The 237,611-nt window shown below is 40.8% G+C and overlaps 4 protein-coding genes across 11 annotated transcripts; 2 read left to right on the forward strand and 2 right to left on the reverse strand.

Annotated features, from left to right (window-relative positions):
* The first annotated feature begins 34,723 nt into the window (after nt 1-34,723).
* Nucleotides 34,724-167,149, forward strand: PPP1R9A (protein phosphatase 1 regulatory subunit 9A). Of its 5 annotated transcripts, none has more exons than XM_058818340.1 (20): nt 34,724-34,893; nt 36,371-38,042; nt 103,595-103,727; nt 104,219-104,339; nt 109,679-109,783; nt 124,348-124,483; nt 132,482-132,637; nt 138,036-138,089; nt 139,935-140,164; nt 141,530-141,626; nt 141,759-141,930; nt 146,067-146,224; nt 146,799-147,099; nt 151,178-151,265; nt 151,366-151,443; nt 154,569-154,767; nt 157,299-157,418; nt 159,254-159,277; nt 160,445-160,627; nt 161,583-167,149. In XM_058818340.1, the coding sequence occupies exons 2-20, from the start codon at nt 36,591-36,593 to the stop codon at nt 161,793-161,795; spliced, it is 4,020 nt and encodes a 1,339-aa protein (XP_058674323.1). In that variant the 5' UTR covers nt 34,724-34,893; nt 36,371-36,590; the 3' UTR covers nt 161,796-167,149. The 5 variants fall into 5 exon arrangements, with proteins under 5 accessions (XP_058674323.1, XP_058674315.1, XP_058674330.1 ...); XM_058818332.1 differs by lacking the exon at nt 34,724-34,893 and adding an exon at nt 35,139-35,267; XM_058818347.1 differs by lacking the exons at nt 34,724-34,893; nt 159,254-159,277 and adding an exon at nt 35,139-35,267.
* On the reverse strand, nt 167,063-186,193 carry LOC131566913 (serum paraoxonase/arylesterase 2). 4 transcript variants are annotated; one of them, XR_009275601.1, is made up of 10 exons: nt 186,095-186,193; nt 182,106-182,176; nt 176,803-176,858; nt 176,094-176,259; nt 174,865-174,991; nt 173,844-174,044; nt 173,169-173,250; nt 172,525-172,653; nt 171,272-171,615; nt 167,063-168,456 (listed from the first exon to the last, which is right to left on the reverse strand). XR_009275601.1 is itself a non-coding variant. In XM_058818379.1 (9 exons), exons 1-9 carry the CDS (start codon nt 186,166-186,168, stop codon nt 171,457-171,459), a joined length of 1,065 nt encoding a protein of 354 aa, XP_058674362.1. In that variant the 5' UTR covers nt 186,169-186,193; the 3' UTR covers nt 170,957-171,456. The 4 variants fall into 4 exon arrangements, 1 of the variants encoding a protein (XP_058674362.1); XR_009275603.1 differs by having other exon boundaries at nt 167,835-167,856; XR_009275602.1 differs by lacking the exon at nt 167,063-168,456 and adding an exon at nt 168,463-168,959.
* Nucleotides 186,194-202,515: 16,322 nt separating this feature from the next.
* Nucleotides 202,516-211,905, forward strand: ASB4 (ankyrin repeat and SOCS box containing 4). The gene is made up of 5 exons (XM_058817954.1): nt 202,516-202,729; nt 206,069-206,368; nt 208,870-209,360; nt 210,957-211,070; nt 211,694-211,905. Exons 1-5 carry the CDS (start codon nt 202,516-202,518, stop codon nt 211,880-211,882), a joined length of 1,308 nt encoding a protein of 435 aa, XP_058673937.1. The 3' UTR covers nt 211,883-211,905.
* Nucleotides 211,906-226,431: 14,526 nt separating this feature from the next.
* On the reverse strand, nt 226,432-236,698 carry PDK4 (pyruvate dehydrogenase kinase 4). The gene is made up of 11 exons (XM_058822872.1): nt 236,481-236,698; nt 235,491-235,632; nt 234,413-234,484; nt 233,644-233,828; nt 233,119-233,208; nt 232,506-232,583; nt 231,809-231,885; nt 231,184-231,282; nt 230,786-230,896; nt 229,975-230,088; nt 226,432-229,025 (listed from the first exon to the last, which is right to left on the reverse strand). The coding sequence occupies exons 1-11, from the start codon at nt 236,626-236,628 to the stop codon at nt 228,882-228,884; spliced, it is 1,260 nt and encodes a 419-aa protein (XP_058678855.1). The 5' UTR covers nt 236,629-236,698; the 3' UTR covers nt 226,432-228,881.
* Nucleotides 236,699-237,611: the final 913 nt, after the last annotated feature.

The following is a 237,611-nucleotide window of genomic DNA, read 5'->3' on the forward strand; positions in this document are numbered from 1 at the left end:
CAAAGGAGGGTGCCAAGAGGATGGTGCCAGGCTATTCCCAGTGGTGCCCAGTGACAGGATGAGGAGCAATGGCCATAAATTAAAACACAAGAAGTTCTACCTCAACAGGAGGAAGAACTTTGTGCTGAGGGCAGCAAAGCACTGGAACAGGCTGTACAAGGAGGTCATGGACTCTCCCTCTCTGGAGAGGTTCAGAACCTACCTAGACACATTCATGTGATCTGCCCTAGGTGACTTTGTCTTGGGAGGGGGTTGGACTGGACAATCTCCAGAGGTCTCTTCCAATATTAACAATTCTGTGATTCTATGACCCCAGCAGTAGGGTACCTGGCAGGCTTACCCAGTGCACACAGATATGGCATGCTCTTGGAGGACATCACGGCAAAAGCCCTTGCAACTGCAATTTTCTGACAGCTTACCCTATTTTAAGCCTACATCCTTACTCCACACAAAGTTGGTTTGTTTTTTCCAGTGTTCAGCAGCTGTTCTGCAGCTGGTGGAGTTGTGAGTGGGGTGTCTGGAGGGGTTGGTCAGGGTCCCAGCTCCAGGCTGACCTGTGTGTGGAGGCTTGCATCCAATTTCCTATTGGGTCTGACCATTCCATGTTGTCTCTCTTCCACTGTCTGCATTATACTTTCTGGACTCATTACTGATTTTTGACTGTCATTTAATATCTGTGGCATAGCTCAAAAGCTAGGGCAGTCTTTGCTGAGCTGTGAAAGCAAATCTCCCTGTGGAGGATGGAAGAATATTGTCAAATGTAGTTCTTGGCAATGGTAATGTATTTTGAGAGTAGGTGTATGTATATGTCATATATAACTGCTTAAGACACAGTGCTATGTAAATACTGCATTTTCTTTTGGGAAGCTACTCTCTCTCAGCTTTCTGAATGATTCATATAGGAGTAGTCCCTGTACTAGAACTACATACTCCACAATGAAAGCCCCATCTCAACAAATAGATCAGTTTTTACTTTTTTTTTCTCATTCTAGTTTGCTATTTGAAAATAGCAGTAAGTCTTCCATTATCCATGAAAATAACCTTCTTTCATTTTGCATAGAGAATTTTGATTTCTCATGAAATTTCATAAGCATTTCCACTCTAGCAAGCCAAATGTATTTGCAAAAAAGTAATAGTAATTGTATGCTTTTGAGATTTGGAAGAAAGAAATATAATCTGTCTTACTCAAATTGTATTGACCTTATTGAAGTCTTTATAAGCCAGAGAAAAAAGACAACTGTAGAAGACTTCATCCTATCCATCTTTAGTCTTGTTACACCTCTAAATTTCCATTAATCCATCTCATGAAGGAGAACTTTACATAGCAGGAGGCTCTTCAGTATAAATATTCTGCCTGATATTAAGATGCAAAATAGTCTGGTGTTTTAGTCAGCCAGCTCATTATCCTAGATAAAGGACTTTTTTTCTTCTCATTCCACAGAGACTTTCAGAATATATTTAAATTTTAATTTGACTACAAAGATATTTAAGAGCAGAAATCACACTCCTTCGCTTACCTGTGCCTAGAAGTACTGTTCTGTTTCGTGACACTTTTTGATTTTGAGTAGGCTTATTTCCTCTCTGAAATTAATGTGATTTTTTTGCTCATTCCCTTATGTAAGTATCAAAAGCCATACAGATGCATCTGTTCCATAAGAATCTTGAATAGCCAGCTCATGCCATGATGGTGATGTTTAGACTAACAAGTCTATATAATATAATGGTAGCTTTCCAACAATAACTTTTATGCTAGTGAAGTGTATGATTTTTGTAAACATCTGTACTGTTATCAGCTTATTAGTTACCATTTTCTTTCCAAGTATTGCATGTCGAAATGTTATCCACTATAAGACAGTCAACATCAATTTAACGTAGTAGCAGCACTGTGATAGTGTTCAGTGTTTTCCCACCTTTGCAGAGAAAGAAGTGTCCATTTGTCTAAAACATGTTTGTGAGATGTCCTGCCTGAGAAGAAAAGGTCATGGACATGGAAAGAAGTGCCACAAAAGCCTGCCTTGTCCCACTGCTTCCTTCCTGGCAGCACCAATGTGTGGGTGGGTATCTCTGTCTTTTTTTGAGTGTATCTTGAAGCTGACATTCCAAAACACACATCACTGACCCAGCCCTGCAAGACAGACTGACTCACCTGGGAAACTTCAGCTAATGCAGTGCACTTAAGAATCCTACCCTTGCATTCCTAAAATGAAGTGATATGAACACCACAGCTTGTTTAAACCAGCCACCAGTGATTTGATATTGATTAGAAATACTCCCTCTGTAAGTATTTCTTTCTCCTGTAATTTAACAGACTGCCTGTATTGAAACTAATTGAAAGGGAACAGTGATAAGACATTTTTACAGCAATTGTTCTGTATTCCATATTTACTGCATTTACTTTGGCGAGGAGAAGAGCTGGCTTCTAGCACTACAATAGTTTTTAGCTAAAGCTTTTTAATTCCAGAGTATATACCCCTCATTTTTCAGGGATGCAAAAGTAACAATTACTGCTTCCCCATGCATTTTGCAGACTTCAAAGGTTTATTTTGTTGTTCAGACACATTTGGAGGCTGATTTAACTCAGAAGGAATCCAACCTAATCCATTTGCCTCTTTCTTTTAGAACACAGGCTCTTGGAGCTTGATCTTTATAGGTACTGAATGCTTGCAAGTGTTTGGTGTTTCTGGAGATCAGCCCACATAAACAAAAGAAGAAAGGGCAGGGATTTTTTCCTTCCTGTTTTTTTATGCATTCTTATGAGAAAAACATATTTATATATTGTTTGTATTTTTGCATTGAAAAATATTGTTGTATAGCTTTCAGTAAGGCTAACAACTAGTATATAAAGTCATTATGTAAGACATAAACAGCACAACTGCAATTCTTGTTCAGTTTGCAAGTCCTGAGGAGTTTATAATACCACTTTTCATTACATTCCAAGGATTCTTATTTCCATTTGTACTTCTGTCTTTCTAATGTTTACTGGAAGCCTTTTGGCATGTTAATGTAGTAATTTGTGACCACAGTACACTATTTGTTTTCATGCAGTGTATAACTAAATATTTTATATGCAGCCCTGCTACAGGATACTATATACAACAAAAATTCTTTAAAAATTAGGGAGTTAAGAATTTTGGTATTATGTCAATTGCACCCAACAGATGCTTATTGAAAGCACATTATTCAAAACTTCCAGAGTTGAACAGAAATAGATTTATGAGCTGTGTTTTTAGCTGATTAGGCCATGTGTTTTATCTTCTACTAGAATTTTAAAGTGTAAAGAGGAGCTCAGAAGATCAAATTATATAATATAGTAGTTATCTCTAGAATCTGGAGTACATTTTGGAAAATACCATGTGTTTGGAGAAAGAAGGTTATATCCAAATAAAGGAGTGATAAACAGGAACAAATTTTAAAAAATAAGAATTAGGAAGAAACAAGAAGTGCACTGTAAGTTAAAACAGCCCACAAGTGTCTTCAGTTTGCTGAAGCAACACTTGTATAGCCAGCAGCCCTATGTGGCAGTAACTTTGGCCTTATTTTAGAGGTTATAGTTTACATGTTAATGTAGTTCCTCTGGCTTTTAAGACATGCTCTACTGCATCTAAAATACTGGTTCTTGTCAATATTATAGCAAGCTTTACACCTTTGTATGTAGAAATAACCCATATTTGCCCCTCTCTCCCTCTTCAGGGCACTGTCAGGTAGCAATGAATAAAATAATATTCAGGTGTGCTTTTCTTTTATTAAAAGCTTCCATTCCAAACATACTTGCTGCTGGGTGCTCACTGATGGCTCATACTATAGATTTTTTTTAAAAAAGTACTAATTGTGGTTTTCATCACAATTTTTCCTGTAGTCAAAGCTTTTAGGGAACATATTGGTTTAAAGCATTATTATTGGTATCTGGGATTCAAACTGCTATTCTAGAAAACTACAAACATAGCTAGACAGTGGTAAGTTTGATTTTTCTTTTCTTGCTCTGTATTGGGAAAAGTTGCATCCTGTAAAATGGCACAGGAGTAAATACTGTACATAAAATGCTTTATCATAGCATTATACATATAATGCATATATTATACATATAATGTTTTATCATAGCATCTATGCACACATAGATGAGAAAAATAGTACTAGAAGCATCATCTGAATCTCTTTAAATGTCTGTCTATAGAAGTCAGATTAGTAGGCTTCTTAGTCCAGTATAAGTAGGATAAAATTAATATTTTCCTCATCTTTTCTGTGAGCTCTGCCATTCCCTAACTGCTAGGTTTGGCTTAATTTCTTGTAAATTCTCCATAGAGAAGTTAGTTTGATGACTAAATTAGTTAAAAATTCTATTATTGTGTCTTCATTGTTCAATAGTTCTAACAAAAATTCCTTGTTTCAGCCTTTTTAGTAATCCTCAGCAAGAAAAATCTCCCCCACCTGGGAAGGTAAATGTGAGTGTCTGTTCAAAAGCATTTGTGAAATACAATTATCAGAGTTAATGGCTGAAAAATGAGAGCTTCTAAATTCTGCTAACATGTGTCTTACCAAAGCTATACACCTTTTGTGGATAATGTAACTAAGATACTCTGTACTTCAGAGGTCTTCTGTGTAGAAACAGGAGAATATTTATAGCTTGAATTAACTTTTTGTTGTTACTGGTTTTTTTTAACAGAGCATAGGGCCTGGAGTGCAGCTGCATGATGATGCACTCCTTGGCTACACAGAAATAGCTCAAAAAGAATTATTAGAGAAAACAATGGGCTAGATGAGCACACTGACAAATGCAGAGTGAGTAAATCCTAATCTCTGGCAAAGATGTCCATTTCTTCTCCCTTGACCAGATAATTAATGACAGAGTTTACTGGAAAGGGCTGGCATTATCCTAGAACCAGTATTTGTGGTGAGAGCAACTTACTGTCTGTGAGATGTAGCTAGACTGAAGGTTGCACGTTCTGGTTGGGGGTTTCTTGTGCATCCTCATAGGTGAGACTGTGTATGTCTGTGAACTTAAGTCTTCTGTTATGTTTGGTGCAATAAATCAAAGTGGTGTTTGGGAAAAATAGTTCCCATGTCAAGATGGTATCTATGAATAACTTGGGGAATGGAACACACCTAGCAGGAACTCCTGCAAATGCCAAACCTTGGATGTCAGTTGGCCAGGTTACATAACACAGAGATCCAGCTTCATTAGGGATTCCCAGCCCAAAGAAGTGGAAACATGGGCCAACACTGAACAAGGTGTAACTCCTTCTATGGGAGTAGTCAACACCCAGAGCTTAAGGCAACATCTTTGAAAAAAACAAGTTAATCGTACATCCTAGATGATGAATGAAGGAGGGTGTTGGATTTTTACCTAGAATGAGCTCTTGCCAAGAGTGTGGGAGTTGCAGAAACATCTCAAAGGAGCAGAGCAGAGTTTGCGACTGGTGTGTTATATGCAGATTTAAGAAAACAGTTTGATGAAAAATAGGATATTTTCAGCCTGAAGGCATGAAATTTGAAAGTGATGTTAGGAGGAAGGGCCAAAGTTCGCACAGAACAAAATCAAGTTTTTTCTCTGTTCCAGAACAAGCTTTGCTTGGAGGAAAAGTGAAATACTTGTATGTTTTCTTTTAAATAAGTATCATGTGCTCTCCAATGTGTTTATGTGAGGTATTACCTTATATGGAGAAATCCAGGCTGAAAGTGGCTCTTTGAGGGTAGCAGTTAAGAAAGACTAAAAAAATAAAGAGCATGCCACAGAGTACAATAATCAGATTTACATGCAGAAGAACTGGAGGGTGGAAGGGTGGAATGCAGCTGTAGTTTCAGGATTGTTGAATGTGGTTCTGTCTAAACTGGGATCTGAAGGCGTGCCTTATCTAAACATATCAGAACTAGTCTTGAGTAGTGGAGTTCATACAATCTTAGCCTAGTTTTTTGTCTTGTATGGATGTGATTTTGTGAGATGTGTACTGAGTCAGAGCAGCAAACATTATCACTTTTTCCCCAGATAATAAGTACCAAAGGAGACAGATGTTTTCAGTTTTCAGAAAAAATGCCACATATAAACAAGACTGTGCTCAGGTGGCTGTTGTTTAACTGCCATGTCCTCACACATGGAATGCTTATGTCTTTTGGCAAGTAAGACATGTTTTGTTTAGGAGAAGCTAATCCTGTATCACTGTGTTTTGGCTTTCAAATCCACTATCTAGCAGCTGCCAGATGTCTGAGTTTATGAAATATTACAGATCCTGAGGGGGAAATGTAACAGAGAGTTACTGAATTGCAGTGTTTCATCTGGAGAGGTGGAGGACCAGCCAGCTAAAGGCAGGTGATCAGAGAAACTAGAAATTCATCTGGGAAGGAACAGCCCAGAGAGTGTCTTGTCCTTTGTGAAACTCATTAACTTTAGAAGGAATTGAGAATTTGACACCCTGGAAATTTGATAATTTTAATTTTGTGTGCCTAAAGAGTTAATGCATTAGTCTTTTTCTGAGCATTCACGTTTCAAGATTTTCACTTACCAGTCTTAGACAGGTTTTTAATTTTCTCTCAGCAAGGTTTCTCTATCTGATAATAGTAAATCGTGTGAATGTTAAAATATCCAAGGTAGATGAAGAGTGTAGTTATTGCAGTAGACTGTAAATAGTGCTTTTATCTCATGAATGAAGGTGGGCACTACCACTGTGAACTGGGAATGCTGTTAAATGTATCCCTGTAATCATAGGGAGGTGGAGAAGAAAGGAGTGATGTGGAAGTCAGAAGTCCTGTGAGCCTCACCTTTGGAAGGTGTTTGTGCAGTACTGAAAATTTGGCAGAGCTTTCCCTAATTGTCAGATTTCTGGGTCTAGTCCCATGCTGCTGGCATGTTCTGCTTCAGATCAGTAGAATTAAAAATTCTTCTTTTCAGCTTCTTCTGCAGTAGGAGAAGGAAGGTGATTTCTGACTCTTCTAGGTTTGTTCCTCTGTTTGTCATGTGGAAATAAACTACAGCTTTCTGGCAGCCCACTGTTTTTGCCTTCATGCAGTGTTTGGATTATGTGAACCTATATTATTATACACCATTTTCCTGTATTTTTTTAATGCAAAAAGCTGAGTATTGTAAGTTCTTACAAACACATCAGGTCAATAAATCTGACCACGAAACATCCTTAGTACCTGACAGTTCTGGTTTCACAAGTCTTGCAAAAAATAAGCCCCATAATGTTTCCTCAGGTTTTTATAATAATGTTTTTAAGCATTCACATATTATCTTTCAATAAATCTTAGCTGTCTTTTGATTTGAAGTACCTGGAAAGAGATGGAATTTAAGTGCAGCATTATTACAGAGTTTTAAGTCAAATTGTGGTTGTGATCTGTTATTTCTGTAGTTTTTCTTAGGTACATATATCATTGTTGGCAAATCTGCATTTTAAATATAATTGAGTTTCATTGCTCTGATGTGTTTTTCTGCAAAATGAAAATCTTAATCTGTGCCATTTTCTCCTGCAAAGAAAATTCTATGTCAAATACAGACCACAGATATAAAACTCCTTGATTTAATATTATAGATTGTATCTGCTGGCATTCTAAAAGTTTTCATGTTTTAACCAGTCAGACCTCCATTTCTCCCAGCAACTCTGAATTATTTTGAAGATTTTTTTCAAGTCTTTATTTACCATGTGTGTATCTTCCATCTGATTAGAACTTTTATCTTTAAACCTCTCAGTTTCTTTTGTTCAAATGTTTAAAATGCAACCTTAATCTATGTGTACAGTTTTACTACAGACAATTTTACAGGTTGAAAATAATTTTTCATTTTTTAATTGGTCATTTGGCAGTCTCTTCCTTCTTTAACTCTGCAAGATTGTGTATGCATTGTATTTCCTTACATGTATTAAATGTACCCTGCTCTCTCCAAAATGTTCCTGCAGAAATGGAAATGTTCCTGGCTCCTTTGAGAGCAGTGTTGAGACCTCTCTGCTTGTCTGTGTGCAGTCTCTCATGCTCTCTCTTTCCACATGATGTAGTTTGGCTGCTGGGAAGAATGAGTTGTATGCCCAGAACGATGGCAGGAAGGATTAGTGCCCAGGTTTGGGGGGTTCACCTGACTTGTTTGTCATTTTCATCCTTTCTATGATATATTCCCTTTCTGTATCTTCTTGTGAATACATGTTGTCACTCTGGTTAGTTAGGCCTAAAGGGGAAACTCAGGCAAGAAAAGTCTCAGGCATCTTGTGTATACCAAGACAAAAGTGGTTATTTACCTTACTGAAGGTGACAATTCTCTTTATCTTTTGGAGAAAAGATTTTAACCAGCAGACTTGTAATAACCTTGCTAATGAAATAATTAACTGTACACAACCAGTGGAATATTCTGGAACTCAAGGAAAGCACATTGTTATGAATACATAATTTTATAAAGGTTAAACCACTCCAAATTATCTATCTGGAGAACAAGTTTGAGTATTTTCCCTGAAAAGGTAACATTCCATTTTCAGCATGTGCCATCCCTTGAGTTGTAAAATTGTTACCACCAGACAAGCTAATGATACAAGTCCTTTTGTTTAATTAAAGGTTTGTTGATTGGCTTTTATTTGAGGGAGAGAGAGGGAGGGCAGTTTGTATTTTTGGCAGGAAGGGAATGGCAGGGAGTTATTTTGCTTTTACAAGGAATAGATGTCCTATATTATATGAATTGAAGACATGTGTGTTCTCAGCAAAGTGTCAGAACAAAGACAAAATCTCTGCATGAGAGAACTTACTGTGTAGGAGGATCTGTATGTAGCAGATCAGCTGTGTTAAGGTAGAAATTACAGTATTTAATTCCCTGTGAAGCTGTAATGTGAGCCTGTCGCACAGGCAGTGTGGAAAGCTGTGTGCAAAAGTTCTTGTTTGACTCAGGAATACTCAAACCAAACTTTCCTTGGGGGGGAAAAAAAATACCCAAAGGATGTATGTCGAATAATGATTTATATGGTAGTGATATAGTCTGGAAGGAGACAATGGAAATTGGTTTCAGGAGGTAGGATTTGACTTTGCATGAATGGAGTCAGTTTGGAAATGCCAATACAATTGAATGTAAGATTGAAAGAAAAGCACTAAAGATCAGAAAGAACAGGATAAGCACAACTGGAAATATTTGCTTGCTAGGATGGAGGAAACCAGTAAGGTAAGAGGGGATGCTTTTGTGAAAGGGTTTGTAGCAATTGTAGGAGTACCAAGCAGGAATTAGAAAAGGCAACAGGGGAGGTAGCAGTAGTTTAGGAACTTCAGAAGATAGACAGTCAGAACACAGGCAAGGGTTTCCCCCACAGGAAGTGAGAGAAAGAGCTTGCTTGTTTTTCAAGGACATATTATAAAGGGGGAATCAACAGGGCTTGACAAAATACCCAGAGAGGTGTGAGAGAAGAATAACTGCAAAATTATAGATGTGTTGTTCTGACAAACAGGAGGATGCTGGAGCTGTGAAAGCACAGAAGAGTGGTTTTGAACGGGGCAGCTGCTGGGAGATTATAAAACAGTCAAGTACTAAGTATAGTTGAACAGAGCTGAATATTCCCACTGAAATTTCCAGACTGAAGTTCCTGATATTTATGTAGGTGTAACTGCAAATTTCTGTGCCTTTCCTGTTTATGCTTTTGCAACAGGTACAAAGAACCTTTGACAATCGTATCAAAAGTTGGCTTGTAGGGAACAAACACATATTTTTTCATGTGTGCAGGAAGTATAGCAGATATATTTAGGTATAACAAGACAGGCCCTGGCTTGCAAGAAGAGCTCACATGATCAAATTCCTATTTGACTGACTTCAAGTGTTGGTTGTGCAACTGTCACAGTATAGCTGAGTTTTGTCTTAAAGCTTTAAATATTGGGACAGGAACATTCATGGAACATAGCAGATTCTCTCTCCATAAGATCTCACTGATTCACAGACTCCTGTAATTGCTAAAGAAAGAAAAGCAAGGAAATTATATTTAGTTTTACTTCAGCTGCCTACTTTGAATTCAGCTAGCCATTATTCATGAGAATATTTGATATTATACAGAACACAAGTCCTACAAGGAGCAGCTGAGGGAGCTGGGGGTGTTTAGCCTGGAGAAGCCCCAGGGGGGAATTTACTGCTCTCTGCAGCTCCCTGGAAGGTTCTTTAGCCAGGTGAGGGCTGACCTCCTATCCCGAGTATCAAAGGATAGGATAAGAGGGAATGGCCTCAGCTTGTGCCAGGAGAGGTTTAGATTGCATATTAGAAAAAATTTCTTCACTGAAAGAGTTGCCAAGCATTGGAACAGGCTGCCCCGGAAAGTGGCTGAGTCACCGTCCCTGGGGGTATTTAAAAGATGTGTAAATGTGGTGCTTGAGGACACAGCTTAGTGCTGGGTTAAGGGTTAGACTTGATGAAGTTAAAGGTCTCTTCAAGCCTAAGCAATCCTATGATTCTTCAATTTTTGGCAGAGAAGAAATATTTTGTATCACCTCCTTTTTAATGTCTGTATCTTGAACTCTGTGTTAAACATTTTAGCAAAGCTTTGGCTTTATGAGTTCACAGCAAGAAAAGCAACATAAATTATATTCAAAATTAGATTCTGTAGAATAATTCTGAGAATTATGCTGCCACCTAAGTTGTCCTTTGATTTTAAAATGCCATTAAATCTTGAATTGATATCTAGGTTGAAAAGCCTGTTTGATCTGGGGTTTTTTCCCTTCTACATTTTTATGAGAAATTAGACTCTCTGTAACTACTTAAATGTAAAGATAACTAAAGCTATTTAGTGAGTAAAATCATGCTTAGATATGGGTTAAAGCTGCTGAAACCAAACCTAAGTCCTGCCTGCCTCTTTTTGCCTCCTGCACCCTTCAAAAACAGATAAGATTTAATGCTTGCCAATCCTGTAGTTGCATTACTATAAAATTAAAAAGCACAGCAAGGTCCAAAAGTAATACCCTCTTTTTTATTAGCCCTGTAAGATGACTGCTATATATGCACAAAGTAGTTTTTGCACTGTTCCTTCTGAAATTCAAATGCAATTTAAAATATTTCCAGCCCATGACCAAGATTTTGCACATTATTAAATGAACGAGTTCTTGTTGGCAATCATCACAGATACTTCTTTTTTCTGAAAGAATAGTAAACACTTGTTCTCTCTCTGCATGACTGAATTTCACAACAAAGGAAAAAAATTCTCTCAATCTCTCTTACTCAAAATTAGCTTCAGATTGTGTAGAAGACTGTACAGTCTTGGTCAGCTTGTTGGGGAATAAAACTAATTTTTCTCACTGGCATTCTGTAAGTTAAGTTATATTGCAAAGGCAGGAATTAATTGCTTGGCTGTTAATCACAGACTGCTGGAGTTCAGCATTTTCTGTATCACAGCAGTCATCCCTTGTTACTTTTAACAAGTCTTTTCCTCACCCAAGCAGAAGTGTCAGAATACTGAATGCCATTTACAGGAGCACTTAATTACCAGAACTGTTGCAGTTAGTCTAGCACTACTTTCAGAGTCCTCAGCACAACTTTAGGTTATTGGTTCTACTTCAATTTTATCTAAGTTGCAAAGCATTGAAGGATATTTTAGAAATGCCTAATCCAGATTTTAAGCAAGTTTAACTGAAACTGGAAGAACTCAGTTGAGTGGCTTTTTGTGTTTTGTCGCAGCTTTACAGACTGTGATGACAAAAACAGTTGTTTTCTCAAAAAGCAGTGTCTGTGCACAAAGAAGCAGATGCACACTGGCATCTCCTCTCAGCTTCTGCAAAGAAAGGTAGCAACCAATAAAGCATAATACTGTAACTAAATCATATGAATGATGTGTTATAAGAGGTCTTGTATTACTCTCTGACATTTTGGGGGAGAAACAAAAGATGAGGTTTTGTTCAGGCCATCTAAGTAAACATTTTCCAAGCTACATTTCTACTGATGAGTGTGTAGATTTATCTTGTCAAAAGAAAGCCTTTTTGCATAAACTCAGCTGCTGAATTTTATGTCTCTATGCTCACTTTCTAATAAATAGAGAAGCAGGATCACACCAGGCTGAGACAAGTCTCCTGAGGTGAGATGAATGCCTGATGGTGCTTATCTGTTTTTCCATGAGGTCTCTGACAGTTAAATGGCTAAACTTAAGTGAAATTAATGTCTTCCACAATGAAAACCTTCTTGACCAAGTATCTAAACATGAAAGTGATAGATAATGTACTCTCTTAAACTTACATCAACGGATCAATTTTTACTGCTTGCTTTTATGATGGTATCTAGGAACACTAGATAAGCATTAGGTGCTTGAGGCTGCATATTTGCAGAATAAAAAGCCAGTCCTAGCTCTCAGAGTTTACACATTAAATATAAAACAACATGACAGAAGAGCACAGACAACAGAAGGAGCAAAAAGGGTAGTGAGAGTGCCTGGGTCAGTAGTAATCCCCATCCATCAACAACCCATTATCTGAGAGTTTTGCAGTCTTTGTAACAAGAGAATTACCACGTGACTTGGAGGTTGATGGGATTATAACTGTGAGGATGTTTCAGAGGAGAGCCTTTGAGGGTAAAGAATCATGGAGACATATTTATGGGAAGTAAATACATGGTCATTGTGAACTGATGGAAAGTTAGGACCCTAGTTTAGAGCAGCGTTCCAGTGTTTGGCCACCCTTACTGTCAAAAAGTGTTTTCTTATGTGTAGGGGTAATTTCTTATATTTTAATATGTGTCCATTGCTTTTATCCTGTTACTGGGAACTACTGAAGAGAGCCTGGCTCCATCTTCTTTACTCACTCCCATCCAATATTTGTGCACACTGACAAGATGCCCCTGAGCTTTCTGTTCTCCAGTCTATTCTCCAAGAACAGCCCCAGCTCTCCCAGCCTCTTTTATGTGTCTCAGTCACTCAGTCATCTTCATGGCACTTCACTGGAATTCTTCCAGTTTATTGTTTATGTCAGACTGTGGGGGCCAGACCTTGACCCAGTACTCCAGGAGTGTTTTATCAGCACTGAGTGGAGGGAGAGGGGCCTGTCAACCTGCTGGCAACATTCATCTTAATTTACCCCAGAAGGATGCTGGCCATCTTTGCCAACACCCTACAAAGTCTGGCTTGACAGAAGCCAGAGAGTTGAAGTAAGAATATAGTGAACTTTTGATGGTCTAGTCCCCATGTCATTCATAATCCAGTTTTCTCAGTCACCAGCTGTACAAGGTATATCCACCATGAGGTATTGGTAAGAAAAGTTGCTTTATACAGATGCAATTTCCATCACTAGAGTGGTGTGTATGACTTTTGTAGATGCAAATTTCATTAGGCTCAAGAGCAGCTCCTGTTGAAGCTGAGGATACGAACTGAACCTCGTGATTCTGGAAAACAGCTTAATCTGCTGACATTTTCTGGATTCTTGAGCTGGAAAGGAGGCCAAGAGAGGAATACAGGCTGCCTCTTGTCCTGTCTCCTGCACACTGGATGAAGGAGAGCAAAGATGGTGTCTTCTAGGAGAGCAGCACAAATTGCATGATATGGGAAGGCTGGAGTGCAGACTGGGACATGGAAGGGAAGGAGTTAGTAACTCCACACCAGAAGGGAGATGGGAAAGCTCCTGTGTAAACCCTGGGCCAGCTCTTATCCAGGATGAGGAAGAGGACACTTTAAATGAGCATAGAGACAAGGCAGGGGAACTGGGTGGAGGTTATAATAGAAAGCCATCTATTCCCTTCAAATGTAGATTCAGTGTCATTTCCATGGAAGATGGAGGTGGACTTGGGGGTCTTTCACACTGATCTGTGTTGAACCATTATTAAACTTACCTAGGGGATGTGAGAACTGATGACAAGCATGGAAATTTCTTCTGAAGTTGGATGCTACTAGTGATTAAAACACTTTGATGTAAAGACTTTTTAGCAGTATAGACAGTTTGTCTGATCCACTAAGCCACTGCTGTTTCCTGACCTCATGAAATGGCACTGCATGGGAGCTACACAATTCACATGTAATTCCAAAAGATGGCAACCTTAGGCTTCCAAACTGGGGCCTCTGCTAAACAGTTCTACAGCTCCTAACAGTTCACAGTGGTGAATGTTTGAAAATTCTGTTGTCCCAGACTGAGCTTATTTTGATCCATCTATTCCATTTTTCATATATTTCTACATATAAGACAAAATTTATGTGATTTGGTTGAAAAATGGGCAACTTCTGAAATGAATTTCTGTGCCTGAAGGAAGGGGAGGTTAAGAAACCTTAGATCTACAATCTCTGTTTCAGACTGTGACTTTGATTATATACAGGAGTGAGACTCTGCTATCAATCTGTGCAGGAGCTCCTGTGGCACAATAACAAAGCAGAGGCAGAGTGGCAAAAAATGAGAAAGGAACTATTTAATCTGATGAGCTTTAGTATACTTGCTCTTGTTTGACAGAATTATTAAGGCTTTATTTGCACAGACCACTAGTCTTGCCCATATCAGTGTATTTTTAATGGCAATCACTACCATTGTGAAACTCTGCATAACTGGGTAGATACACTCTTGAGACAAGATAAGGTAAATTGCCTTCATACAACCTTCATTCTCATACCTTAAAAGATTCATCCTTTCTCTTGGTTAGTACTTATTTTCTGACTTAATCTTTGTCTCCAGTTCCTGCTTTTTTGTGGTTCTGTGTTCACCATGAATCTTATTTATGAATAGTTAATGACAGAAACTTCACAGAGAAATTCATCAAGAAAGTCAGTTATTTTAGAAAATTTTATTAAATCATGTAGTTACTGAACTGAAGCTGCATTGACAAAACCAAAAAATTCTGATGCTGAAGTCTAAGTTCTGTGGCTTCAAGACAAATGCTGCTTTTTCATTACAGGATCATTGCTGGATGGAAAATCAAGCATCTTGCTTATTTTCCAAAAGTCATGTTTGGAAACCATCAGCTTGGAAAAACCTATCTTGGTTTGGCTTAAAGCCAGATTTTGAAATATCAGCTTTCATGAACCAGAAATTTCTTTCTTCAAGCAGCCCTAGCAGCAGGGTCAAAATCTGAGCCCCACTCCATTTTATGCAAAGCTTTTCACTTCTGCAATCATTCATCCCTCCCCAGTCCAGGGATAAAAAAATTCTTTTTTTGGTTGTGCCAGTTCCTCTGATTTTGCCTTCCTGACTTATCCTGTGCTGCTGTGAAGGGATAAGTATTGGCCTAAACTCTTACTGTTGTTCCTTCACATATGTAGCAGAACTGGGAGAGAATTTTGAAGGCAGTTTTGCTGCTTTTGTGCAGAAAGCTTGTGATTTTAGCATTGCCTACAAGGCTATTTTCCTCCCACAATGTTGGTTGATCATTCTACTTTAACCAACTCAGTATTCCAATAGTTTTGTATCACATTAATATTACTCTTCTTTGTTGTGTTTATTGCTTGCATAGGTAAGATTTCAGACAGGGATCTTATTTCTACAAGGTTTATTCTGTGCTACAACTCTCATTACTGAATGCCTGAGAACCTCAACGTTCACTACATTTATCCTTGCCAACCCAGTGGAATATAAAGCTTGTTTTTATCTATTTTTAACAAAGGGAAAACAGTGGTTTGTAGGGACTAGAATTTCATCTAGCCTTCAAAGGGAAGAAATAGCAGGCTCCTGTGCATAATTTCCAGGTGTTTGGCCCCCTAATTACCTCTGTTAAACAGCTGGGGTGATGGATGTTGCATATGGGGAAGAGTGATCAGAAAGCACCAGCATTCTCAGCAGGAAGCTGCTCTGAGCCAATTAGCAAGAGCAGGGATGTTTCAGGGCCTCCACCTCCTTCTGCAGCTTTGGCATTTCACTCTCTGTGGCACCTCCTTCCTTTGGCACACTGCCTCTCCTGCCAGTGCATGCAAGCTCTGAGCTTTGGTACATTTACTTTATCCTTCTACGTCTTTTATTTAAAAGAAAAAACCAAACCAACACACAAACCCCCACCAAACCCATGGTGGTTTCCCTCTTCCTTACCCCCCTCATACAGGAACCAGTGGCATAAGCATTGACTGAGAAGGGTTACTGCTCACTTGGGCGTGTTGAAGTTGCATCTCCCAGATCCTGGGGGAATGCCCAAGCTAGCAGGCTGCCTGGGAGGCTGGAGCTAGGGAGGGAGCTGTGCTGCAGGGCTGTGTGAGTAAGCTGGGAGTCCTGGGGCCTGGAGGAGGATGACTCGTGACTTGGCTCTCCTGGCAGGGAGGGGAGCAGAGTCCCTCCTTCCAGACTTGTTTGTGCATTTTAAACCCAACTCCAAAACAAGTCCAAGGGGTCCAGTCTGTATTTTTGTTATTCAGGTGATAGCCCAAACTACTCAGTGGTGAACATGTATTCTTTCATGTCTTCTGCTCCCCTCCCTCTCTGCTGTGTCTACCCTCCATTCAAGCATGTTCTTAAGGCAGAAGAAAGGAGGTGAGAGGAACCTCCTCATGCTGCAGAGGCCTTTAACCCAGGTGTCTCATGTTTTCTTCCAGCGAGTGCTCTAACCAGCAGGACACTGGATGAAAATAAACACTTGCAACATTTTTGTCCTCTCTGGCTGTGTTTTAAATGAAAATGTTTACCTGTTCATTTTGTGAAGTACTCTGAGCTCCAGCTGTAGGGTAGCTGTGTTGGGAGTGCAGGTATTGGCTCCTTAGGGGCCAGGGATTTTTGGGTCTTCAGTTGGAGTAGGCAAGTGATACAACTGCCAAGATGTTTCATTTTCAGCTTGTACAGAAGCAAATTTTTTAGAAAACTTCAGGTTTAAGTGAGAGATGCCCTTTGGAGTAGGCACTTGTAGATGCCTGGTTTATGGTTTTGGAATTGCTATACAACTATATAGATGTTTCAATTATCTGTTGAATATAGTCTTAACTGAGTAGGGTCCCATGTTAGTGTCCTTCCTCCTTTTCCTGTCTCTTTGCCTATTCTATTTCCATAGCTTAAAAAAAATATTTATAATAGTTACTAATCATAATTTCTGTAATACTTTATCTGATAGTCATGTCTCTATGATATTGCTCATCATTACAACTTCTTTCTAATATCCATCTTGTTTTAAATCTGTGTAACTTCTTTCTACAGAACATAATTAGATTAAATTATAAGGATACAGTTTTTTAGGAAATATTGTCATTATTGAATCTACTGCTTTCATTCATCTTATAAATTTTGTATTTAAGTCAAACCTTTTTTTCCTCCCATTTCTTTTTACTGTAGCATTTTACCTCTGTGTTTTTCTATTGAAGATGCGGGGCCAGTTTACTTCTTGCTCCATCAAATTAATTTATAGTAGAGGTACAGTGAAACAGCATCACTGTTTCAAGGGAGATGGTAGATACAACTCTCACAACAGAAATTTATCCATAAATTTAGCTAGAGCTTCTCTCAGAAAACATTTTTGGACTAATTTCAGCCCAACAGTGTACTCTTTATTTTATGCTGATCACATTGGTCTCTGTTCAGATAAAATATACTTCTTTATTCCAGTATGTTTTTTCCCTAAGAAACCTCATGAACTAAAAATCAACATGGCAAAATACTCATTAATACTTTATTATTTGGCAAAAGTGAAACTAGTGGATGATTTGCTGTCTAAGGTCTGGACAAAAATTGAAAATTACTTAAGATTTTCCCCTTCAGAAGCCTAATTCTCTCCATAATTATTGTTATTTCTGCTGCATACAAAGCCCCTCTCAAACTTCACTGGGGATAGTTTCCATGGGAACCAGAGAGTGAGAACTGATGAGTCTTGAAACAGTCAAATAATAATCTCCCTTTTTACCAGTGGGCAAAGATTTACTTCTCCACTGTTTAATGGAAGGCACTAGAGCTTATGTTTTGAATGAGGGGGGAAAAAAGTCTGCTTTGTATACCTGAAGGGTTCATTCTTGCTGTATTAAAAGGGAAAATCACTATGTTTTCCTTGCAGGATTGTATTCCTTGTATTCTGCTTGCAGACTCCTGAATGATAGAAAGGGAAACTCTCTGCAGTGGTCATGAGAAAGTGAGTTAATTATATATGTGGCAGAGATACAGTCACATCATGAATGCAGAATTTTAGAGGCTGTTGAATGATGCTGCAGAAAGCATCCCTGGGGAAGGCTTTCCAGGAGCTGACATTGATCTGTCTCCAGAACTGAGCTGTGCTGGTTTTTGCAATGTTGAGTGTTCTCTTACCATGCCTGAGTATTAGCTACAATGGGGGCTGTTTATTGCAATTTCATGGGAAGGAGAAGAGTCCCTCAAGAGTGATGTGAGGTAATGAATAAAGTCACTCTGGAGTCTAGTGAGATGCTCTGCTAAACTGGCCATTATTTGGCTGCCACAGTTATAATCATTGAGATTATTTTCCTGAAATACTGAGAAGGGAACACTGCATTTCATTCCTGTGAGAAAAAAATATGGAAAAAGATAGAGAAATGTCTGCCCCCTTTTAGATCTGTGATATTGTTATGAAAGATGACCTCCAAAAGGAGAAGAAAGTAGGTTCCACAAATCTTGCAGCCAAGTTGCAGTTCTCTAAAATTGGTGATGCACAGAAAAGACCAGAAGTGTTTCCTTACAGAGAATTAAATTTGGCCAATAAGCACAGTTTTAATATAGCCTAATTTAAGCTTGAATTATAGGAGAGTAAATGTCAAGGTATGTTTTTAAAAAATGTACTTTATCTTAAACTAATTTTTATATTCTTTACCATCATTTGTTTTTCCAGTGGTTTTGGGTTTGAGTATTTAATATAGGCCTTTGTGTAATTATTTTGATCTCCATTTCACAAACATAAAGAGAGAAAAAGGAAAAGTGCACATAGATTATCATCAGAGTGCCTAGAAGGTTTTTTTTTTCTCTTTTGCAATTAGTTGAAATAATAGAACCTGAGGGAGAAAATTGTTATTTTTGTATTGTGTAATATATCAGGTATAGATGTGATTAATGATCTAACCCAGCGATTAAATCAAGAAATTCCATTTCTGTCTCTTACCAGTAATTACTGTGTTGGAAACACTGATGGCAGTTACTGCATTGAAAAATGAGGACTCAAATTCTAAAATATTTTTTCTTAGCTCTGCATGAAGCTAAGATAAAACAAGATGTTTGCATTAATAAAAAAACCATGACAATTATTTTTTACAATAAAGATGTATTTTGGTGGGCTTCTGAGATAAAACCCCAGGTATACTACTGGTAATATTGAAGAATACAGGAGGAGGATGGGGTGGCAGATGAAGCACAGTTATGCTCTGTCTTTGGGTCACTTTATTTTGGCCCCCTTAGCCATGCACAGAGAGACTCTGCAAGCAAGAGCTGTGCAGTTTAAATGTGCAAAGTAGTGTTCAATTTCTCCTTGAATTCTAATGTCAGATTTCCTACTGCAGGTTTTATAATGTCTTCATGTTAAATACTGCCCTGTACAGCTCTGGTGATCAAAGGTAAACACAAATAAAGATTATTTCATGCTTTTAATGCCTAGAAGAGTTCATTCACTTCTTACTGCTTGTGTCTACCCAGTTCAATGCCTGCCTCAACTTTGAGGAGAGAAGAACATCACAAAAATTCTTTATTCCTGTGACCAGGTGAGCTAATTGAAGTTAGGCTGGGAAAGAGACTGCTCCTTCTCTTTCCTACAGTCTGTAAAACAGGGGTTTTGTGGATGAGGTGTGTAACAGGCCAACAAAGATAGTATTGGTAGGCTGCTTAACACTGTTCCCTACTGTTCTCTGAGCTGGATCCCTAGCTGCTGGCCACAGACAGTAGGCAAGATGATTATTAGAGGAGAAACTAGAGAAGACTATTACCACTGATGAATCACAAATTTCAATCACTTGTTCTTCTGGAGAAAAAGGCATCAGGGCTGCTGCTTATTCTGAAGGTCTGGGTAGTGTGGTGAGGAAGAATGTGATGATATTCATCACATTCACAGCAGAAATGGTGGCAGCTCCCAAACATCTGATAGGAGACAGTGGAACAAAGGACAGGGCTGACACAAGTGCCATTTCATCACAGCATGCCCCAATCCAACAGCACTGTTTCCTGGGAGATGGAACAACACTGTGTGCCTATTAATCATGAGAGCAGCTCTCTGTTGTTCTCACAAGTCCTCCAAAACCTGTCTAACTCAAGTGGGCGAGGATCAGCCCATCCATGACAAACTACTGTGGCTTTATCCTACATACGGTATATTATCAAAAATGTTATGTCTGCTCTGAACAAAATGTCCAAGTATGATAAATGTGGGCAATGTTCCAAGAAAGTGGGCTTGTCTTCGTGAGAAAATTGTTCTTAAAATCAAGCTTTAAGTTAATTTATCGTAATCAGCCAAATCTACGGACCTGTGTGAGACACTCATTTTTTTGTAAATTTTGCTGTCACACTCACTGAAATGAATGCTTTGCGCAGATTAGTGTGCTGCTAGCTAAATTGCTTTGAAACCTCATCAAATTTACTGTGAGTTTCTCCTGTAGCTATGGTTATATGCTGTGGTCTTCTTTATATTGAACTCATTCAGTTCCCTCTATTATTATAAAAATGTAGGTGCTTTAGGAAAGCTTTCAGTGAAGCAACAGGGATCTCCCCTCCCAGGAGAGCCTACATTTCTAGAGGTTACAGAAGGACTTGTGTAGTCCTGACTGTGAAAAGTAGAGCCATACTCTCCTCAAACTGCATAAGGTAGGCATCACTGTTGGAATTAATCGAAGTTTGATATGGTACAAGCAAGGGTTCATGATATAGCTCTTTTCATTGTTGAGAATCTTGGTAGAACAACGCTAAGGGATAATTCACTCTGTTGTAAAGTGTAGAATTCCAGCAGAAGGCAAAACCGTCAGATCTACATTGTTTTTCTTACACATCCAAGGAAAAAATGAAAGTTTTCTTGGTAAGTAAGCTTTTATTGTAGAAATACAAGCATCAAATACTTTAGAATCACTAAAAATCTGTCCACTGTGTGCTTATTCTCTGATATTATGCTTGATCATCAGTGATCTACATTTTATTGTGTTTTACTATTTGAACTGCATTATGAGATGAAAAGCTTGAAGGCACTTTTAAAATGTATGTTAGGTTGGAAAAAGCACTGTTCAGAATGTCACAAGAGTCGTTTAAAAGAAGCTTGTTACTGTGACATTCATGTCTAACATCAATGTGCTGGGGTAAGTTTTTATCTGCAAGGATAACGGTAGTAATTTTAAATTAAAAAAGAAAGAAAAATCTGATTCCCAGGGAAGGGCAGAAGCATGAAAGCAGAATTATTTTAGTGACAGAGTGAGAAATTTCTGCCAGCAAAGTCTTTGTTCCTTATTTATGTAGTCTTGTGTAAACCAAAAATATTTTGTTTATTTAAAAGATGCAATGTATATTTTATGTTGTCTCTTCCAATTATGTATGTTGAATGTATTTTACTTTACAGAAACCTTTGAGGCAATTATTTGATAATTTGGCAAGAAGTAACTTAATGACCATTAAGTAGTCCTCCAAACAAGATGTATCTTTTTCTGCAAGTTGTTAAATTTATGAAAGGAAAATCTAAAAGTGTAAGTAAGGTTAAGTAAGAAACAAAAAGAGTATGCTACATGTCAAAATAGCTTCTCTTCTACTTTTACAATTGTAAAAAATCTTCTACTTTTACAATCTCTTCTACAATTGTAAAAGTAGAAGAGAAGAATCAAGAATTACAGCTCAAGAATTGCAATCCATTTATCATTAGATCCATCTACTGCTTGAACTGCTACATTTCTTTTTCCTTTCTTAGGCAGCTTTACAACGTGTATGACATAGCCTAGGATTATTTTTACTACATAAGCATCATACTGTTTGTGTCTGAAATAATATCAGGTATTCCCTTTTCCATACCACTTCTTGAGTTAAACAAAAGAAGGGGCTGCTCGATCAGAAGATCCTAGAGCAACTGGCAAGGAATTTGGTCAGGACCAAGTAAAAGCAGCACCCAAAAAACAGCTATAATTCAGTATGTTGGAAACATAACCTTCCCCAGGACTGATCTGTTCCTGATTTCACTGAAACTAAAGGCTGTCTTCTGTTCAGTTTTTGTAGCAGAGGAGTTAGGCTCACAAGAACCTGGTGATACACGAGTTAGGCTGTTGCAGTGTGACTCAAGCAATGCTGACTTAGGCTAAAAGAGGATCTACTCTAATAAGCAGGGTTATGTTTTTGTCCTTGGTAACATGACTGTGACGTACACAGCAATCTGACAGGGATTTACACTGTGCTCTTTTCAAGAGGCAAAACTTTCCCACAATGTATTTGCTTTGCATGGCAAGTTTTTGGTAGCAGAGGGCTACAATTGTGACTTCAATGTGAAGCTGATAGAAGCTTCTCCTGTATTTGACAGAACTAATGCCAGCTGGATCCAGGATGGACTCACCACTGGCCAAGGCTGAGCCCATCACTTGTGGTGGTAGAGCCTCCAGGATAACACAGTTAAGAAGGGGGTAAAAATTATTGGTGGAAGCAATTGCAGGCAGATAAGACAGGAGTGAGAATGTGTGAGAGAAAAATCCCTGCTGACAGCAAGGCCAGGGAAGAAGGAGGGGGAGGAGGTGTGTCAGGCACTGCAGCAGAGATTCATTCCCCTACAGCCCATGGTGCAGCCCATGGAGATCCACAGTGGAGCAGAGATCCCCCTGCAGACTGTGGGGGACCCCATGCCAGAGCAGCTGGATGGCCAAAGGAGGCTCTGACTTTGTGGGCAGCCCATGCCGGTGCAGGCTCCTGGCAGGACCTGTGGCCCCCAAGGAGAGAGGAGCCCACACTGGAGCAGTTTTGCTAGCAGGGAAGTCCCATGGGGGATCCAGACTGGAGCAGGCTGTTCCTGAGTGACTGCACCCTGTGGAAGGGGTGCACTCTGGAGCTGGAAAAGGATGTCAGGAGTCCTTTCCCAGAGGAGGAAGAAGTGTCAGAGACAATGTGTGATTAACTGACCACAAACCCCATCCCCTGTCCCACTGTGCTGAGGGGGGAGGACGTAGATAATTCAGGAGTCAAGCTGAACCCAGGAAGAAGGGAGGGGTGAGGGAAGGTCTTCTAAGACTTCTTTTTTTATTTTTCATTATCCTACTTTGATTAGATTGGTAATAAATTAAACTTATTTCGCCGAGTTGAATCTGTTTTGCCCGTGACTGTGACTGCTGAGTGATCTCTCCCTGCCCTTATTCCAACCCACATGCCTTTTGTTATTTTGTCTCTCCTCTGTCCAGCTGAGGAGGGGAGGGATAGAGTGGCTTTGGGGGCAGCTGGTATCCAGCCAGGGTCAATCACCAGGGTCAATGCAAGCTCTCAAAAGACTGAATTTAGGGCAGTATTTTGGGAGACTTGCAGCACTATGTTTCAGGCCTTCCTGACCTCTCAAAACTGGCTTGGGGGAACAATGCTCTGCTTGCTTACCCTCCCTCAGTGGCCCTATGTACCTATGTACTTAACCCTTGCCTGTGTGCATGGGTAAAGAGAACAATACTGGGAGCTCTGCTCTGTCTTGTTTGGGCAAGCAAAGCTACAGACTCTGTAGTCAAGGGGGATGGAGTTGGCCTTCTCCTTGTTTTCTGTATCTAAACATGGCATTCTAACGTGGGAGGTGCTGAAACCTTTTGCATGCTGCTCTCCGCTCTGTAACCATGTAGAGAACAGACCACAGCTTGTGTTGTGGGATAGGATTATGCCACAGGAAGGGCTTAGTAGTTGTCTTTCCCCTATGTGTTTATTATGGACTGTGATTGACTCAGCTAAGAAACAGGGGAAAAGGAGAGTGTTTACATCTACCTGCTGTGAAGAAGGTTATGTAGTCTGTTTTGTTATTGATGGTGGGGGTTCAGTATACTGTAGTGATCTACATGGCCAGAACCCCCCAGCAGAACTCCTGATTTTAGTCTATAACTTTTTAATTCAGTAAGTTTGAAAAGAGTTTAAAAAGTAACTCTTAGAATTTTGATCTGGACTTCATTGAATTTGTACAGGCTTGGCTAAACAATGAAATAAGAACATAAAAATAAGCATCATCACAACAATTTTCTACTGCCTGGTATTGGTTAAATATACACAATCAACTTTCAAAATGTACATAGAAATGATTATGGCATAGCTCAATATTTAAGACTTCTGCTTTTTGCTTTTTTTAGGAAATACTACCTCACACTATCTTATACATGTAATTCTGTACATATTTGAAATTACGTAATCAATTACACCTACATAAAGTACAAGAAATAAATAAACAGAAGAACTCCCTTCTCAAAAAGCAACACAGAACAAGTGCTACTTCATGAGACATGAACAACTTTCTAATTAACATGAATTGCTGCAATTAGAACATTTTAAGGCAGTATAGCCTGCAACAATTTCTCTTTAAAAACAGTCTGGTTTGTGATGAGTTATACTCAGCCCTCAAAAGGCAAAAGGTTAAGTAAACATTGTCATAATCATGCCCAAGATTAGCATGCTAATTAAAAAAAATAAAGTTCTCTTCTGAAGCATCTATATTTCTTCTCCAATTTTGAGCCTTCCATGAAAAACACACACTGCTCTGTATGCCTCCTCTTTAAAATTTCTTGTGTTACAGATGAATCAGTTAGTGAAAAATTTATGATTCATTCCTAGAAAAAAATTTCTTGAACTTCCCCACCTATGTGGCCCGAGGGTCGTAGCCCTACTGACTTATGTCCTAGCAAGCTTTCTCATTTCACCAGCTAGAAGTTCTTAATTTTCTTTTTGATATTGCATCCACGAGGCTCTTGTTATTGAGTTATTGCTGAAATGGAAGGCATGATCAGACTCAAGATTTCTGGCATTGCAGTCTGACTACAAGCACAGCTGGTAAGTATCATGGTTAATCACATATTCTGTGGTACAAAGTATTACAGGGAGTTTTAGTCTGAGAAATACTGTGTATCTTAGTAATGCTATTAATTGCAGATGGTTGCATATTTAATTTCAAATTTATGCTTTTCAAGCTCACTACAAATGAAAGAGAAAAGGCAAAATGTTATACAAGGCTACATGGTCAGTGATTTCCATCAGTGCTGAATCAGATGGTTTACATCTACCAAGATGTAGATGTACAGTCTGACAAGGAAGGAGAAAGAACAGAAGTGGGCAGGAGGCTGATTTTCTCAAAGAGCAATGTAGCAGAAGTCATTGCTTGCAATTAGATATTTTGATAGAGCAAAGCCTTCAGTGAAAGAAGGCAGTAAAAAATAAAGGCCTCAGCTCTGAGATTCTGAATCCTTGAACTTCCTGCTGGCATTGTTTGCTAGACTTCAGACCACAAGGGCAAAAAGGGATAAAATGTATAAATGGAGAAAATAGTACAGACAATTTTTCTAAAACTTATCGGTATGAAAAGGCCCATAAAAATTAAGGGATTGAGGGGAGCTGATTAGTTGCACTGAGGTCCTAAAGTGACTTGTCCAGCCTGTCTTTTGATCATAATAGAGTATTTTATTTTTTCTTTAGTAACTTGAGATAATTGTCCTTTTTTACTTGCCCTTTTGTATCACTACTGCATCCCAATTTTACTCAGCATACTACAAGAAAGGTCTAAATGACAATATATACATTTATATTCCCCTAAAGTATCTTTTCCTTCTTTTGCCTTGCCCCCCACAGTGTTCAATATATTTCCCAATTTTTGTTCTTTTGCCAACATGTAGTTCTGCTGACTATTTATTGAACTCACTATTATAGCAGTACTGAATGCAAGCTTCAGCAAATCTGTTAAAAATGTAAAAAAGAAGTCTTTGGGGCATTTAAGAGTAATAGGACATGCTCTGGACAACAATCAGAAGGCCTGCCTAAAAATAAGTATTTTAGACTTATGCATGTGTTGTCCATATTTCTACCTTTACAGTTCAGGTTCAAAGTCCTAAACTTAACTATCAAACTAGCCAGTGCTTTCAGCAGTTTGGGAGATTTGCAGACATTTCATTTTCTAGTAATCAGGATACTTCAGTATACTCAGAAGGATATTTGCCATTCTCTTTAGTGATTCACAGTGTTACTGAGTGGCCTCTAATTTTTAAACATAATGAATTCAAGAAAGTTGTAACATAATTTGATGATTTAAGATTCTTCACCCTGATTAAACAAAACAGGATTTGGTGTCTTGATACAATATAAATTTGAAGTAGTTAAGGTGGCAGAATTTTATTAGTGTTTTCTCTTTGCAGTGGAAAAGAATTTTTTCCACTTTTTTTTCTGGTTAGTTGTTTCAGTTGTCCTTTTAAACTTAAAACAGGTAATACACTAGTGTGTCCTGTGTTCTGACACTTAGATGATTTTTATATTGAGAAGTCATAAGAAGTTTCCTCTTAACAAATGATCCATTCATGATAATGCCACCATCTGCTGTCCAGAGAGGATGAAGAGCAATGAAAACAAAAAATAGCAAAATCTCAAATTCACTTACTAGGTGCAGACTCCCTCCAGCAAACCACAAATCTTCAAGCATCTGGCACAGACTTGGCAGCTTTGTAATTGTGGGAAGTGAAAAATGATTGTACTTAAACTTATGCCTAGCATTCTCTTATTTTTTAGAAAGATAGTGAAATAGTAATGTGGGACCCATTTGCAGGCATGCATCTATGTATAGCTTCAGATGGCCTCCCCAAAGCACTTAAACTGCTGAGAACACCATGCATGGGCGAACTGTAGTGTTAGTGAATTTGGGATTTATTAAACTCCCACTCTCTCAGCTGTTTCGGAAAATTTGGTGCACTGTGTTCTTTTTCCTTCTCTGAATGGCACTGAGTATAACCAGTAGTAGCACCATGAGTTACTACTACCTCATACTATATTAAATATCCACTTTCTTTCTTTCCTTGCACTGAAATAATGAAAGAATTTCTTTTTCTAATGACATCAGTCTCTTCACTGCCTGTATATGCTTTTGTAGAGCAGTTGTGCAAAGCTAATTGAATAAGTTCTCAAGTACAGGATGATGTACTTGGAAAATGTTCTCTTGTCCTCCCCCTCTCCCAGCCCAGTTGCTTGCCTGTTGTTTCTTGGTTCCTAGCGAGTCCTCTGCACAGTCTGGGAGGAGCACTGCCATGCAAGCTAATCACTCCCTTGTTCCTCTGCCTGAGCTGCTTCCTTCCTTTTTTAAAAAAATTCTTTTCCTGTTCCAATTACAGGACAAGCTGGAGTTACTGAATTATAAAGCAAAACTGTTCACCTACAGCTGGGATTGTTTGGGACTGGTTAGATGGTGTCTCTGCCATACAACCTATATGAACTAAAGCCAGTGATTTCATGCCTGATAGGCATCACAGTCAAGGCACTGGTGGAGCCCTCAAAGTTGCCTATATAGAGGTGTGGGCACATGCAGCTAACTTCTCTTTTGTTTCTGTCATTTTATTCCCTATCTGAAAATTCCACTACATCCCAAATAAATAAATAAGGGTCAAGTACTTTTGGTCTTCATGCACTCTTTATGACTTCCCTTTCAGATCAGACAGGTTGTTGGCAGTTTTGTACTCACCTGTATTTCCCTTCTGCCTCTCCTTCCTTACCATCTAATCGTAAATGTGATTTTTATTTCACACTGCATCATGTGAACCTAATGCAGACTGCTGAGTAGTAGGTCTAAACTAGTTTAGACCTCTGTAATCTTGCTTCCCTTCATTCACCCTTCAGTTCAGTCCTCCCCCCCACCCCTTCTTTACTGCCATTTTTCTTAGATGACAAGAAAGTGCTTAGAAGAGAGGTTGGGCATTTGTATGAAGTGTGTTATGTAGAGTGATGCCACATAACACAGAGGAAAAACTAGTAACATGACCTCACTGCACAGAATTTTCCATAAATTGAATTAATCCTATTTCTTCTTGATTCTGCATCCCCTCCCATTCACTTGTTGTAGACTCTTGATTTTGGGATGCTTGCTTCTACTGAGCTATGAGGCGTCTTGCTTGCAGTACTTGCTTTTGCTGTTCAGACACCAGCACATAAAAATATTTATGTCCAAACCCTTCTATCAGCTTATTTACTAAGTGATCTTGTTATTCTGCTAAAGTGTGCATGATTCTACACCCGAATAAATGAAAACACCCACCCTTAAAAGGGGGCACGGGAATAATCCCTCAGGCCCAAGTGCCATTCAACAGATGCATCCCAGAGCTCTTAGGTACCTTTGTCATTTCACAGTTAAGATACAAATGACCAAATCAGACATTATTTGTTTAGTGAAAATGGATGGGCAGGTTGTATGTAAATATACCCTGCCTTGGTGGCAAGAATTCTGTTTGCCTCTGGTTTCAACAGAACCTTTTCCTCCTGGTGACCAGGTTCCATTACCGAAACCCACCACGCAAACACTTGCCAATACAGGTTACAGCTTCCCAGGGGCTGCTCCCCTTCTAAGAGAGCGTGCATCTACTTTGCTCTTGCCAGCAATATGCTTTGCATCAGAGCATTCCTAATCTAACACAGCTTTCCAGAATGCAGCCCTTTTCTCCAAGGATAGGAAGTGGAGCTTCCAAAAAGTGGAAGCTTTCATTTTCCAGCTGTCTTGTGTGGATTCAGCCATTGACTTGACAGTGAAATGACAAGAGGCTTCCCTTGTCTAAAGATGCATAATGCACTTGCAGAGCAGCTAACGGAACATAACCCTGCAGAGCAATAGAGAAACCCAGCACTTTTCCCACCTTTTTAACCCGCATTTTTCCCCCTTGGCGTGTCCAGGCGGCTCGGGCCGCGCTGTGCCGGGGGTGGCACCGTCCCTTCCAGCCGACGGGGGGCGCCAAAGAGCCGCTGGTCAGCGCCGCGTTTGGGCTCAGGTGTGGAAACCTCGGGTTTCTGTATAACATCCCCAAAGTTCGGGGTCTGACCCGCTGTAAAACATCCCCAAAGTTCGGGGTCTGACCTGCTGTCAGCACCTGGGCTCCTGGGCTTGCTTTTCTGTTACCTTCGCGGCTTGATGGCTCTGCCGGTGCAAAACTGGCTCCCTTATAGCAGCTATTGCTGGGTGGTTTTGTCCTGGGCAGTGGCCCAGACCCTTGTAAAGCTTTTCTCTTCTCCATCGTGCAATTGCTTGTTCTGTTTCATGCAAATGTTTATGTAATCCTTTCCCTCTATAATCCTATACTGATTAATGGGAGTTTCCCTTCCTTTCTTAAACATGGTGTAGTCAAATTTCTAGACTTTGATTCATTAATTCCTATGTTTTGTGTTTCAACCTGATGGCAGTGTTCTCATTTTTCTTTTCAATAGTGTGATCCCTTCTTGATTTCTCTTTCTCCTACTCCAGTGCTTTAGTGTTAGCACAGAACTAATGTAACCTCTACTTCTACAGTGACTGCAGCACTGTGATATTGTTTCTACGCTTTGGCAAAGAACACAGCTTTTCCAAAATAATGGAATATTTTTGGCTGGCCTGTGTTCATTATCTGAACAGAACACAATAATCAAGTATTTAATGCTTTTATGCACTAAATTAAATTGACTACCAAATCTAGCTTTAAAAGACAACTTTCACTTGATGGTGTGTTAGCAAGGTACTACCTGTAAGGTAAGGGAGAAGAGAATCAAAGTACATGACAGATAACCAAGGCATGGGAAACACTATTTGGGGTTACATTCTACAAGTGACAGCTGTTTTGAGATAAACAGCTGTTTTATCATTTCTATTTCTTTAAATTACTAGATTTTTGTAAAGGAAAAAGAAGAAACAAATTACACTAATGCCATTTTAACAAGCCTATGTTCATGTTACGAAGAGGGTGTGGAACACAGACTACTAAAATGTGAGCTCAAATAGAGGCATAAGCATCAACTTCAGGGTGGAGCAACCCAGACAAATTTTTCCAACTTGGCAATAGATTGCACGCTGCAAAGCAGCAGTGGTGTGCTGTACTTTGTGAACTCTGGGCTGTGTTTTTCTCTCCAAGAAGACATCTTCTGCTCTCTCTAGAATGTCAGTACAGGCTCCAAAGTGTCACTGAATTTGAGCAGTGAGTTGGAAAACTGAACTTGCTGTCTTCTCTTCTTGATGGCCCACAATGTTACCTGATTTGCCAAGGCAGTGACTCCTGAACTCAGTGATCAGATTTGCTTCTGTATTATTTACTGACAGTGTCAAGTACACTCATAAGCTCTGATCACCAAGTATATTTCTCCCTCCTATCTTACTCTCTACTTACTTACTACTTACTCTCTACTATCTTACTCTACTGTGTATCTTACAATGGATAAGAAATATTCTAAGATAATACTTTTGCACAGACTGCCAAACCCCATTATTTTCTGTATTCTAGGTTCAGACTAGAATCTAGAATAAAGAAAACTGCCTTTTCAATAGAAAATTATTGCTACAATAAGAAAATACTTCCACGAAGAGAAATTATTGAATTATAGTTTATATATATATATATAATTATAATTTATATATTATATTTATGGAAATATAATTTATATAATAAGAGAATTATTGAATTATGGTGAGGCTCTCAACTATCTCTTATTTCTGCTTTTCTGGTTTGAAATAGTTGAATTAGTCACATTTCCAAGTCTGAATCTTTCCCAATGATGTTGGAAAGGAGAGTTTTCTATACCATGTATCTACATATGAGACCCGGTGAATCAAGGTATGAGACAGGTATTACTCACCTTGGAGGATCTTACTCACTTTGTCAACTAATCTGTTTCATTTGATGCTTCCTAACAGTTTTCTTGCCTAATAGTTTAATATAAATTGAATTTTGCCAGGACTGATTCTTAAAAATCCTAGCGGGTGAAACATTTTGTCTTTTCCATGAAATCATGTTTTCTCTGCAACTAGCTGCCATCTAGTTAGGCTGGTAACTAATAGTTGTCTGTGTTGCGGTGAATATGCAGAGCTCAATATTGAGGACTCATGAGGGAAAGCTGTGTGAAACACAGCTTTTTTGACCATTCTTAAGATTTCTAGCTTTTAATGAAGGCACAACTACCATTTCAAAGTAAGCAGTTGTACACAGTGTATAATTCATGTTTTGCCTTCTTGAAAATTTGATTTTATTCTTGCCATAGATGTGCATTTCTTAAATAATTTAAAAGCAGAATGTTTAAGAATGGATGTGAAAGTCTCCTCAGAGTAACTGAGAAAAGGCTTTGCTAGTCTTAGTTTAGGCCTTCATATGCTAATATTTGCCTTTCTGATAAACTGCTAGAATACGCAGTTTTGTTATCATTAGCAGATTTTCTTCAGATCTTTCAGGACAAAGTTCTTTTTTTTTTGATGCTATTCTTGATCTTTCAAGTAGTTTGACATGTTCTATGTAAAAACAGCACAATCTTCTGAAGCTGCCAAATCACTGATATTAATGAGCTCCCATTTTTAACTATTAATGGCTTCCTATATAAAACAATTACAATTATGGCAATCACAGATTGCTCATGTTTGAAACTACAGGTTATCAACCTTTTATTGTAGCTCTTTGTTGTATATTTTAATCTCTGCCACTCTAGTTATGGGGAACCCTGACTTGAATGTATCTTATCTGCCAAAATGTAAGTCTTGGGTTCAGACCAGATATTTTTCTTTACGCTGGATTACATAATATGAATTCATGGGAACTGTGAAAAAATAGAACTCAATTCTGTTTATGTTGTGATATATATGTATAAGGAAAAAAATGGTTTGGCAGGATAGCAGAGAGGATTTCTTGGCCAAAGATCAGATGAAATAAATAGTTTCCATTTCTGCGTGAACAGACAGACATTATCTTGTAAGACTTGAAAGACACTGACAGGAGACAAATGATGGAATGACTTATTTCTTTTGCCTGAGCCATGTGGAAAAATCTGCATTGCTGTTCTGCTGTGCAAATAAATCACAATCACAAAAAAAGTTGAGTGGCTTAAAAGTAGAGAAGTGACTTGAAGCAACACATCAGTGACATCCAAAATAAATGTAGCAAGTAAAAATTCACACATATAGAGTAAACAGAAAACCAACTCTTTTCAGTATTGTGGGACTGCATCAAAACTGGTTTTAAAAGATACTTGGTATAATTTAAACTCATGCCAATAAGGTTAAACAACTCAGGTCTCTCCCTGCCAGATGTGAGAATTCAGAATCATTTGAATGGAGTTGTTACTGCATTGCAAGTAAAATGATTGTCACACTTTATTGCATGTAAATACTAAACTTAACAGATTTTAAATTCCCATTGGTTGGGAAATGGAGTAATTCTATAACTCCAGTGAAATTACTCTGATTTTATACTAACATAGTAAGGAGGCCCTTGGTCTCTTATCTTCTCTAAAGCATGCTGTGCAGCATTTTAATATTGCTCAGGAATTAACAGAAATATCAATCATACTTTAGCAAAGCCTAAAAATACTTTCTAGTCAAATGGATTATCTCAAAAGTACTGAAAATGTGCAAGGACACACAATTCTGATATTTATAGTTAGATATATGGCTATAGTAATAAATGAAGAGATTGTCTTAAAAGGCAACATAACAATTGAAATTAAATACAATTCATTATTCTAGACATAATAATAATAATAATAATAATAATAATAATAATAATAATAATAATAATGATGATGATGATGATGATGATGATGATGATGATGCGTCACGTGAACACTCTGTGAATAAGGACGTAGATTGAATTTTTTTAAGTGATTATATTGTAAGTTTGAATAACTTAGATGTCAGTGACCAAAGCTGAACATCTAAATAGGGTCCCAACTGTCTCTGATAAAGCAGCCAAAATTTCCAGTAGTTTCTGCACATTTTGGCTGTAATGAACCTGAGGTGATATTGAAGGAACATGACATTACTTAAAATAATTTGGCATTAGATTCTGTTTCAAAGCTGCACATTTATGTTTTCTACATTTAAGGAAAACATAAATGTAATATATTATCTCTCATTGTGGAAAACTTGAGATTTAATGTGCATTGCTTCTATAAGCATCAGTGAGATGTCTTATTTCCTTACTTTCTACTAAAGTATAATATAGAGGTACTTTGCACTATTCTGCCATGAAGGAATACAACTATTCCCTTGGGCATATTATTTCATGTGTATGAATTTCACATGGGTACGAAGTGACCATCTTGTTTGCACAACTTTTGTTAGAAAATGAATTTAAAAGACTTCACTTATGCAGTTAAGGTAGTGGATATTTTTCTAGTTATCTCTATATAATTAGATGTGAATTAGTCTCTTTAAGATTGTCTGAACTGTTTAATTGATTTTTTTAATGTTTGCTTGTGTCTCTATTTTTGGTGGTGTGTGGGAATTATAAAACTCTAAACATATATATCTGGTACATGCTAAAGTCTTCAACAACCCTACATCCTTAGCAAAAATCACAAAGGAAATAAAATGTTTAAATTTCTGCCTTGTGTCTCTATTCTTCTTCAATAACACCTGAAGTTCTGTTAACATGTTTTTATATCCAAAAGTCAAGAGGCTCTCTAGGTGTTTCTACAGCTTCATGTCTACAAAGTCATACCAATAGAAATACACTGAGAGAAGCTGTGCTGGTTTGTGGTTGGATCCAGGACTGCAACAAGGCTGGGCCTCAGATTTGTTGTAATACCTGATTTTTAGAATTTAATAGGTGATGTCTTGCCTAGTTGCAATATTTTCAGTCCTTGTGCAGTGAATCACCTGTGGAACTTCTTATTGCAAGCAGCTGCAAAAAAGTAATTCCTTCATTCTTCTGCTTTGGAACATGGTCTTGTAAGGGGAGCTTTTTGTGACTGCTTTGGAAGCTCAGGGGCTGCCTGTATCTTCTTGGTGCATTACATATTTCATCTATCTCCTTTTCTCCCTGCTGTGTTGGGTGCTTTGGCACAGCCTTGCTCAGAGCCTGCAGGACATCCAGAATCCCCCAGCTCCTCCCGAGGCTCCATGAGCCTGAGCCGGGGCGGTGCAGTGCGCCAGGACAGGCTCCTGCCAGCAGTGGGGAAAATTCTGAAACGCCCTCGCTTCTGTTCCTGGCCTCTGGCATATATATTTATCAAAATGCTGTTTCCAATCTATACGTTTTGTTGTTTGCCTGTCAATATTCATGCTGGTTATTTAAACTTTATTGAGGCAAACAGTCATGTGCTGCATCCCCATGGTACAAAATAGCTAGAGATTGACACCTGTGAATGCTTCAGTAGTATGGTACCAATGCAAAACTAATGAATTAAGTTTGTGGATTTATATGCCTCATTTTTTTTATTTCCAGTCACCACTGTCTTGCTTCTGTACACATAATAATTAGTTTTCAGACTTTGCATTGTACATCCCCAGGCCATTTTTGGATATTTATGCAGTTACTTCCATGAACTTTGCTTAGGAGTTGCTATGTGATTAACAGTCATTACCTTCCCGGATTGCCCATTTTACAAATTACCTAGAGATTCCATGTTCTGCAATTAAGTTTTCTTACTATCTTTATAAAGCCAAAACATCTTTGTGGTGAACTCGCCTAGCTAACAAACAACAAAGGCTTTGTGGTTGCGCTCTAAAGATGATCCTCGTCCCTGTCAGCAGCTGCCAGAACAAGCCATGCCCACGGAGCTGAGAGCATTTCTCCGGGGTTTGTCAGCAGCACGCTCCTCGCTCGGGCAGCCTGGGTGAGCGGGTGAACAGCGGGGGAAGGAGCACGGCGGCTCCTGATCTGCAGGGAGCTCTCCGTGCGCCCCGCGCCCCGCGGGCTTCCTGCAGCGGGAAGGCGCGGGGGCTTTCCCGGGACCCGGGACGCTGCCCCTCCCGCGCGGGGGCGGCCACGCTGCCTCCTCCGACACGGGCGGGTGCCGGGCGGGCCCGGTCCGCGGGGGTCAGGCTGGAAACGAGCGTTCCAGGGCAGAGAAGAAGGGGATAAACCGGGCCGGAGGCAGGCACCGGGACTCGGCGCCGGCGGCGTGGCCGCGGCCGGGCCCGTCCTCCGCCTCTCGGCAGTCACCGCCCGGGGCCGGACTGCAGCGGGCTGGCCGCCTCCCCCGCCCCGCCGGCGGAGCGAACCACTGCGGCTCGCCGAGGAGGTGAGGCACCTGTCACCGCGGGCGGCGGCGGCGGCGGGCGGCCCCGCGGCGGGCGGCGGCGGCGGCTCGGGGCGCGTCCGGCGGCGGGGGCGCGGCGGGGGCGCGGCGGCGGAGGGGCGGGCGGCGGCGGGAGCGCGGCCGCGGCGGCCACGGCGCCTCATCCTCCCCCGCGCCGCCGCCGCGGGTGTGCGCGCGGAGCCGTGTCCGTGCCCCCGCTGCCGCCGCCGCCGCCGCTGCCTGCAATGGCGTTGAGGCGACGCGGTGGCTGCTGCCTCCTGTCAGGCGGGCGGCGGCAGCGGCCGCTCTGCGCAGAGGAGGCGCGGGGGCAGCGCTGAGCCGGGCGGTCGGGGGAGTCCGTCGCGGCTGTCGGCTGGGTAAGGCGGCGTGCGCGCTCGGCGGCACGGGTACGGGGCAGCGCGGGGAACGGCGCTGGCACCGGGCTTTTGTTTCGCGGGGGCGGCGGGCTCTGCCCGGACACTGCCCCGCCGCAAGGTGCTGCTGCCCGAGGCCCCGCGGCTCCGGCCCGCCGGGGCGGCACGACCGCCCGAGGAGGAGCCGCCGCGGGGCTCCAGCGCTGCCCTCTCGGGTTGAGTTTATTGCGTCCTGCGAGGGCTGCACGGCTCGCCGAGGGTCTCTGCCGTGTGGCCTTTCCTGTCGCCCGTGGCGATCGGCGGGAGCGGAGCGGGAGGTGCGCGGGGACGGGCGCGTCGCTCTCGGTGCGGCGGCCGCGGGCTCCCGGTACCGGCACCGTGTGTGTGCCGCGGCCAGAGTGAGGCGTCCCCGCCTCGGCGGCGGCAGCGCGGCAGGGCGAGGGCTGGAGAGCAGGAACGGAGGGGAAAGGAGAGGGGATTGGCTCGGGAGACCCCCGGGGTGCCCTTCGCTGGGCTGCGGGAGCCGGGGATGAGACCCTGGGGCCGCGCCGTGCGAGCGGTCCAGCCCCCGGCTCCGTTTCCGCATCTCCGCGTTGGTACCTCCGGGGTTCCAGGCGATAAAACCTCTGCCCGTGACGAGGGGTAACTTTCTCTAACGGGATTTCACTTCCATTACCCTGTCAGCTGTTAACTTTGGGTGCAGTTTTTGTATTCCCTCGAGCTGATGTTTAATTTGCCTTTCTAAGCAAATTATCTTTGATCATGTTTCTACCATTATGTTTCTCTGAGCGAGCAAGGATTGTCTTGCAGTGCCTCATATTTCGTGTCACATTGCCTTTCCTTTGCGTGCATATTTGTGCCATGATACTATACTTGTGAATGGAAAGCTGTGATTATTTGTTCTCTCACTATGATGTTATAGATTATAAATTATGCAACAGTCAATTTGAAAAAGTTGGTAATGGCAAGTTTTCACATGTCTGTGCGGTGTTGGTTTGTATTTTTTTTGCTAGTTTTTTGTAAACATATCAGAAAATGGTAAATGGAAATTGTGACAGACTTAAAGAACCTGACATGGTTTCAGAAAACCCTCCTTTCTATTGCAGGTTAAATCAGCCCTTGTTCTTGAGAGTCCTCAATCGTGCTGCTTTGTCAAAATTGACCGTGTGCATTAAGACATTTGCCTCCAGATCTGTCAAGTATGGTCCTGCTGAAGGGCAGTGGCCTCTGAGGAAAAACACTCCTCAAGCAGAATCTGCTGTGGCAAACTACTGAGAGCGGTACCACAGAAACTATGCAAGCAGGTTTCACACTCCTGAAGTAAACATGATGAAAACAGAGTCTTCGGGAGAAAGATCCACCCTCCGAAGTGCCTCTCCTCACAGAAATGCTTATAGGACTGAGTTCCAGGCGCTGAAAAGCACCTTTGACAAACCGAAATCCGATGGAGACCAAAAAACGAAAGAGGAAGGAGAGGCCTCACAGAGCAGGGGAAGGAAATATGGCTCAAATGTCAATAGGATCAAGAACTTATTTATGCAGATGGGCATGGAGCCCACTGAAAGTGCTGGAGTTGCCCCTAAAACCAGGGGAAAGGGTGGCCCTCCATCACCTCAAAGACGAATTAGGCCCAAAGAATTTGTAGAAAAAGCAGATGGTTCAATCGTAAAGTTGGAATCGTCCGTGTCTGAAAGGATAAGTAGATTTGACACTATCCATGATGGTCCTTCCTATTCCAAGTTTACTGAAACTCGGAAGATGTTTGAGCGAAATGCTCATGAAACAGGACATTCAAATCGCTATTCCCCAAAGAAAGAGAAAATCATTTCTAATGAACTTCCAGATGAGTGGTGCAGCTCTAAGTATAACAGAGGCAGCATGGATTCACTGGACAGTCTTAGCCCAAGGACAGAGACTGTCTCTCCAACTGTGAGTCAGCTCAGTGCAGTTTTTGAAAACACTGACTCACACAGCGTAAATGCAGAAAAGTCAGAAAACAACGAAGAGTACTCTGTAACTGGTCACTATCCACTAAACCTCTCATCTACTGTCACAAATATCTCCTCTCCAGTTGCAAACCTTGAGGGTTTCAGTCCTTTGAAAGAGGCCAGCACGTGGTCTACCCCAGCCAAACAGAGTACAGGTGTGATGTCTGTTGAGAACTCTCAGCAGACTAACACTTCTTCCACACCGAGACAGAAAGTGTCCACAGGCACTTCGGCAGGTTCAAAAACAACTGAAGAAATAAAAAAGAGCACAGAGGCAAGTGCTGATTCTGTTGAGAGTTCTGCAACAGGTCAACAGGATTTGGTTGGTGTGCTTGACAGCGACAGATCTGTGGACAGCTGTGCTAGGAGTAAGTCAACAACAGAGACAGGAGTTTTGGTGCAACAGAAGGAACAGTCAGAACACACAGAAGATACCTTTGATCGGCTTGAAGCTGCAGAGTTAACAAGAAATGTAGCTGCAGGTGGTGATTTTGCCACAGATGCTACTGAGTCCCATTATGATGAGGAAAGTGAAAAAGATGGGCATGAAGATGTGAATAATTTTCAGAGTTCCCATGTGTACATGCATTCTGACTACAATGTGTATCGGGTACGATCCAGGTATAATTCTGACTGGGGAGAGACAGGTACAGAACAGGATGATCTGGATGACAGTGATGAAAATAACTGTTATGAACCTGATATGGAATATTCTGAAATTAATGGATTGCCAGATGAAGATGAAATCCCAGCCAACAGAAAAATACAGTTTAGCCGGGCTCCAATTAAGGTACAGTTTCTTATGTTCCTTTTTTTTTTTTGCAGTTTGGTTTGTTTTCAAATGCAGCTTTATTTGAAGGAGATTTTGGCATTTGATCTTGGCTTCGGAAAGATTTCAGAGGATCTTTTGATACATGTCTTTATTGCAGTCAGTGAACATAATCTTAAATGAAGTAAGGCTGGTGAGCTCTGATGAGCTCGTCTCATTTCCTAGATTTTCTGATGGCTGACTAAACCAGCAGAATTTGAGCATGACAGCTGGGCTTGTGAAGTTCAAGAATTTTGCCATGCATATTTTGACTTCTATGACTGCACTGTAACCATTATGAAATGTCAGTGTGGGTATTTGGTGACTTTTAAGCTGCTTGTTTGATTTCATTTGAAGTCACTGCTTCTTGAGATTGAAAGGCTTTTCCTCAGCTTTCAGCAGATTCTTAAAGTACCTGTCCTGAAGTACAGTGTGATCCTGTAGCAGAGGACTGTTAATATTGCACATCTCAGTTAGTATCATCTTTTGTAGTAGCACTCTTATTTATTTAAAACTTTTAAAGCACTTATATATCTATAAAGAGAGTACTGTATATCTTAGTGCTACAGAAGGGTGAAATCAATTGACTGAAATATCTAGTGAAGGTTGTGCTTTTTGCAGAGCTGTTATGGTTTGTTTTTAAGTACCTCAAATTACCACTAAGAATGTTGTTTCCAGTGCTTTTCAGTTCGAGAAGGAATAACTAGTTAATGGCTTGTTAAGTTTTGTTGTACCAGCTTTTCACTGCTGAGTCTCAGGGTTAAACATAAAAGTATTTTACTTCCAAGTTGGTTTTAGTGCGTGTGTGTGAGGGTTTGACCCTGGCTGGAGATGCCACATGTCTGTAATGGACAATTCAAAACCGTAGCAATTATTGCAGAAGTGGCTTCTTGAAGCAGAAATATATCATGGAGTACTTGAAATGTAAGAATTTTAAAATTAAAAATGTGTAATTGAAGTTGACTGTTTTCCTTCTGTGATTTTAGCAATGAAAATTACTAAGTCAATGAACAGAAGTGCCAGTGTTAAACTCAAAATAATGTGATTTACAAAATCTGCATTCACACTGCCTATGGTTTAAAGTAGAGTGGGATGTGTATTGTGATATGAAGTTTTCATCTGAATAAAGCACCCAGATTTTCATATCTGTTTATCATGGGGTGGAGTACAAAGAACTGTCTTGCTTCATGGTTTGAAAAGAGGATTTTTACACTGAAAGAAAGAAAATATTCCAAGGCAAGATATGGATTTTTTAAATAATTTTAGTTTGTTAGTGTTCTATTCAGGCTTGCATTGTGAACAAAAATTCTAAGTATTTTTGTTCCTTCTTGATTGTTCCCATAATTAAAGTACCAGGTTTTCTTGAACTCTTGGAGGGAGGTGCAGTGGGGAAAACCTTGATTACAAAGGAAGTTGTCTCCTCCACTGCTTTCCGGCTCAAGCTAATAGACAAGGTGTACTAACAGACAAGATGATGTTCTCTCTTCTGAAAGATCTGCTAGTTGTTTATTATGGTTCCAACAGATGAAAATCCAGAAAGTGATTTTATCCTTGAGATGGTCAGACTTTTCTGCTGTTTCTGAAAGAGCTAATAGTGACATTTTTACTTCAGTGTATTGCTGTTTGAATCATGCTGTCATGCCAAGTGCTCTAAGAGTATTTTCTCAATTATTTGTTCTTTTTCTTTTTAAGTTTTTCATGCTATGTTTATTTCAGATTACACATTGTACAGTAATAATAATAGTCCATCAGGAAAATGCTCTAGAAGTAATTTTTGTAAATAATTAAAAAAGCACATTTGTCATGGGTTTAAGCATAAAGCACTCTTTAAAAGCTTATCCAAAGTAAACAAATCACTGCTTTAATTATTCTGACATCTTTATTGTAGATAGGAAGAAAAAAGAATAAAAGCTGTGCTGGGAGACAACACTGTAGGAGGGTTTGGGAGATCCCCTGCTTTTTGTCCTGGTGCCTCCAGTGCCTGCAATCTGTTCATCATGTGGGGAAGCAGAAGTGAGACCATGTGGAAGGCTGGCCCTAGCAGGAAGAACTGCAGCTAAAGTTGTGGAAAATTAAAAGCTGCCTCTGGAGCAGTGCTCCCTTCTCTGTGTGATTCCCTCAGCAGAGTGAAGCAGTGTAGGCCAGGGCAGGCTGCCAGGGCCCCCAGGTCTCTGCCAGGGCCCCCAGGTCACTGCCAGGGCCCCCAGGTCACTGCCAGGGCCACCAGGTCTCTGTCAGGGCCACCAGGTCACTGCCAAGGCCCTCAGGTCACGGCCAGAGTCCTCAGGTCGCTGCCAGGGCCACCAGGTCTCTGCCAGGGTCCCCAGGTCTCTGCCAGGGTCCCCAGGTCTCTGCCAGGGCCCTCAGGTCTCTGCCAGGGCCACCAGGTCAGTGCCAGGGCCCTCAGGTCACTGCCAGGGCCCTCAGGTCAGTGCCAGGGCCCCCAGGTCTCTGCCAGGGTCCCCAGGTCAGTGCCAGGGCCCCCAGGTCAGTGCCAGGGTCCCCAGGTCAGTGCCAGGGCCCTCAGGTCGCTGCCAGGGTCCCCAGGTCAGTGCCAGGGCCCCCAGGTCAGTGCCAGGGCCCTCAGGTCAGTGCCAGGGCCCTCAGGTCTTTGCCAGGGCCACCAGGTCTCTGCCAGGGCCCCCAGGTCACTGCCAGGGCCCTCAGGTCTCTGCCAGGGACCTCAGGTCACTGCCAGGGCCATGAGATCACTGCCCGGCCATGCCGCCGCGGGCAGGGACCCAGGAGGGGCAGCTGGAGAAGCCCCTGGAGGGTCCTTGTGGCTCCTGGGTCCCTGGGCTCCTGCACTCCTCCTGGGACACGCTGCTGGGGGGCTGGAGCTGGCTGTGGCAGGAGCTTTCTGAGCAGCCCAGCTATCAGTGCAGAGCAGTGCAGGCGGCAAGAGAGACTTGTGTTCTGTCCCCTCGCACGGTGCCAGCAGATGAACTTACCCTGTCACTCCCTGTGCCCCATCTGTTACACTGGGATGTTGCATCTGACTGAATAGGCAGCAACTGTTCAGGGATTTTTCTGTTCTACACAATTTTTTGTTTTAGTGGGCATGACTGGTTTCATTAATACTTAGCTGAACATCCTCTCATGCATGTCATGATTGCAAGAGAGGAAAATAAAAAGCAATATAGGAGTGTTTTCTGAACTGTTGGAAACTGATTTGTCTGTATGAAAATGATGCAATTTGTACTTGACTATTTTGCTAGATAGTGGTGTGCAAAGTCCAACCCAAACTCTGGATGTTTAGCGTTGATTTCAGTATTGTACCATCACTCTCCTCCTACAGGAGAATTCTGAAATAATTAACAAAGTTGGCATTTGAATGTGTGAACTATCGAATCAGTGGGTAGTTATTGCCATAAAGTTGTTACTTGAAGATCTCAGCAGGTTTAGGTAAACGTCTTTGGACTATTTTTCTATGTGATTTCTTCAGGCAGACATGTAAGAGACTTTTTTGTTGCTTTAAGGGTAATGCTGAGGACTATGAGAAGCAATGAAATATAGGTAGAAGGATAAATAAATAAAATCTTACCAGACTGATAAAGACTGAATTCTGCTTGTCTCCCAAACAGGAAAATGACTGATTTATTGAGAAACTCACTATCAAGAGGAAGACTCGAATCAATGCATGCAGGAAATTCTACTGTGTTACAGTCTGTAATTTTGCTATCACAGATCCCATGCTCCATGGGCCATTTGCTCTGCTCTAGGATGATGGGATATATTTGTGATTTCATCTCTGTTGAAAGTCCCTTTAGGAGTGGGTGACTGCCCAGAGGCTACTGTAGGCTTGGAGAGTTTCTAGGTATTTGGAGTGAGGTGTTGCTTGTGTGAGCAGTTGTGTGTGTCTGTGGGAGCTTAAATCAGCTTGGTGCTGTTAATAAAAAGGAGTACAAAAGGGCCCAAGAGTGGACAGTGGGCAGTGGACACTGCAGTGGAGTGTGTTGCTAAACAAGGGATGTGAACACTTCTGTAGCTGTTCGTATGATTGTTTATGTAGTGATATAGAGGCCTTTATCAGCGCTGGCCTGCTCGTGTTGAGGTATTGTGTTTGTGCTCAGGGATAGAACTGAAGCTCTCCAGGGCAAGTGTACAAGGTGAAAAAGTTAGGTAAATGTGATAAAGAAAAACATACCCTGGTTTTTCCAGGGATACTTTGCTACCAAAGAAACAAAACAACATCCCCCACCCCACCTACCCCTGCCCCCAGCACCCCTAACACTCACTGTTTTGTTGGTTTTCATTGGGTTTTGCAGGGTTTCCTGAGGGGTGGGTCATGTACTGCTTCCCAGACACTGTGGGCTAATTGGGCAAGGTTTGCCTGTAATGCAGAATTCATTAGCTTGAGGCTTTCCACACCCTAGCAAATGGAAATGTATTGATTGTCCAAATCATAAGTTGTTTTTTGAGCTGTGTTTTCTCCATACTGGGTAGAATTAGGATGAAGAGTAATGTTCACCTTTTCCCTTTCAAGTCCATAGTTTCTGCTGCCCTGATAGGCTGAATCTTCAGTTGGTGCCTGATTCTGGCACCAGGTACACGTTAAACCATTTAAAGCTCTTAACAGCAATTTGTGTCTCCTGCTGAGCTTCCTTTTGCAACCTTCTGCTCCACTGACTCTGTCCCACCAGCCAAGGGCCTGGGTATTATGTGATCACACCGTATGGCAGACAGCAGGGGACTCGTGCTGCTGCAAGGGGGTTTGGCCCAGGCTGCTGCTGCAGTTTTTAGCATTCTGTAAAGCTTCCTTAGGGTGCAGTAGTGAAGGGACATCTCTGCAGACCTCTCTTGGGTTTTGGGGGGTAGGTGGAAGAGAGGGGAACATGAAAGAAGATAAATAGCAAATGGCTTTTCCATCCTTCTCCTAATTCCATATGAAGAGAATGTAATCACTAGTGCCCATGCCTCCTACTGTGCTTCCTCTCTCTTGTCAGGCAGCATGACTGGATTTTATACCCCACAATATTTCAGTTTTCTAGGTCATGTCTTGTTCAGATGGTCTTCCAGAATTGGAACTTGTACTTCTTCTCTCACCTTTGAAGGAAATTTACAAGTGCTGTGTTTATAGTTTAGTGTAGAACATAAAAGAAATTTGTATTTAACAGTTCCTTTGAAATTTTTTTACAAACTTCTTATAAAAATAATTTAACAGAATGAGTCTTTCTTTCAGTTATTCATCATTTCTGAGGGGACCTGAAAGATCATTTTGTTCCACCCCCCCTGCCATGGGCAGGGACTCCTACCACTAGACCAAGTTGCTCAGCTCCATCCAATCTGGCCTTGAACATTTCCAGGGTTGGGGTATCCACAGCTTCTCTGGGCAGCGTGTTCCAGTGTCTCACCATCCTCACAGCAAACAATCTTTTCCTAATATGTAATTTAAACTTACTCTCTTTCAGTTTGAAGCTATTCCCCCTTGTCCTGACACAACAAGCCCTTGTAAAAGGTCTCTCTCCATTTCCTTGTAGGCTCCCATCAGCTACTGAAAGGCTGCAATTTGGTCACTCCAAAACCTTCCCTTTTCCAAGATGAACAATCCAAATTATCTCTGCCTTTCCTCATAGGAAAGGTGCTCCATCACTCTAATCATCTTAGTGGCCCTGCTCTGGACTTGCTCCAACAAGTCCATGTCCTTCCTGAACTGGGACCCCCAAAGCTGGGTGCTGTGTTCAGGTGGGATCTCTCTCACCAGGACACGTTTGGCTCTCTGGGCTGTGAGTGCCCATGGCTGGGTCGTGTCCAGCCTCTCACCCACCAGCACCCCAAAGTCCTTGGCAGGGCTGCTCCTGGTCTCTTCACTCCCCCAGCCTACATTGATACTAGGGGTTGCCCCAAGAAAATGTGTTCAGAAATGTAAATAGTGGCAGAAAAAGAATCTGAAACAATCTGCCACTAATTACGTTGGAAATATTTAATCTAAAATATCATTATTCTTTATATAATAGCCATCATAAAGTACGCTGAAAGCACTTTCAAGTTTTAGTGTAAAAAAGAAGCATTTCTGTGCTTGATGCAATGCTCCATATTGTATTTATCTGTTGTTAAAATGTTGATGAACTATTTTGGATCATAGGAGAAGGTTACCCATCCACAGGCACTCTGCAGTCCAAACTTGTCACTTCTATGTATGTTTTACTTAAATGAATACTGAGTTGGATTTTGGTGATCTCCACATTTTCCACCCCCAGTGAGCCTGTGATTTTATAAATAAAATAGTCACAGTGCACATTAGGACACTTGTTGTTTAAGGCAAATATGGAAGACAGGAGTTGCAGAAAGACGCTGAAGCTTTGTTAGATTGAAATCGTTACAGAATCTGAGAAATTCATCCACTTTTTGAATGGGTTAATTATGAAAACTTACAGATAAAAAAAGATGCATTGCTCTTTCTGAAATCACTGAGAGAATATTTTGTTTTCCTTAAATTTGGTTCACTACTTCAGCTCCTGTGTCCATGCAGAAGCCTAGAAGATAAGAGAACTAATATGTAACTCAAACACCGACAGCTGGATAGCTGTGGAGCCAACCAAGGATTGTTGGTAATAACATTCTGTGAGAAAGATAAGGATGTTTCTGAAGAAGGGACCATACAGAGGAAGGGCAGCACTTTGCTGAGATTGGTTTTGGTTTGGGATCCTGGAGATAGGCACAACACCATACAGCAAAGTGCAGGAATGAGGTTGAGAATTGGGCCTGAAATGTTGACCAAAGGCCAACCCAGTCATCAAGACTTGTCATCATTTGGTGGTTATAAAGACCATCAAAGCTCTCCAACCCTTTCCAGAAGGATCTAGAAGATCAGACTGCCCATGATAGCTAATTGGCATTGAAAGTGAAAAACGTATCTCCTGGGTGGGCATAATTTACTAATAAAATTTTGTGAGCTCTTGTAGACCCTCTGACATTTGTCATGAGTATCTCTGAGTCTTGGGTGCTCCCTTCCCCATAAGGATGGGATGCCACAGTCCATGCTTTGTTTACAACATTAGGAGTGGGTGATAGTTTTTGCTAAAGCATGAAACTAAGTATTAGGTAGACTTAGTCTCTAACTTCTGTAGTGTTGAATATATCACTGAACTTTCATGCTCATATTCAAATTTCATAAAATGGACAGCAAGCTGGTAATTAATTTCATTCATCTCAATGTGTGAAGTAGTTTGGCATGCAGAGCTATTGGCTGGGTAGCTTGGAACGTGTCTGTCCTGCTGCATAAAATGAACTTAGCTTTTTTCCAGGTATTGTCAAGTATGGGGAATTCTACTGACTTTAATATTAAAACGTGTTGTACTGCAGGGATTGTCCTGCTAATTTGGATTATTCATAAAAAAAATAATAGTGTAAAAAACCAGGTTCTTTGCTCTGGTAATATGCTCTTAGGGAAGATCTTTTTATGAAAGGCAGAGCCTTTTACACGTGTTTGTCAAGGAAAGGAATGAGAAGTAAGTATTAAGGATTCAGAGACTGGATGCACTCAGATAACAGATAGTGAAGGGATAAAGCACGTCAGAAGTTACTATTTTGATTCAGTCACTGCGGTGAACAAAGATACTTCATAATTGCTGTGGATTTTTATGCCTTCACCTATGACTCTTTTGCACTTTCAGGTTTTCTTGTATTAAGTATATATGGAATTACTGGACTACAGTAAATAGAATAAAGTTATTTCCCTGTTTCAATATGCTGTGGAGTCTTTAACTCTTATATAAAAGTCATAATTTCACTACTAATTCTAGGGATCAGCAGTTCCTGGGTGTAGTGTTCACACATGTAGCTCTTGAACTAAAAAAAATAATGTCGCCTAAAACCTGGGTTTCATAAGTATTGAGGGCATTCTAGAAAGACTGTGTGTAGAAACAGAATTTTGATGAAATTATTTGCATCAGAGGTTTATGTGGTTTAAATTGAAAGGGTTTTCCAATTAAAGGTTTTGAATTTCAAAAATGCAGACTGAGAAACTGTAGGGAAATGGTTTGAAATTAGCTGAACCAAAGAGCAAAGGGAACTCTTTGATTCAGAATTAGAAAAAGTGCGTAGGATTTTCATCCCAAGAAGAAAACAGACTATACAAGCAGAATGACTGCAGACCTAATCAGAAGAAAAGTCAGCCAAAGAGAACATCATAAGTTAGCCAAGAACTTGGAAGGAGTGGCAGAAGTGGTTGTTGAAAAAATGAAGAATGTCATTAGAGTTCAAAAGTCTTAAATGTGACTAAGAAGTTGCCAGAAGTCAAGCTGAGTTTGACCTTGTAAAGGAAAATAGTCTAAGTAGTAAAAAGCTATTCATCCATTAAAATTCACCAAGAAAGGAGGGTGGGTGTTATGCGGTGAGTATGAAGTTATGGTCAGAGTTATCACCCCTAGTTTAGTGTGGAAAGTCAGATAGTGAAATGAAGAAGAAACCTGCAGGTTCCTAGGGCTCAAGTTTGTATGGGGCTTGGTTAAAGAAGCTGTGTTTTAGAAAATCTTGCAGCATATATTTAAAAACTAAAAGAGCACTATCAAAGTAGAAATGGTATTTAACTGCAGAAGAGCAAATTTAATAGCTGTTTTTCAGAAAGTAGAAGAAAGATGGTTCTGGCTGCCTGAAAATTACTAATTTTTTTTTCCCATAGCAAAGCAATAGAGAGCACTTTTTGAAGAATCAAAGGCAGAGAGGCAAATGGAATACATGTAAATGGATTTATCAGAGGTAGTATATGCCAAACTAAATTAGGATCTGCCTTTGATAAGATAAAAGACCTTGTTAAAAATTTCAGTAGCTCTGTCTCAGGAAGTTGGAGCACGCTAATGACACTTGCTTTTGGCAGAAAGTGGGGAAGCCTTATCATTGCATAGGATTACAGCAAAATATGGGGACTGTGAGGACTTGAGTGATGGGGATGGATTTATGAGCTGAAAACTTTCACAGTGAACTTGTGACTCATTTGTAGGGGATGGCAGCTAAGGAGAAGGCCACTCTGACGTGCTCCCACAGAATGACAGCAGCAACCCGTAATGTGATGCAGCTGTGAGGAAGGCAAATGGCATTTGAGATAACATGAAGCAAAATATTTTAGAAGCAGTAGGGAATTATGGGTGTCATTTTATAACTCACCAAGGAGACTTCATCTGGACCATGTCTGATGGATTCTGCTTCAGGCATGTGGGTCTGCAGGGAGAGCTCTAGCAACTTGCTGCTCTTATGTGTCTTTTTCTTGGTTAATTCTATCCTAAAACACGGGCCTTAAGTAACTTATCTTGCTCATTGAGTGATGCACAAGGCCTGAAAAGGACCATTATTGCATTTCTGTATTCAAGTGAAAAGGCACCTGAAAACTAAGTGGCAGCATTCCACTTTTAAGATGGAATTGAATGTTTTCCAACTAAGATTAAAGAATTTTAATAGAAGGCACTCTTCCTACATTTCTGATAGACTACTGTGTTGTGTAGTTGTGTCTCTTAATTTTTTAAAGTGTTGCAATTACCTTTAGCTCTGTTAACCTTGAAGGCCACAAATAATCTATTAAAAAGAATACCAGACATTCCTGTAATTAAATGGTACAAAGTAATGGATGTTATTCTGTGGTGTCTTTTTTAAAATAGAAAGTGTTCTATTGGGAGAGGCTAGTTTTACTCAAGTTAGTTACGAGAGTTGATTCAAGAGACCCATCAGATCACTCAGATAATTCCATATGATAAAGTTAGTGGAAGGTGTGAATGCAGAATTTATCTCCAAGACCTGTTTGCCTTGTGCTGTTATACATAAAGCTGTGCTTCTTAGTCTGTGCACACCTGTAACTTCTGATGTTCCACTCTGCAGTTTCCATCTGCCTTAATATTCAGTGAATAATCTCAAGGGCATAAGATGCTGGTTCACACTGAAAGGATATCTTCCAGTATTCAGTCTATGCTGCATGTAGACCCAGGGACTTCCATTTGATAAAATCACTGTATTTCACATTAGTTGTTTGAAAGCAATAAACTATAGAGGCTTTTAAAAGTCATGCTGTCAAACTCCTCTCTAATTTATCTAATTCATGGCCTTTATGATAAAGCATTAGGATTTTTTTTTATCTAGCTTGTATTCATCTTTAAATCTTTATAAGCTTGCAGTCATCTTTAAGATGGATGGTGATATATTTAGGTGCTGACATACTCTAGATTCCTTAAATGTGTAGAATCTGACATACCTATTAATTCTTACTTCTTAAAAGCCCAAAGATACTTTCTCATTAGTGTTGGCTTGAGTGATTGCCCAGTAGATTTCATTGTGCATAGACCGTTTAGATAGAATATTCAAAATATGTTAGTGCTGTATTTTTTGCAAGGGCAAAAAATGCAGAGAAAACACATTAATCCAGAGGTTTAGAGAGAGTCCTCTTGAAAAAAGCTGGTAATTTAGTAGTGTGGCAAAGTGCACTAACACAAATGAGAATGTTTCAGTATGACATTTGATAGGAAGAGACTACCAGACCATGTAGCTCTTTATTCCCCTTTGCCCAGCCATTTTCCTCTAAAGTAGTTGCTCACTTTTATCTTTCTTAATTTAGTAGGTTGATTGAAAAATGCTTCCTTGATGTTTTGTACATTTCTTTCATGTTAATATTTGAGTTGGAGGGGAGGTAAATACCATTAAAAAGAGGGGCTCTTTTTTTCTTCCTTTTTTTTTTCTTTTCACTCATTCTTTGTGTAGGGCCAGTGAAAAATTTTAGTTTACTGCAGTGCATGACACAGTCATTACCAGTAAGTCTTGACCTTGTGGCCTAAAAGGGGAAAAAAAGGGGAAGTGCCTAATCAACCTCATAACCATCTACAAAGAAATAACTGGCTTAATAGGTGGGGGGAGAGCTTGGCTTTGTGTACATTCACTTCAGTAAGGCTTTTGACACAACATATTCACAGAGAAGCTTGTTAAAGATGGGCTAGATGAGCAGTGAGGTAGGTTGGAAGCTGGCTGAACAGAGAGGTGAGAAGCCACAAAGCTCATGAAGTTCAGCAGAGAGAGGTGCAAACTCCTGTGCCTGGCCCTGTGCCTCATTGTGTTCTCAGCACCATCCAGAGGGTGAATCCTCTTCAGCTGTGCAGAAGAGGCTCCAGGGTGCTGGACAACAGCAAGTGAAATGTGAGTCAGCCATGTGCTCGTGTTACAAGGAAAGCTGACTGTGTTCTGGGCTGGGTTAGCATGGGTGCTGCCTTCAGGGCAAGGGAGGTGATCCCTCCTCCATACCACTGAGGCCTCGTGTGGAATTCTGGGCCCTATTCCGGGCTCCCCAGCACAGGAGACTGGAGAAAGCCCAGGGAAGGCCCATTAAGATGATGACAGGTCTGGAGCATCTGTCCTGTGAGGAAAGGCTGAGAGAACTGGGACTGCTGAGCCTGGAGAAGTGAAGACTCGATGGTCGTATTAATGTTTATAAATACTGCAAGGGAGGGTGCAAGGAACAAGGCAGCCTCTTTCCAGTTATGCCCAGTGGCAGTGTGGGCACCAGCTGACACACAGGAGGTTCCTGTGAACATCAGGAAACTCTTTCCCTGTGAGGGTGAGTGAGCACTGGCACAGGTTACCAGAGGCTATGGACTCCATCTTTGGAGATATCCAGAAGCTGTCTGGCCATGGTCCTGGACAAGGAGTGCTGTGCTTCAGCTGGGGGATTGGACCAGATGACCTTTGGAGATCCCTTCAATTTTGAGCGATCATGTGGTTCTGTTGCTTATTTAGATCAGAGAAAAACTATTTTCCTAATAGTGAATTTTGGTAAAGGAAGCAGCTAAATTGCATCCAAGATAAACCATCTTAATTTTATTATTTGTAAAATATACTTAGTGACTTATTGAATTATTTGTCAGGCTTTAAGACTGCATGGTTTTGCAAATCCAAATTGGTGCAGCAGCTCCAATAGGTTTGATTGTAATAGTTAATGTTGTTTAAATCTATATTACTATTTTAGTAAGATTTCATTGCATAAAGCTTAAATTCTTACTTTGTAATTACAGATAGTTAAGTTTAAATATTGATACTAGACTTCTAATGCTTCTTATTAATGAGAAGCTAGGCCCACCACTGCTAAGAAAGGATTTTAAGGGGTTTTTCTTGGACATATTTTGTTGTATGCATAAGCAGATTGACCTAACCTTTTAAGTAACATTTAATAAGGCAATAGATTTTGGGGAAATATATAAACAAATATTATGAGTTTAATTTTTCTGAGGAAAAGGAAAAATTTAAAACTGCCTATGCAAAAATAAAGCTGTTGAGGAGCAGTTTTCATTTGCAGCAGAGGGAAAGCCCACCAACATTTTTCATGTAGCAATAGCTGAGGTCTGGATGGCCAGGGTAAGCCTTTATTGGAGTGGGAATTCCTTGATTGGAATGGGAGTGTGATCTGATGCCCAGTTGAGTCCAAATACTCAAAAGCTGTGGTTAAACAAATAAATAATTTCATCCTGGGCTGTACACTTGAAGTGAAATCTTTGAGCTACTCACTTTGTAAAATGTACCAAGTTGCTGATTTTGTCTAGTGTATCTAGTTTACCTCCCCAGTAGTGAAGGAGAGAGGCATTTTGCTGCTCTTGTAAAGCTTAACAACTCCCAGAAGAGAGATCAGCGTGTGTGTCTGGAGATGACCAACAGTCATATCTGAAACATAAGAGAGATTAGTGAGAAGTTCTTTGAATACTTCTTTGAAAAAGGGGTATAAAAGATAGGGAATAGAATAAATTGTTTTCACTCTTGTGGCTTGAAAGTGATTCTTCTAAAGCAAGCCTCTTGTGCCCCTATATGATTTACTTTATTCATTTTATTTTCCTAGTGCAGAGGGTCACTTTGTGTCTCTAAGCCCCGAAGAACCACTGTAGTTAATCTGTTCAATTGAGAGCTCCAAGTTTGTGAGCTGGAGAAAGCTGGATTTAGCTTGAGGATGCTGTGCTGCTGGAAGCTCAGTCCAGCAGTGAGGAGCCCGGGGCTTGGCAGGGGTGCTGCGTGGGCAGGGCGGTCTCGTGCCCCAGCTGGGTGATGGGCTGGGGGCGCGGGCTGGGTCGGGGCCGGGTCAGTACCCAGCCCTGTGCCCCAGCAGGGTCCTGCTCCAGCTTTCGTAAGCCAGGGGTACTTGGCAGCACTTCACTCACAGCCTTTAGGACTCAAAGAAGCCACAGAGCAGGTTTTTGGCCTTTCTTTAGGAGCTGGCTGCTTCCTGCTGCATCTGTAGTCCTTCAGTATAGCATTAACCAAAATACACTCTTACTTCACCATTTTGCCTCACTTGACTACCTGATGCTACCTGAGCATTGAAAAGATTTTTTGGTTTTAAAATGTAGCCTCTATTTTTTCCTCTTTTTCTTCCTTCTTCCCTCCCCAGGCCCTCCACCCCCTCCCCTGCTGTTGATTCTGGACACTTCCAGAGCTGCAGTTTTGTGATGGCCTAGGACAGAGTTTCCCCTTCTATCCTTGGTTTGCTTTTTTTTCTAGCATTACATACTTGACATTTTGCATTGCATTAAAAAATTGAAAAGACAACAAAGAAGCTTTTAAAATAATTTCGTTTATAATTTTTTCATTGTTCTGTGAAGATCGTGTTCATCATTCGAGTAAAGAATTTACTGTGGTACTTTCTCCTCCAAGTTTTTGTTGCAGCATTATATGTAGGTTTTGTTTATTGTATTTTATTATTTATAATGAGTAAATGATGTGTGAAATTTATAGCTTCATATCCATGGAAGCTCAAGGAATGCTGTTCATTTTTTGGTTCATGTACTGTCCACAGATTGTTCTGATCTCAGGCTTTGCTTTGATAGCTTGATTCTTTATTGTGTGAGAGACAACAAAATCTAGATGTGCCATATGTTCTGTCACAGTTTTCCTTAAAACTGTGGCTGAGACCTGAGAGGAGAAAAAGTGTTTTCCCTGGTCTGTGTTGTGTGGAGTATCTGCTTCATCTGACCAATTTATAGGCAAATCTATTGCTATTATATCCTTTTTAGAGGATACACTTGTACACCTAGAAAAATAAGAATTGAAAGAACAAACTTGTGTGTACAAATACATATTTTTGTATGCAGATACTTGACTAATAAAATATTGTAGTGGTAGTTCATCAGAATGTTTTGAAAGATACATTTTTGTCTTAAAAATTCTGTAATTTATTCTTACATTATGAACATAATGCTCCCAAGAGTATAGGGCTTGCTTTAGCTGCAAGAATTTTTGCAGTGCAGGGTAAAGCTGCCAGGAGGATGTAGCAAAGGTCTGTTAAAGGTAAGTATGTCATGACTTCTCTCTGGTATTAGGCATTTTTTGTTCTCTTTTAAACAAGAGTGGAACTATAATAATGAAATACTAGATGAAATTTTTTGCCTTTTATTAGCACTGGAATCCAAGATATAACCTCGCTTGGTGGCTTGATGAATAATAGTTGTCATTTAATGACTGGCTAGGATTACATTGAAAATAAAGGTCAAAATTTTATCTTTTGTCTCACTACTTGAAAAAACCACTAGCAGAAGATGAAAAGGAGGACTGCCCCTCATAGCCCTTTTGGGGTTTGAGATTTTTTCAAGGTTTCAGATTTTATTACTTTTCTGAGGTGAAAAAAATGCAATTGTGCAATAAATTACACTTAAAACATCTTACTTTGAAAGAACTGCTTCTGCTTACATCCATACTTGTGTATTTGGGGTAGACATCAGTGTCACCACCAGAAATAAGATATTTTTGGGACTCTTAGACATTGTGCAGCCCTTCATCATGCTGCTGTCAGGAACTTGATCAGTAAATTAGTTCAGCAGTAGTGCTAATGGATTTCCAGGGATTATGCCACCAACTCTGATTGAGAGCACTGAGCTTGCATGCAAGGATTCCTGAACACCCCTGTACTACAGAATGCAAACTGTACTGCATAAGAATGGCAGACAATGCTGCTGGAAACCATCCTTACAACATCACTGAGTCCTGAGTTATTTTCTGCCCCATTTGAAATAAAAAATAAGTGATCAGTGTGAATTTGTAATAGGACACCTGGATAGAAGTGATTATGGCAGTGATCTAAAGATATGCACAGCTACTAATTTTTTTATCTTTTGGTGCATTCAGCAGTGTTGAACAGAGTGGGCATTAGGAGAGTTGCAAAACAGACAGTGCTTCCTTTTCTCATGGATGTGTGACAGCAAGTAAACTTAACAGAATGGGAAAGTTTGGAACAAACAGAACTTCACAGAGTGGTGTAATACAGCAAAATCAGGTGACAATGTTAAAAAGCTTCTCAAATTGAGATGACTTAGGGGAATTTTTCTTAAAACTGGAAACATTATGATTATTAGAAGGTGACGCTGAACCATTGCATGAATTGCCAGTGGACTTGTCACCTATGAGACTGTAGGATATTTTTTTAGCCTATTGTAGGATATGTAGCAGTGAGACTGTAGGATATTTTTTAGCTAAGATAATAACAACAATTTTGGGCCTTTATTCTGTGCTTTGACTTTTTTTTCCCAAAACAACTAGCCCTGGGAACTGTTGTCTGTTATGCAAGGAGCCTAAACCAGTGCACTGAACATGTAGTCTGCTGTCTAATTATATTAAGTACTGGTGGGATGGTCTCTTCATCCGCTTACAAGAATTCTGTCAGAAAATGTCTGCTTCAGGTAGATCTCTAATGAAACCATGAACTGATGCTTTGCTGGAAATAGTTTCAATATCTGTTAATATTCAAAGAGAGGCAAAGCTGTTTTATTAATAAAGGAAATTACTTATAATCCATCATTATCAGTAAACTGCATCGATAACAAAAAAAAAAAATCCTGTAGTTTTTGCCTGACAGTTTTTAACAAGTGGCAGATATTCATGGAAGAGGCTGTAGTGCTTTCAGTTGAAAGCAGTTTTTTAGTTTAATTGGTAGCCAGTGAGTCTCCTTTGTGTGATCACATCACACCTCTAAGCTGATCAATATTATGTTTACCTATTTGCTAGCACTTAATTTCTTACTGATCTTAGAGTGCAATGTACATCATCTCATGAAGGCTAGCAGCTTCTCAGGTGTGTTGAAAATCTGCAATAACACTTTAGTGAAAACTTTGGCTGGTCCATATGATTAATAAAAGAGCAGACAGAAGGGGTAACCATCTTTGGAAGATGTGCATAGGAAGGGGACTTGGACCTCCATAATTTTCTAGAAGAGCATCTACCTAAACACTGCACCATAGGTTGGTTGCGTTGTGTCCTTCCATCATTTCAGTTCAACCTGGGACCAAAAGAATTGTCTGTGCTGGATGATTTTGCAGGTCCTGGCACTAGAAGGAACACAAGGGCAAACACAACTGTGTAGCTTAATGTTTCACCTGTTTCCTTTAGGCACTGAGGAAGCAGCTTTGGGATCTGAGATGTGCTGAAAGACTTGTTAAAATGAAATGATAAGGAGCTGTTAGTTTTAAGAAGAGAATCTTTGATGTGAGGGGAATTAAATTTTAACTCCTATGTAGTGGATAAGCATTACAGGCACTTGGCCTTTTATATGGCAATCACTACTGTCATCTTCATCTCCTGGATAGGCTTTCACAAAGAGACATCTTTCTTGGGTTTTTGATCAAATGCAACAGTCACCTGCCTTCAGAAGGCAGTTGTTGGCCTTGAGCCCTGAGTAAAGGAGGCATCTGTTTGCAGCTTTTACTTGGGCTTTAAGCTGGAAGAAGTCAGAGAGACTGTAGTACTCAACACATTGATCCTTGACCCTAGGCAGGGCCTTGGTCAATGCTTGTGCTTACGTTGTGTAGCACCATCCCATCACAACTTCATTTCCCTGTGGATTTTGTGGGGGGTTTGAGTGAGCAACTTCAGGTTTTTGTTTTAGTGTGTACATAAATATTGTGTTTTTCTTTGACTAGCTGATAAGAATGTAAGTACTGTACTGAATTGGAGTCCCCAGTTAGTGATAGCAGATATTATTTGTGTTTTAAACCAAAATCCTCTTCTGGATACTTCTCCATCCTGTTTTCTTTAGTCACAGTATGAGTTGGAAGCTGCCTTTTTTTGGTTGTCATTCCCATTATGCTCTTTGAAAGTGGTGGCTGGGAGGTGAGAAAGGCTAACATTTAACTCCACTACTCTAAAGCAATTTCAGTGTGGAGCATTCCCCCAGGGCTAGGATTGGGGGAGAGATAAATAAAACATCAGTGAATAAGGAAGCTGGAATAATTTTAAAACCAGGCTAACTAGGATAGGCTTTCTTATTTGTGTCTTGAAGATAGAGTCAGGGCCTTATCAAGGTCTTCACTTTGTGGCTAGAATGTCTCTTTGTCTGCATAATGAATATAAATGAGCACAACAGATAGTAGGGAGAGGAACAGTCAGAGCAAGATGAAATAGTGCTCAGTTATGCAACAGGGATAAGTGGAAGAGGGAGGAGTAGAATTAAGACCTTTAAGTTTTAATGGAAAATAAAAACTGTAAAACAACTTTGGGGGAGTCTTATGATACTGATGAATGGATGTCTCAATACTACAGTTCAGAAGGAAGATACTACTCACTGTTTAAAACATACTTACAAATGTAAGTACAAACGTTTTTTATTTGTAAGTATGTGCTCACATACTTACAAATAAACTAGTACAAGTGAAATCTGAGGAAGGAACCTGGACCTGCAGCCCCCCATGTAGAGCCCTTGCCTCCTGCCTGCACTGCTGCTCTCTCCTACACCACTGTAACTTGAGAGAACTTCTGAGCAGTCCTCAACATCTCCAGAATACACCTCCCACTTTCTGGTAGCTCTTTACTACCTGTGAAACCAGGTTTCAGAAATGACAAAAAGGTAGTTAGTGTACTGTGGGCAGAATTGTACCTCACATGTAACTGACTGACAGTGGGCTTGTTGGCAATGGTATCTTCAGCAGAACTGAAACTGAAATTAATGTAGAGGAAGTAAAAGAAAGTGGCTTCAGCTCGTGCTTTGAGTTCCTAGTGTTTTTATGACAGTGCTGACTTTCTTCTCTGCAGCAGTCCAATGTGACTTGATACTTCCTTGAAAATACTATCTTTCATGGATGTAATTATATGCTTGGCCAATAAAAGTTGGCAACAAATTACAGTTCCCAGAATCTGTTCTCCTTTCATTCCTATAATGCTATTAAGTTGTGATCTGGAACAAGAGATTTAAGATGGGAGGGAACAGTCATGAGGAGTAGTTGTATATACTGCTGCAGGCAGCAGTATAAATTAGATGTACCTGGATTAAAATTAAATAAGACAGGTTGGTACCAAAAGCAGTGTAGTTGTAGCTGTTTGGTGCCCAATAAAAGACTCATTTACTTTACAATGTAGTAATGTATTTTTTATTATTTTATGCGTTAAATAAAATAAGCCAGCCTTACTGAGCCTGCCTCTCCAAATGCTAATTGCTGATGGATGATTATAGAATTTGCTTATAATTATGTACTGCTCACAACAAGAGATTGTGAACTTATTTGATGCTTTCCCAGAATTTTATTTATGGTAGTTCAAGGATGTAGTTTAGAAAGCTAGCACTTTGAAGACAAAATTCCTTTCATTATTAGATTGAGTATATAGGGTCCTGCATGCAACTAAATAAATGCCTGTTCTCTGTATATCACTGCAATAAAACCTGCACTGCAAGTGCAGGTTTCTGGTAAGCTGGTTTTCAGAATACAATATTTGAAGAATCAGAGGTTTTTCTTTTAAATTTGGAGGTGATGACTGGATCACTTTTATGTCCCTCTGTAGAGGCAGCTATATTTGTTTGATGTCATTTACAGATAGTGGCCTTTTCTTTTTCCTGTGGTGGTTTTAAGCATGTTTACACAGCATGTGTGATGACTCTTCCTGTGTTAACCTAAAACTGAGAGTGCAGGGAGCCTTGATGCAGAGATGTTAAGCTGACATAATCATCCCATCCCATCATGAAGCTCTTTGGACTGCAAGTCTTTAAGTGCCTTATGGGATGATACGACCTAGAGGGGGTTTTTTGTGCTGCTGTGTTCCACAGGCTTTGATTTGACTTTTTTTTTGCTTTGTTTTACTAACTTGTGGGCAGATAGAGAGATAGAGGACAGTAGCATCCTGCTGTTAGTCAGCTACACAAATTACCAGCTCTTCCCCAGTGCAGTGAATTCTCTCTAGCCAAGCTAAAAGTTTGAGGGCTGGTGTTGCCATTTTTTTTTTCTCTGTGTAGATATCTTAAGGAAGTGTATTCTATGTTGTTTTCTGTGAGTAGTTTTCAGAGGTATTATATAATGCGGAGGATTTTGTCTTGGAATCTGCACAAGATATTTTTGCTATGATGTGCTGTTATCTGACTACTCTGTCAAACTTTTTTCTGGCACTGCAAATTAAGAAATTAGTGCACAAGGAACTTTGTGTGATCTAGGACTATCTGCATTGAGTGCAAATCTTTTTCAGTTTCTATTCCTACAGAAACCCCCTGGATTTGTGCAGTATGTGATGGTGTTTCCAGCTGAGAAGCAGCTTACAGGATTGAGCTCTGAAAAGTATTTCAGATATTATGAGCTGGTCTTTCCTCTCCTAGGTTTTTTCAAAAGGTTTCAGAAATGCTATTTGGAGCACTGAAAAAGAAAATTCAACAGTTTCCCACAGTATAGAGTAACAAAAGTGAATCCAAGTGAATCCATTGCATTTAATATGTCACAGTGATGTATTTAACATAGATGAAATGAAATTAACTACCCAGTCTAGTTCTTGACACAAAGACAAACTGTCCCTCATGTGCCCACTCTGTTATGTCCTTGGGCTCTGGCTGTACATCAGGAGTTTCTGCCCCATCTGGGAAATAGCAGATGCTTAGCAGCAGCTCAGCATATTTTCCAAAAAGCCTCTCTTCCACCTTCACAGAAGAAAATTGTCATCTCCTCTCTGTGCAGACTGGGAGTAACTTGCCTGTTTTGCATACAAAATAATTTTTTTTCAGTCTGCTTATGTGCATATCTGAATACAAATTTATATTGATGGTGTTTTGCCTTGAGTTCAAATTTCATTGTGGATTGATAATATAAACGGATGTATGTTGTGCAATTTGTGTAGGAGGAAAAAGCAAACAACACCTAGAAGGTACCATGCAAGGCCAGCTATTTTTATTTCTCTATGTTATGTTTTAATTTGCTCTTAATTATGGGTTTCTCTATGGCTGAAGCACTCGTGCCTTCTAGTTTTCACAGATGTGCTGAATCATGACATCCAGATAAAAGAATTGCAAATATCAAGTACTGCATTTAAGTACTGTATTTAGTGATAATTAGGTTTTCATATACTAACAATAAACATCCTTTAAATAACAGAAATAATAAATATAAACAACTTATAAATGTTGCATTCTACAATTAGGGTCACCAGTTGTTGTAGTCTTATATCTCAAGTCCCACACTGTACCAAGCTGTTCCTCTCTGCAGCACAGCTCTTCTTGTCTTCCCAGGGGCTCCTCCTGGGCTCTCGACCCACCCCTACTTATTCCAGTTACCTTCACAAGCTACAGCTGCTGCCCAACTAAGGACTTTGCAGCTGTAGCTCATTTGGAGTAACTAGGACCCACATCCATAGATCTTACAGGGACTCTCCATAAGGACCCACTAATTTAATATATAGATCTTACAGGGACTCTCTCCACATATAAAGAAATAATAACAACAATAATAAACATAAATAAAATATTTTTCTGCATTGTTACCTAACTGTATTTCTAGAAATGGAATTGCCTAAAGCCCTAAAAAAAAAACCCAAACCCTTAACAGGTTTCTTAAGTTCAGTTTTGTTGAGCTTACCTATTTTCAGTGGCATTTGTAGTGGAACTAAACTGGGGAACCTGTGGAGACCTAAACCCCATACTTCTTCCATCTCAGTTGTTTCAAACACTGTCCAGCTCTCCTGTAGCTGCTGGGGTCGGTGTCCCTGGTTTCCTGGAGCCAACAGCCATGCAGCAGAGTCCTGGGAGGCAGCCTGGGCTGCATGGGCACTGAGCAGCTTGGTGTGCTCATGCTTGAGGTGCTCAGGGAGAAGCACCATCTCCTCTGCTCCCACATCAGGTGTTCAGGCACTGCTAATGAACTGCAGTTTAAACATTAGAAACACTGTTCTAATCTATCCTATTTCACTTGTGTTAAATAAGTGCATTTTAGGCTTATCTAAACAGGTACAGTTCATCAGGTTCTCTTCTATTTCCATGTGGTACCTCCTAAATGTTTTGAGTTCCTTATCACCCTGATGGCTTCCCCATGGTTGGCCCAGTTGCCTTGGAAACCGGTTCACCCGCACATCTAATCTCTCAACTGATGAAACAATATGTAGTGCTTGCAAATGAATTTGAGGAAAGCTTTCTCCTTTTTTAATTGAAGAATGTTAATCTCTTTGTTGCAGAAGTATCAGAATTTCAGAGGGTTTTTTTCAGGTTCAAGTAAAATGTTGTACTTGTTTTTTATTTCTAGTCCTTGAAAACCTGGCAAAGAGAATTAACCTTATCTTGTATTTTGAAGAAGAAGTAGGTATCTCATGAAACCAACTGCTTGCAAGTAAAAATTAAAAAAATATGAAGAGGCACAAGGCTGTTTACTAGTGGGTGAGGCTAATTTGTGCAGCTGTTGAATCAGTGTAGCAGAAGCATTTAACTGCTTGGTGATGGTTCAAAAATGTCTCCTTGTACCGTTGTGCATAGCTGCTACTTAGTCACAAAAACAAGATTTAAAAAAGTAACAAAAAGCTAATATTTTTTTCCCTTTATCTTCTTTTTTAGTTTTCCACATGTAATTGCTGGTATTGGGTTCATGTCTGTACTATTAAATTTTCAGTTTATGACTTATATAACAAACACTAGAAGTTGTATCCAGTTTTGTGAACACAACATAAAGCCAGAGATTTTTCTCATTATCTTCTGAAAATTTATTTTAATGATCAAGACTAATTTTAAGGTTTTATCTGGGATGTGGAAATTAAATAATTTTATTCTGAAAAATAATTTTATTCTGAAAAAAAACCCCAGAACAATATTTTATTTTCAGTGTGTACTTACTTATCAATTATTTCTGGGGACCTTTCCTGAAAATTAAACCATTCATAGGAGAAAGCACAATGTGAAACCAGAGTTCATTGTGGTTGTCATGTTTTCTAAGCAGAACTCAATGCTTTTGTTTTCTGGTGTATTTCAGATTTTGATGGGTTATATAGCAAAATCATACATGGTGTTTCATGAATGAGTTTTTAGAAAGTTATTCAATTTTAAGCGTGTATTGAATTGTGGTAAAAATACTCTCTTTGTAATGATACTGTAAGTAGTAGATCTACTGTGTTTATCATTCATGCTTTTTTTGTCAGTATGGTCATCTGCTTCTCCCTCTTTTTGACACATTCAGGTCATTGAAGAATTTCCTGAGGGTGCTGAGGGCTTTCATATATTGTTAGATATGTTTATTCCAGAGTTCAGGTAACAAATTTTTATCCTGAATATTTATGTAGACTCAAAGAGTTCTAGAATTTTAATAGGGTTTTTTTCCCCAAAGCTTTATCAAGTTTGCAAACTGCTTAATTGGGAGGAAAAACATGAGAGCGGGATTTATATACTTAGCTGAAAAGAAATGCAGTTTTTCTTGTTTGATTAGTCTACTTATGGTTGCATGCTAAGATTCTAATAATTAGAAACCAAAGATTTGGGGACAGGATTTTGGAGGGAATTTTGTTAGGGTTTGTAGAAAATCTTTTAAAAATGTAGGATCTTGATGGTAAGTGTACATGGATTATTTGTGATGAATCAGTTTCTTTATCTCCACATATCTCTGGAAGAAAATGTGTGTGGATTGTAAGACTTGTACTTTTCTGTTACTTGGGAAAAAACCAGGATGTCTGAAATCAGAAGAAAACCTGCTATACACTCAAATTATAGATTTTCAGTTGGTGTGGATTTACACTAAAGCAGATTTAACTCTGTTCATTTTTAACTACTAAAGTACTGAATATGAATGGTATGTTTTCAAAGCATTTAAAATGAGCAAGAAGGCCCTCAGGAGCAGTTATCATGGGTTCACCAGGGGAATGTCATGCTCAGCCAGCCAGATGCTGCCAGTGATGGAATGACTCAATTGCTGGGTGAGGGGAGGGCAGTGGATTTTGTCCACCTGGACTTCATTAAGGCTTCCAACAATCTTCACAAAGAAGCTGACAAAGTGTGGGCTGAAAACTGAACTGAACTCAAAGCCTCCTGTGCACCATCTTCAGGAGCGATTGGGATTATGGAGCACCATGCACCCTCAGGAAACTCGCTGATGGCACCGATCTGGGAGCAGTGACTGATGTGCCCTACGGTCATGCTGCTGTCCAGGGGCACCTCAGCAGCAGAAATGAGTGGACAGGAACCTTCTGAAGCTTAAAAAGGAAAAATGCAAAGTCCTGCACCCATGGTGAACAACCATGTGTAGCAGTTTATGCTGGGGGCTGCCCAGCTGGAAAGCAGATTTGTACAAGAGGACGTGGAAAGCACACATTAGAACATGAGCCAGTGATGTGTCATTTGTGTGTACCTAAGGAAAAAAACTGTTTTACTGTGAGGGTCACTGAACACTGGTACATGGTGCTCAGAGATCTTTTTCTCCTTGGAGATCTTAAATTTGGGATTAAATCAGCCTTTTTAGTGTCCCAAGGCTGCTTTGGTTAGATGGTTCATGTCTTTCTCTTCATTACGTCTTGGGCTACACAGCTGGACTATGTAGATAATTCTGGACTATGTAAAATAATTCACAGCTGCCAAGTGATCCCGTGTTTGTTGTAAAAAGTCAGGAAGTAGGAGGACCAAAGTACTACAGGAGATCTTGTGCCAAGGAATATAGAATTGCATGTTATGTTTTTGAATTTTACATATTAATTGTTTTATATAGGTGAAAGTCAGTTTTTAGGGCTGTATTTTGCATGGACTTCACTAAGGAAATTTTTATATTTATTCCTTTTTCCAGTGCTCAAGATTCAAACACTGTCAAACAGTTAAAACTATTGTTTGTTGATCTCTGTTACTGATTAGAGTTAAGCTAAGCTTGTGCTGGACATGCTACTTTTCTTTCTGGGACACAAAAATGTACACTGGGAAGATAAAACGTCAGGCACCAATTTAGATCTCTTTTGGGAGACCTTGGTGGTGCATCCTGGCCTGTAGTTTTGTGTGTATTTTGTGAAACTCCCTGTGCAGCATACTTCAGCAAGCCATGTATCAATGTTCAGTGTCTTCAGTGCCTTTTAATTTAAGGAGATATTCCTCAAATCAGCTTTCTGACTGATGCTCCATGCTTATCATGCCTGTGGATGAAAAGACTTGTGTCCCCCACTGTATAGGTTTCTCTCCTGTTGCACTGCCAATTTCGTAAGATTCAGGAGTTTTAAAATATTAGTTTAAGTTGAATTCTTTCTGTGTTCTGGCAGGTATTTTACATTGCTCTGACAACTTAAAATGCTCAGCAGAGCTGGCAGAAATGACCTGGCTTTGTAGATTGAGTGTGTCAGGTTCTTGCTGATGTAAGTACATTTGCAGTAATTCAAATATGAACTTTTTATTGCTACGAGTGGTTTTTTTTTCAGATTTTAGCAATGTACCCAGCTCTCAAATTCAGGTGCTAGCCTGGGGAAAGTCTTCAGTTCATCTGGGTAATTTTATATATCTGAGCTGAACATAACCTGGTTTTCTTACCCTATAATTGTAGTTCATTCTTCATTCAGGCATTTCACAGTAACTTTTCCTAACAAATTGCCTCATTAAATTTAGTAAATAAGACCTGTTCCACTTGGCTGCTTGCACCATTGGTTGTATTAAATAACTAATTAGATGCACAAGCCATTTAATAAAAAAATTACGCTCTCTGTGTTCTATAACCCAAACAATCTGACAGTTTCTTCAGCAGCTGTGAAGCGAAAGTAGCTCCAATCACCAGGAAGAAGCTGTATTTGCTATATGGTAGATTTTAATGGCTTTGTCAATGAAATATTTTGAAGCTGGGAATCCATCAGCATTTTAATATCTGCATATTATTTTATCTCTCTGCAGTTATTTGAAAAGCACACTCTGTTTTTCAATTAATAAATATTATAGCCTCAACATTTGAATTCTCATCATTTTGCTCATCTAAGCTTTTGTTTGCATCATTTTCCTGATGGATTAAGCAAGCAGCTGTTCTTTGATCATAGCATCTGTGCCCCTTATTTTGACTTGAAATTTCAAAATGTGCAGTTTTTTGAAAAGTCTAATCAAATGTATTTCTTTTGTTGGTCTAGTTCAATAGACAGCAGTTTGAAGATGGTTAAGAATATTACTGATCTGTTGTCAATGTTGTTACTGTTTAGGATGTATCATTGTTTTCCCCCTTCTGTACATGGATGCAGGATTCTTGGGAACTGACAAGGAGTATGACTACCTAAGAGAAATGGTTATTTGGTTGTCCATTAGTGAAGGGACTTTGGAATAGTTTTGCCATCTGAAATGCCAGTAGAGATTGGTCTGACCACTAGCTGAAAGTGACAGAAAATACAGGCAGATTGTGATGATGACATTCTTTTGATACTGACAAAAGAAACAAAAAGCAGAAGAAAAATAGCAGCCATCTACACATAGTCAAGTCTTGAGGGTAATGAAGATGAAGACTTTTCCGGCCAACTTTATAAACCTATATGCCATTGCTTGTTTTGTGTTGTTTTAAATGGTTCTAGACTGTGGTTTGGAACATGAAATTGTACCCCAAAGCAGACAGAAGCAGATTTAGCTGCTGATGTTTAAATTACATGATACACAAGTCACTGGCTTTTAGAATAAATACTGTAGTTCTCAGTACCTGTTAACATTTAGGGGTTTAGGTTTTCAAACTCCTGGGTTTGGTTTTATTTGCTGTTTATTATTGCCATAAGTTTTAAACAAAGCTGAATGTTGTTTTAAACAAAGCCTTTTTGAAAGTTTTAAACAAAGCCTTCATGTCTTTTCCAAAACTCTTTGTACCTCCTACACAGGGGTAGATAAAAATTAATTATACTTGGTTCATCCAGCAATGACTGAACTCTGCTGGTCTCAAAATCAGCATGAAGAGAATGGTGTCAGTGACCTCTCCATCCTTATTTCCCCAAAAAGGGAAGAGGAAGGTCTGAAGTGACAAATAGAGGTTTCTATTCCTCTTATGAGGAGTAGGAACAAAATAATTGAGGGGTATTAGGCAACTATTCAGCAGCTACCAAGGGTGGAACTGGGGAAGACCCAGGATGCCCTGGAGCTTACAAGGGACCAAGCTGTCCCTGTGGGAAGAAAGGGGTGAGTCAAAAAAATCCTGATTCATTCTCTGTATGTAAACCAAATGTTGCCATTCTTCTTGTATTCAGAGTTTGTTTCAGTGGTCTCTCCACTTCCTTGAAACCCTTTGCTAACTGTTCAGCATATTTTGCTTATGTTGCTTCATAATTCTCTTTGTAGCATTTATTAAGTAGACATTTTCATCAACGAGTAGAAATTTCTTTATGTTTCTTCCCTTGCATCTATTAAGAGAACGGTGCTGGTGAGGAGAAGGAGCAGGAAGCATGGCTAACCACCCACAAAACAGAGTATTTAGTTTTATAGTGAAGATTCACATTTGCCCTCTCCATTTCTAACCTTGATGCCAGTTCAAGTCAAATCAAGCCAGTGCTTATTGACTTGCCAGCGTTTCCTGACAGAAAACATCACTCTTGGCAAATTACAGGACGGCGAGGAGTATCAGACGAAATAATTGACGCTTCACTGCAGTAATACAAATGACCTAAATACCCAGTTCTAGTGGAGCCTTTGGGTGTGTTAAAATTTTAGACCTTTTGTAGAGTACAAATTGCACACAATGTAAAAATGTCACCCTAACAAAATATCTAAGAGTCTTTTAAGGAACTCTTTTAGTAAAAAGTACTCTCAAATAAACATGAAACCATTGTAATTACTGCTTTGTTGATGGCTACTGGCATGTCATCTGTGTAACCCCTTTGGAAGAATGTTAACTTTCATCTTTTCAGCATGCTGGCACATCCCCAAGGCTATGAAAAATCGAGTCTGGAGATGCAGGAATTCAATGCATTTTCAAATGCTGCTTTTTTCACTACATCTTTTGAATTAATTTTTCTTTCTTTCTTTTTTTTTCCTACTTTAAATAGCTCATTTTTTACAGGGTTTCTAAAACTGAATAGCACCTCTTAATTGTAGGTGATTCAGGTTTAACATTTTTCCTTTGCAAAAGTACTGCCATGGCTTGTTGAGATGTTGAGCACCCACCTCACTTGCTAATTTCCATGGGAGCTGGAAGCGCTGAGCTTTCATGGAAATAGCAGTCAAGATGTCTCAAGCAGAGGACTTAAAAGCTGTTGCTCTAAAAATGGAAGGCTGCTTTTGGAAATGCAGTCCTATATTTGAAGTGGGTTTTTTAGCTGCATTAATTTGCTCCCTTTTAGTTTGATTCTGAATCAGCCTCACTGAGAGAAGCAGGGTAGGTACACAGGGTAGGTGTCAGGCATGGATGCTCCAAGGAGGACGTGGAGGGTGGGAGAGGAGTGCCAGGGCCACGGCTGCTGGCTCTGGTGTCCCCCCTGGGGCTGAGTGCCCTGGCAGTGCCCTGTGCCTCTGGCTGTGCAGGCTGATCCACTGCTGATGGGGTTTAGCAGTGGCCTCACAGACAGCAAAGGTGAACATAAAGAATTGTTTAACATGGCATTTTTTAATATGGTGAAGTGTAGAGGTGATACAGGTTCAAATTAGAGGCAGCTTTGGTTTTCTTGGGGAATTGTACCTATCAGAGCCCCTGTGTATGTTAGGACTCTGATTCTGCTAACTGCACTCACAGTAGAGCAATTACAGGGATGAGCTCCTGGGCAGATTGACTTTGTCAGTGCAAAGCAATGTTTATTGAACACCGGAGTCTGGTAACGTTGCAAGGTAATGGCACCTCTTTAAAATCCTGCCTGGTGCTGTAGCATGCCTACCTGAGATCATCATTTAAGGTTTTTATCAAAAAGAGGATTTCAGTAATAGAGAAGAAAAGTAAGTAAGAAGCTGGTGTCCAGGATTTCCTGCTTTACTTACCAGATTTTCAATTATTAATTGTACAGGAGAGCAACTAGGCAAGAGCTCGTGTCTGCTAATTTTGCTTTGGCACTTAAATAATGTATTTAGATGTCATTTGAAATCAAGCAAATTTTAAGTGCTGAAAAGAGAAGGAACAAAAGGAGTGTAGTGAATGTAGAACTGAGAAATGTGAGGTTAGTGAGCAAGTTGAGGCCAGGGCAGTTGGTCTGATGTAGTAGCCTTTTTTCCTTCTTGAAGGTGAGTGGAGAGGAGATAATAGGACTAGTACAGCATCATGATTAGAGCATTTCTGAGTTGTGAACTGCAGTGCTAGCCATCTGGCTATTCATCAGTTTTGAAGTAATGGAAAAGGATTTATTTTTCCACAAAGGTTTCACATGGTTATTCTTTTTTCAGTTACTTCAAGTTTCAGGTTTTTTTTATTGAAACTCTATTTTATTTCTTTCTAGAAATAATTTATGCATTTTTACTTGGATTTATAACCTCTCTTAATGCTTGTTTAGCCACACATTGTATGGAAATTCCTATCTCTCATTACTTGTATGGAGTCATATGTATGCCACTGTAATGGGATTTTTAATTTGTGTTTCCTCCTGCTCTGTTCAGCCAACCATAATACCTTGGAGAAATATTCTGTCTTGAGGGAAGGAATAAAATTTATGAAATAAAATTGATATCTGAGACCTATTCTTGAAGGTCATCTCCTCTTATATCTGCCCTGTTTGCTGCCATGACAGGGATGTTGAAAAGGAGGGTGAAACTCTCTGACTGAATGCTTTCCTTTCCTCACACATCCTATTTAGCAGCCTGTGCCTGAACATTTTAAAGGCCTGCTGTGCTGCTTTACTGAAACTACGGGTCACAACTAACAATTATGCAAGCTAATTACTCTTTCCTCAATTGTGAAAGGCTTATATAAGGGTTTCTTTTTAAAACATGTATAGTTGGTTGCCTTGAAGAAAAAAATCTGCTATTGTTTGCAGGAGAACATATTGTATAATAGAAGTCAAAGCAAGACTCTACCCTAAAGCTTGTTCTCAAAGATAGTTTAGCCCAGATCCTCTAAAAATATAGTCCTTTAGGGCAGCTTCATGCATATCTGGAACTCAGCTGCATGACGAGGAACTGCATTTTCAAACATCTACATTTTATTTCAGGGACCTATGGTATTTGATGTTAAAAAAAAAAAAAAAGAAAAGAAAAAGTTATTTAGATATCCTTAAGCACTAATCTTCAACCAAAAGTAGTATTACACATGTAGAGCATTTGGAAATATTGGATAAGGAGTAACTTGAAAAATTAAAACCATTTTAATTTGGCTGCTAATAGATAGTAAAACATCTATTCTAATACAGTACAGGTAATTTAAAATACAGTTGTTTCCAGGTTCGGTTTTGAAAATGTGAAGTGATTTTAAAAAACCCACTAAATTCAGTACAAAACCAGTAATTCCATTCTCTCTGGAGCAAATCTGGTGTGTAACACAGCTCCTTTTGACTTTTACTATCTGTGGGTTTTAATGTAGGTGGAAAACTTGCCACAAAATAATAATCTGATAGTACTCGACATTTTTAAAAAATGTTTTTCCCCCACCAGATTTGCAGCCTACACAGTGAAGTTATGTACTTGAATCATGAGAAAATGTAATTTAGGAAAGCAGGAATTTACTGACTATAAAGTCTCAAATAGCAGAGGGGAATACATTTTCAATATTGGGCTTTTATATAAAAAATGTTAGTAATCACTTAGTTATTTCTTGAATATTTACAAATTCAAATAAAACAGGAAGTTTTATTTGATATACTATTTGAAATACAATGTGGATGTATTTTTCAGTAAAAATCAGTAGGTACCAAATTTACAGATGAAGCAATATAGAAGTAGAAGCTTTGCTACATAAAGGAAACTCATTTTTATGATCATAAATGGGATCCAAAATAGGCGGTGGTACAAAACTGGTGTTATACTATTGGCACAAAAGTCTTTTTACTCCCCTCTCTAGAATGACTGTAGTACTCAAGATATTTTTAAGTGTAAAACAAAACATGAGGAATCCAATTTAGAAAAATACATGTGTATTTAATGTAAGGTCTTAAAGCAGTATTTTGAGGGAGGCTATTTTTTAATAAACAAACAGCATTATTTTTAAAAAGTATCAAGACTTCTTTCTTTGGAGTATCCAGCTGGTTCTAGTTTGAGTTTGCATGTGTTTTAGCTCAGATTCTCCCTTCTGGCCTGTGTATGCAAATAGTTTCAGTTGTTTTATTAAACTTCAGGCTGACTGTTCTGTTCATAGGGCAGCGGGGATACCCTTAAGCTTGTGCAAGAAAAATAGATTTACTGTAGCAATTATAAAGGCTTTTTAAAGTGTAAGGAATGAGGAGTCTGTGATGATGGTTGCTGAATCTGCATGCTTCTGCAGACCTAGTTTGATGGCACTTTGTCTCATTAGGCCAGCATGCTTTCAAGCTATCTGCATGGAATAGTAAATAGTTCTTGAATTATGAGTACATGTAAATAAAAGACTGGGTATAAGATGTTATATCATGATTTGGTTGCTTCAAGGAGTTCAAAGCAGGGGCTCTGCTGCAGACACTATGAGAACTGGAGTGTGTCACTACATCTTGTTACTGTTTCAGCCTTGTCTTGAAGGTAACATGGAGTAAAGTTTATTAAATTCATGGTTGCTCAAAACCCCTGAAGTTTACCTCACTTCTTATGGTAGAAAATGCTATGAGAAGCAGCTATATAGCCTCAGGTTGCCTGTGCTGTAATTATTACTTAGCATCTATCACACTCCTTGAGAAATGGTGCTCTCAGAGCTCCAGAGTGCACTGACAGCAGCAATTTTTTCCAGTTGCTGATACCAGGAATCTCTGTTAGCAGAAAGTGGGTGCATCTCCCACTACTACTGCTAGTGTAAAGTCTGGCCACGTTGCATGAACTCAGCTTTCAGATCTTGCCAGAAAGAGCAGAATAGAAGTAAACTTCATAGTATTCTTGAGTTTATTTTGGGAATGGAATTTAAAATGTTTCATTAAAACTCCTGTTAACATATCCGTTGGGATGCCTTCAGGTTTATTTTCAATTCAAACTGTTTTAATACAGTGAGTTTGAGTTTCTGGGTTTTTGGGGATATTTCATTCTTTCTTGCAAGGACACCTTGCCAATTCCTTGGACTATATTTTAAAGTATTATTTTAGATAGCAGAGTGCTTTCTGGTTTATATTTCAACTGCCACATATGCCTAACATCTCTGTCAGTTCTTAGTTTTATTTCAATTGCATTGGTATCAGACTTGATAAAATTTGTGTGCAAGAGGTGTAGGGCCATGTTTTCTGTCCTGAGCCCTCCCTGGAGTTGAGATAGAGTACAGGTTTGAAGAAAGGTTGGTGACAGCTCTTGATGTTAAACAGTGCAGCTGTCATTTGCCAGAAATAATAGTAGGCCAGCTACTGGCACTTGCTCTTTTGTCCCCTCGAAGTGTTAAAGCAAGCAAGCCTCCAAGAGAGAACTTTCTGGAAAACATGGGAAGAGTAACTAAGAAAAGGAGAAGTATATTCAATATGCCAGCTCCAAAGTTACAGCTCAGCAGGAGGAAGTAACTGGAGGTGCTAAAACCAGCTCAGCTTCCTAAACTGCAGTGGATCAGGACCTTGAAGCAGAATTGGCTGTTTGTTAAGCACTGTAATTTTTCCCCTTGTTAAGTCATAGTTCTTTCTGAATTGTTGGTAACTGATCACACAATTCCATAGTTACCAGTCTGAATGCAGTGGAAGCAGTGAGAAAAACAAAGCCCCAGGAAAGAGAGCAGCATCCTATTGGCAGCAACCTGCAGGCTTCAGCGGGTCTTCATCAAGGTTGTCTGGAAGCATCACACAAGCCTCAGCTTCATTCCTCTGCAGAAGGAGTTTGGGGAGTTTGTTGAATTTTGTTGGTTCATTGTATGTCACTTAAGTTCTCAAGAAAGAATATTTCTCTGACAGGGAAAACAGTTTTGGAGAATAGAATTTGCTGTCAGAAGTTCCTCATTGAGTTTGTTAAAAAAAACAGCAAAACCAAAACAAAGTTGTTTTACTTTTTTTTTTCCTTCCCAAAATGCCTTCTACTAGCTATAGAGATATTACTATGTATTGATTTCAAATAAATAATGTAGCTCTAAATCAAACTTTCCATTTAAAAAAAGAAGGCATTAGTAACAATGAAAAATATGTATAGCTTGGTTTCACCATGGTTTTTGGGAGATAAAGACAGATAGATACTAAGTAGGATGCAAAATTAATCCCAAAGAGTGCAGCTACTCACCATCCTTCAGGTTTTACAGCTGGCTTAGCAAGTGACAGTTCAGATAAATTAAATTAGGTCTTCAGTATTCTTTAAACATTTGGGAAACACATCCCTTTCTTTTAGAATATCTATCCCGGCAGTAATTGAAAAAGCAAAAATGGATCTGGCTGTTTATGTTTGTCCAGAGTTGCCCTTCTAAATCAAATGAAGGTACATCTTCTGCTCTTTCTCTGGAAAAAAAAAAAATTGTATGAGTTCTTTAAAATGTATATCAGATAAAAGAAAAATTCTGGATTTCTTCAGAAGTACACACAGCGAATTTTAGAATACAAGATAGACTCTTGGTATGAATCAGATGCATTTCCCTGGTTATTGTTGTTTGGCTGGTTCTTAATAGCTTCTAGTAGATACTGTAATGATGTACTGCTACCTTGTTCTTGATATCATAATTGTTTGAAATGGAAGATTGCTTCAAATGCTTTGGATGGCACAGTGGGAAGCAGAAGAAGCTCTTTCACTGACATTTTTCTAAATAACGTTTGGAAATTTCCAAATAACAGCACCACTTTTTTTTCCACGTGCTGTACTGAAAAGTATAAAATGCTCTTCTAAACCTTTTCCTGCCAAAGAAAACCTCCAGGGAGATGTTTTGTGTTGGGGGTTGGCGTTGAGGCCCCTGGGCATCCGTGGGTGTGGTGAGGGCTGAGCAGCAGCCGGCGGTGCCCGGATCGGCCGGCATCCAAGAGCCACGGCAGAGCTATCCCGTGATCCAGGTGTGCTGAGCTGCTGCCATCAAAGAGGTGCAGGTAAAACATTTCCTCCAGGGACAATGAGGATTTGTTCTATTCCCTGATCCATTTTATTTGGAGATGGAGAAATGAACACAAAGAGCCTCTAGGGGAGAAGCTAGTATCAAAGGAAAGTAATAACGCTGCCATTGAAGAGAGGTAAGAGAAGTTTGTTGTCGGAAAGCTTCCAGGAATTTTGGGAAATAGAAATTCCAAGAAATAATTCTTACATTTTTAGGGGGCGAGAAAAGCGCTAAATAACTCTTTGAGGTCACTTGAAAGAATACTGCATGAAGCAATAGAAGTTTTTCTCTTTAATTTAAGACCTTAGTTGGAGCGCTAAGAGTTGCATTGGGAAATGAAGGATAGAAAGCATGTACACGCTCAGGCACACAGATAGTTGTACATTATACATAAATACCTGGAAGGCACTGTAGAATAACTGTGTATATATGGATTTATTGAAGCATTAAGTGAAACCTAAATAAGAACAATTTGTGATGGCATGGCATCCTTTGGGCAAATGTATCTGCTAGTAGAGAACTTTATGCAGTTTATGCTTTAAAACAGGTGGAAAATCTCTGTGTGGCTCATATAGAATTCTCTGCATTAAACTCAAGCCTGAATGTTTACTGCTGTTTGTTTGGAATTCAGCCATGATGAATACCTGACTGTTCTGTCCTTAAGGATTTTACATGGAAGTGCATGGAGAGAAAATGTCTTTGGGCAAACCCAATAGGTATTAATACTTAAATAACACTTATATACTGTGATCTTGCTTAAATTAGAACTCTCTTAGATACTCAAGACAAATAATTATATTTACCACAAGGTAAAATTTTATCACTTTTTTGGGGGAAGGTGGATAGAGAAGGATTTCTCTCTAATAATTTTGTTTACTACAGGAGAGGAGCTAGCTGGAGGAAAGTATCAGTACAGGAGGAAAATATTTTACATTTTTATTTCTTTGTGTTTTGATATGTGGAAGTTGCAGTTTGTGTTGCAAAAAACTTGTCTGTGAATGTCAATGAAGACAAAAATAGCTGTGTGAAACAATGTGCTTTTTCTTTCTGATATTGAATTCAAGCAAATTTTCCTTTAAATGTATCAGAATATATGTGTGGTGGTAAGAGGAATGATGTTGTTAGTTTAAGAACCACTTTCTTATGAGAATAACTGTCTAAAACTAGCACATGTGTACCAAACAGGCTTTGGAAATCACTGGGCATTGAAAAAATGGCCAAACCATTTGTGAGCAAAACCTTTGCTGAAAGCTTAGATGCTGTTAGAACTTAACCTTGGTATTTATGCTGTAGCTCATGGCAGGTTATTTCATTATAAGCTGTATCCAGGAGCTGTTAATTTAGTTGTGAGAAATTGCTTCAAGCTGCAAAGCTTTGATTTTGTTTTTTTAATACACTATGTCAAGGTGAAAACCAAAAGAAATTGGTTCATCAGGTTTTGAGTTTCAGGACTGTTACAAAAGCTGCTGACATCAGGAAATCTATAAAAGCCTGGTTGCAAGTCAATACAACCCAGCATGAAAAAGACTTCATTTCAGACCTGTTACAAATGAACAGATGATAATTATTTTTAACTAAAAAATAGGTAATATATTTTTAAAGATTTCAGCTAAATCTGTGGAGCAAATGCTACAGAAAATGTGTTCTAAGGTCAAATTGTGGGGGCTGCACTGCTTGCTCAGCAGAGGGAAACAAGTAGGAAAGACAAATTAGCTTTACATTAGTAGTCCAGCAGTCCGGGTAAACTGTTCCAGTGTGCTTTACTTATGGTTTGGAGTGTCTTGCTATGGACTTAGAAGAGTATGAACTGGTTTTGCTTGTGATTGCTTTATAATCAGCCTTTTAGCTTGTTCTAAATCAATTTCCCCCTGTTCCCTTATTATACAGATGGGTGAGTCTTGTAGGAACATATGGCTTGATCAGAATTTTTTTTTCCCTCCTAAAAATAAATAATGGTTTTCTTGGACTCATTTTCCATATCTGTGTCTTTCTCTTTGATCAGTAAATTTCTGCTTTCTTTAGCTATGATTTTCAGCTGTAGTGCATGCTTTATCCTGCTTTCTTGCCCTGTGGAAGAAACAGGAGCATGTTCAGCACACAGTGTTCATGTCTGCATAGAAACCCCTCATCTTGATTGCAGTTCCTGCCAGAGCAGTACAGCCCCCTGCAGTTCCACACAGAGCTTTCCTCCTGTTTGCCCCACAGCTCTCCTTGCTGTTGCACCAGGATGATTTTCACATGTTGGCTTTAGTGCAGCCAGTGGAGAATGGCATAATATCCTCCCTGTAGAATATCCTCATTTGTATACAGAGCTCATGCCATAAGGAAAGCAAGTGCTTGTTCAGCCATTCTCCACTGCTGGGCAGTAGAAGAAGCGAGTCCTTTGTTTGAAAGGTTATACAGTAGTTTAAAAAAAAAAAGTATATTTCAATGGTGTTTCCTTTTTTAGGTTTTATTTGTTTGAGAAGATTTCAGTCCTGCTCCAAGAGTGGGCCTGGAGCGTGGGAGGTTGCCTTGCCTGCCTTCAGGTGCCAGAAAGGGAGCTGAAAGTGAGCTCGTCTGCCTGCGGGGCTGGGGCTGCCTGGCAGCCTCCCCTGGTGCTGTGTGGTTCCTGCACTGCTCCTGGGGGTTTCTCAGCTCTGGGGTGGAGATGCTGCAGCCACTGTTCAAACAGGAAAGCCAGCTTCCTATCTGCAGTGATGTGCTGAGAACACTCCTCCCCTGTAATGTCATATAAGGGAAGAGGAAAGTGTAGAATAAAAGAGAAGAGCCATGAGGAATTCAGCAAGGCTGAGCAGTGGAGGGGATTGCAGAGTCAATCCAGGTAATGCAGATGAGGGCATATGACAGGAGACAGGAGCAGGAGGGAAGCAAAGCAGTTTTCACTAGGGTCTCTCTTTCTCTGGTCCCACCACACTAACATTCAAAAATGTCTTGATAATCTTATGTGCAGCTTTAATTGTCAGAAATAGTCAGTTTTAATACTGGTTCACAGTTGGGGTTTTGAAAGACCGCATGAGCTGGATACTCAGTTGTTTTTAACACCACATTTAAACTGCCAAGGAAATGGATACCTTCCAAAGGATTGATATTTTAACGAGAGGTGAGGGAGGTAACCTGTGCATGAACTCATGAATGCCACTCAATGCTGCAGTGTTTTGTCTTTTGGATGGTGCTGATTGTGTCAAGTCATATAAGTCAGTTTAACATTGTTCTTCTAAATCCTTTTTACACAAGGGTTTGGATAAATCCATCACCATCTCTGTGTTGCCATTGACACTATTTTTTGGGCTTGGGCACCGTGTTGACTCATGAACATAGTCCCAGCTGCAGCATGGCCCCTTAAGGTTTATGCTGTGCTATAAAAAGCATTTTCCCTGTTTCTCCAAGTGTGCTGTAGTGCACAGTGTTACAGTTTCTGAAGCAGATAACACGACTGGTAAGAGGTGTTGTGTAAGACTTTAGTAAGTATTCCAGAAATAGCAATTCTTTTAATGCAGATAGGTCTTCCCAGTGGGACCCTGGAGCTCTGGAGGCACGGCTTGGGTTGCTCTTGCAGATGCTGTTCAGCTGGCATGGCTGGAAGGAGTTGCCTCTTCTCTCCCTTCACTTTGTCAGTGCTTTCAGTCCATCTTTTTAGAGCTGCAGCTGCACTGCTCTTAGCCACCCAGGCAGACCTGAGCCACTGAACTCACCTGAATAAAAAGTAACCTTGCAAAAAGAGGAGTTAGTTATTACAGACACTTGGAGTTTGGTTTGCCTGGAACAAAGCAGCAAATTCCTGCTGTCTTAGGCTTTTGGATGCTTCTTAACATCCAGAGCACAACTGCAGAAATCAGGTGGTGTTTCTGCTCTATCTGCCGGAAACACGCAGGATCAGATGCTGCCAATATTAAAATCACAGTCCCTTTTCAGGAAATCTGACTCAGTATCTTTCAGTCCACCAAGTGCTATTTAAAGAACAAGCAGATAGGAAACAGAAAAAGACCAAAATACTACAGAAATTAACAATGTCCTGAGTTAAAAGTAAAGCTAGCAAACTTCAAGCTGGTTTGCATTAGAGTCACACAGTGATTCTGAAAGCTGTGCTAAAATTCATTCCTCAAAGATGTGTCTGTGGATTTTTTTTATTAATGTTTTCTATGTAGTAGATAATTTCTGCAGCATCACATTTTTCTGTTAAGTCCTCAGAAGGTAAGAGTGATGTCAATATAACTAAAGATGTTAAGGGATTCCTCTGTAGAATTTCCTTTTACCTAACCAAGCCCCTTCTACCTCAGAAGATGGTTTGGTGGCTTTAATTGTTCTTTGCAGCCTTTCCATGAGATCTGTGGACTTGACAAAACCATTAGGGAAGAGAAGTGTTGGATGTATCATTGATGTGTTATCTATATGGAGAGTCCTGTTTTGTTTTGCTTTTCTGTGGTAACTGCCTCTTTTCACAAACATCAGAGCAGAAGGCACATACAGGATGTACAGGAAGCACAAAAAATAGTTTCTTTTTGTTAGAGATTGCCTCTAGCAAATTGTCACAATAAGTTTTCCTAGTTGCTTTTGCAGTGAGGTTTAACTAACCAGTAAGATTCTTAAACTTCTGAACATGAAATTTCAATGCATTCTGTGGCAATTATCTTGTAAAAAATGCCTTTCAAGAGCAGCAGCAGAGGTCCTGGCATGCTCCTTTTCTGTGTGAGGTAAGGAAGAACATCAAATATGTGTGAAATTCATTTAAGATTTTCAAATAAGTAAAAAAGAATCCACTCTTCTTGGGAAAACACAGGACCCGTGTGCGTAGCCAAAGCCACATACATAAGATCTTGAAGGTACGTTGTATGGGAAGTAAACTCCCCCAAATGGTTAATTCTTTTTTTACAGGAAATTGATTTTCTAAATTAGCTTTTAAGTGTGTTGCTGTCATTTCATTGACATAATGAGAGGTGTGAGATTTGCCTACACTGAAGTATGCATAGCTCAGAATTGTAATTAATTTAGGAATGGACTTAAGCAGCTCCCAAAACCAGTATGTTAATTAAAATATTTGAAAAATAAAGGCCATTTTTGTGACTGTTTTCATAGTTTTGCTTCTGAGTGCTAATGTGATTGCTATAATCTAGCAACAGCTGTCACAAAGAATTAATTATTATTTGTCTTTATTCAGTATTTCTAGTGTGTAAGATGCTTGTTAGCATAATTACTCCTGTTCATAGATTCCATTAGCCTTCCTGCCAAAGATTTAGTGGCATATTTTATTTTGGATATTTTGTATCAGTCCTTTACATCTTTACCTGGTATCTTGGTTGTCTCATTGTCTCTTTAAATACACATACAGTCATTGTTAAAGATTTTGAGTTTGAGATGTCTTTGCTGGTTTGCTTCCTTCTGTTGTGCATTAGGCTTCCTTGTTCTTTTTTTATCTACCTTAAAAGCCCAATTATATCCTTTATCCTTCTCTGGCATGTGTTTCTGGTTGGTTGTTTTTTTTTTTTTTTTTTTTTTTTTTTTTTTTTTTTTTTTTTTTTTTAATGGCTGACAATAGAAGGAAAGAAAATGTGGGGCGTGTAGCCTTGCCGCAGCCAGCCAACCCTTCAGCAGCTTTGCAGCACTTACAGTGATACAAATGTGGGCTGCTTCTAGACATTTTAGCATGTCTGTCAGCCTGGGTGGTGGGATGTTTACTGCGTGACTATGCTGCCTTTATACAACAAAGATTTTAGAAGCAGGGTGGGTAGGAGAAACGGTGACTAGAGCTATGGCACTTGTCAGATCTTGAGGTTTACTGTGTTCATGGGAGTCATCAGGATTTTATAAATTGAAGCGCTCTGCTGAGATACTGAACTGCAGGTGGAAAATTAGAGTCAGTAAAACAAATTTAATGAAACAAAATTAACTGCTCTTCTGAGTTAAGGTATTTCTGATTGTGGAAAGCCCTTCATGGTGGCATCATTGGTTTCCTGGAGTCTAGAGGGAGGTAAGGATAACACCTTGAGACAGGCCTTTGGTGCAATAGACACCTGCAAAATCTTTTTGTTCAACCTTATGCAGTGCTGCTTCTGAGACTAAATGACACATTTAGACCTTTGATTTAAAAGCAGTTGTTTCCTATTGGAATGTGGGTAAGTCTGGCCAGTATTCAAGGGTCTGTAGTCAAGGTCCATCTCTAGGGTGGGTGGCAGCCAGCAGCGTGGCATCCAAAACATGTCCCTGACAGGGAGCTGCTCTCCCTGGGTGGATAAAATCATTAAAGGAGAAAAGGCAGAAAGAAACTGGACTGTGGGAAAGGGATGGGGAGAGGACAGAGCATAATCTAGATTATATAAGGTGAAACAATGGAGAGACTGTGGGTTTTCTTAATGAAATTGTTCTTCATAATTGTGATCCTTCCTACACAGGAGTGTGAGACTGGCAGGATCCTTGCAGTCTGTGAAATGATTTCTGGTTTGGGGGATACCACTCTTTGGTAGTTTTGATTAAGTGAAATGCTCAGTGAAGTGTGGTAAAGTGTAGTGTTTATAGCAAGGTTTAGTGGTTGATTACATGAGAGAGGTTTCCTTTTAACTTCAGGGGTTTTTTTTAAATAACAAACTATCTTTCATTGCATCTCTGAAATTGAGTATCCATTACTGCACTTGAAGAGGAATCAATGGACTTCCTTCTCGATGCTCAAGGGAGAAGAACATTGTGAAGTTGAGGTCTAATTTAGCATAAATACATTAAAAACAGAAACAAATCAAGCAAAGTTTCTGTACTGGGAAGTCTCTCACTGACTTGGAACGGAAGCTGAATTAATTCTTAGCAGGGGAGAAAATGTGCTTTACAGGTGTCCTGTCTGCCTGCCTTCCCAAATTCTCTTTCATAAGGAGTTTTTCTGCCTCCTTTGGCCAGCAGCCATTCTTCTTCCACAGCCTCCCTGCCCATGAGTGCAAGCCCTGTGCTCACTCCACAGTTTGTAAGGATAGGCTTCCTTTATGTGAAAGGGCTGGTAATGCATGTGGGAAATTTCCAGTAAGGATTTGCTGTTGTTCATGTATATGTTATATGAAGTAGGAGCAATACCCTTATTTTTGTTGCTCATTGCTGTAATTACTCTGGAAATCATAACTGGTTTGCCTTGGATTTAATGTGATTTATTCATTTATAATACCTTGACTGTTTACTTCTGTACTATGAATATTAATTGTGATGTGCTGAGCTCGCTATTGTCCCTTAAGAAGAGGAAATGGGACCATGCAGGCTCTCCTTTGCATTCCACATGTTCAAACAATTTTAAAAGAGCTTGTGATGAGCCTGCCACCACAGTGTACACAGTGTACACCTCAGACTACCTTCCCTTTGCTCGGCCAGGAAGGATCCTTGCAATTCTACAGGTTATCCTAGAAGTCCCTTTTATGGTGTTTCTTTTCTTACTTTTTGTTCCAAATAACAGCTACATTAACTTTTTGTTCATGGCACAAGCTATGTAAATGTGTCTAGCAAGATTATCACAGAACTGAGAGTTTAACAGCTTGCAGTTTTGTTTTCACATTCATTTATGTGTTTGTTGGTGCTGTGATAGCTGCTGTTATTTTGTCATGGGCAGTCAGGCAGATGTTTTATTTCTCCATACATGCAGTTATGACTGTGTCCATGCACACAGTTATGCCTGTATTAATCTTAGATGAATTTGTTATTTAGATGGTAGCTTCTGCTGTAAGCCTTGAGCCAAGTTTTTAGCATGGTTGTGCAAATGTCCCTTGGTGATGCTCTGCCAGGGTGATGTACACAGGATCTGTTTCATTGCCTTTAATGAAAACTATGAGAAAGATTAATTGAATAAAACCACAGATGGCATTCCATTAAACTAGATGCCACCAATTTACAGTAATGGGGTTTTTTTTTTTTTTTGGTTTTGTAACCTTGTGATCTCTCAAGACTGTTTCATTTAAAATGAGAGTCCCAGGCTATTGAAGCAAAGTCAGAGTAGCAATACTACAGGTACAGGAAGGGGGAAGAAAATTAATCCTGCAGTGAACTATCATTTTCGGATGTTAAACATCCCTGGGAAAATACAGCCTTGGGACAACATTTCTCAAGTTTGCTCTGATATTAGTCATCATTTGTTTGGGTTTGAATTTAGAATAAATTAATTTAACATCTTAGGAACATTTAAGAAAGTTACAAATACTGGCATTTTCATATATTATTTAAATATGAATCTAGCAATACAGATGTCAAAGCATACAGGCACTTTAGCCTGCTTGCAATGATTGTTTCAGTTTCTTTTTAACAACAAGGTGAGCATTAGAATGTATATAAAATTATATAATAAATGAATAAATTAAAATTTATTATATTTGGGCCTTCCAGTAGATTTTAATTGTGATTTTAAAATGTAGTTTAAGAAGTTTGATGAATAAAACATTTATCAAGCCATAACATAAAAGCAGCAAAGCATTTCTGTGTTTTTTTAAACAATAACTATCTTACATATATACAAGGAATCTACATTAATAACCCTTTCTTAAAAGCACATGATGAGTAGTATCAACACGATGTAAATATGCCCTTGCTTGCTTTCTGGGAGATTACCTGTGCTTAGGTTATATTTGTGTATTGCACAGGATATTTATGTCCTTGTCTGTAGCAGAAACTTCTGTAATGTTTTTATCATGGTACCAAAGAAGTTTGCTAGACAGAGACTTCAAAACCAGGATAATCTGATCCTGAAATGGGGCAAATGGAGGATGAGTAAGATCAAAATGAGATTCCTCCTGTATTATAACTGAAAATTTGTTTTTATGGTTAGTCTATTTTAATAATTATGGGACTCATGCTAACTTGAGAATTTTATTTTAATTACAATTCCCAGTAAGATTTTTCATGTGAACTTGCTTTTCCTTTCACAGGTGAGTTCCTAAAGCCCTTCTCCATGTCCTGCAGGCAGCACTGACACTCAGCACAGACTTGGGTGAAGGAGAGGGAGTTCAAAGAACAGCTGTTAATCAGCCTAATGAATAAAATCCTTTGTAAGCACTGTAACATTTTGAAAGAGAGTTCCTGCATACTCAACAGATCTGGTTACCCTGTCACAGTTACAGGGGACTATTGTAGAGAGTGAAAAGTCCTTTAGAGACATTGAAGCATGTAATAATGCACTGGAAGCTGGCTTTAGTTTGTTTCAGTTCAAGGTTAGGTTTTATGGCACCTCTTTCTTCTGCATAAGTTCAGCTCTTCTTTTATTTCATAGAGCTTTTATGGAAGTTAATTGCATTTGATCTTTCTGTCCTGCACATCCTTTGTTATTACAAGTCTTAAGTAGACTTTTGGTACATCTTTGTTTCCTTTAAATGACCATACTCTGTCTGCAGAAACATTTCTCCACAAGGCTGTAACTGGCCTGTGAAACTGAGCATGGTGTGAGCCCTGGGATGCAGTCATTCCTACTGGTAAATTGCTAGGGTTAGTTATGTACTGCTATAGGTACAGCCTGAAACCTCAGCCCTTTTGTGAGCACCAGCTCTGGTAACGAGCAGTGGCATCTCACCTGGCTTTGCAGTGGCTTTTGAGAGCTGGGAGATAGGGGAAGGGGCTCATGTGTCTGGCCAGAAAGGGGCATTGATAGAGAAGGATACAAAGGAAGCTTTTTGAGACTTGTCTTAAAGAAGGGGGGTTTCACATGACAGCTGGTGAAGTGAAAATGAGCGGAGGCTGTCCTTTGTGCCATCACTGCCTTTCCTGGCAGTGTTATGTTTGTACACAAATGTTCCTGTCTCCACCTTCTGTCTCTCGGCCTTGCCTTGGGCTGGTGATGGTGCAGGAGCACAGCACTGTCCATGCTGGCTGTGGTTTCAGCCCTGGTGCCAGAACTGCAGCACCATGAGAAGCTTGCAGGCAGGCTAGCAGGTTTGCTTCCAGTCCTCTGTTAGTATTTAGCAAGGACAGAATACTATCATAAGTATACAGAATTTTGGATAAAATGTAAAACTTCCACCAATGGTTCTGAATCTAGTTGCAGCACAAGGACTTCCACTGCACTTTGGTTCAGCAACATGTCTGGGACAGAAGGTCACAAGATCCAGAGTAACAGCTTTAATTAACTCCTATCTAGTTTGTTTTTGTTTCTTGCTATCTGCCCAGGACAATAGATACTTTTTTACAAAATGGAAGAGGTTCCATTTATTCTTCTGAAATTAAGTTCAGGCACACAATCAATTTTGTACACGAACTTTTTTGAAATAAATGCTTTTTATAGTTTGGCAGAAAAAAACTAGGAACACTGCAGATTGGAGAATTGACAGATGCACTGCAAGGACTTGTGTTTTTTTAAGTCTGATGTTTTGTGCTCTTCTCATGTATTTTGAAAAGATCTTTTCTGCAAAGGGGAGGGTTTTCCCCAAGAAGTAGCAGTGGGAAAACCTGTGATAATGCAAGGAGCAGAAATGTGCCAAGGGGAAAGTGTGAAGTGTACAAGCACTTAACCAGTCTGTGCTGTGCAGTGGACTTTTCATGCTGAAATATATGCTAACACTGGAAAATTTGGAAGGGTTGCCTTTGCACTTTTCTAGATGTTTTAAGCAGAAAAGTCATTCTGTAAGAAAAAATATTGTTCAGGGACAATATTTACCAATATGAGATTAAGAAGATTATTCTGTTTTTAGAAATGCTGTATAGTGTTATATTCTGTCCTTTTATACAATGTCCAATTTTTATTTTATAGTCTTCCCTTTCCTTTGTACTTCCCCTCACTCTTTACCCTGCTATCCACAGACAATATCCTCCTCTGGCTGGATACGGTATTGCTGGCTTTTTTTTTTTTTTTTTTGGCTTGTGAGTAATTTTTGGAATAGACCAGTGAAAGAGATTAAAGCTCATGTTTTTCTTATATGTTCCTTGGGGAAATTGCATCAATGATGATGCAAAATAAATGCTTAAAATTTTATGTGAAACACTTGACTCCCTCACAAGTGTCTGTCTCTTGACGTCCGGCTGGGATGGCAGTAGCCAGCCCCAGCAGCATTTGAAAAGACACAGTGTTTCTCTGAGCAGTGGTAATGGAAAATGCAGATTAGGAGACTGTAGAAGGGTAATCAAGAACACTGCCATCAGCCACAACCTCACATATCCCTGCTCTCCCAAACAGCCAGGGGAAAAGAGGAAGGAATACCTGCACAGGGTAATTAGGAGTAACAGTGACCTGAATTCTTGTCTTTTGTTGTCTCTGTGTTTAAAGACAAAAAAAAAAAAAAAAAAGGGAGAAACTCTTTCTTTCCTTTTCTTTACAAAATTTGATCTGTAAGAAATGGGGCTAATGAATTGTAAACAATGTATCACTGCCCTGTGTTTAAGAAAAGAACGCAAAACAGACAAAACACTTTACTTAGTTACTGTCACTGAGCTGTCAACCTTTAATATTCCTGCAATCTACTCCTCTGTTAATGTTTAGGAGAGTATCTCCTAAAGAGATTATCCACTCCTTTCTGTTTATAGCTGGATTACAAATCATTAGCAATCTTTAAATTCCTGAGTATAAGGAAGTGCAATGAGAACTGTGTACACGATGTTTGATTCTGTTTGTGGGAAGAACTAAGTTCCTAAGCCACTTAGGTACTGAACAGATGGAGGGACAGTAGGTTAAACCATTCCTGATATATCCTAGCCTTTCACTGAACAAATAGGGTTCACTTTGGACTAAAGATAGGGTTTTGTTTATCATGTGTCTGATTAGATCACTGTAACCTACAGGACACAATTAAATTTTTTCTGGTTGTGATCAGTCACCTGATTTGGGCACTATGCTGTCTGTAATGTGAAATGTGCTTTGTGTGAATCTCTGATGTGTTTTTTGAAACATAAAATTCCCTGTAAAATTCCCACCCTTCCCTTTCCCTTTTTCATTGTCATTTTCAGTTGCATTTAAATATTTATACCAATCACTGAAATTATATTTTCATTCTAGCAATATCTATACAAAACTTAAAAACATATTCTAAATACAGCTTTCTTAAATAGAATTTCCAGCAAAAAGAACCACACAAAAGAAAATTCCATGGAAGATTGTCTTTTTGTTGGTAGTCCCATTTCTGTAACCTTCAATTTAGAGATGGCACACTGAATTTTTATACAGGCTTCAGATATTTCAAAAATAAATTATTAAACCTTTCCTAAGACAGAACTTAGGTTTCCTGATACATGTTGTTGCAGAGTTGTGCTGACCTCCTCTGTGTCAGGAACTACTTTTGCAGGATGCCGTTCAAAAAGAGACAAGGTTCTGAGATTAGGAATCCATCATTACATTCCATTAAAGCTCCATATCACAATAGGGGATTGTCCAAGGGCTCACAAGAGGAAAAGTGGGTCAAGTAATAGTTGATGAGTTCCATTCATTGCAGCATTAAATGTTTTTGACAGATGTGCATTTTTAGTTGCTTTAGGACAAACTGTTTTTCATCGAATGTAATGCAGGAACTATGCCTGGAACTTGGTGCACAGTAGTGGAAAGAGAAAATAAAATACATGTACAGATATGAAGTTTCTTTAAGGAGGAGTAATAACAACATTTACTTTAATGAGAAACTCTTAGAGAATTACACTCTTCTGTGCAGAGAATGCCTCTTTTCCCTTCCTAGCAGCCCTTCATGAAGCCTAAACTTTCTACTTGTAAGAAGGACTTCCAGTGTTGACAGTATAAAATTGTTTTCCCAGTGGCACCAACAAGATCTTTACAGTCTGATTGCCTTATTTCCCTCACAATTAAGCTATTTATATATCTAAAGTTTTCTGTTTGCTAGCAAATCTGTAACTAGCACTAAGGGGTTAAAAATTAGCAGTTTCAGGAGAAGCCCCCACTGCAGAACAAGGGCCAAAATGTTTGTTCCTTTTAAGGAATAGGGCAGAGGGTCGAGCTTTGTGTCAGACTCACCACCCTGATTGCAGGGGCAGGGCAGAAGCTGAAAGGGCAGGGCAGTGGAGAGGTGATGGAGGAGGTAGGAGCTGGGTGCTAAAAACTTGCAGAATGTCATTCTCCTTTACTCCGAGGAAACACTTCAGAAAAGTGTTTTAAAATTGTCAGTTGGGGATTTCTCATGATAACCAATGTTTTACTAAATGCTTATTACCTGATGCATTGACAGAAGATTGTCCTGTGCCCAAGCACAAGAGCATGGAATGGTGTCACAGCAGATGAGCTTAGAGAACATTTTATCCAGCCCTCACTCAGAGCAGGTGGAGGCAGCCCAATTTGCTCAGGTCTCAGCCCATTCCAATTTTGCATCTTCCCAAAGCCAGGGAGATTCTGCAGACTTTCTGTATCGCCACATTTGGACATTGTCACATTGAATCTTTCTCAGTCCTAACAAAAATCTCTTACATGCTGGCTGGTGTGTGTGGCTTGCTGTCCTTTCCCTCGAGAGCCCTGATCCCTGTGTAATCCCTGCTGTAGGGCAGCTGAGGGTGCTGGGCAGGTCTGGCCCTGCCTGGTTCAGGGTAATCCCACGCGTGGGACGGGCGGGTGCTGGGGCACCACCCGCGACCTTCCAGCACAGCTGCTGGCCCGACCTGCCGGGACTTCGCTGTGCTGCCTCAGAGATCTTCTTTCCCATCTTGGAATCTGCGTGGGCATTCTGGGAAGCTCTTCAAATCATCACATTCTAAGTAAAAAAACCCCATTCAAACAAACAAAGCAAAACAAACCAACAACAATGAAAGACTCCAACCATAACTTAAAAAACCCTACAGGAAATCTAATGAGTACAGCATCTTTTATTTTAAGTACGTTATTGATTTATTGGATTTTTATTCCAATTTTTCCTTCACTTTTAGCTATATTTGTATGTGGCTTATTTAAATATTTAGTAATGCATCTAATATATTATTTAGTAAACATTTAGTAAATATTTAGTAAAGATGTAATGCATTAATATCAAATATCAATATGAAATTTTAAATATTTCTACATAATGTATAAATACACAAAATTGAAGTTAAAGCACAAAAATAAACATACCTATACAATTTTGAACTATTCTAGAGATTGATACGAGAAACCTATATTATGTTTACATGGATTCAGTACTCTTATTTTTACAAGTTTCATTTGTTGAGGAAGATTATATTTTAAGTTTAACATGATGAATGTAATTGTCCTTCTTCCACTTAGCAAATATGCTACTTCAGAGGTTATAATGTGAGATAACCAGTGAACACAAAATCACAGTCAAAAATTGGTCAGTGCCATAAACAGTTACACAGATTGCCATAGGCTCCTCCCTAGTCTAAAAGGAGGATGTGGCATTTTTTAACATTTCAAATAAATCAATCAGTGCATTAGGATTAACTAAGAAGAAAAGGATATGGATACTGCAATCTTAACTTAATCCTGTGGCCTTCTTTTCTTCCATAAAAATGTGTCAAGTGAGATTTATCCAGTTTCACTATGTTGAGGGATGGATACTAGAGCTCTGAATTTTTTCCCACAGGAAGGCTAAATAACTTTTCTATCCATAACAGGCAATACTGAGGTTATTTTTCTATAATGTATGAATGTTTAATTATGTTTTGAAAAAATTGTTTTATTGAAAGTTAGTAAAGATGGAGTACCAGAAGTATATTTTGAAGAATGCTTGTGTAGTAGAGATCATCTTAGTGTTCAGTTTGCTGTGCAGACACATGATGCTTTTTATTTAAAGAATTGCATCACCCCCTGCTTTTTGCCTCTTCTCTTAAAGTCATTGAATAAGGAATGGGAGTGTAGGACTCAGAATATGAGGATTGTTTGCTGGTCAGCATTTAAACTTTTGCTCTCTGAATGACTTTTGGGAATTAGTTTCCACTTATGACTGTGATAATACTGCTGTTTAAGTAGTTGAGAAATTAAGTTTGTAATATATAAATGCATATGCAACATATACAGAATGTACAAGTGTAGTTGCTTAAATTATGCTCTTGTCAAACCCTTTTGCATTTCATTAGTTTTGAGAATCAGAACTGTTTATATTTAAGTTATTCTTTGGTTGCTTTCAAAAGTCTGCATTACAGAATTTAGCCATGCATTTTTTTTTACAGCTGTATGCAATAAACCCACTTGCCAGAGTAAGTAAAAGCAAAATAACAAAGAGGAGGAATATGTAATTAAAATCTAAATTTAATTCTCTGGATACTGTATGCAGCTATTTAATTAAGAGATTATCTGGATAAGTGAAGAACAGAAATAGCATCTGTTCTAAATTGCATCAATGAATATTAAGTTGTATTAAGAGAGAGAGTTACAAAAAAAGAAAAGTAGAAGAGGCAAGAGTATGTTCCTGTGTCAGACTGTAGATGAGGAAATCACATGGTTCTTTATGAAAGGCTAGCTTTTTCCTCTTATCGAAGAAGAGAATTAGTAGTGGCACAGTCTTGTTTCATTTGTGTTAAAAATACAGAAAAAAATTCTTTATTAGCAGTCACTGATAATTTCAGGAGTATTTTATTTCTCATGGTCCCTTTGCATGCTTGGGTCATGTAGCAAGACAGCAAAATGAAGTTTATTGAGGTCTTTGTACCTCACCTGTTTATGTACCAACATTTTTTCCTTCCCTGAGCATCATTGCCTTTTCTTCACAGTTTATATATTAGCAATTGGGAAATTAATGAGCCAGCAAAGTTCAATTATACTTCAGAAGATACATTCCTTGGAAAGAGGTACAGCTGTGCCTGATCTGGAAACCTTTGGGGTAGTTTTGGTGCTGGTGACAATTGAAGAACGTCAAAAATTTCCAATTCAGTGTTTACCCTTGATTGCAGAATAAGAAAAAAACCCCGTTAGTTTGGCAGGAATTTTCAGCCTCTAAATATTGGCCTGATACTGATGGTGTTGAAATGAATTGTGGAAGTCTCTGTGACATGTTTGGAAAGCAGCTCTGAGTGCCTTAAAACTTCCCTTGATGTTAATGGGTTTTCAGAGGATTGAGCTTGTTTGAGTGTGTCTGCCTGAGTACAGCAGTACAAGAGTACTTTAGATGGAGAAAAAAAGTGATATCTGAACATCTCCTTACACTCCCATTGCTACATCTGGACTAGTTTCTGTATTTTACTCAGCTTTTAGAACCCCAAGGGCTGTGAATAGCTGATTCAATGATGTTCTGTCAAATACCTGGTTCTTATTATAATTTTTTATGGACAAAGATGAGATAAGCCTGGAATTGTGTGGGTGGAAGACCCATATGGGCTGAACAGGATTTTTTAAAGCAATTGCTTGGTAGTATCACACCTCCCTGGTCTATTGTTTCTTATTCAATTTGTTTCCTTAGAAGGTCTATCTAGGTTGGTTAATGAATAGTTTAATTCATTTAGTTACAGTCCTTTTTTATACTTTTTGCTGGGTAAGCAGAATGAATTGAGAAGCAGCAAAAAGGCAACAAAAGGAGCTATCAGATCTATGAACCTTGTTTTACTTGTTCCTACTAACCTTTTTGTCCATTTCCATGCCAATCAGGGCACTGCTGACAACCTCTGGAGACGATTCTGGCCTCTTTGGCTAAGCCTGGAGCTCTTAAATATCCTCCAGTTTGTCCAGTTTGGCTTTTCCTCAGCAAAAGCTTAGTGATTCCAAATTCCTGTAAATTTTTTTTAATTTGGTATGCACCACTGAAAATTTGCTTTTAATTTTTTTAAATTTGGACTTTGTTTCTAGTAATTCATTCTTTAGCCTTGTACTTCCAATGGTGTCTTCTTCATAGACATCTCACCTACAGCTTGCATCTTCAGGCTGCCTGCTTTTCTTGGAAAGGATTTGGAGGAACAGGTGTAGAAGTATTCACTTTTCACCGTCATTTTCTTATGTTTGAGAGGCCCATAGACCAAAATGGGGTATTATGTGATTTGTGTGTATTTGCATATAGTTTAAGCAGTAGTGGAACATAGTAGGTGAGTATCATCAAAAGAAGAATCTCTCAGTGTGCCTTGGTGGCTTCCAAAATCCTTTTTCTTTCTAGCTGATTTTTCTTCAGTTGTCTTTATTTGAATGAACTTTTTAGACTTAGTTCACACCAAAACTTACATAGAAGAGGCGTCTGACACTTCTAATTTTATTTTTATCAAAGCTGAACTTAAATCAACTATATATCATATACGTGTATAATATATGACTATATTACATTCTTTTTAAGTCTTTCTGATGCCATTTTACCTATTTCAGTACTTACAGTTATGGACTTGCAGAAGGTTCTTGGTATGCATGTCCACCAGCCTGCCTGCCTGGTTAACTTTCTGTTAGCACGAGGGACATTGAGTCCACTGTGTTCCTTTTGGGGTGAGGAAATGCTTTTCTCCAAAATGGCTGGATAGTGCCCAGGTGGAAAGGGACCTGGGGGTGCTGGTTGACAGTCGATTAAATATGAGCCAGCAATGTGCCCAGGTAGCCAAGAGGGCCAATGCCATCCTGGCCAGTATCAGAAATGGAGTGGCCAGCAGGAGCAGAGAGGTCATTCTTCCCCTGTACTCGGCACTGGTGAGGCCTCACTTGGAGTACTGTATCCAGTTCTGGGCCCCTCACTTTAGGAGGCACATCGAGTTACTTGAGCATGTCCAGAGGAGAGCAACGAGACTAATAAGGGGCTTGGAACACAAGCCATATGAAGAGCGACTGAGGGAGCTGGGGTTGTTCAGCCTGGAGAAAAGGAGACTCAGGGGCGACCTCATCGCTCTCTACAACTTCCTGAAGGGTGGCTGTGGTGAGCTGGGGGTCGGCCTCTTTCTCCGGGCGACAACAGACAGAACAAGAGGACACAGTCTCAAGTTGCGTCAAGCGAGATGTAAGTTAGAATTAAGAAGGAAATATTTCACAGAAAGAGTGGTCAGATACTGGAATCATTTACCCAGTGAGGTGGTGGAGTCATCATCCCTTGAAGAATTGAAAAAAAGACTGGATGTGGCACTTGCTGCCATGATCTAGTTGAACAGTTAGAACATCGGCCGGACTTGATGATAGGTCTCTTCCAGTCTTGAACTTCTGTGATTCTGTGATTCTGTGAAAAGGGAAAGACAGTGAACATTAAATTCTGATACATCTGAAGTATAGCAGCAAGGTTAGATTTGAGATCCATTTCTTTCAAAGGAGGAGTGGCTGAGCCTCAGCAGTAAGACACACTAAGAACATATATTATGTATTACAATTACTATTCTAATAGTTATTAGGTCATAATGATCTGACACAAATTTATAACTTTCATTTTACTGCTGAAGTTCTTTTGAACTGGTGAATATCTACTTTTGGAGTTTATTGCCTTTATCAGAATTCAGGTGTGAAAATACAGTCTTCTCTGTTTTCAACTTCCTGTTTTTCATAATTTCTCAGATTTGGCTTAAAATTTGGCTGAAATATGAATTTTGGGCACTTAAAATAACTACCAGGAGAGATGGGTAGCTGGCAGCTGGGACCAGCTATCTGGGGAGTATTGCTTTCCTCCCCCTGCTCATGATCTGCCAGCCCTTTCCTTCAGGAAGGAGTGCTGTGGGTCTTCAGGTGAGTAGAGGAGTGTCCTTTAGCTTTTTGTGTCCTTGATCTGTGCCTCAGTTAAACCATTGCTGTTTCTTGCACCCTCTGTAACCAGTGAATGTCTGGGTAAGGATATATGGGTAACCAGTGAATAGATGGGTGAGGGTATGTGGGTAACCAGTGAATGTCTGGGTAAGATAGCGTATAGCACCTTGGTATTCAAGCGGGGAATATAATTGAAATAGATGTACTTTGAAAATAATATTTTTATGTATTTATATAATATTATTATTTTTCTAAAACTACCTGTTTTTATTTCATCTATACAGTTTTGTCCAAAAGTCCAAAGTATGACTTTTCAGCTGTGTCAGGACATGTCTGATTCTTTCATTCATTTTGCTGTTAGATAATGCTCAGCATTTCTATCTGCCAGACTTTGTTGGACTTACATACTATTTTTCTGCAATTTAATTTCCCTTAGAAGTGCTTCTATATCTCACCCACTGCTTTTCTTCTTTTGAAGTTGTGATTTTAGCTTTTGGATTTTAAGCTTCATGCAGCAAATTGAGCTGCTACATCCCCTCTGGCCAAAACTGACTTCTGCAGCTGCAGTCTTTGCTTTTCTCTGGTACTGAGCCATCTTGCCAAAGGTGTGCCCTGTACCAGCTGTCTCTCTTCAGTCTCAGCCTCAGCTGGTACCCTGACAGACACACTGGATCTGTCCTGGCTGTAATTTGTGGTGAGGTCAGGCAGAGTTTGGATGACTTACTGAGTGTCTCACAAAAGCCCATCACTGTGCTGCTGGGATACCTCATCCCAGCTGAATAGCAAACTATCATCAAAAAACAGTTGTTAAAAACAGAAAGTCATGCTGTAGGTTTCTCAGCGTTTAGGAGACCATTGTAATAATGCTCTGGAACAGATTAAATATTCTTTTTTTCTTCTAAACATAATTTCACATCTTATTGAAGAGAAACAAAAGGGACTAAGTCCATCAAGAATGCAAATTTCTCTTACTTGGTTAGCCAATACATGCAATCTGCCAGATTTGAGGTTTCCATTTCTTTCACCATAATTTGGTGTATGCTTTGTTTTTCCATATTAGTAGTAATGGATTAAAAAGTAGTGAAGAGAACAGTTTATTGTGAAACTACTGGTTGCTTTTACTGCCTGTTATCTTACTGGGTTTTTCATAGCCATTATTTGAGAAGGGCTTTTTCCAGTCTTCCACGGTGTTTCTAGCACTTGAGAACCCTGCACAGTGACTGTCCTTGGGTGCATTACCTGCCCCACATTGGTTTAGTAACAAAGTCCTCTCAAACTGAGAGCTCTTGGTTTTGTATGGTGGGATCATCAGCATTTAATGAACCTCAGAAGGTTCATGTCTGAAGCCACGGAGCAGGTGGGACATTGTCATTGCTCTGGTGGCCTCCATTAATGTTCTTACATTAGCAAGGGGCCTTGGAGGTGGTGGACAGAAGATTAATTTCATTGTAGCTGTCAGTGGCGAGCTCCTAGGGTAGGAGGAGGACAGCAGTTTGAGGTATCTTCCATAAGGAAGGGTTAACGTGGATTTACTTATTTTGCATTGCACACAGAGAGATTTTAATTCTAGATGGTTATCATGTAGCAGTACTCTCTTACTGACTAATTTCTGGTTCCATAAATAAGTCACCAGTTAATTAAGCATTTTTGAAAGGCAAAATGACAACCTGTACATTGATCTTACTACTCGGTAGAAGGACTTTTGTCCTCATCTGTTTTAGCAGAAATCAATATAAGTTGTAAGGCAACTAAAGTTTTGCTAGAACAAAGAAAAAGCTTGAGTATGAATAAGAGCCACTCTTGTATCTAAAACACATTTCATGCACATGTCAGGGAACCTATTTTGTGCATCTGATTTTTAAGCACCTACCCTGGAAAAAGCTCCAAAAAGTCTGCTGAGATAATAAAATACAAGTTTTTTCCTAAACAGAAACATGATGGCCTTTCCGTAAATTTGCCTCTTCTTTGTTAGAAGTCATAACATTAAGACTCAACAATTGCTGTTCGTATTTTTTTTGTGCCTTTTTTGTTCAGTTACATTATGACATTTATCAGAAATAAAATTAAGCTTAGGGCATGGAAGATGGAGTATGTTCAGTATTTAAAAGCTTGAATTAAAGGCACATTTTGACAATGACCCTTTTTGGCTTTTAATTCAAAGAACTGTCAGACAGTTTTCATTTAACTGTCATAAGATTGCCAGTTCTCTGCATCCCTTTCTGTGACAATCACCTACTGTTGATGTTCTGTATGGTACCAGAACCATTTAGACATTAGGGTTAAACTGACATTTCCAAAGTTAAGTAAGATGTTAAAAGCTGTATATTGCCCAGAGTTGCAGTTGCAATTTAAAGCTTGACTGCCTTTCTCTCCTCCAGTATTCTCTGCATTATTCTCCTTTTTATGGTAATCCTGTTCTTCTTGCATTTGGAGTGGTGCTCATACTTCTAGAGATTTTTGAATTCTTAAGAGGCGAGATTTTCCTTTTTCTTCAGGAAAAGAAAAAGTGGAGGAAATCAATTTTATATTTGCACAATCCTTGTGCCAACACTATGTTATTTGGTGACCCAGGATGGTTGCCTGCATGGCTCATGTGTGGCTCTCAGGCTCAGCTTTCACACCTGAGAGTGGATGGACTTGTGTGCTCAAGCTGTGGCAATGCCTTCGTGCAGCTGCCGTGGGGCTGGGGCTGGTGCAATTGGTCATGAGCAATGAACATGGATAATTCTTTACCTTCTGGCATGCACTTTTATTGCTTTTACTCCTGAAAAATCTGTGAAAACATTTCTTGCCATCAGGACTAAAATGGTTGATAGCATCCTTTTGAATGCTTTACTGCAAGGAATTGAAAGCTAAAGCTTTATCTGATTAGAGACAATATTGTGTTTGTGGTTATTTAGTTTACCAGTACTATAGAAAAGGCTTTCAAAATTTTTCATTTCATGCTATTTTCCAATTATTTTATTTGGAAGGAACAGGTGCTCTTTTGTTAAGATTTTTTTTTTGGAATTTTAGAGCATTTAATCAGTAACAGTAAGGTTAAAATTAAGGTTTGTGCGATTGAAGTTTTACCAGCTTGGCTGTTTTGATGTCTGACCGTATGTTTATTTTCCCACACCAGTTGTATCTAACTCCCTCATCCAGGACAGTGGTTTTATTCAGCATTGGGTAAAAAGCAGCCAGGAGTTACATATACTTTGTACTAATTGTCTGTCTGCAGTTTTCCAGTGAATGCTAACATTATAATTTATGTTTTTCTTGACAGTATTAGCCTTTTGTTAGCAGTATTAAAGAAGGATTTGCAAGGGCTTCTGTGAATTGTTTCCTGTTTTTCCTTAAGTTTGATCTGCAGAGAGTTGATTAAGAACAATAGTCATGCCCAAGAAAAGAAGCCTTTCAGTATTGATGGATATTCTTGAAACCATAATTACAAAATAGTATTTTAGAAGATAAGCTTCTAAAAAACTTGGATGTGTAATTTTTTTTTTTTTTTTTTTAGGGATTCATGAAAATAGCTAAGGTGGTATGTGTAAATATATTGCAGCAAGGTTTTGTAAGATTAATTTGCCATCTTCCTCTAGTTCTTCATTCACAGCTCTTATTTTAGGCAAGAGTCACATCCTTGCCAGTTTCCTTAGATGATGAACACTAGCTGACTGAAAAATATTTAAAGGTCATTATTTTATAGAGATATTTGATATGTTTTCTTCATTCATTTCACTACAATGGGGTACCCATTAAAATCATGCTAAGATAACTGAAAGGCTTACTGTATTGGCTTTATAGCCTTTCATACAGAGATTACACCCATTTTAATCTGCTATCTGGAGTATGTCCAGCTTCTGCTGAATGGTGTCTGTTTTACTTCTAAAAGAAATGTGCAGCTGTTTGTAGCCAAAATACAGTTCCTGTGAGTGACAGCGATACCAGCTGTGTGCTGCACTCTTCAGCTGCTGCAGTAACTGAGCTCAGAGATGTCCCTGCATCGACACAACATACAGAGTGGTTCTTCTGTAGCTTTTAGAGTTCTGTGTCACTGCACAGGTTAAACAGCACTTTCCCTCCTCTGCTTGGAGGGCAGAAGTCTGGACAGAAAGCCACCCCACATATTTTAGTTTTCCTCTCAAAGGTGAAATGTTGGTGTCGAGCTTCACTTTTCTGACTGAAGCAGGTCAAGAAGCTGCATCTGGAAAACAGAAAGCTCAGGGGGCTTAAGTAAGTTCTGAAAGTCCAGAGTTTGCCATCTCTGCTGCTGGCATGTGGCAGGAACAGCGCTGAGCTCACATTTAATGCCGTGTCTGCCTTTGTATCCAATAACAGAGGTCTGAGGACATGGTGCCCTACCTGCCGCTGTGCCCAAAGGCAGCGTGCAGGGACTATTAAGGGAGTGCACAGAGAGATGTTTGGTCAATACCAAAACAGTAAAGCAAGGTGTTCTTGTGGGGAAAAAAATAGAGCAAAATGCTTTAAAACAAAACCCCAGTCCCAAAATGCACATGCATAAGTGCATCCTCCCAATTTCCCACGGCAGTGGGTGCTACACTTTGCATTTGGTTCTCCAAAACTTCAAATCTGTCACAGATTTGTGTATAAATAATGTCTGTAATAAATTTGAATTTATGCAGTAAATTTGGGCATAGAGAGTAGAATTGTGTAAAGTCTTCAGGTGAGCAAAACTCATTTTAGTTTCTCTACTCATTTAATTTTTCCAGAATTCACAGGGCAGAGTGAAAACCAGCTGTGATAGAGACTTCCCTTGGGGTTGATAAAGTTAATTTTGCTATTGTTTTCAAGGGGGTAATGTATTTGTGCCTGATGTCATAGCAAATGTTGAAGTTGCAAAATGTCCAAAAATAATGTTGAATTGAGTCACTTTAAGAGTGTTTATCTTGAATCCCCACTTTGTGGTATTATTACTGTAGTCTCATCCCAAGCTAGCATTATTCATTAATACCGGCTTATCCCCATGATCCCTCGTTCTCTTTGTCTATTCATTTGGATACACTTTGTGTGCACATTTGTAACCTTCTGGTTCTTGCTGCATTAATACCATATTTTAAATTGCACTTAGAGCTGGTGTGTTTGAAGCAGTTATGCTGTCAGCCCTGGGAACGCCTGTTGTTGGCTTGTGTAAGAGTCTCTTACCCCACCTACCATATTAGGAAGCATTAGGAAGGCTGAATTCCTCTGGAAACACAGACGGCCTCATTTTTGAAGTGGTGGTGTGATTAACTGTAATGTAATACACTAGGTATGGATGCTTAATGGATAAACATTCTTTTGCTTACTCTAGGCAGTTTTTTTACACCTTACTGGAATGCAGTGCATTGTACTAAACAGTGTGAATGTGAAACTATCATTAGCAAAAATGCAGTCAAGCCAAAATGAATTCTGCCTGCAGGTGCAATTAAGGAATTGTTAAGTCTAAATATAAAGTAATTGAGTAGTGGTCTAGCATTGAGAACATGGCATGGCACTTTCTGTTTGAAAGATGTTTACAAAACACAGCAAACCTTTTGCTGTATTACAGAAGCTTTTCAGTTAATCCTCTTACACTCTGCCTGTTTGTCCATTTTTATACACAAGCAATGGCATTAAGAGGCTGTAGGGCTGCAACACTCCTACCAAATTAATGCAACACCCCACTAATGGGTTTCTTTTACATCACTGCATGGCGATGTTAATGTGAATGCAGCAATAGGCTACTAAAGGCTTTAGAATCCAGAGAATCATAAGTGTTTTTGTTACTGTAGAGGAATATCTGCTTGTACTAGAAACGGAATAGATACCCTCTGTAACATGTGCCATCTGAAATTGTGGAAATATGTTTACCCTGTACAGGACACTGTTTGAAGGGCTGTCTAATATTGAATGTCATACTTTGCTACTTTGCTATTCTTTAACTCATAAGCTGTGTACTCGTATAATTAATAGTATATGTTTAAATAAGAATTTATTACATCTCCTGAGTTTTTCTTAGTAGAATATAATAGAATTTCCCCCACTCATCTTGAGACTGTAAGCATTATTTTTAGAAGTCTCATCTCAGTTAAAGAATTCATTAAGAAATTTTCATTAAAAAAAAATCCAAACCTCTCTTGAGATTTTTAGAACTTAGTTATTGTGCAAAGTGATGGTGGGACAGCTTTAGAGATTATGAGGGCTGCTGCTATGGTCTGGTGTGGAAGTGTGTTTGCTTTTTATCCCTTGGTCTGAGGCAAGGCTGTGAAGTCTTCTGGTTTCTGTCACTGGGGATCCTTCTCCCTCTCCCCAGCCTTTGCTGTGTCTGCAGGAGCATTGGTAAGGTGGGCAATTAGTGCCAAATGCCGTAGCTGCTAGAAATGAGACAAGGTATGTGAGAGAGTCATAAAAAACCTTTGGGAAAGTTGCAATTCTGCACCCTTAAAAAGCCCAATAGGATTTGTGTTGATGTAATATGGAGAAAATCAGACACCAAGGCAGACTGTTTCCATCTAGCTCTTTTCTTCCCCCTCTGCTTTCTTCTCTGCTTTAAGTAAAGAGATAGATAGGAATGTGTACTATTTATAGCACATTTAAAAGATTTTCTATATATGCGTTTATAAAGAATTGTATTAATTTTTGTTCCATTTATAAAATATTATAATTTCACAATAAAACTCACGTTGGATGAATCATCTCTTTGTAGTTTACACAGCAAGTGTTCTGAATTAATGCCTGTATTTACTTTTTTGTGTCCTTGTTTTCCTTTGAAATATTTTCTTAACATATGTAGCATCTGTAAGGGAATAAAAGGAATTGCCTATGAAATTTTTGGTGGGGTCATTTTTAGTGAATATGCAGGTTACTCAATTTATCCCTGCTGAGATTTATTTTAAGTAGAATGTTTTATGCATAATCAATATTTTGTTTCAAGTGTTTGCCTCTGAGAACATTTGTGGCATTTTTACTCTGCATTTAGACCTCTTGACTTGTAGGCTGAGGGAGAGTGAGATTGCTGGGAGAAGAAACACTGATTTGTTGATTCATGGTGACTTTGCTACTCTATGGCAGTCTGTACTCATTGGTACCAGAAGCAGCATTTACTCTTGGCTACTTCATGTGCCACACTTAAAGGCAGAGGAAAAATAGCACCATGAATTAGGATGTAGATTGGCAGCAGTGCAAGGATCTGGAAGAAATACTGCAGCAGATTCAGGAATAAGTGTGTAGGGACAGGATCTGGAACTTTGCTTTGTGCTCCCCTATCTGTTTGGAGTTGTTTGGACACCAGAGTTGAGATTTGAGCCTATACTGTGTTTTAATTAATTTGTCAAACTCTGCTCACTTCAAACGTTCTCCTTTATGTGCTTATTTCAATGTTCAAAGATACAATGAATTATTGAGCTTGCTAGTTTGTTACCTTGGCAATAGAGGGAACTGCCAAAAGAGTGATAAAATATATTTGCTGTTATATTGGAAATTCATGTTCTTCTTAAATACTCTTGTTCATATTTTTATATTTTTTTGTATAACATGGCTTTTCGAATGCTCTAGTTGCAACTACTACTTTGTTCTGCTGAATGGAGACGCTCTCAAGGTGCAGGCAAATGTTTTTACTTTTCCTTGATGCAGGAAAATTCAGCTAAAGACATTCAGGTTTGTAGGTCAGTACCACACTCCGGTAAATACAAAGGTGTTAAATTGCTGTACCCACATCTCTAATCTCTCAAGCATCTGTGAGGTCTGCCAGGAGGGATCTTTGGAAGAACTCTGAGCTTAATGGGAATGCAGGGTTGTCTCTGGGCTCTTTTCCCTGCAATTGTCAAGCTACCATAGTGAAAAACACAAACCTTTTTATTCTCTATATCTAAGTAGTCAATAACTGACCAAAAATAGATAGCAGCAGTTGCAAAGTACATTTTTGTTGGTAAGTTAAAGTAGTGCAAAGTAAAGTTTAAAAAAAGGCAAGATCAGGCAAAGGGATGAATTACATAGAAGTGTACCTGTGAAGTACACAACGCTTAAAAAGTATCCTTGGGATTTTTATATGATCAGTAAGACTCAGGGAAGCCACCTCACTATCATTTATACCTCCTCCCATTCCACTGTTGCATCCAAGCTGCTGCATTAGAAAAACCAGCCCACTGTCAGACAAGATTTAGACCCAGGTCTGCAAAACTCATCAAAGAGAATTGACTGAAAATTGTTTAGCCTGTACCATTAATATAAAACAGACAGTATTTCAATTTCCCATTCATATTAATGGTTATGACAAAAAAAAAAGCGAGAAAAAAAAATCTGCATGGAACTGTAACTCATCACATATTAAAAAAAACCACACCAAAACAAAAACCCCACAAAAAAACTACCAAGCCACCTGAAAAACAACAACAACAACAAAAAGCAGGAATATGCAGATAAGGCTGTCTGGATATCTTTGTCAACTCCAGGTTTCAGTGCACCTTGCTGTTTTACTCACTTACTAAAACAAATAACAGCAGCTCTAATAGAAGTACATGTTCCATGTGAGCTGAGGTTTTACTCTTCAGTAACAGGGCTTACTTTTACTTGCTAATTCCTCTGACCTGTTTTAACTAAGAGTAACAGCATGAAGTTTTTACACGAGGCACGCATCTCATTTCCAGGTACAATGATTTTGTATTTTTCTGCTACGTAGACAAGTAGCAATGTAAATTGTAATAAAACCAGTACATCAGCAATACAAAAGTATGCACTGAATAAATAATAAGTGGATATAAACAATAACTTTCACTGATTCTAGGAAACTACTTAATGGAAACTAATCATCTAAAAATTGGCACTAAAAGTGAGCCAAGTAGCAGGAGCAGGGGAAGTGATCCATGTGCAGTACCCCATAGGCAATTTTGGTTCTGTATTTTGGTCCAAAACTGCAGTGTATGAAATTTAAAATAATAATAAAATGGTTTTTTTGTCTGGTTTCAGTAAAAGAAGACTAACAGAGGAGTCTGGCTGGTTCTTTAACTACTTAGACCATGTAAATGCATCCTCATGTCACAGGACTAATGAATGTGTGCGGTTAGCCCATGCATTTTAATGCTTGTGTCTCCCCACGAAATGCCACTGAGGCATGGTTTGGGTTTAGGAGGACATGCTGTGGTGCCTAGAGGTGTATGGATCCAAACTGAGATGTGTTGGCATAGCTGCAGGACAGTGACACTGTGGTTTTCTACTACAAATGGTCTTCATGATGTTCCAACAGGTAGAAGACTTGATAGCTTGTTCCATTTGTCTAAAAAAAGAGTATACAGAGAGAATATTTTCCAGTTTACTCCAAAAAATGGAACAGTTTGTCTGTCTGTCATGGCAGCTGCTCTTGGCTTGTCATATGTGTGAAGAGGTCTCTGGAATGGAGGAGTCTGGGGCCCAGATACTTTTAGGATTTTAGAAACATAAATCTGCTGTGCGGGTCTCTTTGCCAGAATTTCAGGACACTGAAAACAGATCTTTCTCATACAGAGCTTTCTGAGGGAAACCCCAGGCATGGATTTGCTGTTAGATGTGCAGTTTCTTTCAGTATTGCTGATGTCTGATTCCCATCTGTGTCTCATTCCTGCACTTGCTTCTTGGGAGGATTTGTCTCCTCCTTGCTGAAGCGTTGGTGGCGGCTGATGCCCACACAGGCTGTAGGGGAGCATGAAGCCAGGAGAGCTGCAGGAAGCCTCCTCACTGACTCACTGCCTTGCACTCTGACAAAGCAACCACTTTGCAGAGAAAAAACTTTTTAAAAAAAGAGTCACCAATTTCAGACATTGCCAGAGCTCCCTCTCCTCCCTGAAGCTATGCTGTAGAAAGATTTTAAAGCAGAAGGTAATGGTCAAATTGTGATTTCCTCATTTAGCTGCTTCAGCACAGCCAGAGGGATTATCCTCAGTGCTTCATTATAGATAATCTAAATCTATTCCCTTGCAATTTGAAACTCTTCCCCGTTGTCCTGTCACTATATGCTCTTGTAAATAGTCTCTCTCCATCTTCTTTGTAGGTTCCCTTCAGGTGTTGGAGGCCACAGTTGTGTCACCCCAAAGCCTTCTCTTTTCCAGGCTGAACAACCCAATTCTCCCAGCCTTATGTCAGATATGACAATTTTTATGTTGCACAGTTTATAGTATGCAACACTAATTGTGGTTTATGTAGCACCAAGCTGGTTGGCCCATGTGATTCTTTAGAGTTATCTCCATTCTGACTTGCTTAAAAAAAAAAAAAAAACCTTGTCACTACCTACTGGTTACTGTTAGCTAAATTCTGTAAATTATTGGTGGGTAAGAGCTATGGGAAGTCACCCCAAACTTAGGAAACTTTGCCTTTTTTCAAGAATAATCAATTTTTATCCTTCTGATCTTACTTCTGAAGATGAATTACTAAAACAAAAATGTAGGGTTTTTTTCTGAATTAGTCACCAATGTATTTTTATAGTTAGTGACATGTCTTCTCTAGCTTGTGCTCTGCCAAAGAGAAGCAAATGATCTATGTGTGTATATATGATTTCCCTGGGGATACTACCCAGGGTGCCTAACAATTATACCTACTTCTTTCATATTACAGTTTGTTACTATATTGGTTCTGGATGAATCACTGATGACCCCTTTTTCTGTCACTTTAGAGAACACAGAAGTATGTTCTATTAACAGCAGCTCTTCAGGGCTTCTTTCAATGCGTCGCCACTGTTGGCTTTTTGTTTTCCACAAGTGCTGTTTCAAATCCTAGAAAATGTCACAAGTGAATTCTATGAAAACTTTTTTTTTCCCTAAATGCTTGTAGTGGTAAAATCAGAGAGTAAGATACTATATTGGATATACTAGAAAAAGAGCTTGCTTTATGAGGAATGGTTTGTGATATGGCTCTTGGGGCTGATCCTATACAGGACCCAGAGTTGACTCTGTGATTCTTGTGGGTCTCTTCCAACTCAGCATATTCTGTAGTTGTGACTTTACTGTACTGGCTACTTGGCCAGAGTGGCAGTAAAACCAAATCTGTCCAATGACAGGGAATGGGAGAATTCCCATGAGTCTGAAATCCCACACACACTCTGGAAAACACTTCAGCAGCAGACGTGGTGAAATAGTTGTACTTAAATCAAGTTAACCATACTGTGAGGAAGAAGTTATAAATGTTTATCTTATTTTTAGTGCAGTAAAATCTTGAGTGACAGTTCTCATGACTGTACTGAGCAAGCAGTTCATTACCCTGGTGGATAGACTGTTTCATAAAGAAAGAAAATTTCCAAGCATAAATTTTCTTTATTTCAATTTAACACCCAAAGATTCATTTAATGGAATCAGTCAACTATGAAATGTGATTGCACAAAATGAGATAAATGACATAGAAGAATATCCTTCTTCTTCCCCTTTTCAGGGGGAGACAACTGCCTTGTTGAAGGCAGTGGACAAAGTTATATGACCAGTGTACAAAAGACTGTGAGTTGATGCCAGGTAGGAAACACAGAGCTTTGTGCAATCAGGGATCTACAGTCTCAGAGTGAAGGTACTAGATAAGAGTAGTGTGATGTATTTGGAGACATAATGATAATTTTCAATCACCAACAGTATATTTAGTTCCATTTTAGTGCTATTATTAAAATACTTCACAACAGTGAGCACAATCCAAAAAGCCATCTCTTCTGTCCAATCTGATTAAAGAAAAATCATCCCAAACCCAAATGCAGTATATGATTTGATGCTTTCAAAGAAAATTATCCTGAAGAGTATCCAGTCATTTTGCAACAAATCTAAAACTGCTTCCACAATATTCTCATGCCACTCATTGAACACAAGGACAAGAATGGTGCCAGTTAACATGATGAAAAGAAATCCAGAAGTAAATGTACTCATTTTGTGACCTAATTTTCCCGTATACCTCTCTCTCAGTTGTTCTTTGTCTCCAGCTAGCAGTATATTCCTTTACCTTCATGCAGTTAATCTCTGTTCGCATTGGAGGCATGGGTCTCTCTCATCATGTTAATAAATTACATGATTCAAGCTAAATTCACAGCTGTTGTTTTTAACCTGTACTTGCTTGCATATCTGCTGCATTTCAAACTTAAAGGTTTATGGTCAAACCTCAGCTTAGTGTTGTTGTAATTGAGTCTCACTCTATTGATTGATCCTTATTTTGGTTGATTGCAGCATGAATGAGGTTGGGCTTGATCATGGAACCCTTAGTGGGTAAAAACTGCTGCCTTTGACACCAAATCACAGAGAAGGGAAGCTAGCAGGGGAGTTGTACCACTTTTTCATTGCTGTTGAGTGGACTCTTCCAGCTGTTTTTATCTGTTTTTAGTCAGGATAGAAATGGTGGCCTTGAATTGCATTACTTGTTTCTCAGTCCGTGCTTTTCTCCACTCTTACAGATACTACAGCAGCATAAAACATTCAGCAGCACTGGACAGCATGATGTGTCTTATTTTACTTATGCTTTGAATGTATTTATGAAGGATTTCTAGGAGCATAATTTTGTTAAAGCAGCCTTCTTCTTGCATCATAATAACTAAAAATCCATGTGAGATAGGTTTGTGAATTCTTGTAAAATATTTATCATTTCCATCTTCTTGGAAGAGAAAACAAAATGTTTCACATTGGTGTGAAATACCCATGTGAGTGGGTATTAAAATTGCCGTTGAATCACTGCTGTCTTTTTGGTAGCTTTGTGGTGGCCATAGCATAGTTAATAGACTAGCAGTAGTATTTAAAAGTATTTTTATATTTCAACTTTAATATATTTGCTGTTTAAAAGAAATGGATGTGTACTAAGAGCTCTTTAGGCGGGTGAAACCCCAGGTGGCAGTGACCCAGCTCCTGTCACTGCCCTGGGCAGCCAGCTGGCATGTGTGCTCCATCCAGGGACACCGTGAGAGACCCTCCAAGCAGGGCTGTAAAAGAGCAGGCTTCTGGAGAACTTTGGAATGTTTGTGTAGCTATCTAGCAGGGTGCAGTGCTTTATATTATTAGAGGAACAGTGGTAAAGGAAAACGTGGCCACGCAATGATGTCTTCTGTAGGTTGTCTGTAAAAGAGGAAGAAGAAATGTGGGAAGTTGTTTTCCTTTATTTGAAGGGATGAATATGATATATCCATGGGACTGAGGCTTAGTAAAATTATTACCACTAGTAATACATATTCTTTCCTTACTGCCAAGTGCAGACAGTTTAATGAATTAGGCTGGCAAACTCTGATCTCTAAAATATGAAAATGTGCTTTTCCTGACTAATGTTTCTGATGGTCTGAATAATCACTGGTTGAAGGCCATGTTGAAAGTATGATAGTAGGTAGGATAAATAATATAATCAGGTTAATTCAGTCACTGTTAAATTACTGCTTTAGAGATTAAATAAACCTGTAAACCTGGTTAGCTTAAAAAAAACCCAATGGCTGTGTATATTGCTGATCTAAAAATGTTAATGCATAATATGGAACATAATCCCCATGATATTCATAGGTGATGTAAATGCAGATTAGTAATCTTCAGGTCAAGCTTTGTTTGAATGAATGTTAACTGAAACTTCATGAAGCCTAAAGACTAATACAGAAATACTATACAGGTTATAATTTCAATGTATTTGACTCTGTTAATGTTTATTAATAGTGCATTTTTAATGAGTTAAATTAATTATTTTAATTATTTATATGCATAGACCAACGTAGACATTAGGGATCACCTTTTGAATTTATAATCAAAAGCAACAGAAACTTACACTCAGTTGACTTTTGCAACCGTACTTGTGCTTCCTTGAATAAAAAAGCACAAATTTAAAAACCTGAAGTTGGAATGAGCAGGAGAAATTTGTCTTTTAAAGCCTTTTCAAACTTTGCAATATCACAAGACAAAAGTAGTAGCTAATTTAATAATTTGGAAGTCTTTTTTGGAGTGGATAGCTGAATCATTTTTGATCTATTTCCACAGGTTTTCAATACATACTCTAATGAGGACTATGACAGGAGAAATGATGAAGTTGACCCAGTGGCTGCATCAGCTGAATATGAACTTGAGAAGCGTGTGGAAAAGTTGGAGCTCTTCCCAGTCGAGCTAGAAAAAGGTATCGTGTCTGTGTGTCATTTCCACTTCCTGTGACACTGACATACAAGTTTGAGGAAGTCTACACATACCTACAGAGTCTATCTCGAATTTCCATGAGTTGGTTGTATTTACTGTGGCTTTTTGGATTTCAGGAATTGTTCAGTGAGGAATTAAAGAAGCAGCTCAGAGACAGGCAGTTTTTATCTTCTTAAGAGAATTGTTTAGTGATACTCCATTAACATGATTTGACACAGTGTTTGTTGTGATACGTTCATTCTTTACTGGAGGAGTAAAAATCTTGTCTGTTGTTCTATGCTCCTCATAAGGCTGCAGGTGATACTTTTTGTGTGTAATTTAAATGGTAGTCAAATAGTTTTCTTAAAAGGGATCAAAGTAATATTAGTGTTATTGACACAGAAGGCCAAGAGGAACCAAAGCATAAATGCTTACCTACCAAATAATGTACAGATAAATGTAAGAATTTTCTGCTTTTTCTTGCCTCTTTCACAGATGAAGATGGACTTGGCATAAGCATTATTGGAATGGGAGTTGGAGCTGATGCAGGCCTTGAAAAACTGGGAATATTTGTCAAAACAGTAACAGAGGGTGGGACAGCAGAAAGAGATGGCAGGTAAACGAGACTTTGTATTTCGGAATTTTATCAGCAAGAGTTACTATAAATTATGATTTTCATAGGGAATAGTTGTTTGCTTAACATATGTCATGGTAATCCAAGCTGTAAAGTTGATCAACTTCATTGGAAAGGTCCAAGTAACTGATGTGGTTCTGAGAAGAACTAAATTGGTTCCATGAGTTTAGACTTTTAAAGAAGAACAAAGTTGCCAAAGATAAGTGTTTGTGACTACTGAGAACCCAGATGCTTTAGCATGAGTAAGGCTGCTGATTCCAAACTCTGTGTCACTTTTGAAAGTAGTTTCGATTCTTAAGGTGTTGAGCTCCCACCTCTTCTATTGGCTTCAAGCCAGCTTTAGATAGGCAATACTAAAAAAATAATTCAGTTCAACATTGGATAATTTGGTCTCTCTGCATATGATGTCCTTGCAAAGAGATCTTGACAGGCTGGATCTATGGGCTGAGGACAGCTGCATGAGGTTCACCAAGGCAAAGGGCCAGTCCTGCCCTGGGTTCACATCAGAGCTGCATGGGGTTCACCAAGGCAAAGGGCCAGTCCTGTCCTGGGTTCACATCACAGCTGCATGGGGTTCACCAAGGCAAAGGGCCAGTCCTGTCCTGGGTTCACATCAGAGCTGCATGAGGTTCACCAAGGCAAAGGGCCAGTCCTGCCCTGGGTTCACATCAGAGCTGCATGGGGTTCACCAAGGCAAAGGGCCAGTCCTGCCCTGGGTTCACATCAGAGCTGCATGGGGTTCACCAAGGCAAAGGGCCAGTCCTGCCCTGGGTTCACATCAGAGCTGCATGAGGTTCACCAAGGCAAAGGGCCAGTCCTGCCCTGGGGCCGCAGCAGCCCCAGGCAGGGCTGCAGGCTGGGGGAGGAGCAGCTTGAGGGCTGCTCAGCAGAAAAGGACTGGAGGTGCTGGATATCCAGAAAAGGACGGAGCTGGATATCAGCCAGGATGTGCCCATGTGGCCAGGAAAGCCAAAGGCATCCTGGCCTGGACCAGCAGTAGTGTATCCAGCAGCACCCAGGCAGGGACTGTGCCCCTGTGCTTGGCGCTGGTGAGGCCACCTTGGGGGCTGTGTCCAGCTTTGGGCCTGTCACTGCAAGAAGGACACTGAGGTGCTGGAGTGTGGCCAGAGAAGGGGAACAAAGCTGGTGAAGGGTCAGGAGCACAGGTCTTATGAAAGGGAGCTGGGGGTGTTTGAGCTGGAGAAAAGGAGGCTTGGGGATGACCTTATCACTCTCCACAGCCACTGGAAAGGAAGTTGTAACCAGGTGGGAGTCAGTCTCTTCTGACATGTCTCAAGTGAAAGGGTGAGAGGAAATGGCCTTAAGTTGTGTCAGGTGAGGTTCAGATTAAATATTAGAGCTTTTTTTCAATGAAAAAGGCATTGGAATAAGTTGCCCAGAAAGGTGGTGAAGTCATTGTCTCTGGAAGTGTTGAAGAGGCATCTGGATGTCGCACTTGGGATGTGGTTTAGGAGTGATTGAGCTGCTCAGTTGATGGCTAAACTGGATGGTCTTGGAAGATCTTTTTCAACCTTGATTATTCTGTGATTAAGGAAATAATTAGTGTGCCTGAATATTTAAACTTTTACTAAATGCATTCCTTTCAACTTTACTAACACAGATTGTTCATACTACTTACTTTGGATAGTCTTCTATTCTGGGGTTCAGTTTTCACACCTACAGCACTGAAAGTACATTAATTAATTGGAATAGGAAGCTGTACCATAAACCTTGCCCACTAAAGAAGTGAACTGGTGTGTGTAGTCCTATGTGCTAATACAAAATCTGCTTGCTTATTTGGTATGTGCAAGCTAAAGAATTCCTTTTCAACATAAAATATTTCATATCATATGGGGCACAGTTATCTGTGTATTATACAATACCTGCCAAAACCAAGTCAACCTCTTCTCAGGAGACAGGAAAAAACTTTACTATGTAATCATTTAATAATGAAAAGAATTCTTAAAAATCTTCTAACCCATACAATTTTTCATTTTGTCCTTAAAAATAAAGTGCTTAACTTTGTAAATTTTCATGCCAGTAAAATATTACTTCTCTGATATGTAAGCAATTAAATCAACTTATCTGCATTCTCCTTTTCTGATTTTAACCATTAATGTCTTGTTATATTAGTCATAAACAATATGAAAATATTGTTTATAAATAAGAGTGGGAATAAACTCTTAAGATGTTGATGATGTCTTCTAAAAAATACATTGCAGTAACATGTTCCTTGTTGAACACCTCTAACTTTTCAGCCAGGCAAAAAATTGTTCTGCTGTGGAAACCCCACAAAAATTTAAGCAGAAGACTGTAGAAGGCAGGGGGTTGCAAAGTTTAGTAATGTTGCTTGGAAACTACTGAACTATGTTGTCTTCTAGATTGGGCTTGGGGGTGTCTTTAGAGATCTTGGCAATAAAATATCATGTTGAAGGCCAAGTACTGATTTATCATAGGCTTAAAAATTATGAAGGGAAATGAAGCTGACACCTCAAGATGTCATGACTTTATCCATTACTTTAAATTTAAGTGAATGTTTTTCTGAAGGGTATGCTTGACCTCACCTAGAAGGCATTAAGCTCACGACTGGTATTCTTTGTAAAATTCTCTGGTTGAAAATCAGTCACTCACTGCTGCTCTGTCATGATCTGTAATTTCTTTTCATCTCATTATTCACATGTTTGAGTGGGCTGCAGAAGTTAATGTTCCATCACAAGTCTGTTCTTTCATTTCCCTAGATGGCATCTGAAAGGAACTTGTCAGCTGAGAAAAAATAATATCGTTCTTTGACCATTCTAATATTTGTGTTGGTTTTCAACTGGCAGAATGTTCAGTCAGCTGAGAAATAGGACTCTGATTTTCTCTTTGAGAGTGACTGATCATTCACTTGGGAAAGGGATATATAATCCTCTCAGTCAGGACCAGACCATTCTGCATAATAAAGTGCATCAACTGTAAAGGGTCCTGTTAACTTCATCTTTATGAAAAGCCTACTTAATCATTAACACTGATAGCAAAACAAAGTCTCCAACCAGAAAATAAAACTTCTTCAGTAGTTGCATCAGATATTCTGAATAATCGCGTAGCAATCTTCCACCAGGTTCTTCTGAAGCTACAATTTAAAATGTTACAGTATCTGTAGGATAGTTGTTCTATTTTTTATTGAAAGACCTATCAAATTATCATACAAAGTACTTGTCTCCCCTGGAAATACAAAATCTGCAAAGAGGTTTCTCAGTGATTTAACACCCCTGGCTTGATTCATGCTGCTGTAGACAAAAAGGTAGCATTTAGCTGTCATACTTAAAGGTTTTGTGTGCCAGTGTATGCCCAAGGAGGGTGCTTCAAGATGAATCCAAAGGCAAGCAGGTTGATAAGTATTAGGAGAGGTTATTAGTAGTGAGAAAGATAGGAAATCAGTCATTAGACTGAATATGAAAAATAAAATCTTTTCCTGGATCAATCAATCAATAGCTGCTTCTTTCAGGTTATTGTGGTGATGTGTCATTCACTTTATGAAGTATTTTGATAGCATTGGGAGCAACAGTTTTGAAACGTTGCATAGTTCTTAAATTGAACTCTAGAAGATGTCTCTGCACAAATTAAATTTTTCAGTTCATCATACAGAGCAATTGTGCAAATAATTTTTTCAATTGTAGTTGGTTTGTTTCTATAGTTGCTACTTCATTGTTATCTGCAGGCAGAGTTTAAAGTCATGAACATTAGAAAATAATTGTCAGAAGAATTACCAATGTTATTAATGCTAAAAGCAATACAATTTCTGTAATTCAGACTTTGGCAATCCAAGCCTAATTTTTCATTCGTGTTTGAAGTTAGATTTGACACAGGGGGCCTGGAGCTCCTGTCAGAATGGGCTTTCGGGGAGGTCCTCCCTTTGTAGGTTGAATGCATATATGCATATCCTATCCTATATAATTAAAATATATGTGTAAAGGAGTATTGGAGAACAGTGTCCATAAAAATAAGAGTTGGAAGTTTAAAAAAAAAAGTTCAAAATTAGATGAATATTGATGCGAGTGCTGTATTTCTCAAATGTTTCAGTGCAAATTGAAATAAAATTCTGAGTTTAAAATGTCAGATATGATTTTCAAAATAGGAGTTTATAGGCTGCCTTTTTCAAGGGAGAATCTGCCTAGAACACAGTGACATTCTGTAGTGTGAGGCTGCCAAAGAGTAAATACTGTATTTCTTACTCATCACTGGAATCCAAAGAACAAAGATGCTGCTTGAACACATGTAAAACTGCAAAGCAGTTCCTCAGACTTGACAGAGAAATTAGTGCTCCAAGTACAAATGCTTCAACATTCTGTTGAAGCCTCTGTTTTTTGAAAAGAAATCTTATCACTAATATATCCTAAGATGTTAAATACATTAATTTAGGTATTTTCATATAATTTAAATAGGATTTTTTCATAGCTGTTTCTTGGTTGCTTTGTAAACTCTGTTATTTGGATCAATAGAATCCATGTAAGTGCTTGAAAATTGCTCCCTTTGACTAGTTCTGGATGTGTTTGTTTGGTTTTTGTTTTGAAACTATTAAGAGATCGTGCGTTTCTAAAGAACAGTATAGCAGTCATCTTCCAGGGATTCATAATCCAGAGGAGTCCAGTGCCTGCTGTAGGGATTTTGTAGCTGTGCTTGCTTTAGATAAAAGCAACATGGCTTTCATCTGTCTAAACTTCTTCTGCATTAAACAGCGTATCAGCTGTAAATAGGTTTTTGGTCTCAAAAAGAGAGTCCTCATTACAGCAGTCCAAGTTTTATGATTGTGTGCAGCAAGATCATGCTTACACTGAGAATTCATTTTTTTGGAACAAGTTAGATGAAATATCTTAAGATAGTATGTCACAATTGGGTCTGATGCTTAGTTCTTTTCTCCACAGATGAGCAGGTTGTTTTAGTTAAATACTACATTTTTTTTCCATTAGCATGAAATGCCAGAACTATGTCTTATGCTGTTTTTCAAGATTGGCTTAGGAAAGAATGATATAAGAGCTGTTCAAGTATCTCATTTAATTTAATTCATATGACAAATTCAGGAGTTTGTGTTGCTGTATTTCTATATAAGGAAAGAGACTGGATAATTAATCGATGATATTAACTGTAATGGTAACTTTGAAGTTGGATTTATGAGATGTCTGTGTGCAAGGAATGATGTGTTTTTCATATTTACCTCAATCATTCTATGACTGAGCTTTTGTTTAAGGTCAAACTATAAAGATCTCTCTATGCTAAGTTTTGCTGAAAATTTGGAAGAATTCATACAGTTATTTATGCATTTGTGTTCTTTTTCCTGAAAGGATCCAAGTGAATGACCAAATTGTGGAAGTTGATGGCATCAGTCTGGTTGGTGTTACACAAAATTTTGCTGCAACTGTTCTTAGAAACACCAAAGAGAAAGTCAGGTGAGTATTTTAGAGGGAAAAAAGAAATTTAAATTAATACTTAAGATTACTTGGCTTCCTTTGCAGGCCTTTCAGTTTGCCCAGGTACAATCAGAGGCTTTTGGCCTCTATGTCTTCTCTCCTTTGATCTCTCCTTTGATTCCGAGAGAGGGATAAAATACAGTATGACAGTTTTGTTTTGGCTTACATTTTTAAAGTATTACAACCAAGACAAGCTGGAATTGCAGACAGATGATGACTATGCTATTCATCACTAATCTAGATGTTCATGGACTTCAAGCTGTTTGCATTAGTGGGGATGATGAAGGTCATGGTGTTGGTCAGATGGAAGCTGCTGCCAGTGATCACTTCCTTGCTCCACCCGTGGGGACACTGACCCTGTTCACGCTCCAGGGTTGGAGCAGGAGGAGATCAGCACTCTGGTCCCTCAGTTGCCACCTCAGCACAGAGGACAGGAGAGAATTGGATGCAGTAGTGATAACAGCTGCCAAATTAAGGAGAGTAATCAGTATTAATTAACCGAGCTCCCAGCACCACCTGTGGGTTTCTCTCTGCGCCTATACTGTGGTTCATTGTCCCCATAAAAGTCCATAAATCAATGAACAGACTCAAAAATGTAACATATTCTGCGAGTACGCTTCTGAACTTGTGTGGTTGTGAGTGCAAAACTATAAAATGTCATTAATAAGAGCTTTGTTTCCCTAGAATTGAACTGGTTTGCCATTTAAGAACCTGTGCAGTCACACAGTTTTCAACAGCTTGGTAATTTCAGTAAAGATTCAACTCTACAAAATAAATCCAGAAATATCTTTGACATATTGTAAAAGCAGCAGCCATTCTGAAGTCACCTTTTGGTTCTCTCTAGGGAGTACAACTGAATTCTTTAGTTAATGAGTTCAGAGCTGACTTCTTTTGAACCATGACTAAACTCCGGGTGGTAATATATGCAGACGCCCTCAGATGGTGGTGCTCTATGTTGGAAAGCACACTTCCACTAAAATTCCACAGCTGATCCTACATGACATTGAGGAATAATGCTGGGATGTGGATTCTGCACAGAATCTTGGGGGTGGTTGATCAATCTTTTATTTGAGAAAGGTTATTTAGGAAAAAAGAGAATATTTGAAACTGTAATGTAATTATAGGCGAGTATATTTTTTGTGTAACATTTACATTTGAAGTTACACCATTACTATTTCTGCAAAGACTCACACATGCTGTGAGTGTTCCTACTGACTAAACTATGAAAATGAGTATATACTTTATTAGGTTTTCTATAGTTGGGACCTTCAAACATAAAATCCTTATGATAGAGAATAATGTGTTCCTGTGTTTCGGTACACAGAGCAAATGTTATGTATATTCTGTGTTTGATGTTCTAGTTCAAAAGGAAAAAGGAAAAAAGAAAGCACTCACATAAAACATACCTATTGTATACATTTAGAATCAGCTCAGTTTGTGTAATTATTGCTGCATAAGTTATGGAATAGAATACTTGCTTCCATGGGAAAATAATGGAGGAAGAAAAAATCATAAAGTGGTTTTCACACAGAACTCCCACAGTCTTCTCTTAGGAAATAAATTACAGTGAGACTGGTTGCAATCTAGACCCTTGTCACAAAATAGGGAGCTGAAAAAAGTATTTCTTCATTGTTGTTGAGTTCACATTGTCAAGTGTACTGTGCACTGGGATCATTGGCTTCTGACAGGTCTCATTTGTCAAAGAGATATTTGAGTTTCTTCATTTTTCCTTGTAAGATTAAGATACTGAGTTTTCATGGAAAAAATGACCCAGTATGTTACTGTCAAAACTAGAACCCAAAAAAGCATAGAATAATACTCAGTTAATAATACATTTCAAATACTCTATGAGTTACAATATAAAATGTTACTAAAATATTAATAATGTATACATAAAGAGCATACCATGTGGTTGGCAGTATCTTACTAATGTGTATTTCTAATCAGAGGAAAGAAATGGGTAGAATTTGGTGCAACTTCCTCAATTTTTTTCCATTTTAAACTTCATGGAAAAAAATGCTCGGAAGGACTTCTTTCTGCTTTATGCAAGCCAGCTGAGAAATGCATGATGTTTTCCCTGATTTGTGGTAGGCTGGGAGTGAGACTTGACAAGGTAGCCAAGCCTTGTACGGCACAGACTCCTGCTTAGCTTCTGGTCCAGTCCTGGATGGTGTTGTTGCTTGATGCTCTACATTGGTTTTAGTTGCACAAAATGAAAAATCGTTCCAGAAAGCAGTTTTTTGGAGAGAGATATTTCAGTATGCTTGATGTTTCGGCTTCAATACAGGTTTGAACATTTGCTTGTAAAGAAAGTAAGAGCTAATATTGATGAATTTAGATATGAAAGGAAATAAGGTATTTTTAACTTCCTGATTGTTCTTCTTTTGACATGTGGCAAAAGAGCCCTGCCTGCTGCTTGTTTTGTGGTGAGAAGAATTGGTTTCTGACAGATCCTCTTTCCTGCTGTGTTAAAGCTAGGATGGAGAATCCCTCATCTCCACCTTCTTTGGCAGACAGTGAAAACCTCTGCACTTGAACTGCTCCAGAACATTAGGGATACCATGGGAGGGTCTGCTGGGGCAAAATGCCTTTCTTGTCCCCAGCTGGCAGCTCCTGCCTGCTGTCAGTGCAGGGAGCAGGGCAGAGAGCAGGGCAGGGCAGGTAGCAGGGCAGTGCAAGGAGCAGGGCAGGGAGCAGGGCAGGGCAGGGCAAGGAGCAGTGCAGGGAGCAGTGCAGGGAGCGGTGCAGGGAGCAGGGCAGGGAGCAGGGCAGGGAGCAGGGCAGGGCAGGGAGCAGGGAGAGGTGCAGGGAGCAGGGCAGGGAGCAGGGCAGGGAGCGGTGCAGGGAGCAGGGCAGGGAGCAGGGCAGGGAGCAGTGCAAGGAGCAGTGCAGGGAGCAGTGCAGGGAGCAGGGCAGGGCAGGGCAGGGAGCAGTGCAAGGAGCAGTGCAGGGAGCAGGGCAGGGAGCAGTGCACGGAGCAGGGCAGGGAGCAGGGCAGGGCAGGGAGCAGGGCAGGGCAGGGAGCAGGGCAGGGCAGGGCAGGGAGCAGGGCAGGAAGCAGTGCAGGGAGCAGGGCAGGGCAGGGCAGGGCAGGGAGCAGTGCAGGGAGCAGGGCAGGGAGCAGTGCACGGAGCAGGGCAGGGCAGGGAGCAGGGCAGGGCAGGGCAGGGAGCAGGGCAGGGCAGGGAGCAGTGCAGGAGCAGGGCAGGGCAGGGAGCGGGGCAGGAAGCAGTGCAGGGAGCAGGGCAGGGCAGGGCAGGGAGCAGGGCAGTGCAGGAGCAGGGTAGGGCAGGGCAGGGAGCAGTACTGCTGCCCTTGGAGCGCACCATTCCCATGGCAGTGCCATGAATGATCCGTGTCACTGCAGGAGGCAGGAGCAGGGTCAGAGGTTGCTGCTCCATAAACCCCTCCTGCCTTTCCTGGGGAGGATGTCCCAGCTGACTGCCAGTGTGTAGGCGGTGTACAAGCACACCTCACCTGATCCAAGGCAAGGCAGCTTCACGAATCCTTCCTTCACAGGAGGAATCACGTTCACAATTACTTGCATATCTGCTGTTCAATAGTGTCAGCTTGATGGGGTTTATAGAACTGCTTTAATAGGCATAGTTATCTATGTGATCATAGCATACAGAATCTGTGCCTTTCTTTTGCCTGGTGTCCTGTACACACAGAGATCTGTGTGCCTTTCACTGGCATTACTTCACGTTTATATCTCTCAGCATTTGGTATCTGAAGTCATTTTGTCCTTAATCTAGTCAAAGTGCATGCTGGTTTTTATAGCAGGGTTTAGTATGTGAGATCAGTTGCAAAGAAAGGACACTCAAGAATAGAATGACATTAAAGCCACTTGTTAATTCTTTGCAGTAAATGCAGTCAATACCTCTTCAGAGAGCTTGCATAATACCAATACTTAGTGATTTATTTTTCTCCTTTGAGCCTTCTGAACACTTTGAATGATACTGACAGTGGAAGTCGTTGACCTAGAATAGATTTTTGCAATTTTTCTACCAGAAAAAAATGTATCCAGACTCTCTGTAGCTGACATAGTAAAGAATTTGTGAAAATGAAGACATGGCTTTTACCTTTTGAACTGTTCTAGGTGAGGCTGAGAGGAAGTGAAGGAAGAACAAATGTAAAAAGCATCTGCGGTTATTTTATCCATTGTTTGCAGTATTGGATTATCCAGCAGACTCATCATACCATAATGAAAGATCATTGGCTCAACCAGTTTGACTTCCACAGTGATAATAAATTAAATTATTCTTTCTTATAATGTTTTCTAGAAAGATAATCAGTATCCAGCAGATGTACTCTGGTAGCCTATGAGGCAAAGGCAAGAGATGGAATTCTTTCATAATCCCAGCTGGCAATCAGTTTCTGCTTTTCAGGATGAGAATTAGTGTCCTCGTGACTCTAATCAGGCAAATACAACTATGAATGCTATTTCAATTGATGTAAATATCAAGTCTGCTATAATTTTATATAACTGTTTAGTTCACTAATATCTCACATTAGCAGATTTCAGAATTTGATTATATACAGGAGGGATTTGAAATGTGTGTTGTTTTCAATATTGTTGACTGTTGCCCCTACTCTAAGATTAATGCTTCAGAGGGCAGTGCCACACTAATACCACTAATTGTTCTGTGCTTCTTTTGACCCCATTTAGGATGTAATCCATCAGCTTGAAGTTTGCAAGTGGTGCCTGCAGTCATAAAAGATAGGATAAGGAGACGGCTTGACAGTGGGAATCCCATCCTGTCATGGAGTTTCTCCTGTATTGTTTTGCTTGCAGTCTCCCCATGGACTGTGATGTTGAGTATCAGGCCTGTTCTTTGAGGCTGCTTGGGTGGTGTTTAGTCTTTGTGACCACACTTTCTTCCCCTGTTCATCATATTGAAAGGGTTCTGGGAGACCCTACGGTCTCTGCCAGAGAATGCTCACTCAAAGAGCTGTATGCCTCTAGGGAATTTTATTTCTTTTTCCTTGAACATAATCACAAGAGGAAAAATCTAGTTCTTTCATAGAGAAAACTTTATCCTATTATCATAGTTACTGAATACAAAGATTTGTGCTCACACAGCTCTGGGAAAGGCAGGGTCCCAGGAAAGGAGGACATGGTTCTTGGAAGACTTAATGCATTGATAAGGAGAAAGGATCTTGCATGAGAGAATCATCAAAAATCCCAGTCTTTCATATGCTGCTTGTATACTTTTAGCATTTTTACTTTCCTCTGAAAGGTTTCTTTTAAGGAAGTTAACCAAATTCAGTGTTTTACTGGAGAGGCAAATTTTAAATTCCGTGTCCTCCTTCCGTATCCTGTTGTATGAATGTGACTAAACATTTTCCTGGCTTCCCACCCTGTTGCTAGGCACTGAGCGGATGCTCTCATGGTGCCTTCTGAGTCAGTTCTTGATTTTTTTTAGGGAACCACACAGAGCCTGTGCAAACCTGTTTGGTGGTTTATCATGACTTGTACCACCCTGAAAGTTATTAATTGTTTTAATTCTAACCTGCCAATGAGTTTACCTGCTTTTGTTTATTTAAATTCTGCTGAAATGGATCAAAGTCTTTGCTTCTTAAATAATTGGTTAGCCAATTTTGCCATGTCTAATTAATCTTCTAGATCATTAAAGAGTATGTTCTAACAGCAGCATTGCAAATAACCAGCCCTCTGGCTTTTCACTATTCACTATTCTCTGTTCTAATAAAGAATAATTTATTGACATTTTTTTGTTTTTTTCTTATTTGGAAAGTTTTAATTCAAAGCTGGGTTCTGTCTCAACTCCCAGTTAGTTCATAGCCTAAATTCTATCTCGTACTAAATTGAAAGTGGAATCTTTCATACAAATTTTCACATTTATATAGCTCTTATGCAAGGAGCTATAAAGGGTAAAAAGTAAAAATAATTGGTTGTTCATTAACATCAACTTGAAATGTCATTTATTCCTTCCTCAGCTAATTCCTCACCGCATCTTGAGATGAATTTTTTCAGAAAAATACACCATTTCCTAAAATAGTATTTGCATGCCTGCTGTTAGTTTTGTTTGCCACCACAGCATCTGGAAGGGCAGTTTATACAGTCAGGTCTTTGCAAGGGCTGAGGCAGTGCAGGGGACAGATGAAATCTGCCTCAGGTCCCAGGCAGCAGCAGTGCCCCGATGGGAATGCTGCTGCTGACAGTAACACTGAGCAGCCTGCCTTTGTTGTGCCTGCCTTGTCTAGGTGATAATCCTCCTCTCCCAGTGTGCATGCCTGTGCAGATTTTCTTTTGCTCCTTCTGACTTTTGACTGCCTGTGCTCTTACCCTGTGAAACAGTTGGGTTCTTAAAAATTTGCAGGCATCCTCCATAGTGCAGATCTACATTGTGGCATAGGCAAGACTGCTAATTACTGGGTAATGAGACAGGACCCAAACCAAAAGATACCACACTCCATGTCTGCTTCAGAGAGCTGGGTTATGTTATCTGTTTTCAGGGGGTTGTGGTTTTGTTCTTCCTTTCCTTGTCTATTTTTTTTCCTTGAATCCAAGTGCCGGAGCTGAGGAGATGAAAAAGAGAAGGGAAGAAAATCCCTTTGCTCTGCAGTGCTGATTGCTGAGCTGGGACTTCATGCTGGGCTGCTTCAGAAGCCATGTGTGCTTGGTGCACTTTCTGCTTCTTTGATAAACCTGATTTATGGATCCAGCAGAAACTAAATGTGTGGTGCTGTGTGCCAAAGTAGGGTAAATTTCTCCTGTTTAATCCACTGTGGTTATACTAAAGATTCCATAATAGGTTTTCTTTCTGGTTTCTGCAAAGTACTTCTACAAGCACTGGTAATTGTCCTGTAGGACTACCGGTCTAGTGTGCTGAACGTGAAAAGTTACTCCAGAGTCCTCTGACCCCTTAGGATGGGTGAGATAAGACTGCATTCATCACTGCTTAGCTGGTTTATATTCCTTGGCTGTGCCTGTGGAGTAGACAAGCTGTGCCTTGGCCTGTTCTTTGTGCTGGGGCCAGCTGGCACCAGCATGGTTGGGGCTCCTACGCTTAAAGAGTTGTACCTTTCTGAGCAGGGGGGCCATATCCAAAGTGTCCATTGGAAACATCCAAGCTGACTCCTAGCCTTTGCTAACTCCTGGACTGGGTCTGAGTATTCTTTAGCAGAATATTACTTAACTTGGGTCAAGCTGTTTCCAAGACTGTTTTAGTGATGTAAAATACAATTTTAATATGATGACCATTTACTAGTACTTGGAAGCATTCCCTGGCACTCTGTGATTTACTGGCATAAACATAGCCCCTGTGTCTTTATTTCTTGCTAATTTGAATTTTATGGCAATTTTAAAAAAAATATTTGCGCATTTGGACAGGAAATTATATGTTTGAGTGTGAAATATATAAAGAAATAATAATTTAAATATTTTGTCTGAATTACAAACTATTTTTCTAGGTATTGGAGCATGACTTTTAAAATTAAATATAGCATGAATGAGTAAGGTTTAGTGGGACTAGATTTCATTAGGAGCAGCTTTTCTTTTCTTTTCCTGGAAATAGGAACAACTTGATAGGTTTTGAATTAGTTCATCCTCCACTTGGTTGGATCTAAACATAACCTCCTAATCCTGCAACTAAAATATCATCATATATGTTTATTTAGCTAATTATTTTACTCCTTCATCCAAGATACTATTTTGTGGAAGCTCCCACACAGTTTTGGTGCACCTTGATTAATGGGATACAACATTGTGACAGCTGGGCAGAAATACCTGCTGTTCATCCTTGCAGGATAACTGTAGCATCCTTTGCACCAAACTGTATGGATGGTGCTGTAGGAGCATTTAGCTGGACTGTGCTGTGAGGATGGTCTGGCTTGCCTAGAATCTGGATCATCTAATCATCCAGATTAAGGATGTGGTCTGAACTCAGAAGCTTACTGGTGACCTACCTGTATTTTCTTCCTGGATTTCTTCCCTGTGGATGCCACCAAGGATGAGAGTGAGGGAAGACAGATCTCACCTGAAAAAGCAATTTGCTTTTTTTTTAGAAACATGGCCTGCTAGCACTTGTACTTTCTGAACAGAGGTGTCTGCATTCAGGTATGTTAAAGCACAGATTTACAAATGTGTTTCTTTGAAGTGGTCATTCCCATAGGAGTTGTGTGGTGCTATAGCAAATGCTGATTAAATCATCACCCTGTATTCAAGGAAACCTTTTAAGCAAGGATTTTGTTGGAATACTGTCAGGCTGTCTGGAAAGAGATGGAATTGATTCTTAACATGCACACTCAGAAGAACACAGCAATGTAAGGACTAGAACCTGGAGAGGTGCCAAAACATTGAATCCCTTGGCTAATTTTGAAGTACTCTTGAGTAAAGCTAATGTGTCAGTGAGGCCCTAGACTAGAATTGATTTCTGGAGGAATAATTAATTTAAGTGCACTGATATTATTGTGTGGGTTTTTTACATGACTGCCTAATTGTCTGACTCAATATCCATTTAGTGTTGATAGTAGCATGGTTTATCAGGGGCTTCTATCCAAGATGCTCTGGAGAGTCTGCTGAGGCTTTTCTGATGCTTAATCTGTGATTTTGCTGCTTATCCACCTGTACCACTGATACCACTGTTTGCCCAGAAAGCAAACCACATCCTGGGCCAGCACCAAAAGAGGAATGGCCATCAGGGTGAGGGAGGTGATTCTGCCTCTCTTCTCTGCCGTGTGAGACCCCACTGCAGTGCTGCATCCAGCTCTGGGGTCCCCACCACAAGAAAGATGTGAACTTGCTGCTGTGGGTCCAGAGGAGGCCACAGAGTTCATGAGAGGGCTGGAGCACCTTTCCTGGAGAGAGTTTGGGAGTGCTGGAATTGTTCAGCCAGAAGAAGCAAAGACTCAAAGGATAATTTATAGTACCTTCCAGCAATGAAAGGGGGCTTATATGAAAGAAGTAGAGTGACTTTTTACACAGATAGTGATAGGACACGGGGGAATGGTTTTAAACTAAAAGAGGAGAAATTTGTGTTAGAGATTAGAAAGTTCTTTAGTCATGGGGTAGGGAGGCACTGGAACAGATTCCTCAGAAAATTTGCAGATGCCTCATCCCTGGAACTGTTCAAAGCCAGACTGAATGGGGCCCTGAGCAACCTGATTTAGTGAAAGGTGTCCCTGCTCATGGCATTATCCCTTCTAACCAGAAGTGGTAAGTTGAGGTCCTTCTGTCTGCTTTTAAATGCAGGATACTTCATCCTGGGTCTAGGCACAAGGATAGAGGCTGCAGAACTTCTGCACAACAGTTCATCTTACTGGCAACTCGATCTCCAGGGTCCTTGGAGGCTCTTCCCAAAGTCTGCTTATCTGTACTGGCTCCATGAGCCAGCATCCTGCACTAGATATTACACAGATTGCCCTCTTAGATGTTTCTTATGTGACCTTGAATAACTGCAGTCATCACCACTTTCATTCACTGATGGTCATCACTTCATTGTGTTACTAAGGGTGCTGATCTCCAGGCAGAGTTCCTCTCTTGTTTGCGTTGGAGTTTTGGATCGTTTATCAGTTATCTCCAGGCAAATCTTTTGTATTTCCTTCTACCAGTCCTCTTGATTCCAGCCTAGTAGCTTTAAAGATTGCTGTGCACATGCCTATCTCTGATGCAGGGCTGGGCTGGGTGGATTTACTGACAAAAGTTTGCACATGAGGTAGATAGAGTAGCAAAGGGCTGCAATCACAGGATTTTCAACAGCCTGCAGGAATGTGCTGAGAGAAACCTTATGAGGCAAGAGCTGATGACAGTCTGGCATCTGGAGCAGCATCCCTTGCAACACTGTGAGCTAGAGAGCAGATGTGCAGGCAGCATCCTGGGAAGAGGTGGAAAGAACATCTTCAGAAAGAAACAAATGGAATGTCAGGTGCCTTATTGCTGTCTCAGCTGCCTTCCATGAGGCAGAATAGATGAATCCAGATTCTTCATATTTTTGGTACAAAGGGACAAAATAACAGGCAGTCCAGAGAAGTTGCAGCAAGGGTAATTCTGACCAAGGCCATGGCAAAGTTGGCCTTCTTTTCAAGTCAGGGGCTTAAGGTGTACTGGTTTCCTTCCAACTGAAATAATTCAGAGTGTTTATGAGTTTCACATAATTTCATATCAAAAGGTGTAATGGAAGCTCATAGGTTGTGAATTCCTTATGTGTAGTCAGTTCTGCATTTGAGAGTGCTGTTTGGGAGAGGTTGATCTTGTTCATTGTAACCACACAAATTCCAGCTTGTGCTGCTGTGACTAAATAAAACTGCATTCTTAACAGGGTTCACGCCCCTTTTAGCACTTCAGATTAATTATGTGGCTGTTAACCTAATGGAAGCAGCCAGAGAAGGTAATTGAAGACATCTTGAAATAAATTAGATAAATGGTAGCTGAAGCAGCTTCAGAGTTTAAAGCTCAGAGGAAAACCATTTCAAAAATCATAGAATGGTTTGAGTTAGAAGGAACGTTAAAGTTCATTTAGTTCCAACCTCTCTGCTGTTGTCAGGGATACCTTCCACTAGAGTAGGTTGCTCAAACCCCCATCCACACTGGCCTTGAACAGTTCCAGGAATGAGGCATCTGTCTGTAAAACTCCCTGAATGAATTTTACTGTACATTTTTTACATTTGTACATTTACTGTACCAAACTGTATTTTAGGAAAGGTTAGAAGAGAAGATTTTGAATACTGTTACAGCAAACCCCCCCATTCTTTCTTAGAATGTGTTTGCTGTATTCTTGATTTTTGTTGAATTTAAGGAAACCATGCTAATGTATTTTTAACTGAGCACATAATTCCTGAAGTATTTTCAGGAGAAATCATTAACTCATTTCACTAAAAGTGTATGCTGCAGAACTTCAGTTTTGCATCACAGATTTGATGCCTTCATATATTTTTTAGTACCAGTTATTTTCAAAGTGGAAATGTTTTAAAATTAATTTTTATAATAGTGTTTCTGGTATCCATAGTTGATTAAAAAATCAATACGTTATTTCAAGAAGCACAGGTCTGCAGATCCTCTTTTATTAAAAGCTGGACATATGCAGAAAGCTATGTATCAGGTGTGCTGTAAAATATTTAAATCATGGATTTCAATGCTTTCAATTTCAGTGAAATGCTTTTCTTAACCACCACTACTGTAATTAATTTTCAATTTCTCAAGACACATAATTCTTTTGGATAACTCTAAAATCCATTATGGAGTCAAATATTAATTATATTTCTAGCTCCATCCCTGTTCATTTCAACCACAACCACAAAGAATATTTCACGGCTGGTAATTCAGCTAAATTGCATGTAACTCTTGAGTATCAAGGGCAGTTCATGCCCTGCCTCTCTCCTTCTCCTTCCTTCTTTTTTGCAGACTTCAGAAAAAATCAGTAATGACCTAAAATTTAGTAATGGCTGTATCATAGATTTGCTGGGGCTTATTTTGCATTTGCTGGCTTTAATAATCTAGGGGAATGGAATATTATTGTAATGTGGTTTAAAGGCTGTGAAATACTCATTTGTCTCATATCTAAAAACATGACCAGCTTCTCAAATATATTATTGCTGACAGAATGTATAGTTTTTTCTTATAATACTTCTAGCCTTTGAGATTAAGTAATGAAGTCTGAAATGCATGTGATTGATTTTGTTGAGCCAAAGTAATTTGAAATATACAATTGGCTACTTTGTTGAAGTGTGTGTATTATGGTTCAGTGATGGATTTTTTGGTGAGTGAATCACAGCCTTATGTCTCTTTTTCATATTTAAACACTTCAGATTATGATATTTCTTGTATTTAAAGCTATTCTGTGAATAAATATCTAATTAATGCTTAGAGTTTTAATTACTGCCCCTGCTTTACGGTTTTCTAAGTTACTTTTATTTGGCTCTCTTTAAAATGTAACTTTATAATTTATGGTTTATCCCAATTACCAGTTAAGTATAATTATATGCATGGTATTCTTAAGATTATGGAATGCAAAATGACAGAAAGTTTGGTTTCATTTGTAAAAGCTGTAATTGCTAGGAACATAGTATCCCATTTTACAAATTTAAAATTCTTTGTCTAGAAGTGACATCAATTGTAGATTGAGCGCTTCTAAAAACTTTTTTTCAGACATTTTGGATATGCCTCACTCTAAAGGAATAAATTTTCATAAGATAGAGCATTGCTAGTATATTTCTGTTTTGGAAAATATTTGCTTTAAACTGTGTCATTGCTTGGAGACTTTTTTTCATATGTCACTGAACAGGTTCAAGTATCATGGAGTAATTTCATTCTTAAATGTGATTCAAGTCTTGAAAGTCCCATCTCTGTGTTCTGTGTCTTTGACATGTGAAAAAAAAAGATTCAATTAATAAAACTTCATATTTTTACATCCTACCTAATTTTGTTTTTCTGTATGAAAATATTACTGCATTATAGTCTAATGTGTTTAAAGCCATTTCTAAAATACCAAGATTTACTAGACTTTGGATGCATTATATGATGTCGATTCTAAGTTTTCAGTGTAAAAGGTGATTGTATTGAAGTGTTTTGAGTCTTGTATTTTCCATGGAAGGTAAATTACCAGGCAGAAGGCCAGAGGGAATCCAATATTTGCATCACTTTGTGTGGTTTCATAACTTTACACATTGAGGGTCTCCTTCACATGTTTACAAATGTGGTGCTCTCTCTACTATGTGTAATATACTCATGCATAATTTTGCTTAAAATGTTTTTTTAAAGTAGAATTCTTTTTTCCATAATCGATTTTAATTTGTTTCACATCAGAGGAGACAAACAAGTAGCAGATACGGGTTAAATTCTTTTTAACTTCCTTTAGTAATTTCCAAAGTTCATTGTTCCTCCCAGTTGAGTCTGAAAACATGACTGGTTTAGTCTTCGTAATACTTGGCTCTAAAATCAAAATTTAGAGGAAACAGGATCTGTGTGTGAGTCAGTATGCAGAACAGATGAAGTGTAGGGGCCATGAAGAACAATTCTTTTTCTTTCAGCCCAAGGTCTTTATCATTACTGAGAACTAATGTCGTATTTTGCAGTAGTGGGGTATGAGTGCCAGACTGTGATCTGGTTTGGTCAGGATTAAAATGCTGATGTTATTGCCTTGATTATCTTCTAGTTTCTGCAGTATTTGCTGCTGATGTTTTTAAGCTAAGACACTTTATTGCAAATTATTTTCAGAGCACCTTGTGCCATTATTTCAAATGGAGTTACTAATTTTCACCTTTCTTAGCTTTTTTGCAGTAAGTAGTAGCTTGGATATTTTGATGATGTGGAAATAATCTCCAAATTGCAGTCCTTTCTGTAGTGCCTGACTTCATTTAATCTGAAAATTTATTTGTCATAGGAAGTAGACCCAGGGTCATCCAGTGTTGGGAAGTTGGCTTACACATGGATGACAAATCCCAAAGGATTTTAACAGTAATAGGCAGTACAAATGAAAAGAGTTTTCATACATGAGATATAATGCACATTTATATGTGATTTATACATATAAATATGTATAAATTTATATGTAAAATTAAAATAATAAATTCATTCATTCAAATAATAAATTAAATTAATCATTTGAGCCAAATGTTGTGGGAACAAATAATTTACTATATCCAGCATCTCAGTGTCCCTTTATTGTGCTTGTCAGCTCTACATAATACTTCTTTCATCTATAATTACCTAATTATCTTTTTAGCCTTCTAAGAAAATAATTCTTCAGCTTGACATCTTTAAATTGTGCTTTTGTTCAATAATTCACAGTGTGTTGGTACTGTGTAATGGGTGTTTATGATTAGTTCTGGAGATAAAAACATACCTAAATATGGTTATGCCACTGTGCTGGAAAAAAAAGAAAAGGGGTTACAATCCTAACAAATTCTGAGTTCTAGTTGCTGAAAGCAAGACTGAGAAGCATTCTTGTAAGTCTCAACCAAGAAAGAGGCACTTCCCTTGTGTTTTGTTTAGCCAAGGAAGTGTGCACCCAGTGTTCAGCAGTAGCTAACAGTGGAGAAAACGTTCCTTAGCAACAGAAGTTCATTAAATAAAAGACAGAATTAAATGCAGCTTAAAATTAAGGAAATTGTGTCTGTCAGATTTTAAAATGTGGAAGTAGATTCTGTTTTCTAAATTGGAGGAAGACAAATATAATAGCTCAGAAATGGAAGAGAACTTCTAAGTCATAGAGGGGAGGAGTTACTCTCATGCCTGTTCCTTCCACTATAAACTGCCATAAGTGTGCCTGTGCTCTTACTGTGCACCCATGACAGCCTGGTCTTCTGGCAAATGCATGGCTCTGAAGGGAATGGAAGTGATTGTACTTTAATGAAACTTGGAGTGGTGGCTTGTCATGGTCCCTTCTGTTTTGCCCCTCCTGTCATGGTCTGATCACTCCTGCACACAGTGCCCTTGTGACAAATCTCATCCACAGAACACATTTGGAACAGTCAAAACTGTGCATCTTGGGAGAAAAAGGCTACCCTCTATACTAGAAATGGCTAAAACCCTAGAACTTCACTAAACAGTGGGAGTAAAATTTTTTCACTATTGTTTTGTGTAGGTTTGTAATTGGACGAGAAAAGCCAGGACAAGTGAGTGAGGTTGCGCAGCTGATCAGCCAAACTCTCGAGCAAGAACGCCGCCAGAGAGAGCTGCTGGAGCAGCATTATGCACAGTACGATGCAGATGATGATGAGGTAACAGACTGTCCAGTCTTTCACTCTTTGGTGTTTTTTCATGTTCTCTTTTCTATTCTTAATTCCTTCTTTTTACTTACCAATCAGAGGTCAACTTTTGTACCTTTCCATTACTTCTGCTGATGATTTTAGTGTTCCAGAAGAGCAAATACCAAGTTGACTGATGCTTCTGGAAGCCTCTTCCTTGAAAGCCTATATCTTTCTGAAATAAGGGAGTAAAGCTTGTTTGGTTGTGCACTGAAACATTGAAGTTTTGTGAAAATGTTTAAATTTTGTGAAACCTGGTAAAAGTTGCCCTCTAACTTTTAGAGGGGTTGAGGATGTTGGGCTTTTTTCCTAGAAGAATTGATATTCTTTTTAAGTCTGAATGTTTTCTGAAATTCTAGGTAAGACCCCTCCTTCCACACTCTGTGATTTTGTTTCTGTGTGAACAGATATTCCTCAGGATAGAGAATTGCCTACCTTCTCTGAAGTGCATATTCATGCTTACAATTAGTGCCAATACAAAAGTTTCAAAAGTAACAACTCTGTGCAGTAAAATTTCCATAATTTCTTTCCATTGTCATAAAATTCCTAGTATGCCTAAATACCAAGATACTTGGAAAGATTACTTTGAGAGCATTTTCAGAGACTATTGCTGTCTGTGTTGCTCCCTAAATAAGCTGCTGGGTTTTGTAACAAACTGCTTCCTTATAGCTCAAGCATACTGTCATCATTTCACATCATCTTGAGTAATATTATTTGTAATGCTGGACTCCATGTATTAGTGTGTTTTCATCCTGGGCTGAGTGGTTTTTGTTTTTTTTTTTTTGTGTAAGAGAGCAGTAGATAAGGGGAGATAGAGAATTCATTATATGCATTCAATTCAGGTTAGTTTTTGTTTTTAGAAAAAAAATTACTCTTGACATAAAATCAGGATATACTCAGATTTTGAAACATGCTATTAAAATAGCAATATGTCAGAACAATCAGAAGTACTAAGTAAAAATCCTGTCTAGCCCTAGTAAGGCTTTCACTTACTGTAATTTCCACTGATATTAAGAATAAAAATATTTCTATATACCTTAGAATTAATCCTGTCACGGGGACATATGTAACTCATATAAATTAAGAGCTGTACATACATGCATATGTATGTGTGCCTGTGGGAGAACATAAAGGATAGAAAAATCCATATCCTCTCTGTTCCCTCCTCAAACTACAGAAACATGCAAGTCTCCTTCTCTTTAGTCTAGAATTAAATTCAAGAGAAGTTTCTTGAAGGAACTCTCTTACAATCTCTTCAAAAACAAAATGGAACAACTAGGCTTTGGGAAAAGAGACTTCTACAACTCATCACAGTGTGCTGTAGATGTCAGGGTTTGAAGACTTTCAGTACCATTTTATGGTGAGCATAGTCTGATTCCTTTCATACATTGGGCAAGAGAGGGGTGTCCTAAATGCCTGATGATCAAATCTGTCTCATTGTGTACGTGCATGTAGAGGGGTGTGTGGCTGACCTGTGTGATTGATGCATTGCACCTTTTATCTGTGGGACACATCCACCTGCAAAAAATCTCAAATGTTTGTGTTTCTTACCTTCATGCACCACACAGGTGGTGTTACTCAAGATTTGGCAATAAGGAAAATGTTGTTAAACCCCTATTGATCATTACTGGTCCTGGTAGTACTTCAGCCTTCAGTAGGGGTTGTTAAAGGTGCTGATGGTGACACACACACTGGCCATGCAAGTGTTTCCCAGTACAGTACTGAAAGAGAACAGGGATGAGTAGGTATGAGTAGGTATCAGGTACTTTCTGTGATGTGTCTTGTCCTTGCAATTTGGTGGTTACAAACTCTTAGGTCCTGTCCACTGCATAAATTTTACACAAAAGATACTATATTCACAAAGTGTTTTCTGCTGATAGAAACAGTGTTTTCTGTTTTCTGTTTTCTTCAGATCATAAAGAGAAAATAAAATTGGGCAAGTTTTTCCCAGATTTTCCTTAATTAAGGGAGTTAAAGGTATCTGTTCTGATTCTAGCATTACACTGAGGATGGTAACCATCTCTGTGACTATGAAATGATTTTTGGCAATGGCCTTTGGAGTGCAGAAGAGAGTTTTGTGTTGCATATGAGGAAAGGAGGAAGAAAGCAAACGACATCTACTGGGGGAGATCCAGATGATCTCATCAGTTATCTCTTTTGTAAGGAGAAGGAATTAGGCCTGGGAACAAATGCAGTGCTTAAAAACTACATTATAATCATTGAAGTTCATACCCATTTCCTACTTGATGCCATGTATATCTTTGGGACATGGGTAGTAGGACATTCAGAATAAAGGCTGAGGTTTAGTTACTAAGGTAGGCAGTGTAGCATGTTCCCTTTGTTAATTAAGAGACTTACCAGAAATGGATTTTACTGAATACCTGCAGTAATCTGAATATTACTATTTTTTAGCCTCCTGACTATCCTATCCAGGTCTACTCACATAGCTTGCACCATTCCCAGATATCTGGCATGATGTAAACTGTGATCTAATACACATTAGACACAGTTCAAAGATATTTTTGGTCACCACAAGCACTTCTGCTCCATTTACTGTCAAATATGAGCATTACTTCCTTGAGCATACCTTGCTCTGTGTGGATAAGTCTGGCTGGGTTTATGTTGCTGCCAGACACCACCACCAGCCCTGCATTCTTTGGCTCTGGTAAGCAGAGCACCTTTTGGGCAAGACAATGTCATTTTGCACTGGCTGAATGAATATCTATAGGTGTACAAAAACCACTGCTACCCTTTTGAGTCTTTTTCATCAGAGGGAATAGTGACTCTGACTGCTTGGAGTTCAGGAGTATTTGGATTGCCAGTGTGAAGAGTTTGGCATTGAGACAGCACAGAATTACAAAGGTTGCTCAGTCTCAGAGCTGTCACGCCATCCTGCTCATTTTCCTACACTGTTTAAAATATGTTACCATGGATCTCCAGGTACAGAGCTGCATAAATAAACAAGAAAATGATCTTGAGACTGCCAAATTCTGAGGCTTCAAGACTACTACAAGGACAGCAATAACATTTTAAGTTTTCCAGAGCAAGAAGTCAGTGATCTTGTTTGAGTCCTGCAGTCATAGCACATGACTTGTGTTTGTTAGAGGTGGTTAAACCACAGGAAGAGAATGTTTGCCAGCCATGTGTAGGGTCTGATGTTTTATCTTGCTGTGTCACCGGCTGGCTGGATTTCCTCTGTTTTGGAGCTTCTGAAAGTCTTCATTGCCCAAGGAGCCTGTGGGTATTTTAGAAGGATCCAAGTTATTTTAAAAAGCAGTATTCTGAGACAGTTTTGGTTTCTGCCAGCTAGTGGGCAGTGGACTTGAGTTGGATACTAAATTTAGAGATGCAGTGTTAGCCTACTGCCTTCTCATTCCATTGCCTTGCAGAAATGTTGCCTGACAGCTATTTATTGAGTAACATTTACACTAATACATAGTGTTTCTAAAATACATATAATTTACTGTGTAAATAATACTTAAAATTCATCATTTACTATATAAATGCCCTGCATCCCTGCATTTCAGAATGTGCTGTTACCATTTACCATGGGCTGCAGGTCCCACGGGTTGCAGGATGCTTTCAGATGCTCCTTCATTTAACTTTTTGCATGGAAACATAAAGCCCTTGTGCAGAACTGATGAACATGAAAAGAAAATGGATGTTCACAGTGGAGTCCATGCAAGGACCAGCAGGATAAGTGTGCATCAGCTCATAATTTGTTGTTAAGCTCCCACAAGCCAAGCACTTGAGCCAGCAGTATCAGCTATTTCTCAAGTGTTACATACAATAGGCAGCCCTGGCATTTCCTAGTGAGTCTGTGCTAATCCCAGTAAAGCTGGGAGAGTATGTTGCCTCTAGATAGCCTGCTGCACAGTTTGCCCATCACCAGTAAGTCTAGCTTCCTAAAATCCTACATCCTTTTAATTTGTAGCATCCTGTCAGAAAATCAAACTCAAAGGTTTTGAAGTAGGCACTGTCTTTGTATTTCCTACTTAGTGTGCTAAGCATGACCTGAATCTGTATCCTTGACTGAAACCTTTTGGATTCCTCGTGTTAACACAGTGTTCTGTGCATATGAGTCAAATTCTGACATTTCTTGGAACTGTGATTTGGACTTGGTATTATCTTCTTCATGTTCTACAGCAAATGACAAAAGTCAGATAAAGCAGATGACCTATTCCCCAGAAGGCTGCATGGGGTGATGCAAAATGTGAAATTAATAATATATTACAGGATTCTGTTCACTCTGTGGCTACAGACAAGTAGTTTATTGCAAGTCATGTTTTATAATATCACTAATAGTCAAACTAATATTTTGTTCATTTTAAATTCTCATTCATTAGGACATGCTGAGAGCAAAGCAACATTTAAAACCATTGAAGAAAATCTTGACACATGCAAAAAAAAAAATGGCAGTGCACTTGAATGTCTTAACATACAAAGAGTACATTTTTTTAACCAAATCTCTCAGAGAGTACATTTTTTCCCACATCATTAATATGATGCATTCCTGTAAAAGCAGTGATTAATACTATGCCATTATGTTTTTCTTCACTCTTTTGAAAAAATTAAGTATAAGGCATCAAAGAAAAAATCAGATGAAGAAGATGGGCTTGAATTATTTTTATAGTTCCTCAAATGGTGTTCCCTGATTGCGGGAGAGTTTCAGCAGGAACAAAAGGTGTAGCTTGATGCAGCCTTTGTTATGGTGATTTGGGGAAGGTCTGTCTGCATTATCCTGGCTGGTGCTGGAGCTCCTTCTTTATGGCTGGGAGTGTTAGGCACATTTCAGAAATTTACTGTTAGGGCAGTTAAACAATGCAAGTAACACATTTTCCCTTTAGAAGTGGAAAATTGCAGCTCATGTTGATAATTTCATGCTATTAGCTGTGATTGCAAATGGCAAAATGGAATGGCTAATATCAGAAGCTATTGCTTTGGATGGGACGAGCTTAGCCCTAAGTGCTACTGAAGTGAGAAACAGGGCTTTTACACGGATGAATTCTGCTCACCAGCACGAATGGAGGGTCTAAGATTTTCCTTTTAGAGCATGTAAATTTTCTTTGGCTATGGAGTTTAAAATATTACTGCTGTTGCTGGATAAGAAAACAAAATGTATTGCAGGGAACCTCAGGGAGTTACAATGACAACTCTCACCTCACAGAGTTGTTATTTGAAGTAAGAAAACTTTTTTTCTATGCCTTGCCGCTCCTTATAAAATAGTGAATTTCACATTCTAGCTAACTGGCACAGTGTGTGAACAGCTACTGTCTCATAGTTTCATGTGCAGCAAAAGTCAGCAGAGAGAATTCTTTCACGGAAGGTATGTTTCATGTAGTTTACGATGTATATTTCCTCAATGTACACATTGGTTCTTTTGAACCTGTAATTTGTTTTTCATGTGACTGTAAGATGAAATCCTTTTATTTTGAAGACAAAAGCTAAAGCCCCATTTATTTCTGTGTTTTGTAATGTGTTCTTGTCATCCTGGCATCTTGTTTACTTAAGCTGTGTTTTGCTTTGACAGCTACTTTTTTCATTAAATGAAGCAAAAATGACTGTGCTCATTGACACTCACTATGTACAATTTGAAGCAAGATTTTCCTTTGTGTTCATTTGTAGCTGCCTGATGTTCCTCTTCAAACACTCTGGCTCCTGAGGCCGGTAGAATATTGTCTGCTCTTGAATTTTTCCCCAATCATTTACTCCTTCATGTGTGTTCATTTTTCTTTTTGTATTCAGTACTTCTTCTTAGCTTAAGTCTTTGGAGAAATCAGCTTTAACTAAATTCATCTGTTTTATTCCTTTGCCAAAATCGGTAAATGTAATTGGGATTTTGTATTAATGTATTTCTCTAAAATGCACATGTAACTGAGCCAGGTCTGTTTTGTTTTACATAAGCAGGACATGAGTTTACTGGTTAATGATTCTGTTCCTGCCTTCTCTTTGCATGCTTCAGAGATTTCCTTGCCACTGCTGATGGACCCACCAGGATTTTGTTTAATGCAGAAATTACAGTTGTGAATTACCTTATTTGTTTCAGGGATAATGACTGCAAAATGGAAAGTACATGGACTGTTAGTATTTTGTCCCCACAAAAATGAATTTCTCTGAAATCTCAGTGTGATTTTTGAGTTAGTCTTTCTGCTTGTGGTTGCCCTGAGGCTGTGTGAAGGTGGCATTATATTACATGAAAGAGTCAGGAGAGTCAGCAGCCAAATTTTCAGTTTAGACAGCTACTGCACATAGCCAGGGACAATAAAATAGAAACTAAATAATAAAGAAGTTACTACAGCTGTAGTGTAACAGAAGGGTTTTTTTTTGTTACTATTTATAGTGGCAGCAATAACTCACTAAAAAAGTTCCTTGCTTTACAGTGACTGTTTTAAAGTATGGATGTGCATCTTGCTGACTTACTTTCTTTTTAGTAGTTCTTTCAACATCATAAAATTTTACTAAACTATTTTATACTTTCTCTGTGTTTTGGCTTTGTTTTTTTGTAAAAAGTGCTTAAAAAAGAGAGGAATGTAGGTTTTTCATGGTCTTTAAAGGTTCCTTTTAACCCAAACCATTCTATGATTCTATGTGCTGTCTGTATGTCCTGTCCACCTAGCGTCAACATCTTGCATGCGCTACTTTTTAGCTTAGAGAGTTTCACATAAGCCTAAACAGCAGCTGAGAAACTGAATTAAGGTAGGAAGCTGAGGTTTGAACTGTTCTTCAAACATCTGAGTTCTTACCTCTTGTTTTGAAAAGTCCTTTTGTCAGAAAATTGCACAAATAGATAATTTTAGCACTATGGGGAATATACTTCTGATAATAGTATTATGCTTCTTCATCTCACGAACTGGAAGCTCATAAAGAAAAACTTTGAATAGTTTGGTCAAAACTTTAGTGGTGTTACTGTAGAAACATGAAAAAGACTGCTCTGGTCCCCCCGCCCTTCCTTTTCCATGTATTTATTTAGTCCCAAGCCTTATAAATCCAGATGTGGTCCTGAGGGAAGTGTTTGCTTTATAATGTGTTTGCTTAGTCATGTGCAAGCCAGCAGGCTGTTTGTGATCCATGCACTCTGTACTTCCAGAGGGAGCCCTGCAGGAGCAAGGTGGTGCCATCCACCTTAGGGATGGGGAGAGATGAGCACAGATCTGTGTGCAAAAAGACTGAGTAGGCAGCTTGGGGCTCAATATTTCAAGCTTTCTCTTTTCAATATTGTTGTTTTATTTTGTTTGGTTTTGAGATACTGCAGCATATGATTTTTCAAAATTCTGTTTTGTCAGCAAATTATTTGCACCTCGTGATTTACCTACACAATAAACACCCACATTTTTTGTTCCAAATTAGTTCAAAGCAGCTCCTTGTTCAGGGTGAAAATTGAGTAAACTCTGGCTTCAGACTCTGAACTTGTCTCTGACACTTGCTTTCTTTTTCCTACTGTTGTCTTTCCGTGTGGGTGTGACTTTTCTATCATTAATTTGTTTATAAAGAACAAACCAATGAATTTTCAAATTCAACATGGAATATCACTGGAGAATTACTTCATCCAGATGACTTTACTAACAACTAATCAAAATCCTGTTGGTTGTATTCTGGGTTTTTTTTTTTTTTTCTTTCTGTTTGGAAAAGATTCATTGTTAAATCTGAAATAAATTTGGAGAGTTCTTTCAATGGAAAAGAGGTCTCACTTTGAAAAGGATAAAACTATCAAAATACAGAGCCAGTAATGCTTGAGAACTGAGTTATTAGTGCTTAAAACACTGTGTTCTCTTCTCTCTTAATGTATTGAAATACTGCTGTGGAGTTAAATTTTGTCTGGTAGAATTCATCAGTACTGGGGTTACAGCTAAAGACAAAGAAAACCTTTTTTGTACGCAGAATGCTGTGATTGCACAGTATCTTAGTAACTCTTTGAATAGTCTCTGCATAATAAGAGGATAACTGGAATTTCTTAAATGCTATAAAATTAAGACAGGGGAATATGCCACAGATGAAGAAGATGAAGACATGGGACCTGTCCTTCCAGGAGGTGACATGGCCATTGAAGTGTTCGACCTCCCTGAAAATGATGACATGTTCTCCCCCAGTGATGTGGACACCAGCAAACTTGCTCACAAATTCAAAGAAGTAAGTTATACATCAGAAAAGACTCCTGAAATACATCACTGAACCAGATTTTTAGTTGTCTCACTGCTTGGGTTTTTTTCTCTTGAAAACTGGAGTGGTTTTTAGCTTTTTGTCTGTTTAGTACTTTGAAATGACTAAAATTTCACTTGAAAGAAGTAGAAGTGGCCTTTGGAGATATTTTGGCATCAGCTTTCAGGTGACTGTTGTATTGACGAGAGCAGTTTATAAATTAACTTTTCAATACAGAAGTTACTCTGCCTCATCACTTAGTTTGACCACATAAACAAAGTGCAAGTTCATTCATCATTGGCAGGGTGCTGGGGTTTGGGGTTGGCTTTTTTTTGGCTTGGTTTGCTTTGTTTTGCTTTGGTCTTTGAAGATTCCAATAAAAGGTGATTGGGAAAACCAAACAACAAATGTTAAATTTCAGTGAAGAGAGACATGTGAAGCTCATCCTATGCCATTCCACAGTAACTCATCCATGTACAGCCATGTCATGTGTTTGGCTATGTGTTTAGAAAGATGCTCTAGTGGGGAAGCAGCCATACTTCAAGAGGGTATTTTACCAAAGTTTTACCAAAACTATACCAAGTTTATGGTTAGGGAGTAGAGCATCCAGCTGTACTAGCTGTGGTGTTCATTGTGGTCGTTGAATTTATATAATTTCACATACCAAAGTATGGAGGGACATTTATTCTGTATTTTAGGCTGTGTGCTTTTGATGTGTATTCTTTTTAGGCTTTCCTGAATTCTCATGCAAATAAAGATATGAAACAGTGGATATACCTGAGCTTACAGTAATGGGCTGAGTAATAGCAGTAAAGAACTTTTTTTTTTTTTTTAACACAGGAAGATGGGAGGGTTGAAAGTAGCCAGAACCTCATAGGAGATTTAAGCAGCAGAACCTGGGCCCAAATAGGAGTATTAAAATACCAGGACTCCTTTTTTAGCCTTCTCCACTTATCCTCTTGCCTTCACTCAAACCAGATATTTCATCTTGTATAACTATATTGTTACTACCCTCTAGTGAGAGTCGTGTGGGGAAAGTGATCAGTCCATGAGCAGCCAGTCTTTCCCTTTTCCTGCTGAGAGCCCTCTCAGCTGTTGGGTGCCTACTGTTATTCATTGATGGCTCCTGAAAGTTTTTTACATTACTTATATTGTGATTTTCTCACTCCGTATTTTGAGTTTCATGCTCTTACACGAATTAGCAGAACATTTTATTTAATTTTCTAATACTTTGCATCGTACATAGAATACAGTATCAAAGTGGTGGGAAGAGGCTACCATTCTCTGTGTGCCAGTCAGTTTTCCAAGGCTGTGCAAAACACACATGCAGTGATGGTAAAGAAACTCACCTTGGAATAAAGTACCTTTAAATGTGTGCTTGAATACAGTTTCCATAAACTCAGGCTATTGCCGTACTGGAGCTTGTCCAGAATGATTTGAAGTTATTTGCAGACCTGTCTTCCGTAATGGCCTTAAAATGCTGTTTTAGAGCCCAGATGAAGGTACTTTGGGATCCTTGAGTGTAAGTGTAGATGAGAGCCTGAGAAGAAAACATGGAATGCTCCTGCCTCAGAGTGGGCTCTCTCAGCAGCCCACGCAGCAGTGCTGTTCTGAGCACACCGCTTTTGTTTGCAGATTGTCTGTAAGAGCACACAGCTGCGTTCTGTTGGCTGATGCTGAGTGAGTACATGTATTTTTCTTGGTATTTGCCCTGAATTCTTTCAACACTGGAGGACTTGTTCATGATCACAGTGCACAAGCCCACACAGTGTTTTCTGGAATTGTATTTAAAGAATAACTGTTCTTTCTTGTTCTTACTCCAGAGATTAATGAAAGTATTAAGCAAATGGGTAGGACATAATCTTTAGGCATAATAGTTTGACCTAATTAGTTGAATTTAGTCTTTGCAATAAAAATCATGTTCCCATACTCTGAGAGCATTCTTATTTAAAATGCCTTGCTTTTGGAATGAAAGTCAGAAGAGAGATGGGCATTCCTGGGTGCATCACGATAGTTTTGAAAGTCTTGTTTTCCTGGCTGTAAAGCAGGAAAAATAAAACTGATTTTTCTTAACTGCTTTGAGAGGGAAGAAACTAGAAACTTTATTTTAGCTGTGATGATTGAAGAGAGACAAGATCTGTGGGGAGAAGGGACATTTATGTAAGAATTCATTATTCCATATTTTAATGAAATATATGAAGAATGGATGATCACTATATGCAAAAATATATAATGATTGCATAAAAATTGTCATGGTGATTATTAGATTCTAGTGCATACTTTCCTTCCCAGTGTACTCCTGGTATTTTAACATTTGCTAGACTTCATCTCCTTCTACCTTTTGCAGTCTTGATGAATTCAATCCATTTTCTCTCTAAAAGTTACCTTTTATAACAACCTTTATTGTTTTGTAGAAAATTAATCAGCCTTTCAAGATATACTTGAATAGGAAGTGTGCCAAAAATTACTCAAAATGTCTTTGTTAAAGTGAAGCCTTCACAATTTTATATTGACTTAAAAGCCAGAAAAAAAATTCAAAATAGTATCTGCCAAGAATTTGTCTGGCATTAAATAGGACATGGAATAAAGATTTCTGGTCCCCTGTTAGTAAAGTTGCTTAAAAAAATTTAGCTATGGAGTCCAGATTTTCTTGCCAAATAGTTGACCTTGCTTGTTTTTTAGTCTAACCTATAAATATGTTAGCATTTCTCATCTATTCTATAACCATAATTAGTTCTTTAAAAAAAAAAAAATCAGATATCGAGCTACACATTTTTCTGTTAAGCAGAAAAGTGTCTTCTTTCTTCTGCCTCAGTGGGATCTGCTGTACCATGTACTGATTCAATGAGCTGACTGGGTACTCAGTATTCATTCTTTTAACTTAATAACAGAGAGCACAAAAATAACTGTTAAAAACCATCTGTACCTGAGCAGATTGTCATTTATGCAACAATTTGGAGTTTATTTGTATGTAATAATAAGCTCTTTAAGTGCTCTGTATGGAATTGTGGGGTTTCAGAGGAGATGGGAGTAGACTGTCAGCAGGTAGCCTAAGGCTTTGAGTCTTGGCTTTTTGATGCCCTTATTAAGTCTGAAAAGGGGAAAAATCTAGCTCATCCATTATTCCCCTGATTTTATCTCATCCCAGGACAGTGTAGCAGAACTAAGCAAAGGTTAGGCATTTTATAAACACCGTGTTGTTTTGAGATGGTTCTTTAATAATTTTTCACTATTAACAGGAGTGCAATGGGGAGAAAAACCAGTTCTCAATCTCTGAAAGTTGGAATGACTGAGCTCAAAAATTGCAAGTAACATCTTGCAAATGCAAATTGAAGTATCTCCCTTTTTCTCTTTAATGTGTAGATAAAAAGGTGTATGTCCTTCTCAGCTTCCTGGCCTACTAGGTGCAGTAGCATCACTGGTAACTTCTTGCCATTAGACCAGCTCCAGGGCTGCCAAGTGCCTGTTCGCAGCTGCACTGGCCCCTCTCCATCCTGGAGCAGTAGCCCTGCTCCCCTGTGGCCCTTGCTCAGGAGCCCCATGATCCCAGGGTCACCTGTGTCTCTGCACGCTGCTGCAGTCAGCTCATTTCATTTTAAATGGAATCTTACATCTGCTCTCACTGAGCACAGAAGAGTTGTAACATTTTTCAGTGCAAAGTCAAAAAGTGAGCATAAGTAGCAGATTGTTGGGATTAGAAGTTCTTACAATCTTCTCTGGAAACCAAGAAATGAGTGTTGGAAAGAAGATTCCTAAATAGTGAATCGGTGTCTCCTTTATTCTGTCCAGCATAAATTGAGGAATTCTCCACCTTAAAGGACTGGGTTTATTCAGTAGATAAATTGAGGCTGATTTGCAAGCCAAACTGTATCTGAGAGTGTGCATTTCCTGTGCCACAAGAAGGGGCATTCAAGAGACATCAGGAAAAGGAAATTTCTAAATTGGCTTAGAATTTTTCAGAGATACTTGTCATGGTCAGCTCAGTGATAGATCCTGTTACTTTGAAAATTATTCCCTTCTCCCAGAAGAACTTCTCCTTGATTAATTTGCACATTTTCTTACTAACAGCTGGTTCTTCAAGAACATAGCCATTACTTCACCAGAGATGTTAGTTTCTGGTTCAGTACAACAACCTCATATACTCTATTAGCTCACATAAACTATTCCCAAAAGCTCGTGTTTGTCTTGTAAGAGAAGTAACCTGCATGTAAAACATGCTTTTCCGTAGCTATTCCTCCTATTCATAAATAATGGACGATGCCTTATCTCCAGTGCAGTGCTGGCTCAGGCTGTAATTCATTTTTTGACCTTGCCCTCAGCTCCATACCCAACATACCTGAGTCACTGACTCAGTGTGAGGTTTTGGGGCCTGTCAGTAGTTTGCCCATGCTGCCTGCTTTAAATAGTACAGCAGCAGGGAATGGGGTGCAGTATTGGGCCAGTATTGGGTACATGTGAGTGATCATTTCCACTTGGAGTAGGGTAATGCTGTTGGAGCTGTGGTTCAGTTTGTACTTCAGAGTGTTCCTGGAGCCTGTGAATAGCAGATCTTTGTGGTAAAACTAAAGGTGTTTCGGGACATTGCCTGATACCCTGAGAGTAGTAGACTGTAGTAGGCTGTTCATTCCACAGGAACAGACTAATGTAGGTTAGAACAGAAGAAATCCCACAGCAGGTGTGCAGGTGGGAGCCGGGTCCTCCACACCAACCCTTTCCCTGTACAGATCCCCTGTTGTTGTGGCTGCTTGGTGATGTAACTACAACCTTTAGCACACTGCCTGCCTGTTAATCTGCTTGCAATCGCTTTGTTGCTTGAGTGCTGTTGCTGTTATTTACAGTTTCCCTGTGTAACTGCCCTCAACTGAGATTAGCTGGCTTGTGCAGAGTAACTCCAGCTATTGGTGAAAGATAGCATCAGTTTACCGTTCTTTTTGCATGAAATAAATGTTTGGAATCTTCCCTCAAGGTTTTCCCGACTTCTTGAGATGTTAAATCACTTATTTCCATATTTGCTTATTTGTAATGTGCCTGCTTTAATCAGTGCAGTGGGACCTTCGGCACTGGGATATATTTCACATTCACATCAGGGGAGAGCAAAGCCCAGCAGGATAACATCTAATTTTTTTAAACGTAAGACATTTGGTTTTGCTAAACAGATTGGATGTTCTGATTTGAAATTATGAGTGGTTAGACGGCATCCTATCTTTAATTAGGTTGCACAGACTGAGTCATTTTGCAAGCTAGACATTTTAATTTACAATCTACTGCACTGCAGCACTCTTCGGGGCCTTCTGCTATGTAATAAGGTATTCAACTTGCAGCACAGGCTTTAAAAATATCGGAGTACTCTCTGTGACTTCACTTGTTTATTTTATGTTTTCAATTCTAGTTGCAAATCAAACATGCAGTTACAGAAGCTGAAATTCAGAAGCTGAAGACAAAGGTAAGAATCAATATATGGTTAATGCATACTGTTTTTTTCTTTATGCAAAATCAGATCTGAAGATGTATCGTTATGTGGGTGGAGAAGTCACCATCCTTATTAAAGGTTGATTAAGAAGCACAGTGGCTCAGCTAAATCTTGTCTTGGTGTAGGTTCTTTATTCCAAGTTTCGAGTAAAAATCTTAAGTGCTGCTATTAAAAGAAAGTGCCAACTTTTGTAGCTTCAGTTAAACATATGTTTTAAGGGGTATCATAATAACTAAATGGCAGATTGCTAGTTTTAAAATTCTGATGCATTTTTTCATGTTTTAAAATTATATTTGGATTGAATGTTCAAGTTGAAGTTAGTAGATTTTTATTTACAAGTGATGTTAAAGTATCCCTGTGCTACTTTCCAATATTGGCATTTCTTAAAAACGCAATTTGTTTAAAGGAATTTAATAGAAATTATTTTTATATACAGAAGAAAAAGTATTGTTTCATATTGTTGCATCTGTCTTTAAAAGATAGTTTAGAAAGGAAAAATAGGATCAGTTAAAAAGAAAACCTTATCTCACAATCAGCTGCTAGTTAATAAAGTAAATTTGCTTTAGCAATAAAAAAGAATTGGGGTTTTTTTGTACTAAGGTAACTTTTATGGGAACCTAACTGATTATTCAGTAGTTCAGCAATACTAGGTTTTATAATGACATCCTTCTCTGAGTCTGATTATATTATAAAGGGAATAAAAATAAGAAAAAGAGAAAATTGTACTTCAAGAAAAGATTTTAGATCATTATTTCTTTTCAGCAGCGTTTGCACTCACTATTATTTTGTATTTTGCATAGTGTTTATCAAATCTGCATAAATTACTGTTAGAAAAAAATCAGAGTGCAACTGTTTTCTGTAAGGAAAATTTCTGTTGTCCTGTCTCAGTCCAGAAAGTCAAAAATCTTTTCTTTCTCTGCTTTCCAGTTCAAATGTAGCAATTGGAGCCACACAGTCGATCCCTTGGGATTGTGCCAAGGCCCATTGACTTGATGGCATCAATGTGTGGGTGTAAACATTCCTCTGTGCATATCCATTTGCAAAATTAGGGTTAATGTGCCTTTTAGTGTTGGACCTTTTTACCTCATCTTTTCAATGGAGCTGAAGAAAATGTGACTCATTTAGGTATATTACTAATAAAACTGAAAACAAGTTAATTTTTTTTGGTGTGTATCATCCATAATGCTAGCAGAACTGCCTAGAGCAAATTAAGAACTCTTGATAAATAAACAGGGCTGTTAAGGCATTTTTTGTTTACTAAATTATAGGAACTAAATCCCACAAGATGCTGTATAACCTTACCCCTATCCAGCACCAAACACTGAAACCTGCAGGTAGCTTCAGTTAGCAAATGAGAACACTAAAACAAAACAAAGCAATCTGGAAATCAAAAATGCCCCCATCCCAAAATAAGAAATGTCATCATTTTCTGAAAGTGTGTAAATGCTTTATAGCACCTGAGTCACATGCACAAAGCAAAATGCATCCCATGTGCTGGCTGATTAACCCTGCAGTTTGTCTGGGTACTCCACTATTGACATTTTAAATGTCAGCCGGTCAGATAGGTTAGTATAACCCAGAGAAGCATAGAGGCTGCACTGAAACACTGAGCAAAAACTCTGCTTGGTTTTATGAGGAAGAATTATACATGTATCAGCCTGTTTTCTTTCTCCTGGAACACTCTTCCCACTGCTAGCATATTACTGTTGTAGTTACTGATTTACTGGTTGTCTCTATTTGTGTTGTTTGAATTAATCCTGAACTATTAGGCTGCACTTTGCAGCTTTTTATGTTCTGCATCTCCACTCCTTTGTTCAGCTGCAGGCTGCTGAGAATGAGAAGGTGAGGTGGGAATTGGAGAAGACCCAACTCCAGCAGAACATTGAGGAGAATAAGGAAAGGATGATGAAATTAGAGAGTTATTGGATTGAGGCACAGACCCTGTGTCACACAGTGAATGAGCACCTCAAGGAGACGCAAAGCCAGTATCAGGCTCTGGAGAAGAAATATAACAAGGCAAAGAAATTAATCAAGGATTTTCAGCAAAAGTAAGCAGCTACACCAGGCTCAGCAAATGACTTAGTGGCCAGTTAGAAAACATGTATGTGATATATTTTGAAATTTGAAACCCACTGTTAAACACCTGTAAGGTAAACACTGTTTTCCACTTTTTTATTCATGAAAAGCATGGACACTTTCTATTGTGGAAAAATGCTAGTATTCAAGCTGTAGTCATGCTGTACCTAAATAAGACTAAGGCTGTAATATTCCAGATTGGTATGTTTCAGAATTAGGAAATAGCTCAATGTAATTGCAAACAACTAAGAGTAATTACAGTAAAGCACTTGATTAACAAAGTTTGCAGCAATTTATATGGGTGTTGTGTCAGCTGGATTCATTTCTGCTGTGTACTAATGTAACATCAAAAGGAATATTGTTTTGTTGCATTTTACATTTAATTTTTCTTCTTCTTGTAGATGCCAAGAATGTTTGAGCTGAGTTGAGCTAACTGATGATTTCCCGGCCCCCTCTGTTTCATGTGGTCCCCTCTCCCTGGTGGCTAGCAAGAATAATAAGATCTTAGATTTCTATAACAGCTTCCATTCCCCAGATTACTTTTTTTTTTTGCAGCAGCAGCTTTTTTCATTTTCTGCTGAAATACCCTTATTTAAAGAGGAAAATTCAAAGACATACAGCAATGTCATGTGATAATTGGGATTGCAGAAATGAATATCCTGTCCCATTAAAAAGGGGGTTAGATTATCCAAATATCATTACTTATTTTGGAATTTCATGACTGTTCCAAAACTAGTTTGTATCCTTTGTGTTTTCTATCACAAATTTCTTTGATATTCAAAATAAAAAGAGATAGAGCAAGTCACTAGAATGAGCTTGGATAGCTTTCCATTGACATTCTGATTTATATTAGTAAAAGATCTGTTCAGTTGTTTTTAAATACTTCAGACTCCTTAGCTGATGTGACATATTTCCTTTAGAAAATTCAATTTGTGCCTGCAAACTTGCAGTTTGTCCATTCCGTGAAAGGAGCATAGTCATACTCTAGTAAAACACTTTGCTCTATGTCCTACAACACAGAAAAGCATAAACTAAGCTATGTTGGTTTTGTTGTAAAGACAGATTAGGAAAAGAAACCAGTTTAACTATTTTGATTATTAGTAAGAATTGAGATTTTTTTTCCCAGATAAGTTGCTCTTGCCATTTTTATATTATTGCCTAGCATATTCACTTAGACTAATTGCTTGGGGTTTTGTCCTGATTACAGTTTCATAGTTCTTACTAAATGACTGATAAATTATTTGGCAAGGACAGATTTTTCTGATGAGTAGCAAACATTTTTTTTTCACTCTGATTGCTTTGATGACAGCAAATACATCTTTTTTTTTTCCCCTAAGAGAACTTGACTTCATCAAACGCCAGGAAGCTGAACGCAAGAAAATAGAAGATTTGGAGAAAGCACACCTTGTAGAGGTTCAAGGCTTGCAAGCTCGTGTGAGTAGCATTTCCTCTTTATATTTGAAGAATGAGACAATTCTATGTGTTATTCTGGAAAAACAACATCTCTAATGGGGAGGGTGTATTGGGGTGAATATTTTTGGTAATACTGTATTGTATTTCTTTCAGATACAAGACTTGGAAGCAGAAGTTTTCAGGCTAATGAAGCAAAATGGAAGCCAGGTTAACAATAACAACAACATTTTTGAAAGGCAGACATCATTTGGAGAAGTTTCTAGAGGAGATCCAGTGGAAAATCTAGATACTAAGCAAGTGACCTGTCTGGATGGCTTAAGTCAAGGTTTGTTTGAACCAAATCATAACTCCTATGAACCATAGAATCATAGAATGAATTGGGTTGGAAGTACCTTAAAGATAATTTAGTTCCAGCCCCCCTGCCATGGGCAGGGACACCTTTCACTAGACCAGGTTGCTCAAAGCTGCCTCCAACCCGACCTTGAACACTTCCATGGATGGGGCAGCCACAGCTTCTCTGGGCAACCTGTTCCAGTGTCTCACCACCCTCTCAGTAAAGAATTCCTTCCACATATCCAGCCTAAGTGTCCCTTCTCTCAGTGTGAACTATTGCTCCTTGTCCTGTCACTGCAGTTCCTCACAGAGTCCCTCTCTGGCTTCCCTGTGGGGCCCCTCAGATGCTGGAAGGTTGCTGTGAGGTCTCTGCACAACCTTCTCTTTTCCAGGCTGAGCATCCCCAACTTTCTTAGCCTGTCTTCATGGGGAGGTGCTCCAGTCCCCTTGTCAACATCATGGTCTTCCTCTGGACTTGATCCAGCAGTTCCATGTCCTTCTTAGGCTGGGAGCCCCAGAGCTGGATGCAGCACTCCAGCTGGGGTCTCATGAGAGCAGAGGGGCAGAATCACCTCCTTTGAGGTGGCGCCCTGCTTTTGATGAAGCCCAGGATTCCTAGAAACTGTAACATTACTTATTTCTCTGTTGAAAATAAAAGCAATACATTATGGAATAAATACATTTCTAGCCACCAGAGAGGTGTTTTATTACTATTGATATTTTAGCTGTCATTTCAAGTGTGGACACCGACAATATTGCCTTACAAACAAATCAATATGAATCATATTTTTAACAAGATATGTGTATAAAAAAGAGCTAGTCCTGCTGAAATGGTATTAGGTGATATACAGACCTTGTGCAGTTGGTTTCCACAAATCTTCACAGACCTGTTTTTTCTGTCAAGTGTTAATTTTAATGAAATCTCTGAAGGATGACAAGAAAGTCTGTATTTCTGCCGTAAAGACTCAGTAAGTGTTATAAAACATTTAATACTTATCAGTGCTGTTAACACAAATCCTTTCAGTAGTTTGTTTCAGGAGAAGAAATCATGTTTTCTTCACTTGACTCAGAAAAGTGATGCTTACACATACTGTTGTAGCAATGTCAACACACATCTATGGCTCAAGAGCTAAAATCTGGGAATTTCTACATGTAAAAAAAACAAAAACAGAATTTTAAAATTCATTCTAAAAAGTTGGAAGTTCTTAGTACAGTATAAAAAATCTGCATGTCAGTGCTTCAAAATTATGGTTTTTAATCAATGTGTTTGCATGAAAATTTTCAAAGAACTGCCTTTTTTTCATTCCAAAAATCATCTCCTGGAGAAATGTTACCAGTGTTAATTTTTTTTTTGAGTGTTAGACTAGATGATCTCTGAATTTAAACACCCAAGTTTAACCACAGGAATACAAACACAAATTATTTGCTAGGAAAAATTGGTAATTGGCAATGATTTTTTGAAAGCAGAAGCTGCATAGTTAGAGCTCAAGCTGCATTTGTGGTTTTAATAAGGGGGGGAAAAAAACCTTCATTTTTATAAATAAGTATATCTTTTAAAATGCTGCAGCACTCTTTGACGTCCATATACCTTTTCCAGTAAATTCCGTGTCAGTTCCTGAGGTCTGTATCAGACTCTAATGTAGTGATACTTGCTCTGCAAAGAGCCTATGTCTCTGTATCACTCTTGTTTAAACCTTTTAAGAAAAGAACTTGCCATCATCCCCTGTGTGTTTGCAGAGGAGCTATGAGGGGAGTAGAGGTGAGTAGAGTCCCTGTGCTGCTGTGGGTTGTGTACACTGCCTTTGTGACACTCAGACAGGTGCTCCAGTCTCTTTTCTGGCTCATGTTTGTCAAGTATAACACATGCTTCTTGATCAAGCCTCCGCATTGGGTTCCTGGGGTGGGACTGCATGTGGACAGGCACATCCCAGAATTTTGTCCAGAGATTTGCAGGTCTGTTTTCCATCAGAAATTTAGGTTATGTAAAAATACAATGTTTTCATTAAAATTTTATCAAGTATGTTTTTGTTTCGGTGTGATCTGAGGTGTTTATGACATTCTTGCATGGTTGGGGGCTTGGGAAGGAGCAGTGGGTGCAGCCTGATGGTTGCAAACATTTGAGTGTAACTGTTCCTGATGCTGCACAGTGCTCTGGCCGTGTTCAGCATCCTGCCAAGACTCCTCAGGCTGTAACATAACCTCACACTGAGCTTCAGGGGCTGCCAGTAACATCAGTGCAAGTTACAAAGAGAAAATAAAAACTACCACGGCCCACATAATTCTTCCTTTGCTTTGCCAGGGCATACTAGACTATGGATTGCATTTTCTTTACAAATCCATGGTTTATTCTGAGAGCCCAGCAGTGCATTGTTGCCTCCTGGTTTAGTGATGATGAGCTGTGTCTGCAGTAGACAATCAAGCTGTTTACTGGCAGGAGTGAGTGGTTTGAAAGCTAAACAGTTCAGTGCTGAGGCTGACTTTGACATCTCTGTGCAAGTTCCCATTCCAACCACTTTGTGTTTCTGCTTTCTGGGTGTCTTTGGATACCCAGGGATGTGTCAGTTCGCAGGAGATTTTAAATTCTGTCTCCTGTCTAATGGAAAAACAGTGGGAGTACAGGCAAGCTCTTCCCTGCTTCACAGTGGTACTGAAATAGTTCAGATGGAAGAACCTTGGAGTCAAGTGGTTGAAGTCTAGGAAAGAAAGTCTCATTACATTGACTCTGAGAGTGAAATAAGAACTGTTATGACTTTTATGTGAGAGATGTTCCAGACACGCCAGTGGGTTGGGAGATTACTGCAGCATCATGTGAGGCTGTGGGTTTGTGCTGGGAGCTGTGAGGGCCAGCCAGTCTCTGCAGAAGAGGGAGCTGGGGCTGGGGGTGGCAGCACGTGTGGCTGGGGCAGAGACCATCTGACAGCAGCCCAGTTCCACTGCAACAAAGCAGGGCAAGATGGGGTGCAGGAAGCAGGAAGCTCCAGGCCCAGATGGTCTTCTGCTTTTAAGAAGGCCCATATAAGCACTTCTGTAAATTCCGTTTGCAGTCCTGTGTTTACAGTTTGCATAATTTCAGCAGTGAAACGAAGGGATGTATAGAAGTCTGTACACCTGAAAGAGCAAATACAAGCAGTTTAACCAAATAGAAGCAGTTCAAGCTATAATAACCATGTGTAGTTTTCCTGTGGAGTACTTAGGGCAGAAGCATCATTGCAAGTCAGACAATTCTAATTATTCTGGAGTATCATGTGAAGTAAAATTTAACTCTAACACATAGAAGAAAAGCAAAAATATCTGTAAGATCAGATTTTAATTAATTCGTGTATTCTGAATGCAATATATAGGCAAGTAAATGTATCTAATGGATTATGGTTTGGGTTTTACTGTGGGGGTTGAAGAAACATTGTTAAAACCATAAGAATCTATTATTTTTTTAGTATTAAATACAAAAATAACTTTTAAAATGTTTTTAGTCTTAGTCACCGCAGATTTGTAAAATGCTAAATTTGCTGCAATACTCAGATTTCATTTGAGTAGATGGTTGATAGCTAAGAGAAGTACAGCTATGTTAGTTTTAGCTGTAGAGGCGAGTCATATATGAAGTGTTCAGTATACTTTGCTCATGAGAAATTCAGGAATCAGGTGTCTTTGAAGCCAGGAAAGTAATATGGTTTCATTGTTCTGTTCTTTTATATTAAATACTTCTTCAGTTGTCATGTATCACACAATGATGTTTATGCCCTGGTGGAGGAGAACTCTCTGCAGGCTAAGCACATGTAACTCCCTCTGAGGGAGTCTGAGTGGATTTATTTTCAGGGGTGGTACCGCTGGGTTTGTGTGGTCATCTCTGTAACAGTGGGAATACTTCATGGAATTCTTAAATATCTGCAGTTGGTTCTTTGTATGCCCTTGCTGAATCTGTACAGATAAACTTGTTTATGCAAATAACTTTTTCTGGGGGTACTATAGGAGTTATGAAGGTACAGGTACAAGTAAAATATATATTTTCTAACCTAAATTATTCTATGATTCTATGCAAAGTGCATGTGCTTGCAATTGTTTGTACAATTCCTTTTCTTAGGAAAAAGTAAGGAAATCTGTTAAACAGTTTGAAATCACGTTTCCATACAGATTTCAATGAAGCAGTTCCAGAAACAGAGAGGCTGGACTCCAAGGCACTGAAGACTCGGGCTCAGCTCTCGGTGAAGAACAAGCGGCAGAGGCCGTCCAGAACGCGGCTGTACGACAGCATCAGTTCCACTGATGGCGAGGACAGCCTGGAGCGAAAGGTGAGAAGGGCTCTGCCCTCTCTTTCCAGCTTCCTGGGGACTGCTAGGTTTCCCCTGTAGGTCAGTTCATCCTCTGTCTTTATCCTTTCATTGTAGCACAGGCAGTATTTATTCCTCTGTGGCCGGTCTGCTGTGAATGTACTTGAGTGATGTGCAAGTCCAGTCTCCTTTTGAGTCAGCACACCTGGTTTTTTGGTTCTGTTGTGTTTTAACTGGAATCCTGGTCTTTTTTGATTTACATGTGCTTTATAACGCAGAGCGGGTCTTTTCATTTATGCAGGAGGTGAAAGGAGCTTGAATTGTGCATTTCTCTATTTGTTAATTTGTTACCACAATTGATACAATATTTGCTCATTGTTTTGTCCTATTCTGACTTCATCTGAAAGCAGATACCAATAAACAGCACTGTTTTGTACCAATAAACAACATCAAAGGGTAGTGCCTTGAACTGCTACAGCATTTCGTACAAATAGAAAGCTAAATAATGAATAAAAGAATTGCATGTTCAAAGTAAATCTTGCTCTGTTTGCTTACTAAGTGGTATAACCTGCTTTATAATCTCTTATACCAACAGCCATCACACAGTTACAGTAGTCCCATGCACATTTCAAAATCACCACTGCCCTTATGCATGAGAGCCTCCTCACCAGCATCAGATTCTGGTGCTTCCTCCCTCTCCCCCGTGGCTAGCAGTGCAGCAATCTCACTTGACAACCTAACTGAAAACCAAGAAGAAGAGCAGCACCACAAAGGAGGTGTCCTTCCCCCATATGCTCGGGGAGACACTCCACTTTCCTCTCCTTCAAAATCTGGGCACAGCTCTGAAGCATCTCCTTTGCATCACCCAGCTGGCAGGAATATTTTACAAGATAAAGGTATTACTGTTTCTTTTACAATGAATTGATGCATCATTTTGCTCACTTAACAGCTATCTACTTTATTGCCTTTTGTTGTGCGGTAGTACCTTAGCAACTAGAAGGTCATCATCTTGTAATTTCTTTTGCCTACCTGGAAGCCAAAAACTTCAAAATTATCTTGTGTGATGGTATAAGAGAAGGACGAAGTTTAAAATGGGATAGGGAACTGCTTACTTTCTTTTTTCAGGCTTTCTTGGAACTCACTGAAAAAAAAAGGGGAAATTGCCCTTAAGAAAATGTTGTATTGTGTTTTTTAAAAAAAAAAAAGGTTATTTGACTTTGGGTCACCTCCATATTAGGAACATGCTTAACACAGTGTACTTACTCAAATAATGTGATTTTGGCACTGCTAGATGATTTTTTTGGAGGGTGTGGAAAGGAGTGTAAAGCAAAAACAGCAGATTGTAGCTTTTAATTGCTGAGAGGAAGCAAAGTCTAGGTTTAATGAGAGGTTAGTGGAGATTTTTCATTTACAGAAAAAAAATTAAGTAATCTCTTGGAGAGATTGGCCTCATTGTTACTAATTTGATTCAGACTCTTGAAAGGCTAGGTGGATAAAACAGAGTGCAATCATATGTAGCTCAGGTGTATGTCTCAGATGCCAGTTTATTATAAGAATTAACAATATGGTATGTCACTGAACACTGAGCTTTTCTTTTCAGGTGCATTTCAAATTCAGAATTAACATTTGACACCACTTCAGCATTCTTAGCAATGCACCTTACATTCTGAAACTGACACATAAGTTAAAATACATAATAAAAAACTGTTCATAGGTGAGGTCTGCAGGACTAGATCTAGAAAGGTTTATAACAGACTTTGGTGTGCTTGAATTAACTGAAAATAGCAATTTATTGAAGATTTATGCTTGTGTGTCTGACTTGCTACTGATTTAAACCTTGTTTCTTCTTCATCTTTGTACTGGGCTTTTACACAGGTTCATAAAAGATAGCATTATAAAACTTTACTGAATTTAGGAGAGGTTAATATATTGCAAGAATTCTTACATGAGTTCTGAAATTACTAGTTATAACTAGGTTAAATTGTTAAGGATTCCAAGTTAAATTCAGTATTTGAGTTTTGCAAGTAAAAATAAGGGTGTGAACATAAGATTGTGACTTTAGAAACTCATCTTGAATGTGTGATTGGTTTGTCAGGGAAGTCCTAAATCCTGCACTTCTAACTGATATAAGAAAAATACTTTGATAAAAAATTGGTGGAAACTAACCTTGTAGTGCAAGGAATAGGGCATTGCATTCCACCCACTGTATCACACTTTCCATTTTAGGTTTGAAAAACAATCTCTGTCTAAATATTGCTGTCATGCTTTCCTCATTGTGACTGTTAGGTAAACAACCAATGCTTTTGGGTGTGTCTAGGTTCTGCTGAGTAATACATTAGAATTAACCAGAGCAATATAATTTCAAGTAGAAAAAATCATATTTAGTAAGTCCTACTAAAAAAAGAAACAAGTTATTTGGCGGCAAGTGTTGCAGCAATGCTATTTTAAATGATCGTTAATTTGGCTGTTAAACTTGTAGAGCTCAGAAAATAAAAAATGGCATTGTTTTGTTTTATGTGTTCAGGAGGGGTTTTTTAGTGATGGAAAGAGAGCACCTCTGTGGACACACACAGCCATAAGTTGGTCTCTCAATAGCAGAAGTGAACATTGGCTAGTTCAAATTTGTGTTTTCTTCTTTTTCTTACAAGATCCAGCAGTGTTGTGGGAAGGGCTGAAGTGGCATGAGATTAGTTTCACTGCAAAATGATGAGCTTAGAACCACTTTTTCATGTACATGTGATGACGTTCTTCAGTTTTGCCTGGTTTGTGCAGCAGCAGCAGCATCCTTTGATTCAGCTGCCAGGGGACAGCAGTGGGCAGTGCTCACTGACGTGAGGCTGCTGCAGGTGCTGTGTGCCCCTGGGCAGGGGACTGAGGTCTGGGGCCTTCCACATCCATCAGCCACACATTACTGCAGCTCTCAGCTGGAGGTGGTGGGTTAAACAGCTTCTGTGTGATTTGTTCAGAGAAACCAGCTTTCCCTTAACTTCTCTGAAGAACCTCAAGGAGCCGGGGAAGATGCACCCAAGCAGGGTGGCCAAAGTCCTGTCCTGCCCAGGCAGGGCACCCGTGCCTCTGGTGCTCTGCCATGTGCAAGCACTGAGTAATTCCTGCATGCAAGACCCTGTAGGTTCAGATCCACGCTGCCACTGGCGCTGGTTTTGGGACCTATCCATGCTCCACTATGTCCCATAGCCAGCACAAATATTTTCCTCAGCAAGTCATCATTATTTAAGGGGCCCTGGCTGGCCCTAGCTGTGTGGGAGGGGGATCATAGGGATATAAAAGCTTGAACAGAAATTTACCATTCCAAGTAGCTGCTGTGTATTCCAGCTAAGCTCTGCAGGCTTTTTTTTTCTACTACACCAGCAAAACGTCCATCTACTAAACGCTTTAATTATTTGCCCAATACAAAACTGTACTTTATAATTTCTCAACTTTCAGTAAGAAATTCCTCAAAAAACCCCACTACCCCTTGCCCTGAAAGCCATTTGTCCCACTTGCCTGTTATAACTAGTGTGAAAATAAATGTTGCAAGTTTTAATTCTTGTGACAATTTTGGCAGTGGTTAAATGAGAAGTGTGCATTAAAGGTGAAGAAGAAGTGGTTAGAGGAAACAGGAAAGAAGTGTGCACAGTGTAGGGTTGATGCAGAGTGTGCATTGCCTAAAGTTCTCCTCTGACTCCTTGGGGAATGGATTTCTTCTTCAGAGACTTCATCTTGCTTTTGTCATTCTTCATATTCCTTTCTTTTGTTTTCTTTTTTGGAATAAGGTTGCTTGTTAGCTGTTCTAGAAATTTATGTTTTTTAACATAAGGACTTGCTTTGGTGGAAATAGTATGGCTTCTAGTGTGAGTATTGCAAAAGGCTTATTTTCCTACTTTTCAGAGGATTTAACCAATTAATTGCACATTAAATTGTTTGCTCAAATAAAAACTTGGGCAGATATCTACAAAGCAACACACAAAGTTCTGTACACATAGCTGACTGTCTTGTGGTAGTGCTGTGGTGCTTAGGGTTAATTTTGAGGGTTTAATTTAAGTCAGCAACCCAGGAGAAATCCACAAACCCAGCAGTGCATCCAGTTAGAAGTTGTGTATGTCTGAGGTCACACTAAAAAAACCACCAAACCACAAGTGACATGAATGACTGACCTTCATTTGCTTCCTCTAGGGTATTTGGGAACACTCTTTTAATATGTTTAAGAGTCACAGTGTCTGAATTTTTAAACACACAGTAGTGTGTATTCTTTTAGTTTCTGTATAGATTTCACAGGATGTTTGCCAGACTCAGGTTCATTGTTTTGGCTTTATAGATACTGCAGCCTGTTTCCTCTTTAGGATTTAATAGCATTGGCAGAAGAGGTCAAAAATTGATAAATGCCTAAAGGCAGATTTATTAACTAAGCTACATTTAGGTTTTGGGGAGGGTTGTTGTTTGTTTTTTAATTCAGAATGGTTAGATTTTAGGTTACATGTTCAGTTTAACAAAGATGTTCTGACTAAGCTGATTAACTATTTCATAGCATGCCCATCATAAAAGGTACCCTGGGTTCCAAAGTTGAAAAAGAATTTTAGGGGTAATTTTGGAAATAAAGCATACATACCAAATGAATTCTGTAAAAAACAAACATAAGCAAACTACTGCTGAGTTTAAAAATGGATTCGCTGGAATGTTAGCCTATTACTAATTTCTCTTATTCAATTTATTACATAGTCATTAAAACTAAATCAATGTTAACTTTTGGTTTTCTTCAATTAAATTTTTTGTATATTTTTGAATTCTGAAATTATTTATTTTTATTCCTGTTCACACCATCTTCCTAAAAATGAGAATTCCCCTAATTAAATTGTGTACTCACACACATGTACATGCATAGGTATCTAATTATGAAAAGATACACAAAGTATTCTGGATGGAAATTACCAATTAAAATTAATAATGTAAATTCTTCCATGTACAAATGTATCCTAGATGGTGCCACAAGTGCTCAGGCAGCAGGAACAACTGGCCCTACTATAGGGCATACAGAAAAACTAAAGAGAAAACTTGCAGATCTTGGGTAAGCATTTTTTAAATTTAAAATACATTTTCTTCTTCATTAAAAGGATTGAAATTAAAATTTCTAAGATGTTTCCTGATGTTTTCTAATATTTTTATAGGGCTCCCTTGAGGAGGAGTTCAAGCAAGGGCAAGAAGCGGAAGGAGAAGGAAGCGATGAGGGTGGCCTGTGGCACTAGGTATGGGTGAGACTGGGGATGCAAGAAATTGTGTGCCAGAAACATTGGAAAAACATAATCATCCTAGCCGATGGAATATTAACAGTCCCAGTGACTGCATGAATAAGTGTTAAGCTTTGAGATAACCTTAACTTACAAACCTAGATTTCTTGGCTCACAAAAGGCTGACATATAATCTAAAGATACTTGGAGGTTTATAATGTCATAAAATCATAAAATTTCTCAAGCTAGCAGTGACTTGCAAGAATCATCAAATCCAACTGCTGTGTTGCATTCACTAATAGGATTTGCAGAAATTGATTTTCAGAGCAGCCCTACAAGATGCACCCAGTCAGTTAATAATGTCTATGAACCAGAAACCTTGACACAATTCCACATTTTGTTTTTTTTTAAAGTGAGTTTGAGCAGCAGCTGTTCACTGCAGCTTTGCAGCACCCACACTAGGAATGCTTTCAGAAGGTTTTTTTTTTTTTTCTGAAGACAAACATCTTAAGTTGAAAAATAGGAAAAATGCTGACTACATGTCACATCAACAACTCTCAGGCAGGGAATTGAGAGATCTGATGACACAACATCACCAGCATCAGAATTCTGAATAAATGAATGAATGTTCACAATGACAGGAGGCAATCTCTGCAAAAGCTAGTGTAGATTTTTACTGAAGGCCTCTCCTTACGTACCTACGAGTCTGACAAGATCACAGCATGTTACCTGGTTCCAGGTATGAAAGGCAAAATAAAGTCAGGAGGGCTAAGCAAACTTAGTTATGTTCCAAAAGTCTAGAAAGAACATAGCTACTCAAAAACTCTGCACATAAAACAATGCAAAAAATCTACATGATAAAAGAGCTGTTGGGAGAAAGCAGAGTTTGAATGCTAGTAAAAAAACATTGTGATGGAAAATCAGTATGTAGCCATTTGTGCAGTTCTACTGACAGTCTGGTGTGTGGAGAGCCAGTGACAAGTACATTGTGCAGCTCCATAAAATCAGAAAAGCAAAAGAAACCTTCCTTACTCTCTCAGGCACACTGTGCTGAAGTGCAGTGTTCTGTCTCAGCATACATTTGTACATTTGTATTCTGCAAATATCTGTCAGGATCTTAAGTGATCTCAGGCAGCAGCCATCACCTCTCTGCTGGTGTCAGAAAACCTGTCCCAGTGCGTCTGCTTGCAGCTGACACAGAGTCAGTGATACTCACTGCTGGCCATCCCTAGCGACAGGGAGACTTTCTTAAAGCCAAATCTCTGCACTTTATGTGGCTGTGAGGCAGCTATTTCCCTTAGCAGGGTGTTAGACATTATACAGCATTTAGATACCAAGCCATAGGGTGGGGGAAATGAATGTGTACTTGTTTGTAAGACCTTGAATGACCCTTCTGCCAACACAGGATGTTGCAGATGTTTGTGAGATCTCACAGGTGTCTTCCTTAGAGAGAGCAGATCTCATTGTAGAGATCAATTGCTTGCTAGTCCATGTGACAAATCAGTTCTTTGTGTTCTTTTTTAATATTTCTTTAATACAGTTCATATCCCAACTACATTTGCTAAAAGCAGAGTCTAATACTGCTTTCAAAGTTGAAATTTGTGAGTGTTTCTCATTCTTACTTGACCTCTGGTAACTGAAGTGTAACTGTTTCAGCATAACTTCTTAAACAGGCATTGCCACTTCTTTTGTTACTGACTGAAAGAATTTGCCTCACAAGAAATGTGAGGATATTCTGTCTACAGGTCCAAAGCTGTATAAGCTCTTTGAAAGAAGGAAGATGATGAAGAGACAGCATCCTGTTACAATTATGTCCATTACAACAACTGATTGATGTAGAATTAATTATGTTGTTAGATGAGTGTTGCATGCATTATTTTGCCATTTCCAGAAAGTAGCACTCAGGATGTGTAAATAAAATCCCAAATTATTTCCTGAAACTGCAACTAATGCTACAGATATGGAAAAAATTCCCCATTTGAGTAAGGAGCATATGTTTTACTGCATGAAGTTAGGGGATTTGGGCCACAACATTTGTGTTTATATGTTCAAGCAAGAAATTATGATGAGAGGGAAGTAAAGGACTGGGTCAGATGCAGCCCCGTTCCTTAGTTGCTAAATGCTAAATGGATTGTCCTTCTGCTTCCATAGGTGGGGGTCCTTTGACAGCCTCACTTTCATCCATACAGAAAAGAGCTTTCACAAAATATGTGGTCCAGTGATTATGTTAATAATGATTTAGAAGATGTGCAGAAGGTAGATGTTGAGGTAGATGTACCTACACCCCATTTCCACATGGCTGCTAAGAGCAGTGGGATTTTAATGCTATGAATATATACTGATGTAAATAATATGGTTCTGTGACACATGCATAAATTCTTGGAGGCAGACACTTTGCATAATTATTTTTAATTTACATACTATACTAATGATATATTATATATATATTCCTTATATATAAGGAAATAAAATTTAGGCATAACGTTATAGGCATGATTTAGACATTACCTTTGACTTGATTACTGCAATCTTTGTTATTGCAAAGAGAGAATCTGATAAAGTCCCATAGATGTTTCTTCCATTTTTCTCCATCAATATTCTTATTATTGAATTCATTTAAAAGCAAGATAATAAGTACTTCATGCGTATTTAGCTGTTGTAACAAAGGAACTTCTCCATAGATGGATACAGATGCATCTGACTCATTCTGCCTGTGCTCAAAATCCAAGCCAGATTTTCTCTGGGAACCAGGGCCCACTTGGGTCAGTGCTGAGTCTAATGATTTAATCATGCTGAGGTACCACTGGGGCTCAGAAATGCACAAACACAACCTGTGGCTTCTTGACAGGAGCTGGTTCTCATCCGAACAGTGGGAGTATAGGCATTTTCAGCTGGCATCTGTCTCCATTTGCTGGGTGTATGTTGTCTTAAGAAAGCTTGAGTTAGAAAAAGAATCAAAAGAACATTTTTTTTTCTTTTGCTGAAGGAGATATTTCAGGCATGCCCCTACCAGCTGCATGCCACTCAGTTCTTTAGTCACAGCTACAGTGAATGTCACTCTTTACAATTAACTGCCTCTGTGGCATTTTGTTTCCCCTTCTTTTATAATCTGATGCATATTCCTGCTCCTTTCTCTTAAACAGGACTGTCAGAGAGATTCTGCAGAAACCAGCAAACACTAAATCCTTAGCAGAGCGATCCTCCTCTCTCCCACACTGTGTACCATTCACATGGTATGGAGAGAGCGGCAAGGGATCCAACTCTTCCAGCAACCTGCCGTCGCCTACCAGCTCAACTGAACCTTCCTCTGAAAATTTAAGCCCAGCTAAAAAAGGGTCAAAGGTAGAAAATAAAAACTACCTTATTCCCACTGTGTTGAGTGGCATAATTGGCTTTGTGATTCTGGAAAAAAGAACAGGCCAATATGTGACTACTACAATAAACAGTGCATGGTGTTCATTGTACGGTACCAGCCCATCCGAGCAGAACATCTCTGTCATTGTACATTCCCTGTTCTACCTTTTTTACTCTGTCTTAATGTACATTATTCCAGTAAACTAACTGTGGTGTGCTGTACCATAACAAAAGCAAGTGGTGCCAGTGGAAATTAGCATTTGGATCCACTGAACAAATGCTAGATTTGTGTATTCAGTTTTAGATCTTTTCTTCATTCTTCAGGACTGGCAGTGGGAATACCCATGTTCAAATGAGGTGTTTGCAAGCGAAGAAATGCTGTATGCTGTCATCTGCCTTTTTCCCCTCAGTAATGAAATCTGTTTGTCATGCATGCTGGATGTTGGATTTAATTCTCTGTATGAAGATGCTTGAACTGTAAATATGAAATATTGCAATTTAATACATCTCTGTGATTTCTTTCTATGTGCATGAATGTTTCAGCATGACAATTCCTTAAATAACCCTTATTTATAGTATTATACTTAGCTTTCTCATGTTTGTTTTCACTTCTGGAAAATATTTCTTTGCCTATAACTTCCTGTGACTTACAGCAGTTGATTTTTTATATTTGTCTGGTAAAAAGCAGATACGATTCTCAACTTCGTATAGGAATATGAATCAGAAATCTCATTTCTCTGTCTTCTATCACCAAATGCATATTCATAATAGCAGTTTCCACAGGCATTTCATACTTTTTTGATGTCAGAAGCTGGTGATGCAATACTTCTGCTGTGCTCTTGGCTATGCAAGGTCATATCTGTTCTTGTGTTACCTGGCAGGGAGAACAACACAAGGCTTACAGCAGCCCAAATCACATTGATAAAGAAGACCACCAGTAAAACCTCTGAACAGAAATTATTTGCTTACCTCTTCTCTTTTGGGGAAAAAAAAATTTAGACCCATAAATCCTATTTATGTATTTAACCAAACATTGTTTAAAAATAGTTTTCAAATAGGGGAAAAAGCATACCCTTTTAGACAGTATTAGGCTGAGTTTGTGGGGACTATCCTAATTATTACCAGGCCTTGGCTATTTTGTGGTTTTGCTGCAGAAAATTAAATTTGAAAATTAAAATCATTATAAAGCTAAAGCTTGCAGAAAATAGAGGTGAAAGAAAAATCAGAGTACTTAAAAAAGAAAAATATGTTTTTCACACAACAGGAGGTAGAGCTGTTGAACTCCTGGCCTAAGAACGCTGTGTGGGCTAAGGAAGCAGCTAAGGAAGCTGCTCAGATTTTCTTCTCCTCTATAAAGAGCTGGGAAAAGCAGAACAGGAATTCTAAACGTAGGTGAGAGAAAAATGATCACAAAATATTCTTATGTTCTCTGTAAAGTTCACAGGCTCTTAAATTAAGAGTTTCTGTACTGCTATTCAGGCTTTCAAAGCAAAGCATACCAATATTTAGTTGGATTTCCAGCAAAACTAAGAGGACCAGCACTTGACATTTTTGGAAGTCCTACTTTCAGGAAAGACAGGTCAAGTATTTGAGAGGGGCTGATAGAAGGATAATTTTTTTGTGTTGTTTCTCTTGTTTCAGTTTCTAAAGTGAAGGTCAAAGATGAATTGGATTTAATACTCATCTAGATGTTAGAGTAGACAGTAGAAGTCTCTATATTGTCAAGTGTGTATTCAAGTTAAATGGATTATCATGGTGTCCTTAATCTTTCGTGTATTTTGTTTTTTTCATTGTTCTCCCTCTAGTGTGAAATAATGTTAATTTTTGTCTTATTCTAATGGTAATTTTGTTGTATTCCTGAAAAATATGTGCCTGCTTTTACTATTATTTGCTGTAAGATGTGATGTGTCTCATTGCATTGTTAAGAAAAAACAAAGTTTGTTTTATATTCACTACCCAAAGATACTTTTTACTTTCAGTTTCAGTTTTTTTCTAAAGGCGTAGGCTAAGAGGGAGGATCCTTCCACTTTTCAAGGAGATTATTTGGGACTCAGAAGTGGATTCACAGCATGTTCTCCTTGCTCTTTCAATAGGAGTTTTCATTTCTGTCTGTTCATTAATTCTCTGTCCTATTCTTTGTGCTACTGCCTGTGCTACGCTTCTCCTAAGTATTTGCAGGACAGAAAATGCTAGTGATTTACCTGCAGAAGCAGTAATTTAGCTTCAGGATCAGAGCCAGCATTTTAAGAGTCTGGAAATTGCTTTTTGACACCTTTGTTATTCATGAGGCATTAAGCTGGCAAAAGTGTCTCATGAAGTAGAGAGTGGTAAAAATACTGTGCAACCTGTAAATAGTAACACTATAAAATATTGAGCTTCCTCATGTGTATTGTGATTGGTTTGGTAAATGATTGAAATCACTCCTGAGCTATGCCAACATGGAAGACAGAAAGCAAATTTCCCTTTTAGATGCACCTAAACGATAATTTGTTCATTCTTACTCCTCTTTTTCTCCGCAGAATTTCACATTCAATGATGATTTCAGTCCCAGCAGCACAAGTTCAGCTGATTTGAGTGGTTTAGGAGCAGAACCTAAAACACCAGGCTTCTCGCACTCCTTAGCACTGTCATCAGATGAGGTATGCAGATGAAATGGTTTCATTTGGGAGAAAGTTGTTTTCTTTTTCCTATGGAATCTCGCTTGATTACTCAAATAATAAAAGAAAGGTTTTAGCCAGTAGGATTAGAGCCAGAAATTAATCTTGGTTTCTAAATTAAGATTTTTTTCTTGTTCATATAATAAAAATTTAAAATAATGCCCTGTGGTACTGTTGTGGGGAAGCGGAATGAAGTTGGTGTCCTGAGAGATGCTATATCCTCACACCTGCCAATACATTTTTATTAAGTATGTACGTATTGGCATAGATAAAGATACACATATAAATACACTAAACTAGGCCTGGGACAGTTTTGATGTATCAAACATACAGTACAGTTAGGTAAATGTAGTTGAGATGTAAGTCACCTTCACCTACCCAGTTTTTACCCTGGTAAAATGACCTGTACGTGCAGTAATTGTGTGTTACTGTACCTGAATGTGTGTGTATTGATTATAATGTATATGTCTTGATCCACTTTGCATTCTTTGTGCTTGCTTTGCACAGTGGATTTGAAATCAATTACTCCTAACCAGAGTTTTTTCATACAATGATAAAGTAAAAAGGCATTCCTAACCTGTAAATTGCTGACATATTTGAGCTGAATATAATCAATTGAAAATACTCTTCTTAAGATACTAATTTTGTAACTCAGTTGTGGGTAAGGCTGTACAATTTCACAGTCAGGAAACTTGTACATTTGTTCTTTTACAAACACTTCATAAGAACTTCACATTTTTCATGTGAGATTTGAGCCAAATTGTTTTTACTAGAGAGGGAGAACTTGAAGTATCTATACCTTTTATACTTTTTTTGTTGTTGTTTTAATGATAGGTAGGATTTTTATTATTGCCTGCATGGTTTACTTGGGTTGTTCCATGCAACTCTATTTCCCAAACTGCAAGTCTGCAAACCCAGCCATTCTTTTGAGGTTGCTTTTACTGCAGGTAATTAATGGCAAAAATTTATAACAAAAGGAGACAGCACAGAGGTCTGCATCTGTTGTAAATTACTGAAAATAGCAGAGTCATCACTTGCACTTTATTTAGTGTTAGTACTATCTTGATGTGTTTCATTATCTTACCATGTTTAATTCCCCTAATGTATTTGATTGTGGCAATGTCCTGTTCTGAGTGGTATTGAATTAAAAGCTTGAAAATCCTTCCATTTTGCGTGTTCAGCTCTCTACTTTATCACTTCTAAAATACCAAGCCTGAGCAGGTCCATGAAAATGAATGTGTTTTCTCCATCCTCTGCTCTGTGCCAAATTGCTTCCTCCAGATGAGGCACCATGTTCAGCAAGAGCTGCCCTGGAAACCTCCCCAGCCACCCTGGGCAGGGAGGAGGCTGGTGCTGCTCCTCAGCCTTCCACAGCACATTGCTGTGAGCACTCCTCTGCTCTGGCTTCCCAAGCAGCCCCATCAGCATTCAAAGAAAAAGAAAAATTGGAAAGGTGGGGAGGGAACCCAGTTCTTGCAGTTGGTTCTGCTCTAATTAAGGAGCTTTTGCTCTTGGAAATTGGAGACATCGGAGAGGTTCCCACCAGTTCTAGGGTGTCAAGATCAGGAACTCTAGAAGGGTTTCATTGATGAAGTGTCAGATTTAGCTGTCAAATCATCTGTGTGGTGAGCTTTCAACACAACCTCTTTGCTTCTGGAAATAATTATTTTTCAAGAACTCTTGTTGATTTTAAGTACCCATATCTGTTTGCGAACCTTGGTGCTGCTGTTGCCTGAACTTTTACATACTGTTATGTGTTTGGTATTTTGTTTCTATAATGCTTTTCTTTCCTGTTTCTTTGTTGCTCCCTCACTCAGAGCCTGGATATGATTGATGATGAGGTGAGATACTAACGTGCTGTTGTGGTGAATCGCGTGACCGTCGTGTGCCAATGCACTGTCTCTTTTGCAGAGTCATTTCTTGTCTTGTGGTGTTGTGTGGCAAACACCCTTGTTGGCACAGAACACACAGATGTCACTGGCTCCTCTTTCCTTGTCTTGAGTTGCCCTCTCATTGTTGCTGAGAGTTTTTAAGGCCACAGCAAACTGCAGTTTTTGTGGTATGCTGGAAGCAGGAGGCAGGTCTGTGTCAAAGGAAATCTACCAGACCAGGCATCAGCTGTGCTGAGCTCATGCTGGCAATAGCAAAAGAAAATGATAGTGTCCAGCTCTGACAATTGGACAGCCAGAAGCTGAGAGAGCTCCCAGCATCGTCTAACCTAATGTAAAAGCTGCTCTAACAGCAGACAGCTGCAGCAGCCTGTAGCAGCTGCTTTGCTGTCTACAGCCAGGACAGAATAGCTTTTGTTTCAGGCCCCACTGGCACACCCGTGGGTGGAATAAAGTGGTGGAGCAGGGACATGGGTCTGCTCCAGCAGTTGATGCTACACTTGCCCTTTTTGGTGGGGTTTGTGCTCAGGCACAGCAGCACAATGTGGTGAGAGCAGGGCCAGGGCTGTGCGATCCCTGTGTGTTCCGTACCACTCCTCTGTGTCGTCTCGTAAGTCTTCTTCCATAGACAGTGTCAGTCTTGCTAGCTGTTTGATATCATCACTTTGAACTCCAAAGTGGTTTTCTGAGGGTTTTATTTTCCCCTGATACTTTTTTAAAAGCTTAAACAAATAATAAAGATCTGTGAATGAGCCCAGGAAGTGGAACGTGCAATTCATTGCATTCTCTAGAAATCTGCTAATTTGAAGGAAAAAATCTCACGAGAGAATGGGAGCATACATGGTTTGAATTGTGCTACCTGGCCATTTCAGTCCCAGCTTGGGTTTAAAGGAATACCAGTTCCTTTTTCTTCTGTGATTCTATAGTTTATTTTGATTCTGTGATTCATTCTTAGGTGTCTGGTTAGATAGAGATGTAATTCAGCAGTGTGAAATTGTTATTATTGTAGTGCAAAGATAGCCCAGATACCTGTGCTCTGATGCTGGCAGTTTGTGCAGAAAAATGTTGTTACTCATCTGTGTTACCCTTTAATAATAACGTGGAACATGTTTGTCGCAGATCCTTGACGATGGACAGTCCCCGAAGCACAGTCAGTGCCAGAGTCACGCTGTTCACGAGTGGAGTGTGCAGCAGGTGTCCCACTGGTTGATGAGCCTGAACCTTGAACAGTATGTTTCTGAATTCAGTGCCCAGAACATTAATGGGGAGCATCTCCTTCAGCTGGATGGCAGTAAGCTCAAGGTAATTAACTGACTGCACTTCAAGATGAGCCATAGTGTTTTTTGTCATTTCATCACTTTACATCATCTCAAAGGCAGTAAGAATTCACCCAGAAAGCAGCAAATCCTTGCGTACGGAGTCATGATAGGCTAGAAGAATAAACAGAAAGTATAAAGCCACAGCAACACTTCAAGAAATTCCCAATGCACTTGATTCAGAAGCTTCAGAAATGCAAGGCATTTGCTTTGTGAAAATTCTTGGTATATATAATATACCCATATTTGCATGTGCAAATCATACAGCAGTGCGTGAAAGTGGTATTTGCAAGCACATATTTCTCATCCAGCTCTATTTTGTGAAAGGGTGATTCTGAGAAGACAGTGAATAGACATATATCAGAAGTAGCAAGGGAATAATAGATTAATGGGATATGGGAGGCATAAGCTGATAGCAGTTGTAGTGTGTTAGAACTAAATGCAGTTTTGATGTATAAAGTATGTATTGTTTCCTGTAGTAAAAATATGAGCCTACTTCAGTCAAAAATACAGAATGGAGTTGCAGGAAGCTCAGTAGATCTGAAAGTCCAATTTTGATATTTCTCTTCTGTATTTTTTGGTGGCACTTCACTAACTATAAGTGTCTTAGAATACTGCTGGTGAACTTTTGACTAAGGCATGGCAGTAAGAATTTGGAAGTCTTGTTCTATGTTGACTTAGATGATTTCAATAAAATAGTTTATTTGCTTTATTTGATCAACAAAATCAACATTAGTGGTAGCAATGAGATCTCATCTTTAATATTCTAGAAGTGGAAAGCATGAAGTGGAATACTTTCATATCAGTGATGTATCTGAGCCTGTGACAGATTCACTTTGTTGTTACAGTCTTCTAAGGAGAATTATTACTAGAATATGAAAACAAAATATGGTAGATGAAACCATAAGAAATTCTTCTACATTTTGTTTTTCCCACCTCAGGCTCTTGGTATGACATCTTCCCAGGACAGAGCAATCATTAAAAGAAAGCTAAAGGAAATGAAAGCATCCTTGGAGAAGGCTCGCAAAGCTCAAGAGAAAATGGAAAAGCAAAGGGAAAAGCTTCGAAGGAAGGAACAAGAGCAGCTGCAGAGGAGATCAAAGAAAACAGACAAGTGTTCATCAGATGCAACAGAGGGCACTAATGAGCAGTGATGAGCAGAAGTGCTGCTGTGTTTGGCAAGTGGAGGCATGTCAAGGAAAGAGAAACTTATCCACTCTGATGCCCCTTCAGCTTTCTTGTGTTCATCACCCAGGATTGTGTACAGAGAGACGGGGCTGTACATAGAATGACTAGGGAAATTTATATTGTGTCGTTTCCTTTCCTGCGTATCCAGTTCACGCTCGTTGCTGTTGCCATGTGAAACAATCCCAGCCCCTCGGTTTGTTCTGTTCTTGTTGACAGCTAACAGATTTCATTTTTGTGTGGTGGTGTTTCCTTCCAAACTACTCTTCTCTGTTGAGCTCTGTGTGTTTGGTCACCTCAGTAACCAGCATGATGCCGAGGAGCATGTCCACTGCTTCACCTCTTCTGAATAGTATGGCCAGTCAGTGTGGTTGGGGAACATTTCTTCAGCTGGATCAAAGGAGTTGTGCTGTGTCTGATAAGATTTGACTTGACTTTCTGACTGGAAATTCATCTTCTTTACGGTGTTTGGATACTCAGTTCAGTCTGCTGGAGTTGAGTTTCATCTCGCGTCAGTACCTTTAAGCAGCACTGCTCTGAAAACTGTTCAGCGACATCTCATACACTGGAGATAAAGACAGGAGAGTCAATATTCCCCCTGAGTAAAGGACAGGAGGTGAAACTCTTTCTGTTAACTGTACAATTGTTAATCCAGGAAGGAGGCAAAGCCTTAAATGGTTATGTGGGTTTACATAGAAATCTGAGGATAACATTTATCCTTTAGATATCTGAGCAAGGATAAATTTCTAACTAGAGCACAGCGTATAAATCTGTATAAATTTTATTGTACTCCCAGTGTGTAGGCAACTTTCTTATAGCACACTCCACTTTTTTTTCATGTGTTTCATACAGGAAACTGGGTTTATTTTGTTTCAAATTAGTTTTTCCCCAGGAAAAACCCCACATCTTCAAATTCGTTCTCCAGTCAGTAAGCACTGGGAGAATAAACTTTGTGCTGTGCTATTATGAAGCTGGTATTGGAAACAATTATCAAACTTGAGTCTGATGTAGATTTTCAGTTTTTACAGAAGTGCACTTTAAGAAGAGGAAGATGAGTGATCCTGGTTAAAATTAAATTCAGTACATTGCTGTTAAGGTCAATGCTACCATGGAGGTGATGATTACTTAATCCAAGGCTCACACATTTTAACTGTTTTGATTGATATATTTAAAGAATATCCAACCAAAACCTGAATTTTTGGGCTTTGGCTGTAGAATGTTTCGATGGCTTAGCAGTGGTCATACTTGAGGGATTTCTGGGGTGTGTGAGGCCATGGATGAAGGCTGCTGTGTAGTTTTGAGTGTGACAGAAGCAGTGTATGGTGCCACTGCCTGCGCAGCAGTACTGAGCTCTGCAGTATTGCCTCAGAAGAAGGGACAGACAACAGGCAGGTCTCCCCAGCGAGGAGCTGCACGCAGAGCTGGCTGCTCTACAGCCACAGCTCACTGTGTACCCTTGAGAAACATCACTGCCCACTCATGCAGCCTGCAAATGGCAGTCTTCATCTGCTCTGCAAACCCAGAAATTGTTCAACATGGTGATGCAGAGTTAGAATCTGGAACCTAAAAATGCGCCAGCCTAGAACTGAAAATTCCTCTGAAGAAAATGTGTGTTTTAGTTTGGCTTGGCTTCTCTTCTGCTCTGTACTTCATGGCATTCAGATTTGTGTCTGCAAAGTTCTCTGAAGCTCAGATTTGGAACACTTAGGGTGCACTGTTAATAGTTACATTTCTCTTGATCCCAATAATTTCTTTGACATGTAAAATGGTTTGTAAACTGAGAGAGCCTAGTTCATTCAAAATTAATACACAACAGATCTACTTAGCATTAGCTTTATTTTTCCTTCCAAATCAAATTTCTACTAGTTTTTGATGTATATTTTATTCAGATCTAGAATTGAAATTGCCATAAAAGATTCTTGCTGATATTTCTAAAGGCTTGTGCTACTTTTCTTGAGATAAACCACCAGCAGCAAAACACACCTGCTAACAAAAAATTACACATTGCAGTAGATCCTTCTGTGTTCATTCATAGGAGAAAAACTATACAAATGTTTAACAGCCTCATAAAATTAGCATTCTCATCATAAAAGAAGTTACCTGGAAGAAACTGGAAGTTTAATATTTTAAATACAATGTTGATAAATGCATTAGATGACGATTTTCTTTTTAAATTATGTTTACATTGTAGTAATGTTTAAGTGGTTGTATATAATAATCTAAGGTGGTGTCTCTGTTTCATGTTCTTTTTTTTTATTTAGAAACCAGAGCGGATTGCTTTGCATTATATATTGAGTTTTCATTCTTGCTCCTTAGAACGATGCCTAGTTAATCTCTTTGTAAATCATGTTCTTACTCTGCAGAATAACTAATTCAACTTAAGTCTTTTAAGTATTCAGGGGATTTTTACTGCTTTGTGATAATGGTATTTTGTTATTCTCAGACTAAAAACATCAACAAAAATCTGACTTAAAAAACCTAGTGGGCTACGTTGAAAGTAAAACCATTAAAATGCATTTTGATCAACATGTGAAAACTAAGGAAACGGAACAATGACAAGAGTTTTTGCTGTTCTTTCTGTGATAAAAGATTGATGTGGTTCCTTTTATGAAATATGGCGACTCAGTCTTGGGAAGTGCAGAAATGTCACCTGATAATAGACATGAAGCACATTTTGAAACTTTTCTTGCTATTCTATAGGATCTTTAAAGTTGTGTTGCAATTTTTTCCCCTTGTACTGCATTATGACTTATAAGAAAAAAAAGATGGATGTCTCATCATTCTTAACTTTAATTTCCTGTAAACCAATGCTAAGTCAGACTAATGTGAGGCTTAATGGAACAAGAAGAAACAAATTTTCTGTGCTGAATGGCTGGACAGCCTTTTTCACAGTTTGGCTCACCTGCAGGCATAATGTTGCCTACATTGTGTGTTTATTTGTGGAGCTAATAATGTTTTTTCTTAGGCTGACTTTCCTGGCCACCACTGAACTGCTGTTCAGGCAGTGTGGTGCTTCCACACCTCAAGACATGGGCTGTGTCATCATTACACCTGGGTGACTGCAGCAGGCTGGCCCAAGTTACTTTCTCCCTGGTTAGGGTGGGAGGCCAGTTCTGTAAACTCTAGTTCTGCTCCTTGCTGCAGTATTGCGAGTTGTGAATATATAGAGCCTCTAAAAAGGTGAAGAGCAGAGAGTTAGGAAAAAGTGGAAGTCTCAAAAATAGCAAATGAAATGTACAACACTGCAGGTTACTTTAGTCCTAAAACCCCGAGTGCTTATTCTGAGATTGTGAGGAGAGCAGTGGCTCCTTGTTCTGTTCAAATCACCAAACATGCTGACATGAATTGCTCCCAGCTTGTGTATTCCCATTTCTTCACGGGTGGCTTGCTGCACCCATGCAGTGTCCTGTTAAAGCTGCCTGTTGGGTTTCAGTCTGCCCAAGAGACAGGGCCAGGGGCTGAGGAAGGAGCTGCACCCTTCACTGCCCCTGTCTGCATTTCACCTGCTGCCCTGAGCCTGTCCTGATGGGGTTGCTGGCAGTGGAGCCTGCTGAAGATCATGGGTTAGAATTACACAGTGGAACAGAAGCCACTAATAAAAATATTAATCGCATTAGATGTTTGTATTTCAGTGTATACAAATACTTTTGTATTTTTCCAACTTCTCAAAAATTTTTTGCAATGGCATCTCTTTTGCTATGACTGTAGTCTGCTGCAGGGATACCACAAGAATTGAGCTTTTACTAGAATTACTGAGAAGCTTTCCTCTAGTATTCACCAGCTCTTAGTTCTTATTGACATTCAGAGGTGCTTGGCACCTGAGATCAGGGTTCCTCATACTGTATTGCTTCCATCAAAGCCTCCTGTCCTCCTGAGCTGTTACACCTTCATCTCCTGGCTCATGGACTGGTAACAGGTGGGCAGTGTCATTTTTGGGAATGAATTGTGTTCCACTTCCAAGAGAAAGAAGAGAAAGAAATGCCACCCTTGCATGTAGTGCAGAATACTGTTCTACAGTAGTATGGAAGAGGATCATCATGTAGTTGGGTATCAGTGTTCTAGCAAGGAAACAGGGTTTTTTTTTGTGTTTTTAACCCCAACCTTGATTTTTATTGGAGCACTTTCAGCAGTTCATTTCTGAGCAGGATGACAGTGAAATCCAAGGAGACTTGCCCACTCACTAGAGTGGAGTGTGGGTCGTCTGCAGATGGCACAGTCCCTTTTGTCAACCTCCCTGTGGATTTTAATGGACTTTTTTCTGTACCTGTGGAACTGCTTTTTCAAAGCTATAATACATTAGTCATGACATTGAGCCCTCCAAACCCTCAATATAAAATGAGCTTTCTGTTGCTAACCAGCTGTACCAACTGTTACTTTCACTTTTGGCATTAAGTAATGATTTCAAAAATGCACATCTTACAGGAAGGTTTGGTGGCAGTGCCTTGGGCTGCCTGTTTCTTTGGGAAGTGTGGATGGTGTCAAGAACAAGCTGTTGGTGAAACCTGCTGAGTTATACAGGTCTCTTCCTCCAGAGATGTGAGGAGGGCTCACAGCTCACGGGGTACCCGGGAGCTCCTGCTGGGTTTCCAACGGGAGCTTTGCCACTGCCACCACTGGAAGTGAGTCTGGGACCTGTGCAGAAGTGTCTGAAGGAAAGAGGGATCTCAGGGCACCAGACATAGGAGTAACCAGCCCCTTTGGAAGTGAAGAGTGCACAGTGAACATCTCTGACTCTATACTTTCCCATACACATTCACTCAGCACCTGCTTTCACATTTCCCAGTCATGTTGCAATGGTATCTCACTGGTCACTGACAAGTGTTAACACATATTGCTAGAAGACCAGGCAGCTAAAAGACTAAAATGCACTGTGCTTACTGTAAAAATTGGCTTCTTACATTGCTTCTTTTTATATGGTTAAGGAGATAGTTGTGCTTCAGATTTTTTTCCTTTTTTTGTTCTTTTTTTAAAGAGGTCAAATGTATATGAAATGCATGTTATCCTGAACTTTTTGTTTGTACATCTTGGTATCTGATCACCTGCATGAAGGACACAGTAGTGCCATGTCTGAGCTTGTTCTCTTGTGCTTGGTTGATATGAACTTCTCTAGATTGTTGAGTTTTCCCCAGGATAACTTTGTTTAATATTTAGTTATTGGGAGACATCAAAAGAAAGCATCATGGTGGCCCTTTGTTTTCTTACAGTTGAAATACAAACAACAAAGCCTTGTGGTTTAAAGTTAATTTGTTAGTGTAAATAAATTTCTTGCCAATGAGTATTGTTGTTGTTAGACAACGAATGCAATAAAAAGAGAAATCCTGAATCTTTATTAGAATTTGTAATGAGTCCTCACTTTTCTGCCCTTTTCTTTGTCATTTCAGAAGAAATAGTAAATGGTGAGGATGACCAGACAGCTGCATGGGTCAGGCTGGGGGCCAGGGGAATATGTACCTTGCCCTGCTTGTTCTTCACTTCCTTCTGCTCAGCCAAAGATTATTTAATCACAGTTCTTAGCAAAATTGGCATGATTCACAAGCCCCCAAGTGGGTCTCATTTACACTCTGTAACTATGTAGAAAGAAGTAAAAAAAAAAAAAGGGAAAATCGTTTTTTTCTTCATATTAAGGTGAAATGTAGCATGCAGTCTTTTGCTGCAGGTTGATGTAAAAATAGGCTGCTTTCACATTGGTACTGGTCAATGTTTGTGTGTTTAAAAGATCTAGATTTATTTTGTTATATAAAAACATTTTACACTCAAGTGTAGATTATTTATAATGGGCATTGAATACATTCAAAGTACAGCAGTTCTTTTACTGAATATGTTTAATAAGTCTTCTATTTATTTGATTTTAGTAAAGCATTAAGTTAGGGAAAATCGAAGGGCACAGACTGTGCAATTTGTGTAGTCATTTCAGTGGATTTACATCTGGCAGAATCTAGGCCAAACACTGTGCACTTAATCTGTCTAACCCAGTTTATATTTCCCAATGACTGAATCATAAATCTTACCTTCCACTAATACAGGCACCACCTGCAAGAAATAAAGAGAATCCTCAATCATAAAATTATTCTCTTAATTAAAATAGATATACTAAGATGCTCTGGGCCCACAACTGACATGTAAAATGTGTCTCCCCAGCAGCTCCCTGAGCCTGGAGCCATCTGTACATATGTCTTTCCTTTTGTGCAAGTTGTCTCACACAGCTGCAGCCGGGTTTCAGAAATGCCCAGAACTGCTCCAGTCTCTACAGCATGTTAAACATGATGGGTTATGCCCTCCTTGGGCTGGCAAGCCTGGATTTTCCATGTGCAGGTCACTTGGCAATTGGGAGGGCAGGCTTGAGCTGCATCTTGCACCCTGCTCTTTCTGCCCCGAGGCTGCCAGGGGAAGGAGCTGTGGCCCAGCCTGGCTCTTGCTGCACAGCACCCGCTGGCTGGCTGGGTCCTGCCCTGCTCCAGCTCCCAGCTCTGCCCTGCAAGGCTGGGAAACCTGGGAGGAGGTTGGCAATGGGCTTCCTGCCCTCCTGGCCTCAGGGCAGATGTCACTGTCAGGAACAGCAGGCACCTGGGATGTCTCTCCTCTCAAACGCTGTGGGAAAAGGTAAGAGCCCTCACTGGCCCATGGTTCCATCTGTAGGCAGACCAACAGGAAAATCTTCAGTACAAAAGCAGTTTAGAACAGGAAAAAAAGCCAGTGATGAGTGAAGACAGTTTTGATTTTCTGAAAAGCCAAAACCAATTAAAAAAATAGAAGTTTGACAAGATCGGACAACATGCAGATTTGCTCATTTGAAGATGTTTTAAGCAACAGTAAAATGTGAGAATAATGTTTTGGTGGGTTACTTTTGCACTGCAGAGGGAAGTGGCTGTTGCCCTTCTACAACCAGAGAGTAAATCCAGGACCTGCAGAGTGACTGATTGGCACTTCAGCTGTGTCACTGCCACTGATATGGGATGTAACTCTTTACAACATAGCAGTTCAGAACAAAAAGTGGCACAATCCTAGAATAATCACTTTAGAATGCCAGTGCAGGCCACTGATGAGTGAATAGCCCAACCTCTCCTTGCTGTGAGAACTTCCTTCAGAGCAGTTCTTTCAGCCTGGGCTCCAGGAATGACATCTGTTCTTCATAGCTGAAAATGGATTACAAGTTCCTGTCAGAAAGTACACCACTTAGGAGGGAAGCTGAAAGTGTCCTGCAGGGAGAGAGGTTGCTAAGGAAGGAGCAGGAAAGCCAGAGTTAGGTAATGCCAAAGTTCTGCAAAGGGAGGAGACAAAAGCTGCCCTCATTCAGGGCTGGCTCTGCTCTGTAGAAGGGCTGCACACCATGGACAGCAAAAGCCTCAGAACTGTGATTCAGACAGATGAGTCCTTGTCACCAAAGCTTCATGGGCAGGCAGTGAAGCCTGGGCAGGGCTCAAGTCCCCAGATCAACGGAGCATTTTAGAGAGGAGCTGCAAGCACAGTTTGTGCACAGACCTGCTAAGGGACAAATCAATCAGCTGTGTGATTTACTGGCACACAGCTGCCCCTCCAGCCATCACTGAGCCCTGCAGCCGGTGCTGTTGGGGTACAAAACACCACAAAGGGCAGGGACCACTGTTGGTACTGGGTGTGTGTGGGTGCTGGCCATGGCAGCAGAGGGAAGCTGCTGCCTTTTGGAAGGCCCAGCATGGACTGGCTGTTCTTCAGCCTCCCACAGCTCTTGTGCCCAGGGACGTGCCTTGCACCACGGTGGCTGTCAGTGGCCATGTGAGGCCTTGGGGTGAGGCAGAGGCTTTGTGGGAGGAGGGGATGTGGCAGGACCCACAGCCCAGTCGGCTGTGCAGAGGGAGCGGGGTGACACCATCCTTCCTGTGCAGCAACACAGCCCCAGCACTGGCTTCCTGCTCATTAGAGCTCAGGAAAGGAGCAGTTTCTCTTTCCCTACCACTGGGTGAAAGCCATTAGGCTCATTAGAAAGGAAAGGTGCAGGAGCCAAGAGGTGTCAGTACACACATTTGCTGCTCAGGGCCCTGCTCACCCAAACCTCAGCCTGCAGCACTGCCTCTTCCCAGCCAGAATGGCAGAGCACAGACAGAGGGTTTGCACACACTCCACATCCTATCTCAGTGTCTGGGCCACTACAGAGCAGGTTATTTGGTCTGTCTTAAAGGCAGAAGCACTCCTGTGTTTTCTGAACTCTCCATGTTCTGTTCAGACCAGAGGGGCTGTGGCTGTGCTGGAGCAGAGGCAGAAGGAACGGCAAAGCCAGCTTCGCAATCAGCACCCAGGGACTGGCTGCTTCTCCTCCCATGATTGCACTTCAGGAGCAGGCTTTTTTCTGCACAGTGGTGGAAGAACTGCAGTGAGGAAAATCTACTGCACAGCTGAAGGATGCAGAGGGGCTTGTGGCCCTCAGGGATGTCTGCCTGGTGGCAGCATTTGGAGGGGCTGCCAAGATGCTGGCAAGGGCCAGTGCAGGCAGGTGCAGGCACAGTGGCAAGCCCAGCAGGAGAGATCCCACATGTAACACAGAGCCTTCAGCTGAATGTCAGCAACTCTGAGAAAACTGGAGAGCTGATCACAGCTGGGAACTCAGAAAGTGCAGCAGGAGCTGCTCTGAGGGTAAGGGCATCTACACTAATGCAAGGAGAGCTCACTCCATGAGCTCCAGCTTCAAAGGACACTGAGTTCAGTTCATTGCAAATGCTGCTACATCAGCCCAAAAACACTAGCTGAAGGAAACCTGGGGGGCTTCTGGCAGTGCGAAATGTCAGTAACTGATGCCAGGTAAACCTGAAGGGCTGCCTGGTGCACGGCAGTTTAACTTCCACAGCAGCTGAAGTTAAACACAGAACATGTGTGACCATGGCTTGGGGGAATCACTGCACAGTGCCCAGAAATGCTCCCTTTGTAGTGACAGACCACAGTAACTGCTAATGCACTTCCTGCTGAAGGTGTGCAGGAGATGTTTCCCCACTCTTTAAGAGAAAAAAAAGATTTTCTAAACTCCCTTAGAAAGACCCATTGAGTAACCTCTCCAAAGTGATGCCTTACTCTTTTCTCATAGGATTAAAACAAATTTATGAAACTGAAGTAACACTGGGAAATGGCTTTAAGGGGGAAAAGGAAATGAATGAGACTGAAATGATATTTATTCTCCTTCCAGTTATTTTGGAAGCATTAGGGAAAGCCAACAGGAAGGTTTGGAAGAAAAACCCCTAGCACAGTCCCTGGGAAGGCCCAGGGGTCAGTGACAAGAATGCACACCACACTGGTAGTCAGCAATTCTCATTTACAAAATCAGTTTTCTCATGGGGGGAAAAAACAACCGAACAACAATCCAGAAATCCAGCCAGCACATAGCTCACTGTCTGACAGTTTAGTCAATCTGAAACTGAACTTCAATTCAGTGTTAACAACATGGGGTCCTCCCCATTACACAAATAAACTAATTTCTCACCTTCAATTCCATGTCCTTTACTATTGTGTAGAAGTCTTACTTTGGAGAGGAAGGCTAAAATACATTTCCATTACTGTAGTTAACCTTTATTGGAACAGTCTTGTTGTTAGCAGATCTAGCAGAACCTAAGCGCGTTCCCAAGGAATGAAATCCTTTCCACAGCAGCAGGCCTTGCCCGTGAGGAGCTATAGATGACAGAAGAGGGCTCTGTGGAAGACTGTGCCGATGAGCAGCTTTCCCTGGTGGGTGGATGCCACGGAGCTGCCCTGCAGCACGGAGCCGTTGTCAGCGTAGACGCGCGTCACCACGGGCTGCTCCGAGAGGATGCTCTGGATGCGCAGCACCTGCCGGGGCGGGGAGGTACAGCTGTGAAATGGTCACAGGTGAAAAGGCTCCGGGGAGAGGGGGAACACCAGCATGTTAGCTTAAACAGATCAGCTAGGATGACTAGCTGCTGATAATGGCAGCCATGTGATTCGTCTGAGAGGGCCTTTAGTGAAACACAGATTTTTTTTTTTTAATGTTGTTGTGCAACATCTGTAAGGAAGTCAGGTACTCATCCCCACCACTAGGAATGTGCACATTTTTTTCCAGACTAAGAGTTAGTTCATATCTTCTTATTTTCATGTTTTTCCCAGGCAGAGTAAGCAGCTGCCTAGTATCAGAAATCTATCGCTATTGAACAGGGTCATTTTGAGAAGTGTCTTAGAGGGAGCTTCAGACAAGGCTGAAATCCAATGGACAGCAGACAGCTGCACTCGTAGCCACCATCACCCCAATGCCAGTACCTCACTGATTTCATAGAAAGAAGAATTACAGTGTTACCTACAGATGAACCACACTTGCACAAATTAATCATTCCTGTGGAAATGTTTCTGGTCACACTTTGCACTCAGTCAATTATGTCCAGTTTGGCAAAGAGGTGCTGGCTCAGTAATTAATGCAGCTCATCAGAATCTGTGTGCACGTCCACAGCTGCACAGAAAGCAGCCTGAGGAGTCCAGAGTGACTGAGCTACTGGTTGGAAATTATTTAGTCGCTGCCCAAGGATCTGAATAGGTGTTTGTTAGTGAGTATATGCTGCTCAGGCTCTCACTTGAGAGCAGAAGCCAGCTTGGTCTTTGCTTTAACAAAGGCACTTTGTGCCAGGCACTTTCTATGAAATGCAGTTAAGTTATACCAGCATGATTTGAACAAAACAACTTTCCAGTACAGACATAGCCAAGACACCAATGATGTCTCCCAAAAGGCACCTCAGATGCAGGAAGATTTTCAGGATCATAGTGGAACAGCTTCATCCCATTGGGATGACATCCTGTCCAGATGTCTCCAGTGTGGGGGTCAATAGACAAGTTATCGACCAGCGTGTCCAGCTGCAGCGTCTAGCCAACACAGAAAAAACAAAAAAATTAAATCTATCAGAATTCCTGGAAGGAAATTACAATATAACCAACAGACTTGTCTCATCTGACATAATTTAGACTGGTTTTTTTTTAAATAAATACTTCTCCCCCCACTTCTGTCTGTCTTTTCCCCTGGTATGCATCCTCCCCACCCCTGTGCTATGAGGAACCTGCTTGCTGCTCTGGGCTTCCCCCATCAGTTCATGCACACCTACACCTCTCTGTGGATGCTTTCAGTGCTCTGACCCACACTGCCTGAGGCAGACTCCCACTACAGCTCCACAGCATACCCAAGGATTCCTCCCTGTTGTTGGTGGGAGGGTGGGAGATCAGAAGCTCTGTAATGGGGTGTGCAGACACCTCTGCAAACCCACAGCAGGAGCCACCCAGACCAGAACTTTACAGATGATCATGCTGAAATCTCAAGCATTCATCAAAACTATTCTGTCCAAAATCCACATTTGCCTCTTTTTTACAGAACAGCAGCACCTTACCTTCACATGGGTTAAACTCCAGTTAGCATGTTTTTCCATGACATGGACATTGTGATCCAATACATCTGCAATATAGATGTACCTTCAAAAGGAAGAAAAGCACCTCAATATATGAGTAGACAGACACCAAAAGTAGACAGTTCCTCCTGTGCAAGCCCACACACCAACAGACATTGCCAGCCAGCCACAGGGCACTGAAGCCAACCTGCTGAGGTGCCAGTGTAGCTTCACACTGTGCCAGTTTTCCATTATGACACTGAAATAAGCCTTGGAACTGGAAAATCACAATTTCAATATATTTTTTTAAATCACCTGTCCACACCACAGGAGTGGTTGGTTCAGTCATGCAGGTGTAGGACTGTAGAGCACTCCCTGCTTGCAGAAACCCTGCCCCATTAATCCTTGCAAGCAAGACACACAAACTCCTGTACCAGCTGGTTAAAATACAGCAACTGTTGACCTTGCTGCCTATAAAGTACCACACAATGCAGCAAACACTGCTGCTCAACACTGAGACAAAACTTGTGTGCTACAAACACTCTGCATCACTTGTGCTGCACCTTGCCTTACATGAACCACTTCAGACACCTGACCACAGAGGTACCAGGTGTACAAATGAAGATCTCCAGATACTTCTATGTGACAAAACAAAATCTAATGTAAATAGAAACTTACTTTCTATCAGGTGAAATGTTAATTCCATTGGCTGAATAAAACCCAGATGCTACTTCTTTAACTTCTTTTGGACTGTAGTAAATGACATTTGACCAGGTTAAACCCAAGAACATTTCTAAGAACATCAAGAGGAACTCAGAGAAGTAGTGGTCATTGGTAGCATAGAAGCTGTCTGGTCCCATGGCTACTATGTCATTCACACTAAAAAACAAATGAAGAGAGAAATTAAAAAAATAATTAAATGAGAGGTATGAAGTACCATTTTAGGATTGCCCAGAATACAGTCAGGACATGGCCATCAATACCATAAAGAGGCTGCAATTACAGATGTACTTCAAGTAGTCACCAAATTATTTAAATCCTTTTTACTTCTATTTTCTATGAGCCAGGACAGTGCAGTGCTGAGACCTGAAGAGGGCATAGGGCATGAGCTAGAGATCTGGCTACCTGTCTATAAGTACATGGAAATATTTTTTTTTATTATTAGTAATACTATTAGTAGTATTATTAGTATTATTTTCTTTTTCATTACATTCAAGTAGAAATCAGAGAACAGGTAGGTGTTGTGACAACCTAATCAATCTGGCTGTTTATTTTACAATCATATTGCAGTAGGACAGACCAAAATATTTTTGTATTAAAAATAAGAAAAACAGAAAAAGGTAAATGTATGTTTATTTTTACAGTGTAGGATATCCAAACAAAAAATAAAATATCTGGAGACTCATATCTGCAATGACCTGAGTGTGGGTTACATGAGCAAAAGAGAAATGGATGCCAAGCTAATTCACTGGCATCAATCACAGCTGCGCTTAAGACTAATTTAGTGATACAACTATTAAAAATCTAATTTAGAGAATAGATTGGAGAAACACTGCTTTTGATTACACAGATAAGAAGTAATCAGTAAGAGAAACAGGGATGCTGGTTAAAGAGAAAATATATTAACAATAGCCTAAACGCAAAAATCGTCCTACATTGGATTTCACCAGTGCAGCCTGATCTGTATTTGAGTCAATACCTTGTCAGAAGGTCATGTCGAATGGTTTTCAGGTGCACAAGAGAATTGTCATCTTCTACAAATTTAAACAACTCTACAGTGCTCTTCTGGTGGGGATGGTTCACCACAAAGAGGTACACGGTGTCATCTTGAAAAAGAAACGGAAGCAGCTGAATTCTCTGCCACAGTCTGTGTGTGTGAGCAGCCCAGCCCTGAGGCAGCCTCCAGCACAGGGCACAGGCTGGGCTTGGGGCATTTGTCTCATGGCTCTGCAGAGGCACAGGGATGAGTACCCACATCCTGCAAGATGCTCTGCAACCAGACCCAGACCTCCAGCTGCTTTTCTCCCAGGCTGGCTCTACAGGAAACTGCTTTGTTAATAATAGATTTTTGTTATTTCTTCCAAGGAAGAAAGAAACCACGACCTCATCCTTATAGCTAAGCCACTGGGTTTTGCTATAATCTGTGAAACAGCCCCAGTCAGTTGGAAGAAGGGTTTGTGGCCAAGGCAGTTTGGGCTCTTGGGTTTGTCCACCACATCCCCGGCAGAGCGGAAGGAGCATCCCTCTCCTGCATTCTGAGCAAGGCTGCTGCCCATCTGCCCAACCCTTCTGGCAGGACCCAAATTAGCCACCACTGATTTTTCCAACACCTTCCCTTAAAGGGTGACTGTATGGAGATGCAGGTCAAGCTGCAGCAATTGTTTTCTTTATACTAGCAGTTTTACCTGCTCTGCTAAAGCCCCCAGTGAAAGGGTAGGGAAAAAGATCCTTTATTGGTAGTCAGAGCCTGATGTAGGAGAACATGCCTTGGAGAAGAGAACCTGGCTTGGCCAAAGAGTAACAGGGGTTTTGGTAATTTACAGAGAGATGATAATTTACTGTTTTGCCACAAAAGTTTCCATTCTGGGCACTACTAGTCAATGAAGGATGTATCTCCTCAAAACACTTGAACCCAGCATGAAACAGACATAAATATAAAATCAATTTTCTGTGGTTTACAACCCTAAATTTTACCATGTTTTTTTTCCCTTTAATATCCAGGATATCCTTGTTTCAGACAGACTGAAATTATGTGCAAATGTGTTTCCCTTAGCAACTGACATTCAGAAAAGGGCAAAACAAAGGTAAAAAACCCCAAACCTTTTTGTCTGCCAGCAAGAACCACCATGGGGGTGCAGGGCAAGGCTGCAAAGGAATTCCTGACTGTGTTCTCTAGGCTGATATTGGCCACCATCTCAAGCTCTTTACCTCTGTCTATATAGGTGCTGATTCCATGAGGGTTGAACGATGCCAGATCAAACCCTCGGCTGATTCTCAGTTCCACTGCTCTGGGATTGTCTTCATTCAAATCCATCAAAAATATTTCACCTGGCTTATCCGGAGCAAAGCTCATCAGTCCTGGATATTTCAAGCCCTGTAGAAACCAAACATAAGAAAATAATTCCCAGATAAAAAGGTAAACTAGAGCATGACAGGGCTGAAAAAGCCAGGGCCTTGATCAGACTTGCAAGCACACATGAGGATGTCCCATGGCCAGCCACCATAATTGCAAAGAGAAGGTTGAAAACTTATCTCTTGAAGGCAAAAAAGCAATCAGGAACAGCAAAACCAATACATAAAATTTGGGGTTTTTTTTAAGTTAGGGAATTAACACAGCTTCTTAACACAGCAGAGACATTTCAACATTTCAATGAAGTAGCATGAAAGAAAGCCAAGGTTACGTGGCCAGGTAAGTCACCTGTGGACAGGACACCTGTGTCAGAGCCAGCAACACCACCTCTGTGTCAAGCAGCATGCTGGCTGAGGGGGATGACAGCTAAGCCAACACAAGACTGGGCTGCTCTTTGGGAGCCAGTCAGACCTGTAGAAAAGAGCCCCTCGTGCTCCTTTCACCCATGGCTTCTGCAGGAAAGGAAGCAGGCAAGCCCCAGCGTGGGGAGGTGGCATGGGCACTTACAGAGCTGATGAAAGCCAGTCCATTGGGAAGTATATCGATGTCTTCTGAACCAGTTTCTGCAAAACAGAGACAAACAGGGGGTTTCAGGTGACATCAAGCATTTCCCATTGAAAAAATCTTCTTTTAAGTACAATTCCAGCTCTCATGAATGACCCTTTCTGGTATGACTGCACACACGATGATGTTTGGTGGAAGTTTGGCCACTGAATTAAAAGTGGTAGCAGAAGACAGCACGTTGGATTAGGAAATAGTACTGGGGTTCACCTCTTTTGGGGCCCAAGAGTGCCCCTGCAGTGGCCAGGCAGTCTCCTCCCCAGCTCCAGCTGCCCCTAGATGTTGTGAGGTGAATCACCAGGTGTGGGGTGAATCACCAGCTCCTGAGGATGTGTTCTGCAGCAAGCAATTAGTGTGGGCACGGAGATTCCAGGGTAGGACCATACCCTGACTCAGGCCTCAGGCTTGCATAAGGCAGCTGTGGGAATTGTGCACACTAATTCTCCTGATTGAGTTCAGACACTTCACAAAAATGGATTGCCAAATATTTAGTTAAAGCTCTCAAGTGACAGAGAACCTACTATATCTGTAACAGCTAAGGGTTTTCATAGTTAGACCTCACTTTCAACTACAGGTAATCACTTCCAATATTGCCAGTTCCTGTAGCTCCTGTAATATTTTTCCCTTTTAAGAAAGGAAGATAAAATAAAAACTCTTTAGTAAGAACCATTGAGCAATTTTAGGCTTTCATAAAGCACTTTCCAAAGAGCCTTTAGTCCAATGCTGAAGGCTGTTTGCCATCCCACATTTCCACCTCTTCCCTGAGAACCCTCCCCTCTTTTCTCCAAATCACCAGCAAAACCAGCATTCCCCACAAGTCATTTTCCAGATGATGAGGGAAACCACTCAGGAGCAGTTGCTTAGAGAAAATTCTTCTGCAGATTTTCTTTATCAGAGCCGTCAACACAAGGTTTTTCCACCCAGCTTGTCCCATATCCCACACCCCCTCCTGCTTTGCCATAACCACGTGTGAGCCTGCATGGCTCATACAATCCCTTGCACCTCAGCACCTCTTCCCAAGGAAGCACCTGCACATTTGAGCAGGGTTTGCTGTTTGCTTTTAAGCAACTCCTATTTATCCAAGCACTGGTTTGCCTGGGTTGTAATTGATCCTGGGATCACTGGCAGCCTCTGTGGAGAGGAACCAGAACCCCAAATTCACCCATCCAGGAAAGTTCCTCCCCAGCTCAGCCCTGGGAAGATGCAGAGGCACAACTTCTCACTTCTGGCCAGGGCCAGCTGCTCCTCAGCCTCTGCAAGTTCCTGCTCCATCCCATGACAGCAATGAGCAGAGTATCCCTGCCTTCTGAAGAGCAAAATATCTGAAATGCATTTTGGGAGGAGTCAGCTGTTACCCCACCCTGGGTTTTGGTTCTGAATTTTGACTAACTCAAGCAGGAGACAACATCTGCACTGATGTGTCCAGAAACACTTAGAGCCTGTATTTACCAATTAAAGTTTTGAATTTGGGCTTTATTTTTTCCTTTTTTTTTTTTTTTTTCTCAGCTCAGCTTACACTCTGGTTTGAGCCACAAACTCCTTTCCCTTGCCCCAGTCTCTCCAAGCCTGGGTTAATTTATAAAATTGGGTTAGTGGTAATTCTCCACTTCCCAGGATTGCTGCAAAGCTAACAGCATAAATAAATGCTGAGAGGCTCAATTGCCATGGTGACATGAGCTGGACAGACAGCTTTTACTGGCAGCACACACTGGTGAGTGAATAAACAGAGATATAATCATTTATCGCTACTGAATCGGCGAGGCTGCCAAGCAGAAATATGAGCAGGCTAATTGGGAGCAGATCATTAAAAACTTTCCAAGTTTCCAGTGGAAGGAGCACACTGAGAGCCCTGCACCCAAGTGCTCCAAGAGAAACTGCCCAGCAAAGCACATTTTGGGCGCTCTTGGCCGGCTCCTGGAATGTGTGGGTGTCAGGAGGGCAGCGGAATGCTGACTCAGCACAGCCCTGCTGATCCAGCCCCGGGCAGGGGCTGCAGGCACACGGCAGGGATGCTCAGGGACTCTCTGCACGCCCTTCTGGGAGGGCTCTGTGCTGCTGCAGGCGCCCTGTGGGCCAGGAGAGTCAGGAGCTCACTCCTCAGGCATCACTTGTATGCACTCTCTGTTGTTTAACCGTATCACTGAGCCCAGCTTGTCCATGGCATTATCTGAAGAGAGGTGGCATTTAAGAGAAATTAAAAGATAGTGTGAAAAACTGCTGCCTACTCTAGAAATGTTGTTCTTTATTCTTTATTTGTTGTTCTTTATTTCATCTTAGTATGATGTATTCGGCAGGTGTATCTAACAAAAAAACCCATCTGGGTTTCATGACCAAAAGTGTGACACCGTTTTGCCCACATCCCACGAACTGTTCCAAGATGCAAGTATTTCTAGCAACTTCTGTAGTAGCTTCTTGAACTTTGGGAATTAGTACAGGAGATATAGTTAGTTTAATATAAACCAGTAACATGATAAGGCATAAATAAACCTCAGAAGCTGGTGTTTATTCTACAAATACAGCCTTTCCTTTATATTTGAGAATGAGGCTCAGGACAAGCTGCAATTTTTGTTTGTTCAATGTTTGCATCTGTGCTTATATTGCACAATACTTGAAAAGCAGAATAGATTAAACTCTTTAGAAAGATACAGAAAAGATGCAACTGTGCAGAAACCAAAAGGTCCACTAGAGAAATCTTCCATTTACTCTGTGTTTGCTTCCCTTACTATAAATCCATCACTTATATTTCACAGACTGTACCAGAGGTCTGCTCCTCCATGTACAGAATGGATAGATTAAGATTATTTTGCTCAGATCCAGATGATCCTGCTCGGGGATCTATGTCACATTTAAGAGTTCAGGAGGACTGATTTAAACATTAAAATAAAGACAGAATGTTTATTCAGCTTTATCCTAGCATTTTAAAGGAAAAAGGCCCAGGAGGTCAAGACATCCATGCACAAAGACATCCTAAGACAAAGTCACCCACACAAGCAACCTTACAGATCCAAGTACAGCAGAGCCCCATGTCTGAACAGTACTACCTAGGCAGAATTTAAGCTTTAGGGGTCCTTGGTCACCTTGAGTGATTTAAGACCCCTGGTCACAGCAAATGAGTTTTAGAAGACATTTGAGTGAACATGCCAACTTTTCAGTTTGCACACACTGGGCCTGCTAAACTAATTCTTGGCATTTTTATTTTTCTAATGAGCAGTAAACTGCACAGCAAAGGCAAGGCAAGGTGCAGTTCTCTGTGTGAAGGGGCAGCATGAGAGGAGCCAGCAAGAAGCAGAAATGAAGCTCTGTAAATGGATACACTGCCTCTAAGCAGAGACAGGTTCAGGTTATTAGAAATAACCTAATCTGCATGTAAATGTCAGGCACAAAAACCAAGACACTGTTCAGAAATGAAACACAACTCTATCTGTCTTTTCCAGGTTTCCTTCTTTCCTCAACAGAACAATCATATTGCAAAAGAAGTCTTATAATGATTGCAATATTGATATGCCTAAAAAATTACTGAGAAAATATTTTATATTAATTACTGCCAAACAAGCATCATTCGTAGTCTTGTATGAGTAAATTACAGCTTAATCTAGAAGACCTGGAAAATTTTTTCAATGCAATTTTTTCTGTATGTATTTTCAAGCACAGGAACTCTGCATATACACATTCATAGCAGCAATTTGACTTTATAAAGATGTTTGAATCCTGGCACAAGGAAGAAACAAGATTTATAACATTAACTCACTGACTCAGCAAGCTCATAGGCAAGGTTGTAAAAGCTCATCCAATGACTTTTTACACATGAAAAATCTAGACAAATTTCAACATAATTTAAGCCATTTCCAAAAATACTAAGGAGGGGAAAATTCTTAGCCATCAAGCCTGCATTGAGGTTTTTTGGGAGAATGGGAGACACAAAAAACCAATCCATTTCAAAGCTATCAGTTTTATAAACTGGTTATCCTAAGTGGAGAGAAAAAAACCAAGACATAAATATTGCTGTGTGCTAAACACACTGCCCAAAGTACAAAGTCAACATTGGAGCCACTCTGTTAAAGCTCTCTGCAAACCAGACTAGGATGACAAACACGACCTCTCGCTCTTTGGAACCCACAGCTGCATTGCACAACCACGCCGAGCTCCCGGCACTGCGGCACCAGGCGGCTCCCAAATATCCCAAAATGTGGCACTAAGGAGGGGCAGCCTGGCTGGCCTTTAGCAGCCACTCCTTCCCCATGTGCCTATGGCCTTCCCCGAAGGTTTCCACCTGTGAAAAATGTGAATTTTATGACTGGCTTTTCACAAATATTAAAATGAATATGTGTTGTGGTAGAAAGTAATGCCGTATTAATTCTCCTAAGTAGTGTGTTAAATATAGTTTTAGATTATAACAAAATGTTAAAATAGAAACTATGCTGTGTAGGATACTTTTTTCCTAAAGAAAGGACTTGCACTGGGATAGCAGTCACAGGACACCTAAATCTTTCAGAGAAAGAGAATTTATTGCTCCATGATCAGGAGAAACAAACTTCTTTCCGCCTCGCTTGGATAGGATGATGCTGTTAGGAATATGAGGAAGAAGTTGATGATGACCAGACAGAATACTATTTCGAATGGAATTTATGCATCATGTATGAGGTGTATGAATATTCTACAGGCTACTGTTTTTAAGGGTTAATCCTTTGTTAATGGGTGTCCTTTTTCAGGCTGTTCTGCCCAGAAAAAGGTACCTGGACGTCCGTAACTCTTTGTTTCTCTTGTCTCATATTGTCCTAATTCAAATTGTCCAAATTATTATTACTCTAATTGTATTACTATTTTTATAACCATTATATTACTATTAAACTTTTAAAATTTTAAAACAAGTGACTGGCATTTTCTGCACACCCTTGCAGCATTTCCCATCTCCAAGGCGTAACCAGCTGACAGCCTCCTGTAGGTACCAGCCTGAAGAGCCAGCACACCCTCATCTGAAAGCCAAATCATTTTCTAAGTGACTTAGCAAAGAAGTGTTTGCAAGGTACTCAATTTTAAGAAAAGGAAAAGAAACTTAATACCGACTTACACGCAGCTAGTTTTTCAGTACTATTTTCTTCCTGCAGTTTCTCCCTATCTCCAAGTCCAAGCAACAAATCAAAGTCAAATTAGCACTTTGTTTTTGGGATCAGGCTTGGAAGCTGGCTTTAAGAAGCCATTACAAAAGAGGCTGGTCAAAAGCAGTGCACTCAGTTATTTTGAGCACGTACCGATGCCTTTAATGAGCCGGCAGTTCGGGAGGCTCACCGGGGCTACTTCCCGTGAAGCATTGAGTCTGCTCCTGCAAGAGGAAAGAGCAGGGTTAAACAGCACACAGCCAGTTTGAAAACAGGTAACTTTCCTAGTTTTCAGCTTTATTGTCTGCCACATTGCAGCAACAAATCAGCCATAAAATACTGAATAAGCAAACTCCAGAACCAACAACAGCAACCGCTCCAAATCACTGCAATGGTTACACAGACCACGGATTAAGTGATTCCTCTACTGTGAGTAACTTCAGAAACTTTGTTTTGTGCACGAGCTCCAGCAACAAGCTTTCATGACCCACTGCAGCTCAGATGATAACATAACCACACTTTCTTCAGGTTTCAGACACCTAAATATAGAAGCACCCTGCAGTTAGGACCAACATTTCACATGAGGAGAGGGCAATCTTCTACTGCAGCCCACTGCCTATTTTTGGTGACCAGGCCACCAGCAGCTGCACTTTCTTCAGTTTTTGTCTACATTCAAAGGTTGCAAGGCAGGAGCACTCTTTCCCTTACAACAAGCAGGAGTTGGTAGTACAGTTTTCAGCAATTACCCTGTGCCCTCCTCTCCACTTCTGGTAATCACCCCAAGCATTACCCTTCATCAGTGCTTATTTCATTCACAAATGTGCATGAAATTCCACCTCTGGCTCATAGTTCACTGGAAAAACAGATACAGACAGGCAGACACAAGTTCATATTTCTCTGCTCCAAGTTTGCAAATCTGCATGAGCACCACCTCACAACAACCAGGAGGTTTGATCATGCTGGTCTGCAGTGACACAAGAAAATATGTTGAATTTCTATGAATTCTAGTGTGCTAGAATAATTTTTTTTTTTCTGCCCAGAAGGAAGCATTTAACCTAACCTAGTAACTCTTCTGCATGACTATCATATGCATATGTCGAGGCTATTGCTGCAAACACAGGAAATTCTAAACGCAAAGATCCCATAGCAAAACGTTGCCATGTTTATGTTATGGTTTTAGGCATAAACATAAAGTAAACAGCAGTATCAGTCAGTGATATGAAAAATATGTGATACAGTTGAGCACTACGTGGTATGCCAGTCCTGCATTTTTTTAATCACTTAAATATGAATTGTAAATTGCTTCAATTTTGTATCACTGACACAGTTTGTTAAGATAAGGCCAAAAGAAAATAAGAAAAAGAGTAAAAAAGTGCAGACAACTGCAAAGGAAAGGAGGCAAGTTAAACCCTCCCAAGCCCTCTCTCCCAGCCAGGAGAACTGACAGATCACGATGCTGGCTGCCAGCCCACAAACAGCGCAGGAGGGATCTCCCCCTGCTGCCCCCTCACCCACCGGCATCCTGGCACAGCCAAACCCACCAAGCCCTCCAGGGTGGCTCAGGGGGATCCTGCCTGAAGCTGCACTGCTGCCTGCTTAGGGTTTTTCCCTTCCCTATTTTCAGCAGCCTTTCCCAGGCAGGCTGGAAGCCACCCGAGCCAAAAGCACAGCAGGAACTCAGCCAGCAGCCAGCAGGGGATGATGATATCCCGACAGCATTCCCAGGGAAACACTTCATGGGCTGGAATGAGAGTAATTCAAAAGGACACCAGTCACAAGCCTGCAGCACATATAGAGCTTTTCCAAAGTGTGTCAGTTTATCTACCTCAGACAGCCCCAGCCACGCAGCCAGATGGCCCAGATTACCAACTGGCCATACCAAGAACAGCCTGGAATATGGAGGACCTGCAATATGTGCTGGATGCAACTTCAAAGAAAGCAAGAGTTTTTGCCACTTGGTGCAAGTCCAGTGCATGGCACCTTTCCCCTCAGTTTCTCTTTCCAGTTTTGAGTCCTCCACCTGCTGCCCTACTTCATGGGACACAGACCACAGGCCTTCCCTTTCCTTCAGAAGGAACCCGTTCCATATTCAAAGACCTCTCTCTCTTTTAGTTTTCTTCATCTCTAGACTAACCAATCATGAATCACTTGGGATTTGATTCTGGGGTCTTTTAACAAATTCAGAAGGAACTACAGAAAGTCTTTGCTGGATTCTCGCCCTCTGGGTAGGGGATGAATAAAAAAGACCCTTGGCAAGAGCGAACACCACCCACAGTTTCTCCTCTCAAGACTGTGTTAAATTACTTTTAGAGTACTTTGTGATCTGAAGTTGTGTGTTTCCAAACTTGGCAACTGTCTTAAGACTGCTGGTACATTGCAGTTTGCAGAAAACAGCACACAGGGAAAACCCACAGAGAGCTACAGAGACAGGGGGATCCTGCTTCTTCATGGAGATTCTCCTTTTACAGATTCCTAATGTTTAATTTGTTCATTCAGTTTGAAGGAGAGGTGGAGTCCTCTGCTCTTCACAGCACATTGAAATGGCTCACCCCACTAAAGCCTGGGAGTATCTTCCAGTTCTGCTGTCCCAGTTTATGCAACTCCAGGACAGGAGGGCCCTGTTACCACTGTGTCTATCACCAGTAATACTCATGGTGGCTTTAAGGCAGCCATCATCCATGCCACACGCCAGAGTCCAGACAGTAAAGCTCTCCTTCTGTAATTAGGTACAATTACTATCCACACAAAGTTGAATTAGCTGGATGTCATTGCTGAAATCAGGCATTTGGAGTATTGTGAATGTAAGCAAAATTATAATGACTTAGCCACCTTCCAATACAGTAATTCAGCATCACTTCTGTGACCTGAAAGGACCAGTGACACATTTGGGAGCTTTCAGGACGGAAGCTGCTGTGACACCAGTGTTCACATTCATACCTCATGGCATGAGGTGTGTGATAGGGAGCATGACAGGGCTGGGTATTTCAGCTCACAGCCAGTGAGGTCACAACTTAGGATCACCACAGCCTGGGCTCCATCACAGGAAACCTCACGTACATAGGGGCTACTGTTATCCAGAGGTCAGCTTTGGTAGAGCATAACCCAAGTGTCTGGCAAACTATTTGGAGTGACTGTTCGGCCAGTCGGCAGGAGATGAGGTAAATTCAGAGACAGCGCTTTTGGCACATCTCTGTTAATTGCAGGCTCTATAAAAACAGAGGTACTACCCCCTGCCCCTGGGCACTTTCTTTGCTTGTCCCCCTTGCTCCCATCATCCTGGGGAGGATTTCACATGCACTCAGTGCAAAGGGCATTTCCGCTGCCCAAATGGTCCCGAAGTTAGTTCATGCCGAAATCGGATGAAAAGGGCATCATGATGGCTGTATCTTCTCTGGCAAAAAACGGCTCCCTTGATAATACTGACGGCAATGATGGACCCTTCCCCTCTGGCTGGCACTGCACAGGCAAGGACAGGTGTTCGCTACGCTGTACCCGGGCGCTTTCCTTCACCTCCGGCCGGGAGGACTCGCAGCTCCCGCCGCCGCCGCCCGGCTCAGCCCCGCACAGGGGGGAGCTCAGCCCCGCACCCGGGGAGCTCAGCCCCGCACCCAGAGGGCTCAGCCCCGCACCCAGAGGGCTCAGCCCCGCACTCGGAGGGCTCAGCCCCGCACAGGGGGGAGCTCAGCCCCGCACCCGGAGGGCTCAGCCCCGCACCCGGAGGGCTCAGCCCCGCACTCGGAGGGCTCAGCCCCGCACAGGGGGGAGCTCAGCCCCGCACCCGGAGGGCTCAGCCCCGCACTCGGAGGGCTCAGCCCCGCACAGGGGGGAGCTCAGCCCCGCACCCGGAGGGCTCAGCCCCGCACCCGGAGGGCTCAGCCCCGCACCTGAAGGGCTCAGCCCCGCACCCGGAGGGCTCAGCCCCGCACCCAGGGGAGCTCAGCCCCGCACCCAGAGGGCTCAGCCCCGCACCCGGGGAGCTCAGTCCCGCACCTGAAGGGCTCAGTCCCGCACCCGGAGGGCTCAGCCCCGCACCCGGGGAGCTCAGCCCCGCACTCGGAGGGCTCAGCCCCGCACCCGGAGGGTTCAGCCCCGTCCCGCTCCGCCGGCACCGGGACCCGCGGCTCTGATCCCCGCTCACCCACCGGAATGCCAGCAGCCGCTCGGCCACTAAGGCTGCCGCGATCCCGACGAGAGCCACCGCCAGCAGCTTCCCCATGGCCGCTCCCGGCTCGGCCGCGTCCCGTCCCGTCCCGTCCGTGCGGTCCCGTCCCGCCCCCGGGGCGCGGCGCTGCCTCCCCGCCCCGCCCGGCCGTGCCCGCTCCCGCTCCCGCTCCCGCAGCGCTGCCCCGCCAGACCCAGCTCGGGGCCGGGCAGCGGCTCTCGCAGGCTCCGTGCTACGGCTCCCCTGGGAAAGACAAGTGTACCAACTTCCAGCTCCGTTATAGACAATGTGTGCGTTGTACAAGCATAATAGTGTCAGACCAAGGCTGCGAGATGCGGAATGCGCGCTACTCCGTGTACACCTCTGCTGGGATGCACACACTAATATATAGGTGTACACTCACACCAGAGTTTCCCCACGAATGATGTTTCTTCCACTGCCACCCTCCCACCAACATCTTTCTCCTCTGCGCAGGAGAAGGGCTGCAGAACTCCAGGCTTCTCCATTCTGTAATCTGCTTTTGCATCATCTTCAGTGTTGGCCTCCCTGTGCCTTCTTCTTTTCGGAGGAACACACTTGGCAGGGTAATGACCTCCCTCAGCAGTTTTCTTTCCCTTCCCAGCACAGTGAATGTCCTCACCTGCACACATTCCTTTGCACTTTTCAGAACGTCTGAGCAATCACTTTAAACGGCTTTTCTGCTCTTCTTGCCCTTGCCCTCGAGGCCAAGCTTCACATGCTTCACATGTAGTAGTACTTCAAGTAAAGTGCGTCAGGGAAGAGAAGGGACTCTAAAATACCTTTTCCCCTCAGTTATGCAATACTCCTTTCCCCTTTTCTGGTCCTTGATTACATTGAAATTATAGATAGATGAGGTTTTTTGGAGGAATGCATGGGGTTGTTGTGACCCAACTGTAGGATCTGGCACTTGGCCCTTGTTGAACCTCATACCATGGGCTTCAGTCCATGGATCCAGCCTGTGCAGAGCCTTCCTACCCTCCAGCAGATCAACAGCTGGGTGTTGCCTCAAACTTTCTGAGGGTGTGTCAGATCTCCACATCCAGATAAATACATTAAACAGGAATAGCACAGATTCTGAGCCCCAGGGAACACCACTCATGGCTGGCCACCAGCTGGGTTTAACTCCATGCACCACCACTCTCTGGGTGCAGCCATCCAGACAGCTTTTTCACCCAGTGGACAATGCACCCATCCAAGCCATGAGCATTTTCTCCAGGAGAATTCAGTGTGAAATGATGTCAAAGGATTTGTAAAGTCTAGGTAGACACATCCACAGCCTTTCCCTCATCCACTGGGCAGGTCACCCTGTCACAGGAGGTTGGTCAAGCAGGACCTGCCTTTCACAAGCCCATGGCCCTGGGAGCCTGATCCCCTTGTCCTGTTCCATTTGATGGCACTCAAGATGATCTGCTCTGTGATCTTCCCTGGCACTGAAGTCAGGCTGGCAGGGCTGCATTACAATACCCCAGTTGTGCAAGCTCCCCACCTTGTTTCCATGACGGCAACTGTATCACAATTTTCCTGCTGCCTAATCAATTCCTGTTCCTTCCGTTTATTGCTCATTCTGCATGCACTGGCACGGATGCACTTCATTGGGGCTGTTGTCCCCACTGCCCCCTTGGGGGTGGAAGCCCTGAGTCTTGCATGACCATTTTCACACACCTGTGTGACTTCTGACACCTCCCTGACACCTGCATCTTTGCTGCCACGTGGATCTCCATCCATCCTCACCCCTGCCACCGAGGCAGCAGACTAAAGGAGCATGTTAGCATGCCATCCACCAAACATTGATGTACTGCCTCCAGGCTTGTCTCTGTCTAGACTGGTTTTATCCCCTTCTCCCTTCAAATCTACTTTAAAGCTCTTCCAGTTTAAAGCCCTTCTAACTGGGCAAAGATCTTTGAGATCAGGCATATCCCATCTGTCACATCTGTCACATGACACCTGCTGTCATGTAAATTGACCCATAACCAAAAAAACAGATTCTGTTGTTTTTTGGTGTCAGGTTTCAAACCAAGACCACTTTTCTAGCATAGTATTTTCCATTCATTTATTTACACTGCAGTCTAATTTGCAAAAGCACATACTGCTTGCTGTCCAGAACTCAGTTTTGAGACAAGAAGGGTGCAATTCATCTGATAAAATGCAGGGGAGATGGAAACATCAGAGCTGGTCATAAGATTGCAAGAGTGGCCATCCTGTGTCAGATCAAGGGTTCAGCTCAACAGCTAACAAAGGCAGTAAGCCTGAGCTTAGGAAGAGTAAGGAAATGGGGGGCAAGCTGGATAGATCCCCCAAGTTTCTTTCCTAGCTCTTCATCATTTTTAGCTCAGTAGGATGAGCTTTACCTTTATAGTAACCCCTAATAGAGTTATCATTCCAGTACTTTCCTGTCATTCCTTTGAAGTGAGTTGTGCTTTTACCATACTTCTCGCTGATGTCAAACCACCTAGACACCCTTTATGGTCACAGCAGGAAAACAGTTACTTTGAGACAGCAATTCATATAAAAGGTGCCTAAAATAGCTCAATAAATCTTTCCTAGGATGTGGACATTGCTCTGCATTCATTGGAAAGGAGCCCACAGTGACTAATTCAAGTGCAGAAATCTGCTCTGTAGGTGCCTGAAGGCAGATGGAATGAATCTCCCTTGAAGTCTCTGCCTATCAAGTCCCCCTTGGCTGAAGGGAGGCTCTGGCTGCTCAGCAGGCTGCCTCCGCAGCACACGCCAGCCAGCCTGGGCTCTGCCCACCGGCCCTGTCACATCCTCTCTGGCTGTCCCCCACCAGCACCCCCTGGCTGGCCAAGCAGCTGCAGCAGGGCTGGAAAACTCCTGATTGCTTCTCAGTCTGCTGCAAACCTTCTGTGGTCTTGGCTTTGGGGCAGCCAGGAGAGAGCTGGGGTGACCTCCTGCCACTCAGCATCATGACTAAAGCAGGAATGAGTTCTGTGCATGTAATCAGCTGGGGAGGGATCTGTACCAAGCCTGGTAGTGCAGGAAGTGAGCAGAGCAGGGAGACAAGAGAAGTCTTATGCTAATTTAGTCATTTAGACTCCTGCACAGTCAATGAAAGAAAAGAAACCCTCAGTAAACAAGTCCAAGGGTGGATTTACTCCATCTGGGAAAGCATGCATGAAGTAGGACAAGTAGCAGACTGTGGATGCTTAGGCTTGCTCTCTCCCAGCTGATGGAAAGGAGACTGCTTATTGAGAAAACAAAGGGGAGCTTTTAAATTACTGAAAGTAAAGGGAAATTTTTCTACTAAAAATTTTGGAATTCTTAAGTCTTGTAAAATAAAAGCCCTTTACATGTGCTTCTCTATCTTGTATCAACCTCCTTTTTAACAGGTAAGATACAGGAGCTATGTAAACACATTTGGATTTCACAACTATTTCAAAATGCATCATTCTTGAGTCATCAATGAAACACAACATGTTTTGCCAAACAAACTTTTAAAAAGCCAAAACCCTCTTTTTTTCCCAGATTTTACTCTCTCCTATAGTGATGTTAATCTGAAGTAAATCCACTGATATCTGCATTGCCAAAGTATTTACAGTGAATTTACACTAAAGATTAAAGGTCAGAATATGATTCTAGAGCACTTTTGGGGGGATAATCTGACTAAATATAAAAGCCTGCAATGCAGGTGTGATAATATTAAGTGGATCCTTCAGTTCATTGAGGGCACTGAGGGTCCCAGGCTCTGGAAGGCATTGGGGGCAGATCTGATTGACAGCTCCTGAGGAGTCAGGCAGTGCTCAGTGACCCCCACAAACACTGAATGAAATTCAGAAAAGGGCGTGTGGGTGTGAAGATAAAGAAGATGTTGCTGTAGCTTAACTGCAGAAACAAACAGAAGATGTCAACACAGTGTGGTAAGGTTCAAAGAGAGTCTAGTGAGGTCTTAAACTGAACTCACTGCTTTTGCTGAATTCAGATCTTAAAACTGGGTTAATGTAAAGGTCACATCCATCAGATTGCTGCTGACATGCAGGTGCTGAACCAGCTTCAAGTAAAAATAAAAACTGGAAGGCAAGAAAGCTGTTTGCCACAAAACCAGGCAGAAATCACAAGCAAAGCCTGTGGTTTGCTAACTGAAAGATGAGGAAAAGCACTTCTAAAGCTGAAAATTGTGGGAATGACAAGATTCTCTGCAAATGCTGTGGTCTAACACCACTTTAACCCTGTGAGCTGATCAAAGCGAAATTGCAGATGGCCTGCTCAAATATCTCAGCATTTTCTTAAACCTTGCATTCTTTAGCCCTGTTAAAAGCCACTTCTCAGCTCCCCATTCAAAAACTGGGAGCAGAGATTCCTACAGCATCTGGGCCATTGCCACAGAGCGAGGCAAAGTCCCTACTCACACCCTACCTCTGCACATAAATAGAGTGTCACCAACCAGCTAGAAAACAGGAGCTCATTACTATCACCTAATAAAGAGATTGGTACCTCAAGGCTTTCAAGAAGACAGGTGCATGGCACCTTTTACAATGAAAAAGGTGAAAACATTTCTGCAGTGACACCAAGGCATGTTGATTTTCTCAACTGCTGGGAAAAATGCCTGTCACAATGACATCAGCAGATTTATGGGTGAGGGTGTTGAAAAGGCTTTTGCAGAAACAGTCTGACTTTTAGCCCTGTCCTTCTTCAAAGCCTGCAAAAGTCTGTACCTGGCCTTTGCAGAGCTGGGTGAAGGTTCCAGCACTGCCAGCCGTGAGCAGCCCAGAGGCATCTGCATGAATTTGGGGATCCAAATAAGTTTCTGAATATATTTTGGTCCTTTCATGATGATGTGAGGTAATGAAAAGGTTCTTAGTGATGACAAGATGTCAGAACATGTCACTGTCAAAAACAGCCTCAAGCAAGACTATGTCCTAGCCCAACTCTTGTTTACTGCCTTCATGCAGCAGTTTTGTAGCTGCATCTGGAAGCAGTGGCAAAGCAAGCTGCTTTAATTATTTCATAAGTGGCAGAATTGCTGAACTGGAGAGATGCCAGGCTGAATCGACAGTCAGAGGGGTCCCCTCAGGCAATCTGCCCTTTGGTGCTGGCTGGGTGCTGGGTGTGCAGGATGGCACTGGTGGTTTTCACTGCACTGCCACAGTTTAGCCCTGTCACAAGCATAAAGAAAATAATGCTGGAGTTTTTTTCAGCCAGAAGCATGCTGAGCCAGTAGTGTGCCTTGGCAGTACAATCCCTCAGTCTTGCAGGTGACATTCTGCTATCGTGGCAGCAAGCTCTGATAATTCAGCTGAGGGAGAGGACCATGTAGCTTTTGAAAGATTAAAGCTGTGTATAAAAGCAAGGAGGCTCCTGACTTCAAAGACAAGTAAAGGAGGGCATGTTCCTCTCATTATCACTCCTCTGTACAGTAGGACTCTTAGGAAATACACGATTTCTCTGACTCTAAACCCACTCTATGTGCATTACTTTCATGCAATGGCAAATAAAAAAACCCAAAAAGTCAATGTCCTGAATGCTGAGATTTGATCCATTGTCAAATATTAACCACTGCCAAAGACTCTTGCACTCTTAGGTAACTGGTGTGAGCATTGGTGCATGTATCACATATATGTGTTGCACACAGTTGTGTTTTGCGGCAGAAAGTGAAATACAATCCAGCATAACCATACAAAGATATAATGGAATCATAAGCTATTTAACTTTTCTTTTAAGCATGTACTATGAACAGATAATGTGAAAAGGAGTGTAGGAGCTAATCCAACATGTACTGAAATCCTTGAGGGCTGCTACATCATAGCCTATCCTCTATAAGCATGTGCCAAAGAGCAAAGAAGGTGGCCTTGGTAGCACCACAGTCTTTTTAGCATCCAAAAACAACAGCCTGCACCCACACCTTCTTCACTCTGCTCCTGTGGAGGAGGTGGCACTGAGTGGCCAGGAGAGAACACGGGGTGTTACAGAGCGCTGCCAGATGTAACATCTGTCTCACCAGACCAGATCTATCTCACTCTCAACCTCATGCAGCTCAAGAGCAGGCTGTACGTGAATCTCATGAGGCCTTGAGGTACCTTCTAGAAGAAGGCAGACTTTGTGTTTTCTGCCTAATATCATCACAAGGAAAGCAAAGTGGAGCTAGAGAGTGCAGAGCATGGAGTACTGTACACCTGACACCCAGAAACAGTGAATTTCTCCTCATCTCCCTGGAGTGCCCTGGTGACTGCCCCCAGCAGGTACACAGCTTGAGTATGTGATACCAAAACCACTGGAATTTGGCTGACAACAGCTTTTAGGAGACACTACACACATTTTTTCTGTGGTTCACATTTTGTTCTTACATGAGCGGAACTTTGAAATTTAAAAGCGAACAGTTGATTTCTATTGTATCATAAGAAAGCAGCAGTGATTAATTAATTTTAAACCCTTGATTAGCAACTTTGAGAGAAGCTCAACATTTCTGATCAAAGTGTGGAGGTACACATAGTGCTTACCATGTTCTTATTTTTGACCACATTAATTTGACTTAAAAATACCAGCACCACGAACAAGAAATAAAGCCATGTACCTTCATCTTTCAGCAATCCTACATACAGTGATCAGAAGGCTGTAGAGCACTTCAGTACCACCTGTTAAAACATTCTTGTGATCTATCTCAATATATATACATTCTGATTTTTAAAAATTCTACATCCATATAAATGGGTTTGGTGGTTGGGTTTGTTGGTTGGGTTTGGGATTTTTTCCTATTAGCAGCTACAAAACTTGTTGAATTCATGTTTTCTTATAATGTAGTGGCACAAGTCTCAAATTCAATAAAATTGCACATAGCTGGAACTTCCAGCACTTTCCTTTAAAGCCTAGGTGGGGTTTCAGCTGTTGTGTAAAGTGTCTTCCCTGACACACCTAAGTGCTGTGCAAAGCTCAAAAGAAAGTACAGACAGAAGAGTCTGCTGGCCCCAGGCTGGCCTAGGGGCTTCTCTGCAGGTCAGAGGAATCCATGGAACCTGAGCATCACCAGAGAGCACAGGAAGAGAGACCTATTAACCCTGACATCCTCAGCTGGTCACAACTCCACTGCCTCTGGCTTGCAGCTTCCTTGAAGTTTTGTGCCAAGAGTCTATTTTGCTCTGAGTCCTAAAATGCCTAAAGTCTCTTGTGTTTTATGGAGCTGCCTCAGAGATTGGTCTCCAATTCCTACTCTTTTCCATCCCCTAGGAGTACACTGGGCACTTTTAGGGGCAGATGCCACTAGGTTGCCAATGCAGTGCCATGGATGTCTCCCAGGGTGTTGGTCACCAGCAGCCTTTGGGTGTTGGGAGGGAATGGTTTGGGCAAGAAGTTCATTACTGGGAGCCACAAGGCCTTACATGTCCAGTGGAACACAGCCATCAATGGCCAAACTGGGGAGAAACCAAATATTTAGGGTTTATCTCTTCAGCCTGGGGCAGTTTTCTCTCTTTGAACAACTCTGCTTTGGATATCCAACAGCAGTCACAGAACTGCACATCATCACAGAAACCTTCCTCTAAGTGTTCCCTCAGAGACTCACTGCAAGCACTGTAGATTGCAAGCACTTTGGGAATTTACAGTCACTTTTTGCAGCACCAACTTTCTCAGAGTTTTTAACGTGTGAACAATGCATATCACTTGTAAGAAAGTAAATAATAATGAAATAAAAATGGTTTGGGGAGATTAGTCTTTTAGTGAGTCACTTGAAGTGAGACCAGAATATCCTTAGAAGGAAAAGCTGGATTTTTTTTTCTAAAGGGAATTATCTTTTTCTTCTGTGGACTCTTTTCCAGGAATCAGGCATATCTGTATGACGATCAGATCTTTCAGTGCACTTTCCATTGACTCAAGGGTGAGAAATTAGATGTATTAAAAGGAAAAAAAAAATAGTTTCCTGAATAGCACAACAGATTTTGTATCACAATTTGATTTCACTGTGAAGTAAGCAAAAATTTTAATTAATAAAAGAAAAACAGTAATGTTCTATTTCTGCATAGTATTTGAAAGCAGTTTCTAACATTACCATGGCACATACCTTATTGACTAATGAACTTTTATTTATGCATACTATTACTAAACATGTTCTTCAAATCAACTCACTTATCTAAATATTGATTAAATTACTGCCTTTGACAAACATCTATACTTTACTACTACAAATACTCTCCCACAGAGGGTTATTTGTAGCCCTCTTTTATCTGGCTTACTTTACAATTAGATTTATAGCACTGGTTATATTTGTTTTACTTTACACTTAATATTTCCAGAGTATGTCTGATCTGGTTTTGATTTCCATCTTCAGACAAGTGAAATTTCACCCTACAAGTGTTTCACAGACTCTTGCTGGAGACAATGTGACAAACAAGACTCAGATATTTATGCTGTAGGGATTGATGTTTGGGCTCAGGAGGAAAAATATTTTCTCATTTGAGCTGAGCACTGGGATGCTGCAAGAGTCACATAATCCTCAAAACTACCTCACTCTGGCTTGTGTCTGACTTTGAATAGTTTTATTTGCTTTCCTGTGCCTACCGAGGAAACAAGTTTTACCTTGAGAAAGGTGGTGGTGCAAGTGGGTGACTACATCCCCTCCCTGTACTTATCCTTGCTTCAGAAATGTTCTTGTGCCTCTTCCCATGTAAAAAAATCTTTCACCAGCCTTAAGTGGAGAGGATACAGCAATGTTAAAGCTCCTTAGCCTATTCTCTTGGAGAAGTTATATATTTCAACCAGGAATAAAAGCACCACTCCAAGTCACCATTTCTCAGAAGGAAGTACATTCTTGACAAGATTTGTGCTGCAACAGAATGATAAGTGGGTTGATTTTTTTAAAAGGTTTAATTATAAAGAATCTTCTTGAAATATCTTGAAATTTAAGAGTTTTCTCCAAATGCTTTTCAGTTTTAGATGCAATTCACCAGGCCTTTGACATGACTATATTGATACTAAAAGGTGTCAGACTCCTGGGGCTTTTGATATTTCAGGACTTCTTATGTTAGGTCTGGGTAATCTGTTGACGACAAAGAAAGCCCACAGTGCACAGCCCTGTATTTTCCAGTTTTTTACATAATGATTTAAAAGGTAGAGCCAAGTGGTGATCTTTATTTTAAACTTAGTTAAAATGATTTAATTGAGAATATGGTTGGAAAAGGACAGACTATAAAAAGAATAAAAAATGAGTTAAATGAGGACTTGGCCCAGAGAATGCAGGAGAAAAAAAATTAAAACTAAGCAAAAATAAAGCCTACATGCAATGCCTAGACAAAGCTACTGAGAAAGTTGTGATTGGTCACTATGGCAACAGATTTTTAAATGGAAATAAAATGCTTTTAATACTGCAGGCACATTTTTCTATACAGATCTAGTAAATTAACTCAGACTCATTAAAGTGAACATAATACATATTCTATATAATGTTAGAAACAGCAGTACACAGAAAATCAAAATATAAATAGCTTTAAGATGTTGATGTTTTTACCATATTACTGGTTCAGTCATTCAGAGGCTCAGGAGGTAAACGGTAACATTGCTTATTTTCTTTCCTCAGGGAACATTTTAATAACTGGTGTAAATCAAGGCAACTGCAAGCTGAAATGAGAAATATTTTCTTTTATTTTCTTGGCTTTTACACTAATGGTCTTGGGGTAGTGAATAAACATATTAAGCTCCATTCCATGGTGTAAGAGTTTGTTCATACACCCTGCACTCCACACTGGTGGAGATAATTCACTTCTCATCCCCTTTGCTCCACATCCCACACAACAGCATCAAAGCCAAGCCAGCCTTGCATCACTCATACACATTTTGGATGTCTGTCAATAAGAACTGGAATTCCTGCACTTGGAGCAGGATTTATCCTGTCCACTACCAATAAAACCAGCACCTGAGATGATGTGCATATCCTGTTTGTTTTAGACTAACACAGCTATATTGTCACCTCTGCATCTTCAAACTGGATCTGTTGTGCTCAGGGAAGGTAGAGGTCAATACCCCGAATGAGCACAATTAACAGCTTACATTGCTTGGAAATGTAGCAAGCAGCCACTGTGTAAGAATTGCTGATTTATCAGCAAAATGGTTGGGAAACACAGGCAACAGCAGAGATTGAAAACATTAATCAAAAACCCTGGCACAACCCCGTGGGCATGGGACGATGGTGAAGCCACATCAGAGCTGCGCTGTCCCTGCCCCTCTGCTACCTCCAGCCGTGTTCCCGATGCACTGCCTGATTTGTGATATCTCCTCCTCCCTCGCCACACATTCACCCTTCCGGCAGATTCCTCCTTATGCTTTATTTCGGCATTGCTTCAGATTCAATCCTTCTGAGCAAGAACAGCTCGATTCCCAGGCCAGCAAAGAGCTGGCTCTTCGGTGTCTGTTTAAACGCCAGTACTGCTTCTGCTGGAAGTGTTTATATTTTCATATATCAGCATTTTGATCCAAGAAGACTGGCATTATAGAGCAGTTTCAGAACTGGAGATCCTTTCACACTTTGGCTCTTTGCCTGTCCTAAAACTCCCATCACTTTATTCAATAGATATTTAATATCAAAGGAATAATTTCTTATATAGGAACCATCTCATAAACACCATCTCAGCTCTCACAAGTCTCACTTTGACAGGCGAGGCAGAAGTTGTTGGAAGAGCCCGATGATAATCTCCCATGTTCTGCCAGCTGCTGCCGCGCTCAGCCCCAGCAGGGAGCCCGGCCAAGTAGCAGCAGCCCCACATCAGAGTGGGAAGGGAAGATGCAGCTGCCTGCAAGGCACTTTCTCTGGGCAATGAATTCTTTTTGCCCTGAAGGAATACTTGTCTGTAAAGAATTGCTTTCCCAAGGCTTCGTTGAAACCATAGTCCATGCCTCACTGCATCAGGAGGAAAGAAGAGGTGAAGATTCACATTCATATTTAAGTTTGGTTGCAAAGTCCTACCTACTGTTTTACATACATACTGAGACATCAAACTGCAAAAAACATGAGGAGAATTTTCTACTAAGCATAGACAGGCAAGACTTGTTTTCTCCATGTCTTAGAAATATTGTCCACTTGATTTTAAATTCTGTGTACATGCTTCGTGTTTACAACACTCATGCCCTTTGAATCAAAGAGAACCTTCAAGCATTCTGAATTGGTATCTGTGGTATTTATTTCAATGGTTTTGTAGAACAAATGCATTTTGTACATACTTTTTATAGGACAATAAATTAATAATTATCTTAGTAGTAATTTTTGAAGGGCTATTCTTTAATGTAAAATACCCTAAATTTAACAGCTAACACATCAATATCAATAGCTAATCCAACCCCGAACTTCCGAACATGCTAATAAATACACTGATAGCAGGAACTAGAACAATGTGCAGGAATAAAGGAAAATGGATCTCTGGAGCTGAAGATGGAAAGAGCAGGCATAAAAGCCAAAACCAAATCCATGGAAGGATGGGCTAAGATTTCACCATGAATACAAGAACCTCCATGAGAATAAAATTCTGGATTGTTTCCATCAACTTTTGATTTTGTAACATGTGTACTTTAAGGCTTAAGCATGTCACTTGCTCCATATTTCTAAATTACTATTGCTTTACTGGAAACAAAGCCCAACTCTCCTAAGAGCATAGGTTCCCAGTTCCTAGAAGCTGTACTTCACTGACTTGGGAAGTTTATGTCAAAATGCCTTTCAGTATCTGACTGTTTCTATCCCTTACAAATGAGAACAAAAGTGAAATAATATAACAAAAAACAAGTGGAGAACTAAAAACCAATGATACCAAGAAGGTCTCAGGTTAACCAGTCACAGGGATGAATTTAAAGAGATGATTTTTCTCAAAAGATGATTTACAGCTGAGCACCTGGAGAAGACAGTTTGCACCTGGCAGAGCCAAAAAGCTTTTTTCGTAATAAGAAATAAAGCAAGAAGCATGGGGATGATTTATGTAATCTTCAGACTCAGAAGTTTTGGAAAAAGAAAATCAGATAAAATACAATGACAGCTAAGGCTGGCAGAAAGATCTGCAGCAGTGGGGAAAAAAAAAATCAATATTAATATTAGCAAAAAAATGTGCAAAATGAATAAGAGAGCTGTGCTTAATCCAGTTTGGAAAGGGAGAAGTGAAATTGCACCCTACAAAGTGTTTCCACAGACTGTTGCAGGAGACAATGTGACAAACTCAAGACTCAGATATTTATGCTGTAGGGATTGATGTTTGGGCTCAGGAGGAAAAATATTTTCTCATTTGAGCTGAGCACTGGGATGCTGCAAGAGTCACATAATCCTCAAAACTACCTCACTCTGGCTTGTGTCTGACTTTGAATAGTTTTATTTGCTTTCCTGTGCCTACCGAGGAAACAAGTTTTACCTTGAGAAAGGTGGTGGTGCAAGTGGGTAACTACATCCCCTCCCTGTACTTATCCTTGCTTCAGAAATGTTCTTGTGCCTCTTCCCGTGTAAAAAAAGTCTTGGAAAGAAGACAAGAAACAAGGGATGCACTCGGCAACACAAGGGATACACAAGGTAAAGGCCAGGGCAAAGTGAGGGGCTGTGATCACTGCTGCTACAGTATTTCTACAAGCATGGGGTGTTCAGAAGAGATCAAAGTGTGGGATTAACACAAGGATCTGGTTTTTGCTTTAGGCCCACAGATGTGGCATTCAGCACATTTCCCTCCTTAGCATGCAAGGCCCCAGAGCAGAGCAGGCTGCCTCACAGGGCGGTGGCTCCTGCTGCTGGAGCAGCCCTGCTTAGCTGGGCACCAGCCTCCCTGGCAGGACGCTGCTGCAGGGCAGTCCCTCTGGAGCTGGGGAGGGACAGCCTTTGTGACACCCCCGTGTGGGTGACCGTGGACCTGCTCTCTGCATGCCCAGGGTGCTGCCACAGGAGCAGGGCTGCTCCAGAGCAGGCTGGCTGGGGATTGCCACGGTGTTCGTTATCGCAACTTGGAGCAGCCCCATGGCTCTGCCTGCATCACCACCTTGCTTTGGGAGCATTTCTCATTCTGCTGGCTTCCTGCCTGCCCCAGCATAGAGTTCAGGATGTTTGGTTTCACCTCCAAATTCCATTCAAGCTGTTCCCAGCATTGCTGTGAGTTATGTGTCTGCCAATAGATTACTGCTACATATCAGCAAGTGCCAAGGAAGGGGTGCTGGCTCCTCAGGAATCACACTCTGCACAGTCTGCCAGAGTATGCCTTTTCTCACTCTCTGCTTATGCCTGTCTTTGTCTTCCTATGAGCAGTTCCAGCTCTGATTTTCATTCATACCCCTGTGCCACCCATCATCCTCCTCATAACACCACCCCAGTGTGCTCAAGCACTCACCTCCAGCCAGCTGTCCCCTGCTCAGCTCAGCTGCTTGGTGCCCAACCTAATAAAGGACATGACCCTCTGAAAGCAGTGGAAATGCTTCCCTTGACTTCAGTGGGCTTTAGAACAAGCCTGTGATAATGCTGATGGAGGGTCCCCAGCAGCCCAGCTAAAGCCGGGCACAGTGGTCCCATCACCTGAAGTGGGAAGCAGAGTGCACCTCAAGATGTTGTCTGCCCTTCTCTTGTTTGCTGTGTAACCTTCACACCTGCTTCTTATGACCTGCTATAGCCTCTTCTGAGGGGCAGATCCAGCCTGTCCTCCGAGGTGCAGATGTCCGTGTGCCTGTGGTTTGTCCTGTGCTGTGTGGCACTGCATGGAGCACAAGGGAGGCTTGGGGGTAGGATCTGTCTCCCTGGAAAAAGCGTCCCTTCTCATTAGCTCTGTAATTTAGACAATTGATCCTAAATGTGGGAACCATGTTTTTTTTACTGGATACAGTATGTGAATGCACAGCACCCATGACAGTGGCGTCGAGTCTAACTTACAAATATTGTACATACTGTAACTGCCATTTATATTAACCAAAGGACGAGCTTTTGTTTCACAGTGTAATGTTCAGAATATTTGGCAGACCTGGGGATTGGACGGCATCCCTGTTGACTTTCAAAATCAAACTGCCACCTTGTGGTACGGCGAGGGAGAAGCCTGCAGGAAATGATACAGGCAACAAAAATACAGATATATAGTAAAAGCTGGTTCCTTTTGTTCCTCCCATGTCTTACACTATTTATGTATTCATATATATTCAAAACATTATATATGCTTTGACTATACTTCAGGCAAATTAATAAAAATATTTATTTCATTCTTTAAAAAGACTATCTAACTTTTTGTTTGTCAATTCAAAACATAGAAACATTTCCTTATTCTTGTGTGTAATTACACTGAAACCATACATAGGAGTAGGTTTTTTTTCAAGATTAGACCCAAACACTGCTTACAGGAAAACACTAAGGCCATGTAGGCATCTATATAGGCAATATACATATCTATAATTGCTTCCTTTCTCTCTTTTAAACATAATGATAAGAAAAAATTCTGTGAGAGGGCAGGGCCACACAAATTGATGAAGGTGAGCAAGTTGTAATCTGGTCTGAGGTGCTGTTCCTTCCTCACATTCTCTTGGACCATGACAAATGTAAGGTAATTTTAATCAGCTTTCTCTTTCACTGTGGGCCAAGCCAGCACAAATTACTTCATCTGGCTTGTCAACCAAGAGCAAGCACGGTGGATCAGCAGATGTGCAGGAATCTGTTACAGCAACATGCTTGTGGATGTCAACCTTTGAGCAGCAGAGAGGCACAGAGATGTCCCAACACAAATCTTTCAGCCAGACTGAATATCCTCCTGTCATGTAACACCATTTATGAAAGATGGGAGATAAAAAGCTATTCAACTCCAAATCAGAAGTGTAGCTGAGGTGGACAATTGATTGCAGCCACATAGCAGTGCTTTGTGCATCCACAATGTTACAGGAATATAGTGATTTAAAAATAAAGTTGCAGGTAACAAGAGGCCTGTAAGATCTGGGGTTCACATCCTGTTCCTCTCCTCATACCAGGGAAGAACCAACACTTTTTTAAAGCCTGAAGTCATCCACTGCTGACAGTAACAAAGTAGGCAGGAGGTGGTTCTGTGGGAGGGAATGTGAAGGTATGAAGAGTCCAACACTGACTCTGCTCTTAAGCCTCAAAAGACACAAGTGAGCTGCCTGGGACCTCTAGCACCAGAGGAAGCCATTTTCCTTCCCCTTATGTCTATTACAATGTACATTACCTTGGGAAATTTGTTTTTGTAAAGTATTTTTCGTTCAGAAGTGCATGGGTAGAAGGAGCTCACAAATATGAGCTGCTGTCTGGTACCACCTTTGCTGAGCACAGGCTGTAGGAGAGAGTTGGTGAGCAGTGCCATGGACAGAGGTCCTGCAGGTGCTGATGGGGCTGCCTGAGGAATCTCTGGAAACCCTTCAAGCAGAGAGGCTGCTCTGACCTCCCCTGTCACCCTGCTCATTCCTCTCCATCCGTCCACTTGGCTGCTGAACTCACAGGAAGGAGAAACAGGAAGATTTCTTTATAATGGCAGTTGTGTTGGTGTCTGCTTTGCTGGGGAATTTAAATCAAGGTAAGCAGTGTCCTTCTAGCTGTGGTCTCATCCAGCAACCCCAGTGGGTCCAGGTGTGACCACTTCTAAGTGATGCATGGCAGCAGCTACCTGTGGGTCCTCATCCTCCAACAGCTGTCAGTACAGGGATGGGGCTGGCAAAGACTGCAGGAAAAAGCAGGGAGGGGGCAGTGTTTAGTGGGTGATGGGCTTGTGAGAGAGAAGTTCTGAATTTAGATGAAGGGCGAGCAGGGGAAGGAGAAGAGCCTATGCACCCAAGCAGCCTCCTGTGATTAATTCACACACAAACCCCCTGCAGTGTGTGAGATCCCCCCCAATGTGGCTGTACAGCCCTGCAGCCCCCTTTTCCCAGCATTTCTCCTTCCAAGGAGCCCTGCTTGTTGCCCCTGAGCTCAGCACCAGCAAGCAGAATGCTGTCCTGGAGAAGAGTGGGTTGCCTCCCACATGAAGAGTGCCCTGGAGATTTTTTAGGGTTGTTTTTTTCCTGAACTGCACTAGTTAAAAGGCATCTGTGGGCAGAGCATCTCATCCCATTGCAGCCAATAAATCAGCCACGGCCAGTCTGAAAGGAAGTGTGGGTGCTTCTCCAGCAGAGGAACAACACCCAGGACCAGTTCTTTTAATATAAGTGTATGGGCAGCACCAGAAGGTAATCAGTGGTTAATGAAGCTTAATGTGTATGAAGCCCATGGAGGTAACTCTTAATTTGTTTTGATTGCTGGTGTGTCTGTCCTCACTTTCATCAAAAGAGCGTGGTCATATCCAAGAGTGGCATTTCGACACCCGAAATGCTCCTCATATAAATAGAACAGGCAGATCAGCATGACTGAGTGATAAAATTACCTTCTGGTCTTCAGAAACTTCAGCATGCAACTGTGCTCTAGGCACCTCAGCGTGCCCCTCTTCACAGCACAAACAGACCTGTTTGGAAATGGATTTGGAGGAGACATACAAAGAGGGAGAGAGCACAAATGGGAAAATGACTCGAGCTGCAGCTGCAAAGTTGGTGAAAAAAGCTTTTCTTGAAGCCCTGAAGTCCAATGACTCTGAAACACTGGAAGAGCTCTTGAGCCAAAAGAAAATAGACGTGGACACAGTGTTTGAAGTGGAAGATGAAAACCTGATTCTGGCATCCTACAAACAAGGTAAATGTGGCAGCATTCCCCAGACAGGAAGCAGAGGGGTTTGAGTGATTTTCAAGGAACTCTGGCCTTTTATCTCTTCTGAAGCTGCAGCACAAGCGGATCCACAGGCAGGACGGTCCCAGCAGGCTCACATGGTCAGGGCCACTGCAGCAGGGGAGCTTCTCAGCCGTGTGGGCTGGAGAGGGGCAGCCCAGAGCCAGGCTGACCTCCCTGCTGCAGCTGCAGGAGACTCCAGAAACAGGAGCCCTTTGCCATTTCCTCTCAGAGAACTCAGGTGCAAAGCCCTGAATGGACACATGCGGGTGTATGAATGGGGTGTGTGCATTTCTTGCACGAACCCATTCACATGTACAGACTTTTTAGAAACATAAAATATCCCCTGTCTTCCATTTTCAATGGAAGTAAAGTGGATTCTCCCTAGCTGAAGGGAACTAAGGAAATCCTGTGGATCTTGGATGTTGCTGGATGGGAGAAGGTTTATTTTTCCAAATGACAGTAAGTGAGGATGTGGTAGTTTATCAAAACAGAAAAAATAATCTGGAATAAACAACTAGAACAATCAACACAACGTCTGTTCTGGAGTGTAGAAAACCCAAACCATTTCCCAGCCAGACACTGAAAAAGCTTCCAAAACCTTACAACTTAAAGCAATAAACCAAGTTTGCTCTTTGCTAAAATCAACATTCTTCATGACCTACTTGCTAACAGACTCTTCTTGTGTATTTAGAAGCAGTAATGGTCAGTCTCTGCCAGAAGTTAATCATATGTGGAGATAAACAGCTCCAGTAGCAGCAGCAGAACAGCAAATGCACTTTCTCTTCTGTGGCAAAAAGAAGGAACTATCTCATCTCTTCTCTTTTTCTGTGTTTACCCCTTATTTAATGATTTTTTCCTGCTCTTTTGATTTTTTAAGGGCAAGGATGGTACAGTCATGATGTACTTCCCTTAGGAACAGTGTATGAACTAAGCCACAGTGTGCTGAATTTATCTTAAAATAGATCTTAGTCTGTCCTCAGTAGACTAAAATGCTATCTGGTTGTGGTTTGAGACTACAGGATTAATGAACAGATTTTTAATCACAGATCATTTGACTGCAATCAGTAACTGGTCTCTTTTGAAGAATCCTCTTTGTTTTCCAAAAAGTAGAGAGAGAGGAAAATGCATCCTTATGGCCTAAATCACAGTATTGTATTCACTTTGTCTGAAAGGCAGGAAGAACTTCTATCAAAACCCTTATGTAAATTTTACTTTTGTTCTGAATAGATAACTGATATGCAAGGGGGATTTCCTCAAGGATGAAGAGGGGAGAAAAATTCACCACCCCACCATTCTGGCAGTCTGGTCTTTGCCATAGCCCTTAGTGATGAAATGGAAAAGAGATGTCATGGGTGTCAGAGTGACTTTTCTTCCTCTCTTCCAAAGAGGCTGAGAGCTTTCAAAGATGCTGATCTTGCTTGCAGCACGGCTTCTTTATGTTACTAGCCACAGAAACAGGGAAGCTGAATGAGGTCTCCCATGGAGGCCACATCTGCTTCCTGCTCAGTGTCTGTCCCTGTCCCTCTGAGCTCAGAGATCTCAGCAGGTTTGGGTAGAGGACATGGCAGAGGCTCCCTGGGGATGTCTGAGCACAGCTCACCTGCAAGCAGCACAGAAATACATTGTGTACTCAGGCAGGAAAATTGTGGCTATTAAATGTGATAACTTGGCTTCTAAGTATCACTTTCCTGCTGTTAATGTACAATTTATGGCCTGTGTCAGGCCATAAATGAAAGGCCCAGCTCCCTGTGGGATAAGCCCACAGTGTATCACAGGTCACCAGTAGCAAGGGGGAACACTGCACATGCAGCTGGATAGGGAGGGGATTTAAGAATCTTGCTCTGCTACATGCAGAGACTTTGGGATGGAGCCCACCTTCCCTGTGCCTGGCTTGGGGGGGTGTGAAGAGGATGGCAGTGTGACCTGCACAGTCAGCAGGGTCAGTGTCCCCAGAGGAGGCTGTCACCCTGCCCAGGCGCCCCGGGGCCTCAGGGCTGCTGCTCTTGCCTTTCACAGTGTGGGATCCTTCAGGACTGGCCTTGGCAGTCCCAACAATTTGGTCCTAGAGTAGCTGACACGGTCTGCAGTTTCTTGCCCCTCTCTGAAAATATACTTGTAATTTATCTAGGAGGGAAGAAAAACTTTAATTCATTTCTCCTTGCCACCAGCAATTTGTTTCCTTCCTGCTTGTACCTCATGAATACTGTAAAAACTGTATACATATGATATTAGTGTTGAGAAATTGCATAAAACCAGAGACTAAAATAGAAGATTTGAATTAATTTGAACTCACTTTACATCTCTAATATTTTTCTGTGTTTTTTTTACATGATAACATATTTCAGCCAGGCAGTTGTCCAAGGAGAAATAGATAAATCAAACCCAAAGAATTTTATAATCACATTCTAGCTAAGAGGAAGGCATTGTATATATATTAAAAAAATTAGACTTCTCTTGCCCTTCTGCACATTATTATGATGCTTTACTTTTCTTAAGTGATTATAGTAATCACTTCTGAAACTGTATCTGTATCTTAAACTCATTAAGCACATAGTCCTAATTTGGGTACAAGTATTCTTGTGTTGTTTGGCCTTACACCTGTTTGTAAATAAAAAAAATTTAAAAAACCACTGTAAAATTTTCTGAGAAAAAATACAAATATTTTGCAGCCAAATTTCATGCTGAAGTGTCACTGCTTCTATTTGGCTCTGCAGCCTAATTTCTATCAACATCCAATCTCCTCTCTCTGTGCTCCTCAGGGCAGTATTTGGGGTGTATTGCCAGGGGTCATCTATGTGCAATGCATCCCTGGAGGTCTGAATCCAGATGCTGACATGCAAGATCCTGCCATCTCCCACACAGAAACAGTAGGACGAGCTGTCTGCTGAGTCACTGTCCTAAATAAATGCTGTCATTCCAATGCCACCTTTGTTCAGCTATTGTCAGGCTGGAGACCCCACTTCCTCCATTTTTTTTAGCTGTTGGCATTTCAAACCATCTAAGCTTTTTTTTTCATTGATTTGTTTAACCTATACCAGTCACAAAAAAGTCTAATAGCTTCTTTCAGAGTTCATCTACACAGGAATTATCTCTCCAAAAGGCAGGCTATTCAGCACACACAGTAACAGTGCTTAATGAAAATGAAGTTACGCTTGAGAGAACTTTGTGTGTACTATGCTGGTGAAATGACAGTAAATTACATTTAAACCCCAACCCTTTCTTCCTCTTCAATTATTCTCAATAGGTGGATAGTCCTAAGAAAAGTCTTTGCCAAGGCTGGTAACACATTCTCACTTTGTACAGGGTACTGGCTTCCCAGTTACAAATTAAAAATCTCCTGGGCAACTGGGCTTCACATAGCTGTCATGTATGGCCACCTGGAGAGTGTTCTGGTCCTCCTCAACCACAAAGCTACAATCAACTGCCGGCCCAATGGGAAAGCTGCCATCCACATCGCCTGTGAGATGGCAAATGTTGAGTGTCTCAAGATCCTCTGCAGCCACGGGGCCAAGCTGAACTGCTTCTCAATGAGCGGGCAGGCGCCCCTGCACCTCTGCACCACACGCACCTCCATGCCCTGTGCCCAGCAGCTGCTCTGCAGAGGTAAGGGAAAGCTCTGGAGTGCCTCTCCTGGCGTGGGCAAAGGGGGTGGGCATGGGCTGGGCTTTCTCTTAGGAGGCAATTTCTCAAAGCAGATGTGCATTTATCCCTTCCATCCACAGGTGTCTCATGTCTTCATCTCAGGCTCCTTGTCTTCACCTCTTTGATCAGAGGAAGTTTCTCCTATTCTGTTTCCTCACCTCATCCATCTTTCCCTTTCCACTGGCCACTGGTCCTTACTCCAAGATTGTTTCCCATTTCAGTGTCCCCAGTCCACTGCCCAATCAGTCCATCAGCAGCAGAGCTCCTCTGAATCAGGGAGTTTCTGTATCTCTTGGGGGATTTTTCCATCTTTTTCACCTAGGTTTACTTTTGAGCTACTTTCATATGAAAGGACAGCCCTCATTTCCTTTCTTTTTCAAATTTCCTGGACCTGAGTAAAATTTTTCAAACCGTTTGGTTTTTGAGATCTGGCCTTGAAAAACTGGATGCAGTTTTTTGTACCATCTTTTCATTTGTCATGAATGCAGCCAAACTCATGCCTGGAGGGGGAAAAGGATATTATATAAGATTTTTGTTTTCCCATAGTAAAGTACGTTATGCTTCTGGTCATCTGCAACAAATGAGGGTATGAATAGATGTAATTCTTCCATAAATATATTTATCACACACTATTTCCTGAACAGAAGGGCAGTGACAAAGGACAGAGTAAAAGAAATAGAGTTCAAGTCCTTAGTTACAGAGAGACTCCCCTGTTTATCAGACTGTGCCATGGCAATACAAATGATTTTGGGTTGGTTTTGTTACATGTGTTGTTATAGAAAGCTTTTCCTGAGATGCAGAGCCAAGTGCAAAGTCCATGCTTTGTGGGCAAGGCAATCTGCAGTCATAAATGAGTAACAACATTGCTTTTCTTCTTCTGGAAAGATGCATATTATTTTGTTTGGTAGAAAGGAAAATAAATGCTGCCAGTTGTATCCTGCCCAAAGCAAACAGTCCTGACAGCAGGAGTTGAATTTGCTTGCATAGAAAAGCTCAAAAGTCAAATGTACTCTTATGAAACGCAGCAGAGGATGAATGCAAGTGAAAGGATGTATTCTGCAGGCTTTCTCCACCCACCCATCAACAGCATAATAGCACTTTAAAAGCCACGCTTCCACCCAAAGCACACTTTAAACTCTGATTTCCGTATGAGCTGAATGCTGACACTCCAAATAGAGTGGGGAAGGTCTGGAGCAAACCCTGTCAGGGGTGCACATTCACAGCAGCACCCCCAAGAGCTGAAGCCAGGGTGCCAGTTAATATCCCTGCCCCAAAGTTTCCAAGGTGCATCTTTCACCTGCCATCTCACTCGGTGGCGTCCCTTGGGACCCATCCAGGCCATTGCAGTTCTTCCCCCTCTGGCTGGGGCGGGGGGATCAGCAATCAGCGCTGATCCCACGTTTGGTCGCCACCTCCAAACTCGGATTGCCGACGCCGCCTCGGGGACACCGGGCACGACCAACACTGAGCACGCCTTAGCAGCATTAGCACGGGGGTTTCCAGCCCAGAGGCAGCGTCTGTCCCTGCCCTGCCCCGCTCCCGGCTCAGCTCGGCAGATGGTGCTGTTGCTCCAGCCGAGACAGCGCTTCGGGAACGGGATCCGGCCCCGCCGGGGACCCTGCCGTGGGCTCTGTAAGATCATCCACGGATCTGTCCTAAAATGTCCTTTCATCCAGGCTGGCGTTAACGAGGTGCTGCAGGGAGTGTTTTCAGGGTACAGAGCAGAGCTGTTCAGAGTAGGGGTAATGATCTCCTTCTGTCGCAGACATTTCTCCCCAGAAATCCTTTCTTTCGGATTTCTGTGTCTTCGGGAGGCCAGAGGCCTCCGAAGAGAAGGTAAACAATTATTATCAGATGCTGTGGAATGGAACAGGAACACCTTGATTGGCTCATTTTCTATGTTTATAATTAAGGGCCAATCACCAGTGCAAGCTAGGAGACTGAGTCCTTGAACACAACTTTGTTGTAGATTCTTTTCTATCTCTTCTTAGCTAGCCTAGCTGCTCTGCAAACCTCTCTCCTTATTCTTATTAGTATAACTATAATGTATTATATATAATATCTTAATAAATCAAGCCTTCTGATCAAGAAACAAGATTCACCGTCTCTCTCTCACCAGCTGCGCCCACTCAGGTGCGGTAATATCCTTCCTTCACCAGTTCTCAATTTATATAGGAAAAAGCATTTTACATGAAATTTGGGCTTGCATGCTGCTCTGAAATAGAATATTCAGATAAGGTCTTGCTTGGGGCCAGCATAGAAGCTGTATCCAAGAACCTTAAGTTTCTAAGAGTTTCCCTGGAGACTGAACCAATGCAGGACCAATGCTATTTGAATTTACACGTGTCTTTCACACCAGTAGTCCACCCCGAGCTTTTCCTTGGGAAGAAGGGCCCATACAGAGAGAAGACCAAACAAGTGTTTCATTGCCTTCATATTCCCCCATCATCTTTCTTTGGCAGGGGCAAATGTGAACATAAGAACAAACAACAAGGACGAGGAGACTCCTCTGCACGTCGCTGCACGTTTGGGTGTCCCAGAGCTCGTGGCCTTTTACGTGGAGCAGGGAGCACAGGTGGATGCTCTCAATGCCTACATGGAGACTCCCCTGGCCTGTGCAGCCTACTGGGCCCTTCACTACAAGGATCAGATATACAGCCAGGACCACCACCTCATCTGCCGGATGCTCCTAGACTACAAAGCTGAAGTGAATGCTCGTGATGAGGATTTCAAATCCCCGCTCCACAAAGCAGCCTGGAACTGTGATCACGTCCTGGTGCACATGCTGCTGGAGGCAGGAGCAGAAGCAAACATCATGGATGTCAATGGCTGTGCTCCCTTACAGTATATCATAAAAGTGACATCTGTGCGGCCAGCTGCTCAGCCAGACATCTGCTACCAGCTGCTACTGAACCATGGGGCAGCTAGGATATACCCTCTGCAATTCCACAAGGTTAAGCATGTCTTCGTACAGCAGGGGCTTGGAGAGGGGTGGTGTCTTGAGCAGGAATGGGATGAGAGATCCAAACAATCTGGATTTGCTGGAGTCCTGTCAGTCTGGGCCCAGAATGCCCAAAACATTGTGAGATGCCCTACTGTAAGAGTGGTATCATGTAACCATGTAACTGAAGTGAAATTACAATTGCTTGTACCAGAAACCAGATCTAATTTTTGCTCTTAACCAACCTGAAATGCCAAAATCTAAATGCTGGTTGAAGCCTAATTTTTCAGAGCAGATTCATTTTCTCATTTCAGAGAAGCCTGACATCCCTTTGTCAAACCTGGCTTCATACAGGTTTAACTGAGTTTTATTTCATGGTCTCCACCAAAGATTAGAGATTATTCACTTGATTCAGTTTGTCACATCTGACATTTAAAAATCTATTCAAAATGAAATGCATCCCAATTAAGCTTTGGATTATTCCCAGGAAATGTGAGAATTAAGGGTTCAAAGCTGATGACAAAAACCCCAAAAAAGTATTGCAGGATCCCTCCTGGAAAGTTTTTAAACACCTGCAAAGCCCAAGACATTGACAGCAGTACCTAAGAGGGTTGTTATATCAGACAACTAAGTAAACTTGCTGAAGTCAGGACTTATTCTCTCTCATCCAGCACCCTAAGAAACAGTTTGCACTCTCTCATCCAGCACCCTAAGAAACAGTTTGCAGTTCTCTGACCATATATGTAAAGTTTTAACAAGCCAAACAACCAGAAACCTTTGAATAAAATGCCAAAATTTTGATTCTGCCCTCTTGAGTCCAGGATGACCAGGCCCTGCGTGTAGCAGGACAATGCTTAGTCTCCTAGAGGGTATTTGAGAGCAGGGTCTGAAGTCTCTTCTTCCTCCATCTTATTATTTTGTATGAAGTGTCTTTCTTCCAAACCATCATTTGCCCATCTGTAAAAATGTAGTATATTCATCCCATAGGGATGGTCTGCAGAGTTTTTTTGTGAAACCTGGAGAGCGCATGAGACAAAATTGGGTTAATGCAGTGTTATTCTCTGCATATGAGTGACAATAGACTGGGTATTTTCCTGTTGAGCTAAAATTACTGGGCAGAACAGTTGTGTCAGGGTCCTTCCTTGTGTGGCTTGAAAGCCTTACTTCTGAACTGTCTCTTCTTTTGGTCATATTGAAAATTTTTCTCTCATAATGCATTTTTGATTCATATAATGGGAATTTTTTCTGTTCCTGACCTGCATGTGCTGAAGCAAGAATTTTTGTGCATGGCTTTGCCTGCTGTTGAGTCACTCAATCAAGCTATGAACAAGCTAACTCTAGATTTGGGTGAGAAAGCCCACCCCATCTAGACATCTGTGGAGATCTAAGCCAGCATTTCTATGTGGTCTTAAACTGGGGATGAGCCTGGGGCCTCTTGCTGTGCTTACCAGAGGGGTGTGGAGGGGCCTTGTGTCCTTTGCATGTCCAGCCCGATCCTGTCACAGCTGTCAGGCTGTGTCTGTCCCAGGTTGCTGCTGTGCAGTGCTGGGCACCCCGGCCAGCCCTGCCTTCCTGGGGCTGCTCATGCTCTCCTCATCCTGCCTGCAGGTGCTGCAAGCCTGCCACTCCCACCCCAGGGCTGTGGAGGTCGTTGTCAACTCCTATGAACACATCAAATCGACATATAAGTGGAAAGCAGCCATACCTGAGGATGTCTTGGAGGTAAGCTCTCCAAGGGTTATAACTGAGTAAAATCCAGGCTTATTATTTGCATAACCCACACCAAACCATTAGAAAGAGGTAATTATTATTGTTATTCACTTTTGAAAGAGAATAACATCTCAGAGCAGGGGGACTTCCCCACTTACAATCTCTCATTTGACAAAAGCGTATCACTCACTGAAAAAATACATATTTTTGATATTTTAATTGCAATGTTACTCTTTGGAGCACCCCCTGTCAATGGTACAGCAGGAGCTCAGCTGTCCCTGTACTCAGCTAGTGAAAAGATTCTGGTTGTGATTGGTGTTTTTTCAGATTTTTCAGTATGTATATTTATATTTCTTTTAATTCAGCAAATATTTTTAAAGGGCCACATTACATGGGTATGACTTTGTAACTCTAGGTTCTGTTGCATGGGTCAGATTTCTGTGAACAGGATGAGTTAGCTGCAAATGCAAAGGAGAATTTAAATGAAAAATAAGAAATTAAAGAAGAAAATATGTGGTCAGAAGGCAAAACTGTGGGACAAATGACATGCTTTGACATAGCTGTCCCTTTAATTCAAAAATCCTCACTCCAAATATTCTGGTTGCCCTAAAACAGACTTTTGGTTTATTTTACAGCGGCACCAGGATTTCTATGACTCTTTGTTTGCTGTGTGCAGCAATTCCCCACGGTCCCTGATGCACCTGTGCAGGTGTGCAATTCGGGCAACACTGTCGGAAAGGTGCCATCGACAAGTGCCCTTGCTCTCCATCCCTGTGTCCATGAAGAAGTACTTGCTGCTGGAGCCAGAGGGAATCATCTACTGAGGCACTACGGGGCGGGCACCGGCATCCCCTTCCCGGGTCCAGGAGCCTCTGTGGGGTGCCAGAGCTGCAGGCACAATGCCGACACAGCCCTGAGTGTGTGTCCAATGGCTGGCCAGGCTGCGCTGGCATTCACTGGCTCTCCTGGAGCTGCTCTCTTTCCCTGCATTGAGAAACCACAGCTGCAGTTTGCACTGGGGAGGCAGAGCTGGAAAAGCCCCTGCTCCAAACCAGGACACACACTGCTCTGTTCAGCCTAGCTTAAACAATGCTGCTGCTTCCTGCAGTGCTTCTACCGCTGCCTGCTAGAAAGCATTAGATTAAATCTGAGCAACCTTTGGTATTGTTTCACTATGGCTTTCTGCAACTGTCATTTTGGGAGTAAAAGAAAGGATACTGTCAAAAAATAAGTCACAGAAATGCCTTCCCAGAATGAAATAGGCAAACAGCTTTGGTTTGTGACCACAGACAGGCCTTCAGTAGTTTCTGTGTTTTCCTGTGCACTGACTCTCAATTCAGTGTGAGCTCACTCTTCACTACCTCTGATTCTTATAAAGCTTTGTCATAATGATCATTTTTTAATTGCAAGATTTTTTTTTCCTTTATCAACCACAGTATGTAAACAAGTAGAAACATGCAGCCCTGAAATTTTTGTATGTTGATACTGGGTATCTTTGAGCAAATACTGTCTGTGTTTCTGCTCTCACTGTGACCAATGATAAATTAATATCCTGGTGTTAAGAAAGGCAGGTGAAAAAAGCTTTCCCCCAAAACCTGCATAGCTGCACTTGTACCCATCCCTAATATCTCTCAGAATCATTTTAGATGTGATCGGGACGCATAACACCCTTCTCTTAACTGACTATAAAATGAACCTAGCCTGCTAGCATGTACTATTCACCTCATTTTTGGCAGCTGGGTGCAGGTGAGAGGAATCCCACATTAACCAAAAGGGGTTTCCAAGATAAGATGTGTTGCCTGTGCTGTTACAGACCTGCCAGGCCCCCTGATTTGCAGTTCCTGTGCTTTTGGACCTGCTAGCACTGGTTTCCTTTACTTGAGCAAGCTACTTTCTCCAGTCCAGGAGGACGAAATGCAGAGCAGTGGCACTTCACACAGCAAGTATCCCACAGCAAGCACAAGTGTGTGACCTGACCTACAGGTAAACCCTCATTTTCTTCCCTTTTTTAGTTTGATGCAACCCGTCTGGCTGTTCCACTTTTTTTTGTATTCTGACAATTCTGGGCTTTCTGAAAAGAGAGGTAAGCCAGGCCCACACTGGGAGCCAGTAACTCCTGACTTCTCATTGCATCTCTGACTGTAAAGCTGTCAGTCCAAATCATTTTTGTTATCTATTTGCAAGACAGCCCGGAGCACACTAGGCTCTTCCCAGACAAACCAGAGCAGCCAAGCCGTTCAAGGGTCTCTGTGTCTCACACAGTGGCAACAACGGCATTTGAAGAAACGCGCAGATTGTTTAGTGTTACAAATCACTTCCCTCTCCTCTCCTCTCCTCTCCTCTCCTCTCCTCTCCTCTCCTCTCCTCTCCTCTCCTCTCCTCTCCTCTCCTCTCCTCTCCTCTCCTCTCCTCTCCTCTCCTCTCCTCTCCTCTCCTCTCCTCTCCTCTCCTCTCCTCTCCTCTCCTCTCCTCTCCTCTCCTCTCCTCTCCTCTCCTCTCCTCTCCTCTCCTCTCCTCTCCTCTCCTCTCCTCTCCTCTCCTCTCCTCTCCTCTCCTCTCCTCTCCTCTCAGTTCTCATCAATTAAAGCTTGTACACTGTGTACAAGAATCCATTTCATGGGTCTGTTTATGTTTAACCAGACAGCAATGAAGATTGCTATTTAACAGTTTCCCATTCCAATAAGGAATTTCAAAGTGAACACAGACCATGAGTAAATGTTTTCTTATGTGAATAAAGTTGTAAAATAGGTCCCTGTAATTCACTAAGCCAATGAGAGATTTTCATACAGCTGCAGAGATGTCTCTATCAGAGATACTACAGTAATTTACTGGGGAAATAATCAGCATCTAAGACAGGTTTTCTATAGAAAAATCAGATTGAGACATGTCCTGATCAATGGGATCCACTGGATTCTGCACTGCAGGAAAAGAGTCAATTTGGAAAGATGAAAAAGCATAGGTTATCTAAACCCACTGCTTTTCTAGGTGATGCATCTCTAAGTCAGGCATGAGGAAGAAGATTTGCCAGCTGGTCGAGTCAAGAAATATTTGTTGCTTTCTGAACAGTCTGACAATGGGGCAAGTTGGGCAGTCCAGAAGAGACAGATGGAGATAGCTGATATTATTGGAAACAGCCCCACACTGGCTCCTTCTGAAATTCTGCATCTGGCAAAGGGAGGTTTAAGGCAGAACAATAGCAGTGTTTGCTGACCTGTCGTAGCCAGGACTCTCTTACTGAGAGAGAAGAATAAAGGCTGTCACCAGTGTTCCTAAATTCCCTCTGATCCTCTCCCTCTGCAGTGAACACACTTAATTTTTATTCTGTGGGCACCCAGGCTCACTTCCAAGCTTTGTACCAAGCAGGTGCCAGATTATAGCCATTGTGGTATCTGACAGGGAGCACAGTGGGATCAGCCTGATTATAGTCATAGGAATTTGCAAGCTGTTAAAAACACTAGAGAACATCACTATCACAGAAAAAAGACTTGATTGTTGCACTTTAATTGCTTTTGTTGTTGAAGTTAGAAAGACCAAGAGTAAGCAAACCTTACTATTTGTAGTACTAGCACTTTTTTCCTCTGTTACTGTACTCTATTCCCACACACTGGATGGAGTTGATCATGTGAGGTGTGGGAGTACCTGATAATAAGATAATCATTTATTAAATCCATGGGATGCACAAAGGAGGCACAAAGGAAGGATCTCTTTTCTGTGGTTACCAGTGACAGGACCCAAGGGAATGGCCTGAAGTGTCAGGGAGATTTAAGCTGGATATTAGAAAAATGTTCTTGCCCCAGAGGGCGTTTGGGCACTGGAACAGGCTCCCCAGGGAAGTGATCACAGCAGCAAGACTCACAGAGTTCAAGAAGTGTTTGGACAATGCCCTCAGGCTCTTGTTGTGGCTCTTTGAAATGGTCCAATGAAAGGACAGGAGTTGGACTCAATGATCCTTGTGGGTCCCTTCCAACTCAGCAGATTCTGTGATTCTGCAATTCTGTGATTCTGCAATTCTGTGATTCTGTGAGATGTCTTGAAATTTCATACCATCATATAATTCCTGATCGTGCTTTTGTATTTTCAAAGCCTCATCAGATTGGATGACTCCACCTGGAAGAGAGACCTCTACACCACAAGTTTGAGCACAGTCATGGCCTAAAATGACAGAAAATTGTTTTCAGGGTTGTTTGGTGTCCTCTGTGAAATAAATTGGTTTTTTCCTTTTGGCTTTTTAGTAGAGATGTAGACATGTTTGAAACATTTCCACTCCATTCCATGGCCTATCAGAATATTTAAAGCACAAATGGGTGCAAAGAATGAATGATCCTTTCCCATTCCCATTGGCAGCCCTTTCCCAGAGCTCCCTTAATGACTTCTCAATGCATAACAGTGAGATTCTAGGTTTTTTAGATTCTAGGTTTCAGGTCTTTGTGGTTTTGAGAAGTTGTATATAAAGAGATGTTCTTAAGCCACACGCATTGCGGACAGAAGAAGTTACCCATTCTATGACCATAGGGACACTCTGCATGTATTTGGGGACCCATGCAGCTGTTCATGGAAATATGGGCATCCTCCTTGTAAAGTGCCCTTGCAATAATTTTAAACTTAGCCCCTGATGTCTGCTGGGTCCAGCTTTACCCAAAACTCCAACAATTTATCTGTGGAGAGTGTGTAGGTGAAAGTGAAGTCTAACAGTGTTCAGGACTGTATTTCCCTGCAAAATCTTTATAAGTCTGTTCATACTTGGTCAGCTTTTAGATACTAGGACAAGGAGTCTAAAAGAGCCTGGATGGTTTATCTCTCCAGCATTGCTGCCTGTCCTGATGGCATTAGGCCTGTAAGTGTTCCGGCGTCAATGACATTTTATTTATTCAAAACCACTAACCATCTTTAAAAGAAAATTTTCTCATCATTTTATTGGGCAATATCTTACAGCCTGTATACCAGTTTTGACAGAATCAAGTTAACTGCTGTGGTCATGAATTTATAGAAATCTCCCAGACTGAGCAAGACTGACTATTTTTGTAAAATGTCAGAAATACAAATATTAGGCAGCAGGGGAAAAGGTCTGGTCTGCCATGAAAGGTGGCAGCTTTACTTTTAGCTGCAAGCACTGCTGGATCAATTAGGGTGATCACAGGGGCTCAGCTCATTCATATTTAAGGAACGTCCTTTGAAAAACCACTAATGCTTCTGGCAGCAGATTTTGCTCATGGGACAAATACCTTTAAATTAAACATACAAGAGTTCAGTGTTTGAGATGAAAGGGAAGATTGAAACAGTCTGGGGTGGTCTATGCTATTATATATCTTTATTAAACTCTCAGAGGACAAAGAGGCACACCAGGTTTTTAGTGTTGGAAGGTTTACAGGGCTCTTGAAGGGCTGCTGTTTTTTTTTCTGTAACACTTCAGGATACACATGGGTCAGACAGAGCAATATTTCCATTTACTTTCAGGGTATGCCAGTAGAATTTCCCTGTAATCCCTAGGGTTTGCTTTTCTACTAAATGACAGTGCAGAACATGCTGTTAGCAGAGATGCCAAAGCCTAGCTAGTGTCTGACACCTTAACCTCCCCAGGAGTTATATTAAAGCACTGGAAAGATCGACCACAGTCTCTTTTGTAGAGAGACAGGGACCTCTGGCACAGCAGATGAGTGGGTCAGAAAAGATTGTTGTATGCAGCAAGTGTCAGATGAAATCTGTTGGCTGCTCAGAAATTTGTTTCTGACTCTTTCTCCAAATACATCTGAAGCTTCATGGGACACAAAGCATGGGAGTGACAGTGGACATCATGCATTCCAATGATTTGTTTGATTTTAATACGCAGTTAACTTTTTTAACATGTACCAGCTGTGTGTTGCCCCTCACCTTGCAGAGGCACCTCATGGAGTGCTGCTAAATTACAATTAAGGCATTTTAAATGAAAACATTGGGCATGTGAAGATTTTTATACCACTGAAAAAACATCCAGTTCTGCTCTTTCAAGCTGGGGCTGACTAGAGATGCTGGTATCAGCCTTCTGCCTAATGTCTGAGTCGACCATGCTTAAGCTTTGTAACAGCTTAAAGCTGTAAAAGCTTTGTGCAATTGATGTGGCTGCTCAGGCTGCTGGTACTGCAATCAGCACTGAATTATTTTATGTCAATAGCAACTGTCAGTGGGGAGTTGCACTGCCTCAGTATAGCCATGAGCTTGCTGGCTGCTTGTGGGAAGGAAGGAGGCTGAATCCAGACAGCTCTGGTCAAGGATAGGGATTTTTACTTACTCCTGGTAACTTAACAAAAATTACTAGTTGTGTATGAAGTAAGGATAAATGACTGCTAAGGTCTGAGGAGGAAAGTGCAGGAAGAAAAGAGCAGGAATACTCACAGAAAGCCTATTTTATAACATGCTATAAAAGAGGGGACAGAATTGTGTGCCTTATTAATGTATGGCCATTGGTTCATACAGCGTGAAAACCAGGCATTGCTGAAGGGCAGTGCCTGAGCTGGCTGCAAGCACACAGCATGCTGGAAAGTGCAGGCAACAGGACATCACTGCAGTCAGGGCAAAGCCTGTATGGCAAAAAGTAATGTAGGCATTTTAACATTCATGCAGAGTAAAGCTGGCCCAAAAAACCCAGTGGCAACAGAGGCCACTCTTCCTGTTGGGGAAAGGTGCATGGCTGTCCTGAACTCAAGGGCACATTGTCAGCCTGTATCCATGGTGAGCACACCTTGGAGTGGCAGCAGCAGCTCTGAACTATACCCTGCTGGAAATTCTGACTTCAGTTTGTCATATGGCTCCATTTCTTCCACAGCCCTGTCCTTCCCTTCACTATAAATCCACAGAATTTCACTGATTTCTTCTCTTCCCCTTCCTGGCTATATAGCCTCTGGCACAGGATATAGGGCCTGATCCCCTCTGCAATTCTTTCACTACACCCTTTTCTAACAAGGGCAGCAGAGCCACTGCCCCTCTACACCCCTGTGGTTCTGCAGGTTTGTGCCATCCTCCACCACATCTGGATTTCCTACGCACAGCAACTTACTCATTCCTCAGTCTGCTGGAACAAAATCTTTTCTCAAATCCCCCTCATGCCTATGGTGGGTGGATGAAACCCAAAAGTTGGATGGATTTTGTGGGGCAGGCTGTGGGCTTTGCCTTGCTGAGTTGAGCTGTGCTCACACATTTCACCTGCCAGCATAGTAGGAGGCTTCTACTGTGCAGTCAGAAACATGCCAGAGACTCCTCATTCTGCCAGTTTTTCATTAAACCAAATTCTGTAGCCTCCAGTGATATGGGAGGAAATACCAACCAGTGACCTTGGCTTCTAATGACACCAGGATGCTCTAAAGGTCTGAAGTCTATCAGCAAAGCCTCTGTTCACAAAGCCATTTATCTCTGGCAGCTTCTTTTTGCACTGCTGGAGCAGTGGCTGCACCCTACCCTGGCCAAGACAGTTCAGGCTGGTAGATGGAAACAGGCAGATGTGGCAGGGAACTGTGCAGAGGAGAGGTAGGAGCTCAGTCTGTCCAAATGGTGTGGGGGAAGAACAGAGAAAGGGGAGAACTGGCATTAGAATCAGAACTGTTATTGTAGATTTTCACATGGTGAATAGTGAGTGTCTCAATAAACCTGGGAGAGTTGCCATGCACATTTGGAGGTGAAGTTCAACAGCAAATTAGAAAAACAAAATAAGAAATCTAGTGTTTAGTGCGAGGTTTAAACATTGTTTTCTTAACAACTTGAATCTGCATTTTGAGGGCTGTGAACTATGACTTGTGGTACGTGAAGCCGACAGTGTTGTTATGAAGACAGGGACTCACAATGCTCCTGTGTGCTCTGCCCCCTCAGGCACACCCAAAGCCTGTTCCTGGCACCAAGGCCTCACAAGCCCCAGTGTGGGCTGCAGCCCCTCTGTGCACAGCAGCTTTCCACTGCAGGGACTGCAAGGTCAAGGCAAACCCAAGCATTTTCTTCAGGGAACTTTAACAATGGGCAAACAGATGCATGCACAGCCCCATCCCAGGCAGACAGGTGGCATTAGCACAGCTGGATGGAGGCATCCAAGAGACCCTGACACAGCTGCACAGAGCTGAATGCTGGAGGTCTCTGTATCCCAACTCTCTCCTGCTTTAATTTCCAGCTGATTGAAACTCCACTGAGCACTTAACATGCTGTGCTACAGCTGCCAGGTCCCCTCTTGCACCCCACACAGCCCCTCTGTACCTCAGAGATGTACCTGAGCCGTGCACTTGGTGTCCCTTTCAGCCTTTGGCAGGGGGTGCCTGCTGTCTGTGGGAGATCAAAGAGAAGGACTCCTTTTTCAGCTGACCAGAACACACTGTCTGCTGTTGCCTGGCCGTGCTGTGAGCGTGGAAGGGTTTGATATCAGATGGCACAGAGTTCTGCCCAGTTGCTGGAACTCATTGAGCACAGGGAGAGCTGCCCTTTCCGACACAGAGCAGGAGAGGAACAGGGAGGAGGCAGCCCTGTCTGCCCCTCACTTTCAGGGTGCATTGGTGAGATGGTGGGTAAGTGACTCTGGGCAGGCAGGAGCCAACTGCAGCTAACACCTGGAACAGACTTAACTGTGGGCTTGGACTTTGACACGGCTCCTTCCAGCAGCCTGGAAAGGGAGGGAGAGCAGGGCATGACCAGTGTGGGCGGTTCTTGCTGACTCGACACAAACATGTTTTGAAGCTTGCAGCGCCGGCAGCCGGGAACACGCTGTGCCCGTGGGTTCCCTGCCCCTGGCTCAGGAGGCTGCAGAACAGCAGCCAGAACAGCATCACTGCTTCCCGTGCCTCCAGTCCCGGCTGGAGCAGGCTATGCTGTATATGCAGCCAGGATTTGTCCTCATAAGAAGAAAAAAAAGGAAAATAAAAGGATGAAAAGCTGTAAGTGGAACAAAAGATCCAGCAGCTAGCAGCAGACAGCAGCCATGGGTTTCCTGAAGGGTATTTTAAAGCTTTATAATTGTTCATTTCTTATTTACAGAGCTGTTTTGTATCCTTTTATCTAGCACTATCTACCAGTCTGCCCTCTGTTTAAACCAAGCTATTTATGTCCAAGTGTCTGGAGCTCCACTAACTATGGGAGGCAAACTTTGCTTTTTTAGGTACCTGGCTCCAAACAGCTGGAATAATCTTCCAGGCGTATTGAGGCAGGCCCTCGCATTGTTTGGGGTTTGGACACTCTTAATCCTTTTCTAAAAAAGCCTCAGCTGTGTGAAATGAGCACAAGCTGTGGCTAGTCACTGTCATGTGCTGTTAAAGAGTTCTGTCCCTCTCTCTCCAGGCATGGGCAAAGCCCCTTTATCTCAGTGGGGCTCTTGGTGCCTGGGGATGCAAGGACAAACTGCCCACTTTGTGGAACAGGGACACACTTACACCTCAGACACAATGGTGTCTCTGCACCCAGAATTCTGCAGCGTGTATCATGGCTTTTGGTCTCACCTGGCTTGAACAGAGAGGCTGAGAGCAGACCTCCCTCTCTCAGGGGTGTTTGGATCTCAGGCTTCTCCAGTATAAGGGCTGTACTGAATTAAGGAAGGAGGATGAGCGGAAGCCAGAGCTGTCAGCCAGTTCAGTGTACTTAAATTGTCCATATGTGCATACAGACATGTATGCTCAACATATCTTGAAGGTCTAAATGTCAGTCATATGCTTATCTTCCTCTCCTAGCTGTGGCTCTTGATTTTAGATTCCTCCTGCACAATGAGTGGCATCTTGAAGATCTCATGGCAGGTAACAGAGTGAGGCCAACCTCTTGTCTGCTATTGCACCCTGAGGAACTTAAAAATTAGTTTGCTTGCTGTTTTCTAGAGACCTTTAGGGGTGTGTGTGTGTCTCTTCTACAGATCAGCAACCCAAACTGTTTTGGCTTTGTCCACCATTCACTGGAAGCTTGTCCACCATTCAACAGGAAGCTTGTCACAGATTTCAGTGTATGTGATGTGAAGTCTAAAGGTCAATTATTACTACTATCATATTGTTTAATATGTTGATCCCACACTATATTACACTCTTTTATCAATGGAAAAAGAGCATATGTTAGAAACATGACAGAAAAGAGCAGAAAATTCAATCAAATTCAATCAGCAGTTCTCAGACATGCTTATAGACAACCCATTGATGCATCATCTATATTCTGTGTTCCACACACTATTAATATAAGATCAACTGAATAACTGCTTATGAATCTATTATTCTATTATTTTTTACTAATGTACAGTAAAGAAATACTTCTATAAGTGAAAATTTACTGTAATTTATACCAATATACTGTTATTCTCCTAGAAATGTTTACATTTTTTAAAACTCCCAAACTTTCCGGTGTAAATATATTTTAAAGAAATGCTGAAAAACATTTATTTTCCACTTTCAGTGTCAACAGCTTTACTGGAATCTTTTTCTACTCATATGAAAAGAAACAGCCCCCTGATAAGGGTAGACCTTTTTCCTCCAAACCTCTCATTTCCTAAGGCAGTGAATATGTTTGTTCCTGGGAAGAACTGGGAGGATTCCCAGTTCTTCTCTGCTTTGCTTGACTACTATAGCTCAGATTTAAAGTCAAGACAAATCCTCTGCCTTAAGATCAATACTCAGAGGTGAGGAATATCATTCTGCTGCAAAGGAAAAGGCAAGAACAATCATTGAAGAAGAATGGTAACATCTCTTTCAGGAAGTTCTGAGTACTGAAATATAATTTCCAAGGTCTGTCTGCATCAGTTTATGGCACTCCAGTGAATAATTCTGCCATTGTTTCAGCTGTTCTTACATAGATGTTGCCATTTAAAACAACATCTATGTAAGAAGATGTTGTTCTTCTTAGCCTGGCAATATGCAGAAGGTGTTACAATTTGATTTTTTCCTCAAGTGAACTGACCATTCAGTGGCCTTGAAAAATCATCAAAAGCTTTTGGAAGTGTGGCATGTCTCCAAAGGACTGTTCCCATCCTTTGGCTACAGAAGATAGGCTCAGACCATGCAAAGCCAGGCATCAGGAGGAGGATTAGGAAGAACACAGGAACAAGAGGGCAAGGCCACGGAGGAGAAGCACATGAATGAATTTGTATCAGCAGATTTCTGGGCATCTCCATTAATAACACGAATAATGAAAACTTCAGGTGCCCCTGGCCAGAGCTTGAAAATGAAGATTTTTTCATTGTGTACTTATGTAAAACCCGAGGTGGAGCTGATTACAAGCAGGGGAAAGTTGAGATCAGAAGGTTTTATAACAGGCCCTAACTAAGCAGAAACAAGTGTCAACACAACCATAGTTTTATGCCTGAGCAAACAGCTTGCTGTGGTCTGTGAGGCAATGACACAAGCCTGGTAACACAGAGTGGTCCAAACCATCTGATCCAGCCCTGTGTGAAGGTTGAATTCCACCTGTAATGCCCTTCATGAGCGGGGGAGTGACGCTGGGCACCAATAGTCTTTGCAGTGCTTGTTACTAACTCTGCTCCACGCCACAGGGATTGGAGGAGGAGGCAGCAAGTAGCTCTGGCAGGTATTCAAACCTGTTTTCCAGTTAATTTGTTAAAAATCAACCCAGGGTGTTGTGGGCAGTAAAGCTGCTAGGAAGAGAATACCACTCTAAGGAATAAACACTACAAAAAAGAGCTATCAGTGCATCTGATTCATCCATATGCCTCATGGCATTTAACAATCAGCATCAGCTACAGTTATCTCCTAAGTTTCTGTAAAAGGCCTCATCACCAATTGGTATTTGGCTGTCCCAGGAGCAGTAAGCATGGCTCAGAGCTGTCTGGCAGCCCTGCTGCCCTGTGGGGTGCAGAGTGATGAGGCTCATGCTGTCTCCTGTGATCATGTGGCCCTAGGACCAGTCCCAAACCCAGACAGATCAGCAGTGTCAGTGATGACAAGCTGCAAGAGGCAGCTCCAGGCTGACACAGTTTGTGCCAGCAGCCAGCTCATCTGCAGTGATCCCATTGGCATTTGCTGCAGAATAAACATTGTCTGGGATTTTCCATTATACATCCACCCTGGCCAGCAATGACACAGCAGCAATGTAATTTTGAGCTCTGTATTTCCAGTTTCCCACAAAGGGCTTGAGTCATTTACCTAAACATAAATATTCACTGATACTTTAGAAAGCCAGGATTGCCCAAACAAGGTATTTGATGGGACTAGCAGGCATGACAAAGGACTTGTGGAAGACCTCTATCTTCCAGAGTGACAGATGAGAGACAGGAAGGGTACTCCAGCTTGCCTCATATAGGACTGGGTGTCTATTTTTAGGTCACTCAATGAGCTGGGAGCCAGCTCACAGCTGAAGCCATCTAAATACAGGTGCCTGGAGGTGCCCCCGTGTCTGGAGCTCCATTACAGTCAGTTAGCTCTGCCACTGGGGACAGGACCACTATTCAGGCACCACTATTAGGTGTCTGTTTCAGAAGAGCTCTCTGGAGTTCTCTGGGTACACTGACACTGGTCAGGAGAGGCAGCTGTGATATCCAGCTCACACCTCAGCACACACACAGCCATGTACACAGTGCCATGATAAGGTGTCGTACTCCGTGTGCCCAATCCCATGCCAAGGTTCTCAGCTTTCAGGCTCAGTCCAGTGATGTGACAAAGTACAGAAAGCCCAACCTATAACAGCAATGTAAACAAGTGTATTTTTTTTTTCTTTTTCTCTTATTTGAGGCTTGCAGACAGGGCTGTATCACATTAATGTAACTTAAAGCATACTTGTTCTAAACTAGAAGCTCTCTGTCACATTCCAGGAGAATGTTCAGCAGCTCAAAATAGTGGGATTGGTGGTTACACCTCTTGCTGTGTTTCCTGCATCACAGTTCTGTCTGCATTTTCAATTGGCCATGACTCCCAGGAAGGCAGTGAGACTCATTCCTCAAGGCTGTGCCCCTCACACAGCAGGAAATCAGATGCTTTCCTTTCTTTCGTCTTCCTGTTAGGAACTGCAAGGCAAGTGTGACACAGGGAAATTGTGCTAATTATACATGAGCCAATTTGTTGCACTCTGCTTTGATTTGCTTTCATAGCTGCAGGAGGAATACTGAGGAGAGCTGATGAGGAGCAGCTCCTGATCATACATATACATACAAGCCTCCCATATGTATTTTTCTGTTTATATAAAAACCTTACATTATTAAGAGCCCTCAGGATATTCCAAAGTGCCAGGACTGTGTCCCAGCTCCTTGCTTTGACACCCAACACTTGAGATTGCGAGGAAGAATTAAGACTGCCTGTGGATATTTCTGCCCTTTCTTTCCTGTGAGGTGAGTGGAGAGAGCCAGGACTGACTGAAGCTGCCTACCAACATGTCCTTTCTCCTTGCTGACTGTGAGCAGTATCAGCATCTAGCCAGGTACTGAATCAGTTATTCTGTCCAAATGTGTACGACAGCACAGATGTGCAAAGCCACCTTAGGGCCTGTAATGCAGGGTCAGGACACAGGCATTTAAAACTGTATTGTCAGTTCTTGGGAAATATAAACCCAAAGATGTTAATGCAGAAGTGTGCCCCTTATTCTTCACCATCCCCACCCCCAAAAATTAGCTGAGCTGAGGGATCATTAACTGCCATATTCTACCTCCTGTTTGCCAAATGGCTAAAGAACTTATAAGCAAAAATTTCTTTGGTGTTTTACCTAATTCTCTAAAGTCATCATTGCTGCCATAAGGAGGGAAAAGACCCAACTATTTTTCCAGTCCAGTAGTGTTTCTCATCAAAGGTAGAAAAGCTTGTTTTGTAATAATTCTTTGGGAAGGATATTATTGCATGTAAAGGGCAAAGTCTGGCAGATTTAAAAACTTGGTTAAGTGATAGGGAAATTATGATAATGAACAACTGTGTATCAAGGCTCCAGGGAGATTAATCTGGATTTGTGCCCCAGGCACCAGCAACACTAACCAGCAATCAGTGTACACTTTTTAGCTAATGATCTAGAAGAGAAAACACAGGGTGCTTTGGCGTGGTTTCTGTTGACATCAGGAACCTGGCTGTGTAAGGTCCCAGTCAGAGAGCAAAGGGCGAAAGTGCAACGCCTGCTTATCTCCTGTGAAACCAGAGCACTCCAGCCGTGGGTAAATGTGCTGATGTCAGTGCCCCCCTGACGTGCCAGCAACAAGACAGCCCCACACAGTGACCAAGAGCTGGTGCATGGCCTCTTACCCACTGGACCTGTGCAGGGGAAGGAAAACCCCCACATTTTGCCTTCTAGACTGCAGGAGCTTGGCTGGGACTGGTGGTCTGTGCACAGTGTGCTGCACAGAGTCCTGGGTCTGCTGGGGCCATGAGCTCAACAGGGAGTTGCACAGACAGCAGCTGGGTCCATCCTGCTGCACTTGGGCACCCCTGCTCCCAAGCCTGTCATAGGCAAGGTATAGAAAGCATGTATGTGTATTTCTGCTTCTGAAAACCAGACAGGAAATATGCAAGTCCTGCCTACAGAGACTGCAGCATGGTAAAAATGATGGGAAAACACAATGTGTGTTTTTGTTGTTGGTTTCCTTTTGTTGGCTGTAGTAGTTTATTGAAGTCCCTTGTGTATTTTAGTTTGGGGTTGTTTCTCCCAACATACCTGGCACACTGGTATATGTCAGAGTGGTACATTTCTGTAACTGCAAAATGCAAGAACGGGATGCCATGTAATCTGCTTCCCTGGCATTATGAGTCAAAACCCTTAGGAAGGTGAAACTCTCATTGTTAAGGAAGGTAAACTCAGTACACAAGGCTGTCACTTTTAGAATTGCTGCCAGACACCTAGAGTCAGGTTGGTATTACCTCTCCTCTTTCAGGTGAAGCGTATATGTGTATTTTTACAGTTACTCTATCCTCTTAAAATTAAGGGAGATGCAAGATGGCCCCAGGCCAACACAAGTCTGCTAAAGCACCAGTTGTACAGGTGGACTTTTGGGTCATGACATCATCAGATCACTACCATTTTCTTTCACACCAGCTATGAAAAGCCAGCTGGCCCATTGCTTCAGAGCTGAAAGACAGCCATCCCTTTAGTCTGTGGGAAAACTTTTTTGTTAGATATAAACCCAGTGATGGATGTCTTTTTATCTTAGTCAATTTTCACACTCTTCAAAACTGAAGACAACTATTTTAGAGTGCAGAACATACACTGATGGAACATTCCCAGTTCTCATCTCAAAACGAATACCCTTCTAATTAAAAAGAGTAAGGACATGGCTAAGGTGATGCACTGATTTTAGGTACTGTGTAAGCTCTCAACCAATGCAACATTAAGCATAAGCAGATCATTCTTCCAGTGTTTCTCCCCCCTGCTGTACCTCACATGGTATGAGTGTTTTTCTCAACTCCATTTCCTAAGATTTAAAATAAAAAGCCCTTGCTTGCATCAGACTTTTTAAAAACCAAAGACACAGACAAGCATTTAAAACATTTTATTATAAAACTATTTCAACATCTACATCCAAGTTTAAAGACTTAAAATTACAGCTCTGCTTTTAGAATAAAAAGTCAGTGAATGCTGCAAAAGGTGGAGTAGTAGTAGCATTATCTAGGTAGATAGCCTAGATACTACACAGATTTCCTGTGTGTTCCTTAAGTGCTTCACAACTTCTGCCTGCATCACGAATGTTCCACAGCTTTGCTCTGCAAGCAGCATCACAAACATTTTTGCAGCACATATGTGCCTCAGCTGCTTTGAAAGAGAAATTACTAACTGAAGCAGCTGCAGCTGTGTTACAAGTGTACCATCAGAGCATAACTCAGGTTCAAGCATTACTGGATGCAGACAGAAAGGTATAAATTGTGTGTACTTAACAACAATGACTATTTTGGTATGTGTTTGTGACCTTGTATTCCATTCAAAAATCATCAGCTATCAATTACTTTTGATAGTGAAAGCAGCTTTTTTACACCTGTATATTCTAGACAAAGGTATTTCTTTTTTATTAGCCAGATCATTCACTGAGCTGAGCTCAGATGCATGATCTGGTGACTTTTGGTGACTACAGCTCATTCACCAGGATAAAAACAGCCTAGATGCAGTACTAAGATCATCATGCTCAGCAGTTATCATTAATACATAAAATTAGTTTTTAAAATAAATGAGGCATATCAAAATATATTTTATTTTCAATGAGAAATATATCTCAACAGGACTTCAAGAATGCAAAGGTAGTTTCCTATTGAAAACTATTTTAGATTTACAGTGGAATATCGAGTCATTTTCTGCCCTACAAATAGAAATCTCTAATAGAAAATTGTCACACTGAGCAGGATGCTTTACTGTATTTGTAACTTTTTGCAAAGGATCACATAAACAGAAGATATGATAATTAGTAAAAAAATAATTTCAAGTAATATTCTACATCCCTGATGAACTTTTGACTGGCTAGCTTGGCAACATCCAATAATTTAGCATCTGTTAAAGTCTACCTTGCTTACAAAAGTGAAAACACACTTGGGCAAGATGGGCAAGGAAGAAGCTTACTGAGAATGGAACATTTTCTGAACAACTCTCTCTCACTGGCATTTTTCCTGTGGGATTGCCCCTGTTTTGCTCTTCACAAAAGCTTTCCAGTAGTTTTTAGTGTTGTTTACATTCTGAAATATTTCCTAAGCTCTTTCCATTGCAATGAACAGTTCTTAGAATAATTTTTTACAGTTCCAACACCACTCCTGAAAACCTTTCTACAGACCTTCAGTGCTCAGCTGCAGCTTTCAGGGTACAGATTCCCTATGTACATCTTTGAGCTGATGTGGTCCAACACAAATTTGAAAAAGATAATTTGCAAGTTTGACAATTTAAAATGGTGTTGTGACAGTTTGAAATTGACAATTGGACAATCTGAAAAAGACAATTTTGGTTTAGTGTATTGAGCCACTAATCTAACAGCATAACAGAAACAAGCCACAAGACTGTATTTTAAACATGCTGTTCTTCACAACATGCTTATACAATACACATCACCAAAACCTTTCTGTTCAACTTGCAATGTCTGACCTCAGTTCTTGGTAAATCCTAACTGACTTGGCACACAATCTCCAGAATACAGGGACAAAGGCCAGATGTACCCTAATGTTAGAGCTATTATAACCAAGAAGCTTTCCATTTCTTTTTAGTAGGTCTTAAAAATATCCTGATTTTCTTCTTCATTACCTTATGCATTGAAGACCTACTTGGCTGATTTCCCATGCACAGTTTAACATAAAATATCTAGCAGTGTGACTCACAGAGCAAGGCATCACTTAAGATGAAAATCATTTAATTACTCCTGGAATAGCTTTTTTTTTAAAATGGGACTTCCTTACATATGGCAAACACTTTGTCCCTACCTCCCAGGCTCCCCCTCTTCCAGTCAGGCTGTACTTGAACGCTGTTTGTATCTTGCTACAAGACTGCCATGTTAAGTAGATCTTTTCCAAATATTATAAATACAACTTTAAAGTATGGATGCTAATTATCTACCTGAGAAGTTCTGTAATAAAATAAACTGCTGATAACTATTCTAACAGAAAAATATGCATCAGCATAACTCGTTTATCAGTCAGTATTAAGAATTCAAGCATTAAACAGGATTTAAAAATTGCACACCCCTACCACACCAAGTCTTTGATCATAGTAAAAAAATAGCTTGATTTTTCTCTATACACAGCTCTTCTTTAAAGACATATGTGCTCCTATTTTCCTCATCCTCAAGTCCACAGCAAGGTTTCAGATTCAGTACATATAGCCTATGTTTGTGATACTCTTATCTTCTTTTTCTTCTGCTAGTCCTGAAACTTGCTTGTTTGAAGGTAGATGAATACTTCCAAATGCTGCTCTTGAAGCCAGCTTGATCCCCTGGGATGTCTCGATATCAGCTTCTCTTCAGGAAGCTGCACTCTGCTTTGCCATATTCTTTGGGTCTTTACTTGGGACACACCAGTCATCTGCCTCTGAGGTAGCCTGGTAATGCTTGGAAGCTGATTTGTTAAAAACTGGGAGTTTTTCTATTGATTCTGTTGATAAGGCCTAAAAGTCAAGAAGGAACAGGTTAATATCTCTCAATAATGTCACTCAGCAAAAATTCATTCAGCATGCCTGAAGCGTTAAGCCAGTGACACTACAAAACAAAGTTTATCTGCACAAATGTTTCTGCAATAGGTGTGGTAGTTTATGTGTTTCAGTATCTATGACTGGTTGGGTAATTTGGTAGGACAACTGCAGTAACATCCTATTTATGCATTTTTCATAGGCCTTAAGCAGTAGCCTCTAACATGTTTTCAAGATAGTCCAGGAATACATGGAAAAGGACTGATTTGCAAAATTCCAGTGAAATTTTTTCAATAGAAGTCTTATATACATATATATATCTGAACTGTCTTTTCCTTTCCTACTTCTGCTCTTGATTGTGCTTCAGTGTTTTCAGGTTAGCAAGAGGAATTCAAAGCAAGTTTTTCCCACTATTAGGCACAGAAAACAGAAAACAGCATGTAGTGTTGTTTGCATGTGTTTGAACATGTGTTTCTCATAGAAACAGCAGTGCAAGTTACATGCCTAGTGTTCAAAATTACTGGTATCTGAATCCCACAGAGGGGCTATGTGGCAGATGTTGAGTAGCACCTTGACTCCTTAAGGATTTAGTTTATAAGACTTTCTGGTTTTCAGAGTAAACAAACCAGATCTGTTGCTCAGACTTCACTCTCTTCAAGTATTTGGTATTCCATGAACAAGTAGGTAACACCTTAACACAATCTTAAAACCAACAGGGCTCTCACTAGCAGTTGTTCAAGTAGACTAGTTAAAGCTAAGTGACTTTTTTTGATACCATTTAAAAACCAGTTACTAAATCTGTCATTTCTCAAGAAAGAACAAGAGCTACTCATGAGCAGAGAATCTGTTTACCTTAAAATGGTAAAAAGTAGTTATCCCACTGCATTGATGGTAGTAGTCTTTTATGTAACTAAATTTAAATACATACCTTCAAGTATATGATAGCATCTGTTCCATAACCACATATGGAGTAAAGATTTAGATCTCCTTGAAAGTACTTAGCATACAGACGAGAAATTGGCAAGCCATACCCAAAGCCAGCCTAAAAATAAAGCACAATTTAAAATTAATTATTTTTTACTAGCTCTAATGGCTTCAAGTTAAATAGCTGAAAAGTCTTCAGAAATTTTTAAGCTGTTAAAAAATCCTTTGAATTTCCTCTTGTCTTAGAAGAAAGCATAAATCTCTAATCAGTTTCATTGAGAATGCTGAAGCTGACCGTTAAAAACTCCAAGTCACAAGAAAAAAGATCTCCATGGAAGAGGGAGGGTCTATACATATGTCCCACTTTTGCACATTAAATTTCAGTATTTTTCCCTCCCTTGTTATTGCTAGTACAGCTTGATTAGTAAAAGGAGCTTTCTACTGGGAGATAAACATAATAGTCTCAAAGACTGTTCCAGTTGTGCTTGCCTCCAGAAAGACTCCATGATCTACAGTAAGTTTGAAGACTGAATGGAGAGTGAGGACAAAGAAAATTAGTGTCATTGTAAGGCAAGAAAAAAAAATTAGGGGGTTAGATTCAGGTTGTAATGTTCTTCTTTATGCCTTTAAAAGTATATTTTTGTCCATTAAGCTAAATACTAAAATTCTGTTTCAGAAAGTGTAAATTCATACTTATGGGGCACAGTAAATCTTTAAATACCCCACAGAACAGCCGGATGGACACAGTGCTTCATTATAAACCCACCAACACTTACAACAACAAAATTGCAACAGGAGTATTGAAAGTATCTTACAAGAGGGGTATTTCGAGAATCATCCACATTTGGCCTTGGTGCAGTGGAATACATGTAGCTAAACAGCCGCTCAATTTTCCTCACGGGAACACCACCTCCCCGGTCTGAGATCTGATTTAAGAGAGAACAAAGTTAACAAGCATGCACTAAGAATAGTATTTAAAATGCTGTTATTTGAACACACCTTTCCAACAGTCATAAATGCAAAGATTTGTTTTGCAGCACATTATTATACAACTAGATAACTGTGCTACATGGAGGCTCACATCATCAAGAGAATGCTCTTGTGCTCAAGCACAGTGTCTTCGACCTGTTCTCAGAGGCCAGATCTTTTAATAGCTATGCATGTATAATAACAAACATTACAGTAAGTCCATTGTAGTAGGCCAACAAAATACCTTGATTGCCAGGTCTTCTTTCCCGAGAACAACTGTCACTTCAACTGGAGAAAGGGTGGAACTGTTTTCTTGGAATTCAACAGTTGCTCTCATTGAATTCTATGGAAAAGAAGGTTACTGTGATCAGACGTTGCTTAATCCATGCACTTCAAACCAAATCTCATCTACACAGAGGCAAAATTATCCTCTACTCCTATCACTGCCTGGTTTCCAAGGGACACACTTAGCATTTTAGCATAATGCGAGCAGATTTATCATCATTTAAGGCATGAGAGGAGGTCTCACAATTTAAAGCATCTATGCATAGCCAAGACTCTTCTGAGTGAAAGATTACAACATTCTTGCCCAACATCAACTCAGGCACTGTAAATTAAATAACTCCCTTAAAGTCAACAGGTTTCAGGAGAAGAGCAAAGTTCAGCAGTTGCTAAAGGTTGCCAGACTTCTGTATGTCATGTTGGCTGCACTGAAGTTCAGCTGCACTCACTACTCCTTAAAGACATTGTCCATTTCACAATGGAAAAGGCAGCAGGGTAAACCTGCAGATGTAATCTCTAAAAGCAGAAGGCTACTGGTGGCCACAATCCCACATCCCACTTCACTCTCTCAGTCTATACTAACATACCTTAAAGAGCTCAAAAAGCATGTGAAAAAGATGAGATGGAACATATACAATGTTAATTGGTTCTCCTGGAGCTTTTCCTAAAGGAAAGGAAAAACAAAAACACTTAAAAGGGTGATGATATTTTTCTATGGTATCCAAATTTCACAATGAGCAAGTTGCCAAAACAAACAAAAAAATAAATCAAGTTTTATTTTTGGTTTTCCCCCCTCCAAAATTGGCAAACAGCTTTATGCATTCATTACAGTATTTATATTACAACTGCCACTTGCTTAATAAGTTTCTTTTCAAATAAACAAATAAAAAAATCAAGTATTTATTCCCCTTTTATTTATAAAAGATTTCAAACATTAAGCAGACTGCTGTGACCAGACACATGCAGGCAGCTCAGACCAGACCCAGCATTTCTGTCACAAGCCCCAGTTCCTCACTCCAGATATGGAGGTCTTCTCTAGCAACTTCTCATATTACTTTAGGTACAAGTTTGTCTAACTTTTCTCAAATTTACAAATGGTACCTCAAAAATGTTGTGTTTAAGGTACACCAACATTTGAGTCCTAACATGGGAGGTTGAATGAGTTGCCTATAATAGAAAATGGAAGAGGAACTACCCCAAGTCAGATCAACTGGTATGTGCCCTAAGGTTACAGAATTAGGAGAATTTCCCTCAGTTTTGGATACTGATAGGCTCTTATCTTACCATTCACTTGAGTAAGTTTCAGTTCTGGAGATGTCAAGTAATACTGGTCACACAACATCTTGGCACTCTCATAAGCATCTGAAATAGTCATTTAAATAAATTATATAAAGTATAATATCAAGCAATGTAAAAATTCATTCAAATGCAAGGCAAAATACAGCTTTTAACCACCTTAGCTGCTAAGGTGTTCAACAGTCTAAGTCTGGAATGTGTCTCAAGGGAATGATAACATTGCATCCACTGTGTGCACTAAAAATTGAGAACAATGGGCAATTACAGAAGCATGAGCAAATCTTTGTACAGTTCGATAATTGTATGGAACTGATACATCTGTTATCTACCAGTTGGTAAAGCCAATCTCAACACCTCAGACAACTTAACTCCTACCTCATCTGTCACTAGCTAGGACTTCCTCCAACATGGTTTTTTTTACTGCTATTTTGTATTTTAAATTCTGTCCTCTAAAAGCTCATGCTTTGATAAGACTGCTTTCAGCTATTTCAATTAAAGCCAGTCAGCATCCTCTGCAACTGGAGCTGGTTACCCAAACTGCTGGCAGTCAGATACAGACACTGATCAGGAAGAGAAACATTAAAGCTCTGAGAGTACGCACCATTCACTACTTCAACAACGTCACAGCAAGGATCAATACTTCCAATGTGCCTTGGGTGCCCCGAGCCAGATTTATCATCAAAAAGAAGAGCTGTTTAACATGAGGACAATACAACATTTAATCCCAAGTAGTGGGTTATAAAAAAGCCCCAAAACTGAGACTAATGCAGTGTGATTGCAACATATAATTACTGAATTAAATACTGAATATTGTTTATGCCTTTTATGAGTTAAAGTATTATCTACTGTCAGCAAACTATGTTGGCTTTTCTGTAGCTCACATCTAAAGGTTTTTCAGACATAAAGAACGATATCCCTACATACTCCACAAAAGAGCTATTTCAATTGTTCTTTAGTCTAGAAAACAAGTTTTCCCATTACTTTGTTAAGTGATAGATTCAGTTACTAACTTTTCAGTGTCACATGAAATCATGTAAAGCAGTTCCCCAGCTGTTTTAAGAAGTGTTTACATTAACATGTTACTCATTAGGTTGAAATTTTTTCTCAGGTAAAAATTTCTACTTACTGTGTTGGTTCATTAGCATCCGTGTGGAAATACGGCTCATGTAAAAGCGATCCAAAAAATACTGGATGTTTTGATTGGTGACAGGATCCACTTTAAAAGTGTCTTTGTATTCAATTACTCCTTGTGCCATTGTAGGCACCACATCATGATGTCTGTTTCGGACTCTAATTAGAGTATCTATAAAGCTAGGTTAAAAAAAAAATCTTTTTAGAACATTATTCTCAGACTACATAGAAGCAAGCTTTGTATAATGTGATTATCTAATCCAGCACCAGCACAGCTAAGTGCTTAACAGCATTAATACTAAAATACGGTGTAGTTTTTTTTTACTCTTTTAAAAGTAATTCTTTATTGATCTAACACAGAAGTATTTTGCATTTTTAAAACAAAAGGTATAATGAGCCATATCAAATTCACCCCCTGTTTACTCATTTATTTGAGCAGAGGAAAATGCAAGAAAAGGAAAAAGATCCCAAGCTGACATCTTGGAAAAAAGCAGAGATATGACTGCAGAGATAATATTTTTTTTCTGTATTTCTCTGTCATGACAGTTCAAGGAACAATATGACCTTGAAATTAGGCTGCAACAGGTCATATTTATTTGCAGCACTGCTAGACATGGTCAGAGATTTCGACCAGCTTATTCTATGCTCAGCTCTTCCTGCTAGATTATCAAATTCAGCTCATCATGGCTGTTAGTCTAAAGTGAATATACTGTGACAAGTAGAATGTGAACTAAAGAGTTCAAAGAAAAACATGAAAAGCTTACTCAGATAAGACTTTTTGGTCATCGGGGCTTTTCTGATGGAATTCGATCAACTCCTTTAAGCTTTGGATGTACCTATTGAAAAAGAAGATAAGAAATATATGCTATTAATTTGATTTTTAATAATCTAGCAATATAAAAAATATTTTGTCTTGTGCACATCATTAGTCCTAATAAGTCATCTAGGAGCTTTAATTATCTTTGAAATATCCAAGTTACAACCAACAATGGAATGACAGATGGACATTTCTTGGCTGCCTGAACACCAGAAGTTTTCAGTCTTTTCTTGTGCCTGTCACCAGAGAGAAATCTAAGCGCTAACTTAAGGTACACAGGATCTCCTTATAATTGTTTAGAAGAGATGTATTTCAGAAGAAGATCCAAACAACAATGCCAATCAGGAATCCACTTAAGCAAAATTTTTCCAAATCTGATCAGCTTTGGCAGAAGCTAAGTAGCTGAGCCGCTTGCACTAACATCTGACAGCCCTGACGCATACAGCAAAGACACAACAGTTTGCTATATTAAGAAGAGTTTCTAGAGCTGACTCTAATACTTCTGCTCTTTATGTCAGCCATCCTGGCAAATGATGCAACTGTGCCAGTAAGCAAGGTTAAATCAGCTTCAACCCCTGTGTCAACTGAAGGGATTATGGTAATTGAATTTCAAACACTTGCTGCACAGGTCAAGACAATATACTTTGGCATAGAAGCTCTGTTAGTAACTCCTTCAGTGAGAGATCAAAACAAGTACATAGCCTGCTTTCCCCTTTCGTGTGGATCTAAGAGTCTGTAATGCTGTATGGAAACAGAACACGTTGTGTTTTCTCCCTTCTCTATTTGCTATTTCAAACTGTTAACTCCCTGCCCCCCACACCTATTTATAGATAACAATATAATCATATTGGTTTGCAATTTAATTTTAGTATGCTAAAAAAGGAAAGTGTGTAACAGCTTGCAACTCAGATTTCATGAAGGAACTGTATTTCTACTGTATTTTGTTATACTTTCTACTATTCAAAGAAGTCTGTATCTCAAAGCTGTGTAACTTTGCATGCTGAATTAGAGCAGTTCATACTTACCAGCTTCTTACTAATTTTACTGATGGAGTGCTTAGTAATTTATCAGGAAGAAGATCAATTTCTTTCAAGATGTTTGCAAACCTCACAGGAAGTTCTTGTCGCAAAAATGCAAAAGAAGTTCTCTCACATCCATTAGTCGAGCCTATGAATAAATCCAAAATATAGTTTTCGTTTAAGGGAAGTTTCAAGATAGAAATACAGATTGCTGATTTCCCATGAACTTCAGGACTCTATTTCTCTGCAATCGTGAAGTTTTTACTAGCCGGCTCATCTAAGAGTTAGGCGTTATATGTTTATGCAGAACGCTGTTTACATGACAGTAAGACACAGCGTGTTCCCGGACGGAATACTTGTACAGTTCCCACTTAGACACGAGCCTGAATTGTAATCCCCTAAGAAGCTCTCCGGCCTCTGTAAACAGGAGGTTGCTCGGGGTGACGTCGGGCAGTATCATGTGCGCACAGCCACCAGAGCGATAACGGGAGCTGGAACTGCGCGTTCGCCCGGCCGGAGGCTCCTCCCGCCCCCGTGTGCGCGGAGCAGGAACACGTCCCACAGCCCGCGTCCGCCTCAGTGCCCGCACGCTGCCAACACTGCCGAAGCAGTGCTGGAGCTCATCTTCAACTCTGATGGCGGCGCCCGCAGGTCTCCAGCTCCTGGCACCTGGTCGGCGGGTAACTGCGGCCGGGGTCCCCGCCCGAGGCGACCGCCCCGCCGCCACCACCCACCACCGGGGCTGGGAATACCCGGCGTGCCCGCTCCCCTCCTCCGCCCTGGCGCTGGGCAGCTGAGCCGGGGCCCGGCAGCGACTTCAGCGCTGGCTGAGCGCCGAGCCCTCCGGGCGGGGATCGCCGCCTCCTCTGTCCCGCAGAGCGCCGCTCCCGCGCCCCGCCCGCGGCAGCCCCCGGGCTCGCTCCTCCATGGGGAAACGAGCCTCCGAGCCCCGGCTGCTCCCCAGCCCGACCTCCCTCCGCTCCCCCCGACTCTCACCGAAGTCCAACAACTGCTTGATGGAGAGCGGGGAGGGGGAGAAGCGGGAAAACTGCTCCACCTCCTGTGGCAACCGGCCGCTGCTGCTGCCGGCGCTGGCCCCTGCCAGCGGGGCGGCGCTGCGGAGGGCGATGCGGGCGGCCTTCATCGCTGCCGGGCCGGCAGGTGCGTGGCAGGTAAGCGATCGCTGGGACAGCGAGGACTCCGGGGCTGTCACCGTCCCCTCGCCTGTGGCGGGCGGCCTCACGTGGCGCCTCTATTTACAATCGCAGGAGGGCGGGGCTCCGGCAGGCCGCGCCCCCGGGCCCCTCGTGACGGCGCTGGCGGCGTTCCCTGTGCCCGGCCCGGCCCGGCCCGGTGGGCACTTCGCCAGTGGCACGGGCAGTGCCCGGGGTGCTGGGCCGGGGGGCACCCGCGGGGCCAGGGCACATGGTGCTGGGTGTTGTTGCTGCGCCGCTCGCGGTGACCTTGTGCATCAGGCAGGGGCTGGGCGAGGCTGGCAGGGCGGCCGTGCCCAGCTGCGGGGGCGCCGTGCTGTTGCCGCCCCTCATGGGCTGCGGGGTCCGTCTCTGTGCGGGCTGTGCACCCAGTGGGCGCCAGGGCTCGGGGGAAGGCGGTGCCGGGCACCATGGCCCGGCCTGAGGGGTGCCGGGGCAGTTGTGTGTTTGCACTCATACCGGGGGTGCTGCAGTGCTGGCACTGACGGGGTAGCTCGAGGGTCGGCTGGCCGACTGCGTGGAAGGCAAAGGGAGCAAAATCAGATCCCAGCCTCAGGTTGTTGACATGTAGGTCATGGCTGTGACCTGGTTAATAGTGACCAAATACCGGAGGACAGCTGTGCTGGTGACGCACTGGCCCCAGATCAGCATGTGGCCTTTATTTACTGTCGTAGAGCTGCCCTAAGAAGGGGATGACACAGGGCTCTCAGGGACAGCTCATCCCCCAGGGTGACAGTCGAGCTGGGAAAAGCCCCCTCACCTTTCCTCTTTGCTGAGGAAGGAGCTTGGATCTCCCTGCTGCCCGGCCTTTCCCCACCACAGCCTGTCCTCTTCACTGAGGGCAGGGTTTGCATAAGGCATGGAAGAGTGGAATTAATGTCAGCAGAGGGCTTTCTGACATCTGAAATCTTGG

Source organism: Ammospiza caudacuta, chromosome 1, assembly GCF_027887145.1.
Source record: "Ammospiza caudacuta isolate bAmmCau1 chromosome 1, bAmmCau1.pri, whole genome shotgun sequence".
In the NCBI taxonomy this organism is placed as follows: Eukaryota; Metazoa; Chordata; class Aves; order Passeriformes; family Passerellidae; genus Ammospiza; species Ammospiza caudacuta.

Coding starts and splice junctions, on each gene's coding strand:
- PPP1R9A (XM_058818340.1), top strand. CDS start 36,591: ATGATGAAAACAGAGTCTTCGGGAGAAAGATCCACCCTCCGAAGTGCC. Junction 132,638..138,035: donor TTGCTCACAAATTCAAAGAA/GTAAGTTATACA, acceptor TTTCAATTCTAG/TTGCAAATCAAACATGCAGT. Junction 154,768..157,298: donor CAGCTAAAAAAGGGTCAAAG/GTAGAAAATAAA, acceptor TTTTCTCCGCAG/AATTTCACATTCAATGATGA.
- LOC131566913 (XM_058818379.1), bottom strand. CDS start 186,168: ATGGGGAAGCTGCTGGCGGTGGCTCTCGTCGGGATCGCGGCAGCCTTA. Junction 182,177..186,094: donor GAGCGGCTGCTGGCATTCCG/GTGGGTGAGCGG, acceptor TTCCTCTTGCAG/GAGCAGACTCAATGCTTCAC. Junction 172,654..173,168: donor GGAGTTTAACCCATGTGAAG/GTAAGGTGCTGC, acceptor TGTGTTGGCTAG/ACGCTGCAGCTGGACACGCT.
- ASB4 (XM_058817954.1), top strand. CDS start 202,516: ATGGATTTGGAGGAGACATACAAAGAGGGAGAGAGCACAAATGGGAAA. Junction 206,369..208,869: donor CCAGCAGCTGCTCTGCAGAG/GTAAGGGAAAGC, acceptor TTTCTTTGGCAG/GGGCAAATGTGAACATAAGA. Junction 211,071..211,693: donor TACCTGAGGATGTCTTGGAG/GTAAGCTCTCCA, acceptor TTTATTTTACAG/CGGCACCAGGATTTCTATGA.
- PDK4 (XM_058822872.1), bottom strand. CDS start 236,628: ATGAAGGCCGCCCGCATCGCCCTCCGCAGCGCCGCCCCGCTGGCAGGG. Junction 234,485..235,490: donor GTAAAATTAGTAAGAAGCTG/GTAAGTATGAAC, acceptor CTTTTTCAATAG/GTACATCCAAAGCTTAAAGG. Junction 232,584..233,118: donor CGTTGTTGAAGTAGTGAATG/GTGCGTACTCTC, acceptor TGACTATTTCAG/ATGCTTATGAGAGTGCCAAG.